This window comes from Symphalangus syndactylus, chromosome 23 (assembly GCF_028878055.3).
Source record: "Symphalangus syndactylus isolate Jambi chromosome 23, NHGRI_mSymSyn1-v2.1_pri, whole genome shotgun sequence".
Lineage (NCBI taxonomy): Eukaryota > Metazoa > Chordata > Mammalia > Primates > Hylobatidae > Symphalangus > Symphalangus syndactylus.
The window spans coordinates 45,829,184-46,117,541 of record NC_072445.2 but is presented as its reverse complement, the minus strand read 5'-3'; the positions used below and the strand labels follow the sequence as shown (position 1 = coordinate 46,117,541).

The window sequence follows — 288,358 nt, the reverse complement described above, 5'->3', positions numbered from 1 at the left end:
CACTTTGATAATGGAACCAAACATACGGCCTGGTCATGAAGGAAGGACAACCTTCTAACCCAAGTTTATTTTCATGAGGTATGAAAGTAAAAATATCAGCTCCAGGTGTGCTGGCACAGAGTCCCAGCTACTCAGGAAGCTGGGGCAAGAGGATCATTTGAGCCCAGGAGTTTGAGTCCAGCTTGGGCAACATAGCAAGACCGATCTCTAAATAAATCAATAAATAAAGTAATCAGTACTATGTGGAACTGAATTTTGAGGAAAGTCTAGTAGGGGAGAGATATGTAGCTTTTCTTCAGCATCCAACACAGGATTTAAATCTGTGGAGACGGTGGGGTTACCTCAGGTTTTTTATTTCCTTCTGAATGTCATAAGTAGATTTGGACCTAAGGCTGTCCAATTCCAGAGACCAGTATGAAATGGGGAAATCACTTTTGCCCTAAGATTAGACTGCAGCTTTGGTTTCACCCTGCTTGTTCATGCAGTTCCCGCAAACGTTGACCTTCTAGACTGTCTGCCTAGACCACACAGGCCTCGTGTCTCCTATTCCTCAGCTCACTTCTTAAAATGGAACTTCCCTTCTCCCCCGTCTTATAGGACCTGCCTCACCTCTTTAATTGTATATTAATTAGCTCTTCTGGTACTCGATGTCTTTTCTATTAGTGTCCACCAGCCTCCTGATTAGCCACACTCCTAGTCTAGTCCTCACCAGACCTACCCCTGTCATATCACCGCTTAAATCCCAGAGTGCCAGTTGAGAAAGTAGAAAGCCAGATGAGAATGTTGCTTTGAAAACCTAGAGGGAGATCTCTGTGTGTGTAGGAAGTTGTCCGTTATAGGATTGGCCAACTTTTTCAGTAAAGGGTCAGATAGTAATTACATTAGACTTTGCAAGCCCTCTAGTCTCTGTCACCACTACTCAGTTCTGCCATTGTATCAGGAAAGCAGTCATAGACAACACGTGAGCAAGTGAGCTTGGTTGTGTCTTGCTCTGTCACCCAGGCTGGAGTGCAGTGGCTCCATCTCAGCTCTCTGCAACCTCCGCCTCCCAGGTTCAAACAATTCTCCTGCCTCAGCCTCCAAAGTAGCTGGGACTACAGGCACTCACAACCACGCCCAGCTAATTTTTGTATTTTTAGTAGTAGAGACAGGGTTTCACCATGTTGGCCAGGCTGGTCTTGAACTCCTGACCTCAAGTAATCTGCCTGCCTTAGCCTCCCAAACTGCTGGGACTACAGGCATGAGCCACAGCGCCCGGCCCAAAAACCATTCTTATCTCCCAGGCCGTAATGAAAAAGAAAATGAGGCAGATTTGGCCTGTGGGTCATTGTTTGCCAGTGACTGGTCTATAAAACTAAATGTTAAAAGCTGAGGTAAGATTAATGAGAATCATAATGGACAGAGATTCTTTAGTTTGTTTGTTTGTTTACAGAGAAGATATAAGATCCTTAATGAGCTCTACAAAAATATTTGGGTGTTTTTTGTTTGTTTGTTTGTTTGTTTGAGACAGGGCTCGTTCTGTTGCCCAGGCTGAAGTGTAGTAGCATGATCCGAGCTCACTGCAGCCTCGACCTCCTGGGCTCAGGCAATCCTCTTCCAAGTCCTAGCTACTCAAGGATTGCTCAAGTCCCAAGTAGCTAGTACCACAGGCATGGCATGCACCACTATGCCTGGCTAATTTTTTTCTTTTGTAGAGATGGGGGTCTCGCTATATTGACCAGGCTGGTTTCAAACTCATTCCTGGCCTCAAGTGATCCACCTGCCTCAGCCTCCCAAAGTGTTGGGATTACAGGCATGAACCACCAAGCCTGACCCCAAATTATTTGTTAAATGAGCCCTGTCTCATGGATTTGGGGATCTTACCATTTACCCCAACTCAGGCATATCCAGGTACCAGAATGAAAAAAGAAGGAACACATGAGCATCTGATCCACTCAGCTTCTTTGTCTTTCTTTCCAAATAAGCTACAAATGCAAAAGAAACTGGCAGAAGATTGTTTTCTCTTAGTCAACTGGTCTCAACCAATGTATTTTAGTCTCAAGAAAGACAGGACTTCCATATATTCTACAAAATATTAGAGAACTGTTCTTGGTCTGATTGTGCTTTATCAATTTTGTTAGTTTAAATGGATAACCTGAGCTGATTTTTAAAACACTGATTTTACTTGGAATGTGCCAAAACTGTCATTATGCTTTTTATTATAGATAACTTTAATGACTATAGTAACCATCTGGAGAACACTGAGCAGGTCATTATCCAGACATCCATTGTTATAATCATTGCCACATGCTAGGCTTGTTTTTTTAAAGTAAACTTTTTATTTTAGGACAATTTTACATTTACAGAAAAGTTGCAAAAATATTATAGAGTTTCCATATAACCCTTGCTCAGTTTCCCCCAATGTTAACATTTTTACATTCTGTGGTACAGCTGCCAAAATAGGAAACCAACATTGACATGATATTATTAGCTAAACTCTTGACTTCATTTGTATTTCACCTGTACTAGACTTTTGATAATAAAATCAGCGTAAGCTGTTACAACTGGGCTGCCGTTTTATAATAAAGCAGGCATAAAAGATCAGTAATTAGCTTAGTCTCTAAACTAAATTAGATTAAGACTAGGTTATATGGCCAGGCGCAGTGGCTCACATCAGTAATACTAGCACTTTGGGAGGCTGAGGCGTGAGGATCACCTGAGGCCAGAAGTTCAAAAGTAGCCTGGGCAACATAGCAAGACACCCATCTCTACAATAAATGTTTTTAAAAATTAGCCATGTATGGAAGCACACATCTGTAGTCCCAGCTACTCCAGAGGCTGAGGTGGGAGGATTTCTTGAGCCTGGGAGTTCAAGGCTGCAGTTAAAGGCTGGGAGTTCAAGACTCCATGATTGTGTCAATACAACACTCCAGCCTGGGTGAGAGAGAGAGATCCTGTCTCAAAAAAGGAAAGAAAGAAAGAAAAGAAAAGAAAAGAAAAGAAAAGAGAAAGAAAGAAGGGAGGGAAGGAGGGAGGGAGGGAGGAAGGAAGGAAAGAAGGTAGGAAAGAAAAGAAAGAAAAAGCTTATGAATGCTCATCTGACAAGCTAATTTTCTGCATTTTATTGATTTAAGTATCCAATTTTCTTACTCCATTTAGAGACAACAACAATAGGCCAGGTGTGGTGGCTCACACCTGTAATTCCAGCTCTTTGGGAGGCCAAGACAGGTGAATCACCTGAGGTCAGGAGTTCGAGACCAGCCTGACGAACATAGTGAAACCCCGTCTCTACTAAAAATACAAAATTAGCTGAGCATGGTGGTGTGTGCCTGTAATCCCAGCTACTCAGGAGGCTGAGGTAGGAGAATCGCTTGAACCATGGAGGCAGAGGCTGCAGTGAGCCAAGATCGTACCACTGCACTCCAGCCTGGGCAACAGAGCAAGACTCTGTCTAAAAAAAAAAAAAAAAAAAAAAAAAAAAGAAGCAACAACAAAAGCCATTGCCTACTGATTCTTCTTCTCTCTTAGTCTCAAAGTCCACTGCTCCTCATCCTAGGCTTAATTCTTAATACAGATGTTGTTTTCTCAGTAGCAACATGTTCCCTGAAGGGAACATTCACCTGCCATTTGGGTATTACAAGGAGTTGAATATGCTTTTCTCTTTTGATGCTTAAAAAAATTAGATACAGATCTTTCAAGCAAGCAAAACAGACTAATTAGCTCTGTGAAGCATGATGGCTAGAAATCAATGTTTGTTGTCTGTATTTGACCTGTGAATAGGGTTTCTAATAGTTAACTTTAAATTAGCTGTAGAAATGGCGGAGATAGGACTTTATCACGGATAAATAACATCCTACAACTTCAGTAATAAAGAAAGACAACAGGCTGGGCGTAGTGGCTCATGCCTGTAATCTCAGCACTTTGGGAGGCCAAGGTGGGCGAATCATGAGGTCAAGAGATTGAGACCACCCTGGCCAACATGGTGAAACCCCGTCTCTACTAAAAATACAAAAATTAGCTGGGCGTGGTGGCACGTGCCTGTAATCCCAGCTACTCAGGAGGCTGAGGCAGGAGAATTGCTTGAACCCGGGAGGTGGAGGTTGCAGTGAGCCGAGATCGTGCCACTGCACTCTAGCCTGGCGACAGAACAAGACTCCATCTCAAAAAAAAAAAAAAAAGCAACATTCTGCTTCTTTCTCTGTCAAATCTTGTCTCTAGGTCACTAACAAGCAAGATCATTTTTGCCTTTTACCTACATTCCTTCTTCTGAATAGCCTCTGGGTATGGTTTTATTAAAACTGCAAAAGCTGGAAGACCTATAACTGGAGGATCAAAATGAAGCAGTTCATGAAGCAGATGTCCCCATGGGTTCTCTCACGTAAAGAGTTTCTCTCCATCTTCTTATAGATACATGAAATTCCGGTAATAAGGGACAAAATGGTTAAGCTCTTGATTTGAGACTGAGGATGGAGATGGGGCCATTTAGAACGCCCAGATTCAAGAGGCAAGCAGAAAGGAGAGCTGACGAAGGTACCTGAGCAGGGACAGCTGGAAAAGCAGGTGAGTCAGAAGTGAACGATGCCCTGGCAGGAGGAACAGATTTCAAGATGGAACTCAACAGTATGAAATATGCCAAAAAGAGGAGCCTGGCCTCTGTTGAGTTTCCCAGTGGTGAGGCTCCAGATGGTGCCAAGGTGAAGTTGTGTGGATGGCACACTGCAGTCCAGTGAGACCCACTGAGAGGGAGGAAGTAGAAACAGCAGTGTGGACTCTCCTTTGAGAAAGTGGGCTGTGAGAAAGAAAGAGACAGATGGTGGTAGCTGGAGATGAATATAAAGTTAAGAGGACTTTTCTCCTTTTTAAGAAGGCTATGTAAGGTTGTTAGAAAAAGGAACCCACGTATAGGAAGTCGGAAAACAAAACTAAAAACTCAGGAGGAGGGAGAGGAACTAGAAGAAGCAAAAGTGTCATAATGACTTTCAAATGGTTCAGTTTTAAAAAACGATATACAGAGCGTTAAATAAATGTGTCAAGATGATGACAGTTGTTGAATCTAGGCAGAGAGTATACAGGCTTTCATAATAATATTCTATCCATTTTCATATATATTTGAAAATTTTCAAAACAAAGAGGATGTGGCAAATCTGTGGACCAGCCATATATGGTTGAAAATTTTCTTTTAAAAATATTGAGAGATATCTAAATATAATGTGAACATAAAATTGCAACTGAAAGTTATGATTAAATGTTCACAGCCATACCTAATCTAATGGACTGCAGATAATATTGTGTTATAGACCTATAAAAATTGTTTCACTTGAATTTTTATATTGGAGTTTATTTAAACTAAGAGAAAAGGTCATGGCCAAGTGTGGTGGTTCATGCCTGTAATCCTAGCAATTTAGGAGGTCCAGGTAGGCAGATCACTTGAGGTCAGGAGTTCGAGACCAGCCTAGCCAACCCTGTCTCTACTAAAAATACAAAAATTAGCTGGGCATGATGGTTCACGCCTGTAATCCCAGCTATTTGGGAGGCTGAGGCATGAGAATCTCTTGAACCTAGGAGGTGGTGGTTGCAGTGAGCTGAGATCACGCCATGGCACTCCAGCCTGGGTGACAGAGTGAGACTTTGTCTCAAAAAAAAAAAAAAAAAGAAAAAGAAAAAAGGAAAAAAGTCATAATATTTTCACACAATATACACTTGGTTCTTTAAGGGACAATCGTGACAAATAGCAGAAAGACTTAAGGAATGCTGCACTTGTAATCCATACAAAATACCAATGTTTTGGGTGATACATAACGAAATATCACAAACACTTTTCAAAATATCATAGTAGCCAATATATAAGGAATGGCTTTGGTGGGCATAGAAAGACAGTTTAGAAAAGAAAACAAATCACACTGGAACTATTTGATTTCTTTAAAAATCACTGAACAAGAAAAGGTACATTGAACTTCACGTACCGATTTTATATAACTTCTGTACAGTACCTTGACTTAAATCCAAGAGCAAAAGTTAAGACTCTCCTTTATTTTTGGTAAACGACTACAAGGTAAACTTGGATGACCTTTTCCCCTGGATTTTACTGAAAATAGTCTTTTAAATTTTTTGTCTAAAAGAGGGCAGGTTTGGCACTTTTATACTGATGTCACCAGTGTTAATGTTTCTTGGACTCTTGGGAAGGTTTATATTCTATACAGCTGATACAGCATGGGCTGCTAGGTTCCTGTAAAGCCAACCTTTGTTTTTTTCAGCTTATTTTGGACATTAATTTGTGTAACAAGCTCATTCTTGTTGGTCTCTGATCTGGTTTGACTCTGTGTCCCCACCCAAATTTCATCTCAAATTGTAATCCCCACAGTTCAAGGGAGGGACCAGTAATCCCCACATGTCAAGGGAAGGAGGTAATTGGATCATGGGGGAGGTTCCCCCATGCTATTCTCATGATAGTGAGTGAGTTCTCATGAGATCTGATGGTTTTATAAGGATCTCTTCCCCCTTCGCTCTTAGCTCTCTCCTGCCACCATGTAAGACGTGCCTGCTTCCCCTTCCATCATGATTGTAAGTTTCCCAAGGCCTCCTCAGCCATATGAAACAGTGAGTCAATTCAATGTCTTTTCTTTATAAATTACCCAGTCTCGGGTATGTCTTTATAGCAGTGTGAAAACAAACTAATACAGTCTCTAATACCATTCCCCCAATATCATTTCTACAAGAATAATGTGAGCCACATGGAAGATGAAATCCAGTTCACAGACATTTTCAAAAACACTTGCCTAATCTTTCCACAAATACTCAAATTAGATCTAAAACACCAAGTTCACTTTCGAAGAACCCACACAGAAGACAATATATGTTATTATGTGAGGTCTAGAAATCAGTTTGTTGTCGTATCCTCCAATTAATAATCCTCCTTCTAGAAACTTACAAACATTTTCTTCTCTCTTAAATACCAAGTGGAAAGTCTCCCTGATTTGCCGTTGTGTGTCTTCACTGTAGAGCTGGTGGAACCTGGAGAGCTGTGGCCTCCTGTGGTTGTTGAAGGTGACGGTCACCTTGATCCTGGCTGGGCAGCGCTGGAGCAGCTGCCCCACCTGAGGATCTCACTGGCTATCCTTCTCCTCAACTTGGATGTTTAGTTGTCTTTTTATTTCTTTGTTTATTGTTGCTATTGGCTTTGTTTGTTGGTTTATTTCTTATTTTGGGACTTTTAGCACATAAAGGTGGAGATAATGAATGGGAACAGAATGGCAGACAGTGGATATAATGATACACCACATACCCATCACCTGCTTTCAACAATTACCTACATTTTCCCAGTCTTCTTCTATGTATTCCCCACACTCTGTTGTCTATTTTTCTGGAGAATTTTGAAGTAAATCTAATATATCATACCATTTCACTTGTAATTATTTTAGAGGATATCTCTAAAGATAAGGGTTTTTCTCATTTAAAAAACACAGCCACAAGTCATCATCACAACTAAAAAATTTTACTGGGGTAAAGTTTTTTTTTTTTTTTTTTTTTTGAGATGGAGTCTTGCTCTGTCACCCAGGCTGGAGTGCAGTGGCGCGATCTCAGCTCACTGCAACCTCCGCCTCCCAGGTTCATGCCATTCTCCTGCCTCAGCCTCCTGAGTAGCTGGGACTACAGGTGCCCACCACTGCGCTTGGCTAAATTTTTGTATTTTTAGTAGAGACAAGGTTTCGCCGTGTTAGCCAGGATGGTCTCGATCTCCTGACCTCATGATCTGCCTGCCTCGGCCTCCCAAAGTGCTGGGATTACAGGGGTGAGCCACCGAGCCCGGCCTGGGATAAAGTTTTTAATGTCTTCATATTATTTTGGCTGAATTTTCTGATATTTTTAATTGAACTAATACAATATTGAGGAAATAATAAGTATCTATACTTATGCAAAGGCCTTTAAGAAACTGAAGTTTAAAAGGAAACACTACTTGTGATAAAAGATAAATAATGGCACTGGTGCCCAGAAAAAATAAAAAATTAAAGGAGTCTTTTATATAAAACCTTTAAAATATTTGACATGCCAATATCAGCAAGAGTGTGGGAAAACAAATATTCTCATAGTGAAGCAGTGAGAGTGTGAATTGGATAGTGTGCCATCAGACGGCATGTTGAAAGGGTAACTGAGGGAAGTTTAACAAAAGGATTATTTATAGAGATACGCTCAGGGTTAGGGGAACCTGCAAGGGCTGGTGAAAGATCCAGGGACAAGCAACTGCAGGAAACAGTTTCTACCCGATCTGACTGACTGGGCAAAGGGAGAGAGCTTTTCTTGAAACATGGTGGGGACTAGGTTCGGTGGCTCATGCCTGTAATCCCAACACTTTGGCAGGCCAAGGAAGAGGATTGCTTGAGTCCAGGAGTTTGAGACCAGCCTGGGAAACAGGGAGACTCTGTCTCTACAAATAATTTTTTAAAAACTTAGCTGGATGTAGTGGCAGATACCTGTGGTCCCAAATACTCTGGAGGCTGAGGCAGGAGGATCACCTGAGCCCAGGAGGTCAAGGCTACAGTGAGCTGTGATTGCACCACTGCACACCAGCCTGGGCAACTGAGAGAGACCCTGTCTTATTAAAAAATAAAAATATGTTTTTTAAAAAGGAACATGGTGGACTTAGTAGCCACTGGCGAGGAGCTGCTTAATGGAAGCTGGCTTCTGGTAAGGGAATGTAGCCATTGCGAAACAGAGGCCTGGGGCTCTTTCCTTCTGCCTTCCCATCTCTCACAGAGGTCCTGAATGGACACTGGATGCTAGAGATTTATAACCTCCTAGAGTACAGAGCAGGGTCAGGACAGGTAGAGTGTGTATCTAGAGAGGAAAACATGATCCAACACAGAAGACAATTTGATATTATCTGCCAGAGTTTTGAATGAACACCCTTGAATCTGTAATTCTACTTCTAAGAATTCACTCTACAAATTCAAATGTATGTAAAGTTGGAAAGTTAAAAAGGGAAGTATTTTATGTTCATTGAGAGCTTACTATGTAGGAGCATCAAGCAAGGTACTCTCCATTTAATCCTTACAAGAACCCTATGAGTTTGGCACTATTATTACCCCTATTTTACACTTTATGAAGTCAAGGTTGGTAAAGCTCAGACATTTACCCGTGCTCACAGTTAATAAGTGACAGCACAGGTATTTAAACCCAGACAATCTGACTCCAGTATCTGAGCTACAAGGAAGTTCATAGCAGCATTGTCTGTGGAAAAAAACGGACTGAATACGAACTTAAATAACTGTGGTTTGGGGATCTGGTAAATAAATTATGGCACATCTACACAGTGGAATACTATGCAGCTTAAAAAAAAATGGAATAGGCCAGGTGTGGTGGTGCACACCTGTAGTCCCAGCTACTTGGAAGGCTGAGGCAGGAGGATCGCCTGTGCCCAGGAACTGGACACCAGTCTGGGCAACATAGTGAAACCCCATGTCTCTAGAGGGAAACAAAACAAAACCGAAGAATGGAATAGATCTACATATACTGACAGGGAAATGTCTCCAAGATACACAAAATGTGGGGAGGAAAATGTGCAGAGCATTGTGCAGTCTATGCACCCATTAGTACATAAAAATGAAAGGTGCATTTTAATTTAATCTCTCAGTAGAAGGACTGATAATTAAGGGACAATTTTTCAGTGTATACCTTTTGGTATTGTTTTAATATGTGTATTACTTTGCAATGAATACATGTAATTAAATAAAAAACCACATACATACACATACAAATGTGTGTAAAGTGTCTGGAACAGAACAATAACAGCTAACATTTATTGAGCACTGTTCTAAATTTTTATATGTATTATCTTGTTGAGTTATTCAAAAGAGCTCTATTAGGTAGGTATTATTCTTACCACCCTGAATTGGTCTGTTTTCATGCTGCTGATAAAGACTTACCTGAGACTGGGGAATTTACAAAAGAAAGAGGTTTATTGGACTTACAGTTCTACATGACTGGGGAGGCCTCATAATCATGGTGGAATGTGAAAGGCACATCTCACATGGTGGCAGACAAGAGAAGAGAGCTTGTACAGGGAAAAACCCCCTTATAATACCATCAGATCTCATGAGACCCATTCACTATCACGAGAACAGCACAGGAAAGATCTGCCCCCATGATTCAATCACCTCCCACTGGGTCCCTCCCATGAGATGTGGGAATTCAAGATGAGATTTGGGTGGGGACACAGCCAAACCATATCACCCTGATTTTAAAAATGGAGGAATGTGGTCACAAAGAGATGAATTTGTCCAGTGTGACCCAGCCAGTCTAGCTCCAGAGCCAGTGTTCATAATTCCCTCTCAATAAATGACCACTATTGTTTTTAATGATTTGTCCAAAGCAGTATTAACTTTTTCAACAGCTGCATTATAGAGCTGGTTCCTTTTAACGCATAATCAATCAAAACTTTAATTTTTTCCATCCTATACTTCATCTTCATTTCAAAAAGAAACTTCAAGTTTTTTCTTTGTTTTATGAGTTGCAACCAAGCCTGCTCACTACCCTCTGGTTTTTGAAAAAAACAAACAAACAAACAAACCAAAAAAATGTGTTTTGAGATTCCAGCCTGTGGAAGTAATTGTGAATCTTTAGTGAAGCCATTATGTTAGCTATCCCTCCTAGTTTTGGGTAATCTTTAAACCTGATAAGCACGCCTCTGTGCCAGCATAAAAATTACTGATAATGTTGCCAAACAGGACAGTGATAGGGCAGAGCTTTGTGAGATGTCACAGAGACTCTTGGACAAGTTGTCCCTGATGTATCAATTCATTAACTCTGTTTGGATTGTCCAAACTGCTGAGTCACCTATCACGTTTCTTCATCTTGTCTCCAAGGACATGATGAGTTTTGCTAATCATTTTGCTGGAATTATTTCTGTTATTCATTGATTTACCACCATAACTGTGTCTCCCCACCCCCCCTCATTTTTATTTTTAAGAGTCTCAATTGAAAGGGTTTGCTCACAGAACATACAGGGTGCTTCTATTATCATCTCATCTTACATAAGTCCTTGCAAAGTGCTTGTACAGTGGTGTTTGTTCACAATTTACCAACAGCCAATTCCAAGTTTACTAATTCCAATTTTGATTAAACGTTCTCCTCTTTTTAAAAATTTTTGGCCAGGCACGGTGGCTCACGCCTGTAATCCCAGCACTTTGGGAGGCCGAGGCGGGTGGATCACGAGGTCAGGAGATCGAGACCATCCTGGCTAACACAGTGAAACCTCGTCTCTACTAAAAAAATACAAAAAAATTAGCCGGGAGCAGTGGCGGGTGCCTGTAGTCCCAGCTACTTGGGAGGCTGAGGCAGGAGAATGGCGTGAACCCAGGAGGCGGAGCTTGCAGTGAGCCAAGATAGCACCACTGCACTCCAGCCTGGGCAAAAGAGCGAGATTCTGTCTCAAAAAAAAAAAAATTTTTTTGAGGGCTGGAAGTGGTGGCTCATGCCCATAACCCCAGCACTTTGGGAGGCCGAGGTGGGCAGATCACAAGGTCTGCGAGAGATCAAGACCATCCTGGCCAGCATAGTGAAAACCCATCTCTATTAAAAATACAAAAATTAGCTGAGCGTGGTGACATGTGCCTGTAATCCCAGCTACTTGGGAGGCTGAGGCAGGAGAATAACTTGAACCCAGGAGGCGGAGGTCGTAGTGAGCCGAGATCGTGCCACTGTACTCCAGCCTGGGCCACACAGCAAGACTCAGTCTCAAAAAAAAAATGTTGAGTTTTTTCCCCCTCAGTCTTTTGGTTTCTCTTTATGTGTCCTATAATTTCTCAGAATAATTACGGCGACCCAGAGCACATATACCTATTTCTTTAGTATTCTAGGTGTTACCAGAAAGGGGTCCCTGATCCAGACCCCAAGAGAGGGTTCTTAGACCTCATGTGAGAAAGAATTTGGGGTGAGTCAACACAGTATAGTGAAAGCAAGTTTGTTAAGTAAAGGAATAAAAGAATGGCTACTCCATAGACAGAGCAACAGCATGGGCTGCTTGACTAATTATACTTTTAGTATTTCTTGATTATATGCTAAACAAGGGGTGGATTATTCATGAGTTTTCCAGGAAAGGGGTGGGCAATTCCCAGAGCTGAGGGCTCCTCCCCTTTTTAGACCATATGGGGTAACTTCTTCACATTGCCATGACATTTGTAAACTGTTATGGCGCTGGTGGGTGTGTATTTTAGCATGCTAATGCATTATAATTAGCATATAATGAGCAATGAGGACCACCAGAGGTCACTGTCATCGCCATCTTGGTTTTGGTGGGTTTTAGCCAGCTTCTTTATCACATGTTGTTTTTATCAGCAACGTCTTTGTGACCTATATCTTGGGCTGGCCTCCTATCTCATCCTATGACTTAGAGTGCCTAACCTCCTGGAATGAAGTCCAGTAGGATTCAGCTTTACTTTACCCAGGCCCTATTCAAGATGGAGTTGCTCTGGTTCAAATGCCTCTGGTGTAGGCCTGTGTTTTGTCTAGTTCTAGACACTTAAATTCACTTTTCAAACATCTGCATTGTTATTTGGTATTCTTATATACTCTTTTTTTTTTTTTTTTTTTTTGAGACGATGGGAGTCTCGCTCTGTCACCCAGGCTGGAGTGCAGTGGCTCCATATCAGCTCACTGCAACTTCTGCCTCCTGAGTTTAAGCGATTCTCCTGCCTCAGCCTCCTGAGTAGCTTGGATTACAAGCTCCTGCCACCATGCCCAGCTAATTTTTGTATTTTGTATTTTTAGTAGAGACGGAGTTTCTCCATGTTGGCCAGGCTGGTCTTGAACTCCTGACCTCAAGTGATCCGCCCGCCTTGGCCTCCCAAAGTGCTGGGATTACAGGTGTGAGCCACCACACCTGGCCTATTCTTATATACTCATTAATTGAATTTCAATTTTTTTCTTTGCTAAAACTGCAGATTACTAAATATTGCTTTACAAAAAAGATGAAGGAAAATAAATGGTTATTTTCCTTGCTCATTGTTATCTCTTAGCATTTATGCTAACTGCATCAAAACAGCGGAGAATACTGCTCATCCTGTTTATTTTTTAAAATACAAATGTAGTTTTAAAAGCCCTTTCCCTCACAGTAGGGCGAAGAAGAAACAGGAGAAAGTCTTTCTTTTCCAATCTCCATCTTTGCTCCCATCCTAGAAGAGGCGCTGCTAATCTGATTAGATTCTAAAATAGTGAATGGCACACTTCTGCTACAGGGAGAGGTCACTAAAGTACACTTTTCCCTTTTACTTCTCCTGGGACAGCAGGTGCCTTCTAGGCAGAGACATTTGCTCTTTTTTCTCTCCTCTATTTCTCTAAACCTTCAGGAATCCTCAATTCTGCTGGGCAGAAAGACTCTACTTATGTCCTGAGCCTAAATTTTGTGCTGCAGCATAGCTTAACCAAGATCCCTAAAGAGGCAGTTACAGGAACCCACTTGAAAATAAAGGGGTACCTGCTGTGGTATCTTACATGCTGTTGTATCTTGCAAACCTCCTTCTAGAACCTCAAAGGAAGTGGAGATGGCAGGGCTGAGGCAGGATTTGGGCATTCTTGAGAGGCTGAGGGCCTCTGTCGACTAAAAGAGTCAAATTCTGTAAAATATTTGAGGAGATTTATTCTGAGCTAAATATGAATGACCATGTCCTGTGACACAATCCTTCCTCAGGAGATCCTGAGAACATGTGCCCAAGGTGGTCGGGGCACAGCTTGGTTTTACACATTTCAGGGAGGTGTGAGACATCAATCAAATACATTTAAGCTATACATTGGTTCTGTCCAGAAAGATGGTACATCTCAAAGGCAGTGGTGGAGACCACAAGTTTTATCAGGCAGATGAAGCCTCCAGGTAGCAGGCTTCAGAGAGAATAGATTATAAATGTTTCTCATCAGACTTAAGGTCTGTGTTGATATTAATGACAGAGAGGTGTAATGAGGCACGTCTAACCCTCACTTCCTGTCATGGCCTGAACCAGTCCTTCAGGTTGAATTTTAGAGTGCCCTGGCCTAGGAGGAAGTCCATTCAGGTGGTTGGGGGTGTTAGGCAACATGGGGTACCTTAAATGGCGCCGTACCTTAAGATGGGGCCGGTTCCGGGTTCTTCTCCCCTCCTTGACCGGGCACTGTCTGAACCCGCCAAAGGAGGGCCAATCAGAAAGAAGCATCTCCCGCCTTCCCTTGGGCCCGCCCCTAGCCCAATCCACGTAGGCCCAAGGGATATAAAACCCAGCACACCAGCAGCCCTCTCTCTCTTCTTTTCCTTCTCCGCTCAATGCCTCCAATAAAGATCTCTTGACCGCGACTGGTGTAATTTGGTCTCCGCCCGGCCCCTTTCATTGGTGCCGTGACTCGGATCGGGACTCCCCACCCCCCTCGGTGGGACCCCGATCCCTTTCGGGCTCAGTCCAGACCCCGGCCGGTCTTCGCTCATTTTCCTGTTTGCCAACCTCTACGCCCAACACCAGCCTCATCTCGGTAAGTCTCCCCTTCCAGTGTCCGACACCAGTCGACCGGCTCCCTCCTCGGCCGCCCACACGGCTGCCGTAAATCCTGTATTAGACTCGGCCTCCAGGGAGCAGGGTTCCCTCCTTTTCCTCCTCACTCACCAGACCTGGGCCCCTTCCCCTTTCTCGCTCCGAAAATCCTGGTACCAGGTGGCCCACGGCCCTCGGCCTCCTAGAGGCCCTCAGTCTTTTCGTTTCGGTGACGACCGACTCAAAGGGTCTGACTCACAGCATGGTCATCGGCTGGTAGGGGACGCCCTGCCCAGCCCTTTGCCATATATTTCCGTAAACCCCCTCTTCCCATAATGGGAGCCTCTGCATCCCTGCCAGCCAACTCTCCCTTACAATGCCTTTTAAATAACTTATCAGCCCTGGGTTTGGCTGCTGATCTCAAACCTACATGCCTCATTAAATTGTGCACTCAAAACTGGCCCACCTACCCCCTAGACAACCAAAACAGATGGCCCACTTATGGGTCCTTTGATCCCAACCTTCTCCGGGATCTCTACAACTACTGTGAGCGAACAGGAAAATGGGCAGAGATCCCCTACGTTCATGGCTTCTTTCTTCTATGGGATAAACCGAACCTCTGCCTCCCATGCAAGCCGCAACATCTTATCGCTGCTCTCAAGCTACCAACCTCTCCTTCCGCTCCCGACTTTGATCCGGCCGACGAACCCCCCCATACCACTACCCTCCACCTCATCTTCCGGTCGCCGCTCAACCGGTTGAAACCGGCTACCAACCCGGACCACACGAAGAACCAAACTGCTTACGCCCCGCTCTCATGCATCTCCTAAGTCCTCTTCTCTGGCTTTCCGCCTCTCACATCTTTACACTTTCCTCCGCTGGGGGGCCCTCTTCCCAGCCCTATTCTCACTATGATAGAAAACAGCTGGGACCCTCTCTTCCACATGTTCCACTTCACTGTCTGGCTCCCACATCAACAAACACACCCCCTTCCTATATTATACCACTAAAAACAATGCCTCCTCCTGAGCCATACATATCGACAACCCCGCCGACCAGGTCTGGGGCCAGTCAGTTACAGGAGGCATATATCCCAGCAATGCCTGGGCATATCCAACTCAAACCATAACTATTTCCCGTTCCCTCAAAACTCAGTCCATCTCTAACCAAACCTTTAACCAGCTTCTCCTCAGAAACTACCAGCTCCTAGCGACTTGTGAAGACACGGCAGACTCCAGAGACAGTCTCACACCCTGCTGACCTCTTAAACGGCCAACGACCAGCAACAGATACCCAGGATTGGGGGGGGAGGGGGTAGGCCTGCCCTCACACCCTAAATTAACTACCATCTTCTTTTCTCTTCGGGCAGACCAAACTCTACCCCTAGTACCCCAGATGGCTACAGCAAGCTTAAACACCCTTTGCTCAGACAGCTGGCTCATCGCCAACCCATCCCTGCCCCTCAACTGGCTCACGGCACTGGAGGACAAGGAACATTCATGGACTTCACGTCTAACGAAGTCTTCATGTATAGCGCCCTATTGCTTGGCCTCATACTCATACTGTACCCTATGCATAACCCTGACAGTTCTCCCTGTGCCCCCTCCCCACAGCGCCCCCACTCAGCAGGAAGCAGCCAGATGAACCACGACACCCATTTTCCCCCATTTAAGAAAACAAAAAGGGAGGAATGTTAGGTAACATGGGGTACCTTAAATGGCGCCGTACCTTAAGATGGGGCTGGTTCCGGGTTCTTCTCCCCTCCTTGACCGGGCACTGTCTGAACCCGCCAAAGGAGGGCCAATCAGAAAGAAGCATCTCCTGCCTTCCCTTGGGCCCGCCCCTAGCCCAATCCACGTAGGCCCAAGGGATATAAAACCCAGCACATCAGCAGCCCTCTCTCTCCTCTTCCTTCTCTGCTCGATACCTCCAATAAAGATCTCTTGACCGCGACCGGTGTAGTTTGGTCTCTGCCCGGCACCTTTCAGCGGGGCCTTGGAATTTATTTTTGGTTTACACCTCCTTCATGAGCATGTGAACTGAGCTCTCGCTCAGAAGGCCCCATACAATGCTCTGCTGTTGCCATCTTGAAGTTATCAACACTTTTTGCTTAACAAGGGGACTCAAATTTTCATTTTGCACTGGGTTCCAAAAATTATGCAGCCAGTCCTAACCTAATCCTAATAATTAACTGCACTCAATCCCATCATTACTTCCCAAAAAACTTCCTTTTAAGGAGGAAGATTTAAGTTTCAGCTTGTTTTTGGTTTTAGGTTTTCAAACACTGTTCATGTAGGTTTTGGGAAAGATACTCTTTCTTTCATCTTTTGTATAAACCTTTCACATTTCTGAGCTCCTAAGAAAACTTTGTACTCACACTGAGATTTTTCAAAATTTAAACTAGAGCTTGCTTTTCTAATTTTCTTAAACACTTTTGGAGTCTTAAGTCATGGGATAGATTTTACTTCTTTTCGTTGAATTTTTAAAATCTGTTTACCAAAGGTATACTTCATATCTAACTCATAAATTCCCAAAAGAAAAATGCATTGAGCAAATGCATAACACAAATAAGAAATCATGTAACTTCCCTTAACTCTCCCTTCATCTGAAGGTCTTAGTTATTTTCATAAGTCTATGTAGCTACACCTTGCTTGCCACTAGAACTCCCTCTTCATTCAGGTAGGAAGAAAATGATTCACAAACCAATTTCTAAATTATTTATCCAGTTTTTCTCAAGAAAATAGACTTTCTTGGAATGGTAGAAAGTAACTTTACTCGGCCAGATGCCGTGGCTCACACCTGCAATCCCAGTACCTTGGGAGGCTGAGGTGGCAGATCACTTGAGGTCACGAATTTGAGACCAGCCTGGCCAATATGGCAAAACCCTGTCTCTATTAAAATACAAAAATTAGCCTGGTGTCATGGCGCATGCCTATAATCCCAGCTGCTTAGGAGGCTGAGGTAGGAGAATCACTTGAACCCTGGAGGTGGAGGTTGCAGTGAGCCGAGATCCAGCCACAGCACTCCAGCCTGGGCTGGAGTGAGTGAGACTCCATCTCAAAAAAAAAAAAAAAAAAGAAAAAGAAAAAAAAAGAAAAGAAACGTTACTATCTCTAATGGATGTATTATCTAGTAAGTTTAGCAAAATACAGTCTTCAGGCCAAATCCAGCCAAGGCCTGTTTTTGTACTGCCTGGGAGCTAGGAATGCTTTTTATGTATTTTTAAGGCTTATAACAAATGAATGAACAAACAGTATGCGATTCAGAAAGTCTGAAATATTTACAATCCGAATTTTTACAAAAAGAAGTTTGCCACCTCCTGATTTAGAGAGCAGTTATAATTTGCCTTCCCTCCCCACTGAAGTCATAGTAGAAAAAAATTACTCTAAGCTATAGTTAAAGAAACTTGTGGTTATTAAATTAAATTTATAGGAGCCCATTGATTTAGACTGAGCTCCTTCACTAGGCCTCAGTAGATCAAACCAAAATGGAGTCACTTATGCTAAAATTCCAGGCCACCTTGGCCAGGTGCTGTAGCTCAGGCCTGTAATCCCAGCATTTTGGGAGGCAAAGGTGGGAGGATCGCTTGAGCCCAGGAGTTTGAGAACAGCGAGGGCTACATAGGGAGACTCCATCTCTACAAAAAATAAAAAAATTACCCAGCCATGATGGTGCACACGTGTTGTCCCAGCTATTCGGGAGGCTGAGATGGGAGGATCCCTTGAGTTCTGGAAGCCAAGGCTGCAGTGAGTGGAGATCACGCCACTGCCCTCCAGCCTGAGTGACAGAGTGAGACTGTCTCAAAAATACAAAGTAAAAATAATTCCACGCCACCAAGACAAAATCAAGTTGTTTGCTTGACCTTCCAAGAAATCAGGAAATCCAAATCCCCAAATAGACCAGTTTTAGCCGGCATGACAAGGAAGTCCCCTCTGCTTTAACCTTTACAAGGAAAGTAACTGTGAAACAACCAGTGTCTGTTCTTTGTTTTTGCTGTCTTTGGCTATTTATTTATCTGACAGTCTCACTCTGTTGCCCAGGCTGGAGTGCAGTGGCACAATCTTGGCTCACTGCAACCTCGGCTTCCCAGGTTCAAGGGTTCTCCCGCCTTAGCCTCCTGAGTAGTAGCTAGGATTACAGGTGTGTGCCACCACATCTGGCTAATTTTTGTATTTTTAGTAGAGATGGGGTTTCACCATGTTGGCCAGGCTGGTCTCCATCTCCTGACCTGAAGTGATCTGCCCACCTCAGCCTCCCAGATTGCTAGGATTACAGGTGTGAACCATCGCTCCCCACCTCTTCAGCCTTTTTCTATAAATAATACCCAGGTTGCAGAACTGTATTCTCTGAACTTTTGGTTCTAAGGGCTGCCCAATGTGCAGATTGATCTTTGCTCAAGTAAACTGTTACATTTGTTTTGTCTAAAGTTTTTCTTTTGTTATGGTCTTCAACACTCACTGGGCCCTTAATCCCATAGTTTCTGGTTCTTTCTCCCTCTCTCCACAGCAGCCATTTCTACCAAGTTTAAGAGCACTCCATTGCACTCTCCGTTCTTGGCAAGCCTGTAGTCCTAACTACTAAGCTTTCTAGGTGAAACGCTTGTGGTTTGCGCTGCTTGCTATAAGCCAACCTGGCTGCCCCAGTCAGGAGTCAAGGCAGCCCAGCTCAAAGTGAGTTCCTCCCACCCAGAGAGGTCCATGGGGAACTGTACCCAATAGGGATGCTTGTTGCAGTGAATATCGGCTGACCCCTCCCATCGGACTTTCTTTTAGTGAGTACAAATGTTCATGGGATCTCCTAAAGTGAGCTCTCCAAAACTAGGGTTATTCAATTTTCTGAGGGCTCTCGTTAACCTCAGTTTTAGAAGTACAAGGGTACAGAGTGACTGGTCAGCTGCTGAGGGAGTCTATCCTATTTCTGGGCCCTGTGCATCCTTGCAATATAATCCCACATGCATCTTTCTTGCAGTCTGTGAGGGCCCTAAAGAAATGCACGCTCAGCTGCAGTCGTGACCTAGTACGAGTTTCCTCTCATTCTTGATGGTTGACCTTGCTCCTACCACCAGGCCAAGTTTGCCCTGCTATCTTCCTTTAGGCTTTTCCTTCTGCCACAACTGAAGCTCGAGTGGCCTACCGTGGGGAAGAGGGGTTGGAGCACTCTGCTGCAGGTGCAGGCAATTAGATATGTGATGTCCGTTGAGATTTTAAAACAAAACTGATTTATCTGCTCTTAACTATAGCCATAATAAAACCATCATAAAAACCATTGGTTGCCATATAAAGCATGGCGGATAAGATACTGTTACAGGATCTCAGGGAAGTTGATTTTTCTGTCCAGAAACATCTGTGGCCATGGTGCGTCCAGAATGAGGTACGCAGACAAATGAAGAGTGAATAAGAGTTTTTTATTTAGTGTTAGAGCAGCTCAGAGGAGTGGGAGTGGGTAGCTCCTCTCTGTAGGCAGGTCGTCCGGTGTGGTGTTCAGCTGTCTGCAGGGAGGAGGCCCTGGAGAGAATAGCTCTTCTCTGCCGACAGATGGCTTGGACGTTTCTGCAGTTCACCAAAGCTCTCAGCAGAGACAGTGCTCCTCTCTGCCGGCAGTCTCTGCAGCTCTCAGAAAAGTGAGTCACCCTCTCGGGAGCTGGTCGTCCGGTTGTCTCCAGCTAACAGCAGAGTACTCATCTGCACAGCGGGTTGTCTCCTCCTCTCTCTGTCCTCTTCTTTCTCTGGCCGTCCTCTGCTTTGCTCCCGCTAAGCCCAGGGCTTTTACGGACCTCAGAGGGGAGGAAGTGCATGCCGATTGGCTCATAGGCAACCATGGGCAGCCCCGAAAAAGGCACCACAAGTCCCCATTCTGGTCCTCGGGACTGGCAGCCTGGCTCCCAGCCTTCAGGCCCTCCCTGGCCTGAAGGTGGGGCCTTACTGGGGACCCGCCCCACTTTCGTCCAGGAATTAATCTGGCTGCTGCTGCTGTTCATGGCCCTGGGGCTGGGCCCCAACCCCGCTAGGAGATCAGAGCTGGCACCAGGAGCAGAGAGGCCAGGCGGCGAGAGCAGACACCCCCGAGCCTGCAGGGATTGGGCGGGGCCAAGGGGGGTATCCCACGCCCCCAAGGGGAGCGTGGTTCGTGGGAGGGAACATCCCAGGCTCCCGAGGGTGCAGGCTGCAGAGATGCCCAGGTCCTGAGCCTGGGAGGGCAGCCACAGCTGCACAGGCAAAGCTCCTGCCCCACCAACTCGGAAGGGTCGGGGTTCCTGCTTTTCCCCGGCTCCTGCTTGCTCCGTGAAGTGGGAGGCCCAGGTCTGCAGCCACAGGTTGGGCGGTTGCAGCTGCACCCAAGAGGGCAGATCCTGCCTCCTCTCCTGGCCCCCTCCAAGAGCACAGGGAGGCTTCCATCCACAGGCACAGTTGGGCAGCTGTAGCCCCGCCCAGGAGGGTGGGGCTCCCACCAGTTGCATGGTGTCTGCAGCCCCCGCCTCGCCTCCCTGCTGCAGCCAGCGACAGCAGCCATTGCCATTACTACTGCCTGAAAACGTCTTTTGCTGGTCAATTCTGCACAATTGCAGTGGTTACTGTCTTCATATATGTGTGCCATTGTTTGGATGTTTGACTCCTTCAAATCTCATGTTGAAATCTGGTCCCCAGTGTTGGAGGTGGGGCCTACCGGGAGATGCTTGGATCATTAGAACAGATCTCTCATGAATAGATTAATTGGGTGGGGTGGTGGGGGAGTGAGTTCTCACTCTATAGTTCCATCAAGAGCTGGCTGTGAAAAAGAGCCCAGCACCTTCTCCTCTCCCCTACCTTTCTCTTTCTCACTTCCTCTCTCACCAGGTGATCTCCACACAGCAGATCTCAGCTTCACCTCCTCCACCTTTCCCATGAATGGAAGCAGCCCGAGGCCCTCACCAGAAGCAGATGCTGGCACCATGCTTCCTGTGCAGCCTGCAGAACTGTTAGCCAAATAAACCTCTTTTCTTTGTAAATTACCCAGCCTCAGGTATTCTTTTTTTTTGAGATGGAGTCTCGCTCTGTCACCCAGGCTGGAGTGAAGTGACGCATCTCTGCTCACTGCAACCCCATCTCCCAGGTTCAAGTAATTGATTCTCCTGCCTCAGCCTTCTGAGTAGCTGGGATTACAGGCACCTGCCACCATGCCTGGCTAATTTTTGTGTTTTTAGTAGAGATGGGGTTTCACCATGTTGGCCAGGATGCTGTCGAACTCCTGACATCAGGTGATTCACCCAACCTGGCCTCCCAAAATTCTGGCATTACAGTCGTGAGCCACCGCGCCTGGCCTATTTCTGCTTTCATGCACTAGATGCAAAATAAACAATGAAAGCACAGAGACTGTAAAGGTGGAGAAAGAGAACTTGAGTTATTTCAATTCTGTCATTTTGTATGTGACCACTTGGGATATATATAGTGCTTAAAATTTAAAACAAAGAGTGTGAACTGAAAGTTGTGATATTTTGTTTGGAAAGTAAAAATTTTAGTTCATACTTGAAATATTTTACTGAGTTTGAATAAAGTTGTTAATAGTAACATTTATTATTGTTGTTTAAAACTAATGACTCAGGCCAGGATCGTTGGCTCACACCTGTAATCCCAGCACTTTGGGAGGCCGAAGTGGGTGGATCACCTGAGGTCTGGGGTTCGAGACCAGCCTGACCAACATGGAGAAACCCCATCTCTACTAAAAATACAAAATTAGCCAGGCGTGGTGGTGCATGCCTGTAATCCCAGCTACTTGGGAGGCTGAGGCAGGAGAATCGCTTGAACCCAGGAGGCGGAGGTTGCAGTGAGCCAAGATCACACCATTGGCAACAAGAGCAAAACTCCATCTCAAAAACAAAACAAAACAAAACAAAAAATCAAAAAAAAAACTAATGACTCATGAACATGTTCTTATCAGTAGTATGATTCAGTATTATTCCCTAAACTTTATCTTTTTCCTGTAACACAAAAGTATTAATGCATTATTATTTTCTTTTTTATTGCAATTTTTTTTTTTTTTTTAAAGAAATAGGGTCTTCCTCTGTCACACTGGAGTGTAGTGGCATGATCATAGTTCACTACAGCCTCAAACTCCTGGGCTCAAGGGATCCTCCTGTCTCAGCCTTCTGAGTAGCTGAGACTACAGGCACATACCACCATGCCCAGCTTGTGATTTTCTATTAAACAATTTTTTTACTCACATAATATATGTATAGAGTTCAAAAACAGAAAAATGTCACTTTCTGCATTTACTTTCTGGAATTTTATTATTTTCTTCATGATTGTTTCTGAAGATAATTTTGTCATAGAGTGGAGGTTTTTGTGTTAAAATTATCCCCTGGGTGGGTGTCTAATAAGCTCAGCATACCTCTGGATATCCTTCCGCCAGTCCACCTTTTTTTACTCCTGTGCTCTCCTGCCTTTTCAAATGCCACACTTGTTCCACAGCCTTATCTGCCTCTCCCTCACCACCTTCAACCTTTCCCTATCTCGTGGCTCCTTTCCAGCAGCAACTGAACATGCTCAAGCATGTTTAACTGTTTTCATCTCTTGACTTTTGCTTCACTGCCAGATTTCTTTAAAGGGGTTTCTGTATTTGCTGACTCCATAGGTTAACTCGCTACTGTATCTGCAATCCACTGCAGTGTGATCCTTGTACCCATATCGCTGACCTTCTCTTACAAAGTCCAACAGCAACTTCTTATTAATAATTGACTTTTTTCCATATTTACTGTTTCTTGACTTCTAACAGTTGATTTTTTTTTTGAGACAGAGTCTTGCTCTGTTGCCCAAGCTGGAATGCAGTGGTATGATCTTGGCTCACTGCAACCTCTGCCTCCCTGGTTCAAGTGATTAGTGTGCCTCAGCCCCCTGAGTAGCTGGGACTACAGGTGTGTGTCACCACGCCCGGCTAATTTTTGTATTTTTAGTAGAGACAGGGTTTTGCCATGTTGGCCAGGCTGGTCTCGAACTCCTGGCCTCAAGTTATCTGCCCACTTCCACCTCCCAAAGTGCTGGGATTACAGGCCTTAGCCACTGTGCCTGGCCTGCTTATTTCTTAAAATCCTCACATGCAAGATGCCACACTCTCCTGGTTTCTATCACCTCTCACGATCCAGTTGCATGGATCGTGAGAGCTGCTTTGCAGCCTCCCTTGCTACCTCTTCTTTCTCTGCCTGTCTTTTAAGTATCAGTGGTCCTCATGGTTGTCCTGAGACCTCTTACCTCCTTCTCCACAGTCTCCCTGAGTGGTCTCCTTCACCTTCAGAGTGAGGACAGCAAGGATTCAAGAAGTGGAGTGATCTTTCCAGGGTCACATTGTGATAGCACCAGAGTAAGGGTCAGAATTAGTTCATTCTCTTTAATGTAAGTCTGTTGTGTGCTAGACGTGGTGCTGAGCATTGGGGATACAGAGGCAAATAGGACGCTATTCTTCTCCCTCCAACTTTTGCAACATGCATAGCCCTCCCTCTCTCCTCCCATTTCATCTGGCCCCTGCCTGTCTAGCGCCTACTTATCCTTCACATGTCAGTTTGGATGTCGCTTCGTCTGGGAAAGTTTTCTACCTACTTCTAAGACTTCCTTCTCTCGGGTCCTTCATACCTTTTACCTACTCTCTTGCATTTCTCACATTGTCTTCTAATAACAATTAAACATACTTTTCTGTTCTTCCCCACTGGGCCTCCCTTTCTTATAGGATTTCTCCTCTGGTTGAGCTGAGAAGAGTAGAACAAACCATGCCACTAGGACCCACACCAATGCTTCCATTTTCCCAAGAGGGCCAATGGCCAGGGAAATCGACAATAAGCTTTTTGAGGGCAGCAGGACTGTGTCTGTGGCACCATCATACCCCCAATACCTAGCCCCCTACCTGGCAAATGGTAATTGCTCAGAAATCGTCTACTTTATGAAGAATGACTGAATGAACCACATGACTTTATGCTAAATGTTGGAATAGAACTTTGAGAAATGTCATCTTTCCCAGGCAAATAAAAAATTATAGAGTAGGAGAGTTATTCTGTTTGGAGGTGGACAAAGGGACTAGCTGATTTCTGGAGGTCCCTACCAATCCAATGATTCTGAGTTTGATTTAATATATTCCTTGTGTGGGGAAATAGTATCTTTTTTTCTTTTTTATTAAAATTCCGAAGAACATTACGTTCTTCGTGATGTTTAATGAAATGAAATGTTTAATGAAATGTAATGTTTAATGTTTAATGAAAGTCTAGTTTGCTCAGTAGGTAAGAAAGATCATTATAGGTTGTTAGATGAATGAGTCTTTCAAATTAAAGATCTGCTTTAATTACATTAGATAGCATTGCCACCTAGTGGGTAGTACAAAATTCTTCATGGAACTACATGCCATGAATATTTCTTGGTAAATTATTGTGAATAAGGTTATTAACATTCTGAAACTGAATCTAAACAGGCTAGTTCAGGAAGAATTCTGTTGGCCTGCTATTTACTGTACACAGGAGTTCCAGCTAACTTCTTATCATGAAGTCAGCAGAGATATCAGATAAGAAAAGTTCAAAATTTCTCTGAAACTTTGCTTATAATACATCCCACTAAGGGGGTTACAGAATTATGTGTTCAAAATATACTTGAATAAATTCTTTTTTTTTTTTGAGACAGGGTCTCACTCTGTTGTCCAGGCTGGAGTGCAGATCACTGAAGCCCTGCCCTCCTGCCTCAGCCTCCAGAGTAGCTGGGATAAAGGTGTGTGCCACCACACCTGGCTAATTTTTGTATTTTCTATAAAGACAAGGTATCGTTATGTTGCCCAGGTTGGTCTTGAACTCCTGGGCTTAAGCTATCCTCCTGCCTCGGCCTCCCAAAGTGCCGGGATTACAGGCGTGAGGCATTGCGCCCGGCCCTTGAGTAAATTACTTTCTTTGTGTGGTTACATTATCAATTTGCTACACAGTTAGGATTGTTTTAGGGTTTGCTGTTTCATCCATTAGTATTTAATGGTTTCCAACATTTAAAAATAAATATTTCAAGCATGGAGAAAAACTAAATGTTTTTTACACTAAACACCTGTATACCCACTGCCTAGATTCTACCGTCAACATTTTAATATATCTTCTTTATTGCATCTATCTATACATTCCTGTCTCTATCCATCCATCCATCTTATTTTTATTTTATTTATTTATTTATTTTTGAGACATTGTCACGCTCTGTCACCCAGTCTGGAGTGTAGTGGCGTGATCTCAGCTCACTGCAATCTGTGCCTCCTGGGTTCAAGCACTTCTCATGCCTCAGCCTCCCGAGTAGCTGCGATTACAAGCACCTGCCACCAAACCCAGCTAATTTTTGTATTTTTAGTACAGATGGGGTTTCCCCATATAAGCCAGGCTGGTCTCAAACTCCTGACTTCAAGTGAGTGATCCACCCACCTCAGCTTCCCAAAGTGCTGGGCCCATCTTATTTTTAAATAAACATTTCAAAATAAACTGCATTTTGGCCAGGGGCAGTAGCCATTTACTTTAAAAACCGAATCTGGAATCTAAGAAAAATTAACCATTTTGGGCCGGGTGTGGTGGCTCATGCCTGTAATCCCAGCAACTTGGAAGGCCGAAGTGGGCAGATCACCTGAGGTCAGGAGTTCCAGACCAGCCTGGCCAACATGGGGAAACCTCATCTCTACTGTAAATACAAAAATTAGCCGGGTGTGGTGGTGAGTGACTGTAATTCCAGCTACTCAGAAGACTGAGGCAGGAGAATCGCTTGAAGTTGGCAGAAGTGGCCGAGATCGTGCCATTTCTGTTAGCCTGGGTGACAGAGTAAGACTCTGTCTCAAAAAACAAAACATAAAAAAAAAAACCCTGCATTTTACAAAACATTTAATAGTTCAAAAGTGAAAAATTGGGTCGGGCACAGTGGCTCACGCCTACAATCCCAGCACTATTCTCCCATCCTATTCCACACTCTCTTAAGCAACAACAAACATTTTCTATTTTTCATTAGTTTCAGATGTAGCCTTTCTCTGTGGGTTTTTGTTGTTGTTGTTGTTGGTGGTGGTGGTGGTGGTGGTTAGACAGAGTCTGGCTCTGTGCCCAGGCTGGAGTGCAGTGGCACCATCTCAGCTCACTGTAACCTCAGCCTCCCGGATTCAAGCAATTCTCCTGCCTCAGCCTCCCGAGTACCTGGGACTAAAGGTGTACACCACCACGCCTGGCTAATTTTTTGTATTTTTAGTAGAGACAGGGTTTCGCCATGTTGACCAGGCTGGACTTGAACTCCTGACCTCAAGTGATCTGCTCACATCGGCCTCCCGAAGTGTTGGGATTACAGGCATGAGCCACCATGCCTGGCCATGTGTTTTTTGATTTTTGTTTTCCAAGACAGAGTCTCACTCTGTCACCCAGGCTGGAGTGCAATGGCACGATATTGGCTCACTGCAACCTCTGCTTCCTGGGTTCAAGCGATTCTTCTGCCTCAGCCTCCCAAGTAGCTGGGATTACAGGCGTCCACCACCATGCCCGGCTAATTTTTGTATTTTTAGTAGAGACAGGGTTTCACCATGTTAGCCAGGATGGTCTCAATCTCTTGACCTCGTGATCTGCCTGCCTAGGCCTCTCAAAGTGCTGGGATTATAGGTGTCAACCACCATGCCTGGCTAATTTTTGTATTTTTAGTAGAGACGGGTTTTTGCCATGTTCACCAGCCTGGTGTCAAACTCCTGACCTCAAGTGATCTGCCCACTTCAGCCTCCCAAAGTGCTGAGATTACAGGCCTGAGCCACTGTGCCCGGCATTTTTTTTTTTTTTTTTTTTTCTGTTGAGACAGAGTTTCGCTGTTGTTGCCCAGGCTGGAGTGCAATGGTGCAATCTCGGCTCACTGCAACCTCTGCCCCCTGGGTTAAAGAGATTCTCCTGCCTCAGCCTCCCAAGTAGCTGGGATTACAGGTGCCCACCACCACGCCCAGCTAATTTTTAAAAAATTTTTAGTAGAGATGGGGTTTCACCATGTTGGCCAGGCTGGTCTCGAACCCCAGACCTCAGGTGATCTGCCCGCTTCGGCCTCCCAAAGTGCTGGGACTACAGGCGTGAGCCACTGTGCCTGGCCTTTTTTTTTTTTTTTTAAATAAGCAAATACATATACATATTCTTCTTTCTTTCTTTCCTTCATTTAAAAACTTTTTTTTACAAATAGGGTCTCTCTGTGCCATGCAGACTGGGGTGCATTGGTACAATCATAGCTCACCGTAACCTCAGACTTTTGGGCTCAAGTGATCCTCCTGCCTCAACCTCCTGAGTAGCTGGGACTACAGGCACATGCCACTGCACTTGGCTAATTTTACTTACTTATTTACTTTATTATTATTATTATTATTTTGTAGAGACAGGGTCTTCCTATGTTGCCCAGACTGGTCTCAAACTCCTGGCCTCAAGTGATACTTCTGCCTTCGCCTCCCAAATTGCTGAGATTACAGATGTGAGCCACTGCGCTTAGTGTCTTATTTCTTTCTTATATAAGAAGTAGAGGCCAGGTGCGGTGGCACACGCCTGTAATCCCAGCACTTTGGGAGGCCAAGGTGGCGGATCACGAGGTCAGGAGATCGAGACCATCCTGCCTAACACGGTGAAACTCCGTCTCTACTAAAAATACAAAAAATTAGCCGGGTGTGGTGGCAGGCACCTGTAGTCCCAGCTACTCGGGAGGCTGAGGCAAGAGAATGGCGTGAACCCAGGAGGCAGAGTTTGCTGTGAGCCGAGATGGTGCCACTGCACTCAGCCTGGGTGACAGAGTGAGACTCCATCTCAAATAAAAAAAAAAAAAAAAAGGAAGCAGAATAGTATGTATGCTCTTCCGCTCTGCTTTTTTTTTTTTTTTTTTTTTTTTTTTGTGAGACGGAGTCTCGCTCTGTCACCCAGGCTGGAGTGCAGTGGTAGCTGGGACTAAAGGCGCCCTCCACCACGCCTGGCTAATTGGCTAATTTTGTTTTTTGTATTTTTGTACAGACTGTTTCACCGTGTTAGCCAGGGTGGTCTCGATCTCCTGACCTGGTGATCTGCCAGCCTCGGCCTCCCAAAGTTCTGGGCACTCTGCTTTTTTCATTTAAGGATGTATCCCAGAAATTTGTTCATCTCAGAGATCTTAAATTTTTTTCATGACTCTATAGTACTACCTTGTGCAGATATACCATAATTTATTCAACTCATTGCCTGTAGATGTGCGATTAGGTTATTTCCAGTATTTAGGTATTATAAATAATGCTACAGTGAGAAAGTCTAGAGTAAATTCCTATTAGTGGATTTGCTACATCCAAAGTCAATGTGCATGTTATTGTAGAAATGCCTTGTCAGGGCCAGGTGTGGTGGCTCATGCCTGTAATCCCAGCACTTTGGGAGGCCAAGGCGGGCTAATCACTTGAGGTCAGGAGTTCGAGAACAGCCTGGCCAACATGGTGAAAACCCATCTCTACTAAAAATACAAAAAATTAGCTGGGTGTGGTGGCAGGCACGTGTAATTCCAGCTACTCGGGAGGCCGAGGCAGGAGAATCTCTTGAACCTGGAAGGCAGAGGTTGCAGTGAGCTGAGATCATGCCATTGCACTCCAGCCTGGGCAACAAGAGGGAAACTCCATCTCAAAACAAAAAAAGAAACGCCTCGTCAGATACAGACAAATTCCCTTCTATAGGGCTTTTAACATTTGACACTCCCATTAGCCATGTATATGAGTGCTTGTTTTCTCCCAGCCTCATCAGTAGAGTATTTTATTAGTTTTCTGTGACTCTGTAGAAATTTCCACAATCTTAGCAGCTTAAAACAAAACATGCATTATCTCACACTTTCTGCGCCACAGGAATCTAAACAAAGTTCAGTTGGGCCCTGGGCTCAGGGTCTTACAGGGCTGTAAACAAAGTGCTGGCCAGTGCATTGTCATCTAGAGGCTTCACTGGAGAAGGATCTGCTTCTAAACTCATTCCAATCGTTGGCAGAATTCATTTCTTTGGAGACATAACACTCATGGCCGCTTGCTTCTTCAAGGCCAGTAAGAGATACATCAAAAAAAGTCTAAGCCCTCTGTTGAAGGACATCCTAATGATTAAATCAAGGCCAACAGGATAATCTCACTTTCGATAATTTAAAATATACCGATTTGGGGCCTTAATTGCAATTATAAAATCCCACCACCTTTGCCTTATTGAATAACCTAATCATAGGCATAATCAGAGGTCAGAGATAATGGGTGGCATTTTAGAATTCTATCTACTCTAAGTATGTTGTCAAGCTGTTCTATAGCTGCTAGTCTGATAGCTGAAATAGTTTCGCAGAATTTTAATTTGCATGTCTCTTATTCTCAGTAAAGTTGAGCATGGTTTTGTATGTTTAAGGAACATTTCTCTATTGTTTTCTGTGAACTGTCCATTCCTGTCTTTTGGGCTGTTGGCTTCTCCCTCTCAATGTTTTATAGCTCTTTAAAAATTAGGGAATGTAGTCTTTTATTTGTAAAAGAAATTCCCTATATTTTCTCTTACTTTATCATTTGTCTTTGCTTATAGAAATCATCCCATTTTTAAAATACAATTTCCATTTTAAGACAATGTGTAGGCCACCATTGCATATGTGAAACAAAACATATTTAATGCCCAGGGGCCACCTTCTAGACCATCTTCAATCCTTTAAATAATTCTGCACTAAAATAATCCCCTGAAGATCCTGAGTATATTATTCTTTTTTTTTTCTTTTTGTTTGAGACGTGGTCTTGCTCTGTCGCCCAGGCTGGAGTGCAGTGGTGCGATCTCCACTCACTGCAAGCTCTGCCTCCCGGGTTCACGCCATTCTCCTGCCTCAGCTTCCCCAGTAGCTGGGACTACAGGCGCCTGCCACCATGCCCGGCTAATTTTTTTTGTATTTTTAGTAGAGATGGGGTTTCACCATGTTAGCCAGGATGGTCTCGATCTCCTGACCTTGTGATCCACCCGCCTCGGCCTCCCAAAGTGCTGGGATTACAGGTGTGAGCCACCGCACCCAGCCGATCCTGAGTATATTATTCTTAACATCATCTGAGTCTCAAGTCCCAAAACCTTCATTTGTAATGTGTTTCATCAGTTCACTTCTCTTAGTTGTGCTTATACTCATCAAAGAAATGGTTTGTCAAAAAATAAATTGGTGCAATGTAATTATTATTTATCAATCTGAAGTAAAATAAAAATTAAAAAAATTGGTGCAAATATTTGTGGTTGCTAAAGTTTTGTTTTGTTTTGTTTTTGAGATAGAGTCTCACTCTGTCACCCGGGCTAGATTGCAGTAGTGTGATCTTGGCTTACTGCAACCTCCACCACCTGGGTTCAAGCTATTCTCCTGCCTCTGCCTCCTGAGTAGCTGGGATTACAGATGCATGCCACCATGCCTGGATAACTTTTGTATTTTTAGTAGAGACAGGTTTTCACCATGTTGCCCAGGTTGGTCTTGAACCCCTGACCTCAGCGTGATCTGCCGGCCTCAGCCTCCCAAAGTGCTGGGATTACAGGCATGAGCCATGGCGCCCAGTGGTTGCTAAAGTTTTTATGGCTAAACATTTTCCAGTATTTCTACCTCCTTATCCCATCATTTAATCCTTTTTAAATTAATATTTTAAAAATTTTATTATTGGCCAGGTGCGGTGGTTCATGCCTGTAATCCCAGCACTTTGGGAGGCCAAGGTGGGCGGATCACGAGATCAGGAGTTCAAGACCAGCCCGGCCAACATAGTGGAACCCTGTCTCTACTAAAACTACAAAAAATTAGCTGGGTGTGGTGGTGGGCACCTGTAATCCCAGCTACTTGGGAGGCTGAGGCAGGAGAATCACTTGAACCTGGGGGGCAGAGGTTGCAGTGAACTGAGGTTGCACCATTGCACTCCAGCCCGGGCGACAGTGCAAGACTCCGTCTCAAAAAAAAAAAAAAAATTATTATTGAAAATTCCAAACATATATAAAAGTAGACGGAGTGAATAAAAAATCTTCATGTACTCATCCATACTAGCCTCAGCAGTTATCAACACAAGGCCAATACTGTTTTATTCATACCAGTGGTTCTCAACTGGGGATGATTTTGCCCTGCGGAAGGTTATCTGACAAGGTCTGCAGACATTTTTGGTCTTCACAATTGGGATGTACTCCTGGTAGCTAGAGGGTAGAAGCCAGGGATGCTGCTAAACAGCATACAATGCCCAGGACAGCCTCCCACAACGAACAATTTGCCCAGTCTAAAATGTCAATAGTGCCCATACTAAGAAAGCTTGATTTATACCTTTTCCCTTGCTTCTCTCAATAATTATTTCAAAGAAAATATATGGTATAAAATTTCATCTGTAATTACCATTTATAGGTAGAAGCTATTAAAATAAAACCCACAATATTGTCATTACGACTAATCTCTTTTTTTAACCCATTGCTAATCAGATAACCTTAAACAACTCATATCTTACCATCCCAAAACATTCAGTCAGTGTTCAAATTTCCCTTGGGTATTTTTTTAAATACAGTGTTTAGTTCAGACGAGATCCATACATTGCATTTGGTAATATGTCCCTTATTTGTACTCGATAACGCCTTCCTTCTTTTATTTTTAAAATATTTTAAAATTAAATTTTTTTTGAGACAGGGTCTCCCTTTGTCTGTAGTCCCAGCTACTCGGGAGGCTGAGGCAGGAGAATCGCTTGAACCCGGGAGGCGGAGCTTGCAGTGAGCCGAGATCGCGCCACCGCACTCCAGCCTGGGTGACAGAGCGAGACTCCGTTTCAATTAAAAAAAAAGAAAGAAAGAAAGAAAGAAAGAAATAAAAGGCTAGACGTAATTATTACCAAGGTGTTTCTGCTCCTTCAAATTGCAACAGCAATTGTAATTTCAGTGCCTAGAACAGTAGTAATTGGCACGTATAAGGCGCTCAATGAATAGCTGCAGGATTAACTGATAATCGGTTGTCTCCTGAACAATTCGTACTGCACCACAACATAGTCAAAACACAAAAAGTCAAAATATAAAAGCCCCTGATACAACTACGAGTCCGTGGAGCCAGGGCTTTACACAAATATATGTCGTGTACTACATATTAATATATATGCACATACAATATTTTGTTCTTCCGGTGCTAAAGACTAATGGAGGCAAATCTTTCTCCCTTTCGTAAAGGGCTAAAACTGCATTTTAAGGAAGTTCCAAGAGCAGGGTCGGAGAGGAGGTCAAAGCGCACAGGCCTCCCAGCCAGCAGAAAACCCCCACAGTCCTTCAGTACTCCCTACCGTTGACGGCGCAGGCGCAGGAAGGGGCGGGGCCGAGGGAAGAGGCGATTCGCGGGATTCCAGAGGCCGCGCCCCTCGTCTGCGTCAGTTGGTCACGTGGTTGTTCGGAGCGGGCAAGCCGAGTAGTAGGGCTTTACTGCAGAGCGCGCCGGACACTCCAGCGACCGTGGGGATCACCGTAGGTGAGCTGTGGCCTTTTGCGAGGTGCTGCAGCCATAGCTACCTGCGTTCGCTACGAGGATTGAGCGTCTCCACCCAGTAAGTGTGCAAGAGGCGGCAGGAAGTGGGTGCGCAGGGGCGTAAGGCGCGCAGCCTCTAGACGACTCGCTTTCGCTTCGGCCAACCTCTGAAGCCGCGTCCTACTTTGACAGCTGCGGGGCCGCAGCCGGGGTAAGGGCGTAGGAGTTGTTGAACGGTCGCGGGAGCCGGGGCGGGGTTGGGAGGTGAGTCGAGGGACTGCCCCATTGGCTGGGTCGGTTTTGGCGCGCTCTCACTTCCGCGCTTCCTATTGGCTGGCTGGCGCAGTTCCCGAGGCGCGCGCCGCTGTTGGTAGGCTCTGACGCGCGGGGCCACACTGCCCGCCCCCTAGCCTGGCGCTGGGCCTCAGGGACTAGTTGGCTGGGTCCGGGCTTGGGGAGTGCAACGCGGGTGAGGGACTCAGCCTGGGCGTGCTTAGCTGTGGGGATGAGGCGAAGCATCCATCCTCTTGGCAGTTAAATGGCTGGTCCTGATCTGAGGGATCTGCAAATTTGGTTCATGGAAAGAGGTGGCTGAATCCTGCGTCTCCCATTAAACGGATACTGGCGTTGTTGATACGGGTTTCGCATGGACCCTGTCCTATGCCAGGGTTTTTAATCTAGCTATTAAAGGAACTGGAGAATAACAAGCAAGTAAGGGTTGCAAGGTCGCTGACAGGCGTGGGAAACAATGCTAAGTGGCTTTCAGCTTTTTTCACACTAAGGTACGTTTTACATCGCAACCTAGGACACAGCTATCTAACCATATGAGACGTTGATGGAAGCAGTGTTTCTCGTCTCTTCAATTCCATTCTGTTCAGTTGCATTTTTCTAAGCAGTGTTGCTCATGACTCACTAAATAATTTCGAGATCACGGCCCGCGACCCGCAGTTTGAAGAACATTGCCTGGGGTCTGTTTACTGGGGCCCAAACACCATTTTCTTAACGTTAAATAGAGTAGAAAATAGCAGGATGCCCGCACAAATTAGATTGTTTTGTTTTCTAAGCTTTTTTTTTCTTTTTCTTTTTTTTTTTTTTTTTTTTTTGAGACGGAGTCTCGCTGTGTTGCTCGGGCTGGAGTGCAGTGGCAGGATCTCGGCTCACTGCCACCTCCACCTGTCGGGTTCAAGCGATACTCCTGCCTCAGCCTTCCGAGTAGCTGGGACTACAGACGAGCACCACCACGTCCGGCTAATTTTTGTATTTTTTTGGTAGAGTCGGAGTTTCACCATATTGGCCAGGTTGGTTTCGAACTCCTGACCTCAGGTGATCCGCTTGCCTCGACCTCCCAGCACTTTGGTGATCATGCAGGTGATCCGCCTGCCTCGACCTCCCAAAGTGCTGGGATTACAGATGTGAGCCATCACGCCCGGCCTTTCCTAAGCTTTTTTGTTTGCACATGTGTGTGCGCGCACCAGGACACGAGGTAAAATGTATTAATGTTAGAAAAGCCACTGCACTGAGTAAAGGCATGGCCACAAAAATTAGGGACATCTATCGACGAGGCACAGGCGCAGACATGGCAGGGACCAGTGGGTAGTGGGCAGTGGGCAGTGGAGGAGCAGTTCAGATGCTGAGTTTGGCCCAGTGGTCTAGTTAACCACATTACATAGATCCCTTTCTACCTTTTCCCTCTTTCTTGCTTGTTAGTCCTTCAGTTCATGTTACTGGTTAAACTTTTCCTACAAATGTAAATGCATGATCTCATTTGACCAGATATTAAGTCCGTATTAAGTTATTGTCAGAGCCCAGTTTATTATACCTTAAATCTGTCTTTGAATCAGGAAAGTTAAGATGCTGTTCTTTAGGATGGACCTGGGCATACCCTAGTATCTGTTTATTTTGCTTTTTCTGGTGACTAATCCAGGACAATATGTTTAGAAATTTTAAACCAGTTTTAGAAGTTGGTTTAAAATACGTTAATTTCATTTTTTCAGCCATAATTATTATGTGTGTATATATATAAAGTATAGATATCAAGAGTCATTAACTTTAGTCACCTTAATCATTGACAGGGCTGAGTTTGGATTAAGAGAGAAAAAATAATAGTTCTACTGTACAATAGTATAATTTTTATGATTGTAAGTATTTTAAACTTAGACTCCACCTTCAGGGGTGCAAACCATATTGTTTTTTAATTACTAGTCTTCTGTGCTTCACCATCTACATAATGAATCCCAGTATGAAGCAGAAACAAGAAGAAATCAAAGAGAATATAAAGGTATGTGATTTAATAACTTTAATTTTTTTTTTATAGAAAGCATGGGGCTAAAAGTATTTTGACATCATTTAGCCAAATTTAGCCTGGCCATAATTTCTGTAAGCCTTGAGTTAGTCAGACGATGAGTAACAATAGAGAACGTTTTAAAAAAACTAATTACGGTTGAATATTAAGTCTGACCCAAGAATATGGGTTGTCTCTTATTTTGGTCTTTCAACAGTATTTTGTAGTTTTCAGAGCATGAATTTTACACTATTATGTTAAATTTTTTCCTAAGTGTTCTTTTTGAGGTTATTGTGAATGGAATTGTTTCCTTAATTTCATTCTCATTTGGTCATTGCTACTGTATAGGAAAATAATTGACTTTTGTATCTTGATTCTGTCCTGAAACCTTGCTGAACTTGTTTATTACTTCTAATTGTTTTTTAGTAGGTTCTTCAGGATTTTCTTTTCTTTTTGTATTTTCTCTGTGAAGATTCCAGAAGTATCTTTAGGATTTTCTATGTATAAGATTATTACTGCTTTGTTTCTACTCTTATATTTCATGAAATGATGTTATTAAAATCCCTTGTGTATATCTTCAGAATTAAGGGTCTTTGACCACAGACATGTTTTGCATTATATTACACATTTTTCTAGAGTATACCATATTCATTACCATCTAACGTATTTGATTTGCGATATTTTTTGAATCCCTATATGATACTTTCACTGGAAATCTTATTCCAAGTATTTATTCTTATGAACAGGACAGAGTTTGTTTAGTTTTGAGTTTATAATTTTGACTAGATTCATATTTATGGTTCTAAGTGAATTTACAATTTAGCTAGGTCCTTCCACACAACTTAAATTGTATGAATACCTTGGGAATTGGACCACATCTTCAGGAAAGCTATCAATTTGTGGGTTTAAATTAAATAAAGAGCCAGGTGCCCATGGTGGCTCATGCCTGTGATCTTAGCTACTTGGGAGGCTGAAGTAGGAGGATTAATTGAGCTCAGGAGTTTGAGAACAGCCTGGGCAACAAAGGGAGACTCTGTTTCTAAAAAACCATAATTAGCTGGATGTGGTGGCACCCACTGGTAATCCCAGCTACTGGGAGGCTGGATGTGGGAGGAATTGCTTGAGCCTAGGAGTTTGGGCTTCGGTGAGTTATGATTGCTCCACTGCACTCCAGCCTGGGTGACAGAGTAAGACCCTGTACCTAAAAAAAATTTTTTTTAATATTAAGTAAACTAAATCGAGTACCTAAAAGCCATTGATAAGTATAAGCAAGTACCTTTTGATGGGTTTTTTGTTTGCCTTGCTTTTCTTAGGATTCTTACATTATTTTTCTTGAATAATAGTTTGCATTGACAATTTGTGAATTTGACTCCATTAGCTTCCATTTAGGATGATGGCATCTTCCCACTGTGCTTTGCGTGTGATTATTTAAAATTTTTGTTTTGAAATTTTTGAAATATTAAATGTAGAGTATTTTAATAATTTACTTTTCCAACTTCAGCAATTACCACTATATGGCCAATCTGGTTTCATCTATGTCCTTATTTACTCTACTTTTCCTTCAATGGATTAATTTGAAGCAAATCACAGCCAAATAATTTATATATTTCCAGCAGATTACAGTTTAAAGAAAGTCTTGTGTTTACTAGCTACAGTAAAACTATCTTGGATATAAAGTGTACTAGGTTCTGTTTGGTTTTGGTTCTACCTCCAAAAGTGAGACCTTGGGTGGGTTAGTTAGCATTTCAGCCTCAGTTTACTCATCTGTAAATTGAGAGAATTGGACTAGAACTAGATCCTTGTGAGTTGCATGCAAAATTCTGTGTGAATGTGCTTTTATGTGAATTTTTTTTGGGAGAGGATTTGCAGAATATTAAATAGTTTCCCAAAAAGGTTAAGACCCATTAATATACAAGAAACTTTCTGGCTGTAAGAGTCTGTTATCCCAATGCGTACTCTATATACAGAAAATAATAATAGTAATATTACATCGTTTTAGGCAAAAGTCTAAATAGCTTATATAAATAAAAGTTACATCTTGGAAATGGTCTTTTTTTTTTTTTTTTTTTTTTTTTTGGTGACAGTTACTTAGCTGGCTTCTTTGACCATTATTAACAGAAAGCATTTAAATAACACCTCTTGTTAGTAAGGTTCCAACGTTACATTTTCTTTTATTTGTCTGGAGACTGTTGACTAATCTATAATCTAAATTATATCTGAAATGTTGGTGTAATATTTGTTCTCACAGTAGCTGGCATTTGTCCTTCAGTTAAATGGTGAGATAATAATCAGCAGTAGAAACTTTACCGTGGGAAAGGTGAACTCTTGTCATGTGAAGTACAGTGTGGAATCAGTAACTTTCTCACGCTGGTATGGTATCATGTTCTTGCTAACCTTGTTTGAGTATTCACCATTGTTTGCTATCCCATGGTGGCAGTATAACTAATGATATTTTGCAAAAATAAGAGAGAACTTTCAGATCATGAAATATACAGGAAGTTGTTTACATATTACAAGGAAGGCAATATTTTCACCAAAACAATAGCTTGGGCATTTTAGAGTATTTTAGTATGCCTCAGGCACTGACATTTTAGCCACCTTCTAATGAATGGGCTTGAAGCAGAACTGCTTCTACTATCAGGTAATGGTTGAGGGGGGATGTCCATTACACATGTACTTTGTTTTGTGTAAAGTATGTTCTGGAAAGTTACATTCTTTTGGTGAGTACATATAAGTATTTGGGGGATATTCATGATTTAAGGGGGCCTGAAATGAATCTTTTTGATTAGGGAAAGAAATACTTTGCAGTGTAAATGATTAACCTTTTCTTCCAGTTTACCTGTTTGGTGAGTTCATACCATAAATGTGACGATGTTTGGTTTTATAAAAGAGTACCTGGAAGTTTTTAGTTTCTGTGTGGAAGATTTTTCAGAGAGAATACAGATAGCCTTCTTGTATTAGAATTTTGTCATACCTGGTTTGAAACTGTTCATTGGAGCTGAGAAATTTTGTTACGTTTGTTTTAACTAGATATGATTAACAAAATGACCATAGCAAGAGCATGCATTGAAATGAGAGAAGTTACGTGTGTTTGTGTCTAGTTTGGGTAATATGATTCATTCTTAAGAATTCTTCAAACTTTATTATAATTTTTGGAAATAACAAGTTTGTCAGTTGATTAAACCAGTGTCTTGTTCATAGGTAACCTTATACAATTATATAGCAGACCAAATGTTTGTGTTAGTGTTTCTTTTCCCCCCCTAAATTATAGAAGGACCAAGAGTAACACTCCATACAGAAACTCAGTAACTAAATAACCACATAGCAACTCAGTAACTAAATAACCATATTGCAACTCAGTAACAAGATAATGAATTATGTTGACTTTTTAGAATAGTTCTGTCCCAAGAAGAACTCTGAAGATGATTCAGCCTTCCGCATCTGGATCTCTTGTTGGAAGAGAAAATGAGGTATGCACTGTATGGATAAAATGGGGTACTGGTGATACAGTGTCTACATTAAAAACATTTCTACTATTTTCTTGGTCAGAAACACATAAATTTTTGAAATTTGGAAATAATTTGGGAATAACAATTATATATTTCCCAAATAAGTGATTTTGGTTTTAATTGTTCAATTTAAGAAGTTCGCCGGGTGCGGTGGCTCACGCCTGTTATCCCAGCACTTTGGGAGGCCAAGGTGGGTGGATCGCCTGAGGTCAGAAGCTTGAGACAAGCCTGGCCAACGTGGTGAAACCCCGTCTCTACTAAAAGTACAAAAAAATTAGCCAGGCATGGTGGCACACACCTGTAATCTCAGCTGCTCGAGAGGCTTGAGGCAGGAGAATCACTTAAACCCGGGAGGTGGAGGTTGCAGTGAGCCAGGGTCACACCACTGCACTCCAACTTGGGTGACAGAGTGAGACTCTGTCTAAAATAAAAATAAAAATGAAAATTTTTAAAAAATAATAATTTCAGCTAAGCTCTAGACCCCAGTCTAATCCAAAATAATTGTTGCAAATAAAATTCCTAAAATGTTACTATACATTTTGTTAGAATTTTTAATTGTATAACTTTTTTAAAGATCCAGAGATGTAAAAAAAAGATAGATATGCGTTCTTTTTTTTTAATACATAAATGAAAAACCACCTAATTTCTCGTTAATTAAATCAAAGTAAATACAGTTGACAAGTGTTTTCATTATAGCTGTCCACAGGCTTGTCCAAAAGGAAACATCGGAATGACCAGTTAACATCTACAACTTCCACCCCTGGGGTTATTGTCCCAGAATCTAGTGAAAATAAAAATCTTGGTGGAGTCACCCAGGAGTCATTTGATCTTATGATTAAAGGTATGAAAAAATAGATAACTTTTGTCTTAAAATTTTAAATTATGATATAAGGAAAAATTTGTTAATACTATTATGAATTCTGCCAATTACCGTAATCTGGGGATAGTATAACAGCACTATAAATGTTTTTGTATGTGACCATTTGTTTGACAAGATCCATGCGTGGATGAAATATTAGGAAAAGGAGGCCCAGTGCAGTGGCTCACACCTGTAATCCCAGTAATTTAGGAGGTTGAGACAGGAGGATGGCTTGAGTCTAGGAGTTTGAGACTAGCCTGGACAACACAGTGAGGCTCTCTCTCTCTGTGAAAAAATTAGCTGAGCATGGTGGCTTGTGCCTGTATTCCCAGGTACTCAGGAGGCTGAGTCAGGAGGATCGCTTGAGCCTAGGAGTTTGTGGCCGCAATGAGCTGTGATAGCACCACTGCACTCCAGCCTGGGAGACAGGGCAAGACCCGGTCTCTGAAGGAAAAAAAAGGGTAGGGGGAAAGGATAGTTACTAATATGACAGCTCTGGTAATTGGATTGCCTTGTAAGGGTTTATAAGACTTGGAAATAGGCTTTTTAGAAGAAAAATGTTTAGATAATGAGTTTGAGGTATGAAAGGAATTTGAATATTCCAGGAGACTATGGCATAAGGAAACCAATAAAAATATGGATGAAGAGAGTAAAGATGAATGAGAAGAATTATGCCTGTAATAAATACTAGTTTTTAATAGAATGGCAGTATACATCAGAAGAAGAAGCAACTGATGTTTTATAAGCATTATGGAAGATTATTATTTCTGTATGAATTATAGGTCATTGGATGTTAATTAGTGATGGTAAAATTGAGGCCTAGGGAAGTTAATTGACTTGCTGAAGGTCGCGGTAACATTTGGACTCATTTTGAATTGCCTTGAAGACAGGAAGAAAAGTAGACAGTAGGATTTTTATTAGGTAAAATTAGGAAAGGTTGACTGGACAGAAATAAAGAAGCTCTTTAAAAATATTGTAGATTAAAGAGCAGGATTTGTGATACTCATATCTGATTAGGTTAAAAATTAAATCAAGGATTAGTTAAACTGCTAAAGTTAAATATCAAGACAAATAACTATATGTCATGTTGGTAATATAACCACAGGTGGAAAACATTATCCATGTAACCCTCTGGGATATATGGTAAACATTAAAATAACTGCAAAGAAATCCCAAACTTTATTACATTTGTTGTTTGAACTTTATTATATTTGTTGACAGTGGTATTAATGTAATTTTGAAAAAAAGATTGTGTATATTTTAGGATTGAGCAAATGAATAACATGTTGAAGTATTACATTTCCTAGCACTGCCCCTAAACAGGTAGAAACAAACTACACCTCTGTAGAAAGAAGCACACCGTATGTCCAGTTCTTGGTTTGTAAACACTATCTTCACTGAAGTTCCTTGGAGAAATTGCTGATTCCAGGTCAGGGGCAGGGAAACTTTAGGTGATCGTGGATTATCTTGTGACAGAAAATAAGGAAGTACTCAAAAACGGGTGGACATGTTGAAAGAACACATGTCATCTTGGAAGGATTCTCACAGACTACAGTTGGGAAAATTTGAGCATCAAAATTAATAACGACAAGAATGGATTATAATACGTTGAATAAAAAAGGACATATGAGTCCATACTAATAAATTTTCTTTTAAATTGGGGTAGGTAGGAAAAGTTTTTATTTATAGAATAATGGTAACTACTACATGTAGAAGGAATTACGTAAGTGAAAAAAAATCGGTTTTCCATCCACCATACAAGTAATATATATAAGCCAGAAACATCAATCATCAATGGAATTAAACTTAGGTAAAAAGTTGTTGGATGACAGGGTATTGACACAGTCTCAAATATTTTACTCTACAGATCACTAGTTAATTACTAAGGGAAAAAGTTATCTTTACAAGGCAGAAATCTGATAGATAGCGTCTTAATCAAATGATCAAATTTAACATCTCCAGTATCATGACAGATTGATATGTGCTTCTTGATGATACACTGAGGACACATACTTACATAGTATTCTTATACTATACTTATATAGTATTCCTGCCAAAAATGTTTAGTTTGAATCTAATCATGGAGACAGAAATAAAAAATTAAGGACAGTGTACAAAATAATTGAGCTGGACTTTGTAAAAATATCAGTGTTACATAAAAAGACACGACCTCACAAAACAAATGTGTTGCAAAAATCTTTAGTAATCTAGGTGGAAGATAAATACATACGTGTTGTACTTTTGTTGTAATTCTTCTGAAGGATTGAAATCTTTGAAATGTTGGGGAAAATAGAATAATGTTGATTTTATTTTTTAACTTTAATCTTTTAAAAATGAGTATTACTAAACAATATGGGGCTACTAAGATTGGAAATTTTTTTGAAACAGAAATTACTGGGTTTTGACAGTAATGATTTTTAAAGTTATATGTAAAATATTATTTTAGAAAATCCATCCTCTCAATATTGGAAAGAAGTGGCAGAAAAACGGAGAAAGGCGCTGTATGAAGCACTTAAGGAAAATGAGAAAGTATGTATTGAGTATGATTTGTACCATTTTTTAAAATTCCAGGATTGTTTTGCTGCTTAGCATAGTTCATTAGAGCAATATGAGCTAGCTTTAATATTGGCTTAAGAAAAGTTTAAGTAAAAAGGCAGCTCTTGACAAAATGAATCCTGTTGTGTTGAGAGTCAATTCTATGCTACATGTCCTCCATGTTATTATATACTTGGAGGCATGTAATTTGATTTATAGCATAGCAAATCTATAGAATACTGAGCTTTATTTATGTAATACAGCTTCATAAAGAAATTGAACAAAAGGACAATGAAATTGCCCGCCTGAAAAAGGAGAATAAAGAATTGGCGGAAGTAGCAGAACATGTACAGTATATGGCAGAGCTACTAGAGGTAGGTAATTTAATAGTTACCTGGTTCAAATGTATGTATTTTTCTATAAAGTTGAGGTAGTATAGTGTGATCACTTTGAAGTGTTTGGGCTCTGGAATCAGATTTCCTGGATTTAAGACTTAACTTCCTTCCTAACACCATTAAGTTTGCTGGGTAGAGAGGGTTTATCTGGTCAGGGCTTCATCTTTCTCATCCATAAAATGAGAATAATGTTGCCTACCTTATAGACTTGTTATGAGAATTAAATGAGTTATAATAGATGGACAATTGCAAGGAGTACTTGCACAGAGTAAAAGTTCAGTAACTTAATTATTATTATGAAGCAAAAGACCATCTTTTTTGGTAGAGTTATTAAAAGGAATTATCCCTGGAAAATATGTATAGAAAATTATTTCATAGTTGACACATTTTTAGGTAGTTTTAATTTTAATACCAGCTTGACATTACTGTCATATATAAAATTGATAATTTGTACACTAAATTAAAGTTTTGTGGTTTTATAGGAATTTAAAACATTTTGTAAGTAGCTAATATATTTGTAAGAATTAGCCTGGTAAGTGTTGCTTTATCAGACTTGACCTTAAAAATGTTTTAAGATTTATTTATTCATGTTTGCAAAAAGTTTTTCTTGCTGATAGGAAGAAAGTGTTTCAAATCAAAACTTCATGTAACTGAATTGTGACCTTACCGTTGAGATCCATGATGTAATTAATGTTTGAAGTTTTCATTTGGAGATACTGTGGTAGCTCTCTTAACTGCCTTAGAAGTATTAGTCCACAGCTGATTGGAAATGTAGAACACCTAGTTGTCCCTGCAACTGATTGGGGAAGTACCTGTTTATACTCTGAAATAATTTCAGTGCTTTTAAAAAAAAGGCAAATTATTAAACACTTTGACTTTGCTGACTATGATCTAGCATGGTAGAGACTTTGATATAACACTGTTTATAAATGAATTTATTGAGGGGCAAGATGAAAAAAACCTCATAGCTATATCAGTATGCTATACGGGTCAGCTATATCAGTATGCTGATCAACTTAGGTTTTAACATTTTTACAATAAATTATTGATTTATTCTTTAAAAGAGACTGAATGGTGAACCTCTGGATAACTTTGAATCACTGGATAATCAGGAATTTGATTCGGAAGAAGAAACTGTTAAGGATTCTGTAGTGGAAGACTCAGAAATTGGCACGTGTGCTGAAGGAATTGTATCTTCCTCTACGGATGCAAAGCCGTGTATATGAAATGCATTAATATTTGACTGTTGAGAATTTTACTGCCAAAGTTTACCTCCATTAGTTCTTTGTACCAGAGTACGTAACTACATAATGCCAACTCTGGAATCAAGCTTCCTTGTTTGAATCCTGGGACCCTATTGTATTAAAATACAAATACTATGTATTTTTAATCTATGATGGTTTATGTGAATAGGATTTTCTCAGTTGTCAGCCATGACTTATGTATATTACTAAATAAACTTCAAACTCCTGTTGAACATTGTGTATAACTTAGAATAATGAAGTATAAGGAGTATGTGTAGAAAATTTGTCTGTTTCTATGCTTTTATGTTGTTCTCTTTCCATTCTTTTGCTAACTACCTTGGAGGAAACAAGGATAAAACGAACAAAGTATTTAGACTGAGATAGCTGAGGTTTTAACTCCCAAACTTTGTTGTACCTCAAGCTCACTTACAGTGACGCTATTGATATTAACAAGTAGTTTTTGGAATGGAGCATGAGAATCTATTTTCCAAAAGCTTTTCAAGTGAATGTGATTAGCCAGCGAGAAGCTCAACTGGCTAGCAGGATCAGACTCTTCTTGGAAGCTTAAAATGATGGATGATGGTGATAATCCTAGAGAAACAAAGTGAGAAGTGGGTAAAAGTTCGATGGAAAAAACAGGAATAGCTGAAAATATGGAGCTTTTCTATTTCACATATTGGTATAGTGCAAAGTATGTAAATATTGAAGAATAAGAGTGGGGTCAGATTCATTAGTGATTTCCCATATATACTAAGTTTTGAAGGAGGAAAAGTACAAACTAGGGGTATGCAGCATTGGAATTGAAACAGTTCTGTGAGAGGCATACAAGTAGTTTTGTATAAATTGGCAATAAAGAGCAATGTCATGTCATGCTTTATGCTTTTTTTTTTTTTTTTCCCCTTTGAGACAGAGTCTTGCTCTTGTTACCCAGGCTGGAGTGCAATGGCACGATCTCACTGCAACCTCTGCCTCGTTGGTTCAAATGATTCTGCCTCAGCCTCCCGGGTAGCTGCGGTTACGGGTGCCTGCCACCACACCTGGCTAATTTTTGTATTTTTAGTAGAGACGGAGTTTCACCATGTTGGCCAGGCTGGTCTCGAACTCCTGACCTCAAGTGATCCGCCCACCTCGACCTCCCAAAGTGCTGGGATGACAGGTGTGAGGCACCACGCCTGGCCTCAAGCTTTTGAAAGGATTGTTTTAGGTAAGTATCCTTACAGAACCTTAATTTTCTCTCTCTCTCGTTTTTTGTTGTTTTTTTTTTGAGACAGGATCTCACTCTGTCACCCAGGCGGGAGTGCAGGGGTGCAATCTCAGCTCACTTCAGCCTCCACCTGCTGGGCGCAAGTGATCTTCCCACTTCAGCCTCCCAAGTAGCTGAGACTACAGGTGCGTGCCACCACACCCGGCTAATTTTTTGTATAGACGGGGTTTCGCCATGTTGCCCAGACTGGTCTTGAATTCCTGGCATCAGGCGATCTGCCTGCTTCGCCCTCCAAAGTGTTGGGATTACAGGCGTGAGCCACTGCGCCTGGCCTTAATTTTCTTTAATACTGAGATAAAGCCTACCTCATAGTGTTATCATGAAGATTAAAACCTTTAGTGTCTAGAATAAGTTCCTTAAAAATGGAAGCTATTATTAATCTATAACAACATCGTCCGGTAGAACTTATTGGGATGATGAGAATATCTGCTGTATAGTATGGTAGCCATTTCTGTGTGGCTAGTGTGACTGAGGTCTGGACATTTTAATTTAAGTCACTACAAGTGTTACGGGAAGTCAGGGACCCCAAAAGGAGGGACCGGCTGAAGCCATGGCAGAAGAATGTGAATTGTGAAGATTTCATGGACATTTATTAGTTCCCCAAATTAATACTTTTATAATTTCTCATGCCTGTCTTTACTGCAATCTCTAAACATAAATTGTGAAGATTTCATGGACACTTATCACTTCTCCAATCAATACCCTTGTGATTTCCTATGCCTGTCTTTAATCTCTTAATTCTGTCATCTCTTAAGCTGAGGAGGATGTATGTTGCCTCAGTACCCTGTGATAATTGCATTAACTGCACAAATTGTAGAGCATGTGTGTTTGAACAGTATGAAATCTGGGCACCTTGAAAAAAGAACAGGATAACAGCAATGTTTAGGAAACGAGAGATAACCTTAAACTCTGACCGCCGGTGAGCCAGGCGGAACAGAGCCATATTTCTCTTCTTTCAAAAGCAAATGGGAGAAATATCACTGAATTCTTTTTCTCAGCAAGGAACATCCCTGGGAAAGAGAATACGTGCCTGGGAGTGGGTCTATAGATGGCCCCCCGGGTGTGGCCATCTTCTATGGTCTGTAGACTGCAGGGGTGAAATAGACCCCAGTCTCCCATAGCGCTCCCAGGCTTATTAGGAAGAGGAGATTCCCGCCTAATAAATTTTGGTCAGACCAGTTGCTCTCAAAACCCTGTCTCCTGATAAGATGTTATCAGTGACAATGGTGCCCGAAACTTCTTTAGCAATTTTAGTTTCGCCCCGGTCCTGTGGTCCTGTGTTCCTGTGATCTCGCCCTGCCTCCATTTGCCTTGTGATGTTCTATTACCTTGTGAGGAACGTGATCTCTGTGACCCATACCTATTCGCACACTCCCTCCCCTTTTGAAAGTCCCTAATAAAAACTTGCTGGTTTTGCGGCTTGGGGGGCATCATGGAACCTACCGACATGTGATGTCTCCCCCGGACGCCCAGCTTTAAAACCTCTCTTTTGTACTCTGTCCCTTTATTTCTCAAACCGGCCGACGCTTAGGGAAAATAGAAAAGAACCTACGTAACTATCGGGGCAGGTTCCCCGATAACAAGAAGCTGGTGGCAATTACATTAGTGTGGCCCTGTATGTTTCAGGTGTGGGTCACTAGCCTAAAGATAGAATTAAAGAATAGGTAAATTTAAAAAGGAATTGAAGAATATTCTGGATTAGAACATGAGGAGAATCAGTTGAGAGGCCTTTAGCATGCTTAAGAAAGAAAATAGGTAAGTAGAATAGGGACTTGGCAAATAGAAAGTATTTTTGTAAAATGCCAGGATTTGATGGTGGGGAGCAAAAGGAGAGGGAATTGAAGGGGATTAAAAAACTAAGGTAGTAGCTTAAACCATATAACTTCTAGAAGATTATATAGAAAAGTTCTTAGTGACTTTGGGTTTGGCAGAGAGTTCTCAGATAGGACACAAAAAAGCACCAACTTCAAATTAAAATTTGTAAATTTTAAAAACTTTTTGAAAGACAAGCAAATGAAAAGGCAAGAGCAGACTGGGGGGACATATTTTCAGAACACAGCCAACAAAGGATTTGTATCTGTAAAGAACTAGGATATGTATGCGATGGAACATAAGTGCATGAAAAGATGCTCAACATTAGTCATTAAGGAAGTGCAAATTAAGTGACAACCAGAAACTGCTACATACCTTTCAGAATTGTTTTAAGTTTGAAAAATAAAAACAACTCTATCAAGTGTTAAGGATGTGAAGCATCTGAAACCCTCCTGCAGTGGTGGTGGCAGTGCTAAATGCTACAACTGCTGTGGAAGAGCTGAACAATTCCTTAAAAGTTATATATACACATTTTATATGACTCAGCCATTCCACCCCTGGGTATTTACCCTAGAGAAACGAAAGTATATGTCTACATGAAGACTAGTTCACACATTTTCATAGCTTTATTTGTAATAGCCAAAATATCCATTGGTAACTGAGTGGATAAATTATGGTATAACCATATAGTGGAATACTATTTAGCGATAAGAAGGGGACAAAAATTGGTACACACCACATGGATGAATCTCAATATTGTGTGAGAGAAGCCAGCTAAATACATACTGTATGCTTCCATTTATTTAAAATCACAAAACTACGAAGTATAATGAGAAAGCAGATGAGTAGTTGCCTAGGGGTCATGTAGGGGCTGATTTGGGGGGCATATTTTAAGCTTCTAGTCCCTGGGAACTGACCCTAGTGATAGAGAATTTGTAGGAATTTCCTGTGGAAGGTGAGTCTGATTTTTAGGTATCGAATGTTAGTATAACATATCAGCCAGGTGTGGTGGCTTACACCTGTAATCCCTACACTTTGGGAGGCTGAGGCAGGCAGATCACTTGAGGACAGGAGTTCGAGACCAGCCTGGCTAACATGGCAAAATGCTGTGTCTACTAAAAATACAAAAGATTAGTTGGGCATGGTGGCACACACCTGTAGTCAGCTCTTCAGGAGGCTGAGGCACACAAGAATTGCTTGAACCTGGGAGGCAGAGGTTGCAGTGAGCCTAGATTGCGCCACTGCACTCCAGCCTGGGCAACAGAGTGAGGCTGTGTCTCAACGAAACAAAAAACATGTCAATGAAAATACCTTAGAGAAGGAGTCAGGGAGTCAATCAAGCCTGGCCAGTTAGAACAAGTTCTTTGAAGTTGGTTTAATAAAATGCAATCGAGCTTCCTTAAGGAAATGGCAAATGGATAAGAATCAGTTGGAAAAACAGTATGCATGAAGCCTGGATTAGGCGGAACTAATTTGTCAATATGTTTTACAAGGCTAGCATAACTGATATCAAGATTTGAGGATGGACCAGCTGGGTGTGGTGGCTCACGCCTTTAATCCCAGCACTTTGGGAAGCCCAGGTGGGCGGATCACCTGAGGTCAGGAATTCGAGACCAGCCTGACAAACATGGTCAAAACCCGTCTACTAAAAATACAGAATTAGCCAGGTGTGGTGGTGCATGCCTGTAGTCCCAGCTATTTGGGAGGCTGAGGCAGGAGAATTGCTTGAACCCAGGAGGTGGAGGATGCAGTGAGCCAAGGTCGCGTCTTTGCACTCCGGCCTGGGCAACAAGAGTGAAACCGCATCTCAAAAAAAAAAAAAAAAAAAAAAAAAGAAAAGAGAAGATAATGAGGATGGACCATAAGGTTGGAGTGGGGGAATCTAGAGCCCTATTAATACAGATTGAAAAATCATAAATAAAATGGCAAGTCTAATCTACTAAAAGATAAAATGACCAAATTAGGGTTTATCTCAGGAATGCAAGACTGCTACAATATTAGTAAACATGAAGCTCCTTATATTAAAGGGGAAAAAGCATATCATCTTAATACATGGTAAAATAGCATTGATAAAATTCAACAACCTTTCTGGTAAAAACCCTTGGTAAGCTAGGAAAAGAAAAAAATTTTAACCTGAAATAAACTATGCTACCCATGCTTAACATAATGCTTAATGGTGAAGCTTTGGAATTAGTTTCAAGGTCAAGAGCTAGAAAAGGATGGACCACAATTATTTCCAATTCTTTTGGAGGTGGATGCAATAAGACCAAATAAAGGATAATTATAGGAAGGGAAGAGAAAAGCTAATCCAAGAGCAGCTAGAAATGAATTTTAAGACTACACCATGGATAAGATATCTCCCCTAAATAAACTGAAGTGTCATTAGAAGAAAGAATAAATTCTAGTGACCCAAAAAGCAACAAACGTCCACCACACTGCCTTAGGGCCCTTGTACTTTTGGTTTGTTTAGAAAACTTCCTTGCCTATCCCACACCCTTCAAGATATTTCAGTTGACTTTTAGGTTGTAACTAATTAGGTTGTTAGGTCAACCAAGAAGGACAAGAATTGGTGTATACATATCTGAGCTCCTTGGGACCTCTGGATGAAATAACTCTTAAGGCGTATGTGTTGTGTGTTTACCAGATGGTTCCCCAGCAGGATTAAGCTTCCGTTTACCTACAGTGGCAGCTTTCTTCATAATACATCTTTTATTGGCTTTCTTCCCTTCCCTATTGCTAGTTCCCGAGATCACCTCCCAAATAATATCTTTCACTCAAATCCTTAAGCAAATCCTCTGATTTGCTTCTAGGAAAACTCAAATGTTGGGAGAGATGAACTTAGAAGGGAAAGCAAAGGAAAACAAAATCACTGTTGTTAAAGCTTTGGTAAGCCAGTTTAAAATTCAAGGTTTAGAGTAAAAATGCCTCAGCTCGAATCTGAACCTTGTATCTTACCTCCTTCAACTTACAGGGGTTCCAGAGACCAAAAAGGAATTTGAATAGAACATGTTATTAGACTACCTTATAAGCTAATCTTCTGTAGATAAAATGTTAACCAAAATTTCTCTAAACATTGTCACAAAGAGATCTTCAGCAGTTTCTGGTTAAACATGTTAATTGAACAGAGCCATTTAATTTATCTCTTTCCCAAACCTTATTAAGATGACAGTAAGCTGTAAAGGACATAATCCCGCACTGACAAAGCAGAGTCAACAGAAGGTGAGGCAAAAGTCACAATGCAGGGAGCAGAATAAATCAAAAGCAAAAGATGTAAGTATGGCTAAGCAATTCCATTTCTAGAAACATATTCAACAGATATGCTCACACGTGAAATTACACATATTTAAGGTTATTCATTACAACTTTAAACTATAAAAATATTGGACATAACTTAAATGTTCATCAGTATAGGACTGGTTATATAAATTACAGTTCACCCTTGAACAAGGCAGCCATTAGGGAAGCCAACACCTGTACAGTTGAAAATCCGCATATAAATTTTTCTTTTTTTTTTTTTTTTTTGAGACGGAGTCTCAGCTCTGTTGCCCAGGCTGGAGTGCAGTGGCCCCATCTTGGCTCACTGCAACCTTTGCCTCCTGGGTTCAAGAGATTCTCCTGCCTCAGCCTCCAGAATACCTGTGACTACAGGCGTGTGCCACCACGCCTGGCTAATACAAATTTTCTTTGGCAATCTTCTGCTTTTAAAATTTAGATAATTTTTCTTTTTTCTTTTTTTTGAAATGGAATCTGGCTCTATCACCCAGGCTTGGGTGCAGTGGCATGATCTTGGCTTACTGCAACCTCCGCCTCTGGGTTCAAGTGATTTTCCTGCCTCAGCCTCCCGAGTAGCTGGGATTACAGGCACACACCACCATGTTTGGCTAATTTTTGTATTTTTAGTAGAGACAGGGGTTTCACCATGTTGGCCAGGCTGGTCTTGAACTCCTGGACTCAGGTAATCTGCCCACCTCAGCCTCCCAAAGTGCCAGGATTACAGGCATGAGCCACCACACCCGACCAAGATAAATTTTCTGTTTTGAAATTGTTATTTGAGACAGGGTCTCACTATCACCTGGAGTGCAGTGGCACAATTTTGGCTCACTACAACCTCTGCCTCCTGGGCTCAAGCGGTCCTCCTGCCTCAGCCTCCCAAGTAGCTGGGACTACAGGCACACACCACCACACCTGGCTGATTTTTTTTGTAGAGATGTCTCGCTATGTTGCCCAGACTGGTCTTGAATTCCTAAATTCAAGCAATCCTCCTATCTAGGCCTCCCAAAGTGTTAGGATTACAGGCATGAGCCCCACCCCACCCGGCCAAAATTAGTTTTTTATTTGAGGCAAGGTCTTATGTTTTTCAGGCTGGGCTCAAGTGATCCACCTGCTTCAGTCTTACAGGTAGCTGGGATTACAGGCATGCCACTATGCTCAGCCTTGCATATAATTTTTTACTCTCTCAAAACTTAATTATTAGGCTAATGTTGACTGGAAGCCTTGCTGATAATATAAACAGTTGATTAACATATATTTTGTATGTTACATGTATTATATCCTGTGTTTTTTAAATTTTTTTTTTTGAGACAGAGTCTCACTCTGTTTCCCAGGCTGGAGTGCAGTGGTGCAATCCGCAACCTCCGCCTCCTGGGTTCAAGCGATTCTCCTGCCTCAGCCTCCTGAGTAGCTGGGACTACAGGCACATGCCACCACGCCCAGATAATTTTTGTATTTTTAGTAGAGATGGAGTTTCACTATGTTGGCCAGGCTGGGCTCGAATTCCGGAGTTCAGGTGATCCACACTCCTCAGCCTCCCAAAGTGCTGGGATTACAGGCGTGAGCCACCGCACCCGGCCTATATCCTGTGTTCTTACAATAAAGTAAGGTAGAGAAAAGAATTAAGCAGATCATAAAAAACAGAAAATATTTTTTACTATTCATTAAGCAGAAGTGGTTCATCATAAGGGTATTCATCCTCATCGTCTTCACACTGAGTAGGCTGAAGAGGAGTCTCGGTGGCAGACTTGCTGTCTCGGGTGGCCGAGGCAGAAGACAATCTTCATATAAGTGGACCTGAGCAGTTCAAACCCATTTTGTTCGAGGATCAACTGTATAGTACAGTCACACAATGAAATACTCTGAAGCAGTAGAAAAGAATCAAACTCTTTAAGATGTAGAACCAACTGTGAAATAAATTATGTATGTATAGAATGCTACTATGTGTTAAAACAAGGACGACGAAAGGGATAGATGTATATTTTCTTGTATATAGATAGAATACTTCTGGAAAGATACAGAAGCAGCTACTTCTTTTCTTTTTATCCTTACATGAATTTATACATTTTAATTGGTTGCATATATGCTTCTTTTCCGTATCTAATGTTTTCTTCCTGGAGTAGGAATCTCCACCAGCTGCAACACTCCTGGTTTTAGTGGAGATGAGGGACTTGCCTGATTAATGACTTTGGGAAGAATAACCCTCATGTGCTTGCCTCAGCTCTTCCCTTCTTCCTCTGGGGAGTGAGGGCTTGCACAGAACACTGATGTTCTCAGCTGCTTCTCTTGGTTCAAGGACAGGCTGAAGTCAAATTATTAATCAAGTGAAGAATAAAGACATCATTGGACATGCAAATACTCAAAACATTTACCTCCCCTTCATTCTTTATCTGGAAACCACTGAAAAATTTTCAAACTAAAATGTTGGAATGAACCAGGAAAAGGGAAGAAATAGTATACAGGAAACAGAGGCTTCAAGATGAGAGGGGTAATGGGGGGTCCTGGATGTTGAAGGGAACCCCTAAAATACTGTATTCGTTAGCTATAGGGCAGGCCCAGATTGGAGCAAAAGGATGGTGGAGCTGGAGCTGAGAGTTACTCAGTGCATGATTGTATTGAGAGATATTAGACATATAGAGGAAAGTGTGGGAATAAAGTAGTGATAGGCACCAGTTGGAATGGCGATCATTAAAAAGTCAGGAAACAACAGGTGCTGGAGAGGATGTAGAGAAATAGGAACACTTTTACACTGTTGGTGGGACAGTAAACTAGTTCAACCATTGTGGAAGTCAGTGTGGAGATTCCTCAGGGATCTAGAACTAGAAATACCATTTGACCCAGCCATCCCATTACTGGGTATATACCCAAAGGATTATAAATCATGCTGCCATAAAGACACATGCACACGTATGTTTATTGCGGCACTATTCACAACAGCAAAGACTTGGAACCAACCCAAATGTCCAACAACGACAGACTGGATTAAGAAAATGTGGCACATATACACCATGGAATACTATGCAGCCATAAAAAATGATGAGTTCATGTCCTTTGTAGGGACATGGATGAAACTGGAAACCATCATTCTCAGCAAACTATTGCAAGGACAAAAAACCAAACACCACATGTTCTCACTCATAGGTGGGAATTGAACAATGAGAACACATGGACACAGGAAGGGGAACATCACACTCCGGGGACTGTTGTGGGGTTGGGGGAGGGGGGAGGGATAGCATTAGGAGATATACTTAATGCTAAATGACGAGTTAATGGGTGCAGCACACCAACATGGCACACGTATACATATGTAACAAACCTGCACATTGTGCACATGTACCCTAAAACTTAAAGTATAACAATAATAAAATTTAAAAAATAAAAATAAAAGTGATAGGTATTCAGAAAACTAAGTGAAAAACAAACTCCAGCCTGGCGCGGTGGCTCACGCTTGTAATCCCAGCACTTTGGGAGGTGGAGGTGGGTGGATCACGAGGTCAGGAGTTTGAGATCGGCCGGGCCAATATGATGAAACCCCGTCTCTATTAAAAATACGAAAAAATTAGCCAGGCATGGTGGCACGTGCCTGTAGTCCCAGCTGCTTGGGAGGCTGAGATAGGAGAATCACTTGAACCTGGGAGGCGGAGGTCGCAGCGAGCTGAAGTCGTGTCACTGCACTCCAGCCTGGGCGACAGAGCAAGACTCCATCTCAAAAACAAAACAAAACAGAAACTCCAGAGAAAACAGAGTTGTGGAAAGAAGGAAGTGTAATCATAATATCCTGTATGACTTAGCCTTGAAAATACTGAATTAATCTTATTGGGTTTTAATGTATTTATTTATAACAGAGATGGGTCTTGCTATGTTACCCAGGCTAGTCTCAAACTTTTGGCCTCAAGCAGTCCTCCCACCTCAGCTTCCTGAGTGCTGGGATTACAGGTGTGAGCCACTGTGCCCAGCTATCATATTTTTTAAATCAACAATTGTGACATAATTACATCGAGAGAGGAAGAGTAGGGCAGGTGGAGGTAGGCAAGATGAGTGTTAGAATGCCAAATTCCATCTGTCCTATTCAGAAGGAAGAACAAAAATCCCCAAAATTGAAAAAAAAAAAGACAAGAATTAACAATGTATATAAATTATTTAGAAATATGGAGGTAAATAAATACCAGAAGAAACAACTGAAAGAATTCAGATGGTTCCCTCTGGGAGTGTAAATGAGGAAGGGACTCAGAGACTGCTGTTTCTCACTAGAGGCCTTACATTATTTGACTTTTTAAACTGTGTACGCGCATTACTTTGAAATAAAAACTTAATTTTAAAAGCATTAAAAGGCTGAATGTGGTGGCTGACACCTGTAATCCCAAAATTTTGGGAGGCCAAGGCAGGAGGGAATGCTTCAGCCTGGGAGTTTGAGATCAGCCTGGGCAAAATAGCGAGACTCCATCTCTATTTTAAAAACGTGTGTGTAAACATATATGTGTATATATATATGAAAAAGAAATTAGCAGGGCATAGTGGCTTGCACCTGTAACTCTAGCTCCATGAGAGGCTGAGGCAGGAGGATTGCTTGAGCCCAGGAGTTCACGGTTATGTATGATCTATGCCTCCAAATTTTCAGAGAGGCTAATTTGAGTAATAACAAAACTCTGGTCTCCCATTTAGCCAGCTCTACGTGTATTAAACTCTTTCTCTATTGCAATTCCCCAGTCTTGATAATATTCATAGCTCAGTGGTGTGAGCTATGATTGCACCACTGCACTCCAGCCCGGGTGAAAGAGTAGGAGCCTATCTCAAAAAAAGACAGAAAGAAAGAAAAAAGAAAAAAAGTAATTCTTGGCAGTAATTCAGTATCTAAATGGAACTTCCAATTTCCAATCCTTAATGTATTCCTATCAACTAGATTTTAGTTGAGAAACTCTGCATTCCATACTTCACAAAACCACAAAGAATGGAAATATACGGTTGCTCAGCAGAACATAGCTTTTTCTGGTCTAAGATCTGAGAAAATTCCCCTCCAGATCCTTCTTAAGGAAACCCCATCTGATGATGTGATTAGCATCCTCCACAACATTCCTATCCCAAATACAAGTGAGGATCACGAATCTACACGACATTTTTTTTTTAATAGCCCCCTCTGTGCCTAACACTAAAGCACAGCTCAGTCAAAGCAAGTCTGTGAAAGATGAAAGTACATAATTCAATGTTATGGTTGCAACTGAAGCTAGAGGCAGGTGTTAGTGTAGTTAGAGAATCAGGTACATATCCCTTAGGCACTTTTCTGCCAATATTAGTTTTTCGAATAAAACTTTTGATGAGGTTGGTTAACACACAAAGTGCAGGTATTCTGTTGCAGATTATCTAGTAGACAAAACAGAGAGAATAACATCTTTTTATGAAAATCAAAGAGCCTACCTAACTTTAGGCGTCGGAACACGTGCGCTCCATCTCCATCCAGACGTTTGTGCCAGTGGAGTTGCGGGCTGCTGCAGGTGGAGGTAGGCAGGAGGAGTGCTAATTCTAGTGCTAATTCCCAGTCGGCCCTATGTGCAACCAGATAATGCTCTGATAGCCAGAGAACCATCTCAAAAGTACCGCCACCGGAGGTTCTGTACTGAAATAGGGCTGAAAGGATTCAGGTGGGTCAATAGTGCCTGCTGAAGGAGGTAGCTGTGGGTGGAGCTAGGATTTGGTCTTTCTGGGTGCCTTGGTTTAATGTCATCTAATAACTCCCAAAGTGCACCATTGCTCCTAATATATATACATGATGTATCTTCTGATGAATTTCCATTTTATGAATTTAATTTTTATGAGGTCTTTTTTTTTTTACTTTTAATAATTTTTTTTCTGCACAGAAGCCTATGGTTAAAAAAAATTACCAGCATAGATTTTTTTTCCCAATGGGAAATCAATTGTAAAATACATATTTTTAATCAACTTCAAAAAAAGATATATTAGAAAATAAGAGTTTCATGATTTAATGATAAACATTGGGGATGGTCATTCTCTCTAGCCTTTGTATAATAGGTGGCAAAAATAATATTCCAGTTCTGTAATTTTACAAGTATTCATGTAACTGCCCTATGAGTTCTTCCTACTCTTTGCACAGACAGAGCAGATTTGTCAAGACAAGGGAACTGCAATAGAGAAAGATTTTAATACACATAGAGCTGGCTAAACGGGAGACCAGAGTTTTATTATTACTCAAATCAGCCTCTCTGAAAATTTGGAGGCTAGGGTTTTTTAAGGATAGTTTCGTGGGCAGGGGGCTAGGGAATGGGGAATGCCAATTGGTTCCATTGGAGATGAAATCATAGGAGGCTGGAACTTGTCCTCTTGTGCTGAGTCAGTTGCTGGTTGGTGACCATAAGATCAGAAGACCCAGCTTGGCAGTCTGGGTGGTGCCAGCTGACCCATCAGAATGCAGGGTCTGAAAAATACCTCAAATACCAATCTTAGGTTTTTCAATACTGTAGGTGCAACTGGGGAGGTTAGAATCTTGTGGCCTCTGGCTGCATGACTCCTGAGCCATAATTTCCAATCTGTGGCTAATGTGTTAGTTTTATAAAAGCAGTCTGGTCCCCAAGTAAGGAGGGAGTTTGTTTCAGGGAAGAGTCTAGGTAATCATATTTGTTTCATAGTTAAACTATGAACTAAATTCTTCCCAAAGTTAGTTTGGCCTATGCCCAGGAATGAACAAGGGCAGCTTAGAGGTTAGAAGAAAGATGGCGTCAGTGAGGTCAGCTTTCTTTCGCTGTCAGATTTTTCTCACTGTCATCATTTTTGCAAAGGTGGTTTCATTCATATTCCCCATTGTATCTAACTGCATGCTTTAACATCTTTATTTCCTAATGAGAAAGAATACACTCATGAGCAAGCTCAATGGGCTCTCTCTACGAGGTAATTTTAAACAACATTGCTTTTCTGTAGTTTGATTATTGCAGTTAACTGTATGAAAATCTATACAGAACTCTTCAACTACAAAGGAAAACATCAACTTTTATTGTTTATTTCAGTTTTCCAGGGTAATACAATGGCACAGAGAGCTGCAACATGTAACTGGATTTAGAGAAACTAATTCCTGTGAAAACCAATTAGGAAATACAGCACCTCTGCAAAATTCTCTGTCCATCCAGACCAATTCTCAGCAGCCAACATTTGCAAATGATATTTTAGAGCACTGTGGTTTTTAAGCTCCTTGACGTAAGACAAGTTATTGCATGTCATGACAGAGAGAACGTAACAAGTCCAAAATTTAAGGAGGAGGTAGCTATTTATTTCACTTTTGATAGTAGACTCGAATCTGCCTTCAAAAAAACTAATGAGAATAGGAATAAATTGCAGACTTTTGGCTCTTTTTTGGCTGACAGGGTTTAAGTAACACCAACATGCCACACCCTGGAGCAGCAGGATCTTTATTTTTGGTGCCAGCTCCTCATCTTGCAACAAGTGAGCCACTTCTTCCATGTACTCAGCTGCAAATTTTCCAGCAGGTGGTCCTCCTGTAAAACAAGCATTTGCATTTCCAGAAGTATTTGGTGTATCTAGTAGCTAGTAACACTTTGGAATGCTTATATGTTCATATTCTTGTTGCCCTGTAGAGGATACTTTGGATACTTTGAATTTTCCTTTTTCCCCCACCTCCCATGCTGCTGCCAGGAAGACCAGAAAGTGTGTGTTGATAAGCAAGCAGTGATATGAAAAGCCTGGGAAGGTCTCTGCTTGCTGGTCTCCTCCCTGGTTCCTTTAAGCAAGCACCCAGGAGTGAGTATTTCTTTCTTTCTTTCCTTTTTTTTTTTTTTTTGAGATGGAGTTTTGCTCTTTTTGCCCAGGCTGGAGTGCAATGGCACGATCTCAGCTCACTGCAACCTCCGCCTCCCGGGTTCAAGTGATTCTCCTACATCAGCCTCTCAAGTAGCTGGTATTACAGGCATGCACCAACACGCCCAGCTAATTTTTTGTATTTTTAGTAGAGACGGTGTTTCACCATGTTGATCAGCTGGTCTTGAACTCCAGACCTCAGGTGATTCACCCGCCTTGGCCTCACAAATTGCTGGGATTGCAGGCGTGAGCCACCGTGCCCGGCCAAGAGTGAGTATTTCAAGGTGAATAAAACCTGGCTGCATTCGCTTAGCAAATATCCCTCTCATCCAATGAAATGTTATCAGAATTTTAAGATTACAGCTAAGAAAAATTACTAAACTACAGTGTTATAAAATGAGTGTTGTGAAACGCTCATTTTAGCACAGCCGGTTAGATCAGTACCTGTGAAGGCCAGCAGTCCAATTTTCTGGGCAGCTTGAGCTCTCTTCTCAATGGGTAGAGATTCATTCATCAACACTTGGCCAAGTACAGCAATTTTTTCCTCATGAAAATAAGTCTCAGCTGAAGGGATTTTTTTTTCCTTCTTCTTAACAAAAAAGCCCTTAACAGTGACACACCAGAATTTCTGGAGACGCCCACCCAGCCACGCAAAATACCCATACATCTTAACCCAAATTTGCGTACAAGAAAATCGGCTGTGAGCCACTGTGTAAAAAGGCCAATGGTCCTTCAGGTACACCACTGGCAGTCACAGGAGTTCACAGTCAAGAACTCTGGAATGCATCACTTAGCAACACTGTGGAATGGAATATACAAACCAGGGGAAAGCAATATATGCCTAAATTCTTCAGCTTGTCATTGAGGGCCTTCTACTATTTGGACTAAACAATTTTACTTTCATTTCTCTGGTGTACAAAACCTCAACTTAAACTTGTTTCCCGTAATGCACATGAATCTCACTACTGTCTTTGAACCTTTGCTCAGGCAGGGAATATTTGGAACTTGCCCATTCTAGTCTGATTATTCCAACATGTACTTTGCTTCTTTCCATAGATCTTTCATACTATTGTTACCTCTTTTGCCTGTTTGCTACCCAAAGAGAGTTCTCTACATCATAGATTTATCTTATTTTGCTGAGAAAATAGAAGCCATGAAAAGAGAACTTGCATAACTCTTACCAGTGCATCCACCTACCTAACTGCGTTTATGGTACCCATAGACTCTGTCTTTCCTCCTGTATTACTGTGGATACCCTCTCTGTGCAGTAGATGTCAATCAGCTCCTCTCACCTCACTCAAGGATGTTGCTCTATGGTTCTTCTCTTATCTTGGTAATTTTTCCATCTCAACGGGACCCTTTGCATTATCAACAAACACGCTATACTTTTTTTCTCATTAAAGAAAGAAAACTCTCTTGACTTCATATGCGTTCTTCCTGCAGTGAGTGCACATTCACTTCCCCGCTCCCCTTTACAGTACAGCTCTTTAAAGAGCTGCTATACTAGCCATCTCCAGTCTTTCTCATTCTTTCTTGGATGAATTCCAAACAAGATGTCAACCCCATGACTCCACTGACATTGCCTGTCAGGGTCATTGAATTGTCAGTCTTTGATATTTGACACTCCTTTCTCTCCGAAACACTTTTCACCCAGCTTCTAAGATACCACACTCCTAATTTTTCTCCTCCTGGCCACTCATCATTTTCCTTTACTGGTTCCTCTTCTTCTTTATGACCTCTAAATATTGGAGGGCCCAAGGCTCATCAGTCTTTGTATGTGTTCTTATTTTTTTTTCTTTTTTTCTTTTTCTTTTTTTTTTTTTTTTTTTGAGACAAGGTCTCTCTGTGTCCCCCAGGCTGGAGTTCAGTGGCATGATCTTGGCCCACCGTAGCCTCGACCTCCTGGGCTCAGGTGATCCCCCCACCTCAGCCTTCTGAGTATCTGGGACCACAGGTGCGCACCACCATGCCCAGCTAATTTTTTTGTAGAGATGGGGTTTTGCCATGTTGACCAGGCTGGTCTTGAACTCCTGGGCTCAAACAATCCACCCACCTAGGCTTCCTAAATGCTGGGATTACAGGCGTAAGCCACCATGCCCGGCCCTTTTTTCTTTATCTATACTTCCTAGATAAGATAAACCAGTTTACGGCTTTAACTATTACCCATATGCTGAAGACTCCCAGTTATATGTATTTTACATATATATATGTTAATTATATGTATATATAATTTTTTCTTGAGACATGTTGCCCTGTCGCCTAGGCTGGAGTGCAGTGGCCCAATCATAGCTCATTGCAGCCTTGATCTCCTGGGCTCAAGTGATCCTCCTGCCTCAACTTCCTGAGTAGCAGGGACTATAGGCCACCACACCTAGCAAATTTTTAATTTTTTTTTTAAGAAATGGGGGTCTCACTATGTTGTCCAGGCTGTTTTGAACTCCTAGCTTCAAGCAGTCCTCCCACCTTGGCCTCCCAAAGTGCTGTGATTATAGGCACGAGCCACTACGCCTGCTCCAATTTTATATCTTTTTTTTTTTTTTTTTTTTTTTTTTTTGAGACGGAGTCTCGCTCTGTCACCCAGGCTGGAGTGCAGTGGCGCAATCTCGGCTCACTGCAAGCTCCGCCTCCCGGGTTCACGCCATTCTCCTGCCTCAGCCTCTCCGAGTAGCTGGGACTACAGGCGCCCGCCACCACGCCCGGCTAATTTTTTGTATTTTTAGTAGAGACGGGGTTTCACCGTGGTCTCGATCTCCTGACCTCGTGATCTGCCCGCCTCGGCCTCCCAAAGTGCTGGGATTACAAGCGTGAGCCACCGCGCCCGGCAATTTTATATCTTTAACTGGATTTCTCACCTGAACTCCAGACTCACATTCAGTCATAAGCTTGATATCCCCATTTGAATGTCCAAGACGCTTTTCAGTTTTAACACGTCCAACACAGAGTTCCAGGTCTTCCTCGCTAGACCTGCTGCTTCTCAGTTTCTGTATCTTGGAAGTTGGTATTACATCCTTCTAGTTGTTCAGGTAAAAAATTCTAGATTCATCCCTGGCTTCTATCTATCTCACATCTCATTTTCAACTTATCAACGAACGTATTGGCTCTACTTTAAAACATATCCCAAATTTGAGACATTCTACAGAATATACCTGCATATGCTCTTCAAATATATTAATGTGTGAAGGCTTAAAAAAATTGGGGTTACTCTGCTAGATTAAAAGAGCCTGAGAGACATGACAACTGAAATAAAAATGTAGGCTGAGTGCAGTGGCTCTCACCTGTAATCCCAGCACTTTGGGAGGCCAAAGCATGTGGATCATCTGAGGTCAGGAGTTCAAGACCAGCCTGGTCAATATAGTGAAACCCCTTTTCTACTAAAAATACAAAAATTAGCCAGGCGTGGTGGTGCACGCCTGTAATCCCAGCTATTCAGGAGGCTGAGGCAGGAGAATCACTTGAACCTGGGAGGCAGAGGTTGCAGTGAGCTAAGATCATGCCATTGCACTCCAACCTGGGTGACAAGAGTGAAGCTCCATCCCCAAAAAATAAAAAATAAAAAAATGAACGGCCGGGTGTGGTGGCTCATGGCTGTAATGCCAGCACTTTGGGAGGCCGAGGTGGGAGGATCATCTGAGGTCAGGAGTTCAAGACCAGCCTGACCAACAAGGCGAAACCCCGTCTCTACTAAAAATACACAATTAGCCAGGCGTGGTGGCGCATGCCTGTAATCCCAGCTACTTGGGAAGCTGAGGCAGGAGAATTGCTTGAACCCAGGAGGCAGAGGTTGTGGTGAGCCGAGATCGCGCCATTGCACTCCAGCCTGGGCGACAAGAGTGAAACTCCGTCTTGAAAAATAAATAAATAAATAAAAATAAAAATGTAATCCCTGCTTGGATTCTGTACATAAACACGTGTGTATGTGTCTCTGTGTGTGTGTGTGTGTGTGTGTGTGTGTTTGTGTATGCTGTAAAGGGTATTACTGGGACAATTGGGAAAAACAGACCTTCCTTGTCCAATAAGGTAGCCACACATGGCTGAGTATTTGAAATGTGATTAGTCTCAGTTGAGATGTGCTATAAGTGCAACATGCACCCTGGACTTTGAAGACTTAGTAGGAAAACATGTAAAATATTTCAATAATTTTTATATTGATCATATCTTGAAATATTTTATATTAGGTTAAATAAAATATATTATTACAATTAATATCCCCTGTTCTTTTTTCTTTGTCTTAAGTGTGGGTACTAGCAAATCCAAAACACCAAGCGTGGCTTCTTTTCAAGGCTTTTGTACTTATTGCTGTGCAGGGGAGAAAACATAATTTCTTTTTTTCTCCTTTTTAGGTTTTTAGTTGAGACACTGTCTTGAAAATAAAAGTCAGATTAACAAAACAAAAATAAATGGAAGTTTATTAATGTGTGTTGTACCCAATGCACAGGAGAGACTTCAGTTCAAAAATATTTCTGTCTCTAGGCAGTGGCTTAGGGGCTTTGCTTAAATAGTATTTTAACTAACAGCCACAAATCCTATCTAGTGACAAGACAAAAGACCATCTTCAGGCTTCCAAAAGGTGAGAAAATGCGGGAAGGTAAGCTGATGGGAAGAGTAAAGTCTGTTCCTGGATCCTCTGGCAGTGCTATCTCTGAGCTCTGGTTACGAGCTGACCAAGGCAGAAAGGAGTGGCAGAATATGTCCCTGTTTTAACCTTTTCACTATAATCTCCAGCATTTTAGAGAGGAATATTTTAGTTGCCTCCAGTTGCCTCTGCCTGGAATGTCCTTCCCAGAGATAATTGACGTGACTCATCCCAATAGCTCCTCGGGTCATTCCACAAATGTAATTTTCTGTGAGGCCTTTGCACTCCTTTTTTTTTTTTTTTTTTTTTTTTTTTTGATACAGGGTCTTGCTGTGTCACCCAGGCTAGAGTGCAGTGGCACGATCATAGCTCACTGCAGCCTCAAACTCCTGGGCTCAAGCAATCCTTCTGCTTCAGCCTCCCAAGTAATTGGGACCACCGGTGCACGCCACCACATCCAGCTGGTTTTTAAAATTTTTGTAGAGATGGGAGTTTCAGTATGCCATGCAGGCTGGTCTTGATTCCCTGGCTTCAAGGGATCCTCAGCCTTGGCCTCCCAAAGTGCTGGAATTACAGGTGTGAGCCACTGTGCCCGGCCCCTGACCACTCTTTTTAAACTTGTGATCTTTGCTTTCTCCCTGTGCCTCTCTTCACCCCACCTTGTGCAATCATTTTTCCCCTTCTCTGCTTCGCTGTCTTCCCTTTGCCAGGATGTAAGGTCTGGGAGGGCAGGGATTGTTATGTCTTTTATTTTTCTCTAGTACTCTATTTCCAGTGCCAAGAACAGTCCTTGGCATACACCTTGTTCGTAGTAAGTAAGCAGCAAATACTTCTTGAATGCATGAGAAGTTAGAGTTCTAATTTTTAGCAAACAATTATTATTCCTTGAACAAGGTGTACTTAGGACTGTCTCAAAACCAAAAGATAATATTTGTTTGCTAAGAGGCACTGTCTCCAGGAAAAGTCAGGGATAAAAGTATTTTATTTGAGTTTTTCTGATACAGCAACAAGTACTGGCATTTTTCAGTGAACTAAGGTTTACAATTTTACTTTATAATTTTGTAAAGTAACTAAGGCAATTTAGTTAAACAGTATAGTAGCAAACCTGATAGAGGAAAATGTTTTTGCCACTGACTCAGTAAAAGCAATCACTGGTATTTAATGAGTCGCTTGGTAAATACTGTCAGAGTTGAAAGTCAGGGGTTCCTTTATGATGATGCTGGTGGGGTCTGAGTGGGAATAGAACATAAACAAATCAGTGAAGGCACTTTTTTTTTTTGTTTTTTTCTGAGACAGAATCTCACCCTGTTGCCCAGGCTGGAGTGCAGTGGCATGATCTTGGCGTGAGCCACCATGCCTATTTGCCCTCAAGGAGCTCACAGTCTCTGCTCATAGATACCACAACAGTGAAACTTAGCTGTTTTCTCTCCAATTAGCTTTACAACAAACTGAGATTTATTATCTCTATTTAGAGATAAAGGAATTTCAAATTGAAAATGAAATCGCCAGCTGTGGTGGCTCACACCTGTAATCCCAGCACTTTGGGAGGTCAAGGCGGGCAGATCACTTGAGGTTGGGAGTTCAAGACCAGCTGATCAATGTGGAGAAACCCCATCTCTACTAAAAATACAAAATTAGCCAGGCGTGGTGGTGCATGCCTGCAATCCCAGCTACTCGAGAGGCTGAGGTGGGAGAATCCCAGCTACTCGAGAGGCTGAGGTGGGAGAATCCCAGCTACTCGAGAGGCTGAGGTGGGAGAATCCCAGCTACTCGAGAGGCTGAGGTGGGAGAATCCCAGCTACTCGAGAGGCTGAGGTGTGAGAATCCCAGCTACTCGAGAGGCTGAGGTGGGAGAATCCCAGCTACTCGAGGCTGAGGTGGGAGAGGCTGAGGTGGGAGAATCGCTTGAGGTGGGAGGTGGAGGTTGCGGTGAGCCGAGATCGCACCATTGCACTCCAGCTGGGGCAACAAGAGCAAAACTCCGTCTCAAAATAAATAAATAAAATAAAATCAAGGTGAAAATGAGGTGCAGTGTGTTCTGTAAATACCAACTCAGAAAGGGCATGTAAAAAAAATAACATCAGACTGCACATGAAGCTAGTAATTCAAAAATAATTTTTATTTTAACTTACATGACTGAAAGATCAATGAATACAAATGCCACAAAACTAAAAGCACCCCCTCAACCAAACATAAAATACAGAAGTGAATACAAAAGATCTGGAATTAATTACTCATGCAATAGTCAAAAAAATAAAAATTAAAAAAAATGACAAACCAAACACAAAATCCTGTAACATCTGTGTTTGACTTTCTATAAAAAGAAGCATTTCAACCATTTAACATAAGCTATAGGCTATACCTACTAACTACAGACTGTACAATGTACCTTTAAAGTCAAGGATATATGAATATATATAATATTTATAAATATACAGATATATACATTATAACTTCACAGTTGAAAGAACTATTTGCCAGAAGCCTGGCAAACAATTTGCACTTCGAAATGAAATGAGTCCTTTTTAAAAGTCTTGCTAAAATGTAAATATTTAAAATGACATCTAAATGATACAAACAAGTCCATAGTACAGTTGATATTCCAGTTTAAATTACACTCACATATATTGTTTTGATACCTTGGCATACCCCACCTTGTACACTCTTCAGAGGAAGAAAAGATAATTTAATAAGAGCTACTGAATGGTCTTGTACTTTGCTTAATGAACTTGCATCTCTGATACTGAAGCAATAATGGGACCTGATGTTTGAACTATTTGGCCAGGGAATCCTACCAGTGAGTGATTTCTCTGGGGGCAGTAACCACCCTCAGGATGTCCTTCTTTCTAATCCCACAGTCATTTTTACAGAAGGAGGCACCACTTTAAATGTCCCTCCACTCCTACTCCATTAGGATTTCTCCGACTTCTAGGTTCCTCCACCTCAAAGGGCATCACAGCTTTGTGAATCTACAGCTTTTGGTTTTGATTTGTCTTAGCAGCAAAACACCCCTACGGTAAGAATATCATAAAAAATAGCTCTCATTAATTAAAAAAAAAAAGCATTAAGCTTTGAGTTTTTTGTTTGTTTTTAAGTGTATAGGCATAATCTTAAGGTAGTTCTTAGTCATTTACTTATCTTCTTTTCCATAATGGAAACATGATTTTGGAATTTTCAGGATGAGGAAAAGAAACAAAATAAACTGTGGGAGTTTTTTTTTTTTTTTTTTTGAGACTGGCTCTCATTCCTCTGTCACATGGGCTGGAGTGCAGTGGTGCAATCTCAGCTTACTGCAACCTCTGCCTCAAGTGATCCTCCCACCTCAGACTCCGGAGTAGCTGGGAGCACATAAAATTAAAACATCTAAACTCTCACAATGGGTCATTTTGCCAGGTTCTGCAGGCAAACTTTTATTTGAAGATATTCTTTTTTGTGCTTTGTATTGAAAGTAAAGTTAGGTAGCTAAGGGGACTACTCAACCCTGAGAACACGACAGAGAAAAACTGCAAGGCATATGATGTTTGTCGAAGTATCACATGACTATTTCAAGCTTATAGAGAAACTTGCAAAAAAGTACAAAGATGGCTATTTTTAAATTTCATACATATTAAGATAAGATGGACTCTTTCACTGAGTATTATCAGACACAATCGACGACGTAATCTATTGAATTATACCATAGCCCTATTCTATATTGGCCAAAGGAAAACTAGATAGGTACTGTGAAACAAGACTCTGAATTCTTTCTATAACATGTTTTTGTTGTTGTTGTTTTGTTTTGTTTTTTGAGACAGGGTTTTGCTCTGTCACCCAGTCTGGAGTGCAGTGGTGCAATTACGGCTCACTGCAGCCTGAATCTTCTGGGCTCAAGCAATCCTCCCACCTTAGCCTCCCAAGTAGCTGAGACTACAGGTGCATGCCACCATGCCTGACTAATTAAACTATTTTTTTTGTAGAGACAGGGCCTTGCTATGTTGCCCAGGTTGGTCTCGAACCTCCTGGGCTTAAGCAATTCTCCTGCGTTGGCCTCCCAAAGTACTGGGATTACAGGCATGAGCCACTGCACCCGGCCTACATTTTTATTTTAGTTGTTGTGTCTCTCAGGCTCTAAACAATTTCCAGCCCAAACCACAGCACCATCTTGATGAAAAGGGCCAGATATTAAGACAGCTGTTAGGCAGTTAACCTGTAATTAAAAGGCTGTGGCAACTTCAGTTCCACGACGACCTCCAACTTTAACACAGTCTCGAGGAAATTTGTCCAATTGTTCATATGCCAGCCGCCCATCTTCTCCTAAATATAGAACATTAAACATGAATACCAATTCAAACTTAACGTTTTTATTCATTACTCAAAGTAACATAGTGCCAATTGTTTAGGGATGGGTTGCGATAATATGCTATGTTAACTTTTGGTAAGGAAAAGTTATCTTTTGTTATTCCTAATTATGTCATTGTTTTCCAGGTAATGCTTAGAACAACCAAGAACTTTTGAGCTAATTCATGCCAGAGACCAAAAGAATGCCAGGGTATGAAACAGAGTAGAAGTCTTATGGCCATTTGATGTTGATGATTTCATATAATAGATTTATTTCAGAGCAATTGTATGGATTATATTTTAAGTACATTAGGGATTTCAATATGGCTGATCCTTGACTTTAATGCATTGAACTTTTACATAACTTTTACTTGTATGCATTATATATTGATACATCTAAATGATATGTGGTAAAATCAATCTTAGGCTTTCAAACTTCAGCTAAAAATTACTCTTTACTATGTAAACATACAGAAGTGCTTTCTACCAGCCACCAGCTAGTTCAGTTTTGTCTGTAGCACCACCTTGAACAGTTAGGATGCATTTGCAAATAATTTTAATGTTTTGTTCTATTTTTCTACTTTAAAAAATGATTAGAAAATGAGAAAATAAAGTGCAAAGACAAGTGATAAGAAGCAGGCTTTCATACATGTAAGTGAGACAAAGATGGAAATAGTTGTGCCTAATCAGAAGTTCAGCTGGGTGTGGTGGCTCACACCTGTAATCCCAGAACTTTGGGAAGCCAAGGTGGTGGATCACTTGAGGTCACGAGTTTGAGACCAGCCTGATCAACATAGTGAAACCCCATCTCTACCAAAAAATACAAAAAAAAAGTTAGCTGGGTGTGGTGGAATCCACCTGTAGTCCCAGCTACTTGGGAGGCTGAGGCAGGAGAATTGCTTGAACTCGGGGGCAGAGGTTGCAATGAGACGAGATTGCATCATTGCACTCCAGCCTGGGTGATAGAGCGAGACTCCATGTTTAAGGTAGGCTAGGCTAAGCCATGATGTTTTGCAGGTAAGATGTATTAAGTGCTTTTTTGACTTAACAGTATTTTCAACTTACAATGGGTTTATTGGGATGTAACCACATTCTAAGTCAAGGAGCAGCTGTCCTCAAAATTGAGTAAACTTAAAACTTCAGTTCCTCAATCATGGTGGCAAAGATGAACAGCCCAACAGCCATTTAGGATGATTGCTGTCATACTGGACAGTGCACATAGAACAATCCCATCACCATGGAGAGATCTATTGGACAGCTCTAGGTTAAAATATTGAAATCATTCCATACTGATTGGTAAATAGTTGCAGCCCTGAGTCCTTTAAGTGCCTGCAATGACCTTCTGCCCTTTGTCATAGGGCATTTTATCAATTCCTATTGAAAATACTATTCTCACTATATTAATCCAGTCATTTGTGTGAGAGAAAAATGTGCCAGTATTTGTGTATTAGGGTCAAGGAAGATTCATAATATTGACTTCAGGGGTTCTCAAACTTTATATTAGAATCACCTGGGAGGCTTCAAAAAATCCTTAAAAAATCCTGATGCCAAGGCACACTTGGACCAATGAAAGCAGAATCTTTGGGAGTAGATTGTTTCAGCTTCCCTGGCGAATGTGCAGCCAGTGTTGAGCACTGCACACTGGTGGTGTGAGAGGGCCCAGGGCTGATGTGAGCAGCCTGCATGAAGAGCTAAGGTGAAGCAGGTATGGTGATGGCTTCTGGAGATGCTGCTGTTTGCACAGCTCCAGTGAGGCCCGGGGCACATTCTGTAGGGATCATGTTCCTTAGGTTACACTGGAAATAAAAGCTTCGTTGGCTATGCTTTATAAACGCCTGGCTTACCTTCATGGTTATTTTAGAATACGAAGGGATAAAGGAGTTTAAACTAATAATACCTGGGTACATTTTTAGAGAATTAAATAATTTCTATGCCTAATACAGCCATAAGGAATAACTTTTATCCTTTAAACAAATATATACTGGCTAAGATTTCTGTGGAAGAAATCATATATTCAATAGCAGAACAAAGCCTTGTTAAACCCATAATTGTAAGAAAGACGGCCTAACAATAAATGGGATTTTCACAGTGATTACAAATGCCATGAGATTCTTCTTCATGTTGTTAAGTTACTATCAGTTAAACAAGGGTGGCTTTTTTCTAAGCTGCAGTATTGATTGGATTATGTCTGAGGATTTCTAGGAGCATAGTTTTTATACTTTAAGACTGTGTTGTTGAAGTAAAATTATTTATAATAATTATTTATACTTTTTTTTTTGAGACAGAGTCTTGCTCTGTCACCCAGGCTGGAGTACAGTGGCATGATCTCAGCTCACTGTAACCTCTGTTTCCTGGGTTCAAGTGATTCTCCTACCTCAGCCTCCCAAGTAGCTGGGACCACAGGTGCACCCCACCCCACCTGGCTAATTTTTGTATTTTTAGTAGACCCACGGTTTCACCATGTTGGCCAGGCTGGTCTCAAACTCTTGACCTCAAGTGATCCACTCACCTTGGCCTCCCAAAGTGCTGAGGTTACAGGGGTGAGCCACCAAACCCAGCTATTTATACTTTTTAATACAGAGTTAAGAAAACCTTTCCCCACCCTCCCAAGTCCCCAAAAAACAATAAATGTATAATGCCTGCTAGGCATGAACCTTCATAAAATAAAGTGAAGAGGAAGGATTATCTGGATATTTCAGAATAAAATAAGTACTCCAATTCTTTTCTTAGGTGTCAGGGCTCAGATGGGCAGAGGCCACAGGGCAGTCAGAAGTTAACCTGGGAGTCAGGGTGAGGCTGAGATACCTGGGGCTTTACAGCATTCCCTGGGATGCATCTCTGGTACCTCACCTAATTTCTGTCCTCCAGGGAGTGTCAACCCCACCCTGGCAACACAGCCTGGATTCCTATTGCCTTTGCTTTATGGTTTGACTTCTGTGTTCTTGATTCTAAATAGTACACAGACTGATCAATCCATATAGAAAGGCTCCAGACAATATACTTCACTCTCAGCATCCAGACAGAACAAGGAGTTGGGGTGAGATGGACACTGATCAGTTCTTCGTACTCTGTGTGTGAGAAGACAGCCTATAGTGGGAAAACTGCTAAAACAGGGTACATGAAACTTCTCCTTACTGGAGAAGGGAACATCTAAAAGGGAACATCCCTTTGAGAGTGCCAGAAACAAACAATCATGTAAACAACAACAATAAAACTCACCCAGAGACAAGAGGGTTTCTGAGGCCACATTTCTGATTTCTTCAGTATCAGATTGACACAATGTTACCAGCATTTTAATGCTTTCAGTAGCCTATGGGGGAAAAATAGGTTAAATCGTGTTTTGACATTTAGGTCTAGAGTTCCACGAGACTTGGCATTTCACAACTGGTGGGAACTTTAGTCTCACTTTGTTGCCCAGGCTGGAATGCAATGGAGCGATCATAGCTCACTGCAGCCTTGACCTCCTGGGCTCAAGCAATTCTCCTGCCTCAGCCTCCTGAGTAGCCAGGACTGATTTTTAATTTTTAACCTTTGGTACAGATGAAGTCTCACTAAGTTGCCCAGGCTAGTCGAATTCTTCTGCCTTGGCCTCCTAACGTGGTGGGATTACAGGTGTAAGCCACTATGCCTGGCCAGCTGGTAGGAACGCTAAAAACCATCTTACCTATGGGGTCAAACCTAGCTGAGTGTCTGAATTCCTTAAAAGTAAATATTCCTAGGTGCCACTCCGGATGCACTATATCAGAATTTCCTGGGATGGGGCCCAGCGTTCTTACTTTCAGGAATTCTGATGATCAGCGAAATTCCTCATTCCACAGCAGACTCCTGGTCTAGAGGAGTGAAGTGACTAGCTTGCTTTTCCAGAGTAGAATCCATTTTCCCTGGTTCTTTCCACTGAATCTCACTGATTCCAAAATGGCTCTAATTTTAAAATTCTTACTATTTAGTTTATATGCTAAAATAGAGGAGGAGGTAAAGGCCATTAATGACAATTCTTCTATTTGTTTGTTCCACAAATATTTATTTATTTATTTTTTATTTTTATTTTATTTTTTTGAGACGGAGTCTTGCTCTGTCTCCCAGGCGGGAGTGCAATGGCGCGATCTCGGCTCACTGCAAGCTCCGCCTCCCGGGTTCATGCCATTCTCCTGCCTCAGCCTCCCGAGTAGCTGGGACTACAGGCGCCTGCCAACACGTCCGGCTAATTTTTTGTATTTTTAGTAGAGATGGGGTTTCACTGTGTTAGCCAGGATGGTCTCGATCTCCTGACCTCGTGATCCGCCCGCCTCGGCCTCCCAAAGTGCTGGGATTACAGGCTTGAGCCACCGCGCCCGGCCTCCACAAATATTTATTGAGCACTCCATGAACCAGACTATTCATAAGGCATGAGAGATTCCACAGTGAACCAGACATGGTTCTGGTCCTCAAGAATTTACAGTCTAGTGGATTCAGAGTATGAAAACCCATACAGATCACTGTATCCTTATGTCTTTATTTACTTTGTCTGTATCACAGCCATCCGTCACTGATATGTCACTGGATATCAGGAGAGCACCCAAATACCAACCACTGTGGGCTATTTGAGCACCTGAAGGTAATTTTTTTTTTAACCAAGTAACAGGGAAGGCAAAATTTCCTACAGCTGTTTCTTTCTTTTTTTTTTTTTTTTTTTTTTTTTTTTTTTGAGACAGAGTCTCATTCAGTCACCTAGGCTGGAGTACAGTGGCGTGATCTTGGCTCACTGCAACTTCTGTCTCCTGGGTTCAAGTGATTCTCCTGCCTCAGCCTCCTAAGTAGCTGGGATTACAGGTGTGCACCACCACGCCTGGCTAATTTTTGTGTTTTCTTTTTTTTTTTTTTTTTTTGAGACAGAGTCTTGCTCTGTCACCCAGGCTGGAGTGCAGTGGCGTGATCTTGGCTCACTGCAAGCTCCGCCTCCCGGGTTCGCGCCATTCTCCTGCCTCAGCCTCTCCGAGTAGCTGGGACTACAGGCGCCCGCCACCACGCCCGGCTAATTTTCTGTATTTTTAGTAGAGACAGGGTTTCACCGTGGTCTCGATCTCCTGACCTCGTGATCTGCCCGCCTCGGCCTCCCAAAGTGCTGGGATTACAAGCGTGAGCCACCACGCCCGGCCTAATTTTTGTGTTTTCAGTAAGGATGAGGTTTCACCATGTTGGCCAGGCTGGTCTCAAACTCCTGACCTCAGGTGATCCACCAGCCTCAGCCTCCCAAAGTGCTGGGATTACAAGCGTGAACCACCATGCCTGGCCCTAGAGCTGTTTTTGATCACAGGCCATTAACTTTTTCTTTTGAGGTATTAATCCCTTTCTTTATCAGGCCTGCAGGTCCCTGCCTCTTTTCCAAGATTTTGGCAGGTTCTAAGGTGTGGCCTTCTCTCATTCTTTTTTTTTTTTTTGAGATGGAGTCTCTGTCACCCAGGTTGGAGTGCAGTGGTGCAATCTCGGCTCACTGCAACCTCTGTCTCGTGGATTCAAGCAATTCTCCTGCCTCAGCCTCCCCAGTAGCTGGGATTACAGGTGTGTGCCACCACGCCTGGCTAATTTTTTTGTATTTTTAGTAGAGACGGGGTTTCATCATGTTGGCCAGGCTGGTCTCGATCTCCTGACCTCAAGTGATCTGCCCGCCTCAGCCTCCCAAAGTGCTGGGATTACAGGCATGAGCCACTGTGCCTGGCCTTCTCTCATTCTTTTCTCAAGACTGATTTGTCTTTTTTTTTTTGTGATGAAAGTAGGTCAAACATTACATCTTGCCTATTGAAAGGGAAACTTCCATGTCAGGAGTTCCCATTCTTTTCATACCTGTTTACATTCTGGCTCTCTCCCTGCTCACGACACCTCCTTATGACAATCAAAACTGATTCTCTGCTTAATAAAGAGAGCTTGTGGGAGGGATCTGGGAATTCAGTGGCATACTGAATTTTAGTACCTCTTTTCAAATCTTATTTGTCCTTGCTTTTTGTTGTTCACAATAAAAATGAGTGAAATCACCATACATCTCATCTCCCTTTTAAGATAAGATATACTTTCCTTTTTCTTTCTCTCTTTTTTTTTCTTTTTTGAGACAGAGTCTGGCTCTGCCACCCAGGCTGGAGTGCAATGGCACAATCTTGGCTCACTGCAACCTCCTGGGTTCAAGCAGTTCTCCCTCTTCAGCCTCCTGAGTAGCTGGGATTACAGGCACCTGCCATCACGCCCAGCTAATTTTTGTATTTTTGTAGAGATGAGGTTTCACCATGTTGGCCAGGTTGGTCTCAAACTCCTAACCTCAAGTGATCCACCGGCCTCAGCCTCCCAAAATGCTGGGATTACAGGCATGAGCCACTGTGCCGGTCAATAAGATATACTTTTCTAATACTGACCTAAAGGCAAACTGGTTCCCTTGGGCTAGTGCAAAACATGATTGCTTTCTGCCACTTATTGACTTTAACAAAACAAAGTCACATGTAATTACTGTTTAAGGGAGAAAAATACTAAAACTAATATACGGTGCGAAGAAGACAGGAAATACTGCTAAAAAAGTACTTTCAAACATGAAAGAAAAGCTGTTATGTACGCTTGGCTTAGCCTGGCTTCAAGCTGAGCTGCCAGGGGAGCTCCAAGGCTGGGCTTTACCTCAAGAATTTTCAGGGCCAGGCAAGCTGCTTTCTGGAGCTGGAGGTTTGTCTTTGTTAGTGCTTCACAGTAATAGAGCAAGGCCTGAAAGAGAAGGAGGGACCTCGTGAAGACATTTTGGTTTGTTTGTAGTTTAAGAGGTATACCTCATTCTTACTCTCTGAGATAAACTATAGCATATAACCTACACGTTTTGTACTACCTTCAGAGCAAGAAAAAAAAGCCATTGAAATTCATATTAATTAAAAGAGCTGTTTATTCAATAAATTGATCCCTTATGTTCTCCTAGATCTACTATGACTCTAGGAGAACATAAGGGATAAATTTATTGAGTAACATAATGACTGTGGGCTTTTATTGGCCACCTAAAGGTAATTTTTTAAACCAAGTAACGAGGAAGGCAAAATTTCTCAGAGCTGTTTTTGATCCCAGATCATTAACTTTTTCTTTTAAGGTGTTAATCCCTTTCTTTATGTGCCATCATAAAGGCCTGCAAGCTCCTGCCCCTTGTCTCATGTGTCATTCCAAGATTTGAAATATTCTCCTAGAGTCCATAACTCTAGGAGAATATAAGGGATCAATTTATTAAATAAAATTCGGAGATAGAGAGTTATGGTTCTGGCTTTTCATTTTTTTTGAGACAGAGTCTCGCTCTGTCGCCCAGGCTGGAGTGCAGTGGCATGATCTCGGCTCACTGCAAGCTCCGCCTCCCAGGTTCACGCCATTCTCCTGCCTCAGCCTCCCGCGTAGCTGGTTCTACAGGCGTCCGCCACCACGCCTGACTAATTTTTTGTATTTTTTTAGTAGAGACAGGGTTTCACCATGTTAGCCAGGATGGTCTCGATCTCCTGACCTAGTGATCTGCCCTCCTCAGCCTCTCAAAGTGCTGGGATTACAGGCATGAGCCACCACGCCTGGCCAATTGTCTTATTTTTACCAAGCTAATTTCTTCCTAAATGGTTGATAAAATGTGTAGTACTTAACATTAATTCAAATTAATAAGAATCACTATATGTCATATTGGTTCATAGGAAACTTAATTACTCTTGAAGAGAATTGAGGGTGGAAAGAGAGGACTAACTTTTGATTTTGTTGGGCTACATTGTGCATTTCTTGCTATTTGTCTGAATTACTTTTATTTTCTATTTTCTATTTATCTATTTATTTATTTATTTATTGAGATGGAATTTCACTCTTGTTGCCCAGGCTGGAGTGCAATGGTGCAAACTTGGCTCACTGCAACCTCCGCCTCCCGGGTTCAAGCAATTCTCCTGCCTCAGCCTCCCTCGTAGCTGGGATTACAGGTGGATGCCATGATGCCCAGCTAATTTTTGTATTTTTAGTAGAGACAGGGTTTCACCATGTTGGTCAAGGCTGGTTTTGAACTCCTGACCTCAGGTGATCCACCCACCTGGGCCTCCCAAAGTGCTGGGATTACAGACGTGAGCCACCACGCCCGGCTTATTTTTATTTTTAAAAGCATAACTCAAGTCAGATCACCATACTAATGTGTATCTGTTGAATCAATAAATGGTGTTACTCTGCCATTTGTTTTATTTTTTTGAGACAGGGTCTTGCTCTGTCACCCAGTCTGGAGTGCAGTGGCATGATCACAGCTCACTACAGCCTCAACCTCCTGGGCTCAGGTGATCCTCCCACCTCAGCCTCCCAAGTAGCTGGTACTACAGACATGCGCCACCATGCCCGGCTTGTTTTTTAATGTTTTTTGTAGAAATGGGGTTTTGCAATGTTGCCTAGACTGGTCTTGAACTCCTGAGCCCAAACCATCCTCCTGCCTCAGCCTTCCAAACTGCTGGGATTACAGGCATGAGCCACCGTGCCTGGGCTATATGATGATATTTCTTAGATTTATCCCTTTTCCATGGCCTCAGGTCTTGTTGGAGGTCTCAATTTCCTACTGGGCCATCACCACAGCATTCTACTCCCCGTGCCTAACGATGAGGGATCCCCTTCCTCCAGCATGCATTACGTCAATCATGAGCAGCCCCCGTCCCCTCTCTTGGAATAGTAGAGTGACTCCCTTTTCGTTGCCTAGCATCAAACTAGAACTCCTCACTCTGGGCTTTTCAAGACCCTAAGCCAGGTGGCTCCCCACTCTCTCCCTAACTGCCCTCTTTTCTTGCCATACTCAATGTACCCAGAGGCTGTGACCCGCCCGCCCGCAGCCCCGCAGAGAATTCCACATGCTCTCCTCTCCTCTCTGACAGGCCTCATTTTTGATGACCTTTCAAATTTGCCCAAGGCCCAGGACCCATTTCACCAACCATTATGTGACCAATTCTCTGTTTTTTTCCTCTCTGATTTCCTATAACTTACGTTTTCCTTGTTTCTTAAATTAACTGTCATTATTTATATGTGTCTAAATTTATAAGTATTTATATTTCTAGTATGTACTTCAGCTACCTAACATGTGATTTTGGGCAGGTTACTTAACTTCGCATGCTTCAGTCTGCCAATCTGCAAAATGGTTGTAATAATAAGACCCACTTACAGGGATTTGTGAACCTTCAACGCTATAACACACGTAAAGAACAGAAAACAAGGCCTGGCACAAAGTAAGCCCTCAATTAGTATAGCTATAATATTATTTTTATTCTCACATATATTCATATATTTGTGTATTCATATATTTGTTTCATTCATATATATTTGTTTCATTCATATATATTTGTTTCATTCATATATATTCATATATTTGTTTATAAGAGAAAAATACCATAGTGCCACCATTTATATTGAAGCTCCTTAGGATGAAGACCTTGTTTTTTTTTTTTTTTTCTTATTTAACTCCTTTAGTGTCTGGAATGATAATCTGTCCTAGTGAGACCCTAGATGAACCAGCTTGAAAGTGTCATCAACCACTTAATGACATGACTACTCACAAAATGCCACATCGTTCTGCTATAGTCACTGATAGTTGGGATTAAACACATCTTGTCTTCTCAGTTTTTTTTTTTTTTTTTTGAGACAGAGTCTTGCTCTGTCACCTAGGCTGGAGTGCAGTGGCATGATCTCGGCTCACTGCAACCTCTTCCTCCTGGGTTCAAGCCATTCTTCTGCCTCAGCCTCCCCAGTAGCTGGGATTACAGGTACCCACCACAATGCCCCACTAATTTTTGTATTTTTAGTAGAGACAGGGTTTCACCATGTTGGCCAGGCTGGTCTCAAACTCCTGACCTCGTGATCAGTCCGCCTTGGCCTCCCAAAGTGCTGGGATTACAGGTGTGAGCCACTGCACACGGCCCCTGTTTTCTCAGTTTTATAGGACAACTCTATTTTAAAAAAATTGAAAATATAATTTATATACCATAATATTTAGACTACAGCATGTATAATTCAGTGGTTTTTAGTATATTCACAAATCATCCCCGTCATCTGATTTCAGAACATTTTCATTACCCCAAAAAGAAATCCCGTACCCATTAGCAGTCATTCCCAAGACCCTTTCTCTCCAGTCCCTGGCAACCACTAATCTACTCTCCATCTCTATGGATTTGCCCACTTTGGACATTTCATATAAATGAATTCACACAATATGTGGCCTTGTATGTCTTGCTCTTTCATTTGGCATAATATCTTCAAGGTTCATCTAGGTTGAAGAATGTATTAGGATTGCATATCTTTTTATGGCCAAAAAATATTCCATTATATGGCTAGACCACATTTTATTTATTCACCAGTTGATGAACCTTCAGATTGTTTCTACTTTTTGGTTATTATGAATAATGCTGCTATGAACATCTGTGTACAAGGTTTTTTTGTGCGGACATGTGGTTTAACACTCTTTTTTCTTTTCTTTTCTTTTTTTTTTTTTGAGAGAGTCTCTCTTGGTAGCCCAGGCTGGAGTACAGTGGCACCATCTCAGCTCACTGCAACCCCCGCCCCCCGGGTTCAAGCCATACGCCCGCCTCAGCCTCCTGAGTAGCTGGGATTATAGGCGCTGCCACCACACCTGGCTAATTTTTGTATTTTTAGTACAGATGGGGTTTCACTATGTTGGCCAGGCTGGTCTTGAACTCCTGACCTCAGAAGATGTGCCCTCCTCAGCCTCCCAAAGTTCTGGGATTACAGGCGTGAGCCACCACGCCCAGCCAGTTTAACACTCTTTTTTTTTTTTTTTTTGAGATGGAGTTTTGCTCTTGTTGCCCAGGCTGGAGTGCAATGGTGCAATCTCGGCTCACTGCAACCTCTGCCTGCCAGGTTCAAGCGATTCTCCTGCCTCAGCCACCCGAGTAGCTGGGATTACAGGCATGCTCCACCACGCCCAGCTAATTTTTTGTATTTTTAGTAGAGACGGGGTTTCTCCATGTTGGTCAGGCTGGTCTCAAACTCCCGATCTCAGGTGATTCACCCGCCTCGGCCTCCCAAAGTGCTGGGATTACAGGCGTGAGCCACCGTGCCCGGCCGGTTTAATACTCTTAAAGGAAACAAAGATATGCAGTATAGGTTATTACAGCAAGAACAAAAGCTGTAACAGTAACTAGCTCTTAACTATACTAGACTAAATAGTTAGAGCCTGGGCTTTGGCTTTTGAAAACCTCTCTCTGGCTTGCCTTTTGGCCTCTACTCACTTGAGGGTGAGCAGCCAAAAGGGGAGGAAATAAGCCTCAATCCACAACTGGCAGCTACACACACAGGGACTAGCCTCCAGTACAAAAGGAACAAGTTGACTGTCCCTGAAGTGCCACTTGCCATCAACCCCCTCCAAAGCTCCCATTTCCAGAGGTGGATATACACCAAGGTCATCTTTAGCATTTCATCCCTATTGAAGCATTGTTATAATGCAAACATGCCCGACAGGAAGGACAATTTAAGTTGTGATCACCCATTTAAGTCTTGGAATATGTGGTTTTGGTAAGGGGTAAACCTATGGTTTGATAGTTAACCTTCAAGGCCCTTGATACGAGTAAAAGAGGGAAATGGCAGGAGTTGAAGGCTGTAGTGAGCTATGATTGCACCACCTGGGTGGTGCATGTCCAGCCTGGGTAACAAAGTAGGATCCCGTCATTAAAATTCAAAACAAACCTGAGAGAGAGAGAAATGGGCAGGGGAAAATAGAGAGGAGTCTTGTGCTGAAGTTCATCTACTTTATAATTTTAACAAGGGCTGGCCCTGTAGGTCAGAAACCAATCGATGGTGTCTATGCAAAATGCTGAGTCATAATTCCTTTAGTTTGATTATGTTGGTGGAAATGTTTGTCTCCCTCATTTCAGGAATACAAATATTGTAACCATGTGTGTAAATATATCTGAAAATATCAATTCACTTGTCCCATGAACAGATGACTAGCTACTTGTTAGATGCCAAGCTAACATGCTAGGTGATAGGGAAAACCTGTCTATGTTAACTTCGGAGATGATCCCTGACCCTGTTAATTTTGGAGTTACTGAATAGGTTGCTCACTTTATTTATGTATTTATTTATTTTTATTTATTTATTTATTTTTTGAGACGGAGTTCTTGCTCTTGTCACCCAGGCTGGAGTGCAATGGCGCGATCTCAGCTCACTGCAACCTCCGCCTCCTGAGTTCAAGCAATTCTCCTGCCTCAGACTCCCGAGTAGCTGGGACTACAGGTGACCACCACCATACCCAGCTAATTTTTTGTATTTTTAGTAGAGACGGGGTTTCACCATATTGGCCAGGCTGGTCTCGAAGTCCTGGCCTCAGGTGATCCACTCGCCTCGGCTTCCCAAAGTGTTGGAATTACAGGCGTGAGCCACCACGCTCGGCCTATTTATTTATTGTTAAATGCCTGTTGAGTCATAAGGTTGCTCACTTTAGTTTGAGTGGTTGCCTAAGAATTGGTGGCTGCTCAGATTCATAACAATTCCAGGAAGCAAACAGAAGGCACATTATAAAGCAAGAAGCCCCTGTCACCATGCAGAGGCCATCAGCATCTCCTCTGACCAGTCCTGGATAATTAAAGAAGCAACCACATCTGAATGCAACAGTACAGTTGGAGGACAGTGGATATTTCCTACTTGTCTAGGTGTGGGGAAAAGCATAAAATAATGAACCAACACACACAACTTTTATTTTGTTTCGATAGCTATGATCCTTGAAGCAAGGTTCCGGGTTTACAGTGACACCAGCTCTCACAGAGGCATTTTTGTGTTGCTTTAGTGCTTTGCATCTAGTTTTAAGAACTTAATGTAATAATTTTGCTATTCCATATAAGAAAATATGGAAAGGATTCCATATAAGAAAATATGGTTCAGGCTTTGGGAGTCAAACATTTCTAGGTAGTAATCCAAATTCTGTTACTTAACTAGTCTTAGCCAAGTTTAACTCCTTGGAGGCTCACTTTCCTAATCCATAAAGGGGGATCATAGCATCCACCTTGTTAGAGATAAGACAGCCAAGTGATGCCGCACGGTGCCTGGTGTTTAGGAAGTACACAGTACTTGACAAGTATTATTTCTTGTTTGTCTGACTACTGGAAACTCTTCAAGGGTAAGGACTACTTTTCCTTTATTTCTACAGTGTCCACAAAACCCTCCATATAATACCAGGGACACAGTAGTCACATAATGAAGGTTTAGTCATGAAATATGAATTTGAGAGAATAAACATGAGAGCTGAATTGGAATAACAAGAGAACATTTAGCCTGTGGCTAATGCCCTAAAAGTAAAAAATGCATATAGAATAGCCAAAGGAAGGCTATGTCTTACCTGTTGTTATTTCTTTTTTATTTTTTTATTTTTTGAGATGGAGTCTCGCTCTGTCATCCAGCTGGAGTCCAGTGGCGCAACCTCGGCTCACTGCAGCCTCCACCTCCTGGGTTCAAGCTATTCTCCTGCCTCAGCCTCCTGAGTAGCTGGGATTACAAGCATGTGCCACCAGGCCTGGCTAATTTTTGTATTTTTAGTAGAGACGGAGTTTCCCCATGTTGGCCAGGCTGGTCTCAAACTCCTGATCTCAGGTGATCCACCCACCTCGGCCTCCCAAAGTGTTGGGATTACAGGTGTGAGCCACTGCACCCGGCCCCCTGTTGCTATTTCTAAGGGCACATTTAGAACACTGGCCCCTCACTGTGACTAAAGAATATCGCAGTCCTGCTCCCCATAAACTGCACACTCAGATGCGTATATATCCTGCTACTAGCATGTTCACGATTCTTTAATTTTCCTTCTCTCTTTTTGGTAGGAGGTGAGAGTGGTCAGCCCACAGATCAGCTTTTTGAGCTAATTCCACTGAAAGATCCTAACTATGTAGCAAAGAACTACATAGAGTTCACCCTTTTGGACCAAAATGGCATTAGAATGGATTATTTTCTTGTGAGTACACAAACGTTCTACTACATATTAGTTTAGGCAGTGCCTTAGATAAGTTAAACAAACGGAGTTCAACATGGGACCTTTTCAAGGACAAGGAGAGGCCATGTTTAACTTTCTTGAGCTGATCTGGATTTTGATGAGAGTTAGTTTTTAGAATGACAGTATAAATTGTAAAGGGATCCCAGGGGACCAATTCCACTTGTAAGAGCCAATGTACTTAAATTACAGATTCCTGTTCCATGTGGATGGCTATTGAATTAAAGCTGAGAGAGAGATAAATTACCTCTTCCCTGTAAATAAGAGTGATGGCTTTTAAAATTAAAACTATTCCAGCTCTTTCAGCCAATAGTTAGATTACCTGACCCCAAACTGCTCATAAGACATGCCTATATGCACACACATATACACACACATATGTTCACCATAATATTTTTAGAGTTGGACACTACACAAATGCCCACCAATATAGAGTAAGAAAATAAATTCTAGGATATTCATACACGGACATGCCATTCATCCATAAATATAATGAAGTAGATCAATATGTTCTATCAAGGAAAGAAAATAACCGTCATATATTACATTTAAAAATCCATTATGAAACAGGATAGCGTGATCTCATTTTAAAAATTATGTATGTTAGTGTATATATAGATACAATCTGAAAGAAGAGGCAGTATGTTATTAATAGTTTTCTCTGGGGGCTGGACTTAAGGGGTACTTGTCTATATTTCTTTAGTTTTGATTGCTTTATGGAGCACATATTATTAATAAGCAGAAAAAATTATTTTTATAAAAGAATAAATGCTAAAATATTAGTAGTAAATGATAGGAAATTAAACCAGCTTCTGGCTTGATGGCCATGGTTTAGTGCCTTACCTTTTCCCTGAAATGCTGATTTTTGGAGGCTGCTGCCAAGTAAAGCGTCACAGCCTCACTAACTTCATTGTCCTCTCTGGTTAATAGCAGAGCCAGAGTCCTGAGTACTTCCTGCTGGGCCAGGAGGTTGCTGGGAGCAAGGTCACTCATGGTTTGTAGCAGTTTTTCATCTCTTAGTGATTGCAGAGTCTGAACCATGGAAACTGGAGGGTAAGAAGGAAGCAGATTTCATGTTCTGACATGCTAAAGTAATCAGCTCATTACAAACATAAATAGAACTCAAGTACATAAGAAAGTATAGTATAGTAACCCAATACATATGAAAAATTAGCATCTGATAAAGGTGGTATTTCAGATTGGTGAGAAAAGGACAGACTATTCAAATAACTACCTTACAGTGATGGGCAAAACACATGGGAAAAAGTGAAGGTGGGTTTCTATCTCGTAATGGCTACAAAAATAACTTACAGATGAATTAGCCCAATGTAAAAATATACAGCAGAAAATATAAGTAGACATTTTTTACAATCTTCCTAATATATGCATGGCAGACTCAGTTGCTCCTCTTTTAGTCAAACCTGTCTGGCAAAACCCCAATCCTAGGTGAACCCGGTGCAGAAACCAAGTCTGCACTTAGGCAACTGGGCCCTGATGGAGCAACCTATCTATCTATGTATTTATTTATTTAATTTTTTTCTTTTCTTTTCTTTTTTTTTTTTTTTTGAGACAGAGTCTCATTCTTATTGTCCAGGCTGGAGTGCAAATGGTGTCATCTCGGTTCACTGCAACCTCCGCCTCCTAGGTTCAAGTCATTCTCCTGCCTCAGCCTCCCAAGTAGCTGGGATTATAGGCACATGCCACCATGCCCAGCTAATTGTTGTATTTTTAGTAGAGATGGGGTTTCACCATGTTGGCCAGGCTGGTCTCAAACTCCTGACCTTAGGTGATCCACCCACCTTGGTCTCCCAAAGTGCTAGGATTACAGGTGTGAGCCACCTTGTCTGGCCAGAGCAACCCATTTGGTTGGTTGGAATAGGAAGACAATATATTTAAAAATAAGGTTTTGAGTCCCATTTGGAGAAATTAACCATGTTCCATGAATAAAGAGTATACTCTACTTCCTAACCAGAAATCCAGCATGATCAACCATTAGTCACAAAAACACTGGGATGAGAATGTGTCTGGTTAGTACAGATGGAAGAATAAAAGCCAAAATTCACGCTCCATGAATAAAGCAACATTTTCTACACAGTAGACAAATTTGCGATTTATTTAGATTTTTTTTGCTTAATTTTCTATTTTCCTTGCTGTGAATGCTCTATCAATTTCACTGCTTTGTAAATAAACACCCTAGTAAAAAGCCTGAAGTAAGCATTATGGATTATAACATCTAAATTAACAAATCACAGAAAATAGCCTAAATGCCCAACAATATAATCAAATACATTAGTATACATTCAAATGCAGAACTATTAATCTAATAACTAATATAATCTAATACAAACGCTTTCAAAGAATAACACAGAACATAATATCAAATAAAAAACAGGATCAATACTCTATCAGGCATAATTACAATTTGGAATCTAAAACCCATGTACATTCAACTGAAAAATACATTCAATTTAAAAAGTAGGAGGAGAGAGTGGAATTTCTTTCTTTACACTTCTCTGTTTACTATTTTTTTTTAAAAAATAATGAAGGCTTTTCCCTTTTATAATGAAAGAAAAAAGACACTTAAAAAGTTAAAGGTTTTTTTCGTTGTCATTCCCCATTTCTGTTAGTAAATGAGTAGGCCTTCTTGGGGATCATGTAATAAGAGCCTAGAGATGTAAATTGCCACTGATGCAAACAGAGTAATATAAACATTTTCTTAGCAAATGGATTTAGATTGGGACAAATTTAGCATCAATAAATGAAGATTATAATATTATAAAATAAGACTTTGTGGTCCTAAAACAAGGTCTTTCTGCGCATGCTTTCTCTTCCTGGTCCTCTGTGCTGGCGTCTGCCTTGCAAGGGGTTATGCACAGACTGTCTCCCATGCTCCGTGCTGGTACAGTGCTGGGTGAAGGAAGATTTTTCTTCCTTCACTATGATGCCACCCAATGTGCTGACTGTGTTGTTGCAGGATTTGATGTTCTGGAGAAAGAAGGGGTAAGCCTGGGCTTGTGCCAGACGTGTTGTTGCTGCCTGGTGCCGTGCCACACTCACCTAGCTCCAAAGAACACACCTCATTCCTCCTATCCCTTTTAACCTGCATTGTCAAGCCTCTGTGGATTTATAAAGCACAAACCTGGGAACCAGAAACCAGCCCCTCACTACCTGGCTCCACTCCCAAAGTGGAGTTTTCACTTGATTTAGATCGTTATTTTATTTCCAGTCTCTGAAGGGCCATGTGGAATGGCAAGAACCAGCTTCATTGCTGCACGCCTGCACTGGCAGCTGTTCTCCTTGTTCCCTGGACACGTAGCCCTGGAGTTAGTTTTCCACCTTTTCCTCCTTTCCCTTCCCACCATGTTACCTACCTGCCTTCTTTGAAACCCCATTTCTTCCTATTATTAATGAAAGCCTCACCAAAAAGGGCAATATAAAATAGTATTGCCTGTAGGATTGATCTGACTAATGGCAAATACATTACTGAAGGAAATAAATTACAGTGAAAGCTTAAATCATTTACCAGCTTCCTGTAAATGGTACCTCTCTGCCAGATGATTGAGTTGCTCCTAGTGAATCCCTGGTTCATTAACAAGGGGCTCACTAATGTTAAAAGTCCAAAAGTCATTTAAAAGGCAAATTGCACCTCTACTGTGGAGTTGAAAAATAAAAGGCCATCATTGCCAAAAGCCATGATTTAAAAGACCAGAGATAATGCCAAATTGAGCCACCACTACAATGTGACAGAAGAACATGTCCCACCTTGCTTGGCCAGCTGGCTCAGGTAACTCTCCAGGTCACTGACGCCGTGGCTGGTGAAGTAACTGTAATACTGGAAAACAGTGATGACTTCCGAGGACAGGCTGGAGGAAAGCAGAGGCTCAGCCCGGTCCAGAATTTGGGACACCAGGGTTCGAAACACTATTTGGAAGGGAAAGACACAAAGCAGCTTTAGATATATGACCATTCATTCATTCAATAATTTTTATTTTTATTTTAGAGACAGGGTCTCACTTTGTTGCCCAGGTTGGTCTCAAACTCCTGGGCTCACGCAGTCCTCCTGCCTCAGCTTCCCAAGTAGATGGAATTGCAGGCATGAGCCATCACACCTGGCTCAATAAGTTGTTTATCTTTTATTGTGGTTGAAGATAGAGTGAAGCAGTAAAGTAAGCAGCTGGATGGTTTTTGCACATGTGCACACCTGTATAACTGCCATTTAGATCAAGATATGGAAGATGGCCCGCATTCCATAAGGTTTTCTTGTGCCCCTTCCCAGTCTATAGCTACCCTTGCCTTCCCTTATATATAACATATATAATGAATAAATATTATATATAACATATATAATGAATAAATATTATATATGTGTGTGCAGGAGAGAGATAAAAAGGAGGAGGAAGAGACAAGTGAGAGAGGAAAAGAGAAGGAAGGAAGGAAAGAGGGAAGGAAAAATGAAGGGAAGAGAAAGGAAGGGAAGGGCACAAAGAGGCAACTAACAATCTGACTTCTATCAACATAAATTAGTTTCACCTGTTCTTGAACTTCATGTAAATAGAATTATATAGTACGTACTTTTGGTGTCTTGTTCCTTTTACACAACAAAGTATCTGTGAGATTCATTCAAATTATTGATTATAGCAACAATGTATTCTTTTTAAAAATTGCTGGCCCAGGGCCAGACACGGTGGCTCACACCTGTAATCCCAGCACTTTGGGAGGCTGAGGCAGGTGAATCACCTGAGGTCAGGAGTTCAAGACCAGCCTGGCCAACATGGCGAAATGCTGTTTCTACTAAAAATATAAAAATTAGCCGGTCATGGTGGCATGTGCCTGTAATCACAGCTACTAGTGGGGGCTGAGGCAGGAGGATCGCTTGAACCTGGGAGGCGAAGGTTGCAGTGAGCTGAGATCACGCCATTGCACTCCAGCCTGGGCAACAGAGTGAGACTCCATCTCAAAAAATGAATAAATAAATAAATAAATAAAATAAAAAAAATTTGCTGGCCCAGTGTAGTGGCTCACAACTGTAATTCCAGCACTTTGGGAGGCAAAGGGAGGATCGCTTGAGCCCAGGAGTTCAAGACCAGCATGGGCAAGAGAGTGAAACCCTGTCTCTACTAAAAGTACAAAAATTGGCCAGGTGTGTTGGCATCTACCTATAGTCCCAGTACAAAAGGGGAAGAGGCAGGAGAATCTCCTGAGCCCAGGAGATTGGGGCTGCAGTGAGCTGTTAAAACACCACTGCATTCCCCCTGGGTGACAGGGTGAGACCTTGTCTGTATTTTGTTTTTATTTTATTTTTTATTTATTTATTTATTTTTTTTATTAATTTTTTTTGCATACAAAAACAATAAACATTTTCTAAAAATACATACAAACAAAAAGATGCGTATCAAACATATTAGGAAGGTTGCACATGGGAAGTTGGGGAATAGAAATGGGGGTGGGAGTTAAAATAAATGAGAGAGGGACTTTATATGGATCAGTGATAATAACTCAATCCTCTATTTGACAAAGAAGAGGGAGAAGGAAGAGGAAGAAAAAGAAAGTGGGATAAAGGATCAGAAAGGGAGGAAAATAGAAAAAATTAGAGTATGACTCCAGGGTAGACCTGTTTTGTTGTCACTGAGTTGGTTGGTTGGTTCGTCTGTTGTATTCTTCATGTTTCGCCAAGTTGGCCAGACTGGTCTCGAACTCCTAGCCCGAAGTGATCAACCCGCCTCGCCCCCCAGAGTGCCGGGACCACAGGCGTGAGCCACCACGTCCAGCCCCCACATTGCTTCTGGCCTCCGTGGTAGACCTCCCAGACGGAGCGGCCAGGCAGAGGAGCTCCTCACTTCTACCCAGACACGGGGCGGCCGGGCAGAGGGGCTCCTCACTTCCCAGACGGGGCGGCCAGGCAGAGACGCTCCTCACTTCTTCCCAGACGATAGGTGGCCGGGCAGAGGCGCTCCTCACTTCCCAGACGATGGGTGGTCGGGCAGAGGCGCTCCCCACTTCCCAGACGATGGGTGGCCGGGCAGAGGCGCTCCTCACTTCCCAGACGATGGGCGGCCGGGCAGAGGCGCTCCTCACCTCCCAGACGATGGGTGGCCGGGCAGAGGCACTCCTCACTTCCCAGATGGGGCAGCCGGGCAGAGGCGCTCCTCACTTTCCAGACGATGGGTGGCCGGGCAGAGGCGCTCCTCACTTCCCAGACGGGGCGGCCGGGCAGAGGCGCTCCTCACTTCTTCCCGGACGGGGCGGCCGGGCAGAGGCGCTCCTCACTTCTTCCCGGACGGGGCGCCCGGGCAGAGGCGCTCCTCACTTCCTCCCGGACAGGGCGGCCAGGCAGAGGCGCTCCTCACCTCCCAGACGATGGGAGGCCGGGCAGAGGCGCTCCTCACTTCCCAGACGGGGTGGCCGGGCAGAGGCGCTCCTCACTTCCCAGACGGGGCGGCCGGGCAGAGGCGCTCCTCACTTCCCAGATGGGGTGGCCGGGCAGAGGCGCTCCTCACTTCCCAGACGATGGGTGGCCGGGAAGAGGCGCTCCTCACTTCTTCCCGGACGGGGCGGCCGGGCAGAGGCGCTCCTCACTTCTTCCCGGACGGGGCGGCCGGGCAGAGGCGCTCCTCACTTCTTCCCGGACGGGGCGGCCGGGCAGAGGCGCTCCTCACTTCTTCCCGGACGGGGCGGCCGGGCAGAGGCGCTCCTCACTTCTTCCCGGACGGGGCGGCCGGGCAGAGGCGCTCCTCACTTCTTCCCGGACGGGGCGCCCGGGCAGAGGCGCTCCTCACTTCTTCCCGGACGGGGCGGCCGGGCAGAGGCGCTCCTCACTTCTTCCCGGACGGGGTGGCCGGGCAGAGGCACTCCTCACTTCCCAGATGGGGCGGCCGGGCAGAGGCGCTCCTCACTTCCCAGACGGGGCGGCCGGGCAGAGGTGCTCCTCACTTCCCAGACGGTGGGTGGCCGTGCAGAGGCGCTCCTCACTTCCCAGACGGTGGGTGGCCGGGCAGAGGCACTCCTCACTTCTTCCTGGATGGGGCGGCCGGGCAGAGGCGCTCCTCATTTCTTCCCGGACGGGGTGGCCGGGCAGAGGCGCTCCTCACTTCCTCCCGGCCGGGGCGGCCGGGCAGAGGCTCTCCTCACCTCCCAGACGATGGGAGGCCGGGCAGAGGCGCTCCTCACTTCCCAGACGATGGGTGGCCGGGCAGAGGCGCTCCTCACTTCCCAGACGGGGCGGCCGGGCAGAGGTGCTCCTCACTTCCCAGACAGGGTGGCCGGGCAGAGGCGCTCCTCACTTCCCAGACGATGGGTGGCCGGGCAGAGGCGCTCCTCACTTCCCAGACGGTGGGTGGCCGGGCAGAGGCGCTCCTCACTTCCCAGACGGTGGGTGGCCGGGCAGAGGCGCTCCTCACTTCCCAGACGGTGGGTGGCCGGGCAGAGGCGCTCCTCACTTCCCAGACGGTGGGTGGCCGGGCAGAGGCGCTCCTCACTTCCCAGACGGTGGGTGGCCGGGCAGAGGCGCTCCTCACTTCCCAGACGGTGGGTGGCCGGGCAGAGGCGCTCCTCACTTCCCAGACGGTGGGTGGCCGGGCAGAGGCGCTCCTCACTTCCCAGACGGGGCGGCCGGGCAGAGGCGCTCCTCACTTCCCAGACGGTGGGTGGCCGGGCAGAGGCGCTCCTCACTTCCCAGACGGTGGGTGGCCGGGCAGAGGCGCTCCTCACTTCCCAGACGGTGGGTGGCCGGGCAGAGGCGCTCCTCACTTCCCAGACGGTGGGTGGCCGGGCAGAGGCGCTCCTCACTTCCCAGACGGGGCGGCCGGGCAGAGGCGCTCCTCACTTCCCAGACGGTGGGTGGCCGGGCAGAGGCGCTCCTCACTTCCCAGACGGTGGGTGGCCGGGCAGAGGCGCTCCTCACTTCCCAGACGGGGCGGCCGGGCAGAGGTGCTCCTCACCTCCCAGACGGGGCGGCCGGGCAGAGGCGCTCCCCACCTTCCAGATGGGGCGGCGGCCGGGCAGGGGCTGCAATCCCAGCACCCTGGCAGGCCAAGGCAGGCGGTTGGGGGGTAGAGGCTGCCGCGAGGCCAGACCACGCCACCGCCCTCCAGCCCGGGCAACACCGAGCACTGGGTGAGCGAGACTCCGTCTGTAGTCCCAGTACCTCGGGAGGCTGAGGCGGGCAGAGCACTTGGCGTCAGGAGCTGGCGACCAGCGTGGCCAAGATGGCGAACGCGTGCCTGCAGCGAAAGGAGAAAAGGCAGGCAGCGGTGGCGCGCGCCGGCAGTCCCAGGCAGTCCGTGGCGCGGGCAGTAGCAAGCCGAGTAGATTGTAGCCTGGGCCAGAGAGGGGAAAGAAAGAAAGAAAGAAGGAAAGAAGGAAAGAAGGAAAGAAGGAAGGAAAGAAAGAAAGAAAGAAAGAAAGAAAGAAAGAAAGAAAGAAAGAAAGAAAGAAAGAAAGAAGGAAGGAAGGAAGGAAGGAAGGAAGGAAGGAAAGAAGAAAGGAAGAAAGGAAGGAAGGAAGGAAGGAAGGAAAGAAGGAAAGAAAGGAAGGAAGGAAGGAAGGAAGGAAGGAAGGAAGGAAGGAAGGGTATTTTGTTTGTAAAAATTGCTGTGTAATACTCTATGCAATGAGTATATTACAATTTATCCATTCTCTTGTGGGCATTTAGATTGTTTCCAATTTTTGGCTTTTGTGAGTAAAGCTGGTAGGAACCTTCACATAAATGTCCTTTCTTGTGAACATAGCACTTATTTGTCTTTACATATTTAGGAGTGAATGTGCTGGATCCAAGGGTAGGGGGTATATTGAGCTGTAGTAGAAACTGCCAAACAGTTATTCCAAAGTGATCATACCATTTGACACTCTCATATTGGTGAAATTGTAATGAAAGAAGTATACACATAGAAATAACAATGCATAAGAATGTAGTAGCTTTATTATTATTGAGATGGAGTCTCACTCTGTCACCTAGTCTGGAATGCGGTGGCGTGATCTCAGCTCACTGCAACCTCTGCCTCCCGGATTCAAGCGATTCTCCTGCCTCAGTCTCCCAGGTAGCTGGGATTACAGGTGTGGGCTACCATGCCCGGCTAATTTTTGTATTTTTAGTAGAGATGGAGTTTTGTCATGTTGGCCAGGCTGGTCTCGAACTCCTGACCTCAGGTGATCCACCTGTCTCAGTCTCCCAAAGTGCTGGGATTACTGACGTGAGCCACCGCGCCTGGCCAACGTAGTAGCTTTAAATGTCACTGCTGATATTCTGAATTAAAACAGTTCAACATCTTTCTTTTCTTAAATCTGAGTAGATGATGTTTTCCCTGGACAGTACACTTCTTTTTTCAGGGCTGGCCTTTTGTGTGTTTCCCACCTGCAGGCAAGTGGTAGGAGGACCCCACCCCTGACCCCCACCCCAATGCCCACTCTCACACTGAAGGACAGAAATTGTCTCTCTACTGCTGCCTTGTACCTGGGTCTGCAAGTCCTGGATATTCTTTGTTGACAGTTCTGGCAAAGCTGGCCTCCAGCTGCTTAATCACTCTGTCCGCTGGGCTGTGGTAGACACCAACTGGGCTGCAGCACTTGGTCCAGAATGACAGCAAAGACAGCTTTTTGTGAAATTCTGGTATGGCTGGAAAAGAAGAGCAACCCCCATCTCGTAACACATTTTATTTTATTTTATTTTTTTGAGACAGAGTCTTGCTTTGTTACCCAGGCTGGAGTGCATTAGCATGATCTCGGCTCACTGCAACTTCCGCCTCCTGGGTTCAAGTGATTCTCTTGCCTGAGTTTCCCAAGTAGCTGGGATTATAAGCATGCACCACCACGCCTGGCTAATTTTTGTATTTTTAGTAGAGATAGAGTATTACCATGTTGGTCAGGCTGGTCTCGAACTCCTGTCCTCAAGCAAACCACCCACCTCGGCCTCCCAAAGTGCTGGGATTATAGGCGTGAGCCACCGCGACTGGCCATAACATATTTTAAATGAAGCAGATGAAGACGTGTTGGGGAAAGGGTGTGTGTGTGTGGGGTCTTTAGGGACCTTTTTTCTCCCCATAAGACTGTGGTTAGTTTTCAGATGGAACTAGCAGATTCCTGTATGGTTGGCAGATGGCCCGAAGGGTAAAGAAGTTATGATGAGGAACTCATCCTGCCTGGGAAGCAAAATCGAGCAAAAACAAGGCTGTTTGCTGTGAGTGATAGGAAACACGGGAGCTCTACCCTTGGGAGGCATTCCAAACACGTGATTTCCTATAACTCCACAGCAGAAATCACACAGGATCAAGGTCTCACACTTGAGGAGGGTTTCCTGAAGGGGATGGGAGGTAGAAGTAGGTGGCTGGAGGAAATTTTTACCCTGCCCAGGTGGTTCCCTGACTGAAATGACTAAACAGCATGGTACCAGGTGGCGCAGGAACAATGTTTCACTTGAATGTGTCATGATCATGAGGAGGGGGCTGGAAGAGGAGAGGACACAAGTCACTCACAGCCTGAATGTCCTGCCCCTCTTCATGCCCCTCAGAGACCGGCCAAGGTCACCTACTTCTAGTGGGAATGGATGTGGGAGGCACAAATGTACAGGGAGAAGATAGAGGAAGTTTTAGGCTTAATCAGAGATTGCCTGGAAGACCCTGTTTCTGCTGAATATCTGATATGAAAAAAGACATAAATTTTGGTTTCTACAAAAGTGCCCCATAGCCAGATCACACAAATTCAAAGGCATCTTTCCCATGTCAAATTCTTCATCTAAAACTCTTAGAATCAGGAACTCTCCTGGAGGCGTTTGCATCCATGTATTTGTACCTTACCCCAGCAGGGTCTGGCAGGATCTTCCAATTGACAGTCGCTATAGGAGTTGTCTTAGCCACCTCCAGGGTGCAAAAGCATCCTATAGTCATCTGTCCCTAAAGGGAACCGCACCAGCAGAAAGTCTGTGAAACTCTGCCTGTGCAGTGGATGCTGTTTTTGTTTCTGTGTCTGACTTCTGGCGGTGGAGGCCCTCTGGAAAAAACTGTGTGTCTGCTGCTTTGACTCAGAAAGCCGAAATGTGACATTAATGAGCCCAGTTTGTTTGGAGACCTTTCTCAATCCTGTGACCTAAGAATGCTTTTCTGTTTTTCCAACAAAGCAATGAACATGCATAGGGAGTGGACTGGGCTAGTGGTGTCATCATTTACATGAATAGCGGTGTAACTGGCAGATACTTACCTTCCACAACAGAACTGATATTTCCTATGTTCTCATCACTGACAGCTGCGAGTTTCTCCATCACTTGGATCTGCCTAGAAAGCTTCTCTAAGAGACTTCTTGCCACAAATGGGGTTTTGCTTGAGAAAACAATTTGCTGGTAAAACAAACAAAACCACTGTTTCAATTATGTTGTTTTCAGTAGAGCTTTCTCTACCCAGCCTCATCCTTCCTGAATGTGGTGATGATACTAAATAAACTCATGCGATGTTTTTCTTCCAGCTTGAAAATGATCCTCATTCCATGCCAGTTACAACATCTGATGAAATCAGCCATGTTTTTGTTGCTTTGCATTTCTTCATGTGTGCATAAATTCTGGAACTTTCTCAGTAGTAGGTCTACAAGGTTATTATAAAGCTGCCTTCCCTTTTATGTACTGTGAATCTGATCTTCCCCTTTGAAACGTGAGGGGCAGTTTAGGCTGTGTCTTGGTGTGTAAGCAGAAATAGATTTGTCTTACAAATGCAGTAATTTTTCACAGCATGGTTTTATTTTTGTGTATGTGTTCAAGCTGAAAGTTAAGAGCAGGTTAAATAATAACGATAATTACAATCAGAGCTGTCTCTTGATAATAAATGAGTGCTTACTATGTGCCAGGCACTGGTCTGAGTTCTGTATAAGTGTTAGCTTATGTTATTTCTCCTAACAACCCAATGAGGCGAGTCTTATTGATATCCCAATTTTACTGATGAGAAAATTGAGGCACAGAGAAGTAACCTGCCCAAGGTCACATAAGTTATAAGTGGGTTCATTTGTGTGCAGTTCACAAGAATGAGAAGGCCTAAGAGAGGAAAGAATATAAATCACTTGCTGCCCAATGGTTCTACTCCTTTCTGTGTCTCTCAGAGACCTGTCTCGATCACCTGGTAGGCACAGATGCAGAACACAGACCTGTACTACTATGCTGAATTGTTTAAAGTATTGGGACTCTAAAACAAATAGGATTTTCAAACCCAGCACTTCAGGAGGCTGAGGCAGGCAGATCACGAGGTCAGGAGATTGAGACCATCTTGGCCAACATGGCGAAAGCCCATCTCTACTAAATATACAAAAATCAGCCTGGCGTGGTGGTGCAGGCCTGTAGTCCAAGCTACTCAGGAGGCTGAGGCAGGAGAGTCACTTGAACCCTGGAGGCAGAGGCTGCAGTGAGCCAAGATTGTGCCACCGCACTCCAGCCTGAGTGACAGAGTGAGACTCTGTCTCAAAAAAAAAAAAAAAAAGAAAAGAAAGTCTAGTGCAGCAATTATGTACTAACACCTTTCCTGTGAGTAAATACAATAGCAATGAACTGCTTTATTTTGAAAATAATTGTAGTGATTATGATTCTTAGAAAATGCACATCTTTATCTCTCTATGATTATATAACTAACAAGTACGCTCACACATGAATCAATGCGAGAAGATAAGTTTCTAATCCTCACTCCTTCAATCTACATCTTTATATCCACCTCTTCTGTTTTTGTACCATTGCTCATCCCCACAGAAAGGCTGAATTGTTATAATAATGGCCTTATTACCGAGAGAAACACTGCATTGACTGCTTGCACTAAAAGCATGCCAATTAGTCTTTGCGAGAAAACAGTCACTCCTTCATCGATAAGAATTCTCTTATGTCTCACAAAATAGCTATTTTTCTCTAAAAGAGAAACAAGTGGTTTGCTTGGCATAGTATCAGGCTCAGCAAGGACAAAGAGCTGTCTCATTCAAATGGTTGGTGAGTAGAAAACAGTTACACATAAGTAAAAATCCCTGTCTGTTTTGATCAGGAAAAAAAAAAAGTGCACATTCTACCAGATTGGTTATCAGTCTCATGGTTTGTGAGACCTTTGTGGTTTTTGACCTCGAAACTCAACAGAAGAGTTCAAGTAAGTGTTGGCTAACCAAGTGGCAGGAGTTATAATTGCCAAACAGTCTCCCACAGCACACAGTTGTCTGAGGCTTCTCTGATGCTCTTCATCTATGGTGGAGAAGCATATTCTCCTACATCTCATCACATGTCTGTTACCAAGGAGGCAACACTGCCCCTCTGCTGGGCTCCCGAGGGACCCCTGGCTCCTCACCCTGACTCTTGTCTTCCAACAGTTCTGTGCTCTTGGGTTACAATTCCTCCTCTTTCGGCACCCTTCCTGCTTGGCTGTTCCCCAGACACTTTTTTTTTTTCTTTTTTCTTTTTTTTAAATGAGGCCTCGGCCTCCCAAAGTGCTGGGTTTGAAAATCCTATTTGTTTTAGAGTCCAAATACTTTAGACAATTCAGCATGGTAGTACAGGTCTGCGCTCTGCATCTATGCCTACCAGGTGATTGAGACAGGTCTCTGAGAGACACAGAAAGGAGTAGAACCATTGTCACCCAGGCTGAAGCGCAGTGGTACCATCACAGCTCACTGCAATCTCCGCCTCCCAGGCTCAAGCAATCCTCCCACCTCAGCCTCCTGAGTAGCTGGGACCAAAGGCGCGTGCCACTACGCCTGACTAATTTTTGTATCTTTTGTAGAGATGAGGTTTCACTCTGTTGATCAGGCTGGTCTCAAACTCCTGGGCTCAAACAATCTTCCTGCTTTGGCCTCCCAAAGTGCTGGGATTATGGGCGTGAGCCACTGCGCCTGGTCTGGAACCATTTTATTAGCTTCTGCATTCTCTTCCTGTTCCACATACATCCAAGCAAGCTGGGAGAAGAATGATATTAGGAGAAGAAAAGCAACCAGGCAAGGACAAAGCTCTTAAGTAGATGCTTTGTTCAAGACAGCTGAAGCCCTTCCTGCAACAAAAGAATTTCAGAACATTTGCTCCACTGTTGAAAAACCTTAAGTGGCAAACAGCTTGAGATGAGAAGAAAAATCAGCTCTGTGGTGTCCCAGAATGAGAGCTAATTGGTGCTGATTATGGCCTAGAGAAATATCTCTTAGCATTGCTAATTAAGAATTACTTATTCAAGGTCCAGGAGACTGTGGTTAGATTCTTTAACACTTTCTTTTAGCTATCCAGGTGGTGAAAAACTAATTCATTTGACATTCACATTAATATATATTCAGTACTACTGGCTTTCAAACTCCATTGCAGATGGTGGAATACAAATGCCTTCCCCCCACCCCCTTAATCACATTATTCTCAGGTACTATCAAATGAGTCAAAAGTGAGAGCTAACCATATTCCACCTACTACTGTGAAGGTCTGGAGAGTTAGGTTCGAAGATGAAAAACCCAAGGTTGTAGAGGGATGGGCAGGCCCATCAGAGTTTTTGACTTGGCTCAAACCACAGCAAGACTGTTCTCTTATTCCTAAATTCTCATTTGCCTGGCAACACTAAAAAATAAAAGCACACTTCCTGGTATGTAAATCACCTGGCATCTCAAACACAAATTCATCGCTGATCCTACCTGCACGAGTTGGGTGCAGTACTGGAGGTGCCTGACGATAGTGATGTCCAGGCTCTCGTTGCCTGTGGTCAGTGGGAGAGGACTTCCTGCCACGCTGGTCCCAACTCCTGTGTCTTCAGTGAGCGCTTCACTGAGATGCCCCCTGGCTTCTGGGTGAACCGACCTGTAACTATTGAAGGTGGGCAAAACATTAGCTATTCTTTTTCTGTGCACAAACCACAGGTCAAGTCAACATGGTTTGCATCAGGCCCCAACAGCACCCACTGAAAACAGTCTTTCACTTGCCTATCTTGAAAAACAGAGACACCTTTCAAAAATTACTTAATTCAGCCTGGTCACCAACTTGCCTGGTGTTAAAAGGACATGCAAACAAATTGCTTTCAAAGTTCTTTCTCTGCTTTTTAAGCCTAATGAACCACTTATGAAGTAGTTTCACCCAGAAGTCTTTGAAACATGCCCTCATTTTGAATGTGTTGCACTTTCCTGCTCTGTTGACAGGGTGATCTGCCAAATTTTCTGGAATTAAATTGTCCTCTATATTTGTGGTTTCCCAAAGGCAATACCATTAAGAAATAATCTGCCAAGGTTTTCTCCTGGCCTCAGATCAATTGCTACTTGAATAAAAGGAAAAAGGAAAGCTGCCAAGAAGAGAGACATGATGTTCTACTCTGGACAAAACTTAAAAAGGGTGTTTGAATATTTAGAGGAATCGCTTAGTTCTGCCTCTCACGCTTTGTTTAAACCCCCTTGCTGAACTGTATGAAGTTATATCATGGTAGGCACCTACATTTTAAAAAATCTCTTGCATTGATTATCTAATTTTATTCATAAAATAAACCTGTGTACTAGGGAGGGTGGGAATAGTGGTCTTGTTTCACATGATTAGCAGAGATGTTAAGAGTGTCCTGGTTCACACAGCTAGACGGGACAGGGCAGATTAGGGCTTCTAGCCTCACACTCTCTGGTGTCCACAATTTAAAAAGATTAGCACCAGAGCTTAGAGGCTTTGAATGCTTTATTCTGATTCTGATTCACATTTGCCTCCAAGGGGAACACACTCATTTTGTGTCTGGGCAGTCCACACATAGCAGCCAATACATATTTAAAATACACACACACACACACACACACATACACACACACGCTCTTCCTCAATACTTCTGATGACATACAATAAGATTGATCAAATTAGACATATTTAATATCAATGATGTATAACATTTATAAAAACCTGTGATATTTTTGTTGTTAAAATTTTTCTTATAGCAAGAAGAAAAAAAGTTTAGATTGATGCCTGACTTTGCTACATCCTGTAACAGCTTAAGGTAACAAGTACGCAGAAAAATTTTTGGAAAGAAGTATTTCGCAAATTCTATCAAGCTAAAAAATATTAATGCAGAACAATTTATTTTTATTATTTTTTTTGAGACGGAGTCTTGCACTGCCACCCAGGTTGGAGTGCAGTGGCTCAATTTCAGCTCACTGCAACCTCCACCTCCCAGGTTCAAGCCATTCTCCCGCCTCAGCCTCCTGAGTAGCTGGGACTATAGGCGTAATGCCACCATGCCCGGCTAATTTTTGTATTTTTAGTAGAGATGGGGTTTCACCATGTTGATCAGGCTGGTCTCGAACTCCTGACCTCAAGTGATTCACCCTCTTCAGCTTCCCAAAGTGCTGGGATTACAGGAGTGAGCCACCACACCCGGCCTTATGTATTTATTTGAGAGAAGGTCTTGCTCTGTTGCCCAGGCTGGAGTGCTGTGGTACAATCTCAGCTCAACTTGACCTCCTGGGTTCAAGCAATCCTCCCACCTCAGCCTCCCGCGTAGCTGGGACTACAGGTGCACACCACCACACCCAACTAACTTTTGTATTTTTAGTAGAGATGGCATTTTGCCATGTTTCCCAGGCTGGTCTTGAGCTACTGAGTCCAAGTAACCCTCTGGCCTTGGCTTCCCAAAGTGCTGGGATTATAGGCATGAGCCACCATGCCTGGCCAAATGTAGGATAATTTAAACATTACATTCATTTAATAAATTTTCTTTGCCATGTCCCCAGTTTGCTTAAGGTGTAAATTCAAGTTCTCATGGTTTTTTTCCTGGTTTTATTTTGAAAAAGGAAACCCTTCAGGGACAACAAAAAACAAAAACTAACATCTTTCAGGGAGATTTGTGAAGGTTGAAGTCATAGCTTGCTGTAACTTGAAAACCCGTTTATGTCATATTGTGCCAAGGTAAAGATGAGCGGGCAATCCACCCCCATTTTGGGAAAGTGTGTTTTCTTTCACAGCAATTGATGGAGGTGAGTATGTTCCATTGTGCTTATTTTGCTTTATCTGTAGTTATAAAATTGGACCCCAGGCTCTAGTTCTCAAAACATGATTTGGCTGCACAAGGACACCTGACGGTGAAGGTGACAACGTTTCACCTTCATCCGCTGCTTCCAGAGAAGGTCACATTCTCCACCTAGAGAGGTGCAGTACCAGTGGCAGTCATCGGTCATCTCCTCTTACATTCTAAGAGAAATATGCACCATGGGACTTAAACTTGGCTTTGATGCGTGCCTTGATGAACTCAATCTCATGCTAAGACTCACTGGGTTGAAGGAAGCATGAAGGGTTGGGAAAGGGAAGCACAACAAAACAAAGGCAACGGAAGTAAAGTGCAAGCCAGGGAGAACCAAGCCCAAATCTGTCATCCAGTAAGAGTTCTTCAGAAATGTGTATACCTAGTTAATTTGGAATTAATTACATGGGGTCAAGTTGTAGACACTGAACCCTATAAGACACATGTGAGGGCTGGGCATGGTGGCTCACACCTGCAATCCCAGCACTTTGGGAGGCTGAGGCGGGTGGATCACCTGAGGTCAGGAGTTCAAGACCAGCCTGGCCAACATGGTGAAACCCCGTCTCTACTAAAAAAATACAAAAATTAGCCGGGTGTGGTGGCAAGTGCCTGTAGTCCCAGCTACTCGGGAAGCTGAGGCAGGAGAATCACTTGAACCTGGTAGGTGGAGGTTGTGGTGAGCTGAGATCGCACCACTGCACTCCAGCCTGGGTGACAGAGCGAGACTCTGTCTTAAAAAAAAAAAAATGTGTACACATGTACGTGTATAAAACACTCTCATACAAAATTTTCCTCTTTATTTATAAAGAGGAAATATAAAGATATTTATTTTCCCTTAAACAACCCAAAAGAGGTGAATAATGTTGACCGTTGTATTGCACTTGACAATAAAAAGGAACTGTAAGCCAATTTGTCACTCATGTGGAGAGTTTTATCTTCCTGGAAATGTGTACCAGGTCCCCTCTGACAGTAACAAAGAACTACTGTATCAGCTGTGACAGGAGAAATATAAGGAGACACTAACTTCAGACTTACCTGTGTTTCTCAGTCTCGGTGTCTGAAAATACTGAGTCAGCACCTCCGCCAACATTACAAACCTCGTCACCATCCTCCTCCTCGTCAAAATCAGAGGTGTTCAGGAAATCAAAGCTTTCTAAAGCACTTTCAACTGTAAGACTTAAACTGGAAGACCTGCTGCGGCTTACTGCTGGCTTGCACTGTAAAGGCAGAAGGCACCAGGGAGAATATCAACATATCCGGAAAGAGAAACAAGACACACGATGCTCAATTGGAGATGCCACACTTTTTTTTTTGTTTCAAGTTTTTATTTTTTGTTAGCATTTAAAAAATGCATTTAAAAATCTTTATATCCAAAAAAGAAGTACAACCATGGATAAAATGGCACAATATCTGGGACTGGTTGCAGAAGAATCCAGAGGGAAGTCAGCAGGTTGAAGAATAGGAAACAAGATTGGCCATGAGTTGATCACTGGGGAGGTTGAGGGATGGGCACACTGGGATCCATTAGAGGACCTTCTCTACTTCTGTTTGAAATTTTTAAAACACAAAGTTGAAAAAACAAAACAAAACAAAACCATGTCAACCACAAAGCCTTGGGAAACAGAACTGCTATATCCCTCTGCCTAGGGCTCACCCCAAAATAAAATACCACAAGCAGACAAATTTTAAGTCAGTGAGTCAATGCTGAATACTGACCAATCTCTAATTCCAAGTGGCAATGTCTTCAGTGTTCTACAAAAGGCGCTAGCTATTTAAGGCATCTGTTCTAAAGGACTAACAAAACAAATCCCAGAAACAGGAAGTGGTTCAAATTCACCTAGCCCATGTTCCCTAGGTAAGAAGCCGTGCATCATTTTTTTTTTTTTTTTTTTTGAGACAAGGTCTTGCTCTGTCACTGAGGCTGGAGTGCAGTGGTGTGATCACACCTCACTGCAGCCTCAACCTCCCGGGCTTAAGCAATCCTCTCACATTAGCCTCCCAGGTAGCTGAGACCACGGGCATGTGCCACCACACCAGGCTAATTTTTTTCTTTTGTTGTAGAGACAGGGTCTCCCTATATTGACCATACCGGTCTTGAACTCTTGGGCTCCAGCAATCCTTGGCTTCCCGAGGTGTTGGGATTACAGGCATGAGCTATCGCACCTGCTTATAGCATATAACTTTTCCTCTGAGGATTGAGGAAAGAATGAATGCCTTGGGCATGACAAGAAGCAGCCCTGCTTCCTCTGGAGCTCTGCCTCAAAGGGAACAAGTTCCACCACTTCCCTGACCAGGCCCTGGCATCATGGGAGCAATCCCATTCTCTGGCCCAGAGCATTCTATAATGCTGGCCACATGCAGAAACATTACAAGCAAAACAATGCCAGTTGCTATGGGCACAGAGTTGGAGAGAAGTATTTCCAAATATTCAAGAGGATGCTTGGGTGGGTCGAATGGGACAAATTCTGCAAGTTAGAAGCACTAAATGTCCTCCATCCAGTTAGGTGACACTCCTTGCTGATTTCTTAGTGCAAGGTAGGAAGGGCCTTGCAGGGATCTGTCTCTGACACTCAAGATGGCACAAAAGCACATGGGAAAACGCCTTTCGGTCTTTTAAATCACAGTTGTCTCATTCACCCTCAGTGATCTCCGTCCAAGAGGCAGCACCATTTAGTTTCTGATCGTCAAGATGTTTAGCATCCTAGGAATGTGAAGGAGGGAGAAAAGAGAAAGCTTTGTCCAGCTGATGCTTTAATTCTGGCTGGATATAAAGCCATTTGCCCCAGACCTAAACACACTAGTGATGTTTTCAGCAATCTCAGGGGGAGAGAGGGAGTCGGTCTGGACTTCGCCTACTTCTAGGGTCTTTTTTTCTAAGCAAGGTGTCTGCACAATTTGATCTTGTGCAGTATGGATGTGTTTAAATATTGGTCATGACAAAGAAAGGGGCAGTTGAGGATTTTAGTAGCAGGACAATTTTGGAACAACAGCAGACTGAAATAATACTCTGGAAAGAAGTCTCTGATCATCAGTTTTTAATAATGTTTAGTGTTTCCTGTGGATTGAGCTACTTACCAGCACCCTAGATGCCTGGAATGGGAGCTGCTATCACTACTGGATTTCTCTAAGGAATTCACTTTAGATGGCATCAATCTGTGTCTTAGCTCTTTGAAATGAATACTTTTTGCCCACAAAGCAAAGTTGGTCAACTTTGCAGAAACGATAGGTGCTTGGTAGAATACCGGACAAGCAGCCTGCATATACAAGCCCTGAGCTGATGGTTTTGAACTGATATTTTACAGAAAGTAGATTCAGAGTGCCCTTCTGTTTCTCGGAGGCTATGCCATCAACTGAGCTATCTGTCATGAGCATTTGAGGACCTGGAGAGTCAGGACCTGAATTATCAGCTGCCTTGGGCACAAATCTCCTCCAGAGTTAGGTCAGCAAGACTGAGTAGAGAAGGATAAGATGGTCAAAAAGCCTTGGAAATGTAGTTTCAGATGCCACTGGGCAGGCTACATATAAAAACAATCTATATATATATATATATATATATATTTTTTTTTTTTTTTTTTTGAGACAGGGTCTCACTTTTTTTGTCCAGGCTGGAGTGCAGTGATGTGATCTCGGCTCACTACAACCTCTGCCTCCTTGGCTCAAGTGATTCTTCCACCTCAGCCTCCTGAGTAGTTGAGACTACAGGTGTGTGCCACCATGCCTGGCTAATTGTATTTTTTGTAGAGATGGGATTTCGTCATGTTGCCCGGGCTGGTCTCTAACTCCTGGGCTCAAGTCATCTGCCCGCCTTGGCCTTCCAACATGCTGGGATTACAGGTGTGAACCACCATGCCCAGCCAAGGAAAACAGTCTTAGAAAGGGATGCAACAGCCTTCTGTGGGTTGGTTCTCGGCTTGCCCCTGCAACCTTACTTTCAAGCCTTTTTACAGACCAGGTACCCAAAGAACTGCTCTTTTAAGAAAAAGGATCTGAGTTCTATTTTATATGACAATATAAATCAGAACAGCAAAGAATACAAGAAGTGGCAGTGAGATTTGGGACAATTCAAATCTGTCTTCTTGTGCAGTGTTTTTTAAAAAATTAATCTGTATGCAGGTGGAGACAGATACATTCTGATGCAGCAACAATGATCTCATTATCAGGACCTCTCGCCTGTGAGGAAATAATCCTTCTCATCTTACCCTCCCACCTCCATCCTGGGCTGTCTGATCCCTATGGATTGAGGGTATCTCTGGAGAGTCTGTAGAGTAGAATGGATGATTATTTTGCTGATGATTAATCTGAGATTCTGACTTGGTTATTTGGACCAATTGTGAGAGCAGGCAGTCTCCTCCAGGAGGCAGTGGCTCATGGCTCTCACAATGGGACTGGATAACTCTGACTCCAACCAGGGAAAGGGCTCCCTGCTTTCCCGACACCCTGAGAGGGATCCTATCCAGTAATGCCTGTGAGACTGTAATCATCAAAGTGCCACTATTTCACATATGGGATTAGAATGATTAACTTGGGGACTGGGGGAATTTCAACATTCTCTAGAGCTCTTTGTTTAAGTCCTAATCAATTTAGATAAGTTGATCTGTTGTTAGGAAAATAAAAATATGCACTACTGGCATATTAGTGCCTTTAAAATGATGATGAGCTATTAATCCTGTGATTGGACAGGATTTTTTTTTTTAAATGATACCTCATCTTAAATAGAATATTGGCTTAGGACACCTCTCTCCAAACCTAATCCAATTTCTCTAAAAATGTACTTACTTTCAGAATATCATCCAAATGCATGACTTCTTGGTTCAGATCCTGAAACTCTTTATACTGCTCTTTATGTGGTTCTAATGCAAGGAAAAGCCCAGTAAAAGCATCCTCTAAGCTTCCATCTAGAAAGGATCTGCAGCCTTCGGATTCTCCACCAACAGAGCCCTCAGAGAGCAGCCTGTCTGTGGCCACTGGCACCTCTGTGGATGTGAGCCTCTTGACCAGCTGCTTCGTGATGTTTCCTTCCATAGTGTCCAGTTCCACAGGCTTGAGCTCAGAGGCCTCCTCGGACTCTTGCAGAAGTGCCTCTGCAACATCATTCTCAAGGAACAGGTGCTCAGCCCCAGCACCTGAGGAGTGTCGGCGGCAAGCCTCAGACGGGGCCGAGGCAGGTTTTCTGGGCTCCTCTGGGTCTTCCTCCTTCAGGTGTGACTTTGGCTCTTGGCCTTCTCCCAAAGAGTTCCTGGAAGATGCTGAGCTGGTGTCATCCATACCCTCATTCTGGGAGGCCAAGCTGCTGTGGTTAAACTCCGCAGGGGTGATGGTAATTTCTGGATTTGTTGAGTTGGAAGGGGAGCCTGCTGAGTGGGAGGTGAGGGCGCAGTCCCCGTTGGGCAGGTCACTGAAGCTGAGTGACAGTGGCATTTTCGCCTCGGCTGCTTTTCCATTTTCAAAGATGTCATCAGGTAGATTCGACTATAGATAAAAGATACCTTATTATTATTTTCAATACAAATGATGCATTTGGCTTGGCATGGTTTATTTCCAGACAGAATATAAGGCAATTACAATGAAAAAACCCAGAACTTTCAGAATGTTAGCATTTTATTTGTTGATGCCGTGTGTGTGTGTGTGTGTGTCTGGCAAAAGAAAACAGACTAATGGACTGTTTCTATTGTTGAATCTAGGTGAAAGTTCATGGCAATAGTTTCAAGGTTTGACATTTTTCAAAAGAAAAGGTTGCATGGGGGGAGGGGGCTTGTTTTCTGAATTCCAAGAGCTCATAATATTTGGCAGCCATAGTTATGAATAACATTACCAATTTCTTTTTCTATTTAGGCATCTATCTTAAAAAACTTTCCAACATCCATGCAATTTAGTTCCAAAGATATGATGTTTTGTTCTGCTTCAATTCTCAAAAATTATTTTTTTGAAAATCTCTGCCCACAAATCCCAAGCTCTGGAAAATGTTTTATTAATTTAGCAACCATGCCATAAATAATTCAAGGCCAGCCATACATTTGCATAGCTTCTCTAGAAATAAGAGGAAAAGACTAATAAATGGAACATCAATCTTGCAGGAGGCAAACCCCAGGGCTCTCAGGCTGCCTAGAAACACCAAGTCATCTGTCAAGCAGACCTGGGTGGTGTCACAGGTACGCCCTGTGCTTCATGAAGCAGAACTCTGAAGAGAGAGGCCAGAAATATCCAGGTAACCAAGATCATTCATTTATTCAGGCATTTCTATTTCTAAGTCAGCTCTCCTTGTGCTGTGGTCTGTGTATAATGCCTAAATGCCAAATGCTGCTCTGTGGAAAGGGCTTTTGAGTTACTGAGATTAACCCCTTCAAAATGGTTAATCTTTCTTTCTTTCTCTTTCTTTCTCTCTTTCTTTCTTTCTTTCTTTCTTTCTTTCTTTCTTTCTTTCTTTCTCTCTTTCTTTCTTTTTCTTTCCTTTCTCTCTCTCTCTCCCTCTCTCTCTCTCTCTTTTTTTCCTTCTTTTTTTTTTTTTTTTGAGACAGTTTCACTCTTGTTGCCCAGGCTGGAGGGCAATGGTGCGATCTCAGCTCACTGCAACCTTGGCCTCCTGGGTTCAAGTGATTGTCCTGCCTCAGCCTCCCAAGTAGCTAGGATTACAGGCATGCACCACCACGCCCCCAGCTAATTTTTGTATTTTCTTTTTAGTAGAGACAGGGTTTCGCCATGTTGGTCAGGGTGGTCTCAAACCCCTGACCTCAGGTGATCCGCCTGTCTCAGCCTCCCAAAGTGCTGGGATTACAGGCGTGAGCTACCATGCCCGGCCCAAAATGGTTAATTTTTCTTAGATCCCAGATTTGGTTTTTAAAGTAAATAAATGGTAAGTATCATGCTAATAATTGTTTTAATTATATAGAAAATGACAAATTCTCAAAATTTGCTGGGAATAAGCCTGGCAAATAAAAACGTTACAGCAAATGCAGTGAAGAGCAGAAGGGAAGACAAAGGCTCCCCGTCCTCCTCCAGCCGGCTCCCTGGTCCCATTGCTGCTGTATCTGAGGCCACTAGATCCCGACACAAGCAGTTCATTGCACCCAAACTGTCCATTGTAGCATGGTTGGAAGGTGATTTACTTTAACCACAGGACGAGTGAAGTGATGTGTCACTGGACACTTGAGTAACCTCTACAAGCTCTGTCTCTCTACCTCCAAAACTGGGGATGTTTTACTCTATTAGTGATTATTGAACTGTGGTCCACAATGTTGTTGGGGTGGTGGGCTCTGGTGCTCCTCTTCCTCCCCTCCCAGCTTGGGTATTTCAGTTTCTTCCCTCCCGTATTTGCACCCCCCACCTCATATACACCTTATGTCTCTAGGAAAGACAAAAGGAATCTTTTAGGGGAGGGATGAGGGATGCCTGGGGCCATCTCCCTAGACCTCATCCATGGGGGTCCCTTAGGCTTCTAGAACCCATGGGCCCTCCATGTGGTCCCACTCAGCCTTGTCTGATCTGTGCACACATCTCATGGCAGCACTGAGGGAGGTGGGAGACACTGGGTGTGGCAGGGAGATTGGGTAGTCAGGATTCTTATTCAAATTCCAAAGTCCTTCCCAGCCATTTCTCTTGAGACTCCAAGACTCAAGCTCAATTTCCACCTACTTAAGTGGCAAATATTGAGTGAGAATAAATCAGGATGCCCTGCCCAAGGGGACTTGCAGTCTACCAAGGGGACAAGTCTAACAACAAGCACACAACGGTACAATGGTGTGCACGCTATAACTGAGGGATGACATCATGAGGGAAGGGCCCCAAAGAGGGGGTGGCTGCTGCCTGAGAAAGAGCCAGTCCTGGAGCTCAGTGTGGAAGATGGTGAGGTAGAGGGCAGGCACCAGAGGAAGTGCATTCTAGAAGGAACAACATGCAAAGACATGAGCTTCTGAAAGGAGGTGGTGCATTTGGAGGACACTGAGAAGCTCTGAGGGGCCCCAGCAGAGGATAGAGAGTGGAAAAGTGGGATGGGCTTGTGGTGGGCTGTGGCCAGATGGGAACAGCCACTCTGAGGACCTTTGCATTTATCTAAAAGGCTTTATCAGGAAAGCTATCCAGTTGTTTTCTAATCTTGTTCTTATTTAAATTATGACATGAAACCTCTACCAACTCTCACCCACAACCCTCAACCTGTAGCACATGAGCATATGAGCATGAATATATATGTTATGTTAATGGTTGCGTGTACAGCTGTGTTAGCTCTTTGTGTTTTGGTTCATGTTTTCATGTGTATTTCTCCCATACATTCTTCCCATTTTCCTTTAAAACTCCACCAGAGTTTAGCCTGGTTCTTTTCACCTGCCTTTTTTTTTTTTTTTTTTTTTTGAGACAAGGTCTTGCTCTGTTGTCCAGTCTGGACTGCAGTGGTGCTATCATAACTTACTGCAGCCTCAACCTCTTGGGCTTCAGTGATCCTCTGCTTCAGTCTCCTGGGTAGTTGGGACCACAAGTGTGCACTACCACAACAGGGTAATTTTAAAATTTTTTTTAGAGACGGGGTCTCACTTTGTTGGCCAGGCTGGTCTTGAACTCCTGGGCTCAAGCAATCCACCTGCCTTGGCCTCACAAGGTGCTGGGATTAGAGGTGTGAGCCACCATGTTCAGCCTTCACCTGCATTTTTTAATTCAATGAAAACAATGCAATTATTATTATTATTAACCTGAAGACTTTTAATCCTTTCCTCTGTTGACACTCAAAGCTTCCTTTTATACATCTGTGAAGAGCAGGATGTTCCATGCATGTGTGTGTGCATGCAAGTGTGTGTGTATCCTCTGGTGACATAATGTATAATATATAATACTTAACTTGTATTCCTGACTGAATTAAAGATACCTTTTTATCAAAGTGTTATAGAATTAACAAACATTATAATAAACTAAGACTGGGAACCTTTCAAATAGAAGTAGCTCTAGTAAAATTCATTGAAATCCTTTTGAGTTCCTTGAATGCCAATTTTTTTTTTTTTTTTTTTTTTTTGAGATGGCGTTTGCTGTTGCCCAGGCTGGAGTGCAATGGCACCATCTCGGCTCACTGCAACCTCTGCCGCCTGGGTTCAAGCGATCCTCTCACCTCAGCCTCCCAAGTAACTGGGACTACAGGCACATGCCTCCACTCCCGGCTAATTTTTGTATTTTTAGTAGAGGCAAGGTTTGACCATGTTGGCCAGGCTGGTCTTGAACGCCCGAGCTCAAGTGATCCGCCCACCTCAGCCTCCCAAAGTGCTGGGATTACAGGTGTAAGCCACCATGCTGGGCCGAATGCCAGTTTTTGAAATGCTTAAACTTGTTTAAAATCTCGTTACCATGGATATATTTGCCACAATGGAGAAAAATCACAGCACAAAAACAGGGATCATTAGAAGAGAAGGACAAACTGCGTCTCTATCAAAGTTACGTGCACGACCAAGTTTCCCGCCCCAAGGACAGTACAGCTGTAACCATTACCCAGTGAGCAAGACAGAGAAGATAAAAGAAGAGACATGCTGAGTCACACATGCCACAAGCCCCCGAAGTCAAGCACTCCATACCCGGGCAGGCCACACTCACATAGAGCTCTAGCACGGCCTTGGGACTCGGCCTGAGGGAAGGCAGGTCACTGAAGGAGCGGCTGCGGTGCAGCTTGGCAAAGAAAGTGTCTTGCAAGGCACTCAAGACAGACAGCCGCCTGGGCTTGTCTGGGGAAGGATGCAGCCACCTCTTCAGAAGTGAAAGCAAGATGGGGGAGTTAGTGGGAAGAATCAGGTTACTACGTTTTGTTAGCTTTTTAGCAAGCATTTTTGATTGAAACAAGGAGGCTATTATTTATATGCACTTCTTTACAAGGCTGATCTTAGAGAATGTTCAGAAAAATCTACACGTTACCATCACAGCAATAGGTAAGGTGGGCAAGGAGAGAGGAAAAACAGAGGAGGCTCACCACCTCTGATAGAATTACTAACTCCCAGCACTGTCTCTTAAGCATTTCAAATCCTGGGTGCAAGCACTGGCTCAGGTGCACTGATTCTACTTGGGAAATTACACTGAACTTACAAAGAAGGAGTGGTCTTTGAAGGTGGGTGTTTCCGGGGTACCCTGGCTGTACATGGACATTCTCCTCTGAAGGGCTGCCGCCTTGTTCCCAGCACCTGAGGATGTGGTCATGTCCTCCACGTCGAATGGACTGCAAAACAACAGGTTCCCGTGTATGCGCATTTGGTAAAATCACCTATCATCAACAGACCACAGGCTAAGAGAGTACCTCATTATATAAAGGTAAACTCAACCAGTGGTTCGGAACTGGGCTGGTTTTAGCTAAACTGGTTTGCAGAAAATAAACCTGGATAAAAGTGGAGCAGAAAACTGAGTCTAGACTCACCCAAGGGACCCCAGAATATTATCACAGCTCTAAGCACAATTTATCTATATACTTAGATACACCTGTTCCTCATTAACATTAGAAACACAAATTTATGAATGCTTGCTTCGACAAAACAAGATGTTGAAAAGTCTATAAAAATTATCTGAACTTTGCGGGGCTAGATACCTTAATGGTATAAGACATCGACAGACTATTGTTCCATTCTAAAGAAAACACTCAAAAATAGAATCCCATTCATTTCAGTTGACACAGAGCCTCTTGTGTGGGAAGAGAATAACAGGCTGTTCACTATGATGCCACTTAACATCATGGCACCCGATTCATCCAGCAAGAAGAATGATCTTGCATGTGAGACGTCAATGACTGCAGATTGTGGGGAGGGAAGGGCTGGGCAAAGAGTGCTGATGATGACAAGGCAAGAGTGTCTTTGCTGCTTCCACACCTGGCTTTCTATATTGTAAATGAGACCCTGAGCATGAATACTCAACATGTCATATTTACTCGGCAATATACCAGGGGCATTACATTAAACGTTGTGAACTACTAGTGGATTTTTTTTGGAGATGGAGTTTTGCTCTTGTTGCCCAGGCTGGAGTGCAACGGCACGATCTCAGCTCACTGCAACCTCTGCCTCCCGGGTTCAAGTGATTCTCTTGCCTCAGCCTCCCGAGTAGCTAGCATTACAGGTGCCTGCCACAATGCCCAGCTAATTTTTGTATTTTTGGTAGAGATGGGGTTTCACCATGTTGGCCAGGCTGGTCTCAAACTCCTGACCTCAGGTGATCCACTTGCCTCAGCCTCCCAAAGTGCTAGGATTACACTTGTGAGCCACCGTGCCTGGCGCTGCTAGTGTTAATAACTTATCATGACCTTTCTCACCAGGTGACTTTGGAAAACCATTTCTAAGTTCATTGCTTTGAAAAAAGGTATCTCTTGCCCTTTGGGGATATTCTATTTCAGTAAATACAGTGCAGAGAAACTAAGGATACTCATAATTTTCCAGAGCAGTGTGAAGTTATGCGATAAAGAGGAATAAGCATTTAAAGCATCCGTGAGAATCAGGATTTTTATGAGGTCAAAGTACCTCCTATTGGACAGATATTTTCTTTGAAATTAGTTTACTTGAGAGGACATATGCCCTTACATGTTTAAAGGTAGAGAGGGAAGGAAGGTGACAGAAAAAATATTTTAAAATATTTTAAACTTTAACACGTGTGCACCTCACCCGGGGAGTTTGTTAAACAGATTCTGGGGCCTGAGCAATTCTGACACAGTAGTTCTGGGGTGGGGCCCGAGATTCTGCTTTTTTAACAAGCTCCCTGGTGATGCTGATGGTCCATGCACCAGCTTTGAATAGCACTAGCCAGTATCAGATATTTCTATATGATGAAATAAAGGAAGAGGCACTTACTACCAGGTGATTTCCAGGTTCAGTTTGATGGTGCCAAGATCATTGATGTCGACAGCCACTACCTGAGGTCGGGCTGCAAACAGCTCTTTGGTCTCACAGGTCACGCTACCTACCAGGATGTGAGTTGCTAGCCCTTTGAGCTCCGTGACCTAGCAGAGAGAGTGGGAGGGGATAGGCCTTACATCACAGCAGAGGAGAAAGGTAGAATAATGTGTCATTTTTTTTACTGAGCTAGGTTGGTCATTTCTTTCAGAATCATATCTGAAATCGGAAGTGGATTTTCTTTTTACTTCTTTTTTTTTTGGAGACAGGGTCTCTCTCTGTCACCCAGGCTATAGTGCAGTAGTGTGATCATGGCTTATTGCAGCCTTGACCTCCTGAGCTCAAGTGATCCTCCCACCTCAGACTCCCAAGTAGCTGGAACTACAGGCACATGGACCACGTCTGGCTAATTTTTTTACTTTTGTAGAGATGGGGTTTTGCCATGTTGGCCAGGCTGGTCTCGACCTCCTGGGCTCAAGTGATCTACCCACCTCAGCCTCCCAAAGTGCTGGGATTACAGGCGTGAGCCACTACACTACACTGGGCCAGAGGTGGATATTTCAAAAGTGTATCTTAGATTGACTTTACTTACTCTGATGAGAGAGCAGCTGTCTTTGTAACAGACTTGTAGTGCAGAGAAGTCTGTGGGATGGAGGGGCGACTGGCAGGGGTCACGGGTAAAGGCCCCACCAATGGATCATCCAGCCGTGGCACCAGGAAAGACAACAGGCAATGACAATACTGTACCTTGATGGAGATGAACCCAACTATCAGGGGCAGAAAAACTGTTTCTTCTCCATCCCAGCTCTGCTTGCCATTTACTTCTATCTTCCCTTTCAGTTTCCACCGCTGCCGGCCATACTTCATGAAAATCTGGAGAGGAGACATCCAAGGGCCTTCATGTCTTGCCACCCTCCCTTCTCCACCAGAACACCAAGATCAAAAGGAGAAAGACCTAAAGCCACTGCCGCCCTCCCCTTCTCCCTTACTCTCCCTCTACCCCCTTACTCTTGGGTGTGGATGGAGCTGGGAATGAGTGGGGAGGAGACTTTTTTTTTTTTTGAGATGGAGTCTCGCTCTGTCACCCAGGCGGGAGTGCAGTGGCACGATCTTGGCTCACTGCAACCTCCGCCTCTAGGGTTCAAGCGATTCTCCTGCCTCAGCCTCCCAAGTAGTTGCGACTACAGGCATGTGCCACCATGTCAGGCTAATTTTTGTATTTTTAGTAGAGATGGGGTTTCACCATGTTGGCTAGGCTGGTCTTGAACCCCTGACCTCAGGTGATCTGCCCGCCTCAGCCTCCCAAAGTGCTAGGATTACAGACTTAAGCCACCGTGCCTTGCCCGAAACTTTTAAAGCACAGTAAGTTCTGCCTGTCTGAGACGGAGAGGGTACAGGTTTTCTGTAGTAAAAGGTCATTGCACTGTGCCCTTCTGCTCACTTATGCCAAGCAGTTCTCTCTCTTGTTAGTTCTACTTCAGTAGAGCAGCCATTGGGATTAATTCTCCACACAACCCAGCTCCTTTAGCGAGACTAGGAAGTATCAGCTAAAACCCCCTTAGCAGTCAGAAGCAAGAAATAAAGACATCCTTACTCTGGATAGGGAGATGGAGCTGGCAATGACTTTGAAATCCAACATACTCTTGGAGGAAGGTGTGCAATATCTCCTTGGTCAGACTGCTTTAATGTTTAAGAGAAGATACACCCTCACCCCTGCTAAGAGGTATGTGTATAGAGGGTTTTGGAGGAGATGTTAGATGAAATGGTTATATAAGTTTCCTTTTGAAAAGGGAAAAGAAAAAGGGCTATTTTTACTTTTTGGAGCACGTTTTTACAAAGAAAAATCTAGATGTTATTCTTCTTCAGTCATGGTACTTAATGATCAGCCATGATCCTGGATTGGCTCTTGGATCAGGAAAAAAAAAAAAAAAAAAACCTGCTTACCTAGTACAATATTGGGACACCTGGCAAAATATGAACATAGACTAATTTCAGGTGACGTTAGCTGAAGAGCCAATGTTAAACTCACTGGTGTTGAGGGCTTAGTAATGCCTATGTGACAGAATGTCTTTTCATTCTTAGAAGAATTTAGGGATGAAGAGTCCTGGTGTTTGCATCTTGCTCTAAAATGGTGCAGGGGCTGGATGTGGTGGCTCACACCTGTAATCCCGGCACTTTGGGAGGCCGAGGTGGGGGTGATCACTTGAGGTCAGGAGTTCAAGACCAGCCTGGCCAACATGGTGAAACCCCATCTCTACTAAAAATATAAAAAAATTAGCCAGGTGTGGTGGTGCACACCTGTAGTCCCAGCTACTCCAGAGGCTGAGGCAGGAGAATCACCTGAATCCAGGAGGCAGAGGTTGCAGTGAGCTAAGACCACGCCACTGCACTCCAGCCTGGGCAACAGAGCGAGACTCCATCTCAAAATAATAAATAAATAAATAAAATAGTTCGGCAAAATAATAGTAACAATAACAGCAATAAGGATGATGATGACAGAGCAAATGTGGCATAATGTTACAAAGTGGTGAATCTAGATGAAAGGTTTATGGGAAGTCCTGTACCAGTTTCCAGACTTTCTCATTGGCTTAAAATGTTTTTCAAAATTAAAAATTAAAAAAAAAAAAGAAAATTTGAGAAGCAAAATAATGACATGACAACTGGCCCCTACCCTTCAGGTCCATAATTCCAGCACCTAGACCAAGACAATACTTACTTCATATTGATCTCCAGGACAGAGGCGTGCAAAGCCAGCCAGACCTGTAACCAAGCAATTGGAAAGTGAGGTGTGGAACATCTTTCCCCTCTCTATAGACACATACTGGCACGTTAAAAAGAATTCAAGTGAAGTGTCAGAACTTTGTGCAAACTCACATAACACTTTTTGGGGCCATTCCTGGGAAACAGCTGTTTTTAGGGGAGTTCCTTCTATCACAGGTAAAGAAGACATTCCTAGATGAAGTGATGGAAGAGGTGGTCTCCAAGGCAGGGGAGGCTGGGCAAGGTGGGGAGCTAGAGCTCAGAATATCTTGGGCTGATTTAAGATCCAAGCAGATTCAAGGGTTAGAGTATTAGGGCCAGAAAGATAAATTTATTTATTTATCCAACATATTCCCATGAAGATAATCTGGTCTCCTATTTTTCTTTCTGTCCTAAAATGTGTGATTTTTAAGTGCCTCCCATTTGAGTTAAGATTCCATGCGGTTATTTCCCTTGCTGCCCCCCAGTTTACTCATTCTGATGTTTTCTTTATCCTTTTTATCTGGTGTAATGATACAATTTACTGTTATGAAACCCCTGAAAATGGATGATTACTTATACAAAGCTAGTGATTAAGAAAACAAAGTCAATCCAACCAACCAAATGATACACGCTCAAAAGAAAAATGGGACTTTTCTTCTACTGTGCCATCTGGCAAGTCACGTCTAACTGGATCTGCTCTATTTGAGATCTCTCTCAGGTGCAGCAGCAAAAACAAATCTTATCAGACTAGATGGCCACTATCTGAGGCCATCTCAGGAACTCTGGGTTTGTCCAGTCTTTTTCTTTCTTTTTGTAGATATTTACTGAGAGCCTGCTGTATGTAAGGGTCTGTGCTAGGGATTGGGGTAATAATTTGGAAATTAAAGATTTTATGGATACCCATGATATAGATAGAACAAAATACAGTTAAAGCCCACAGAAATGAAACAGACAAGGACTTGCAGGCAGTAAGATGGAGTTACACCTGAGGTTAATTTGTTTGTCTACCAGCTATCCTACTCTAGAAAATTTACTTAACCCAAGTTTCTTCACCTTTAAAATAGGGTAACAGTGTCTACTTCATAGAATTGTTTGTAAGGACAATAGGTGGCATCTAACACATAGTAGGTCATTAATACATGGTAATGATGATATATCCAAGAGTGGGATAATACTATTTATTGAGTACATGCCATCTACTATTTAATGAAAGATGTAATCTATATGAAAAGACATAAGGCTGGCATGGTGGCTCACGCCTATAATCCTAGCACTTTGGGAGGCCAAGAAAGGAGGATGACTTGAGCTCAGGAGTTCAAGACAAGCCTGGGCAACATAGTGAGACCTCACCTCTACTAAAAAGAAAGCAAAAATTAGCCAGGTGTGGTGCTGCATGCCTGTAGTCCCAGCTGCTCAGAGGCTGAGGTGGGAGGATCGCTTGAGCCCAGGAGGTCGAGGCTATAGTGAGCTGTGATTACACCACTGCACTCCAGCCTGGGTAACAGAGTGAGACTATGTCTTAAAAAGAAAAGAAAAGAAAAGACACAGTAAATTGATATGCATCAGGGAGGGAAACAGCAGTGGAGAGACAGAAGATCTTTGCTTTTTTCTGTATTTTTATGAGAATGTATTACTATATAATTAAAATGAAAAAAGAGCGACTATCTAATGTAGAATAGTTTCAAGGAGGAAAGTAGCATTTGAATAACAGAGTTTCACCACAGTAAAATGAGGACATGGGTGTACAGATACTTCCAGGCTGAGTGAATGGCATGTGTGCATTCGACAATGTTTCTTGAACGTCTACTGTGTCAAGCATGAGTAAAGGTGTGGGGAGGAAGGCGTGCTAGTCACATGTGCATAGCAAATGAGGAAACTAATCTCATCAACAGAGGCTTGTCAGTGACCCAGCTTTACTTTAATCAGTTGTTTCTGGCTTTAGTCAGCTGTTAATTTGTTTTCCTGCCAATCACAAAGCAAAGCTCTTTACATTCATAGGGGCCTAAAGACTAAAAGTTTTATTCAAGGAACCAAAAACGTTTAATAAAAATGGGTAAAAATCTTCATCCTTTAAAAATTTTTTGAAGGAAGAAAAATAAAGTTTTATAAGATTTCCAGTTAAGAATTCAGTACAGGCTGGACGTGGTAGCTCACGCCTGTAATCCCAGCACTTTAGGAGGCTGAGGTGGGCAGATCACCTGAGGTCAGGAGTTCCAGGCCAGCCTGGCCAACATGGTGAAACCCTGTCTCTACTAAAAACATGAAACTAGCCAGGAGTGGTGGCAGCGGGTACCTGTAATCCCAGCTACTCGGGAGGCTGAGGCAGAAGAATCGCCTGAACGTGGGTGGCGGGGGTTGCAGTGAGCCGAGATCATTCCACTGCACTCCAGCCTGGCAACAGAGCATGACTCCATCTCAAAAAAAAAAAAAAAAAAAAAAAGGAAGGACACAAAACCTTACATAGAGTATAACCTCAGCTATATATAAATGGATCCCCAGGGAAAAAAGTCTAGAAGACCATACCAATCTGTTAGAAATAATTATCTCTGGTAGGGTAGAATTAAGGAGAAAGTTAAATTTTTGTCATTAAGTGGTAATTTTTATTTGATTTCTAAAAAGATCATATACTTATTTTGTAATACAGAAAAAAGATGTAAAAAGGATCACACACCCTGGCAGACAGCGTGTATACACAGAAAAGTTGGTTGGATATTTTAATAATTTTAACAAAGCTTAGCACTGGGTGGAACGATTATATATAATTTTATTTATTTTTTGTTATATTTCTCAATGTTTTTAAAAAAGAAGGTACTACTTTCAAAGTATTTAAATAGAGATTGAAGAAGACACGAACAATTCCTCCCTGCTTACCCAGTGATTTTTTAGAGGCAGTCCGAGGAAATAATTTTGATGAGCTGGTCCAGAAACAGCTGTTAGTCCTAGGCTGTTCCCACACAAAGACATCCATATGACAAATGGGTCCCTTGGTACCTCAGCCTCCTTGAGTTGCTATTTATAACCTTTGTGTTCTGGGTTGTTTTTATATTTATTTAAACGTGATTTTACCCATATAAAGATGCTGTGGATAGTATCACACAATGTGTTTTGCCTTCTATGAATAGCCCTGTTAGTACGCTGGAGACTCCTGGCCAGGCATGGTGGCTCACACTTGTGACCCAGCGCTCTGGGAGGCCAAGGCAGTAGGATCACTTGAGCCCAGGAGTTTGAGACCAATCTGGGCAACATAGTGAGACCCTATCTCTACAAAAAATTTAAAAATTAGCCAGTCATGGTGGCGTGCGCCCGTGGTCCCAATTACTCAGGAGGCTGAGGCAGGAGGATTGCTAGAGATTAGGAGTTTGAGGCGGCAGTGAGCCATTGAACTCCAGCCTGTGTGACAGAGCGAGACCCTCGACTCAAAAAACAAAACACCCAGTAAGTTGAGAGTCTTAAATGAACGCTTCTACTTTCACCTGACTGATAGACGTTGCGTGGGTAAGCTGACAGCAAAAAAGGTCCCCGGATGCTTAAAAAAAAGCACGTGCTGTTACCATCACTTGTCAGTAGGTGGCAGCAACTCACCAACTCGTCCGTGCCTTCCTGCCCATGGAGCTAGTACATTTAAGAACAGCTTTCACTAATAATAACACAACAACCCACTTAAAAAGACTTACTGAAATTAGGGCAGAATTAAAGAAGCCTGTATTCCACTAGTAATTTTCTGGAGCATTTAGTTTTTTAAAAAAATACTTCTGAAAGAAAGTATAATCGACTGGCTTTTGTAAATCCTAAACTGGACATGCTAATTCTAATAAAATCCAAAGTGCCCTTTAAAAACCTCTGCAAATTGGTCGGGCACGGTGGCTCACCCTGTAACCCCAGGACTTTGGGAGGCCGAGGTGGGCGGATCACCTGAGGTCAGGAGTTTGTGACCAGCCTGGCCAACATGGAGAAACCCTGTCTCTACTAAAAATACAAAAATTAGCCAGGTGTGATGGTGGGCATCTGTAATCCCAGCTACTCCGGAGGTTGAGGCATGAGAATCGCTTAAACCCAGGAGGCGGAGGTTGCAGTGAACAGAGATAGTGCCCCTGCACTGCAGCCTGGGTGACACAGCAAGACTCTGTCTCAAAAACAAAACAAAACCTCTGCAAATTAGTTCAGGATTAATCCATTGCCTGTTTATCTATGTAATTACAATGGAAGACTGGTTGAAAAGAAACTGATCTGACATTGTTACCAGATAAAGGTGAATAAAGGGGAAATCCTTTGAAGGTGTTTTTTTCCCCCCTTTAAAATTACCAGAAATTTTATATCTGAAGAAAACTGAATGTGAGAAAGGTAATTGGTAGTGATGTTTTTTTCACTTCTCAGCCCATGTTACTAAGCAAAGTTTCTTGGAACTGCTGTAGTGGCATCACTGATCCTCTGATCGTAGCAATAATGTAGCACAAGGGCACTATCCAGGCACAAACAGCTTTTGTGCCGTGCTTCTTAAAGTTCTGTCTGCTGTGTAAGCCACTGGTGGTACTGGCCACGGAATTAGCACTAACAGTGGGGCAATGACAGTTACAGTCTGTCTTTGAGGCCTGGCCAGGTTTCTTACAGGCTCTTGTCTGGGGGCCTGCTGGCATTTTCACAGTTGGAGAAAGCTGCAAGTTTTCTCAACAGTTTGTGATGACTAGTGCATGATCTAGAAAGCTTAATGAAAGCTTTCTAGCTTTCACTCAAAAAACCATCATGGAGGTTACCTCTGAGGATGCACACTGGGGGCTTGCAGGGGTCATACCTTTGGATGTTTCGTGGCGCACACATATTACTGATCTAACACCTCCTCCACAGCCTCGTTTGGAGGGTGTTACAGAAGCTGCCTACTCTTGCCTGCCTTCCTTTGCTCAGACGCCATTCTGCCAAAAGAACGCTCTCCATCATTTTTTCCAGTTCTATGATGATCTTCCCTTCCAAGAGTCACACTTCCTACTTTAAGACAAACAACTAAGTAGCTATACAGTCAGAAGCTCGTATTACAGGCCTTACTGATTTACTGACCAGGCATAAATAATGCGAGTTTACTAGCTCAGTGGTGGTTCTCCCTTCTGAGGAAGGTTGACCTGCCCTGGAAACCGTAAGGACCGGGATATATACACTGCCTGGAACTTAATTTGAACAAAGTAATAATTTGGAGAACTAGTTTGCTCTAAGGAACTACATCTCTTTACCTCCATCCTGTTTGATAGTTTGCAGATTAAGTGCTCTCTGTTTAGCCTGGCACTCATGGATTTTTATAATCAGGACCCAACTAATTCTCCACAGCTCTTCTCCTGACAAGCATATCAGCCACACCTGTCTACCTGTCACTTCTGAACAGGCTTTCCTCTGTTTGGTGAATGCTATTCTGGTGCTGTTCACCATAAATTACACCGGGATGCCTTCCTCTTTCCTGTTCCCCTCCCCACCTAGAGAGGTGAGTGGCAACCTTTTCCTCCTCTCCCCTCCTGCTTCTGCAGCAAACTGGGTCACACTGTTGTTCAGGTGGTCATTTGTTCCATTGAATGAGAATGCACAGCCTCATATGTCCATTTTCTCTGGTAGACCATGTGGAGCTCAAAGCCAGGGACCAGTCATCAGAATGCAGTCTAGTGCCTGGCCAATAGCAGGCACTTGGTAAGTACTTGCTCTATTCTCTTTAACGTCACTACCCCAAAAGGTTGTTGTCTAGTGTTGGGGGTGGGGCAAAAAGGGAAGTGGGGAAGGGTGTGGCACGAGGAAGTTAGGGGTTGCCGGGTCTGAGAGTATTATGAAATAGTCTCAGTTTGTCAATATGTATGTTGGAAGTAGTTTTTACCAGAATGAGTAACAGATGAGAAAGCAGCTAATTGCAAAGACAATAGGATTTCTTGGCAGCATGAGGTTTCCCTTTCTCTTTATGGAGGAAGAGAAAGATTTCCATGGGGGCGTTTACCATTGAAAGCCTTCACAGATGTAGTTTCTGAGTTTGCATGTTAGATGAGGAAAGTGGAGGAGATGGGAGTCTATCAATGAGGAAGGAGATTCAGTTTCAGGCCTGAGAAACCCCATGGAAGAAACCAAGCATTCAGGGAGGCTCTCAGGAAGATGAGGCAGGAGAGCAAGAACAACAGAGAGAGGGGGAGATGGAGGAGCAGGAGCAACAGCAAGTTCGTCAGTCCATCAGGGCTGTGATGTAGCGGGGTGGCCAGGTCCCCCAGTAGGTGGCAGGGACTCCAGCATCATCTCCTCACTGACCACTAAGCCTGAAGCTCCAGATCTGGTCCGAGGGTGGTCCCTTTCCTCCCATCCCACTCCCAGGGTGCCTCTGTGCTAGGCTGAAGAGGATCTGCCCACAAGGGAGACCATTCTTTGAGCAATGGTTTATATTGTCTGCTCAGCTCTGAACTTCCCTCATAACATGGAGTTAGAGGTGGGAATGCATTAGGGACAAAGAACCCTGGAATTCAGTTTCTTATCTGACTCCAATTTATGTGTGACTCCCGGGACAAGTCATTTAGCCTCTTTAGGCCCCTATTTCCCATCTGTAAAATCAGGAAATTACCATCCCACCAAAAGTAGATGCATTTGATAATACTGAGCATCAGAAATAGGAGAAATATAATACTTTTTTATATTAGCAGTGATAGGCCATGTGCATGATTTGAATTACCGTTAGGCTGCGAGACTGCGACTGTGCTAGTCTGTGTGGGTGGCGTCTGAGTGTTGGGGGAAGTAGAGGGAAGGTTTTCTGCTAAACATTGATTCAAGGCAGTTATTTTCCAGAATTGATCAGGCTGCTGATAGAATCGTCCTCAAAGTTAAAATAACAATTCCAGGGCCCACCGTGGGACTATGGACCTGAGTGACTCTGGAACCACTGACTCAAGTGAGGACCCAAAACTGTAGAGAATGGACCTAAAAGATGGAAAAAAGCACAGATGCCAGACTCAGTAGTAAAGCAAGTGTTGACATTTAACACTGAATACTAAACTGATTCCCTGCCAGATCTGCCGGAAGAGAAGCATGCAGCCATTTGGGAAGCTGAGGGTCAAGGTCGTTTATATTCCAGGTATTCTCAGACAGGCTCTCACATGTCAGTGCCTAGTGCTTGACAGAATAATTTCCCTCCTGAGTTAGATGATTCATTGCAAAATGAAGCCCTCCTGTCGAGCCCTTTCAAAAAAAAGTCTCCTTTCTTTACTCCCTTAATTGCAGAAAGTAGAAAGAGGGTGATTAAATCCCCATTAGCAACCCAGGGATCAAGCTGCTAAGAAACCTTAGAATTGCATAAGCACCAGCCCTCTTCGCTGCAGTCAAATAGGCCAAAACTTGGAAGAGAAATTGACTTGCTGTGATGGCCGCTCATTTGACAGCCATGCCTGGCCACTGAGCCGTAAATCTGACAACACCTGAGCAATGCTCTATTTTCTAAAACCAGACTTCGTTTTGGTTCTGAAGATGTGGTGGTATAACTCAATAATGTGTCTAGTTTGGAACTTTCTGGGATAAATATCAGAAAGCTACTGAAAGGGGAAAAATTCTCTGTGGGTTTAACACCAAGATTTATAAAATTTCATAGTTAGTTTGCTAGAAACATGAGGAGCTAAAGAAAGAATTTAAAGATCACCACAAAGAAACCAACAGACAAGCTAGAATGTGGGACATTCTATACAATGGTTTCTACAGCAAGTCAAGGGTAGAAAAAAAGGTGGGGAGAGGTTTGTTTTAGATTAAAGGAAATCTAAAAGATATACCTAACAACCAATTGTAATGCATGGACCTTGTTTGGATCCTAATTTGAACTAATCAAATGGACAAGGCATTTTTGAGACAACAGGGGAAATCTGATAATGGAATGTGTTAACAACCAGGGTTTATTATTTTTGTTAGCTGTGAAAACGTGACAGTACTTGGCATCGTGGTTATGTAAGATGACAGCCCCATGCTTTAAGAGATGCATACTGAAGTGCATAGCAGCAGACTGACATATCTGGGTTTTATTTCATCAAAGGACTTCTCTTTTATCAAAGGAAAAACAAAAGCAAAGAGATGGAGCAAATGTGGCAAAATCTTACTAATTATTACATCTGGGTGATGGGTTTATGGAGGTTCATTATAATGTTCTCTCCACTTCTGTGTATGTTTGAGATTCTGTCATAATATTTTTGTGTGTGTAGGTAAGCCTCAGGATGAGAAGCATCAGTAAACTATCAAAAGTGGGGTGGGTTGAGAGTGGGTGGTGCTGCGTCTTTGCAAGAAAAATAAAAATAGCATGGGCTCTCAAACTTCAAGGAGCTCTGCGCTCTGCAGAGATGGCTCCTTACTCTCTCTAAACAAGGAAAAGAATACCTTTCATCTTGATGGAGAATTCTCCCAGCAGATTCTCTAGCTCCGCTTCAATGGTGCACATATTCTGCAAAGAGGACAGGAGATGAGCATGAGAGCTAGCCTTTCACCCAACAGCTCAAAGCACATGACGTTTGAACAGCAGCACAACCACTGCATGAACAACAAGAAGCATTTACCTGTTTGCTCCACACAGCACAGCCTAAGAAACATTCTTGACAAAATGTTTGATCTGAGTCTAAGCCCACCGTTTAGTGTACAAGAAATTTAGGGCATAGATGAGCAAGTCAGATTATATCAAAAATAGATAAATTCAGAATGTGGGGTAGTGTATAGGAATTAGCATGCATTCTACAAAAAGGCAGTATCATAGGGGAAAAATTTTCTAGATAAAGAGACTAGACAAACATAATCACCAAATGCAACATCTTAACCTTGATAACATCCTGATTTGAAAGTAAATAAATCAAAACAGTTATAAAAGACATTACTGATCCAAATAGGGAAAACTTGAAAATGGACAATATGTTATATAATTCTATAAGATGATTGTCAGTTTTCTTGGTTGTGGTAATGGTATGTGGTTATGTAGGAAACGTAGATATTCCATAGGTTACTATTAAGAGATCCCTGGCTTGATTTAGTCATTTTATTACATATTTCAGTGTATATATACTTTAAAACATCATGTTGTACACCATAAATATGTACAGTTTTTACTTGCCAATTACAAATAAATTTTAAAAAGAGACCCAGGTTAAAATACATATGGGGTGAAATGTCATGATGTCTATCACTTACTGTCAAATGACTTGAGGGGGATTTGATCATATGAGAGAGAGGGAAAGCAAATATGGCCAAATATTACCGATTGGTAAATCTAGATAAAGGCATATGGTGTTCAATGTACTAGTCTTTCAATTTTTCTACAGGTTTGAAGTTTCGCTTAATAAAAATTTGGGGCCAAAAGAGCACAAGGGCTGAATTCTGCTCAAGTAAGGCGGACTTCTTACTGCAAAGCCACAGCGCCCCCAAAATTATTTTTGGGTCTGACAAGGGTCTTCTCTTTGATATTGAAGGAACAGGATAGAGAGAAGGAGTAACACCATCTGTGCATGTGGTTAGATACATAACTACCCTCACCCTACTTCCTCAATACCTGAGGACCTAAATAGAACAATTGCAGTTAGAAATGAAAAGGGAAAGTGCTGCAGCCACGGGCCATCCCCAGGGAGGCCCTTCTGCTGCTTGACCAGCTTACAATCTGGATGCTGCCTCTGCTATGCTAAGCAGCAGTCTCCACTGAAGCTTGATGCAAGGTGACATCTGCAGGCTTCTCCCTCAGTTGCCAGCCTCCCACAAGGCTAGGGGTTCGAGGGTGGCCTCACTGACAACAGCATGGCCAGCTTGATTAGTGCAGGCTGGTATTGCTTCCATTTGAATTCTGTATGCTGAGGACCTCAGCCTAGAGGTTCTGATTCTTCTATGTTTCTTTGTTCTGCTCCAAATGATCACTCTCATGGGATGCAAAGAGAATGGCACTGCTTTTTCCCTTACAAGTTCTCACTACCTGAACTAGCTAGCAAGGCTGGGGAAAACTTCCTGAAGTCTGAGGTCTGTGTAGCTTGAAAGCCTTGAAAACGAAGCCTCAGTGTTATAAACCAATTTATTTCCTCAGAGTATTGGGCACTTCTGTGAAGAAACACAGTTTCCAGAAATATCAACTATGCTATCATGCATGTTAAGATTGCTACCAGTATCTCTGAAAAACGTGAGAGCAGGGAGGACATCCATGGTCAAAATTTTCCTCCCCCCACCCCCTGGCACCCCCCCACCACCCACAGCCACTGATGAACATTGCTGCACACGCAAAAGCACCTGAACCACCTTGACCTCATTGTTAAATCCTCATTTTAAACCATCATCATAATAAAATGCTGGCTTTTGTGGTTATGTGAGGATGTATTTCTTTCTTGCTTTTTTTGAGATAGAGTCTCTGTCTGTCACCCAGGCTGGAGTGTAGCGGCGCCATCTCAGCTCACTGCAACCTCCGCCTCCCAGTTTCAAGCGATTCTCCTGCCTCAGCCTCCTGAGTAGGTGGGATTACAGGTGCCCGCCACCACGCCCGGCTAATTTTTGTATTTTTAGTAGAGATGGGGTTTCACTATGTTGGTCGGTCTAGTCTTGAACTCCTGACCTCAAGTGAACCTCCCACCTTGGCCACCCAAAGTGCTGGGATTATAGGTATAAGCCACTGCACCCGGCCATGAGGATATAAAACCACCTGATACCAAATGAGGTATGTGGCTACAGAAGTCCTGGACTTCTTTCTTCTCCAAGGCAGTTTATTGCACTCTATGTCTTTGAATTTGTGAGCAAGGTCATGATGCCATGCCCTCGCACCTGATCAAGGGTGGCTGTGTCTTAAATGACCTGCAAATATGCCAACAAAGGCAGCCCCTGCATTCTGCTGGTCAGTTATCTGCATTTGTCCTATAAACATCCTTTATAATTGGAAACGGCTCTCCTGATTTCAGAGATCTGTAGAAATGAGGTCTCGTGCACTAGGATTGCTTCTAGGCCAGGAATTTTCAATCTGCAGCTCTATAAAGTAGGATGGGGGAGGGTAGGAAGAGTCAGATCTTTATTTTCACTAACATTTAACCGAAATTAAACATGTTTGGGTATGATGAAGGTAGAAAACAAGCCACAGAAGTATTAGCCATACCTGTGACTTTGACACTGATAGAAATCACATATATGTTCATGTCACATCATTTATTGCAGATAACTTTTTAAAAAATCATTTATACTTTTCATTACTTTGGGGTTTCAGTAGTTATTAGAGCCACTACTAGATCTTATAATTTGATGTGTTAATAAAGCAGCAGCATAGAATTATGTCACACATTTGACTTTTGAAATATTTTGAAAACTGTACTGATGATATTGAAATAACTGTATTTCAGTATATTTTCTTCTTTTCAATTCCTATGTATATTATTTTATGCATTTAAAAAACATTATTCTAGGCCGGGCTTGGTGGCTCATGCCTGTAATCCCAGCACTTTGGGAGGCAGAGGCAGGCGGATCACCTGAGATCAGGAGTTCGAGGCCAGCCTGGCCAACATATAGTAAAACTCCGTCTCTACTAAAAATACAAAAATTAGCCAGGTATGGTGGCATACGCCTATAGTCCCAGCTACTTGAGAAGCTGAGGCAGGAGAGGTACTTGGGAAGCTGAGGCAGGAGAATCACTTGAACCCAGGAGGCAGAGGTTGCGGTGAGCCAAGATCGCGCCACTGCACTCCAGCCGATCAAGCAAGACTCCATCTCTCAAAAAATAATAAAAAAATTATTCTAAAGGAGGAACTTACGTAAAGAAGCCCTGCTTTAAGTCAAATAAAGAGAGAAACTTGGTTTAGACAAGAGGCAACGTGGGAGTGTACACACAAAGGGATCCTACTGACTGTCATCCAAGCTGTCCCTCTGATCCCAGGGCTGAGACAGATGCTCAACTCTGGGAATTGTCCAACAGACCCTCTACAGGCTGATGACTTCATTCATGAAATCTGATCTCTGAACAAAGACTCATGGGATAGTGAGGAGTGCTGCTTTAATAATTTAGTCATTTCATCAAAGACATTGGTATTAGGTGACCCCAGGAGGAGTGAAGACCTCTCTATGTCAGATGCTTGGGCCCCAGAGGGTTGGAAACCAGGAAAGCACACTTCTGTTCACGGTTCTTAATCTTGGCTCCTTTATGATAAAAATTTCTCACAATTAAAAAAATCATTGTAGGCAGAGGGTTACTGATCCAACACTGACATCCAGTGTAGCTATCTGAACCATAGGGTCTGCTCCACTTCCAGGGATAAAACTAGGCTCGATTTACACTAGAATATTTAGAAGTGTGTTTAAATGACACAAATCAGGGCAATGTGGCTTACGTATTCATTTTATTTTATTTTAGAGATGTGGCCTCACTCTGTCACCCAGGCTGGAGTGCAGTGGCGCGATCGTAGCTCACTGCAGCCTTGAACTCCTGGGCTCAAGCAATGCTCTTGCCTCAGCCTCTTGATTAACTAGGACTACAGGCACGTGCCACCACTCACAGCTTATTCATTCATTTTAAGCAATTCCACCGATTGCCTTTCTTGCATACTTTTTAGGCTAACAGTAAAACCTATCTTTCTAGAGGGTGGAATGAGGTTGTGGGTTGCCATTTGCCTTGTTCTTGGCAATTACCAACAATTCACACCAGGCCAGATGGGATTCGGCAACTTAAGCAGATTAGTGAGTTATACCTCCGTGTACTCCTTGTAGCTCCGATTGATCTCTGTCAGACTCTCCCGGGCAGCTTTGCTGGCAGGGGATGTTGCGAAGGCTTGCTTCATTTTGCTGGCACCATCCTGGAGGCGTCGCTGGATACAATAAGCTTCATAGAGTTCATCTACCTGCCAGAATCAAAACAGGAAACAGAAATAAATGTCAGGCTTGAAAGAAAATACATAGATCATTGTTACATGCTTAATTTACTTTATATTTCTGACCTCTACAAAGAGAATCCTGTAGAAGTATTATCCTTTTAGATAGGGACCAATCGTTTTTATTGTAGCCACTGTGATACATTTTGTCTCAGAACAGATTTTGCTCTAATCCTGTTTTCAAATTATGCAAAAGGGAAGTTCCTCTCTTGCATTGTTTGAGGCTATCATTGGAATTGTTTAAAATGACTCCTAGGTGACTTTGTGGGTCCATGGGCGGACTGTAAGTATTAAATAAGAAAGATGAGAGCCTTCTGTAAGTATTAAATAAGTATTAAATAATTAATTAAGTATTAAATAATACAAATAATGAAGTAAATATTAAATAAGACTGTAAGTATTAGATAAGGAAGATGAGAGCCTTCTGTGTATAGAACAAACACTGAAAGGGTTTGTACAATTTCATACCAAGGTGAAAACTTTGTAGTATCCTAGGCTAATATCACTTTAAGAGGTAGTGTCACAATATTAGGATTTGTAATCCTGATATTTACATATCCAGATTTAGTATTTCATAAATTAACTTGGAGATATATATTGAAGATAATTTTTGTAAAGTCTTGGCTCAACTGTAAAGAGAAAAAGTTATTCTTAAAATTAGGGTAAAACACAATTGTCAAAATATATCAAACTGAACACTTAAGAACTGAACTCTTTTTCATGTAAATTATATGACAATTACAGAAAAAAACTGAAGCAATATAAATGAACTTTTCTTTTGCTTCACATATACACTTATGCTTCTAAATAATAATAATATACCCTTTTCAAATGACTATTGATTTTATACTCATATAAGCCTGATAATCAGCTAATTCTTCTAAGGCAGTGATTCTCAATCAACCCAAGGCAATTTTGACCCCCAGGGGTCTACTGGCATCTAGTGGGTAGAGGCCAGGCATGCTGCTAAACATCCTATAATGCAGAGGACAGCTTCCTGCAATAGAGAATTATCCCCAAATGCCAGTAGTGCTAGGGTTGAGTTTTTTTTTTTTTTTTTTTTTTTTGATATGAGGTCTTGGTATGTTGCTCAGGCTGGTCTCTAACTGCTGGGCTCAAGTGATCCTCTTAACCTCCCAAATAGCTGAGACTACAGGTGCACATCATTGTGCTTAGCTAAAAAAACCTATTCTAAAGTTATTCCTAATGATATTTATCTCTATAAGTCTGGTACTATCTTTAACTGACTGCAGTTAACTATAAGAATTTTCAGGTGGATAACAAACAACAATACCATCAGGCATTGTCAAAAGCAGATAAAACCTATTCCTTTGGGGAGGCATACTTACCTAGCACTATTTGAATTTTCATTTCAGCATGAACTTTGTTTCTTCAAAAAGGAAGCTTAACTATAGATCCAGAAGGAGGTGGAGATGCACATACTAGATTTCAGAGTTTAAGAGTCCCCTTTTGTTCTGAAGGCAAACTTTTGGCTGCTCACTAAAAAGCGTTACTATAACCTGTTTGAGGAGTGCAATTTTCCATAATTGCTTTCTCTACACAGATATCAATGACACTTAGTTTAGAATGCAAACATGAAGAGACTAAAAATTATTCTCTTGATTAAAGGATTCTTTGTTGCTATTTACTTCAACAATACACTCAACTCTGCTGAGAAGAATGCCCAAACTGAAAAGAATCATCTTTAATCTTCAGAGTCAATGGATTTATCTCTGATTAAGAGGGAGATATAAGACTCAAGGAGTGTCCTATCTGCTGATGACATCTTTTGGTTGATGGTTGGCATAGAGTGTGGTTTCCATGCTTTAAAGCTAAGCCTCATCTGGTGAGCTTGTTAAAATGCTGATGCCCAGGCCCCACTCTGCGATGCTGATTCAGTAGTAGGTTAGGGCTGGGCCAGGAATCTGAAATTTTAAATAAACATTGCAAATTGTTCTGATGTGGGAGATCCCCACAAAACTTTTAGAAACCCAAGTGCTAATATCTCTTCCAATGCAGGTCAGGCTATGTCACCCATGTGGTCTTCTGGGGAACTGCCCCTGCAACCTTTTCCCCTGCTAGCGGGTACGCCAAATTTTCTGAGCTTGTTATCCTTTCAATAAGGAGACAGTGCTCACAGGACCACCGGTATAGCCATAATGACTTAATCTATTACTTTGTGTATCAAGAAAGTTTATTTTTTGTTTTTGCTTAAATATCAACCTATCCTAGCCAAATGGAATTAAACTTTTGGATAAAGTATACCTATGTAGTAACCTTAGCAGAAAGCCATTTGTAGGCAAGCATTTATCTTACCTATCAGTCAGCAGTGGCTCATTAAATAAACTGATTAATTGAATCATTCAATTCCATATAATTTGTTAGGCATCTGAACATAAGATGTTGCAAACAGAAAGAGTACCACTGACCTTTGAAAACCATTGGGATCATTGTATCTAACAACCATGGATGCAAGATTGATAAATATACCCTTACCTAATACTGATTGTTTTCTTGCTGTTTTTTGAATTAAACAATAATATGTCAAAGCTTGCCTGCCACATAAATACCTTCTGATGGATGTGATTGTTTTATTTATTGAGTTTAGCAGAAATAGGAGCAATTTCAGATTTGCCTAGGTAGTAAATATCTTTCAAAGCAAGAATGTACGAAGGCAGTAGCATATATATGTGTATCCATACATACAAATCATTCTAGAATTTTAAACCGGAAAGGATTCTTAGGATCATGTAGATCAAATCTGTGCACCTCCCCAGCTCCACTTCACAGAGTGGAAAGCCAAGATTCACACAGATGACATAGCAAGTGAGTAGGTGGCAGAGCTGGGAATAGAACCCAGGGCTTCTGACTCTTAGAGAGATCTGCTAAAACTCCCAGGCTCCCCACTTGGAAGACAGGCTGATGGATATAGACAAACAGGAATTGATAATGGTGTGATTTAGCTGCCTCTAAAGGTAAATATTTTCTAGCTGGCACCAATAACTCCTGATAGTGCCCAGAACAAGGGGGTGATAGCCACATTGGACCACCAGTGAACTATAGGGTTCAGGGCTGGGTGTCAGGGACACTGACAAACTAGTGCACATCTACGGGAGAGGGGATAAAATGGCACCTGAAAACCATGCCATATGAGGGAGAGTGGAAAGAGCCGAGGGCTTGAGAGAGATTGAGGGAGGCGCTGAGACAGCGGTCTTTTAATAGTTATAAGGCCTTCATGAAGAAGTTTATGGGGCACCAAGTGTTACGTGGAACCAGAGTGTAAAGTTAGGCAAACATGAAGTCTTTTGTAGGGCTAGTTTGATTGATAGTTTATCTCTAAGCACCCTACACTGAGGCTGGAAGTCCTCCACCGGGCACTGTGCCTGTTACTTAGCACTTAATAAATGTTTGTGGAACTGAGGTAGAGCCAAAACTGTGCTGGGCCATCGGGCCTTCCATTCTTATCGTTCCTCCATCTTTAGTGCCCACTTGAGGACTTGATTGCTAGTCAGCTTAGGAGTCAATTGGATAGGAAGTTCTCCACGAACTAGATATTACGCTCAGGCCAAAGGTGTATTTGATTAGCAACAGAACTGAAAAACAGGCAACGAGAACAGGAATTTCAGTTACCTTACTTATGTGAAACTCCAGGCGTCTCATGTATCTTTCAATTGTTTTAATTTGCTGGAATTAAAAGAAGTTTGAAAAAGTACAGTCATTTATAGTTCAATTGACTTAGGCTTGTGAGAATATCTTGATTACATCATACTCAAAAGTACTAGAAAATCCAATATATTTTCCCTTTCCTTCCCCTTTCCTCCTATCTTTGATGCTATTTTAGAGATTCTCTAATACCAATTTGGATTTTTTTTTTTTTTTTGAGACGAAGTTTTGCTCTTGTTGCCCAGGCTAGAGCACAATGGCACGATCTCGGCTCACTGCAACCTTTGCCTCCCGGTTCAAGCGATTCTCCTGCCTCAGCCTCCTGAGTAGCTGGGGTTACAGGCACCCGCCACCATGCCTGGCTAATTTTTGTGTATTTAGTAGAGATGGGGTTTCTCTATCTTGACCAGGCTGGTCTTGAACTTCTGACCTCAGGTGATCCACCTGCCTTGGCCTCCCAAAGTGCTGGGATTATAGACATTAGCCACCATGCCTGGCCCTGGAAATTTATTTTTTTAATATTGAATAAATATTCTGAGATGTGAACTTGAGTTAGTTATCAGAATCCTTGTGTTTAACATGAAGAAAGGCCAATCCAATGGAAGTCATTAGATTCTGACAGAACAGTATCACATTGGAGTATATTTAAATTTCTTCATAATAATATATTTTATCTTCTAAGATTGATTTTTTTCCCCATTCACATTTTAGTGTCTCTGAAATTGGGGTGCATTTTACAATTGCTACTGGAAGACAGCTGCCTGTACAAGCTCAAAGATAATCACAGTTGTTCATGTGTCATCTCTTTGAGTTGTAATTATTATTATATGCATTTAATTGCCTTTTAAAATGTCTTCAAAAAGAACACACTATGATTCAGCATTGAAATAAAATTATTGTGCACACAGAAAGGCATGGAGCAGCATTGTATATAAATTTTTTTAAAAAGAAAGAGAAAAAAATCTGTGTCTAAATAGACCTAACAGTTTTCTTGGTAACTATAAAATGCAAATTTTAGGTGAAATGAAACAACTGTCAGATTTTAACTGGAATCCTTTTTTTCTCTTTATGGCACTCAAAATAATGGTGCATTTTCTAATCAACAATGACTTAGATTTGATGAAGTATAGTAATTTATATTCAGAGACAACACAGGTAAAGGCCTCCAAACGCTTGGGAAGTTCTTAAACTTATAAAAACACTACAACCCAGTGGCATTTTTATGGAAGTGACCTTAAACACTTTATTTAATCTATACATCACAGTACTTGTTCATTATCCTCATTAGACAAAAGTATGCATTTTTCCAGGATTCGAAAAACTCAGTTCTCTAGGATTTTACTGTCTCTAAGAGGGTCTCCCATTGACTTCTCAAGGATGCAGAGTTTTATTTTATTTTTTGAGACAGGGTTTTGCTCTCTCACCCAGGCTGGAGTACAGTGGGTGCAATCACGGCTCACTGCTGCCTCGACTTCCCAGCTTCAGGTGATCCTCCCACCTCAGCCTCCTGGGTAGCTGGGACCACAGGCACACACCACCATGCCTGGATAATGTTTTATATTTCTTTTTTTTGGTAGAGATGGGATTTTGCCACATTGCCCAGGCAGGTCTCAAACTCCTAGGCTCAAGCGATCCACCCACCTCAGCCTCCCAAAGTGCTTGGATTACAGGCGTGAGCCACTGCGCCCAGCAAGGATGCAGTATTTTTTTCTTATTAGCACCCCAACACAGAATGGCAACTTACCTTGTCTAGGTCATACAGCACACCCTACAATAAAAAAAGGAATATCTGCATTTAAACATCATCCTCTAAAAGGTTACCCATCTTAATAGAATGATTTAGCCCACATTTCCCCATTATCGGTGGAAATAATAATCAGCCCTACAAAATTCCACTGGATATTTTACTTTAAAGAATAAAAACTTGGGTTATTTTAAATACCATTAAGAGTACATGTAAGAGCTGACATTTATTTACACTGTTTCTAGCATTGCATGCCGTCCTCTCTGCCCCTTGGGATCTTTAAAGTTTTCACTTGCTTTGAGCTCTCCCATCGTACCTATTAAGGGGCATGTAAATTCATGGTCATTAAAAAAAATTTTAAATAAATGGTATGAATATAAAACATAGCAGTGGCATACGTTAAAACATACTTGCCTCGCTGTCTAAACAAATAAAATTGATATTTAAGAAGAGGTTTTTTTTTTTTTTTTTTTGAGACGGAGTTTCGCTCTTGTTGCCCAGGCTGGAGTGCGATGGCGCGATCTTGGCTCACCGCAACCTCCGCCTCCCTGGTCCAAGTGATTCTCCTGTCTCAGCCTCCCAAGTAGCTGGGATTACAGGCACCCGCCACCACGCCCAGCTAATTTTTGTATTTTTAGTAGAGACAGTGTCTCACCATGTTGGCCAGGCTTGTCTTGAACTCCTGACCTCGGGTGATCCATCCGCCTCGGCCTCTCAAAGTGCTGGGGATTACAGGCGTGAGCCACCACGCCCGGCCTTAAGAAGAGTTCTTGAGGCTGTGATAAGCTTTTCTCAAATTGTTTTTAAAGCCAGCTCATTTCCTGTGTGCTCACAGTATCATAGTATAATCAGTGCACTATCCTCGTATCCCCCAGTTGAAGGATTTTTACGGAATATGAGGTCTTGGCAGAAGCCCCTGCATTCATTCACCGTTGTTTTCCAGGAGGGACATTTGCAGCCACTGAGGATGGTCAAGGGCGTTCACCAGCTCTGAAAGCCCTGACACAGGGGTTCCACATAGATGCAGGCAATTTATATCCTAACATCAGTAGAACATAAACATTTTTAACATTGATAAAGCCTTGAATCTCTAAGCCTTTGAAAAGGACAACAGTATACATTTGAGCACATTTCCTACAAAAGAAAAAGACAGCAGCTATGAATATCTAGCTGCACCTCCTAGGAATATGTTGAGTTTTCTCGGGCTGATTTCTTGAAACAGTGAGGTATAATATGTAGAGTTGAACAAAATCATTTAAAATAGTGTAGACATTAGAACCACCTCTTCAATCACACAAGTCCTCACAGATTCATGAGAATAGAAAAAATTTGCAACATAACATGTACTCGATCTGGTCTAAGAACTCCAACTTCTCATGGTGGTTACACCTTTCAGCCTGTTTTCCCTCCCTGATTTTACTGATTATATTTTTTAAAAATTGGAGACATAGTAAAAGTTCTAGATTCCAAATTATTTATATTAATTTTTTATATTTTTTAAAAACAAAGACAGGGGTCTCACTTTGTTGCTCAGGCTGGTCTCGAACTCCTGGCCTCAAGCGTTCCTCCCACCTTGGCTTCCCAAAGTGTTGGGATAACAGGCATGAGCTACCGTGCCTGGACCCAAATTCTGTATGTACTAACAATATGCTAGGAAAACTTCAACTTTTCATTTCCTTATATTATTTGGGAGGGTGGTAGAGGACATTAAAAATTTTTTTCCTGATTATAAAGTTTCATGAAGACATACATTTAAAAAATGATCTCATAAACATGCTTGGAAAATATTGAAAAGTATTAACTAGAACGCATTAAGAAGAAAACATACCCTTCTTTTTCCTTCTAAGACATACTGGGGGATGCAGATAGTACTCTGCCCCTTGGATCTGCTTTTCTTAAACATTCCTCCCCAGCCCCATCCAGTAAAAGAAGGTATTTGGCTAAAAAGAACAGTGTTAACATCATAATGACTGGATAGTACCTACCAGGCGAGAGTTTCTTTTCATATCTTTTAACTGAGCTGTCAACTTGTCCAGCTCCGTCTGGTGAACCTCCAGATATTCACTGCAAAGATAAGACAAGATGTAATCGTAATCTTTGCGCCTGTTAAGTGGAATCTGGTGCTGTTGCTGACTTTTCCTTCTCAAAGGGGATTAAGAATTGAACCTTGCTCTGTAGTTGGGGAGGAGGCTTTGTATTTTCCCAATCTTTCAACATTTTGAAAGCTCTAGCAGTGGCACTGGATACTATCCAGCTGGGAAAGTAGAAAAGGAGAAAAAAGGCTGAAAGTCTAGAAAAGAAAAACCAATGGGGAGACATGGGGCAAGATGTCTGTAGAGTCAGCCCTGGCTCTGGCCTCACAGAATTCTATCTAGTCAAATAGAACAAATAGTGAATGTCCCATTGCACACTAGGAAAGTCTTATTCTGGGTTCACAATCCCTGTAAGATATTGGGGAGGTTTCAGAACCCTCCTTCAGCAATCTCTAGAATGGATATGTCTGTCTATCAATGTTTAAGTGAAACTCAATACTGCACAGGGTTCCAGGTCTCCATCAATGTTATGAATATGATGTGGAATACCAACATATTTCCCATCTCTGAGACTTATCTCAGGCTTCCCTAATTGTGGTGCAAGAATAAAATACCTCCTACAGAAATAGACATCTAAAAAATGATCTCATAAGACCAGCTTTTCTCTGACCCCTTGGGTCTTTCCTTAAAGTACATTATCAGGTTCAAGTTCTTACTCAAGTCCATTTTTCAAGGCCCTGTAGACTTCTTCCACCCTTTTAGGCTGAGGCTCTTTGGGGGGATTGTTGTTTTTGTGGCCTAAATTGTGCATTTTCTTCAGTTTGGTCTGAGGCTTCTTGAGAGCGGAGGAATTTTCAATGAAGGAGTTACACCTATGGAAAGAACAAGAAATTGTGAGGATTGGGCATCCAAAAGGATTTGACCAAAGAAAAATGTCTTCTATTATTTACTTATTTGTTTTAGAGACAAAGTGTTCCTCTGTCATCCAGGCTGGAGTGTGGTGGTGTGATCATAGCTCACTGCAGCCTTGAACTCCTGGGCTCATGAGCTCAAGTGATCCTCAGCCTTCCAAGTAGTATGTGCCACCACACCCAGCTAAATAGTTTGTTGTTGTTTAAAGAGAGGGGGGTCTCACTTTTGTGCCCAGGGTAAAGTGCAGTGGTCTGATCATAGCTCACTGCAGCTTTGAACTCCTGGGCTCAAGTGGTCCTCCTGCCTCAGCCTCCCGAGGAACTGGGACCACAGGTATGCACCACCATGCCTGGCTAATTTTTTTTTTTTTTTGGTAGAGATAGGGTCTAGCTTCAGGCAATCCTCCTGCTGTGGCCTCTCAAAGTGCTAGGATAATTTTTTAAAACTTTTTTTGTAGAGATGGGGTCTTGCTATGTTGCCCAGGCTGGTCTCGATCTCTTGGCTTCAAGAAATCCTCCAGCCTTAGATTCTCAAAGTACTGGGATTACAGGCATGAGCCAGTGCGCCTGACCAAGACATGTCTTTGTAATCATCTTGTGTTCACATTAGTGTCCTTTGCAGAAGGTAATGTTCCCAGATCTGAGCCATCCTGCATTTAGTTTCTTAGTATTAGATTTATTAACTGCTGAAACCTGAAAGCTTTGTTGGGCAGAGGCTACCTAGAGTCAAAGTCTGGCTTCAGGGAATGTGTATTCTGAGTGAAAATGTATTGCTTTTCTAAAACGTCATAGGAAGCTAAGGGCAAAGACTTCCAGGTGGACATAATAAATAGGCAGAAGGATATAATCCAACTAAAAAATATACATGCACTATGCAATTTTAGGTACAAGTGTCTATGAAATTCAACAAGGATGCAAATAAATCCTTTTCGATACGGGACCATAAGCATGACAAATAGCTAACTCTATATGACATTAAAATACATGTAGCTTTTTTTAAAGCTTTATTTTTAGGAAGTAAATTACCGATTAGGTATAACTTATAAAATTTCAACATCCCTAGTAGTGCCAGGGATACAGTGTGCAGTGGTAAGATGGAGATCTGATAACTTAAAACCAGCGTACTGATCTAATTAGGAGATGCAGGGGCTAGGCCACTCACTGACCCAACTATGAGTAGGAAAGCTGAGACCTCCGAGGCCGGAAGGTGCCTACTGCACCCCTCCCAGGTTAGTTATTCGTTATACTCTCTGCCATCACCGTGTGCACAAATGGGACAATACAGGTCAAAGCACATAGGGCCCCTCAGAGGGCAAAGAACTTTATGATAACAGAAAAACTGAAGATAAACTTGGTTACATGTTGCTTATTCACTATCTGTTCTTTCTTTCTTAAGTTCCCCTAAGTCCTGTCTCAGATGAGAGGAGATTCAGGAAACTAGAAAAACTAACTGTGGCAACCTCTGTCAGAATGACATCTGCTCCCCAGAGTCAATCTGCAGAGGCAGAATCATTATCCACTGCATGACTTCATAGCAAACATAGTCTCCAAAGTCTGAATGCAATGGAAAATGTGCTTCAGAAAGGGGTGGAAGGAGGGGTAGTGAGAGGTCTATGCATATATCACTAGTTTCTCCTAAATCCTCAGCCATCGTCCTTGCAGGAGGAATTCTAAATGATAGAAAATAAACTATAGTACTTAATTTTTAGTACATCCTTTCCATGAAAAAGATTAAAATAGTGTGTGTTAGGGGGGGCGTGGGGGGTGGTTGACGAGGCTGAATGCACACAGACCCTCTTCACAACATCAAAGTTCACTTCCTTGGCACGCAGCATCCCAGGAGAGAACCACACAGTACTTGCCTGGATCGCCTTTCCTGGAGGCCGCTGAAACCCGCGAAGGACTGGCTTCTAATGATCCCATTGGGCCCTCCAGGTGAAAAAGACTGGGATCCTACCAACATGATTTCCGGGAGTCTGGTTGGTAGTCCTAGAAGACAGTGGAAAGATCATGACAATTTATAGGCAGGTTCAGACAGAAGATGCACTAAGCCTGTCAACAATGATAAAGGCTGTAAAGTAAGCCATGAGACTGTTAAGTGCTTGTGAGGTTCTTTATTATGGAGTGTCCTGAAGACAAAGGGTCCAACTCTCAAAAGAATAAAAAAGATACCCATCTACGGCCGGGCACGGTGGCTCACACCTGTAATCCCAGCACTTTGGGAGGCCGAGGCGGGTGGATCACCTGAGGTCGGGAGTTCAAGACCAGCCTGGCTAACCTGGTGAAACCCCATCTCTACTAAAAATACAAAATTAGCTGGGCGTGGTGGCGCATGTCTGTAATCCTAACTACTCGGGAGGCTAAGGTAGGAGAATTGCTTGAACCCAGAAGGTGAAGGTTGCAGTGAGCTGAGATTACCCCACTACACTCTAGCCTGGGCAATAAGAGCAAAACTCTGTCTAAAAAAAAAAAAAAGAAAGAAAATAAAATAAATATAAATTACACAAAATTGTCCATCACTTTAGGTTTCCTTCAAGAATTTTTTTTTTTAAAACAAGGTTCAATCACACCCTCAAAAACATGAAAACTGTTGCAACATTTATCTCCATTCAACAACAATAAAAACACACAAATAGGCCAAGTCAAAGCTTCAGATAAGTCATGCAATGAACTGAAAACACAGTCAAGTCTTAAGGCGGAATTCTACACCTAGGGGTCATAAAGCTAAAACACTAGGTTTCTTTAGAGATGAACTTACTTAAACTAGTTCTCCCTTTCTATCTTTAAGAATATTCTGAAAGCTAAGATTGTGCCACTACTGTGACAGTGCAAAGTAAGAAGGGTAAAGGGAGTGCTCACAAAAGATGTGATAATCTAGGTTAGATAAGAACACAAGGGCATTCAGGGGGAAGGTAAGAGGAAAATACGGCAGAAAGCCACAACCTGTATTTCAGTCTTTTGCTTGGCTTTTGTAAGGACTTACCACAACAGACCAAGAAGCATTGTCAAAACACAACTTCAGCTGAACAGAAGCCCAGGGCTAGTTCCCCCAAAGGATGACCCTGGAACTGTTAGGTAATTCTATTCCTTTTAGATCAGGAGGAGTCAAAGCCCATACCATTGTCTTAGCAGGTGACTTCAATCCAGAGAGGGGGACAGGCTAGCAGGAAAAAGGGTAAATAGTTACTGCCCAGATTGAAGACTCCGAAGTAGGCGGACACCAAATCGGTATGTTTGCAGAGTGTCGACAATTGCCCTTTAAAGACTCAATGAAAAAAGAAAGAAAAGCTAAAAAACAGCAGCAGCAGAACTCTCTGGTAGTACATCCAGATGTAATGGAAAGACCAATTTCACTAGACCTTCCTCAAAGCTACGCGAAGCAGCTCAGCAAGGAAGGCAGTTTGAGCGAGTTACTTCCCCAGAGAGGGAAGGACAAACAGCCTCCTCCCCCATGCTGCTGCAGGTTTTTAAATCCCCTCCCTCCCTCCCTCTCCAGGAGAGAGCAGCCCTGGAGTTTGTATGCATTCTTGCGAGGTACAGGTGCTGACTCACTTGGCTACAGGTCTGGCAATCGGCTTGCTCTTTCATCTGGATGACATGCAAATCCCACACTAGCTGGGGAGGAGCAGCTTACATTTTAGGGCATTCTCCAGAATTTTAGAAGTAATGAAGAATTATGTATGAGCAGTAAAAGTAATATGTAGGGCACAAATGGTTAGACAAAATGCATAAATTCTGTTATAAATAAATTTTTGATGCCACAAGGAAATAGCACTCGAACATAAATTTAATTTTCTCAGCAAGGCAATTTTTACTTCTATAGAAGGGTGCAACTTGCGAGTGGAGTAATGGTGAGACCACACTTGGACAGGGGAGGGGCAGGAGTTCTTATTCCCGAAGCAGGGCCCTACTGCTGTGTCGTTCCCCTGTTGGCTAGGGTTGGACTGCACAGTCTAAGCTAATTCTGATTGGCTATTTTAAAGAGAGTAGGGGTATGAGCCACAGTGGTGGGGTGGGTAGTTTGGCAGGAATGATGGTTAGGAACAGGTAACTAAAGGTGACTTAGGTCAGAGCAGGTGACCAGCGGTGACTCAGGTCCAACAGGTGACCGGGATGAGTCAGGATGGAGCAGGTGACCAGGGGAACAAATGTGAACTACTGATTAGGACTGGTGGGAATGCTGTTTACTGAAACTAGGAGCAAGGAGACGAAGAGAACCAGAAAGTTAAACTTTAAAATGGAGAATCAAAGAATAAGAGAGCTGAACGTACTGACATACTGATTCTTTGAAGAGAAACTTGGGGTTCACTATATTTAACAATTCCTTTAAATCCTTAATGAGGTTCTCCTCTGTGCTCTCTGCTAGTTACTGAGAAACCTGTCTACATTTCTTTAAGGGGACCTTTCTTAGGTTCATAAAGCATGCCTGTGGTATCACTGTATGCCATGCAAACTTCTAATAAACTATCATGCTTTCATGATATTTCTGTTCTTTCTGTACTCAATTTGACAACCAAGCACCCACCTTAACGTCTCAATTTAGCAAATTTTAGTAGTCTATCTTATTTTGTAAATTATTGTTCATTATATCTATTGTATCACAGAGACTCTTTGATCAAAGGAAAAAACTTAGAGTATTTGAAATATTTAACTGTATCATTATCTCATACCTCCTAGAAATTATATTTTTCAAGCCAATTTTCCCCCCTTATCCATTGGACCATGGTAGTTTAAACTACTGATGCCTGGCTCCTATTCCCAGGCACTGTTTAATTAATATGGGATATCACCTGGGTATGGGGAGGTTTGTAAAGTCCCCAGGTGATTCTGATGTTCACCAATGTTTGAGAGCCACTGACTTAGGAGTTTTGGATTGAACAATCAGTTGCACTAGTGATAGGCAGAAAAAAGAAAAGAAAAAAAGATACCAAGTTCATTGCAAATTTAAGACTTCTGTAAAAATAATCGCTACAACTAATCAACTCCAACTCTTTCATTAAATGAATTAAATGCTGGAGAGTAAAATATATGTACCAGATTGTAAAATAATTTTCCTTCTTCCTCATTTTCTGTAACAGGTAAATAAGGTTCTCAAAATCAGAACAAATGTCTGTCCAGGATCCTAAGACTGTAAATACTTTGGGAGGGGGAATAATGCTCAGAAACTTTTCCTTAAATTTCTAGTTGGGCACAGTGGCTCATGCCTGTAATCCCAGCACTTTGGGAGGCCGAGGCGTGTGGATCACCTGAGATCAGGAGTTTGAGACCAGCCTGGCCAACATGGTGAAACCCCATCTCTACTGAAAATACAAAAATTAGCCAGGCGTGGTGGCTGGCACCTGTAATCCCAGCTACTGGGATTACAGAGGCTGAGGCAGCAGAATCGCTTGAACCTGGGAGGTGGCGGCTGCTGTGAGAGGAGATCACGCCACTGTACTCCAGCCTGGGGAGAGTGGGAGACTCTGTCTCAAAAAAAAAAAAAAATTGAGAAACTTTTCACTAAATTTACATATGGAACTGATGGCCACTAGGAATGTGACTGGAGTGAGCAGTTTTGTTTTGTTTTGCTTTTGTAGTCTTAGAAATGATCATTATCTATCAAGAAAGAATTTGGCCAGAGCTGGTTTAGGCTGGGATCTCTCTATCTTGCCATCATTTCCGCTAAAAGGTGACACATGGCCTAAGGAGAGTCATAAAACAAGCACGCACACACACGAAGTCTGGCTCTGGAAGAAATAAAAGGAGGAGGTTGGGGCAGGGTAGTGTAGAGGTATTAGGGACAAAAGTATACAAAACACTCCCTTCCCCATATCTCCCAAGTCTGATGGAAGAGTGGTAGTTCTTCGCTACTATTCTTCCAGCTTCCCCAGCTCTTCTCCAGTTGTAACTGATCTTGCATCTCTTCGTTATCAACTGTCATTCTATTGACCACTCCACTCCTACCTCTTAGCGCCTTATATCTTTAGGTTGTTCCCTGGCCTCCTAGAAGTCCCAAAGACCTGGTCTGTCCCCAGCTTTCAGCAAAACTACCTCTAAAATTTTCAGGTTTTAAAGACTTAATTGCCTCTGCCAGAGTAGTCTGCATTTTAATAGCAGGTGCTCCACTGAATCAAAAGCCTTAACCTAAAGAAATGACAACAGTAGAATTGCAGTATTACTGCTGGTAGGGATGTAAAGTGGAATTAAAATTTTGGAGAACAATTTGGCAGTATCTGTTTAAGCTGCAAAACATACTAATCCTTTAAAAGGGCACTTCTTTGATAGCTCCTCTAGGGAAATACCCAAACGCATGAAGAGGCATATACAGAGATATTCATCACAGGCAATGTTAATAGTAATGGAAAAATAGGAAATGATATGTTAGTCATTACAGGAATGGTTAACACTCAAAATCATGGGATAATAACATTATGTAGCAGTTAAAAACAACATGGCCACATAGAAAGATCCCCAGGATAAACTACAGAATGAAACAGAATATTATAGTAGAAATGCTAAAAACAAAACTATATAAAACCATGAACACAAATAGTAAAGTTCTGAAACTATACACGGTCTATGGAGAGGAGGGATTGAGTGGTAGTCAGAAACATTTTAATTTTTTCCGTATTGTATTTTTATACAGAAAATGTATTTGTGTATTATTCATATATGTAAAATTCTGTTTTGAAATTGCAGACATTTGGAGTTGCCTAGAAATGGAAGTGAAGAGGAGACAGAGCTCATAAACAAGATCATATAAGATAACTCTGTTGAGTAATAATTATATTTATAAAATTGTTTATATTTATCAGCCTTGCAGAGGAGAAATATGATTGCCAAGAAATATGATTGCCAAGAAATATTGTATTAGGCTTTATAAATTCTGATTACATCAGAACTATTTAGATTTCCTGATGAAGTCCTTATTATGAGTTCTGAGCTATGTTACAAGTTCATTATTTTTGTCTGCAAAACATTTAGAGCTGGGATTGTACTCCTGGTAACATGCACTATACCTGATATATACTGATATAAACCCGATATATACTCTAGGTTCACCGGTTCACCAGATGCCATATCTATTAAGCAAGAAATCCCACATAAAACAACAAACTTAGGCCAGGTGCAGTGGCTCACGCCTGTAATCCCGGCACTTTGGGAGGCCAAGGCGGGTGGATCACAAGGTCAGGAGTTTGAGACCAGCTTGGCCTCATAGTGAAACCCTGTCTCTACTAAAAATACAAAAAAATTAGCTGGGCGTGGTGGTGGGTGCCTGTAGTCCCAGCTACTTGGGAGGCTGAGGCAGGAGAAGTGCTTGAACCCGGGAGGCAGAGGTTGCAGTGAGCCGAGATCACGCCATTGTACTCCAGCCTGGGTGGCTGGGGCTTTGAAAAATGTTTCCAGTCTCTAAGTTATTGACGTCTCACCTGGTCTTTTGGACAATTCCAGCATAACTAACATTCATTTTTGTGTGTTAAATCCCAGAAAGGACTCAAATCCTAGGTAAACAGTGTGGCTGCTGTGGTTTGCTCTTCACTTGGCTTTGTTGCAGGAGGCCCTGGCTGTCATACCAGGTTGCCACCAGTGCCCTGCCACTCCTATAACCAATGGGAACAACACAACAGGGTCTTTCTGGAAGGAATCCCAAGCACCTTGACTAAGAGTTGAACAAATCCTACCATTCTGAGCTGAGCCTCTAGGCACAGAACCCTGAAAGCCACAGCTGTTTCTCGTCCCAATTTCTTCATACAATGAAAATCACTGCCTTCTCTCTGACTATGCAGTGTTAAGTCCCAATTAAATACATATCAGGGTCTTTTGAAATTATAATAAGTATAAGATTTTACATGTTCTTGTATGAATGCTGTGATACAGGTACACTGGGCTTTGGTGGATGCTATGAGTGACCGCCTGACCCAAACACCTTGTGTCTGTTTAAATTAGAAGGTAGCTCATCAAATCAGCAGGCGGTTTTTGGACAAGAACGCTGAATCTGAAGATAGAAGGGGGCTGAAGCAGATGAAAAGAGAACAAGGGATTTCCCCTCACCCATCAGGTCTCAGGCTCTGATTGGACCAGAAATAAAGGGTAGAATATGATTGCAGTTCAGGGGAAGAATTTGCACCTCCTTGGAGAACTTGGAGATAACCTGTCTCTTAAGAATAAAGGACAGGAATCAATCTTGGAGGGCTGCTTGGAGGATGGGTGATGAAGGACATCTGTCATGTAGCAGGCCTATGCAGCAGGCCCTAAAGTGCAGCTCATGGTAGTTCCACCAGTAGAAGTAGTAAAAGTGACGGGGAAATGTTTGGAACGTCCAGTCTAGGTGATGGTTCTACTTCTCCCTATATTTTTGTGAACTGGCATTCTGGCTTATGTTTTCATGTGTGTTTGATTAGCTTGAGTTAGCAAGCCTCTCTTCAAATTTCAGCAATTTCACTATGAGACAAGTAAGGCTAGGTATATATACTAAAGTAAGAGTCCTGATTGTCAGGCCAGTGGCCGACCTCCTTTCAACATCTGCCAGGTGTGAATCTTCAAACTCACTTGTTCAGAGTAGAAGTGCTGGAGGCATTGATTAACCTGTAAGGCAACTGGGCAAATTGACTAGTCAGCTAGAAGGAATTCTAATATTAATTGTTAGAGTTAAGAATACTGAGACTCATTAAAGGAAATATGATTCAGTAGGTTATTTTTAGTTTTTACAAGCACAAAAGCACTCTCCTGTATTAGGAAAACACAGAAAAGTAGAAAGAAGGCAGGGTAGGGAGAAGGAGAGAAGAACCACACTGCCTGTATCATCCAAAGACAACCACCGGGGGAATTTTGTTCTGTTAAATTTTCTCCAGCTCTTCCCTTCTCGTATAAAGCATAATAATTTGAGCATATTGCATGCCAAATTTTGTATCCTGCTTTTTCTATCGGATTCTTTTTTTAGAGCTATGCCGAGGGGGCTATAAATTAGCTTTTTAACAAAGCTATCTTTAAAAGGATACTCAAGTCTACCCCATATTCCATGTGCTCTTTTGAATAATAAGAGGAAAACCAACGAGTCCGCATTATATGTGCCTTTTATTTCTGATTTTTCAGATATGGCAGTTTGGCCAGAGGCTAAAGAAAACCCCTGCAAGGATGAGACCAGGGCTTTTCTATGGGAAACAAGAGACCACGTGATCATTTGGGCATGCCTGAGTTGCAGGACATCAAACATCATGAAATTAAAACGAAAATACAATAGCTAGATGCTACTGTCTTAACCCTTATGGTGTTTTCCTTTTTCAAAAATTTAACCAAATCTTCTATCACATTAAGAATATAAACAGGCAATTCTGAGAGAGCCTTACTGATAGAAAATATGAGAGACATCTGTGATTTCTGAATGACATGAGTAAGGATATCTCAGTTCTCGCCAAGGCATTTCTCATGGGGGCCAAACGTCAACTTGGAAACCAATAGTTGTCACAGTTACAAAGCTATGCCATCTCCATAAGCTAGACTGAGACCAACCCCTCTGAGACAAGACAATTGACCCATAGATCAGTTGGCTGTAGCTGGGGTGACATGCTGGCAAAAGCAAAAAAATTCCACAATCAATTCAAGTGTTTGCCTGAGGCCAGGGACGGGAGCAGGCAAGGAAGCAGAGAGAAGTTTTGGGGGTGGTGGAAGTGTTCTAAAACCAAATCATGGTGATGGTAGCACAAATGTATAAATTTACTAAAACTCAAACTGTCCACTTAAGACGAGTAAATTTTATGGTATGTGAATTGTACATCAATAAAGCTGTTTAAAAAAAAAAACACTACCAAGATCTAGAAAAAGTCATCATTCCTTCTGCAAGAGGAAGTGCCAAGAAATCAGGACTTGGAAAAGCTGAATCAGTAAGCAACCAGCTGAGAGTCGCTTTCGTGATTTGACCCTGTCTCCCAGCAAGGCTTCATAAGATGTAACACCTGCCCTCACTGCACTTTCTGAGTCATTTCTTCATGCCCGATTTGGGTTCTTCCTTTCTTTTGCCACTAACAATGTCATCCTGTTTATGCTCCCTCACATCTTGGACAAAAGCAGATGTATAATTGAGTTGTCTGAAAGAGGCATGTGGGCCAGATGTAAATAGCCTGCTATGCAAAATGATTATTTAAGATGAAAACTAAAAATACATGTCTGCTTATTATATGATTACAAGGTACCTATTACAGAGCAGTTGACTAATCTTTTTTAAAAAGTAAATATATTTATGTCATTGGCCTTTAAAAAATATGGCTGCTTTAAAGTAAATCAAAGCAGGCCGGGCGTGGTGGCTCACGCCTGTAATCCCAGCACTTTGGGAGGCCAAGGCGGGCGGATCATGAGGTCAGGAGATCAAGACCATCCTGGCTAACATGGTGAAACCCCCTCTCTACTAAAAACACAAAAAATTAGCCAGGCGTGGTGGCGGGCGCCTGTAGTCCCAGCTACTGGGGAGGCTGAGGCAGGAGAATGGCGTGAATCCGGGAGGTGGGGGTTGCAGTGAGCCGAGATCGCGCCACTGCACTCCAGCCTGGGCGACAGAGTGAGATTCCGTCTCAAAAATAAAATAAAATAAAAATAAAAAAATAAATCAAAGCAATGCTAATATTTGCTTCTCAGTTGTCAACATTGTTTGCTAACCCAGTGATGAATGCATGTGTGATACACTGCTTGACTAAGACAACTGATGTGAATGGATGAAAAAAAAGTGTAGAACAACTCAATAGAGCCTCACTCCTCAACAAGGGGATGGAAGAACCAAGGCCAAATGTTCTAACTGGCCTTTTGGGCAAGTCCTAAACTCAGTGAACCTCAGACTGTATCTGTAGAGTAAAGGAAGTAATTCCTCCCCATTTTAACAGGCAAGCATTGTAAGGTTCAATTGAGATCAAAGCTTCATCCAATTTAACAATGATGAGACTACTTGGACATGCAGACTGACTTTCCACCATCTCTGTAGATGGCTGGATTTCTGCTTTAAAACACAGAGAAAACGACGAAGTGCTTTACAAAAGGCAAAGTGCTTGAGAAACCACAGATTACTATAATGAATACTTAGTTTTAACTCACTTGAAAAAAAGAAACTTAATTTTCAGAATCTCTGGAAAGTGATATGATAATTTTCTTTCCGTGTTTTCTAAGACACCATCAATCAACATAGTTATTAAGTATATATTATATGCTCAGCACTGGCAGGATGCTATGTGTTGTCCAAGATCCAAAGACAACCTAAGACTGAGCTCTGCTTTTAAAAATTTTAACAATTTAATTGAGGATAACATGACTATACATAAAGCAGATTGGAGACAATTTTTCATGTAAGAAATAACAGCGTAAAATTTTAAGTGGTACCTATTTCGGGGTTTTTTTGTTTTTTTGAGACACAGTCTTGCTCTGTTGCCTAGGCTGGAGGGCTGGAGTGCAATGACTCAATCATAGCTCACTGCAGCCTCAATCTCCTGGGCTCAAGCGATCCTCCTGCCTCAGCCTCCTGAGTAGCTGGGACTACTGGCATGCGCCTCCACACCCAGCTAATCTTTTTGATTTTTTTTTTTTTTTTTTTGAGACAGAGTCTCGCTCTGTCGCCTAGGCTGGAGTGCAGTGGTGCAATCTCGGCTCACTCCAAGCTCCGCCTCCGGGGTTCACGCCATTCTCCCGCCTCAGCCTCTCCGAGCAGCTGGGACTACAGGCGCCCACCACCACGCCCGGCTAATTTTTTTATATTTTTAGTAGAGACGGGGTTTCACTGTGGTCTCGATCTCCTGACCTCGTGATCCGCCCACCTCGGCCTCCCAAAGTGCTGGGATTACAAGCGTGAGCCACCGCGCCCAGCCTAATCTTTTTGATTTTTAGTAAAGATGAGATGTTGCTATGCTGGCCAGGCTGGTCTGAAACTCCTGGGCTCAAGTGATTCTCCTGCCTCGGCCTCCCAAAGTGCTGGAATTACAGGTGTGAGCCACCGTGTCCGGCCAAAGTGGTACCTATTTCTTAATCTTCCAAGGAAAGCAACACAGCAGAGACAATAAGAATGTGGAATCCAGAGTCAGACAAATCTGCACTGTTTGGGTTCTATAGCTACAGCTGTTTGAAGTTTTGCACATTATTTAACTTCTCTGAATCCCAGTTTTCTCATTTATATAAAAGGATTAACATTTCAGAGGATTTTTGTGAGGTGCAAATGAGGTAATATACACAAGACCTGGTGTGTAGTAGGTGTTTAATAAGCCTAGCTGTTAATAATAATTTAAATAATAAGGAGTTTTCTCAAAAGAGAGGGAGATATGTAAGACAGGAATAGCCAGGCAAGTTTAGGTAATGCTAAGGAAGCTAGAAACTAGTGTCTTTTTGAAGATAGCAATTTTTAGGTAATTAAAAAGCATGGATTGATAAGGACTATAAATATGGGTGCCTGGGATGTGCAGTTCAAAAGTCAATTTTACAAAAAAGATTTTGATTTTGAAATAATTTGAAGCTTACAGAAAAGTTGCGGGAAAAGTACAGAAAGTTCTCGTCCACCCTTCACCCAGATTCATTTGTCGACATCTGCCACATTTTACTTTGTCATTCCTCCTCCAAATACACACACACACACATTATTTTTTCCCAAATCCTATGAGACTAATTTGCACATATGTATTTATATACATTTCCTCCCCCACACTGAGTAATTTGCAGATGTGATGCAAATTTACTCTTAAATACTTCAATGTGTATTTCCTAAAATCACGGACATTTGCAGACGTTTGCTGACATTCACTATCATGGTCTAATTATCAGTATCAGGAAATGTAACAACAATACAATACTATTATCTAATGTACAGACCTTATTCCAATTTCACCAATTGTCCCAATAATGTTCCATGTATTGTCCCTCCTCCCTGCATTCCAGGAGCCAAACCAGGATCAGATGCTCCCTGTTTTGTCATGAGTCTGTCCTTTAATCTGGGATAGTTTCTTGGCAATTCTTTGTCTTTGACATTGACATTTTAATGGAATTCAGGCCAGTTGTTTTGTACACTGGCCCTTACTTTAGGTTTGTTTGCTGTATTCTTGTGATAAAGAGTCAGACTATGCATTTTTAGCAATGATACCATGTAAGTGATATTGTCCTTCTCAAGGCATTGCATCAGAGGCTCAAGGAGTTGCTTGGTGCCATTATCGGTGATGTTAAGTTGGTTAAAATGTTGTTGGCCAGTTTCTCCTACGGAAAGTTACTATCTTTGCCTTTCTAGCTGATACACAGTTGGTAAGGCGGTACCTTGAGGCTATGCAAATATCTTGCTTCTTTAAACCAGGAGTTTTAGCATCCATTGATGACTCCTGCCCAAATCAATTATTCCTATAATGATGGCAAAATGGTACTCTTTAAACTCTATCATTTCTTCTACTGTAAAGAAAGAGCTTTTTCTAATCCTTTCATTCATTCATTTATTTCTTTATTGTCACTTTATGGACCCACAGATTCTTGTTTTACTCAATGGGTTATAATCCATTACTATAATTTGATGCAAAAGCCAACTGTTTTCTACAAGCATTTCTGAGCAGCACAGCCAGAGGGATCTCACACTGTGAACCTCAAAACTTTGAATTACTGATGGGGTATTAACATCTTCAGGGCCTTGCTTGTATTTTAGTTATTTTCCCAAATGTCTTATCTCTTTAATCAAGCTACACCCATCTTGAGAGGGGGTACCAGCTGTCTTTTGAAACTTCTCTGATGCTCAGTACAGGGTAAGATACCAAAAGCATTGGCTCTGCAGCCAGGGTGATCTAGGCTTCACCCAAGTCACCTGCTCTCTCTAAGCCCTAATTTTTCTTATGAATAAAATGATGATCATACGTAAGTCACCAAGGGTGTTTTGAAGAGAAAATGAGATAACAGATGTAAAAGACTTCAAGTGGAATAATGGTCTTTCCTACTAACTAGGACTTGCAATTTGAGAGATATCTGACTTTTATCAAATGGAATGTGCTAATAATAAACCCATACACATTTTACAGGTGAAGAGATGCATAGAGATGAAGTAATTTGACGTTACTGCTCTCCCTTTTCCGTCTCTTTTATTCCTCTTCAAAGCAATGACAGCAGAGTACGTTGAAGCTATTTTAAGGGTCTGGCTGAATCATTTGAAGAGTAAAGAAGAAATGTTAATAGCATTTCTATTCATTGGGACAGTCAATTGTAGGAACTCCTAGATAATTGACACCATTTTAGCCCTGGGGAAAAATGAAAACTATTTCTTCTCCTTTTCTGGTGGATTAAATAAATGCAGGGAGCAGCAGCTGGCCTCACGATAATTAGAAGAGAAATGATTCAGGGCATAAACCTCGCTTAAGTCTAATGAGGATTTGGGTTAATTTTGACTAATGTTGTCATAACTCATTTTAAAATGCAAAGTCTAGAACACTTGTAGACCCTCATTTGGTGTACACTACACTTCAAAGCAGGACCAACTGTTTCCTTATTAGAAGGAAAAAGCATTTTGCACTTAAATGAAGCCTGAGGCTGTTTGTAATAATAAGTACATTTACCTATTTAAAAACAAACCAGCAAAACCCATGTATATCAAAAAGGAACATCTCTTGGGACTGTGATCTTCAGAGACAGCTTGGCTGATCCTGCTGAGAGAAAAATACACCTACCAGGGATCCTCATTTTTTGATCACCAGGTTAAAAAAAACACTGCCATATAGAAGAAAATGGCCCCATTCCTGGTATTATCAGCTCCTTCAGGCATATTTGCATGCAGCCTGTTTTCCCTAGAACTTGGCAACTCATTTCTAGCTAATAGTGATTATTGCTTCTTTACTTCAGAACAGCATCAAAATGATACTGACATCCTCACTTCTACTGGTATTTGACTTTACTGAAATTACCATTTTTATAAGCTAATATTTTTTATTGTTCTTATTACAACCAAGTTACATCTTTGGAAATCCTAAACAGAAAAAGCCACTAGGTTCTAGGAGAATGTACCCAACAGTGCACTGGGAGGTATAATTACACACCCTGTGCTAGTTTCCTTTGCCCAACATGTGCAATTAATGCTGGTGTTTATTAATGGGCATGAGGGTCCAGTAGGAAACTGAATTGAGCCTTATAAATAAAGCTACATGCTGTATTTCATCTCAGAGAAAGGATAAGAAATTATCTTAAATGAAAGCTTTTCAGATATGGCCTACACAATCACACTAATAGATTTTTCATATGGCCAATTAATTTCTTTCTGTCCATCCTAACAAGTAAATTGAATTGATGGAGAATTGACTGGCAATTATGTGATGGTAAAAATAGCTGACAACATTACTCAAATATGGTAATGTTCTATGATCACGGCCTTTGAGCTAGGTTAAACCCTTGCAACATGAAGGTAAAGCAACGGACTTAAAACTAATTCAGCCCTTTCAAACTCCAGCTACATTCGTCACTTTATTCCTGTTGTTATGACAACACTTTAAAAAGCAGCACTTTAAATGCTTAACATTTAGGCATCTTATTATAGACTGGAAAATAATACATGAGGTATAAAGTGCTGTTCCTAGGGGCTTAAAAGGGAGCCTGGTGATCATCAAGAGATGCAGTTGGAACACCTGGACTCCTTTCTCTGCTGTGGCCTCTAGAGCTCAGTAACTTTGCTTTTTTTCTACCCTCAAGGCAGTGAGAGCTCATCTAAGGGAGGGAAGCTTAAAGAATTTATGTGGGGAGATACAAATTATTATTCACAGCCTCTATTCTGTGGTTGCATTTGTGAATAAGAAATTCACCCGCGACCTTAAGTATTTTATTTTCTCGATTATAGCCTGTGTCATGCAGTTTTTAAAAGGCTGTAAGTGATGATGTGTTCTGATTGATTTTAGTTGCTTATTGTTAGCTATTGGAAAGACCTGTTTATGTGAATATAACTTTATAGAAGGAAATTCATAACACACAATTATTATGAAAATTAATTATTGATAAAAGGATAATGTGTTGGAGTGAACCTCTTACATGGATCAGTGACCTATTGTGTCTGTACTATCATCTGATAAAAGCATAGAAATGCTTGTTAAATTTAAAATACATATATTTTAAAGCAACTATGTTGCTTTAAAACAATGTATGTCCCTATACATAGGGAGATGTTTTTATTAAGGAAACAAGCTAGCTGAATGTTGGCACTTTCCAGTTATTATGTATTAGTAGATTAAAAATTATCTGTCATGTTTAATTCTCTCTGCCTTGAAATAAATTTCTCCAATAATTTTACCTTGGTAGAAAAGAAATAATTGCATCAAAAAGATACCTGCACCTGTATGTTTATTTTTTTATTTTATTTATTTATTTTTTTTGAGACAGAGTTTCACTCCATTACCCAAGCTGAAGTGCAATGGCGTGATCTTGGCTCACTGCAACCTCTGCCTCCCAGGTTCAAGCGATTGTCCTGACTCAACCTCCTGAGTAGCTGGGGGATTACAGGTAAGTGCCAACACGCCTGGCTAATTTTTTGTATTTTTATTAGAGACAGGGTTTCACCATGTTAGACAGGCTAGTCTCGAACTCCTGACCTCAGGTGATCTGCCCGCCTCAGCCTCCCAAAGTGCTGGGATTATAGGCGTGAGCCACTGTGCCCAGCCTGCACCTGTATGTTTAATGTAGCACTATTCACAATAGCAAACTATGGGATCAACCTAAGTTCTATCAGGGGTTGATTTGACAAAGAAAATGTGGTATATATACACAATACAATACTATTCAACCGTAAAAAATAAAATCATGTCTTTTGCAGCAACATGGGTGGAACTGAAGGCCATTATCTTAAGTGAAACAACTCAGACACAGAAAGACAAATACTGCATGTTCTCACTCAGGAGTGGAAACTAAGTAATGTGTACAAATGGACATAGAGTGTGGAACGATAGACCATGGAGACTTGGGACAGTGGGGAGAGGGGAGGGGAGTGGATAAGAAATTACTTCATGGATATCATATATGTTATTTGGGTGATGTATACACTAAAAGCCTGGACTTTACCACTATGCAATCTATGCATGTAACAAAATTACACTTGGACCTTTGTACCCAATAGATTTTTTTCTTTTTTTTTTAAGAGACAAGGTCTTACTGTGTTGCCCAGGCTGGAGTATAGTGATGCAATCATAGCTCACTAAAGCCTGGAACTCCTGGGCACAAGTGATTCTCTCTCCCCTTAGCCTCCTGAGTAGCTAGGACTACAGGCACATGCCACCACTCCCAGCTAATTTTTAAAATTGTTTGTAGAAATAGGGTCTTGCTATTTTGCCCTGGCTGGTCTCAAACTCCTGGGCTCAAGAGACCCTACTGCCTCAGCCTAGGATTACTGGGGTGGGCCACTGCGCCTGGCTCCCATAAATTTATACAAAAAAAAAAATTTACCTTGGTCTTTCTAAATCTGTGCTGTTTTGTATAAAGTCATGTGAATTATTACTGAACAAAGTATAGCTGTTGAAAAAAAGTAGAGGAAGAAAACTATAACAAACTGACTCACTGCAGAACAACCCAGTGTCAAAGAGTTATTCCAGGATCTCAACAAAGTAAGAGAGTGCTATGTACGTGTATGCTGTCATATGCCAGCAGTTGCAAAGTTGAGTGGCTTCCCAGAGGCCTGTACACATGGCCTCTGCATGGTAATTTTAGCAAATTAAACTGCCATAAAAGGAATAGTGGTTTCATTGCTGGTTCTAGCTGCTGCATACCAAAAGGTAGCCACATGTATAACATCTGCTGAGTTATTTTTGGTTGCCAAAGACAAATAATTTGTCATTAGAATGCAAAGCAATTAGGTATAGCTACATGCAAATATCTAGATTATTAACAAAACAGAATTATGTTCCTTTTTATTGTATATCAAGAGTGTTTAATAATTTCTTACTATTCTTTGTCTAAAGGATTTGAAGCTGTAATGACAGTAACGAGATAAAAAAAAAAAGGCCATCTAATTCTTATCTTTAAGTACAATATAGCATAAAGAAAGAACAAATGCTTATGTATCCGAGACTGGATCCATTAACATACGGCAAATTCCCAACACCAAACACAAAAGAATATATTAGAGGCATATTTGTACATGTGTGAAATGCTGTATTACTTGTATTCTGAGCCCAAAAGGCACTATCCCGTTGTTTCCCCTCTCAGAGGCCCACGTAACTCCTGTAATCACACCAAACTCTCACTTAGGTTAGTAAGTTAGCTTCCACAATCCTCTTGCCTATTTATGGTCCTTAGCCAATTTACCTAGAGTGGAGTTACATCCATTCTTATTTATTTTATTTTATTTTATTTTTTTGAGACAGGGTTTTGCTCTGTTGTCCAGGCTGAAGTGTAGTGATGTGATCTCGGCTCACTGCAACATCCACCTCCCAGGTTCAAGTGATTCTCATGCCTCAGCCTCCCAAATAGCTGGGACTATAGGTGCGTGCCACCACCCCTGGCTAATTTTTGTATTTTCGGTAGAGACAGGGTTTCACTATGTTGGCCAGGCTGGTCTCGAACTCCTGACCTCAAGTGATCTACCTGCCTCAGCCTCACAAAGTGCTGGGATTACAGGCGTGAGCCACATCTATTCTTACAGAGCAAGAAAAAGGGGGTTGGAGACTTTTCCCAAGACTCCTGTCTCCCCTAATGCACCCTCCATCACCTCACGCTCACCAGTTTTAAATCTTGTTTCTCCTGCATCATTCCATATGCTCACTTCCAGGATGTACTCTATTCTCTGGGTCACACAAGAATTGTTTGAAGGCCACTTTTCATTTTCTGGGACTCAAATCTCACTCTATTGCCTGGCTTCTTTTGGCCCTTGTCTTTTCCATATTTTTTCTAGTTCACTGGGGAGAAAGTAGTTTTCATTCATTTTCTTGTGTCCTCATCTCATCAGCCTGGGTGAAGTTACAAACAATGGAGTAAGAGGTGCTGATTCTTTGGACAGCCTGGGAGAAATAAAGCAGCGAACAGATCTTCTCTGGAAAGATTTTCACAGGGCCTCAGACTTCTTAATGATTAAAGAATTTATTCGTGGGAAAAAATGGTGGGAGAAGGACAAGAAGAGACGCAGGAGACATAGCAACAGAGGCAATGTGTGGATTCTGTTTGGACTATAAACCAACTGAAAAGTCATTTTGAGATGCTTGGGATGTTTTAATATGTACTAGATATTAGATGATAATTTACTAATTTTGTCAGGTGTAAAATGGCCCTAGGGTTATGCAAGAAAGTGTCCATACTTAGTTTGAGGCTACCAGTGAGTTATGATCTTGCCACTGACTCCAGCGTGGGCAACAGAGTGAGACCTTGTCTCTAAAAAACCAAACCAAAACAAAAGTGTGCATACTCTTGAGATGCAGTGGAAGCAGGTAGAAGTGAAATCCAGAGGTCTGAATTTGCTTTAAGATACTTCAGCACAACAATCACCAAAGGGATCGATCGAGCGTGGAAAAATCTTGCCGATTTTTGTAACTGGGAGATGGATATTCAGGAATTTGTTACCTCATTTACTCTATTCCTGTGTATGTTTGAAAAGTTTATTTATTGGGTGTTTACCAGCCCACTGCTGATACAAAAAGACAATTCCAAATAGCTTAAGAGTTTCAGGGCACTCATCCAGCATAAAGTAGGTGAGGGTAGTCTCAGAGACAGTAATTCTTAACCTTTACCCCCTTTATGGAGCGCTTTAGGACACAGTGAATGTAAGAATGGGGGACATAGACTGTAGGCAATATATGAAAACCCTTGTCCTCCTCAGGTCTCTGTGCAGATAAAGATGAGGCCACGAGAAGGGGAATGTGTCTATTTTCTCTGGAAGATGATTTGGTTTGGCCTTTTAGCCTGGTGCATTTACCCTATCCCACTTCAAAGCAAACAAGAAGGCTATAATCTGACCACACTGGTGCTCAAATTAACTGACTTCAATAAATTCCAGATCTACCTAATTTTCCACTCCACTCAGGCCAACATCTGTGTAAATACAGAAGCCCCAACCAAACTGGGGAGCATCCTTCTTGGATGTGACCCAAATCAACAGGGGAAGAGAATCGTGTTGTCAGGGAACCTTAGATTTTGCCTCTATCATCTGGTTTATAGGGAAAAGCTTGTGGGAATATTCTGGGACTTTCACCATAAACAAGAGAACAGAGAGGTCCTAGGCTGTCAGGATCCAAAGAAAAAAATGCACAATTTGAGCCAACTGGAAGCATTGAACTGGATCACATCAGCCATGCAAAAATGAAAAGATTAAATAATCTCCATGTAGGGAAGTTAGGTGTTGAAACCAACTGCCAGAGGCCTTCTCCACCATAGTGAGCTACCAAAGAATTTAGTAGTCCGGGTGCTATGAGGAGCAGGTGACCCATTAGAGGTCAAAATCAACAGAAAGAAAGGTTCATCTTCTGGTGGCTACACAGCTGTTTGTATCTCAACTATTACTTGGAACTTCAAAGAAACACCTTGATTGAAGAGGGTGATTCAGGACAATATTGCATGTTTGCAGATCGCACTTTTCCAAATGCTTTGGCACCTACTCTACATGCTAACAGCAACCCGTGAGTTAGGTAGGACCGTGATTATTATTCCTGTTTTACAGGATTAAGAAGAGGTTGTATAGAAGGGAAATTCATCTGTATTCTGAAACTGACCTGTAGGCAACTGTTCCAACAAGATTGTTAGCAGAACTGGAACTGGAATGTGGGTTTCTGCCGCCCAGATGGGGTCTTGTTACTACTTATCTCCATTCTCCTTTAGCTAAGAATGCAGAATTCCCTTACTATTAACAATTTCCTTTTCCCGTTTCTTAATTTTCTGTCAACCGGGAGGGGAGGATCATCAGTTCTCAGAATGCCCTGTGGCCCCACAAACATCATCAATCAGTACAAATCCAATTCAGTGCTCATATGGTTTAAGAACAGTAACTGGTGTCTCACTATGACCTCCTGTTCCCCGTCCCCAGGCGTTTTACTTTCATATCCCATAACCGTTCCCCACCACTTAGGTGCTCATTGAGGGTCAACAACACAGTATAACAATAATAACAGCATTTCAGTTTCAACAAAAATAAATGGATAAATGGGTCATCTTTGCTAGTCAGAGAGTAACATCCTGCACCTATACTCTTAGGGTTAAATCCACAGTCATGTCGACTGTTAGAGATGGATTTAATGGGTTTATTTGAAGACATCTGCTGCATTAAAATATTTACCCTTGTCCCAACCTCTGCATCCTCCTATTGATATAACTATCAATAACTTCTAGAAAGAGCCTAATATAATGCATTGTCTAATTTAGAGGTTCTCAAACCAGGCCGCATCTTAGAATTACCTGGGGAGCATTTTTTTTTTTTTTTTTTTTTTTTTGAGACAGAGTCTCACTCTGTCTCCCAGGCTGGTGTGCAGTGGTGCCATCTCAGGTTCAAGCTATTCTCCTGCCTCAGCCTCCCAAGTAGCTGGGATTACAGGTGCACACCACCACGCCCGGCTAATTTTTGTATTTTCAGTAGAGACGGGGTTTCACTATGTTGTCAGGCTGGTCTCAAACTCCTGACCTCATGATCTGCCCACCTTGGCCTCCCAAAGTGCTGGGATTATAGGCGTGAGCCACCGCGCCCAGCACCTGGGGAGCTTTTTAAAAATGTCATTGCCCAAGCCTCATTCCCAGAGATTCTGACTTAGTCTGGGGTGGGGCCTGGGCATAAGTACTTAAAAAAAAAATCTTTCTAGGGTTTAATTTTTCTCCATACACACAGCATGCAGTGATCATGTCACATTTGCCTCTCATTCTTTTAACATGTAAAGAAAAAAAAAGGAGTCATTCATGTTCTTTAGTCGCTTGGCTTCAACTTCACTGCACAAAGTATTTGAAAAAGGCATTACAAATATTTACCAGAAAAACAGGATAAAATTGTGTCACTCGTTCAGTCGCATACAAGGAGTGGTTCTGGGAATCTTAGGATTTAAAAGAACTTCTTCGGCCAGGCGCGGTGGCTCACGCTTGTAATCCCAGAACGTTGAGAGGCCGAGGCGGGCGGATCACGAGGCCAGGAGATCGAGACCATCCTGGCTAACACGGTGAAACTCCGTCTCTAGTAAAAAATACAAAAAATTAGCCGGGCGTGGTGCCCAGTGCCTGCAGTCCCAGCTACTCAGGAGGCTGAGGCGGGAGAATGGCGTGAACCCGGGAGGCGGAGCTTGCAGTGAGCAGAGATTGCGCCACTGCACTCCAGCCTGGGTGACAGAGCAAGACTCCTTCTCAAAAAAAAAAAAAAAAAAAAAAAAGAACTTCATTGCATTGTTGTGAAGACTTAAAAGGAGCCCCGTGTCAGGATTGGAACTTGTTGTCATCTGTTCCTGTGTTTTCCAATAGTTTCACTAACAAAACAAATGCCTTCTACTTCAGCAGTGCTGAGACCAAAGAATCCAGCCTGCCTGGGTTTGCGGCACGGCAGCACCACTTTATACTGTGTGGCTTTCACGGATTGCTTAAGCTTTCCAGACCTATCCGTATAACAGGGATAATAAAAGAACCAAACTCATAGGTCACTATGAAAATTATATAGGTCAATTAATGGAAAGTGCTTAAACAGTGAAAGGGTTCATTGCTGTTCTTGTTACAGTGATGAGGATATATTACCAAGTCAATTCCAGTTTACTAAAGTCTAGTTTGATATTTCCTGTACATCTCTTAGAGGAAAAAAAGCTTCAAAGGAGGTTGATTTCATGAATTTTATCATGTACCTGGGCTGTCATTTTTAACTACTGTGCATTCTCAACTCTCTTGAAAGTTGAATTAATAAGGTGAGATTCAATTATAGAGACTACATAATATCGGGAGGTCAAAAATAGTTGGCTCTTCCTATTAAAAAATAGGCTGGGCGCGGTGGCTCACGCCTGTAATCCGAGCACTTTGGGAGGCCAAGGTGGGTGAATCAAGAGGTCAGGAGATCGAGACCATCCTGTCAAACATGGTGAAACCCCATCTCTACTAAAAACACAAAAATTAGCTGGGTGTGGTGGCACATGCCTGTAATCCCAGCTACTCGGGAGGCTGAGGCACAAGAATCGCTTGAACCCGGGAGGTGGAGGTTGCAGTGAGCTGAGATTGTACCACTGCACTCTAGCTTGGTGACAGAGCAAGACTCCGTCTCAAAATAAATAGATAAATAAATAAATAAATAAATTGGTATTAAACGTGGCACAGGATCCCAGGGTATTTTACCACCAGAAGGAATGATTTTTAAGAGCAATTTTTTATGATATGATTGTGAGCTTTTCGGTGAAACCCTCCAGACAATCAGCTGCTCTGAACGTTTTCTTTTTGAAGAACGCCATTCACACTGTATATTTCTCAAACCTCATCCCAAGACATTGGAAGTGAAAACACAGGGAGCAATGAATGCGGGTGTTGAGTCTAATCAAATGAGATGAGCAGAGTTTAGAATGTGAACCAGGCAATGTCTTTCACAAATGACATGCATTCACTTAAGAGTGTATTTAGATTCCTAGGAGGGCCAGAATTTTTTTCTGTACCAAAAATACATCATTTGGCAAGATGAGTCTATTGTTTGAGTCAGCAGTGCGGGTGTTCCAGCCCCAGGAGCAGATGCCCTCCAACTGTTCAGACTGGGGTATTCAGGGTGAAGAGAGAAGGGGTCCACAGCATGGACAGGTGGCTGCACACAGCCAGTCATAGCACCCCTCCCCCTCCGCCATCCTCCAGATTTGGATTCCGGATTACACCGTGTGCCACAATTAATATTCGCAGCGGGAAATGGCAAGTATCAAATTTACCAGTTATGTTTCTGTTAGCACTTCCAGAGTCAAGGAAAATTGTTTAATAAGGGCATTTGTCTTAGTAAATGAAAGTTCGTCTAAACTTTACATGTGTATGTATTACATATTTCCTGAGAGTTGGCTCCGAGGCAATTTCATGCCATCATACCTCTCATTACCAGAGGGCCTTAAGTTACAGAGAATCTTAAAGATGGTCACAGTTAGTGTTTTTAATTTTATTTACTTGTTGATTTATTTTTTGAGATGATGTCTGGCTCTATTGCCCAGGCTGGAGTGCAGCGGCAGGATCTCGGCTCACTGCAACCTCCACCTCCAAGGCTCAAGGGATTCACAGCCTCCCAAGTAGCTGGGACTATAGGCACACACCACCATGCCTAGCTGAGACAGGAAAATTGCTTGAACCCAGGAGGTGGAGGTTGCAGTGAGCAGAGATCAAGCCATTGCACTCCAGCCTGGGTGACAGAGCGAGACCCTGAACAAAGAAGGAAGGAAGGAAGGAAGGAAGGAAGGAAGGAAGGAAGGAAGGAAGGAAACATCAAGCCAAAGTGTAATGCTAGGTACAAAATATGCACTCAGTTAAATGACACCTATTATCCTATTATTATCATCGTCATCACTAAGGTCAAAGGTAAAAAGACAAATGGCCTTACCTAAACAAAGCTTTGTGTTTTTATACTTTGCTGTGTTTTCCTAATTAAGTTGGTCTTACTAGAACCTATAATCTGAAGCGATAAGTTCTGGTACAGTAATACAATTATTATGAAGTTGTAACTCCATTGTCTAAGCTGGGCTCCTCTGTGAGGTGGTGTGGGGCAAGGGGGTAAGTCATCTTCAACTCACCCTGCTAATATTTTCTGCAGACAAAATCTGATTATGGCAAGTAAAGTTGCCTTAGATAAGCTGTATCACTTTTTCTCAAAAAAGGGCAATTGAGAGCCAAATAGAGATCTTCCTTTTTCTCTTGTTGAAATTTCCTTTGGTTGCCCTTTCTTGGATCTTTAGAGAGCTTGATGGAGGGATAAGAAAATAAGAATGAAGATCAATATGCAAGGTGTTGCCTCTTGAACTTCACTGCAATGAACTAGCTCAATTTAACCTCCCATGTATACGTTCCCACATAAGACATTACTTTTACAATTCATCACTAAGGGAATGTGTCCTTTAAGGAACTGCTGTATTTTGTATGCCCATCTTTCTGCTAGCAGGAACTTAGGTGATAACTTCCTATGTTCCCCTTTCTGCCTGGTTACAAGGAAGCTCAGAGTAAAATTTATTGCTCCCTCATAACAAGAACATATTTACTTTCTCTGGCTCCTCTTGATACTGGTATTCTTCTTTTAAAATTGTTCATTATTGTAACCTGTCTCAACTCAGCATCAGGGAGTAGTTTTTGTTTTGTTTTGTTTTGTTTTGTTTCAGTAAACTTGAACCACCTCTTAGTCTTCTCTCAATTACCAGGTATGAGTTCAAAGGGCCCTTAGCAGCTATCTATTGCTTGACAGAAGTCACAAGGAAATTTCCATTGATGTCCATTCATTGCCCCATAATTTGTTCCAGCTGTTTGTTTCAGTTTTTGGAAGCCACTGGATCATGGAGGTTCAGGGACAATGTGGGAACAAGTAGTGTGATCATTACTGTAAATCTCCCATAAATCTCGATAAAAGAAATAATCATCATTCCCATTGAATTATTCCCATAAAGGAAACTATACTCAGGCTAACATGGGGCCCATGAAGATAACTTCTTTTGCACTGATTTGAAAAATGGGCACTTCTGGAAGAGATAAAATATGAGTTAAGTCAGTGAATCACAGCTATTGTTCTGGAAATTATATTCAAATCTAGTCAGTCCAAATCCGAGAACTCTATTTGTGATGCAAATAAAAAAAAAATACTTCTACTTAGCAAACCAATGTAATTTTGCATATCATTCAGATTGGTTACCACTTTAAATCTTTTCTGATAGAGAGATAGAAGGGTAAACCATGCGTGAATTAACCACATCTGATGCTATTCATTTTCCTTCAACTGCAGGTAATTATCCTGCATAATTCTCCTATGCATAAATTAAAACTGCATGAATTAACAATGAGCTTGTTTTCCTACATTCAGTAATTAAGACAAAATTGATCAAGGGATACTTTACATGTGGGCACAGATCAGACAAAAGTCCTCACAAAAGGAAAGGAATGATTCCTTTTTTCTCTCAAGTTTGTTTTTTTCTCCATTTCTCTCCCCTTTTGTGGTGTTGTTCAGATCTCTGAGGCATCAATCGTTTGTAAGAGGAAGGAGAAGACACGCCACTGACATGGCATTATTTATCAAGATGCATTGCTTATTTGGAGAAAAAGTGCCCATTTCATTTCCTGATGATAGGGCATCTTTGCAGACACACTGCTTACCCAGCTGGAATAATGAACCTTTCAGATGGAGGATGTGAAAAATCTTCTTCTTGATTATAATAGAAGCCTGAAGAGTCTCATTAACGCCTTGATATCAACTGAGAACCTCAGCCTACGTGGACAGTCTCTGTTTCGAGGTGCTAAGCCAAAAGATCTGGCAGCCACAACTCAGCTAAGTTATGTGGGAGAACTCGGGCTTTTTGAACATGCTACAAACTGGCAGTTGCTGTGGGAACTGTGGCTCTGAATTTGGAGTCTGTGTATTTACATCCACAGCCGCAGCACAGCCCAGACTCTGATGCCAGACGGCCTAGGTTTAAAACCAAGCTCTGCCTCTTAGTAATTTTTCAGAGCCTCCATTCTCTCATCTACAAAATGGAGTAATTACCTCAGGGTGTTGTGAGCACTCAATGAATTAGTACATGTGCCTGGTACATTAGAAAGCTATTTAGTGATAGCTATTACTTTTATAATAATATAAAACATGTTTATTTAGATTCGATGTTTCATTGTATGAGAAGCTTGGCCAGGCGTGGTGGCTCCCACCTGTAATCCCAGCACTTTGGGAGACCGATGCAGGGAGATGCTTGAGCCCAGGAGTTCGAGACCAGCCTGGCCAACATGGTGAAACCCCATCTCTACAAAAAATACAAAAATTAGCCGGGTGTGGTGGCATGAGCCTGTGGTCCCAGCTACTCAGGAGGCTGAAATGGGAGGATCGCCTGAGCCCAGGAGATTGAGGCTGCACTGAGCTGTGATCTGGCCGTTGCACTCCAGTCTGGGTGACAGAGTGAGACTCCATAGTTTTCTGTCAATATGCAATATGAGATATGTGTACACATATCTGTAATTCAGAATTTGCATTTATTTGTTGTTGTTGTTGTTTTGTCTTGCTTTTTGTTGTTGTTGTTGTTGTTGTTTTAAGAGACGGGGTTGTCAAAGCTGGACTTGAACTCCTAGTCTCAAATCATCTTCCCACCTCAGCCTCTGGAGTAGCTGGGACTACAGGCACAGACCACCACACCTGCCTTAGACTTCATATTGATTTTTTGAAAATTTCGATGGCTTCAAACTCCTCTTGTGCCCAGGAAGGCCTTGCCTGTGTACCTACACTCAAGATCCTATGATTCACCTAAAGGGAGATGATAGAGGGAAGGTCATTTTTACCATATGTAGAATCTTATGTGCAAGGCTTGGCCAGGCTTATACTCCCAGCTGGATTATAAAGGAGTAAAACTAGTCCCCTACACGAAAAACTATGCATCCTTTCAATAGGGCTTTTTTCAGGACCTTTAGCCTGATTACTGTATATTCACATTTATGAAAACATCTTGAGTTAATGCAGCCCCTTAGTCCCTTCTTGCTTTGGCTATTTTCTTCCATTAGTGGGGGATAGAGCCATTTTGTGACAACCAAAGAACAAAACCAAACCAAAACAAAAACTACATCTGGAAAACATCCTAATGTGAAGAAATACACATTGAGGATCTGGAAAAAAAAATGACCCTTAAAAAAGAAATACCACGTGCCATTTCTATCCTATTTTAGGCCAAAGACCATTATGACAAAATTCAAAGGGCAAACTTTTTTTGGAATGTCATGGGAGCCTGAAAAGGGAGCAATTCCTGACCTTTATGTCATTACAGGGGCAGGTTTCCATTTGCAAAACCAAGTGTCCAACTGAGGACATTAGTCGTGTTGTAAGAGAAAATGGTCATACTTCAAATAGGCCATAGTTTGGTGATTGAAGGGGGAGGGCAGGAAGAACAAATCACCCCTCCTCCCTCCAGAGAAACACTGTTTTTACTGCCTCCAGGCTGGCTGAGTGGACCTCCCAGGGTGGAGAGCCCCCATTGAGGAGTCAGAACATCTCAGCGCTAACCAGCTAATCCATTCGTTTGGTTTCTTAATTTGTGAAATTAGAGACATTGATGTTACATCACAGAGTTGTTCTGTGGTTTAAATGAGACCACGGTTGTAAAAGTTGTTGAAAACTGCAAAAATCCACAGAGATATAAGGCACTATCACTTGGACTAAAGTATCGTGATGACTATTCTCAACTGGACCTTGAACTTAAACTTGAGGAACAGCAGACTTTAGGTATCAAAGAAGGAGGCGTGTGCAGAAGAGAAGTGGTAGAAAAGGGAAGACCAGCAGTCAATGGCTGGAGGAAGTAAGGGATCACCAGTTGTGGCAGAATGTATTGCAGGTGTCAGAGCACAGTGGTCAATCCAATTACTTTTTCTTTCTTTCTTTTTTTTTTTTTTTTGAGACAGAGTTTCACTCTTGTTGCCCAGGCTGGAGTACAGTGGCGCGATCTTGGCTCACTGCAGCCTCCGCCTCCCAGGTTCAAGTGATTCTCCTGCCTCAGCCTCCTGAGTAGCTGGGATTACAGGCACCTGCCACCACACCCGGCTAATTTGCTTGTATTTTTAGTAAAGCTGGAGTTTTACCATGTTGGCCAGGCTGGTCTCAAACTCCTGACCTCAGGCGATGCACTTGCCTCAGCCTCCCAAAATGCAGGGATTACAGGCGCAAGCCGCCGCGACTGGCACTTTTTGTTACTGGCACTTGTTCTCTTTTTCTCCATCTCCTAAGTGGGACCCCAATTTGAGGACACTTCCTGAAGTAAGGTTTGCACTACCTATGCTTGCTACATTGAGACAGCTCTGCTTTGAAAAGAAGTTATTTGGATTCCTGTTTGTTCACATGCTAGATTAGCCAGTTTGAAACTAAACTCCTTCTCAATGGTACCAACCCCACTTTCCCAAATCCTCCCCCGACAAACCAAAATGTGCAACAGTTTGCTTCTAATATACAATTTAAGAATGGGTTTCTCAGACCAATATTCTGCAGGAGGAGAAGGTGAGCTTTAGATTTGGCTGTTCTGTGACTGCTACTCTCATGTTATTTACCTTACAGGGAAGAAATTTGATAGGAATAACACAAGACTGTGGTCATATTTGACCTTTTTCTGTGTCTGACCGTATAAACCAATCTAGTTATTTATTGCTGTGTGACAAATCATTCCAAAATGTAGTGGCCTGAAACAACAGCAGTGAGTCAGGAATTGGGAAGGCCTCTGCCAGACAGTTCTGGCTCAGGGTCTTTCCTTAGTCAGATGGTGGCTGGACATGGAACAGCAGGGTTTGGAGGAGCTGGGGGCTGGCCAGGCATCTTTCTCTTTCTTATCATCTCAGGTCTCTCTACGTGATCAGGTAGCTTGGGCTTCCTCCTAGCATGGTAGTCTCAGGATAGTCAGACTGCTTGCATGGCTGCTGATAGCTTCAAGAGTTAGTATTCCAGCCAATAAGGTAGAAGTTGAATGATCTTTTATGATCTAGCCTTAGAAATCACATTCTCTATTGCTTGAGAAAGCCACAGTTTTGAGGGGAGAGAACGTAAACCCCCATCTCTCCATGTATCAGAGTATCAGAGTCACTTTATTGAAGGATCATGTGGGGTAGGAGTTATTACTGAGGGCATCTTTGGAAAATATAATCTGCCAATCTGCCATATGGATGGACTGCAAGTAGTTAAAGGTTAAATTGCAGAAAGTCAATATTTATCCCTGATACAGATACTTACATAAAATCTCTCCTTAATCTCCAGATAGCAACTTCTTTTTTGTTTTTTTTTTTAACTTATTTATTTTTTAATTTTTATGGATACATAGTAGTTGTGTATATTTAGGGGATACATGAGATATTTTGATACAGGCACACAATAAATAATAATTACATCAAGGTAAATGGGGGTATCCTCCAGAGAGTAACTTCTAATGTGGTAAAACAGGCAACTATTGTGAGGCCTCTCCCCTACCTCCCCTTTGTATCTTAATGACTTAACACTTGTTAAACTTCCTAAAAATCTCAGACATCCACTTGTGTTCTGCCACATGCTACTGTCCCTCAGAGAAGGATTGTGCCATGCATATACACCTGCAGCTCCCCGAGTTCCTCATGACTTTCAGTGGCAGCTGCACCAGATACAGTGATCGGCACTCAGCATCGTCCCAATCCCTTCTTGCTGCCTTCCTTACTGGAGCTGGGAAGCTGAAAACTGCACTGCCCAGAATCCCCTGCAGCTAGGATTCCATGTGTGAGTTGGGGCCTCCATCAAATGCACATGCACAAGATTGAAGGTGTGCACTTACACAGCAAGGCTGTGTGTATGAGTTTCAGATGGCTGTTGTAACAAATTGCCACAATTTTACTGGCTTAAAGTGAAAATGACACATATTTACAGTTCTGGAGGACAGAAGTCTAAAATGGGTTTCACTGGACTAAAATCAAGGTGTTGGCAGGGCTGTGTTACCTTCTGGTGGCTCGAGGAGAAAATCTGTTTCCTTGCCCTTTCTAGGTTCTAGAGGTCACCTGCGTTCCTTCCCTTGTGGGTCCTTCCTCTATCTTCAAAGTCAGCAATGTTCCATCTCCCTGATCTTTCTTCCACAGTCACATTCCCACTGACACAGCAGGGGAAGGTTCTCTGTTTTTAAGGACAAATAGAATTAGATTGGGCCCAACTGGGTAATCCAGGATACTGTCAAGTCCTTGACTTAATCACATCTGCAAAGTCCCTTTTGCCATGTAGGGTGACATAGTCACAGGTTCCTGGCATTAGGACATGGACATCTTTGCGGGGGTGGATGTGCATTATTTTGCCTACCATAGCAGACTTCTGCTTCTTCTATTGTCACTGCTGGCAGCCACCTTCATGGAGTATCTGCTTTTTCTGTAGTGGCTTCCTGGCTGGCTTTTTCCTGACCATGCTAGTGGTAGTCTCATTCTGGAGCCAGTAGCTTCTCAAATCAGTGCACAGCTTCTTTTGTTTTTGGAGATGGAGTCTTGCTTTGTTGCCCAGGCTGGAGTGCAGTGGTGTGATCCCTGCTTACTGCAACCTCCGCCTCCCAGGTTCAAATGATTCTCCTACTTCAGCCTACCGAGTAGCTGGGATTACAGGCGTATACCACCGTGCCCAGCTAATTTTTGTATTTTTAGTAGAGATGAGGCTTCACCATGTTGGCCAGGCTGGTCTCAAAGCCCTGACCTCCAATGATCCACCCACCTCGGCCTCCCCAAGTGCTGAGATTACAGGTGTGAGCCACCGCACCCGGCCAGTGTATAACTTCTTGAGTATAGGCTAGGCAATGGCTCCAGTAGCCCAGTTTTACAATGTACTTTTCTTAGGTGTTCCAAAAAGCTCAACCTAGAGTGTGTTTCCTTATCCTTCAACTTAGAGAGTGTTTGGTTGGCCTTCCTGACCCAACAATCCTGTAACCCATTTTATTTTATATCTTTTCTGCTGAGTAGATTCTATTCTCTGCAACTGAGCCCTGATGAATGTTGGATCACCTGTGGGTGTCCATCACCTCAGCTTCATCTCTCTTTTTTTCTAAGCTCCACTTATTTCTGAGGATGAAGCATCACCGAGACAACTCTAAATTAGATGAGAACTTGGGAGGATACAGATCAAAATGGCTAAAATGCTGCCAATAACTTTATAAACTAAAAATATGGCACTGCAATTCAAGGGTTACAGCCGGTGGTTATCTTGGAATCTTCATGTAGGATAGGTTAACCTTGAACCTCTGCATATCAGCAGGGCAACTAGTGTGAGTATTCATTAATTGGAAGGTAGATTGTCACAGCTAAGGCCAAAGCCAAGTCCTTCCAGGACTTCATATGTAGCAAAAAGTAGAGAAATCAAGCGTCATACTGGAATTGATCTCTTGGGAGTTGCACTAGCTCCAGGAGCTCCAGGAAACTGTCACTTTGAATTTATTTCTCCTAGTAGGAGGAGGAAAATCACGTGTGCTTTTAGCGTTTCTCTGCCTTGCTTTTGTATTTCTCAGGTACTCTCCCCACTTTCCTGCCCTTGCCTTCCTTCCAAGAGCTCTCCTGGAAGCCAAGGTCAGAAGGAGACAAGCTTGAAGAGAATGGAGTCATTGTTTCTTCATTTAACATCCAAAACAATTTGTCTGAGAAGGAAGAGATCACTTCCAGGGGTAGAGGTAAAGGCCAATAACATTAAACCCAAAAGTGAAGAGGCAAATACAAGAAAGAATTAAAAGACACTGTTGTTTTTCTGTACATAAGGTTGGTTTTCGGTGTGGTCATTGGCCAACCTTGTTCTAGTAGCATCATCATTAATAGTAGCCTTGTTTCACAATTGTTCTTATCTGACCTTCCTTGCAACACATGCCTTTTGACTGTCCCTAATTTTCCTACCTTCAGTCTTGATCTTAAATCTAGGTTCACAGTCAGTTAGTTAATAGTTGATACCTACCATTGGGTAGGCAGCATGCAAGTCCCAAGGATATAGGAACAAACAAAACAGACCCTCTGTGCCTTCAGGGAGCTCACAGTCTTCCTAGTCTTTTTGTCTGGTAAATATTCCCTTTTCCTTTCCATTTACCTGTAATCTTAGAATAGGCACATGAATGAAATCTTCACTGACTACTCCAATCACAGCCTTCTTCGTTTGACCTCTTATAGTCCTTTTCTCTAGGGTGACTGTATGATTGCAACACTTCTGAGTGAAAGGTGGTGCTATTAATAATTATGCTGCAGCAACAGGTGTCTATGGGGCAAACCAGGACATCCAGTCACCGATAGCACACTATCCAACTCAATTGTGCTCCTCCTACTTCTCCACCAGACTGTGCTCCCTAGAAGGTATAATCAATATCTTACACTTTTTCTTTTTCTTGAGGGTCTCACTCTGTCACCTAGGCTGGAGTACAGTCGCATTATCTCTGCTCACTCCAGCCTTGACCTTCCAGGCTCAAGCAATCCTCCCACCTCAGCTTCCGGAGTAGCTGAGACTATAAGCATGCATCACCATGTCTGGCTAATTTTTCTTTTCTTTTCTTTTCTTTTCTTTTTTTTGTAGAGATGGGGTTTCACCATGTTGCCCAGGCTGGTCTCAAACTCCTGGGTTCAAGCGATCTTCCCACCTCAGCCTTCTAAAGTTCTAGGATTACAGGCATGAGCCACTGTGCCCAGCCAATATGTTATACTTTTATATTGAATGAGATGTCTAACTTTGTCCAGACCTTAGAATAATTGCCCAGTAAACACATGCTTAAATTGAAACAAAAGTGGGATTCTCCTAAATTATATAACATTATAGACTTGAACTTAAAATCCACCTCAGAATTAAAAATGATTGCAAATCAGTTTTAGAATGCTAAACGGTGTAAAAAATACTTCCTTTGAGACTCCTCTCTCCTTGGTCTGGTAGAGAACTCATTTTGATCTAATGGAACACAACATAGAAATATTGCACCTCATTTGCTTTCACTGTTGAAAAAAATCTAATTTCCTATTTAATTAATGTAATGAACTTGTGAAAACATTCATCTCCTCCACACAGCACTCATCAGTGTCATGTAAACAATGCACAATAAAATAAATTGGAGCAGCTTCTTTTCTTCATAGTGTTCCGGGTTTCCTTAGAGGGAATTAAATCCAGCACAGGGCCATGTGTAAATGATCTTTTTTCTAGATAGCCTGCTGCACTCAGGAAAACATGTATTATTTTTAGGGAATGTTTCCAACCTAAGTGAGATGACTTTGTTTTTGTGACCAAAAAACAAAACAAAACAAGACAAAAACGTGGACCATGAACCTAGAGAAGAAGTTGGTGGCTGCAGAGAGGAGACACAGAAGAGGGAAGAGGACATGTGAGGGTTTCATGCTTAATTCACTGGAGATACATGATGCATTGAGTGATTTTGTTCAGTTGAATCAACTTGAAGGCTTCCATATGCATAACAGTGAGGTTCTCGTTTTCAGGGGGAAAATGTTGTTTCAAGAAACTGCCTACAAGTAAATGAAATGAAGAAACGAAGCTGAAAGAAGGGCTCCTTCCAGATGAAAAGGCATGTACTCATGATCATTCTTCTTTTCTGAACAGATCTTTATAATAATCACATTGCGGGGTGTTTACATGACAATTGCTTTATGACACCATTCTGCACCTAGGTTTGCCTTTGGGGAGCCAATTATGAGCGACTGGGCTATCTGTACCTCCTCTTCCTACCCCCACCCCACCCCAATTCCCTTGCTCCATTGTCTGTTTTCAGCTGGTATTCTTTTCTGGTTGAATGGCCACAAACACAAGCTGTCTATCTCCCCCAGCTCATGGAGCTCAGCTTGGCAGATGAATATAAGCCTGGTAAAGGAGCCGTACACAAGCACGAGGCCCTGCTCACAGGACCACTGGAGCAGGAAGCCCAAGTAGAAAGTCAAATCTGCCATTGCCCTGAGGAGCACCCATTGTGTAAATAAAATGGACTTTCACTTCTATCACCACTTCCTCCCAAGAAAAGCAAGGAACTGTTTTTAGACTTCTGACTTCTTTTCGGAATGAAAACAGATAATCCATTGAATGCAATAAATGATTAAATAAAACTCTGGTTTGCAAACCCTTCAACCCAAGGGACTGTTGTATGTACAATTCGGCCATTTAATATAAAATCTGAAATCTGTGCTATTCACCCTGCACAGTTGCCTTTGTCTATATTTTAGTCTCTTGACAGAGGGATGAACCAATAATCTGTGAATTAACACAAAATGTAACAGAGAAGTGTCTTGGTTATACTTAGAAGTGGGCATGTGGTTGGTATTACAGTTGGGCTGTAGGGTTGTAGTAGGGGTGTTTCCACTTTAGTGACCTCAGATTTAGGGAAGGACTCTTGGCAGTCATTAGCAGGGCCCCAGGTCAGTGGGTATGAATACTAAAGAGAAGAATTTTTATGTGGGTTTAGCTAACAAGATCCGCAGATATAAATATCTCCCTCCACCCGCCCCTAGCCTCCTTGGCTTCTCCAGGTCAACCTTGGTTGTGTCCCTTCTCTCCTGGAAATAACTTCACTTTGCAGTTAACAAAAGGAAGGAGAGCCATTTCTGGAATTGTGTTTGTGTAATCAGAATTCTATGCAACTCCCTAATGCATGCTTTCGGTTTTCCTTCTCTCTAGCTTGGTATTTCTTTATATTTATACTGAGGATAAAATATTTAAAGTGAAATCTCACATTAGAGTGTCAGAGGAAGAGAGGAACAACAGCAATTGGGGGGTCCTTTGGAAAAGCAACATATGCAGTATGTTTTCGCTAAACAGTTTCTCCAATGTTCAAGTTTTCAGATGTTTGGATGCAGTAAATTTTTGGACAGGCAGATGCATTACCTTCCCCCGGGGGAAAAGACACAATTTGACACGATTGCAACTGAAGGGGAAGCTAGCACAGAAAGCTAATCCTGAGTGCTGGGAGATGGGGGCTTCAGATAGGGGCGTTCCTCAAGCTGCTGTTACCCTAAGTTGGCACATCCCTGCAGTTTGTTCCTACAGAAAGATAACTACTGATGCTTCCTAATTAACCACTGGAGAATAGCCATGATGGTGCTGGTTCTCGGAGAGTTCATGGCTGACATCCCCTGCTTGTGACAGCAGCTAAAATACAATTTGATGAAGGTAGATGGTGTGAGTGGGCAAGCTCAGAGGCTGGTCCAAAATGGCTGGAGGAGCAAGGGGAAGAGGGGAATTGAGTGAGTGGGAATATCCGGTAGGGGAGGGAAGGAGATGGGTACACTCTCAGAGCAAGACAGACCCGATAGAAAACAAAAGGGAAGAAATGATTGTGTGTCAGGTAACAATCGGGCAGACGCTCACACAGGATGCCCAGTCCCGTAGAGATGGCCAAGTACAAATTTTTCAGAATGGGGGCAGTGATTAGTCACAATCCTAGACCTTCTACCAAGCGTGTGGACATAAGAGGGTAGGAAGTGGGGAGTAGGGAGGAAACAGCCCCAACATATATTTTAAGACAGTCACAACTGTTTTCCCAGATCAAAAGCTTGAACGTTTTTCCTCAGTCACTCAAGCAACATGTAGGTATCTCCAAGACAAGGACCTACGAGCCTACCAATCTCACTCAGCGCCACCCCCATCCCAGCGGAATTAGCCCGGTTCTCCTGCTTTTCCACTTGCTCTCTCGCCCTCCAGGGAGCTGTCACTTCTCACAGCGCCTCTGCCACCTTAGCACCTGATGACTTCTGCTTCTCTAATTTCAAAATGCACCTACTCCCTTCGAACGTGAGGGATCTCTATCTGCTGCCCACTGCCCTGTGAGAGGGAGCTAGAAGGTTATCGTCTGGGGCAAGAGAGCTGCACATGCTCCGCTTGGCCAGCCCCCTCCCACGCCACGGACACCTGCTAGGGTGCTCCTGTCCTCAGGTGCATCCCCTCCCCCCATCTTTCCAGACACAGGTCGGCATCAAAGCAACACATTTTTTCCTTTCTTGCCCCTCTTCCCAATTCTCATCCTCCCATTCCACCCGGCCAATTTGGAATTCAGACACGGTAAGGAACGAGCCGGTTCATAGTCCAGCTCAATCGGGCAGCCCGGGGGCAAATGAAGACCCTTGAGACTGCCATCCCATCCCTGAGCTGGATTCCCCATAGGCTCTGCGAGTGCCGGAAGTCGTTCCGTGCCAGGGGGCCACCCAGGACTCCCATCTGGGGGCGCTCGCACACACACCCCTCCCTGACTCCCGGGGCCCGGCGCTTCCTCGCCCCAGAAATGTCCCAATCCCGGGCAATGCTGTGGGCCCCTCTAACCTTGGCCCGTTCCTCCACTCCCCAGGGCATCCTTCAGTTCTGCTTGCAAAAAGTGCGCGTGCCCCTTTCGCTCAGCAACTTCCCGACCGTACCCTGTGGGCTTCAGATGCCCGAACCCACCAGTGTGGTGGAAGCTGAGGACGCTCCGGTTTCAACGGCTGCTTAGCATGCAACGCTCATTCAAGTCGAGGACACCCCTCCCCACACAGACCTTACCGCGTTGTACGCAAAATCAGAAGCAAAAAAGGAGAAATGAAAAGGTGAACCTACCTAACGACGACGGCTCCTGGTCATGTCAGGGGCACACTCAGGGTTCTCTGGCATATAAAAGCCTCCGCACCAAGGCAATGCCCGGAGCTGCCCGCACCTCCGGCTTTGCACACAGCCTGAGCTCGCTCACTTGGGTGAAGGGGACCCCGGGAGGCAGTAGGGTGGACGCGAGCTGTCCCCAGCGCCAGCTGCCCTGCCGCGTCCGCTCGCAGCAGCTGCGGCGCGCGGGGTGAAGTTGCGGGGCTGGCGGGCGCGAGGGTGGCGGAGCGCGGAGCGAGAGCGGCGGAGCGGGCGGAGGGGCGGGAGCCGTGAGGAGGGGGAGGCGCGGCGCGGGGGCCGGCGGCGTCACTTGTGCTGGGAGGGGAGGGCGGGTGGAGACAGCTGCTTGACAGCTACTTCAGCCCAACTCCAGGAGGCTGCGCTTCGGTGCCTGCTTCCAGCTGATCGCCGGCACGCCAGGCTCCTTTGCAAGAGCTGGCGCGGCAGCTTTGGAGTGATCCCTGGAATCGCGCCGGGGAGCAAGCCCGGTGGATCCAGCGCGCTGGAGGGAGAGGGCAGAGGAAAGGAGCCGAGGCAATGAAAGGCCCTTTCAGCTAACCTTTTGGGATCTTTCATACAGGCTGGGCTGTGCATTGAAAAAAATGAGGCGGTGATGTATGGGGTGGGGGCGGTGTGGGGGCGAGGTTGGTTGTCCACCGCAAGGGTTGTGCTGGAAAGCCCCGCTGGGGAGGGCTGCTTTGTAGGGCACTCTCTCTACCGGGGCTGCTTTGGACACAGTTCTCACAAAGATGGCAGAAAGAGAATTGTTTTTTATTTTGTTCTGGTGGATTTGAATGATAAAGGTTTCCTTTGGGAAAAGCATGGGTCTGCCTGATAGACAGACATTCCCAAAAAGGGGGCTTTTGGAGTGGAAACTGTATGGGACTGGGAGTCGACAAGGACCCAGGGAAAAGGTCCTGACTCAGTCTCCATCCTTACATAGGGATTCCCTGCTATGCCTCAGTTTCCTCATCTGTTAAGTGATCATAATGAATAAATTGTGTATTTAGAATATGTTAACTAGAATAGTACCACAAGCCACATCCTCTCCCTCACACACCACTTGAGATTCAGTCACCTTGTGAAAGGATCTGTAAGAATCAGTGAGCTGAGACGTTAGCTGAAAGGGAACATCCTAGGAGATGCGTCAACATGGGAAACACCCACATCCAGTGGTGGTCTGGGCACTGCATCCTCGGGCTGGAATACAAGCAGCCAGAACCATCGCCTGATAAATTGTGTCATAACTCACCTAGGAATACAACAGAAACGGCAAAGTCGGCTTGATCCCCAGAAAGAACGCCCAAGAGCATGCCTTGGTCACCATGTCTTTGCCTTAGACCATGAAGAGTAGCCTGAGCAGTTCCTTGGCCTGAGCCCTCATTACAGCTTCTACCCTTCTTCCAACCCATAAAGTAGTTTCTGACAGCACTTAGTCTCCTCATGTAGGCATTCCTTTGGAGGAGAAAATGTGTTGACCACATGGCATGGATATGTCAGGGAGCCTGGCAAGTTATTTTTCATATGATTTTAATATTGGGATTCTGGTCAATACATGAGTCTCCGGAGAGTTTCGTTGACTTGAGTCTGTCCTTACACTGCTGAACACTACTGTTTATCAACTATCTTATATTGTAGGCTCCAGAGCAGATATTTTACAAGCATTGTATCCTTTATTCCTGATTATAATCCTCCAGCAGGTGTTATCATGCCCATTTTATAGATGGGGAAACCAAGATTCAAGAGACTTCATATGGCTTGTCCAAGATGACACAGGTTAACCAACTTTAGATACACATGCAAAACCTGGGTTTGGACACCCACAAACATGGGCTATGGTGATACTATCCTGTCCCAGATCCTCACCCTTCAGAGGACACAACTAAGCTGTGCCTGGACTCCTGAGCTGCAGAAACTGTGAGATCATAAACATGTGTTGCTTTAAACGACTGTTTGTGACAAGGGGTTATGCAACAAGAGATAATGAAAATATCTACACCACAGAAAGAATCATCTTTAAAAATATGACCTGTACTGTGGTCACTCTGCTGCTTGAAACTGCATTGGTTCCCCATTTGGAGTATAGAGCAAAAGCCAAACTCCACACCAATGCTTACCAAGCCCCTTCCAGTCCCTCCAGCCTCACTCATGCCTCTCTCTTCTCTCTCCTCTCAGTTCCTTATACACTCCAGGCCACTTCTCAGAGAGGTCTTCCCTGGCCACATCTTTAAGTACATCCTGCCCCCAACAGTTATTCTCTTTCTTAATGCCCTGTGTTTTTTTATAGCACCAACTGTAAATTGTAAAGACTTTACTTGCCTCTTTGCTTATTTCTTGTCTTACTAGACTGTGAGCTCATAGGGCAGGGCCCATCTCTGTCTGATTTACAGTGCTCCCAGCATAGAGCAGGAACTCCATAGCTACATACTGAATGAAAGATGGATCACCCAGTCATTCGGAAGCACCCCTTCACTCTTACATTGATCCTTTTATTTCCCTTGCCAACCCCACCCTGCAAATTATCTGCAACCATGTAGCTTTTGCCCATTTCCAAATAGCCACATCTATTCATTAAGATCCAGTTTAAATACCTTAATCTGCATCCATTTTTCCAAGATCACTTGCCTCCCCCCGCTTTTTTTGCCCTTTCATTTCAGAGCTTTTATAGCACCTTAGTTTACTCTCCAGATGCCTAGCGCCTTCCACCTTGTATCATGCCTATTTGTGTAGAGTTGGATGGTTCCAAACATTTCTCTATTTACTGGAGTCTGGAGAAAGAGACCTGGAAAGAAGTACAAATATGCAGTAGAAGTTTGGGGAGAACTGGGTAAAGCACTACTGCAGATTAGCACAGTACTAATGGTCTCATAGGATGAATCTGGAGGGAGAAAGGCCTGACACCCACCATGGAGCGAAGCCAACTGTATTTCCCCACCTTCCCACTCCCATCACCTTCCTGACTCAGGAATGGCACTGTTGTAAGTGATATATAATATTTTATGAGAGGGAGGGGAAGAGGATGAAAAGAGAGATGAGGCAGATGATGTTAAGTACTTTACAGACATTATCCCACTGAAGCCTATCATCTCTTTCCCATAGCTGCCTCTACTTAAAAGATAAGACTACTGATACTCTGAGAAGATGAACAAGTAACTTCCTGATGATCACAAAGATGAAGCTAGTGTTGAAAGTCAGATGTGATTCCAAATCAAGTGCTCTTTTTACTATAGCACATTCCACTCCCACCCCCAACTTCCCCTATTGGGCTGAGGGGTATTTTGCTGAGGTTTGGGCATGACTATGGGCATGACATGAGTGTGTGTGTGTGTGTGTGTGTGCGCACATACAGAGCAGAGACCAGAAAGAAGCATGGAGTGGCTCCCCAAGCTGCTGCCTTTAGAGATTCCATGAGGTTGCCCCACTCAGTGCTGTGGATTTAGGACTGAAGCTCTAAACAGGAATGAAGAGGGCATAGTGAGCTGCATCTCCCCTTGAGCGAGCTTCCTTAGGAAGGGAGCAGAACGTGTGGAGTAAGGAAGATGAAGGGCCAATGCAGGCCTGAACTGACTGCATTAGACTGGAAGCTCTGGGAATTGGGATCTGTCCTCGGAGACTTCATAGACCCCACAGTTCCTCCCACAGAGTACCTCCAGAGAGCAGGTACATGTGTGACTGAGGGACCAGGCAGCACAGATCTAAACAACCACAACACATTGTGTATTGGATTGCCTGGTCCAAATCCCAGAGATTAAGATCATATAACCCAATAAAAAGCCCACACCAGGTCTCCTAGAGCTTAGTCTAAAGGTCTTCACACCACCTCTCCAATCACTGCTCCTGCTGTGGTCACCAAAGTCTTCATTCTTGGGTAGTTAATTTCTGCTTGTGCCCATTCTCTCTCTTGTAATGCTGTTCACTTCCTTCTAGGTTCCTACTGTCCCTTAGGCAGGATTCTTTATCCCCAAAACTTCACTGAGCAGAGCACTCAGGTATCTTGACCGGGTCCTTTTAACCTCATCCAGGGAAACAGTGAAGCCTAGAGCTTGACAGGCATTGGGGGTGGGTATCCCCACCCCCACCCATGAGACACTTGCATTGCTCTTTCAGGCCAATGAAAAGGAATGGTTGTTTCCAAAGAAGAAATCCTTTAATACAAGTCAGGGTATTTCCCCCCCTCATATATAAATTTTAAATTGAAAACACCCCTAATGGCCGGGCATAGTGGCTCATGCCTGTAATCCCAGCACCTTCGGAGGCCGAGGTGAGTGGATCGCTTGAGGCCAGGAGTTTGAGACCAGCCTGGCCAAAATGGCAAAACCCTGTCTCTATTAAAAATGCAAGAAATTAGCCGGGCATGGTGGCAGGTGCCTGTAATCCCAGCTACTCAGAGGCTAAGGTGGGAGGGCTCTACCTGAGTCAACCCAAGAGGCAGAGGTTGCAGTGAGCCAAGATCACGTCACTGCACCTCCAGCCTGGGTGACAGAGCAAGACTTCGTGTCAAAAAACAACAAAACAAAACAAAACAAAACAAAACAAAACCTAAGTAGTAATAATAGCTATTATTTCAAGAAATAATTGAGTGCAACCCAGGTGCCAGGCACTCTGCTAAGGGCTGGAGACAGAGGTAAGCCCAGTAGTCGTGAAACCTGCCTTATAGAGTCTGGTGATGAGGACAATTGTAACTCAGTGGGATGGTGTATTACTAAGGAGGCAGCACTATGGGTGCTATAGGAACTGTGATTTTTTATACCATAAAACAAGGTGTTTGAAATTCAGCAGCACTGAAAATGGCCTCTTTTAATAACTGAACTGTATCTCATTCTCCTCTCATGAGCACTTTTTAAGCCAGTGTGTGGTTGAAGAATAGACTCAGCCAAACAAGTCTTATTGTTCTTACTGTCATCAATCAATCCTAGTAAATACACAATTCATCAAAAGAAAGCAGAACAGCAGCCAAAATGCAACCAATTTAATTCCCCGACTTACAGCTTCACATATATAACAAAGAATTTAGACCATGCCTGAAGAACCACTGCTGTTATGAAGTAAATCGGTGCTCTAGGTCTAATCAGAAGGTCACTTAGAGATTTGGTTGTACCTACCAACCCTTATCTATCTATCTATCATCTATCTATCTATCTATCATCTATCTATCTGTCTGTCTACCACACAATTTTTTCTGCATTCCCTGCAGAAATAAAAAACCATATTTCTGTACTACCTGTGTCTATTGTTCTGGTGAATTTTGGCTTCTACTCTTACAGCTGAGTAGTCTTAGAGAGAAGTAAGCAGATACAACAGAGGTCTAATTTCTCTTTATAACTGTGATGCTTCTTATCCACATGAACAGCAGATCTAACAGCCTTGAAGGTCTTCACTCTTATGACCTTTCTCTACAGGCACTTGGTCACCCAGATCCAAGGCCAAAATATGGCTTAGAATGCTGCCAGTTCTAAGATTTTTGCACTCCTTTCTAATAGCATAATCTTTTGGCCTCCACATTACTCATGTCTACTGAATTCTTCATTTGCTGCTCTGACCAATCTTTCTCCCTCCCTCTCTCTGTACCTTTTTTTTTTTTTTTTTTTTTTTTTGAGATGGAGTCTTGCTTTGCCACCCAGGCTGGAGTGCAATGGTGGGATCTCAGCTCACTGCAACCTCCACCTACTGGGTTCAAGTGATTCTCCTGCCTCACCCTCCCAAGTAGCTGGGATTACAGGCACCTGCCACCACTCCCAACTAATTTTTGTATTTTTAGTAGAGATGGGGTTTCACCAGGTTGGCCAGGCTGGTCTCAAACTCCTGACCTCGTGATCCACCTGCCTCAGCTTCCCAAAGTGCTAGGATTACAGGTGTGAACCACCGCGCCTGGCCCTCATCTCTCTGTATTTTTGATTTTCTAGCTTATGAAGTGCATAAGAATCACCCTGGGAAGGAATTTAACATGCAGATTTTTAGGTCCCCCTCCTTCCCCAGTGTTGTTTTAACAAGCACACTGATGGTTCTGGCACAGTCATCTCAGAATGCACTTCAGGAAACACTGGTCTGAACCAAGTCCAAATAGGCATCCAGCTCCCTTGGCACTGCAGTTGCTTCCAGAAGCCTTCCCAGCTGCATCCCCGCCACTCTGCCATGCAGGCTGTCAGCTCTGGCTCTTCTCACCCTGCATCCAGGGAAGAGTCCTGGAAAAAGTCCTGGACTCAGAGTTGATGCCTGAGTTCTATTTCAGTGTTGCCAATAGAGAACTCAGTGGCCTTTATGGACCTATGTCCTCATCTATCAAATGAAGGGTTGGACAACCTGATCACCAAGCTTCTTTTGGCTCTAACATTTGACAATTCCTGCTTCCACCTTTTTCCTCAGGCCATTCCTACTGCCTGAAAATTCTCTGCTGAGCCCTTGCCTATCACTTTTCCTCCTACCTTTAATGTTTGGCTCTAAAAATCCTGCCTGGCCTATGAAGCCCTGTTCAAATATTACCTCCTTCATGACACTTTCCTTGGCCATCTGTGCTCTACCTGAGTCCTCTTGTAAGTCATCTGTCCCCTGAGTGCAGACTCAATCACACATCTTCCTTTTGTTGTAGCTATTTAATACACTTCTCCTCATTGGTTTATAAGCTCTGCGATGTCAGGAACTATGTTTTGTGCTGCATATAGGATAGTAACCTCTATATTAATGAGTGTAGTGGATAGCCAATAAATATTGACTAAACGAGGAATGAGAGCATACACTATCCCTGCTGGTTTCTGCCACCTTTTCCCCTGGAAAAAGAACATAACAAGCCTGCATTTGTTGGTGTCTGAACTGTACTATAAAGCATATTTCAACCTGACGAGTGACAGCTGGGTCTTGCTCACCACTTTCTGAACTGCTGAGAGAAAGACCCTGTTATCCTTTGCCTGTGTCTGGCACCCATGATACGGTTCTCAAGGGAGTGGACATCTCAGGCTGTTTCCTTGCCATTGTCACACATATCTGCTTGCACAATGAGAAACTTGTTTGGCCAACACCCTCAGCATTTTAGTATGTCCCGAGAATGAATGTCCTGGAGGTTCAGAAATCAGTCCCCTGTACTTGGGCAAATTATCCTGAGCCTAAACCTCCTCTCCACCCCCACTTCTAGCTTCCACACCAAGTGACCTGTAAGGCTGCATGGGTAGACAACAATCAGTGAAATGTTCAAAGTTGATAGGAAATAAAATATCCTCTAAATATAGCAGTCTCCTTCTCTCCAGAAACTTGAGATTGGATTTCTCATATATTATTATTATATTATATATAGAGATCATTTTCTGCAATAATATAATCTAGGCCAGCAGTTCCCCCAACCCTTTTCTTTGTTTCAAGACCCATTGATACAATACCATAATCTAGAATAGTCTTTTTGAATTTTTGGTCCCAAGACCATTTTATGCTTTTAAAAAATATTGAGGACTTTGGGGACCCCTTGAAAGGGTCCTGGGAAACCTCATGAGTCTTTAGTTCATACTTTGAGAATCAGTGATCTAGACTGACAAAAATGTTGGCAAAATGTTAACTTTACAAATTTGTATAGTTCTAAACCCCATAGGCTGAAAGTAAATGGCATACATTTAATCAATATGTATTATTGCATGAAGATATTAAAATCAGTATAACATGATTCAACGCAGTTGTAGAAGTGATTGGAAAGTATCAATATCTATGTGTAAGCACAATGCTAAGTACTTGATACGTAATAGGCTTTTTTTTTTTTTCTTTTTTTCTTGAGACGGAGTCTTGCTCTGTCACCCAGGCTGGAGTGCAATGGCGCGATCTTGCCTCACTGCAACCTCCACCTCCCGGGTTCAAGTGATTCTCCTGCCTCTGCCTCCTGAGTAGCTGGGATTACAGGCGCATGCCACCAAGCCTGGCTAATGTTTTGTATTTTTAGTAGAGACGAGGTTTCACCATGTTGGCCGGGCTGGTCTTGAACCCCTGACCTTGTGTTCTGCCCGCCTCAGCCTCCCAAAGTGCTGGGATTCAGGCGTGAGCCACCGTGCCCAGCTGTAGTAGGCTTTTTTAAAGGTTCTAAGTTGACTTTCACTTCACAATATCTTTCCTTTTTCTCTCATGATCAGGGGAAACATTAAAAGAAGAGATGTATCTGTAAAGGTCCTCCAAGGTGATTTATTTATTCTGTGTCCCTGGGCCTGATGCAGTCCCTGGTTTGCAGGTTATCCCGTGTTGCCCCTTTCTGTCCATCTCCATCTTCTCTCTCCTGGAGGGCTCACCTGTAGGGACCATGTCAGTGGCCGCCCTGTGATGTCCAGGTGGGTCTGGCCACTGGGGATCCCCAACAGGAGATGAAGGTGAGGTGAGAATATGCATTCCCTGGCTCCTCCCTATGAGGTCACCTTGGACCCCAGTATCTCCTGCATCCCCATCCCCCTTGTAACTTGTCTCATTGTAAATAAGCTTCCTTGAATTATTCTAACTTGAGGGAGCCGTCAACTTCCTGACATTGGCTTGATTGATAATCATTAATCATTACCTATTATTGAAAATTTTAAAGTTATCTGCTTTTATCCAGTCATTCATATTTTAAAAATATTTCTTCTTCAGGTAGCTCCTTTAATTTAATTTAATTCATTTCTCTTTCCACTGTAGGCCAGTGATGTTATTGCACATAATCCTGTTTAATTATTTTCCATCTCCCTGCCCCTACCTATGCAAAGATCTTCCCAAAGGTTAGTTCCTCTAGTTCCTCCTTAATTCTTAAAGTTGGGACCATTAACTTCAGGAGGTAATTTTAGGAGGAATTACAGGCCCAGAAGCCCTATTGCTTAAAACTTTGTCACTGACTGTTAATCTTCAAAATCTTCATGGACATTACCTTGGAGCCTAATTTATATTTGGAACTGAGGTCTCAGCAAGGTTAAATGAGCTGTCACTACTACTCAGGCAAAGCTAGAGAAAGCTCTAGAGAGTCTCAAGGTAACTTAAAACACAAGGGAACACACTCTGAAGCCATAACTGAGACTCCTCCTGGCTGTGCTCTATTCCTTTCTCTCATACTTCTGCTCCCAGGCTCTGAATCCAGCTGCATGCTAAAAAGGCCTGTGCCTCCTCTGTAAGCCTGGAAACCATTAGATACCCTAGCTAGCTCCAGGGTCTAATGCCTCTTTCCTTCCTAAGTCACTCTTTCACAGCCTGCACCTCCCCCAACTAACACACATTTTATGCAAAATCAGGATACTGGATACAAGATTCATCCCCATGGGCCCAGCACAGTTTCACTTCGCAGAGGTGAAAGTGGAAATCCAACTCCTGCAGCACAGCTTGCTCAACCCACAAAGCCTTCTTTGGTAGCAGGAACCTGGCCCCACTGCCCCTCTTTCCTTCTTTGCTCACATAGAATCCACATCCCTGGCGGCTTTGGAGAGGAGCTGTGACAACAGGATAGAGTGCTGTCATCCTCCATAATTAGCCAGGCTAGCAAGACTGCTGTAATATCACTATGTTGACAGTGCTCTTGCACCTAATAAATTATTCACGCCACCGAAGTGTAATCGCTGTCACGTTCAAAATAGGTCATTCACGCTAAGGCTGCTGGAGGTGAAAATTTCACAGCAATGGTAACAAATCCAAGAGCTTTGGTTTAAGCAAATCTCCAAAGAAAGTGGCTTCTCCAAGCAATCCCATATTAAATATCTTTTATTGAATCCTGGCTATGTTTTCATTAGCAGCAGCAAGAAGAGACTGAAACAGCTGTCTGCTGGCAGGAGTGAGAGTTGGGGGATGGAAGGCTATATTTCAGCCTCTTCCTTTCCTGACCCTCCCCCAGAGAGCCTCAAGGGGCTGCTTGAGGAAGATAAATGTGAACACCTGCTCTCGTTTGTTCTCTGCACACAAGACGATGGCTAAGTCACAATGAGGATAAGCCCTGGACATCTAGAAGAGCAAACGTACGCAGGCCTCTCTGAGAAGTGCCTCTCAGCTGTGGGGTTTGCATTCACAGAGGAATTCAAGTTCAACAGCTGTAGGCCATGTGCCCCTGCATTTCATATCCTAATTCACAGACATTCGAGCCTCTTCACCACTGAGAATACACTCGCCCACTTGTCGGCAGTAGATACTATTCAACTCAAGTGCCTGGTGGAATACAAATATTGGACTGGCGATTTCAGTGTTTGGAGAGTTATTGGTGTTGTTACTATGTTATTTTAATTGTTTTTGAGGACTGTCTTACAGAAGGAAGAACAATTATTCCCCAGAATTAGAATAAAGAGAAGTGATTCAAGATATAATCTGTGGGATTTGAGTCAAAATAGAAGCAAATGTGGTGCCTACTAGCTATTGACTGTTAAATGGATGTGTGACTGATGGAGACAGATAAATCTCCTTTGGAGGGAAAAAGGGAGGGAGCTGAGCACTGGGGCTGATTGCTTGCCAGCCTTCTGTTAGGAACATAGACCAAACACCTCTTTAGGTCTCTTCCAGCTGAGATCTATGAATGTAAGGCCTTGGAGCAAAAGGACAAGAAATGCAAGCATGTGAACTTGGTATGCATAGCACCAAATGCAGGCGAGCATGTGAAGATAAAGCATTCCCTGATGCATTCTGACAATTATCATGTTTATCAGAACACTGCTTCCAAGGATGTTAAGCTCTCAACTTCAAATATTCACCCCAAGAAGGCTGCTCAGATTATTCCAGCCCTTTCCCTCTGATCTTTCCCTACATTGCCCTTTAGTGTTCTGAATAGTTTGCATCGTATTACTGAACTCATGGTCTTATGGAACACACCATATAGGTTATATAGCCCAATCCCTATAAGCTAGAGATAAACCTATAAATAATTTTCAATTATGTATATGCTGCTTTATAGGCAACATTTCAACAACTATTTCCTGGATGTTCACTATTTGAGTACTTAGAATGGGACTTTATGAAGTCATCCACAATTTATATGTATACTATCAACTGTCCAAAACTGGACTCCTGATTCCACATCACAGCAATGCCCTTCCTCACCTTAAATCTACTCCTCCGGAGGAGGGTGGAGCCAAGATGGCCGAATAGGAACAGCTCCGGTCTCCAGCTCCCAGCCCCAGCGACACAGAAGACGGGTGATTTCTGCATTTCTGCTTGAGGTACCGGTTTCATCTCACTAGGGAGTGCCTAACAGTGGGTGCAGGACAGTCGGTGAAGTGCACTGTGCGCGAGCCGAAGCAGGGCGAGGCATTGCCTCACTCGGGAAGCGCAAGGGGTCAGGGAGTTCCCTTTCCTAGTCAAAGAAAGGGGAAACAGACGGCACCTGGAATATCGGGTCAGTCCCGTCCTAATACTGCGCTTTTCCAACGGGCCTGGAAAACGGCACACTAGGAGATTGTGTCCCGCACCTGGCTCGGAGGGTCCTATGCCCACAGAGTCTTGCTGATTGCTAGCACAGCAGTCTGAGATCACGCTGCAAGGCGGCAACGAGGCTGGGGGAGGGGCGCCCGCCATTGCCCAGGCTTGCTTAGGTAAACAAAGCAGCCAGGAAGCTCGAACTGGGTGGAGCCCACCACAGCTCAAGGAGGCCTGCCTGCCTCTGTAGGCTCCACCTCTGGGGGCAGGGCACAGACAACCAAAAACTCAGCGAGAACCTCCACAGCCTTAAATGTCCCTGTCTGACTGACAGCTTTGAAGAGAGTAGTGGTTCTCCCAGCACGCAGCTGGAGATCTGAGAACGGACAGACTGCCTCCTAAAGTGGGTCCCTCACCCCTGAGCAGCCTAACTGGGAGGCACCCCCCCAGTAGGGACAGACTGACACCTCATTCAACCGGGTACTCCTCTGAGACAAAACTTTCGGAGGAACTATCAGACAGCTGAATTTGTGGTCTCACGAAAATCCACTGTTCTGCAGCCACCGCTGCTGACACCCAGCCAAACAGGGTCTGGAGTGGACCTCTAGTAAACTCCAACAGACCTGCAGCTGAGGATCTTGTTTGGTAGAAGGAAAATTAACAAACAGAAAGGACATCCACACCAAAAACCCATCTGTACATCACCATCATCGAAGACAAAAAGTAGACAAAACCACAAAGATGGGGAAAAAACAGACCAAAAAAACTGGAAACTCTAAAAAACAGAGCACCTCTCCTCCTCCAAAGGAACGCAGTTCCTCACCAGCAACGGAACAAAGCTGGATGGAGGATGACTTTGATGAGTTGAGAGAAGAAGGCTTCAGACGATCAAACTACTCTGAGCTACGAGAGGAAATTCAAAACAATAGCAAAGAAGTTAAAAACTTTGAAAAAAAATTAGAAGAATGGATAACTAGAATAACCAATGGAGAGAAGGGCTTCAAGGAGATGATGGAGCTGAAAGCCAAGTTTCGAGAACTACGCGAAGAATGCAGAAGCCTCAGTAGCAGATGCGATCAACTGGAAGAAAGGGTATCGCTGATAGAAGATGAAATGAATGAAATGAAGAGAGAAGGGAAGTTTAGAGAAAAAAGAATAAAAAGAAATGAACAAAGCCTCCAAGAAATTTGGGACTATGTGAAAAGACCAAACTTACGTCTGATTGGTGTACCTGAAAATGATGGGGAGAATGGAACCAAGTTGGAAAACACTCTGCAAGATATTATCCAGGAGAACTTCCCCAATCTAGCAAGGCAGGCCAGCATTCAGATTCAGGAAATACAGAGAACGCCACAAAGATACTCCTCAAGAAGGGCAACTCCAAGACACATAATTGTCAGATTCACCAAAGTTGAAATGAAGGAAAAAATGTTAAGGGCAGCCAGAGAGAAAGGTCGGGTTACCCACAAAGGGAAGCCCATCAGACTAACAGCTGATCTCTCAGCAGAAACTCTACAAGCCAGAAGAGAGTGGGGGCCGATATTCAACATTCTTAAAGATAAGAATTTTCAGCCCAGAATTTCCTATCCCGCCAAACTAAGCTTCATAAGTGAAGGAGAAATAAAATACTTTACAGACAAGCAAACGCTGAGTGATTTTGTCACCACCAGGCCTGCCCTAAAAGAGCTCCTGAAGGAAGCACTAAACATGGAAAGGAACAACCGGTACCAGCCCCTGCAAAAACATGCCAAATTGTAAAGACCATCGAGGCTAGGAAGAAACTATAGCAACTAACGAGCAAAATAACCAACTAACATCATAATGACAGGATCAGATTCACACATAACAATATTCACGTTAAATGTAAATGGGCTAAATGCTCCAATCAAAAGACACAGACTGGCAAACTGGATAAGGAGTCAGGACCCATCAGTGTGCTGTATTCAGGAAACCCATCTCACGTGCAGAGACACACATAGACTCAAAATAAAGGGATGGAGGAAGATCTATCAAGCAACTGGAAAACAAAAAAAGGCAGGGGTTGCAATCCTAGTCTCTGATAAAATAGACTTTAAACCAACAAAGATCAAAAGAGACAAAGAAGGCCATTACATAATGGTAAAGGGATCAATTCAACAAGAAGAGCTAACTATCCTAAATATATATGCACCCAACACAGGAGCACCCAGATTCATAAAGCAAGTCCTCAGTGACTTACAAAGGGACTTAAACTCCCACACAATAATAATGGGAGATTTTAACACCCCACTGTCAGCATTAGACAGATCAACGAGACAGAAAGTTAACAAGGATATCCAGGAATTGAACTCAGCTCTACATAAAGTGGACCTAATAGACATCTACAGAACTCTCCACCCCAAATCAACAGAATATACATTTTTTTCAGCACCACACTGCACCTATTCCAAAATTGACCACATAGTTGGAAGTAAAGCTCTTCTCAGCAAATGTAAAAGAACAGAGATTATAACAAACTGTCTCTCAGACCACAGTGCAATCAAACTAGAACTCAGGATTAAGAAACTCAGTCAAAACTGCTCAACTACATGGAAACTGAACAACCTGCTCCTGAATGACTAGTGGGTACATAATGAAATGAAGGAAGAAATAAAGATGTTCTTTGAAACCAACGAGAACAAAGACACAACATACCAGAATCTCTGGGACACGTTCAAAGCAGTGTGTAGAGGGAAATTTATAGCACTAAATGCCCACAAGAGAAAGCAGGAAAGATCCAAAATTGACTCCCTAACATCACAATTAAAAGAACTAGAAAAGCAAGAGCAAACACATTCAAAAGCTAGCAGAAGGCTAGAAATAACTAAAATCAGAGCAGAACTGAAGGAAATAGAGACACAAAAAACCCTTCAAAAAATTAATGAATCCAGGAGCTGGTTTTTTGAAAAGATCAACAAAATTGATGGACCGCTAGCAAGACTAATAAAGAAGAAAAGAGAGAAGAATCAAATAGATGCAATAAAAAACGAAAAAGGGGATATCACCACCGATCCCACAGAAATACAATCTACCATCAGAGAATACTACAAACACCTCTATGCAAATAAACTAGAAAATCTAGAAGAAATGGATAAATTCCTCGACAAATACACCCTCCCAAGACTAAACCAGGAAGAAGTTGAATCTCTGAATAGACCAATAACAGGTTCTGAAATTGTGGCAATAATCAATAGCTTACCAACCAAAAAGAGTCCAGGACCTGATGGATTCACAGCTGAATTCTACCAGAGGTACAAGGAGGAACTGGTACCATTCCTTCTGAAACTATTCCAATCGATAGAAAAAGAGGGAATCCTCCCTAACACATTTTACGAAGCCAGCATCGTCCTGATACCAAAACCTGGCAGAGACTTAACCAAAAAAGAGAATTTCAGACCAATATCCTTGATGAACATTGATGCAAAAATCCTCAATAAAATACTGGCAAACCGAATCCAGCAGCACATCAAAAAGCTTATCCACCATGATCAAGTGGGCTTCATCCCTGGGATGCAAGGCTGGTTCAACATATGCAAATCAATAAATGTAATCCAGCATATAAACAGAACCAAAGACAAAAACCACATGATTATCTCAATAGATGCAGAAAAGGCCTTTGACAAAATTCAACAACCCTTCATGCTAAAAACTCTCAATAAATTAGGTATTGATGGGACGTATCTCAAAATAATAAGAGCTATCTACGACAAACCCACAGCCAATATCATACTGAATGGGCAAAAACTGGAAGCATTCCCTCTGAAAACTGGCACAAGACAGGGATGCCCTCTCCCACCGCTCCTATTCAACATAGTGCTGGAAGTTCTGGCCAGAGCAATCAGGCAGGAGAAGGAAATAAAGGGTATTCAATTAGGAAAAGAGGAAGTCAAATTGTCCCTGTTTGCAGATGACATGATTGTATATCTAGGAAACCCCATTGTCTCAGCCCAAAATCTCCTTAAGCTGATTAGCAACTTCAGCAAAGTCTCAGGATACAAAATTAATGTACAAAAATCACAAGCATTCTTGTACACCAATAACAGACACACAGAGAGCCAAATCATGAGTGAACTCCCATTCACAATTGCTTCAAAGAGAATAAAATACCTAGGAATCCAACTTACAAGGGATGTGAAGGACCTCTTCAAGGAGAACTACAAACCACTGCTCAATGAAATAAAAGAGGATACAAACAAATGGAAGAACATTCCATGCTCATGGGTTGGAAGAATCAATATCGTGAAAATGGCCATACTGCCCAAGGTAATTTATAGATTCAATGCCATCCCCATCAAGCTACCAATGACTTTCTTCACAGAATTGGAAAAAACTACTTTAAAGTTCATATGGAACCAAAAAAGAGCCCGCATCGCCAAGTCAATCCTAAGCCAAAAGAACAAAGCTGGAGGCATCACGCTACCTGACTTTAAACTATACTACAAGGCTACAGTAACCAAAACAGCATGGTACTGGTACCACAACAGAGACATAGATCAATGGAACAGAACAGAGCCCTCAGAAATGATGCCGCATAGCTACAACTATCTGATCTTTGACAAACCTGACAAAAACAAGAAATGGGGAAAGGATTCCCTATTTAATAAATGGTGCTGGGAAAACTGGCTAGCCATATGTAGAAAGCTGCAACTGGATCCCTTCCTTACACCTTATACAAAAATTAATTCAAGATGGATTAAAGACTTATATGTTAGACCTAAAACCATTAAAATCCTACAAGAAAACCTAGGCAATACCATTCAGGACATAGGCGTGGGCAAGGACTTCATGTCTAAAACACCAAAAGCAATGGCAACAAAAGCCAAAATCGACAAATGGGATCTCATTAAACTAAAGAGCTTCTGCACAGCAAAAGAGACTATCATCAGAGTGAACAGGCAACCTACACAATGGGAGAAAATTTTTGCAACCTACTCATCTGACAAAGGGCTAATATCCAGAATCTACAATGAACTCAAACAAATTTACAAGAAAAAAACAAACAACCCCATCAAAAAGTGGGCAGAGGACATGAACAGACACTTCTCAAAAGAAGACATTTATGCAGCCAAAAAACACATGAAGAAATGCTCCTCATCACTGGCCATCAGAGAAATGCAAATCAAAACCACAGTGAGATACCATCTCACACCAGTTAGAATGGCCATCATTAAAAAATCAGGAAACAACAGGTGCTGGAGAGGATGTGGAGAAATAGGAACACTTTTACACTGTTGGTGGGACTGTAAACTAGTTCAACCATTGTGGAAGTCAGTGTGGCGATTCCTCAGGGATCTAGAACTAGAAATACCATTTGACCCAGCCATCCCATTACTGGGTATATACCCAAAGGACTATAAATCATGCTGCTATAAAGACACATGCACACGTATGTTTATTGCGGCACTATTCACAATAGCAAAGAGTTGGAACCAACCCAAATGTCCAACAACGATAGACTGGATTAAGAAAATGTGGCACATATACAGCATGGAATACTATGCAGCCATAAAAAATGATGAGTTCGTGTCCTTTGTAGGGACATGGATGAAACTGGAAAACATCATTCTCAGTAAACTATCGCAAGGACAAAAAACCAAACACCGCATGTTCTCACTCATAGGTGGGAATTGAACAATGAGAACTCATGGACACAAGAAGGGGAACATCACACTCCGGGGACTGTTGTGGGGTGGGGGGAGGGGGGAGGGACAGCATTAGGAGATACACCTAATGCTAAATGACGAGTTAATGGGTGCAGGAAATCAACATGGCACATGGATACATATGTAACAAAACTGCACATTGTGCACATGTACCCTAAAACCCTAAAGTATAATAAAAAAAAAAAAAAAAAAAAAAAAAAATCTACTCCTCCAGCAGCCGTCTTCGTTTCAGTAAAGAGCAATGTTATCCTTCCAGATGCTTAGGCCAAAGCCCTGGAATCATCCTTGACCACTTTTTCCCATACTCCCAGTATTCAGCCAGTATCAGGCCAGGTAAGGATCCCATGAGCTCTTCTGGAATATGTCAGTAGTCTTCTAACCTGTCTTTGCCCCTATTCCCCCATCTTTCTTTCCAAGACAACAGTCAGAATGATCCTTTTGTAAGGTAAATCACATTGCATCACTTTGCTCAACACTGGCCGATGGCTCCCCATCTCATAGAGTAAAAACTCAAATCCTTACAGTAACCTATAAGGCTTTACAGGAGCTGAACTCCCCAAAACCTCTTAGATCTCTCTCTCTTTTTTTTGAGGAGACAGTCTTGCTGTCACCCAGGCTGGAGTGCAGTGGCATGATCTCGGCTCACTGCAGCCTCTACCTCCTGAGAACAAGCAGTTCTCTTGTCTCAGCCTCTCGAGAAGCTGGGACTATAGGTACGTGCCACCACACCTAGCTAATTTTTTTTTTTTTTTTTTTTTTTTTAGAAGAGATGCTGTTTCGCCATGTTGGCCAGGCTGGTCTCAAATACCTGATCTCAAGTGATTCTCCAGCCTTGGCCTTCCAAAGTGCTAGGATTACAGGCGTGAGCCACCATGCCCGGCCTTAGATCTTCTACCGTTCTCTGCCTTGCTCACATTGGTTTCCTTACTATTCCTGGAACACTCTCCCCAGACCTCCATATGTTCAGACCTTGACTTCAAACCTCTGGGCATTTGTCAGTAAAGTCTTCCCTGACCACCATGTCCTATTCTGCCCACCCTGCACTTAATTTTTTCCCATAACACTTATCACCCACCCCTTCCCCCACCCCGACGTACTGTATTTTTATAGGCTTGCCTATTGTCTGTCTCCCTTCTCTGCAGTATAAATTCACAAGGCTGGGACTTCATTATATTCACTGCTGTATCCCGGGAGCCAGAACAGAACTGAACCAAGCATATGGAAGACTTTCAATTGATATTCTTTCTTTTTTTTTTTTTTTAAATTTGAGACAGTCTGTCTCTGTCGCCCAGGCTGGAGTACAATGGTGCAATCTCGGCTCACTGCAACCTCCACCTCCCGGGTTCAAGCAATTCTCCTGCCTCAGCCTCCCGAGTAGCTGGGATTACAGATGTGTGCCACCAGGCCCAGCTAAGTTTTGTATTTTTTAGTAGAGATGGAGTTTCACCATGTTGGCCAGGCTGGTCTCGAACTCCTGACCTCAAGTTATCCGTCCTCCTCGGCCTCCCAAAGTGCTGGGATTACAGGCATGAGCCACCACGCCTGGCTGATATTCTTTAAATGAATAATAATAAAAAAAACCTTATTTATATCCCTAAATAGCTCATAAGCTCCCAAGGGAGACACATCTTCTAGTTATGCTATTCATCTCTAGAGGAGCCTCAGAAAGTGCTAATCTCAAAGTATTTTTGCAGAGTTCCTAAAACTGATGCCCAGCTAGGAAGAAATTAAGTAGCAAGAATCCCATACGTAACTCTCACATATGCTGTTATAAAGGAAACAGTCTTTCTAAGATTGTATCAGATATGCTTAACCTTGGTCAGCGTCAGCTCCCTAGAACCACTTCTATTTTTTGTGGAAATTCAGTTCCCTACTGTTAAATTTACCTGGCTCAAGAAAAACCAACTGCTCTGCAGATCCTCAGGAACTGCCTGGTACTTTCCTGTTTTTTTTTTTTTTTTTGTACCCATTCTGAACTCTTTAAAAAAAAAAAAAAATGTGGTAAGGGGCCAGGCACAGTGGCTCACGCCTGTAATCCCACAAATTTGGGAGGCTGAGACAGGTGGATCATTTGAGGTTAGGAGTTCGACACCAGCCTCGCCAATGTGGTGAAACCCTGCCTCTACCAAAAATACAAAAATTAGCCTAGTGTGTTGGCGTGCACCTGTACTTCCAGCTGCTCCAGGAGGCTGAGGCACAAGAATTGCTTGAACCAGGGAGGCAGAGGTTGCAGTGAGCCAAGATGGTGCCATCGCACTCCAGCCTGTGCAACAGAACAAGACAGTCTCAAAAAAAAAGGTAAAATACACATAACATAAAATTTACCATCTCAACTGTTTTTAAGTGTATACTTCAGTAGTGTAAAGTTCATTCACACTGTTCTGCACCAAACTCCAGAACTCTCTCATTTTGCAAACCTGAAACTCTATGCTCATTAAAGCAATTCCCTACTCTCTCCTCCCCACAGCCTCTGGCAATCACCATTTATTTATTGTTTCTATAAATTTGATTACTCTTGGTACTTCATAGAAGTGGATTCATACAGTATTTGTCTTTTATGACTGACTTATTTCACTTAGCATAATGTCCTCAAGGTCCATGCATATGGTAGCAGGTGTCAGCATTTCATTCTTCTTGCAGGCTGAATAACATTCCATTGTATGTATATACTGTACTACATTTTGCACGGGTGGATGCTTGAGTTGCTTCCACCTTTTGGCTATTGTGAACAATGCTGCTATGAATATGATATACAAGTATCTTTTCAAGACTCTGCTTTTAATTCCTTTTGGTATATACCCAGAAGTGGAATTGTTGGATCACATGGCAATTCTATTTTTAATTTTTTTTAGGAACTGCCATACTGTTTTTTGTAGTGGTTGTACCATTTTATATTCCCACCAAAAGTGGCCAAGAGTTTCCTAACTCTTCAATAGCAAGATTTTTCTCCCTCACAGCAAGTTAGAACTGCTCAGAGGCTGGGCGCGGTGGCTCACTCCTGTAATTCCAGCATTTTGGGAGGCTGAGGTGGGTAGATCACTTGAGGCCAGGAGTTTGAGACCAGTCTGGCCAACGTGGTGAAATCCCCTGTCTACTAAAAATACAAAACATTAACCGGGGGCGTGATGGCACGTGCCTGTAGTTCCAGCTGCTTGGGAAGCTGAGGCATGAGAATCACTTGAACCTGGGAGGCAGAGGTTGCAGAGAGCCGAGGTGGCACTACTGCACTCCAGCCTCGGCGACAGAGTGAGACTCTGTCTCAAAAAAAAAAAAAACAATAAAAATAAATAAAGAAAGAACTGCTCAGAAATGCCTCACAGAGCTCAACATTCCTGCCTCTTGTAATGCGTAGCAACCAGGACCCATGTGGCCCCTCCAAATGTGCATGGGTGTGTGTGGCAGTGCTTTTAGCGCTCTCCTGTTGTGTCTGTTTTGAAAAGCCTTCCTTGTTCTTGAATTAACATGCAGGCTGAGCAGACACATGCTGGTCTGCTTTACAGACATGGGGCAGTGGGCAAGAGCCAGCACTGTTTTGGGATGATCAAAGCTCTGCTAATCCCATGTAATCTCCTAACGTAAGGTAACGCATTTCCAATTTGTGGTTTCTTCGGGATATGCTCCCTGAGGTCTGGCACCATCACTCCTTGGTAAACTGGGACTTGCGTGTGTGTAAAAGCCAAAAAGACAGCTTTGAGTCATGCTTGCCTATCATTCATTATCATTCATTATGGTTAGGTCTAAGGGCTTCAGATCTTGGAGGTGTGTGAACTTGAAGCATCACATGGCAGAAAGAAGTCCCTTGAAATGTTGCAGAGGTGTAAATAGAAAAGACCCCTTGGACACTTGCTGTGTGCTATCTTCTTTCACCTGATTTACTGTTGGGCTGAGAGAAAAGATCCTTAGTCTTACGGTGTTTCTCCTTTTATAGGATATTGCCTTCTGTTCCCTCCCCAACCCAAGGCATACTGTCTTAGCCACCAATTTTTCATCATCCTTCCAATTGGTATTACAGAGCAATGTAATATAATGACAGATATTCTCTTTAAAAGAGTATTAAAATAACCATAAGAAGGGATAAGTCCCTTCCTACATGGGGCTTTAATAATGATAAGACCCTCCCAGCAGACATGAAAAGGAGGAAAGATGATACAAAAGGGGAAGAGGAAGAGAGGATTACAAAACTCTCAATGACCTTAAGATTTGGAAGTTGATGACATAGACTAGAAGTTGGTAGGCTTTTTCTGTAAAAAGCTAGATAAATATTTTAGGCTTTGTGGGCTAAGTGATAAAAATGAGGAAATTTTATAAATATATATAATAAGAAAGAAAATAAAATTTCACATATTGTTATTGACAAAATTCAAAATATAATTGAGTACTCTAAAAAATGGTCTAGTAAGGAGAAGAATGGAATTCTTTTCCTTTGGGATAATGTTTTGCTTAATTGAGATTCTAGGTCAGTGATCCCTATCACCAAATTAATTGCAAATGTTCATCTGTGAAAAACCATTCTTATCTTGCAGGTAGTTGGCTGGATCTGGCCTGAGGCCATGACTTATCCATCTCCACCTAGACCAAGAACAGTGCAGAAAGCCACTGACTCACTGTGTGCAGTTCTCAATGTTACCTGGTGGGTCATAAAGGCATAAACACCTATCTTTCTGGGTGTGTTATCAATATTAGGAAGACTCACGGGGCTATCTCTGTCTTCTGCATTGTAGTCCTTGTTGTAAAGGACAAGCTGTGTTGTCTTTTTGCATAGGGCAGATGATGCTTCTGACCCACCATCAGTTGCCTTTCCAGAAGTGTAGAGAATTTAGGTTCAGGCTGGGCGCGGTGGGTCATGCCTGTAATCCCAGCACTTTGGGAAGCCGAGGTGGGTGGATCAGGAGGTCAAGATATCGAGACCATCCTGGCCAACATGATGAAACCCCGTCTGTATTAAAAATACAAAAATTAGCTGGGCATGGTGGTGCGTGCCTGTAATCCCAACTACTCAGGAGGCTGAGGCAGGAGAATCGCTTGAATCCAGGAGGCGATTGGTTGCAGTGAACCAAGATTGCACCACTGTACTCTAGCCTGGTGACAGAGTGAGACTCCGTCTCAAAAAAAAAAAAAAAAAAAGTTAGGTTCATCCATTCTTGGTCTATTCTGCTGCAGCTGATACTGTTTTCAACCTACCTAACTAATTATGTGCCCTCTCATAACTTTTATGAGTGGTACTCAATAAATATTTGTTAATGAGCTCACAGAGGATTGATTCTATTCACTCTTTCTCTGTCCCATGTACATGTGGTATTATTATGAAGCAACTGAGCTAATTTTTGTCCTGTACATTTGTATAAAATTAATGTTTACACACAAATACACATAAACAGCTTATCATTTTTTTCAGGAAGTTTTATCACTGAAAATATTTTTAAAACAATGGAATCTAAAACAAAAACAAAACACCACTAGTGGGAACATTGTAGAGGCTTCATTTAAAATCTTAATTGCTGTCCTAAAATACTGTAATATATAAAACATTAAAGTTTTCAGTGGGTGTTATCTTTAAATTAGAAATGTTTTAACAAATACAGAAAGTTCAGCTTTTCTCAGATTACGTTTTTAAAAGAACTCTGTAAAGTGGTGATGGGGGAGGCAGTGCCTCTGATGTGTTTACCACAAGTAAATATTTACTCAGGAAATAGGTCCTGCATACTGTTAAAGATATGGTTAAAGATATGATTTTCACCTCTAGCATTGCTGGAGGAGGCAAGGGGCCCCTCTATACAATAAAACTGCCATAGTATGTGTTTCTCCCTTGGATACCCAGAGAATTTTCAGGTGGAGACCAGATTGATTAAAGCAATAGCACATGGGTAAGTAATCATGTATGTATTCTGTGCCAAGCAATGGGGTTATTCTCAGCCCTGCCTTGGTCACATGGTGGAGATCAGATAGCAACCAGGTTTGCTAATTCATGAGCCAGAGGTACCTCTATATTCTCAGGAAAGCATTTGAGGTGAGCAGTCGCAATAGCTGTGCTCTAATCCACTGTGTCTTTTATTAAGCCAGCTCTTCCTAACAAAGGCCAGGAATAGAAGAGGGGAATTGTATAAATTTGGGGGGCTGAGACAGCTGAGAAAATAGCTGTTAAATAATAACTGATATTTATGTAGTAAGCCCTTATGGTTTTCAAGTATATCATACATTATCTCCCTTTAAACGCAGCAGTTTTTTGAGTGGTTAATCATCATCATCATCACCACCACCAACATCATCATCATCAGCAGCATCACCAGCATCATCATCTCCACCATTACCATCATCACCACCACCATCATCATTACCACCACCACCATCATGATTATTATAATCATCATCATCTCACTACCACCACTATCACCACCACCATCACCACCACAACTACAATCACCACCACCATCATCACCACCACCACCACCATCATCATTACCACCACCACCATCATGATTATTATAATCATCATCATCTCACTACCACCACTATCACCACCACCACCACCACCATCATCATGATTATCATCATTTCACCACCACTACCATCACCACCACCACCACAACTACAACCACCACCATTATCATCACCACCACCATCATTATCATCATCACCTCACCACCACTACCATCACCACCACCACCATCATGATTATTATAATCATCATCATCTCACTACCACCACTATCACCACCACCATCACCACCACAACTACAATCACCACCACCATCATCATCACCACCACCACCATCATCATCATTACCACCACCACCATCTTGATTATTATAATCATCATCATCTCACTACCACCACTATCACCACCACCATCACCACCACAACTACAATCACCACCACCATCATCACCACCACCACCACCATCATCATCATTACCACCACCACCATCTTGATTATTATAATCATCATCATCTCACTACCACCACTATCACCACCACCACCACTGCAACTACAATCACCACCACCACCATCATCATCATTACCACCACCATCATCATGATTATTATAATCATCATCATCTCACTACCACCACTATCACCACCACCACCACCACAACTACAATCACCACCACCATCACCACCACCACCACCACCACCATTACCACCACCACCATCTTGATTATTATAATCATCATCATCTCACTACCACCATCACCACCACCACCACCATCATCATTACCACCACCATCATGATTATTATAATCATCATCATCTCACTACCACCATCACCACCACCACCACTGCAACTACAATCACTGCCACCATCATCACCACCACCACCATCATCATGATTATCATCATCACCTCACCACCACTACCATCACCACCACCACCACTACAACTACAACCACCACCACCATTATCATCACCACCACCATCAACATTATCATCATAATCATCATCACCATAACCACCACTACAACCATCACCACCATCACCATCATAACCAATACCACTACCACCACCATCATCATGATTATTATCATTATCATCACCTTACCACCACCACCATTATTATCTCTATAACCGCTACCACCACCATCGTCACTACCACCAGTCCAACCACGACCGCCACCGCCACCATCATCATCAATATCATCATAATCATCATCACCATTACCACCACTACAACCACCATTACCATCACCTTTATTATCATCATTTTCACTGGAAAAAGGAAATTGAATCTTCTCAGGGGTTAGGTAATTTGCCTAAAGCCAAACAACTAGTAAGTTGAACTAGGTTTTATGAGTTCAAATATTTTGCTCATTCCACAGCATATATGCTACTTTCCCTCAGTTTGGAAGTCTGGAAGCTAAAAATCAAAGATTTAAAAACAACAGTGGCTTCAGAATTTCTGTATGCAAAGTACCCAGTATAGCAATATGGTTAGAAAAGGGGTCTGGGCCTTCTCTAGAAGCTGTTTGCAGAGCAACACGTGATTTTTTTACTCAGATTGTAGAATGCAGACCACTCAAAATTGCAATGTTTTCTTTAAAAGAGCTTTTTATTATGCTTTCTATTAAGATTTAAAATTTTAATTGATTTTTCAGTTTTTAGAGATGCTTGTGGAGATTAATAGGGGTGTGTCATGTCCTACCTCAAAGACATTCTTGGTACCCCTCAGCATATGAACCACAAGTTGAAGGAGAAGAGTTTGTTTTTCCTAACATTTTAGTCATGTAATTTATCTGAAGGCGGTTAAGACAGTTAAGAGTGCCTTCCACAAATCATATCTGCTTATTTGAGTCTTTGGTATATTTTTCTTTAAATACCATTCTACTAGTGTATTTTGCTGTTAAAAATAGAAAGAAAATTCCCACCATGGAAAATGTTTTCATATTTGTTCTCTCTTAGAGATTTCTGAAGTTCAATTTATAGAGAATAAAAGAATTATACTCAAAGGCTCAGCCAGCTGACTCATCTTGTGATCTGAAAGGCAAGTTATCTTTTTGTTACTTCTTACACTGAATGAACAGTTTAGAATGAATTCAAGAGGGAGAAGGGACCAGCTGCTCTTATGCTGTTGCTGTGTGAGTGATATAGTATAAATATTTAAACCTATAACTCCCAATAATTCAAAGGCAAAGAAAGAAGAATCTGTGGAGAAAAGTAGCACCATAACCTCATCACCTTCCAGAAGGCAGCAACGTCTTTCTTCTCTTTATTTTATTTAGAAATAATTGCTGTCTAGGGCTAAACTTGTAATATAGCTGCAGACGAAATAACCCCAGGATCTCTTCTCTGTTCCTATTAATGAAAATCTTTACAAAGCTAGATCCATGTGTTTTCTCTCTTCCTCAGTTTGGAAAAGAGACATCTTACCACCCCAAAAAGTTCACATGTTTCTCACATTTATATTTTAAGTTTCAAGAGTTTTACTTTGTATCCATCACTGTGTCCTTAAGTATCTTCTGCCTGAAGCATTTTTTAAGCAAACTGAGACACGAAAAAATTGAAGATAGAGAAAGCCAACATGTGAAAGAATGATGATATAAATTATTATTAATTTGCCTTCTGGAGAAACACTACCCATTATATCTGGCTTTTGATTGCTATCACAGCATAGGTCGAAATCTTTCTCTTAAAAATATCTGAAAAGGATAAAGTAAATTGTTCTTTTTTTTTTGGAAGGAATATTCTAAATGATAAGATATGCTCTGGCTACACAGCACAAAGTAAAGTGGGTTTTTAGCTTACATGATCTGATTTGTCTATCGACAAGAATTGAACAGTTCAGGTTCTTGACACGTGCCTCTTCAATCTAGAGTGTGCAGATGCTATGGAATCATCACCCTCGTAGTCAGCCAAGCACATCCACATTTCAGGGTCCTAGAAACTAGCACCTGACACAGCCTGGACCATACTGAATGATGAGGAAGTACAAGAGTGTTTACTGTCTCATTAGCACCTGCATTTCTAGTTTCATTTTCTTCTTTCCATTTTCACTTGCTAGGACCATTTACTAGTTCTTTTTTTCCTCTCCAACTTTTCTCTGTCCTTCTGGTACTTGAAAGAGTCACTTTAATTTGTCTCAACTAATACCTTTTCTCCTTTAAAATATCTTCCAAAATCAACTGAATTTTAAACATTTTAGTTAAACATCACAGCTTTTGGCAAATAATTAGTAGATAAAATTTTGTCATCTGAAAATAAATGAGAAGTTGAATAAACTGACATTTGCTTAGCACAATAAAATATAGAAGGCAGGCCGCGCATGGTGGCTCACACTTGTAATCCCAGCACTTGGAGAGGCCTAGGCGGGAGGATCACTTAAGGCAAGGAGTTTGAAACCAACCTGGGCAACATAGTGAGAACCTGGCTTTACAAAAAAATAAAAAAATTAGCTGGATATGGTGGTGCACACCTGTAGTCCCAGCTACTTGGAGGCTGAGGCAGGAGGATCCCTTGAGCCCAGGAAGTTGAGGCTGCAGTGAGCTACAATCACACCACTGCATTTCAGCCTGGGTGACAGAGTGAGACCCTGTCTCTTGAAAAAATACAGAAGCATAGTTTACTAGATAAATCACATCTTTTTAATAAATATGTTGGCTTGTGTAAGTGAAGTGGCTTCTATCAAAAAGAGAGGTGGGAGGGTAATCCTCCAAATTTATTTTAATATTTTGGTCGCAACAACTACACATTTCTTTTTCTTTTTTTAAATTGTCATAGCTACAATGAGTATGCATGTACTTTTAGTTTTAAACTCAAGCCTGATAGAAGACATACTCTAGTATATCTTACACACACCATTCCTAAAAAGTTAAGACTTGGCTGGCTGCTCATAGAGATATTAAAATAAACATCTAAAATGTTTTACTTGTAATATTGGGCCCCTTTTGGCATTGGTCTGATCTAAACAGGTTACTCTGAGGTCACTGGGGGCCATAAATCAGGGGGGTGGACTGGTGGCTAAGACAGCCTGCATAGCTTTAGTTCAATGTGCTATTTTAGTTTATGCCCCTGCAATGACACCATCTCTTTGGCACCAGCCAAAGAAAGCTTCCTAGACATCTATGGGCAGAGAATGTTTTGCATTAATCCAAGGCAGAGGTCACACAAGCATGAATTACTGTGGGGAGGTCTTTGTCTGCTCCAGACCCTGGGACAAATAAAGTGGGGAAAGTGACTTCCAACTAAAGCATTTATCCAGGAATTTGGGGGTGGAAATTGATCCAAGCAATCTTGGCAAATCGTGAAAGCAAAGAGTGACCAATTCTTTTCAACCCAGGAAACTAGGGCAGCTTCTTTCTGCCCCTTTTCCAATCCCATTTTTGGGTCCACTTGAGAAACCCAGATATTTTTTGAGAAAGATTCAGCATAGTTAAATAGCAATGCTTGTATTTATTTATATGTTATAAAATGCGGCATAATCACACAAAAATCTCCAATCCTCTCTAGCCAAGGCTTATATACTTTTACATTTGATTTCTCTTACTTTTTCCATGGAGGGTATGACTTAACCAGTCTGAACTTTCAACATTTACTAGTTTTGTACATAATATGAATTTAATTGCTTTTTTCCCCTTTCTTCTTTCTGTTAATTTTGGAAGGGGCAAATACAATTCAGGAAACAATATCAAAATATTCCAGATTATACCAGATTGCATAATTATTTACCTATTAAAAGAAAAATACTACCTTGGTTTGTTTTGTAAACAGCCTACATGGAAAGACAAAAAAAATAGGTATTTATCCTAATTACAATTCTTTTTTTTTTGGTAAGTGTTTTGTAGTCTTCTTGCTCCCTCTGACCTGAAGTTCCCTTTGAAAAGGAAAAAGTGCTAAGTTACTTGGGTGGAGAAAGGAGAGAGGCTTGGTTCAAAAGTGACTGGCAATTTTTTTCCACCCAGCTGTTAGTCTCTTTAAGAGCAACAGGCAGCTAATGGTTGAGTGGACTTCCTTTTGCCAGTTCATCTCCATCTGGGAGAGTTCCCCTCCTTTGTGGAGGTTGAAACAACTTTCTCAGACACAGTTATCCAGGACAGGAGAAGTATTCTCATGCTCAGCTGCACTCTACCAGCTCTGGGGGACATTTGAAAATCTGACAAATGCTTTGTAGTTTCTTGTGATCTTCAAGCATAATCTTAAAAGGCATGTAAGTGTCCAGGAAATACAAGAACCTGAGAAATACTTTGCACACTTACTGTGAACTTGGGGTGTTTTATTATTCTAATCATTACACCTGACAACAGATAACTGCGCAGTGCTGAAAATGGAGGCAGGGACAGGTTGCGTTTCTAAGGAAAGAAGCAATTGCAGCTTTAACTTGTGCCAAGGAGTAATTTTGGCTGCTAAAATACTCACTGACCACCACCTGGTGAGCCGTTTGCTCCCAGAGATGAATTCTGTTCTGTTCTTGAAAGCAGGATAGGAACCTACACTATGCATGGCCCTTCTTTTTTCCTTTTTGCAATTGTCATCATCATTGTCATCATCAGCAGCAGCATTGTTGTAGTCATTACCATTATTACCCATCCAGTTATTTCCACTAACACTGACCAGACTGGCTGTCAAGATCACACAGTGACAAAACAGATGAAAGCCCTTTAATTTGATAAGTTTGAAACAACAATGGGAAAAGAGTCTGTAATGCTAACTACCGGTTTTTCAGTACCCTGATAATCATATGAATCATTTCTCCAGGAAAGATTAAGCCTACTTGATAGTAACCATTTTCTAAATGACATGATGATGTTGTTAGGAAAGCAAACTTAAGAGTGTGTGTGTGTGTGTGTGTGTGTGTGTGTGTGTGTGTGTATGAGAGAGAGAAGAAACAGACAGGAAGAGACAGAGAGAGAATAGACATTGAGATTTGTAGTGTGTAGGTGAATGCCTTTTCTTTCTCTTTGTCTCTCTTTCTCACTACATGCAACCCTGTTTTAGAACAAGAGCAGTTACACACCACTGCTCTGAAGTTCTGTGAACCTTAACATTTCCTTTAACCACAAAAAACAATTGCTGAAGCAAACCGGATCTCAGAAAGGCAGTTTAAAAAATACATTGTGAGCATGACTCATTGACTCATTTTTTTCTTCCCAGATCTTTACAGTGTCCATATATCTAAATGGATTTATATATACTTTTAAGCAAATGAACCTAAATTCTAAATCTGTGTAACCTCTAGGGGAAAGGGATCTTAAAAATGTGTCAATTGCAAGGAAATATGGTTGCCCTAATAACAAGCTTCTGGGCATTTTCCTTTTTTTATGTTACAGAAAACTCATTGTACCAAAAGCTTTCTGCTTAGGCATGTTAAGTGAGCTGAAAGCATGCGTGAATCCTAGAACAAGCGTGAACTTTTATAGGTAGATACATCATTTTGAAGTAAAGACTGGGTAGTAGAATGCTCAGAGAATGTGTAATCAGTCCCCTTGTTTCAGAAGAAGAATGAGGCTCAAAGAGGATAAATGACTTGCCCAAGATCCTCCAGCTATACCACAGCAGGGGCAAGGCTACATCTCAGACTCCTAACAACTTGTTCAGTGCTGTATCTGCCACACTGAAGTTCTGTAAATAAGTCCTATTTTGAATCTGAGGTTAACCAGACATGTGAAAAAATGGTCACTATTCTATAAACCCATTTTTGTAAGTGGATAATAGGGATTAATATGTATTGAGTACTGACCACTATTCTAAAAGCTTTCCCTATCATAGCACTTAAGCCACACACAGCCATGTGAGGTTTGGACTCCATTTTATAAGTGAGTAAACTGAGGCACAGAGCGATTAGGTAACCTGCTTAAGGTCACAAGTGAATTGGTTAGCAAAGCCCAGACCGTGCAATTCCAGAGCTGAAGCTTTTGACTGTTACCCCACACAGAGCTTGCTTCAAATGAGGCACCAGCTGGACATGCTTTCACAGAAATTGCCAAACATGAGCTACGGCTCTGAAAACTGAATAAAAATACACTGGATGTTGGCCTTGCAAGGATTTTCTCTTTAATCTTTAGGGATTAAGTTAAATGAGATAATCAGTTTGGAAAGGATAAAGCATACCACATTGAAGTGCAACGCAAACATTGTGAATCTACTATGAAGACAATCTGTACAACCGATAGGTATTTCTGTCCCACTTCACCATTGAGGAGACCAAAGTTAGCTTGTATGGGTACCACGAAGCAGAACCAGAATTTGAGTCTGAATCTCATTTGGCTCCCAACTTATCAACCTGCACTACCTCCCTCACTTCCCACCTCAGAGCTAACTGGTTACTTAGCTACCTGGAACCTGGGGACCTCAGCCATTCCACTACAACATGGTTATTGAGGTTACAATAATCACCTTGGAAATGATGAATGCTCAGGAGAGAGAACACACAGGTTCATCTAGCCCTGCTTTTTCTTGACGCTTCCCTTCAGGATGGGGCCACCCGTAATCCAGAGTGCAGTGCATCAGCCTATAGAGGGCGCTCTTAAGTATCATAGCCAGATGTAAAAGAGCAAAATTCCTGTAGGCAAAGAAACGTGGGCTGGGCGTTTTGGAATGCCATTCCTGGAGGGAGGTGTGGGTGAATGATTGCCAATTTTTCCGTTCTAAGCTTATCTTCATAGTTGTGAGCATTTTTCAGATCTTAAAAGGAGTTAGTATCTAAGTATAAATTTTCTCTTTAAGGTGTTTGCTTAAAGAGGAAACACCTTCAAGAAGTGAAAGCTGAAGAATGGGGCCTAAGATCAAACTTTAAGGTATTGGTGGCTCTAAATGCCTGCCATCAAAGTAACACAACAGAATGATAATTTGGTAAACAGCAGTGAAGCTCAATAGATATTCTTCAAATTGATTTAAGTTGTGATAAAAACCCAACTTATGATTTTAAATATTTCTGTAGCTAGAACAACATAGCAGAAAGACAACATCAAAATATTAACAATGATTACATTCTACATGACTAGATTACAAGGGATTCTTTGTGACACTCTAATTTTTCTTCAACGAACTTGTATTGCTTGGGTAATTACACATACACAAAAACCTTACTACTGCTCCTTTTAAAAAATTACTGAATAGAGTTTTTTAAAAATTTGCTAGACATAATTTCTTGAGGAAAATAACCAAATTCACGAGATTCTTAAGTCCAAATTTCCTTTATTTAGGCAGCTCCAAATTCTAAAAAAGCTTTTGCCTATAGCCCAATCTCATAGGCAGCATTTGAACAAAACATCCATCCATGACTGGATCATCCCTTTAAAATCACAACCTTTAAAGTTAAATTCCAGTGGATAGGTCAAGTCATGAAAGAGCAGCAAGATGAGAACACAAAACTGAGCCGTGCCAGTGGGGATTGGAAGCTACCAGGGCTCTAGTATCCCAACTTGGGAAAAAAGAAAATGGGAAAAGGGAATGGAGGGTTGGAGTGCCAAGTATGTGTGAGGAAGAGTAAGAGAGAAGGACCCAGGCCGGGCATGGTAGCTCATGCCTGTAATCCCAGCACTTTGGGGGGCCAAGGAGGGTGGATCACCTGAAGTCAGGAGTTCAAGACCAGCCTGGCCAACATGGCAAAATCCCATCTCTACTAAAAATACAAAAATTAGCTGGGCACGGTGGTGGGCGCCTGTAGTCCCAGCTACTTGGGAGGCTGAGGCAGGAGAATGACTTGAACCCAGGAGACGGAGGTTGCAGTGAGCTGAGATTGCACCACTGTGCTCCAGCCTGAGCAACAGAGCAAGACTCTGTCTCAAAAAAACAAACAAAAACAAATAAACAAAAAAAAAAAAACAAAAAAAAAGAGAAGAACCGAGAGAGAGAGAGACAGAGAGAGAAAGAGAGAAGTGCAAATCAAAGCAACATGGTACCATGAAAAACCACTCCTGGTCCATTTGTTTAACTTCTATCCTAGCAGCCCTGCTGTGCTCAAACCATTGTGACAGGCTTTCCTTAAGGTGTTAGACAAGAGATAGCACAGAAGAGAGACAAGGCAAAAAATTTAGTACTATTTTCCAGCCTAAACTAATCCTTTATTTTAGTCATGACTTTAAAAAATGTATTTGCGGGAATGACTCAACCCCTTGTTCCACCCCTTGCCTTGTGTATTCCTTTAGTGCCTAAGTTGATATCTGCAGCCACTATCTCACTCAGGATGCTTCATTTTTATCATTTCAAAGTACTCAAGTCCTTGCCCAAGCTGGGCAAAAGTGTCCAGTGGTGTCAAAACAAAGCAAAGCAGACCGGAGAGCCTCCTGCCAGAAAGATGCATTTACCTTCACCAAAAACATCATCCTCTTCATCGACCAGGAGCTCCTCAGCATCAAAAAACTGCATCTTGCAGAGGACAGGCGCGAGAGGCTGCAGGCAGCAGCCCAGGCAGTCTCAGCAGTCACACTGCTGACCGAAGTGATTTCCTTTCCTCGGGTTGCCCAAGCCCTCTGGAGAGCAGCTTCCGCATCTGCCCTGAAGAAAGCAGTTTCATTCATATGAATAGGCTTTCTTGAGCCTTTTGAAGAGTGAATCCCAGGTGGGGTAATTCTCACCACTGAGGAGAAAGAATTTTTTGAAGGGGGCTGCAGATCCGTTTGGATGTGAATACAGATATCACTCAAAGTCTGAATGCAATGAATTCTATTTCAAAGCAACAACTTTCATATTTCCTTAAAGAGGAAGGTGGGCGCTTAACTTTCTTGCTTATGAATTTGAACACAATGGGTTGTGTTGAAAGAGGGAGTTCACATTTCTCATATCTTGGTTTTGCTTCAATGACAATTTATCTGAAAGTAAAGCAAGCCACTATGTTAAACCAAAGCAGGCATTTAGAGGACAGAGCTTTTATTTTGCTAATAGTCGCATTTTTCTTTTCTTTACTTTTCTTTTCTTTTTTTTTCAAACCTCTTGCATTTAAGGATTGGAAACTTTACAGCATTTAAACCAAACTGAACCATATCTAGGCTTTCTGTGGCTCGATTAAATCTATAGTCAATGAATAGGTAACTGGTTTTGGTCAAACATCTTACATTTCACAATATTTACTCAGTTTGATACTTCAGACGGTATCACTAAAGGAGAAAGAAGCAAATGTAACTCAAAAAGCAGTCCTCCCAAAGGAATGAGTAACCACTGAGCTTCTACGCGAGCACCATTGGCTGGCATCGCCATATCGAGCTACCCAACGTGTGCCAAATTCTGTATGGCTGCACAAACAAACACACATCTCTCTGAGTAATACTGACACTTCATTTTGGGGTTTCCCAGACCATTCCCCTGTGTTGTAAGATCTCTTAGGTGGCCAGAAGCTTAGAAAATGCAAATGGAGATGACACGGAGGAGCTGTTGACCCAAGGTGTTTATTTTTGGCACTTTATTTACTGCATGGTTTTGAAGATACTCCCAGTGTTACTCTAGAGAAACTGTCCCCTCCTCCTGTAACTGCAACCTTGAAATCGCACCATTTTCTCCCAGAAGAGACTATGGACAACAGGGTTGGAGAAATCCAGCAGTGAGAAGGGATCACCCCAGAGGAATTCAGGAATCAGACACTGAGGGTTAACTGAGCAGCAACAGTCAGTTCATCCCTGCATTGGTGGCTGCAGCAGTTCCCAAAGACAGTGTACAGCTTGGGTCCTGCTGGGATCACCAGTTGTTGTCAATCAGGGCTGGAACCATCCTTAAAGGAGAGCTTGGAAATGTCTGGGGTGTTTTGGGTGGAACAATGACTGGGGGTTATTACTGGTATTTAATGTTGTAGCACTCAGGGGCCCAGGGATGTCAACCTTACTGTAATGCATGGAACAGTAGCTCAACAGGAAGAACTGTCCAGCTCCAAATACCAATAATGCCCACCTTGAGACACACTGAGAGGCAGAGAGCTGGAGTTATCCTTTTCTCTAGCTCTCCTTTGCATCTTCCCTTTCTGACCCTTCTACCACCCCCTACCATGATCCCCACTTGAATGATGTTTCTGGCCAAGGGTTGCACTTAGTTACATAAATTAAATTAATTAAAATGGGCCTAGGTGTAGGAAATTTGGAGTGGACTAGAGCTCTCTTTTGTGTGGTTGGGATAAGAGGATGGGTGTCCATTTTGATAATCACTACATTTCTCAACTACTGTCCTATGTCCTTTAATCTCCACAACTTCATGAGGTGGGTGCTATTATCCCATTTTACAGATGAAGCAATGGGGGCTCTGAAAGCTTGAAAAACTTTCCTAAGATCAGGCAGCTAGTGAGTGGCAGATTTAACTAACTCCAGAGCTCACTCTGTTACCTCTTGTCTGGACAACTTTATGGGAGTGACTTCACACAGTCTGGGTCACTGCAGCATCCCCGTGGCTCCTGGGGACCTGCACTACCTCCCTCACCTCCCACCTCAGAACTACGTGGTTACCATGTGAACCTGGGGGCCCCAGCCACTCCACTTCAAAAAGTTAGCATAACCTCTCTAGGCCTATTTTATTATTTTAAGTGGGTGGAATTGTGTCTCCACTATTGAAGTCATATGTTGAAGTCCTAACCCCCAGTACCTCAGAATGTGACCTTATTTAGAAATAGGGCCATTGAAGATATAATTAGTCAAGATGAACTCATATCATATTGGAGGAGGATGGGTCCTTAATCCAATATGATTAATTTCCTCATAAAAAGGAGAGATTTAGACAAAGACATAGACATAGGGAGGATAGTATGTGAAGATGAAGGCAGAGATCCATAAGCCAAGGAACACAAAAGATTGCCAGTAAACCACCAGGAGCTAGGGGAGAGGCCTACATGAGAAGAGGCCTACATGAGATTCTCCCTCACATCCCTCAGAAGAACCAATTCTGCTGACACCTTGACCTTGGACTTCTAGCCTCCACAACTGTGATGCAGTAAGTTTCTGTTGCTTAAGCCACCCAGTTTGTGGTACTTCGTTACAGCAGTCCTAGAAAACAATACACTTTCTCATTTGGCTTGTTTTGAGGATTAAGTAGGATAATTTATGTAAAGAAGCTGACACAGTACACGGTACACAGTAAATACCCAGTTATAATTATACACCTAAGTCTCTCACAGGGAAGCCTAGGATATTTCCCTAATTGAAGCCTCAATGGGGATAGAGAATGAGAAGTCACCATGCTCCATATAAAAACTCAATAACCCTTAGGAAGTTTCCCTCAGTCTCCTCTTCTCCAATTTAGATATCTCAGAAACATAGCTTAATCATCTCAAAGGACAAATCACAAACGCCACCATGAACTCCTTGAAAGCACAGAGTATAGAAAACATGGTTCTTGCTCTCCAAAGTTTACAATTACCTTAGAGGGATATGACATACATGCATGATGTGTTAACTAAAAAGAAAAATTAATAAATTACAGGTGCATGCATCAATATGGATGAGTTTTAAAAACATAATATTGACTTTGAAAGGCCTCAGAAAATTATAAATGGTATAATTATATTTATGAGTGTCCAAAATGAGCAAATAAAAAAAGTAATTGCTAACACTTACAGAGTGCCAGCAACAGTTCTAAGTGCCTTGATTCACTTAATTCCTATATCAACCCTAAGATATAGATATATTTATTATCTCCATTTTAGTTTAAGTCCCAAGAGGTGAAGTGATCCACCTGAGGTCATACATTTGGTAAGTGGTAGAGGTACTGAGATTTGATCCCAGAGTCCACACTCTTAAACACCAGACTACACGATCTCTTATCTATGTAAAGTCTAAAAGAATGCTGAGATTATATACAATTTTAACAAAGTGCAATAAACTGTGAAGAAGTGACTAGACAAAGGAGGCAGAGTAGGGGAGTGGGCTCCTAAGAGTGGTAAGTTGTGGGAAGGTAACTAGGAATGTATGATAGCTAAGGATTGTTATGCAGACTCATCTCTCATATCAAGAGGACCATGAGGCTTAGTCGCCCAAGATGGGAAATAAAACACCTTTACAAGTGGAAATTTATGGCACTTAAAGCAGAAAGGAGAAGGGCAGAAGATTCTTTCTCAAAAATAGCTCAAAATAGTGCTTATGCTAAAGCAGCATATTTTGGGGGACACATTCTGATCCCCTTCAAATCCATATTAGAAAAGAAAGACTAAAGATAGGGAAATTCGGTGCTTAGTTAAGGGAGATGTAGGTCACAGAGAGTAGTTTTCACTAAGAAATGAAGAGTAAGTCTGGAACAACAATGAAAGAATCTTGCTTTTCAGTGATTGAGGCAAACAGCTCCAATAATTGGATTTGGGGAAGAGAACAAAAGTACAGATGAACCAGTATAAGGCAACTACTTTGATCAAATGCTGATTTGTGACAACCTGTGCTAAATTTAACAACAGAATTTCAAGGTCATAAGCACAGGAACATAGCAAAGCTTTCATTCTCCAAACAGCTGGTGCTCACTTTGTGCCATACTAGGTCTGTGAATTACATGATATGAAAGGTCTGGTTCTCGCTTTGTGAAACTTTACTCACTTCATTCATTTGGAGAATAGTAATGAATACCTACTATATTTCAGGTACAGTGTGAAATATTTAGGTAAATATATAAGTGACAAGGCATGTGTTATGTTGAACATATGAATATCAACACAGTATTATTATTTTGAGTTATGAGAATTGAGGCTACAATAATCAATGATTTATTAATTTAAAATATTTCTGCATAGTTTGCTGTTTTGAAAAAAAAAAATACCACCTGTGAAGCGTGTACAGAAGGAAGCCATACTAGTGGAAAAATTTCATCATCCAACGTGGGCTTTTATTCCAACAGAAGAGCCTCACAGTCTTCTATCTGTGCTTCTGGAGAATTTCCCACTCCTTTCAGAAAGTGTTTTAAAATACTTAATTTTCAGATATACAAACTTCTGAACAGGGAGAAAAATCTGAAGTAATTAGGAGCAAAATGTTCAAAACAGAAAGGAGAACAAAGTAGGAGAGAGGAATTGAAACTGTGAGGAGTGGTAGGAATCAGGAAAGAAAAAGGTGAAAAAAACCACAGAGTCAGAAATAATCTTATCTTTGGGTAACTTTGCCAGTAAAGATGCCCCTAAAAATTTGTCTAATTTGTCTAACTGTAAAATGCCACGTCTAAAGAGCTGGGACAAAAGGAACATGATTTTTTTTTTTTTTTTTTTTGAAACAGTCTGTCTCTGTCGCCCAGGCTGGCGTGCAGTGGCTTGACCTCGGCTCACTGCAACCTCTGCCTCCCGGGTTCAAGTGATTCTCCTGCCTCAGCTTCCTCAGTAGAGTAGCTGGGACTACAGGTGTGCGCCACCATGCCCAGCTAATTGTTTGTGTATTTTTAGTAGAGACAAGGTTTCACCATGTTGGTCAGGCTGATTTTGAACTCCTGACCTCAAGTGATCTGCCCGCCTTGGCCTCCCAAAGTGCTGGGATTACAGGTGTGAGCCACTGCGCCTCGCCGGTACATGATTTTTAATAGTATTCCTGTCTTCATGTTGCAAAGAGGGGGTACCAATCTCATGGGTACAATCTCATGAGGGTTGTCTCATGGGGAAAACCCTCCCAGAGCCTTTGGAAGTCTTCCTGCCTGCCTCCCCCAGTTTCAGGCGCATCATTAGGCTGCAGGAACCACACTTAGAGTCACTTACTGAAGGTGCTGGGGAAGCCTGACCAAAGTCCAGGACAGCTTCCTTCAATGGGACTAAAGACAATGAGGGTAATTGCCCACTGAGGGAATCCATTCCTTCCACTTACGAAAGAAGGATAAGAACCCAGCAAACAAGAGTTCTATGGCAAGACTCACATTGGGTATGGTTGGCAAGGTCATAACCATGGGTTAAGGGTATGATTGCTGGGAGTGGTTAGCTTGCAACTAGAAACAGAAAAAAAAAGCATATAAAGGCACTGGTTCTGGGATTTGACAGGGCTGAGTTACAATCTTGGCTTCGTTACTATCTAGCTCTTTGACTAGAGTTAATAATTTCACTTTGAATCAGTAAAATGGAATAATAATAATCAATTACTGAGTTAAGGGACAGTTCAGCCCTTTCCCACCAATTGTCCCAAATTAAAATACAATCTATATTAATACATTGTGCTATCAATGCAAACACAACTTCAAGACCCAGTCCCTAGTCCCTGGCCTTACCCACTGTCTCAACCAGAATGTAATCACAAAGCCTCTCCAATAAAGAAATCCTGTAGCTGCTACTGATAATAAAATTTACCTCTCAGGGTTTGGCAACATTAACTGAGATGGGAATCCTTTCTTGTGGCCCTGCCATTGACTTTAAAAGCATTTTCAGGGATCACTGTACAGTCTGCCCCTCTTCCCCTTTTTTTAACCTCAAGACAAATTTCTTGGTGTGGGAGCTACAGAAAGTGACAGAAGGGGTGGAGAAAAGATACACAGGAAAATAAACTTTAAGAAGGCAGAAAGAAACAGTCTTCCATGTCTGTGAGAGATGTGGGGAGAGTTTGAGGAGAATTACAATCCTCCCTCCCAGAATGTGACCCCAGACCCAGGACAGCCAAAGAAGGCCAGATGAGAAGGTATAATTTTCTCAACTTTTAAAGAAAGGCATGCATTTCGTGCACCCTAAATCTTATGATGAAAGATTTCTTGATAGCACGTAAGTCACTGGGTGGCAAAATAAGAGACAATATAAAATATTGTTGTTGAAAAAATGAATTTTATTTAATGACTAGTACTTGATCCTTCGGTAAATCACAAACTTTCTAATTATTTGTTTTCAAGGAACTGAAGGAAGATCTTACCGAATTGATACTATGAGATCAAGAAACATATTTTTAAATAATAATTTATTACATGATATGTGACATACGATTGACAAAAAATTAAAAGAGATTGGATATTAGAGAAAACGGTGACATAAAGACCTTTAAAAAGCCTTTCTTTGGGTATATACCCAGTAATGCGATTGCTGGGTCAAATTGTATTTCTAGTTCTAGATCCTTGAGGAATCACCACACTGACTTCCACAGTGGTTGAACTAGTTTACAGTCCCACCAACAGTGTAAAAGTGTTCCTATTTCTCCATATCCTCTCCAGCACCTGTTGTTTCCTGACTTTTTAATGATTGCCATTCTAAATGATGTGAGATGGTATCTCATTGTGGTTTTGATTTGCATTTCTCTGATGGCCAGTGATGATGAGCATTTTTTCATGTGTCTTTTGGCTGCATAAATGTCTTCTTTTGAGAAGTGTCTGTTCATATCCTTTGCCCACTTTTTGATGGGGTTGTTTGTTTTTTTCTTGTAAATTTGTTTGAGTTCATTGTAGATTCTGGATATTAGCCCTTTGTCAGATGAGTAGATTGCAAAAATTTTCTCCCATTCTGTAGGTTGCCTGTTCGCTTTGATGGTAGTTTCTTTTGCTGTGCAGAAGCTCTTTAGTTTAACTAGATTCCATTTGTCAATTTTGGCTTTTGTTGCTGTTGCTTTGGGTGTTTTAGACATGAAGTCCTTGCCCATGCCTATGTCCTGAATGATATAAATCATGCTGCTATAAAGACACATGCACACGTATGTTTATTGCGGCACTATTCACAATAGCAAAGACTTGGAACCAAGCCAAATGTCCAACAATGATAGACTGGATTAAGAAAATGTGGCACATATACACCATGGAATACTATGCAGCCATAAAAAATGATGAGTTCATGTCCTTTGTAGGGACATGGATGAAGCTGGAAACCATCATTCTCAACAAACTATCACAAGGACAAAAAACCAAACACTGCATGTTCTCACTCATAGGTGGGAATTGAACAACGAGAACACATGGACACAGGAAGGGGAACATCACACACCGGGGCCTGTTGTGGGGTGGGGGAAGGGGGGAGGGATAGCATTAGAAGATATACCTAATGTTAAATGACGAGTTACTGGGTGCAGCACACCAACATGGCACATGTATACATATGTAACAAACCTGCACGTTATGCACATGTACCCTAAAACTTAAAGTATAATTTGAAAAAAGCCTTTCTTCCATAAAAGCAATAAGAAACTGGGAAAATGGTCAGTATTGACTTTTTCAGAAGGCTGGAAATTAACCAAAGGCTTACAGCAATCCAGGGAGCATTTATTCAAGAAAAATGGCTGAATTTCAATAGAACAATGAGTTTTATTGTTAATTTACCTACTTCCACACACTTCACCTTATCTCTGTGGTAGCCCTGAAAATCAGCAGCCTGCAATCACAGTGAAAATCAGCAGTCTGGCAGCTATTGGAATCGTTGCAGAATGGAGATAAAGCTTCTTCAAAGTCCCATTCCCCCAAAATTGTCACTATTTGACGTGTCTGGTGGTTCTCTGGAAGACCTCATTCACAAGGCTGTTTTTATTTAATTTGATTTAGAGTTGCCAAGTGTGAACAGTCTTTTCCTTGGGGGTGTTTGTTGAAAAGAATCACAGGCAATTAGTCAATACTGCAGCCGCCTGAGGCAGTGGATAAGAGTTGGGGGCAAACAATAGGCTAACCAAAAAGCTTAAAAGAAAAAGCTGGGGAATGAGATGCCCATAGGAGACTTTGAAAAGTTCCCGCATATTCCTGGGAATCTAGAAGGCAAAGCCTATATAGGGCTATGTGCATGCCCACAGCTGTGTATATGCTCAGAAAATACTTGAGAAGGCCCTAAGGTCTGACCACTGGCTAACCTTAAGGCTCGGCAGAGGCAGGAAGTAAAGGCTAAGGCAGAGTTGTAAAGTGCTTAACTGAGCATTGAAAGTGTCCTAGTGTGTGCATAGAACCCCTTGGCAAAGACTGAAGGATTTATTGGTCCCAGGCATCTAAAGAAATTTCTGTTCAATCATGAGTGTACCACTAAGCTAATCAAGCAGAGATTTCAGTGGCCACACATGACAAACAATATAGACTTTACAGAACTATCACAGAAAAGTCACTAAAAAACAAGAACAGCAACAAAAACCTTATGGGAGTAGGAATAATCTGATTTCCAGAGTTTCCATATAATTTTAAACGTCCAGTTTTCAGCAAAAAATTATGAAACATGCAAAGAAGCAAGAAAGTATGGTCTATACACAGGAAAAATAAACAATCAATAGGAACTCCCTAAAGAAGCCCAGAAGATGTTGGCTGCAAAATTCCCAGATTTGATGAACAAGATTAATCTATAAATCTAAGAAGCTCAGTGAATTTCAAGTAGGAAAAACTCAAAGAAATCCACAACTAGACACATCATAATCAAACAGTAGAAAGTCAAAAACAAAGAGAATCTCATCCAAACAAAAGTGACTTACCACATACAACGGATCTTCAATAATACTAAAAAGCGATTTCTCATTAGAAGCAATAAAGGGCAAAGGGATGAAAAAAAAGTTGGTTAATGGGCACAAAAATGGCTATATAGAAGGAATATGTTCTAGTGTTTGACAGTGCAGTAGGGAAATTATAGTTGACGGTAATTTATTATATATTTCAAAATAGCTGAAAAGAAGAATTGTAATGTTCCCAGCACAAAGAAAAGATACGTGTTTGAAGTGATGGATACCCCAATTACTCTGATTTGTATATATTCCATACGTGTATCAAAATATCACATGTACCCCCAAAATATGTACAATTACCATATATCAATTAAAAAAAAGAAAGAAACCATAGAAGGCAGAAGAAAGTGGACAGCATATATAAAGTCCTGAAAGTAAAAAACAAAAACAAAAAAACTGTCAATATCCAGCAAAACTATCCTTCGAGAATGAAGGAGAAATAAATATATTTCCAGATATACAAAAGCTGAGGAAGTGTATTACTAGTAGATTTGCCTTGCAAGAAATGCTAAAGACAGTCCTTTAGGTTGACATAAAAGACACTGGACAGTAACTCAAAGCCATAAGAAAAAATAGAGAGCACTGGTAGAAGTAACTGCATAAGTAAACATAAAAGACAGTACAAATGTATTTCTTGTTTGTAACTCTTTTCCCTCATCTGATTTAAAAGACAATTGCGTAAAACAATAATTATACATCTGTGTTGATGGGCATATAATATATAAAGGTGTAATTTGTATGACAATAACAGCACAAAGAAGAGGGGAATGAGTGGAGTGATAGAGGATAAAAGTTTTTATATTCTCTTGAAATTAAGGTGATATTAATCTAAACTAGATTGCTATAAATTAAGATGTTAATTGTAATCCCCAAGGCAATCACTAAGAAAATAAATAAAAAGTATAGTAAAAGAACCAATAGAAAAATTCAAATTATAAACTAGAAAAATATCAATTTAACACAAATAATTCAGTGATACCTCTATAAAACATTTCTTTTATTCTCATTTATTTTCTTATGTGAACTTGGCTTCTTAGGGCTTACACCTATATAAATAAAATGTAAGAGTATTTTTACAAATTCCTGTCTCACTGTAGCAAAAGTAATATTCATCCATGGATAAATGAACTCATTGAAAGAAAGTCAACCTCATTCATCTCATTAAGAGATACATTTCTAATAAAATTTTGATTTCATGCTGGAAGATGATAATTATTTACTTATTTATTTATTTATTTTTAATTAATTTTTTTTTTTTTTGAGACAGAGTCTCACTCTGTTGCCCAGGCTGGAGTGCAGTGGCATGATCTCAGCTCACTGCAACCTCCACTTCCTGGATTCAAGCAGTTCTCTTGTCTCAGCCTCCCGAGTAGCTGGGATTACACCACCATGCCCGGCTAACTTTTATATTTTTAGTAGAGACGAGGTTTTGCCATGTTGGCCAGGCTGGTCTCAAACTCCTGACCTCAGGCCATCCACCTGCCTCAGCCTCCCAAAGTGCTGGGATTACAGGTGTGAGACATTGCACCCTGCCAACTGTCTCATTTTTAAAGCCCAAAGTAGATTCTGAAAAATTACATACCCTCACACATTGGAAACCTTTTATCCTGTAATCCCAGCTACCCAGGAGGCTGAGTCAGGAGAGTTGCTTGAACCTGGGAGGTGGAGGTTGTAGTGAGCTAAGATCACGCCACTGAACTCCAGCCTGGGCAACAGAGCAAGACTCCGTCTCAAAAAATAAATAAATAAATAAAATAAGATGGTTAAAGACTACTGGTGCAGATCTCACACTGAGCAGAGTAGGACTACAGCAGGACCTGTAGGGCAGGGCCTGGGATCAGGGGGTTCCTGGGGGAGTCAAAAGAAATAGGGGCCCAAGGGGTCTGGGCCCTGCAGGAGGTAGGCCTCGCAGTGCCATCCCTTTGCACCTACTGGCTTTGTGGGCTGTGACCCAGTCTCTCCTGATGTATTTCTTTTTGGCCTCCAAATTTCTTGTCCTCAAAGAAGGAATAAACCAAGGATTTAGAATTCAGGACTTGTTAAGTTGATTTTGGCCAAGTGTTTTTGAAGGTTATTCCTGGTGTGGCTTCTCTTCAGTATACGTGTTTCAGTGACCTCTGACTATACAGAAGACAGAAAAACAATTTGGAGAAAGAGATCTTTTGACGACTATGTGACAGAAAGAAAGAAGAAAGAAAAAAGGAGGAAGAAAGAGAAAACGTGAAGGAGGAGCAGAATATTCTTCTTTCGGAAGGAAAATACTTCCAGATTGTGTCTGTTTTTTTAGATTCCGTGGGAGGATATCCAGAGACACTCCTTGATTTAAAACTTCAGCCTTCCCTCCCGCAAATTCGGCTCTGGGTGCCTATCAAGGCTACAGGACAGACGTAGGCCCAGATAAGGCTGAAACACACCTAAACTCTCCGTCTCGTGTTTTGGGCTCACCTTAGATGCGCTCTAACTCTGCTCTGTCAGGCATCCAGGAAGAACTACATGCATTTGGGTCAATTTGGATGGAGGAAATGAAGAATTATCAAGTAAGAAATCACCATTCCTCTTTTGTGTACTGGCAGGCTCAACCCTGAATGCACCTTCCTACTTTAATGTCTGAAATGTATTAATAAATTACAATAAAGAATGAAACAGTGAAAACAAAACCCCAGAATGAAAGAAAAGAAAACGTGTCCTGTGGACTGAATTATGGAACAGTCCTGCTCAGGAGGGAATAAAGTCCCATGTGTTTCTGACCTGGGACCGGTGGAGAAAGAAGATGGTGCAATTCTCCTCTGATTCCTTACAGTTTAATTAGCAGCCTTGATCTTCTTCAAAAACGGGCTCTACCTTTTCTTCTCTTTCAAATAAAGGAGGGGGAGGAGAAGGAAAAAGTAGGGGGAAGGGGAGGGGAAGGAAAAGCGCAGAGGAAGGGGAAGGAAAGGAGCAGTGAAGGAAAGGAAGGAAAGAAAGAAAAAAGAAAAAAAATGAGATATTGCCTCAACTTTTAATTTATAAGTTAAATCTCACATGTTTTAATGGCTCATCTAGTTCAATTCGGCCTTCAAATGCAACATCCCCTATTATAGAACTCACTTTCCATGACCACGCTCTTATAATTATTTTCATAATTAGTTCCCTGGTCCTATACATTATTTTCCTAATACTCACAAAAAAATTAACTCATACTAGCATCATAGATGCCCAAAACATTGAGACTGTCTGAACAATTTTACCTGCCATTATCTTAATTTTAATTGCCCTCCTATCCTTACGTGTTCTGTACATAACAGATGAGGTTAACAACCCTTCTCTCACTGTCAAAGCAATTGGCCACCAATGATATTGAAGCTATGAATATACAGGCTATGAAGAATTAGGCTTCGATTCTTATATAGTCCCAAGAGCAGACTTAAAGCCAGGAGAACTTCGACTCCTCGATGTTGATAACTGAACAATTCTCCCAATAGAGATCCCCATCCGTATATTAATCTCATCCGAAGATGTCCTGCACTCATGAACTATCCCCTCACTGGGCCTCAAAACAGATGCAATCCCCAGAATACCTGACTATGAAGAGAACCTCTGAGCATTAGGATGATGAGCCCAGATTCCCCTCCTTCACTGCTCTGTGTCTGTCTCAGATGATTGCTCATGGGAGTTAGTTATTAATCACTCTGCTATTTCTTTCTTTTTCTTTTTTTTTTTTTTTTTTTTTTTTGAGATGGAGTTTTGCTCTTGTTGCCCAGGCTGGAGTGCAATGACACAATCTTGGCTCACCGCAACCTCCGCTTCCCGGATTCAAGAGATTCTCTTGCCTCAGCCTTCCGAGTAGCTGAGATTACAGGCATGAGCCACCACATCCAGCTAATTTTGTGTTTTTAGTAGAGACGGGGTTTCTCCATGTTGGTCAGGCTGGTCTCAAACTCCCGACCTCAGGTGATCCGCCCACCTTGGCCTCCCAAAGTGCTGGCATTACAGGCATGAGCCACCATGCCCAGCCACTCCGCTATTTCCAACATTTTTTTGCCTTTTAAATGTCAGTTCAGGTTGACCACAGGGAAACTTTGTTATGACCAATGGGTCAAGCTTCTGAGGCACTGGTGCTGGCCCCTTTTCCTACTCTCTCCATCCCTCTCCCTCTTGTCCCTCTTCCCTGACTTCTCTTCAGCAGAGAGGTGTCAAAAACAATCCAGGGCTCATTTCATCTCTGTACATCCATGTCACTCTCTCCTCCTTAACTCTTCAAAGTAGTATCTTTTTTTTTTTCCTTTTCTTAGAACCATATCTGGTGTGACAACAACTTGAAAAGCGCCACCCATCCTCTCTGAGACCACAAACAGCGCTGAAGGCAATGAACCAAGACTTACAAACAAGGGTGTAGACCAAAGAACATGCCGGGGGCCAGAGGAGGAGAAAGCAAGAAGATAGAAACACCATAGTTTCAAGAGGGAGGGGAGCAGAAAGCCGCCAGCTCTACAAAAAACAAGAAGCAAAACCCAGAACTCAAACCTCATGAAAGTATCAAGAGGTTGAAGCCTTTAAAAGGTGTTTTTACAGCAGATTTTAGAGACTTCTCACCTTACCAATGGTTATAAACCCGAATCCTTGCAAATTCAGCAGTAGAGTCATTAGATTGCTCTCTCAGCCTCTGCATGTGAAGGGTCTCAGGGTTTTTAAGGACATCCTTAGGGTCAGGTTTTGTGAAATAGGTAGGTTGGGTCAGCTTTCTGGGGGCTCTGAGCAACCTTGGAGAAAATGGGCAGGAATAAATAAAGGTATGCCAGTGTGCTTTTTCCAGTGGGGACTTGGCAAATGCCAAAAACAGTATAAATATTATATTCCCATCTTCTAATATCATGGAAACCCATGGTGGCGATGGGGCACAGGGCTCACTAGCCACCCTGAGGTGAAGAAGCAGCCCCTCAGAGATCTGAAGCTGGTTAGCAAGAGTTCACCAGGGCCTAGCTCCTTGTCCCTCAGGGAAAGCCCCTGGGTGCTACAGCCCACCCGCTGGAAGGGGCAGCCCCTGGAGAAATGTTAGAATTCTGGGTGAATTATTTTCTTATGAAATTTCATCCAAAGTTTTAACAAAGTACCAAATAGGAGAGTTGTTAAGTATTGTGAGTGAGTGAGGTGGAGGAAGCAGAGCGGGGAAGGGGTGGCTCCACTCTCTCACTATATTCACTGCTCATCCCAGAGATGACCTAATGTCGAAAACGTTGCAAATGCAACCAGCTGCCTGTTGCATCCATGTAGTTCAGTTGTTGCTATTTACAGGGTAGTATAAATGCCTGGTGCTACTATGAACCAGGGTGCTGAGTATCATATGTTCCTGGAAGAGCATCTAGTAGTGTTTCTTTCACTGGATGGTATCTAATAAAAACTTTATGCAAAAGTAATATGGTATTGCTGATTGTAGGTATTATCTGATAATAATAATCCTGTCAAGTACTTGTTTGGGCCAGATCACTCTGTGAAGGCAGAAAGTTGGCAATACTTGGCTTAAATGCAAGATTCTTTCTCTTTTCCTCCTCCCTCCCTCCCTCCTATTCAACAATCCTTTCTTCACCCTTGGAAAAATTTGGGCTCTGCATTCGCTCTTACACAATCCTGGAATCTCATGGTTTACTTTATGATGACAATATTAATGTCAATAAAGGCACATTTTCCCTAAGACACTTGGGAGTATGTGTGGCTTATCCTTCTGTTTTCATTACGAAGTAAAACGGAGCTCAGTGTGTCTGTCCTCACTTTACTGATGCAGAGATTAAGGACAAGGAATCTAGGCGAATGGGCAGTAGGGGACATGAAACGTGGCAGGGTCACCGGAGCAAGTCAAAACACTTTCGAAGAGCCAGCGAGTCAAACCTGTGGAAACCTATGCCAGAAAGTTCTTACAGGGATGACTGAACTGTTCCATCTAAACAAAAAGAAAATATATTCATTTAAACAAGCCCTAAGGTGTAGCTACCTAACAGGTGAGGTGGATGGGGTTGGGTGCATAGGGTTTGCTGTGTTAGTGCTGATTTCTCAAATCTTTTATTTTCTGTGCTGACCTCTGCAGTCTCATAGAACACAGTCCAGGCATTAGACTTGCAGCCACAGGATCTAGGTCTTGTGTGTCAGTTTTAAAGGCAGCATGCCCTGCTAGACTGCGACATCCTAGAAGACAAAGGTCAACCAAGATCTTTGCATGAGGCCTGATAGAAATCAATGTTCCACAGACATTTTAAAAATGAATGACTTCATTGATTTCCAGTAGTTCTCTAGGCAAGAGCGATCAGAGACTTTAGAAGTTCATATCAACATGGAAGTGGTAGAATGACACCTGAGAGAGTAGTGGGTGGTCACCAGGTCACAGGTGTCAGGGTGATTGGAACACTCCCTTGCCCTACAGTGACCTTTGTTCTACCTCCCGATATTAGGCAGAGGAACCACCTTTACACAGAGCCTGATCATGGTTTTCACGCTCAGGAGAACTTGTGTTGTCTTCTAAGTGCTGCAGCCCCCAGGTTTTGGTAAGAGAGGGGCAAATAGACATTTTCTCACGTAAATTAATGAGCTCATTCACGAGTTTTGCAGTCGAATCGCTGTCTTTGCATGGTGTTGTCCGCCAACTAATGGAATAGGGCGTCTTCAACTTTTATTGACAAAGATAAGACTTCCGTAAAAGGATCCATCTGAAAGCAGCTTAAAGAGAATTCCCAAGCAACTGTGCTTATAACAATAAGTGTTTCTCCATCACTTTCTTTCCAGTTCCTTTGCCTCAGGCTTCTGCTACTCTAGTTCTTTTTCCCAGTTTCTCTCCTATTTTCATGCGCTAAAAGAAAACTGTGTAAGGCACTTCACGGGAACATTAAAAAATGGTAAAAAGGAAATGTCATGGTTGGTGGGGCGGAGTTTATAAAGGTTTGGTGAGAAAAAGAAATCCAGACCTTGCTTCTGGCATTTTCTGGGTAGGATTTTTTCACCGGTCCCTAATTCACAGAATAATCAGCCTTGGCAGCAATATTTAGTTCCCCTTTCTTTCTACACACTGGGATGAGGGCATATGAGAACGGAACTTGTGGTAAAGACTACCTTGCCACAGCAGGACCCCACCCTGCTTACCTTCCACTGGACCCACAGTAGTCGTAAATATGTAGTGAATGGTAAATACGGGGCTTCCTGTATTCTGCAGTGCACATTGCCACACCACTGTCTCCAGTGGAATGAACCAGAATGTAAAATTTATACCTCTTTTGAAATGCGATGGAGCAACATAGGATGACCCCATTTTTTCTGTACTATATTGCACTCTTTTGCACAATGTGTAAGAACACAACATGAGAAACCCACAAAGAAGGAAATAGAACAACTGAGGTTGTTGGCTGGGCAGGCTGCAAGGTAAAGCACAGAATAGTAAATGCCCCACCTAGCCAACATCCTCTGCCAACTGTTATTCCTGTCACCTAATCTCTACTGCTCTCTCTCTATTATCCTTTCCTATCATCCATCCATTCATCCAGCCAGTCAGACAGCATTTTCTGGGCATCCTGTCATGTTGGCTGCTGGGGATATAGACTGTGAGTAGTATGCTGGTAAAAACTAAATAACTAGCTCTGAGGTAAGGGAGCTGATTTGCAGTGCTTATGGATTTTCATAGTGCTAATACTCCCACCATGACTAATTTCAAGCTACTAATGCAACATCATTGAAGCAAAATTGGGAAGAGATGCAGAGTAGCACACCATTTCCACCAACCAGACAAAATCAATGTAAATAACCTCCAGTGCACAGATAATAATAAAATGTAGTAATGAGGAGCTGATGAGTATTTAGTATTTATTAGCATTGTTTTAAATGTAATTTATTTAATTGCACACTTATATAATTTAATTTTAAATCATGGTTGTTTTAACAAACAGCTCACAACATTTCTGAAACTAACTGGCTCTCATAAGCAGGTATGTGCTGACTCCAGCACACCAGTAGACAGAGAGAAACAATGTATGCTGTCTGCTTTACAAAAGTCTTTTTTAAATCTAGAAAGAAAAACATACATATATAAATAAGTAGTAGCCATATAGTTAATGTGATAATACAGTAGGGGAAAGTGCTGGGCATAGAATTAGTGGGAAGCACAGTGAGAACCTGTTATGCACTGAATGTATGTGTCTCCCCGAAATTCATATATAGAAGTCCTAATCCCCAGTGTGGCTGTATTTGGAGTAAGGAAGTATTAATAATTAAGGTTATGGCTGGGTGCGGTGGCTCACGCCTGTAATCCCAGCACTTTGGGATGCCAAAGCAGGCGGATCACCTGAGGTCAGGAGTTCAAGACCAGCCTGACCAACATGGAGAAACCCCGTCTCTACTAAAAATACAAAATTAGCCAGGCGTGGTGGCGCATGCCTGTAATCCCAGCTACTTGTGAGGCTGAGACAGGAGAATCTCTTGAACCTGGGAGTCAGAGGTTGCGGTGAGCCGAGATTGTGCCATTGCACTCCAGCCTGGGTAACAAGAGCAAAACTCAGTCCCCCCCAAAAAATTAAGGTTAAATGAAATCATAAGTGTGGGGCCCTGATCTGATAAGATTAGTGTCCTTATAGAAGAGACACTGGAGAGCCCTCTCTCTCTCCAGGTATATGGCCCAGAAAAGGACCATGTGAGGACGTAATAAGAAGGCAGCTTCCTGCAAGCCAGGAAGAGAGCTCTCACCAGAAACCGAATCAGCTGAGATGGGGCTCAGGCCATGCTACTTCAAAATATGATACCTTGGCATTTGAGAAAAGAGCAGAAGCAAGAAGTTCGCTCTCACCTTTCCCTCATCCTTCTCTGCTGAAGTGGGTCACAAGGCTTTCATTTGAGAAGTACCTTCCCTATACCTGGAGGAATGGTAGGCCCTTATTTCTTAAGACACAAAGACACAAAGAAGAATCTGAACAGTCCTCAAAACATTCCCCCAGTTTATGACCATTAGATGATCCCTTTGTCCACTCATACATCTGCATGACTGTCTCCTCGTCATCAAACCTAAGCATAAAAATACACAAGCTTCTCTGTTTCTTTGCGTCTTCATTTCTAAAGGCTCCCCTGTCATGTAAAACTTAGTTCATTAAATTTGTCTGCTTTTCTCTTGTTAATTGGTCCTTTGTTATTGGAGCCTCAGTCATGAACCTAGTGATGGGAGAAAGACATGCTTTCTCCTTACAGCTGGAACATTGATGATCTTGGACTTCTAGCCCCAAGAATTGTGATGAAATACATTTCTGTTGTTGAAGCCACCGGGGCTATTTTGTTATAGCAGCCCAAGCACACTAATACAGAGCCCTAAATAAAATTACCTGGAGAGCAGGTTGGTAAGTTGGACTCAACAGAAGCACCTGAGGATGCTCAGAGGCAGGCTGGTTTGCATTTAGCAAGTGGCCCTCCCTATTCATGAATATTTTCTCTTATCGCTAGTCAGTGTCTTCAGATACAGACACCCTGGCACAATTAAGATCCTTGGCAGAATGTTGACTGGGGAAGGGAGAACTCCAACTTTGGAGCCCAAGCTGAGAAACACAGCAGGGCAGGTGAGGATTGGTGACTAGTGACTGCCGCTGCAACACAGGAATCACACCTGGTGAACTGTGCAGGCCCAGTCTCTCTCTTTTTATTTTTTCGAGACAGGGTCTCACTCTGTGGCCCAGCTTGGAATGCAGTGGTGTTATCATGGCTCAGTGCAGCCTCAACATCCCAGGCTTAAGTGTTTCTCCTGTCTCAGCCTCCCACGTAGCTGGGACTACAGGCATGTGTCACCATGCCTGGCTAATTTTTTGTAGAGACAAGATCTCACTATATTGCCCAGGCTGGTCTCAAACTCCTGAGCTCAAGTGATCCTTCTGCCTCAGCCTCCCAAAATGCTGAGATTACAGGTGTGAACCACTGCACTCAGCCTTAGGCCCCCGTCTTTAATAGTGGCTTCTCATGGCAAAGAAATTAATAGCACACATTGGATTAATAACATATTCTCATTCCCAAGAGTCCTAGCATTGATAATAAAATGTATGCCTTCTAGAATGAGAAAGTCTTTGAGATTCTTAGACACTTTGGTGGCTATGCAGCACTTAGGGCATTCTTCCTAATGTGGTATATATGGACATGAGCAAATAGTAAAAGAATTAAGAGTTGCAGCTGTTTATATCCTGATTTGTAGAACAGGTAATGACATATATACTGAGTATGTGTAGATGTGCTTAGAGGAAGGGATGTTGGCCAAAATGTGAACAAGGATGTTATCTCTAGATTAGATATTTTGGGAGGAGAGTTTACTTCTATATGATGTTTGCTTGTATTGTTTGTGTTTTAATTTTTTGTCAAAAAATTTATCAATTTATAATACCTGTCCATTGTAAATAAAGCAAGTAAGATTTAAAAAGGAAGTTTCAAATCCAACCATAGTCCTAAGAGCCAGAAATAAGCACTGTTAATATTTTGGCTTAGAACCTTCCAGATCTTCTGCTATGCATGGCATATTTTCTTTGTAACCTCTCATCAGCCTTGGATTAATCTGTCTCCATTTCCTAGACCTAGGCTTCTGAGCCCTGGGGGACAGAAGGCTTACAGCTCACACAATATTAAGTTAGTTTTAAAACACAGTAGGCCCTTCACCCCTGCTCACAATTTTTAAAAAATGATCTCTAATTAGCCCTTTTTCATTCCCCGTGCCCCCCACTATTTCAAAGCTTAAACCATTCTCCCTATCTCACCTCCTATTTCAGAGAAAATATAGACCATCAAGCATGACTCTCTTACTTTCTTCTCTTCTGCTTTTAAATCTGCACTTTCTTTTCTTCCCCTCTGTTGTAGTTGAAAACCTATCTCTTACACCAAGGTCCATGCTGCTCCTTCAAAAAGAAAAAAAAAAAAAACTACAGGTCTGATGCAGTGGCTCACGGCTGTAATCCCAGCACTTTGAGAGGCTGAGGTGGGTGGATCACTTGAGGTCAGGGGTTCGAAACCAGCCTGGCCAACATGATGAAACCCTGTCTCTACTAAAAATACAAAAAAAAAAAAAAAAAAAAATTAGCCAGGTGTGGTGGCAGGTGTCTGTAATCCCAGCTACTTGGGAGGCTGAGGCAGGAGAATTGCTTGAAGCTGGGAGGCAGAGGTTGCAGTGAGCTGAGATTGCAACCACCGCACTCCAGCCTGGGCGACAGAGCGAAACTCTGTCTCAAAAAAAAAAAAAAAAATTGCAACTTTTCTCTGGTTTTATAATTAATCATATCCATATTGAAAATGTTAGGAAATATAAAAGACACAAAGAAGAAAATAAAAATCACATATAACTCAAACATTAAGAGACAATTACTGCTGGCATTACAGATTCTTTGTTTTTTCCACACGATTGTGTGTCTCTGCACATTAAATAAGTATTTTTACACAATTGAAATTATTCTGCACATGCTATCTCATAAATCTCTTTTTCCCTCTTACAATAGAACATAAATATTTTTGCATGACTACAGATATTCTACGCTGAGATTTTAAGATGATTTTTTAGGTTAAAAATAAGTTTTTCCTTATTTTAAAAGCAGTGTATGCTTATTGTGTAACCATTAGACTTTTGTTAAAAGGGAGAACAAGTTAAATACTTATCATCTTACCTCTGAGATATGATGAGCTGACATAATTTTTATATAAATTTATTTAATAAAAATAAGTTCAGTCAGGTATCATTCTACATCATTTGTGATATACAAATATTTCATTTAATCCTCATGACACGCTGGGTAGTTGCAATTATTATGATAGTCCCCATTTTCTAGATGAGGAAACTGAGGCCTAAAGAATTTAAGTAATCTGTCTGAAGTTTTTAAGTGGTAGAGGTGGGCTATGGGCCTAGGCAGTCTGCCTCCAGAGGCTGGAGTTTTAATAACTCATCTGTACAGCTCTCAATTTATAGGGAACGTCTTTTCACATCCATAAATCTTCCTCTCTGTGCCTTGCTTGCAAATATCTACTCTAGCTCAGAATAAGATAAACATTGTTTTGTTTTCTTGTAGTTCTTTTAAGATTTTCTCTTTTGATTACCAGTTGCATGTAGAATTACTTTTGTTTTTGCTGTGGGTGGATTCTCACTTCAGGTTTTTTCCAAATGGTTAACAAATGATCCAAGTTTTATTTATTGAACAACCTATCGTTTCTCCACCAACTTAAACTGCTATCTTTGTTTCTGCTTCTGTCTTCTCTTGACTTCTTTGAAAACTTATTTCATTTATTATCCACCATTTCTCCTGGATCTTGAAAATATGAGGTAGCTTTGAATTATTGGTACATTTGCTTAATTAATTGATTGATGTATTATTTATTAAGTAGCATTTATAAAGGATGCAACAGGAAGATTTTTAAAAATCTCTCTTGGGACTCACTGTCTAAAGACGTATACGACTCTTTTTAAGAAACACTTAAGTTGCACTTACAATGTGCCAGGCACTGTTCTTGGTGATTTACAAATATTGTCTTATTTAATCCTCATAGCAAGACTATGATGTAGGTACTATTTATATCCCCACTTTTCATATGAGGCAATAAAGCATCGAGAGGTTAAGTAACTTGTCCAAAGTTACATAGTGGGTAAATGGGCAGCTGGGAAAAGTTGACTGGCAATTCCAATGTTATGCAATGAGTGTCATTATCATAGGGGAAATATAGGGTTCCACGGGCTCTTAGCAAGGGCATTTGATAGAGCCATGGGAGTCAGGAAAGACTTTTGGAGGGAGTGATGGCCAAATGATTCCTAAAGAATGAGAAGGAGGGCCGGGTGCAGTGGCTCACGCCTGTAATCCCAGCACTTTGGGAGGCTGAGGCGGGTGGATCACGAGGTCAGGAGATCGAGACCATCCTGGCTAACATGGTGAAACCCCGTCTCTACTGGAAAATACCAAAAAATTAGCCGGGCGTGGTGGCAGGCGCCTGTAGGCCCAGCTACTTGGGAGGCTGAGGCAGGAAAATGGCGTGAACCTAGGAGGCAGAGCTTGCGGTGAGCCAAGATCGTGCCACTGCACTCCAGCCTGAGCGACAGAGCAAAGACTCTGTCTCAAAAAACAAAAAAACAAAAACAGATAGACAATTACACTTAAAAAATTACAAATCCTTCTGATAACACTGTTGGTGGTATTGTAAACTGAATCGGTCTTTCTTGAGTGTATGATGGTGACACGTAACATACTCTTAATAGTTTGATCTAGTAATGTCTTTTGAAAAATAAGGACATAATCTAAGAGAACAAAAAATATACACAAAGATGTGTTATTTAGGCAAAAATGGAAAAATATCCGAACGCCTAAGAATCAAGAAAGAATTTTAAAAAACTATGTTTTTCAATGAAACACTATAGAACACTAAATAATAACTATGGTTATTATAGTGTAGTATGGTCTTATGTACAAATGCATCTACTAAATAATGTTGACATGTGCAAAGCAGAATTTGCATATGCACCTTAATTGAAAATGATCTAAGGATGTATGGATTCTGATACTCAAAATTAATTTAGCACAATATTAATATCCATTAGATCTATTTTTAGCCTTCTCACAAAGGCAACCTAAATTTAAAATGGAAGTTAAAATAAACCTCTCTGAAAATCAAAATAAACACCTTTCTATTTCTTCAACGCATTTTTTACTTAGTTACTTCCCAGTGCATTAACTCCTTATTTTAGCATGAGAGGGGGAGAATAAACACTTAGAAGAAATGAAAGATTTCTTAGAATTTTGCTATTAAAATAAATTATTATTCCTGAGATGTATAATCAACACCCAATGATGTGTTATCTCTTTGATGTTTGATGAGCTGCATTGGAAACATGTCTGCATATAATTCGGGGTGAGAAACAGAGTGAACTTTCGCTCTTGGGTATAGGATGGTTTATTCATTTTCTAGGACTGTTGTAACAAAGTAGCACAAACTGGGTGGCTGAAAACAACAGAAATTTATTCTCTCACAGTTCTGGAGGCTGGAGGTCTGGAATCAAGGTGTCAGGAGGGTGGGGGTCATCCAATGACTCTGAGAGAAAATCCCTTCCATGCCTCCTCTGTCTTAGCTTCTGGAAATGGCCATCAATCCTTGGTCTTCCTTGGTTTGTAGATGCACCACTCCAAGCTCTACCTTTTTTTTTTTTTTTTTTTTTTTTTTTTTTTTTTGAGGCAGGGTCTCACCCTGTTGCCCAGGCTGGAGTGGAGTGGCCAATCATAGCCCACTGCAGGTTTGAACTCCTGAGCTCAAGCCATCCTCCAGCTTTGATCTTACAAACTACTGGGATTACAGGCATGAGCCACAGCACCTGGCCCTTCCGCCTCCATCTTCACATGGCATTCTCCCTGCATCTCTGTGTCTTCTTAGGGGCCCACCCTATTCCTGTATAATTTCATTTTAACTAATTACATCTGCAATGATCCTGTTTACAAACGAAGTCACATTCTGAGGTACTGAAGGTTAGGACTTCAACATATCCTTTTATGAGGACAAAATTCAACTCATAACTGGTAGCCTTGGAGTTAATGTAATTAATGCACTGCTTCATTTCAGAATTCCTCAGAGCAAAATCTGTGATGTCCATGACAGGTCCTAGGAGGATCCACACAGGAAAAGGGGCTGGTAATGGAGAAATGGTCTCATGAAAGTAGGACAAGATTGCTTTAATAGACTGCTGACCTTTCTCCCCAGGAGGATGGCCTCACTTCTGGTTAACCATGGATGTAGTGCTTAAACCCAATGGGTAAAGACAGCTGCAGGCTCTTGTGGGGACTCTCTCTCTCCTTGATTTTATATTTCCACATGGAGGAACACACATTAGATAAATGCTTCTGTCCTCATCACTCCCTCATTCATCCTCCTCAGCTAAAAGCAAACTAGTTGCTTGGTAAATGTTGGAAGAAGGCCATGAGCATACCCCAATTAGCCTTTTTCTCTCCTCTTTGTAGCCAACTGCCAGCATGTCCTCTGTTTCTCCACACACTAAACTGTGTTGGGGCAAAACTCCACAGGGAAGGTTTGTGGCTGTCTTGTGCTGCTTATGACTTGGTGGGAAACAAACACTAATTCTCGGGGGGGTCAATGTTATGCCATCTTTTGGCCAACAGCCCTAAGCCACACTCTCCAACCTGGCTTTTATCTACATTAAGAATGTGTCTAAATTCCCTACAATATAGGTGATGTTTTAATTTTCTTATATCTACCTCCTTCTCTAAGTCTAAATGTGTTACAAGTTCAGGGAGAAAAAAGGTTGTCCCTCTAGGCATTCTTGAACCTCCAGAAGAGGATACCGTTAGTTCATTTTTAGTTACTTCCTCTACACTGTAAGAACCAGGTATGGAACAGACACCAAAAAGGGTATGGAGGATGCATGTTGTTGTCTGTTTATATTGCTACAACAAAATCCTGAGACTGGGTAATTTATAAATTATAGAAATGTACTTCTCACAGTTCTGGAGGCTGGGAAGTCCAAGGTCAAGGCACCAGCAGTTTAGGTGTCTGCTGAGGGCCTGGTCTCTGCTTTCAAGATGGCGCCTTCAATGCTGTGTCCTCACATGGAGAAGGGATAGAAGGGCCTAGCTAATTCTCTCCAGCCCTTTTATAAGGCACTAATCCCATCCATGAGTGTCCAGCCCTCATGGTCTAATCACCTAATCACTACCTAAAGGCCCCACTTCCTAACACTGCTGCACTGGGGATTAAGCTTCAACATAAGTTTTGAATTTTTTGTTTGTTTGTTTTTTTGAGACCAGGTCTCACTCTGTCACCCAGGCTGGAGAGCAGTGGTGCAATCTCAGCTCACTGCAGGCTTGACCTCCCCTGGTGCAGTTGATCCTCCCACTGCAGCCTCCCCAGTAGCTGAGACTACAGGCGTGCATCACCACTCCTGGCTAATTTTTCCATTTTTTGTAGAGACGGCGTTTCTCCATGTTGCCCAGGCTCATCTCAAACTCCCAGGCTCAAGTGATCCACCTGCTTTGGCCTCCCAAAGTGCTGGATTTACAGGCATGAGCCACTGTGCCTGGCCTCAACACGAATTTTGGAGGGGACACAAACATTCCAACCACAGCACATGTTATTAACCTCCAGCCCCCGAGACTCTCCCCAGTCATATGAGTGAGGGGTGGAATGTGCTGCAGCAAAAAAAGGGGTGTTGGTGGAAATCAGGGGATACTTTGTCCATTTCTAGCTGCCTTTTGCTCCTGTTTATCAGTCAGCAACCATTTGAGGAGAGTCGGCTCTGGGCAAGGTGCCATGCTGGACCCCGCTGAGAACACAAAGAACCATAAGGCAAACACCACCCATCCTCAGTAAATTTAGTCTTGTTGGCAAAACAAGCCACATAAAAACGACAAGTTACGATACAAGACAGGATATGACCAGTGCCAATGAGTTTTATAGGCAGTTAAAGTGCCATAAATATTCAGAAGAGGAAGAGAACACTATGGAACATTTTGAACTGATAAGACATTGGGGGGATACTTGTTGGAGAAGGGAGTATTCCAGGCTGGGGAAACATTGTGTGAAAAGGGACTGGTGCTAGCATGTTCAAGATATTTTAGTAAACAATTTGAGCGACACTTAAGAAGTCCCTAGCTTGTGAAAAGCCAGGGGTTGATGCATACAGTGTAATGTGGTGCTCATTGGGTGGCTCTGAAGTCAAACATGTAGCCTGGAATTCTGTGCTCTGGAGCAAGTCACTTAACCTCTCCAAGCCTCACCTTCCTTGTCTATGGGGAGGCTGCTATCATAGGCAGTAAGGATAAAGCAATAAGTAAGAAAATCCCTATTTATTTTGTGCTTACTTTGGAGTACAGTTGTTATTCTAAGCATTTTTTTTCTTTTTTTTGAGACAGTCTTGCTCTGTCGCCCACGCTGGAGTGCAGTGGCATGATCTAAGCTCACAACCTCCGCCTCCCAGGTTCAAGTGATTCTCCTGCCTCAGCCTCCCTGAGTAGCTGGGATTACAGGCACCTGCCACCATGCCTGGCTAATTTTTTGTATTTTTAGTAGAGACGGGGTTTCTCCATGTTGGTCAGGCTGGTCTTGAGCTCCTGACCTCAGGTAATCCACCCGTCTTGGCCTCCCAAAGTGCTGCGATTATAGGCATGAGGCACCGCACCTCGCCTATTCTAAGCATTTTTTAAATACTAGCCTGAGGCGGGTACTTTTATTGCCCTCATTACACATGTGAAGAAAGTATGGTCCAGAGAGGCTAAGCACCTCACTCTAAGTCTCCCAGCTAGCAAGAAGCAGCAGCCAAATGCATACTCAGGCAGTCTGGCACCAGAACCCATGCTTTCAACCATTATGCTAACTAGCCGTAAGGTGGTGGGTTTGTGGAGGGATGTTGCAGTGGGAGATATGATTGCATAGGGTAGGGATGACCTTGACCACCAGAGTAAGAAAAGTAAGAATATCTGGCAACTGAGATTCTTTTCGATTTACTGCTTTGCTGCTTGAACAAGTTGTTTGGACTTAAAATTATAGGTTTTGGGTGGCCATGCAATGCCTTACAGAAGAGATAAGTAAAAAGCTATTTTAGGAAGATTATTCTTCCTGTGACATAAATTATGGTTTGGGTAGGAGAGAGTTTGGAGGTAGGGGAGAATAATTAGAAGGCAATAATAAAGCTTGCAGCTAGGGCAGGTACATTGGGAATGTAAAGGGAGAGATGGGTTTGAAAGACACTACTATGAGAAGAATATTCACTCCAGTAAAAAATGTTTAATCTACTAGTCTATCCTTGTATTTAATGCCATGGATATGTCATCTTTTTATTTGGTTTTCATAGTAACATGTATTGTCTAGGAGAGGTGGGATAAAAGAAACTTCATGGTTTTTTTTTTTTTTTTTTTTTAGTATAGTAGGGTTTGAGCTATTAGCCACTTGATAGCATTTGAAAAGGAGGTACATTACAGCAAAAAGAAGATTGTACACTGATATACATAAAAAAATGATATAATTCATCCTGGCTTCCTTAGTCTTGTGAAACTCTCTTTGAAGAATAGCATACATTTGTTCAAATTCTCTAGAAGTATTATTGGAGAGTGAATTTGCTTGAGGTCTCCACTTGGGATTCAGTGATTGGAAGTGGAAAAATGAATGACTCAAGGTATCTTTGTTGATGGAGGCCAGGCTGGGGAGAATCAAAACTGCAAATCCCACCGGAGCAGGGTTCTCTAGTTCTCCTGTGTCTATCCCTTTCTTTGATTGGCTATGCAAACCACAGCAGAGAATGCATATTTTTTTTGTTTTTGTTTTTTTGAGACAGAGTTTCGCTATTGTCTCCCAGGCTGGAATACAATGGCGCGATCTTGGCTCACGGGCAACCTCCGTCTCCTGGGTTCAAGCGATTCTCCAGCCTCAGCCTCTGGAGTAGCTGGGGTCACAGGCGCCCACCACCACAACCAGCTAATTTTTTGTAATTTAGTAGAGATGGGGTTTCACCGTGTTGGCCAGGCTGGTTTCAAACTCCTGATCTTCAGTGATCCACCTGCCTCGGCCTCCCAAAGTGCTGGGATTACAGATGTGAGCCACCACGCCTGGCCGTGTGTGTTTACCCCACTTTTTGAACCCCTACAGAGAGGTTTGCACTTGGCAAATAATCCACACCTAGCAGTTAGAGGAAAAGCTAGTGCTCACTCTTTTTATAAAAATGTTGATATAGTCTTAAATCTCTAGATGATACCTAAGAACAAGTGTAAAATTTTAGAATAGAACATATGGAATATATGTAGCTGTTCATGAAATAGACACATATATGTACATAGGAACACATATATACATATACACCTATATGTACATATTAATATGTAAGGCATTTTTCTGGGAAGACAAGGATAAAAAAAGATCTCTCATGGAATTTGCATTGTTAAGAGAAAAAACAAGCTGCAGAAAACTTATGTATAGCACAATTCTATTTCAGTTTTAAAAGAAGGTGTATGTATGTTTGTGCATGCATGTGAATGTGTGTATGTGTGTTTATCCTCCTGGGCATTCATTTAGTCTTTGGGTAAAAATATGTGTCTTTGATCTTGTTGTGGAAAATTCTCATACCTTATGTTTTCTTTTTCTAACTTTTCTTTGGAAATAATTATAGATTCACAGGATGTTGCAAAAATAGTACAAAAAGGTCCCATGTACCCTTCACTCTACGGTCCATTCAAGTTGCCGTGTGTATCAATAGTTCCCTCCTTTTTATTGCTGAGTATATTGTATGGCTGGATATGTACCGTAGTTTGTTTAGCAATTCCCCTACTGGGAGACATTTTGGTTGTTTCCATTTCTACCAGGTTCTCCCAGGCTGGTCTTGAATTCCTGGACTAAAGCAAGCCTCCCCTCCTCCTGCCTCTGCCTTCCATGTAGCTAGGACTATAGGTGCTCACCACCACCTGGCTCTAATGGTTACTTTTTGCATAACTTTAGTGCAGTATCAAAACCAGGAAATTGACATTGGTGCAGTATCAAAACCAGGAAATTGACATTGGTGCAGTATCAAAACCAGGAAATTGACATTGGCTCTGTGTGTGTGTGTGTGTGTGTGTGTGTTTCTTTGCCATTTCACCAGATGTGTAGGTCCCTGTAACTACCATCACAATCAAGATGGAGAATTGTTCCATCACTACAGAGCTCTCCCTCATGCTACTCCTGTATAGTCACACATACTACCCTCCCATCACTGTCCTTAATCCCTGGCAACTTCTGTTATAAGACGTTTTACAATGTTTGCAAATGTATAATTAAACCTATACAACCTGTGTCCTTTTGAGATTGGCTTTTTTCCCTCAGCATGTTGACCTCGAGGTCCATTCAAGTTGCCGTGTGTATCAATAGTTCCCTCCTTTTTATTGCTGAGTATATTGTATGGCTGGATATATACCGTAGTTTGTTTAGCAATTCCCCTACTGGGAGACATTTTGGTTGTTTCCATTTCTTGACTATTGGAAATAATACTACATGGACATTTGTGTACAAGTTTTCGTGTGGATGTAAATGTTAATTTCTGTATCATAAGGCTGAGGAGTGCTGATGTACCATACGGTAAGTGAATGTTTAGTTTTTTGAGGAAATGCCAAACTAATTTCCCAAGTGGCTATACCATTTTATACCCCCACCAGCAATGTATGAAATATCCAGTTTCTTCACATACTCACCTGCATTTGGTATTGTCAATATTTTTTATTTTACTTGTTCTAGTAGATGTGTGTATTAATATTTCATCTTGGTCTTAATTTGCATTTTCCTAATAACTAGTGATATTGAACATCTTTTTATGTACTTATTTGCCATCTGTGTTTCTTTTTGGTGAAGTATCTGTTTAAATTTTTGCTCATTTTTGAATTGGGTTTTTATTTTCTTATTTCTAAGATTTGAGAGTTCTTTATATATTTTGGACATTGTCTTTGCTCTATCATCTTTTATTTTTTACTCTATCTTCTACAACTTTTAACCTTTCTTTCAATTTTCCATTTCTTTGTCTCTCTGAACTACACCTTTTTATTTTTTATTTATTTTTATTTTTTTATTTTTATTTTTTTTTATTTTTTTGAGATGGAGTCTTGCTCTGTCGCCCAGGCTAGAGTGCAGTGGCACGATCTCGGCTCACTGCAAGCTCTGCCTCCCGAGTTCACACTATTCTCCTGCCTCAGCCTCCCGAGTAGCTGGGACTACAGGCACCCGCCACCGTGCCCAGCTAATTTTTTGTATTTTTAGTAGAGACGGGGTTTCACCGTGTTAGCCAGGATGGTCTTGATCTCCTGACCTTGTGATCCGCCTGCCTCGGCCTCCCAAAGTGCTGGGATTACAGGCTTGAGCCACTGTGCCTGGCCTTTATTTTTTATTTTTTTGGAGACAGGGTCTTGCTCTGTTTCCCAGGCTGGAGCACAGTGGTACAATTACTGCAGCCTGCACCTCCCAAGCTCAAGAGATCCTCCCACCACAGCTTCGTGAGTAGCTAGGACTACAGGTGCACACCACTAACTCAACTAAATTTTGTACGTTTTATAGAAACAGGGTTTCATCATGTTGCCCAGGCTGGTTTTGGTCTCCTGGCCTCAAGCAATCCTCTCACCTCTGCCTCCCAAAGTGCTGGGATTACAGGCATGAGCCACCACACCTGGCAAAGTTTTAATTCTGTTACTTTATTTTTCATTTCCAGAAGTACTACTTCATTCTTTTTGAAGTTTGCTTGTTTGTTTTATGTAGTTCTTGATTTCCTGCACATATTTTCAAACTTGTGTATTTCTTTGAACATATTAAACATGGCCATCTTATAGTCTGTGTCTGATAATTTAATTACATGATGTCTGAAGTCTTTGTGGTTCTTTCCCTACTATATACATAGTTTCTTTTTCAATTGTTTGCAGATCAATGATTTTTTTAAAAAACATTTTATTGGAAATAAAACCTAGATAAAGAAAAGCTATACACAAATGTGTAGCTAATGAATTATTATAATGAAAACACTATTTTTATTTACACCTAAGTCTAGAAATTGAATTTCAAGAGCCATTGTATAGGCCCTTCCATGTGCTCCATATCAGTAACTTTCAAACGTACTCATCACATGGTAGATACAACTATGGACAAATTCGTTTCCTCTATATTGCAAGAGTTTCAAACTCTAATTTGGGGGATCTCAGATGATCACAACACAATGAAATGAGGACTCTGAAACACGTAAAAAACCAACTGCAGCAGGGAATTAAATGATTGCTTTATTAGAAAAACAGAATGAGATTGGGTGAAAAGCATGAAAGAGGATATATAATCTCTCTTTTTCCTCCTTTGGCTCTGGTACAATTTCTTCTCTTTAGCTACAGAGAAGGAACAGAAGCTGTGGACCATGCTTCCCATCTGAGCCTGTCCTCACTTTATGAAGCTTACAGATCTCAGCCTGTAACCCCAGAAGCATCAACCAGCACATACATCAGATGGACAGATTACCATCAATCTCTCTGCAAAACCACAGCATGCATCTCATAAAACTCCTTAGATAACTGTGGCTATCACTAGATATTCCACTATCATAATACAAAATTTTTGTGGAATAGTATTGTGTTTCATCATTCTTATTAATATGATATTAAGTTTACAAAATTACCTAGCCTCCCTCCCCAAAGTGTTTTCTTTAATACTGCGTTTTTGATTCCTGTATCAGACAGCTGAGATGCCACGTGTTGGGTCCCTGCCGAGTCGGGAAATTATACACTTGAGGATTATGAAATTGGGCTTGATTGATTTAATCACTGTAATCATTGGCATTGTGCAGATATGCAACCAGGAGGTTTTCATTCCAACAATTATGCATGATGAAGTCATGTTATGTGGAAGGCTCATCCCTGTGTTTATTTCTGTCTAAATGGGAAGGACAATGGAGAGTGAGGCATGATCCAAGGTACAGCACTGCCATGTGATCCCACATTAGCAGCCAGGGGGAGAATAAGGACAGGTGATGAGCTTAATGAAGTCTCTGTGCTGTACTTGACCATGCAAAGAATTTGTATCTAATTAAATATATATTTATGCCATTATCCTTTGAAGAGGATTAAAAGGCAGAGTATCTGCTATATGATAAGTACTCCATAGATATTAGTTTCTTTCTTTATGACAAGTCCTTCAAGGTGGTCTCAGGAGCTGTACAGAGGTGAAGCTACTTCAAATCAATCACTTTCCTTCAATATCCTGGAGGCAGTGCAGACACGGACAGAATGTCTTCCCCCTACTTGGTTCTACAGATTTATTTGAGTTACTGACCAAAGGAGTGTCTCCCCATTGGGAACTGGTACATAATTGGAAGGGCTAGTGAGTCAATCTTTGAAGAAGGCTTTGAAGAAAGCTAACAGAGCCTAAACCATTCTTATCATTACGGAACCTCAGAACTCTGTCTTGGGAAGGAGCATGTCATGGCTTGAGAAATCATGTGAGCTCATTTTCACAGGGCTCTAGGCATGCGAATTTGAAGGAGACTATGTGGATGTGTGGAAATGCGGAGTAAGAAGAAGCATGTTGGGGGAAGTTTGGTCCAAGATATTGTCCAAGTACAGTATAAAGGATAAAGATGTGTTATCTACTGCCACCATGCACAGAATGACAGTATGGTAGAAGGAAGCAGGGCCTTGGTACCATCTGTTCCAATCTCTTCATTTCACTGATGAGGAAATTGAGAGCTGGCAAGGGTGATCAAGATCACACAGCTGGTGAGAAGCCAAGTGGCCCCTGCAACTCAGGCCTTCTGACATGCCCTGGGTGCATTTCCCGTATGATTGTACCTGAGAAATCCAAGGATCTGTTTATAACATATAATTGGTCCCTCTCCTAACCGGCATAAATCTTCCATTAGGGCAGAAGTTACAGGATGAATTAAAGAATATATTAGTTGTTTCCCTGTGTAATAATACATGATCTAATTTAATCCTCAAAATAGCCTTGAAAGATAGGCATTCTCATTATTTTCTTTTGTGGATGAGGAAACTGAGGTGTAAGAAAAGTTATGTGACTTACAGACTAAATATCTGGGACTTGAGTTGTGATCAGAGCCCAGGTCTTCAGACTTGACAACATGGACCACCTGTCTTGGCTGCAAGATCCCAATCTTTTTTTTTTTTTTTTTAGATGGAGTCTTGCTTTGTCACCCAGGCTGGAGTGCAGTGGCGCGATCTCAGCTCACCGCAACCTCTGTCTCCCAGGTTTGAGCGATTCTTCTGCCTCAGCCTCCCAAGTAGCTGGGATTACAGGCACGTGTCACCACACTTGGCTCTATTTTTAATAGAGATGGGGTTTCCCCATGTTGGCCAGGCTGGTCTCGAACTCCTGACCTCAGGTGATCCACCTGCCTCAGCCTCCGAAAGTGCTGAGATTACAGACATGAGCTACTGCACCCAGCCAAGACACCAATCTTATATGCAGTTAACTTTTGTATGTTGCACTTTGACCTCTCGATACCATCTTTCAAATGAGGGCCTTGACTGCCTTTCCTCTATCTGACAATGATTTGAGATATTGCTGCCACTAAGAGGGCAGAGAGGACCCCTCCACTTCAGGAAGCACCTTTGGGGTATTTTCTACATCCACTCCTGCTGATGTCACTCCCTGCTGAGTGGACGCACCGTGTATACCCAGTCTCCAGTTGGATGACCTGTGGATTAGAACTTGAGTCTGCAACTAATCCTGTACTTTCCACTAATCAGCGATTCTTAGCTGGGACAACTTTGCTCCCCAGGGGATATTTGGCAATGTCTGGAGGCAATTGTCAAAAATTGTGGAGGGGGATGATGAGAGGTTGCCACTGGCATCTAATAGGTAGAGGCCAAGGATGCTGCTAAGCAGTGTCTGGACTAGGGTGAGGGATTTTAGGAGGGCACATTCAGAATCATGCACATGCCAAGCCTATACTTGCAGGACCCTGAGAGTGAGTCATTCCTTAAATTATATGCCCTAGCATCTTCCTGGCCTCACTTCAGTCCCTGGTCTGCTGCTGCTAAATGTCCTACAATGCACAGTACAGTCTTCAGCACCAAAGAATTACGCAGCCCAAACTGTCAATAGAAACCCTTCATGACATGATGACGCTGGTTGCCTGACCTATACTGAACTGGCTACACCTTTCAGAGCAGTGCCTTTGACTCCTGGCTGCCTCTGTAGGCAGCCTGTTTAATCACCTCATTTGTTTTTCCCTTTTTTCATGACTTTCAACTAACTTCCCATCATTAGACAAGCGATATAAAGTGCTTGTGAGAAAGCCCTTAGGTAATCTAGGGCAGTGGTTCTTAAAGTTTAACTTGCATCAGAATCACCTCAAGGGCTTGTTAAACCACAGATGTTTGCACCCCACCCAGTAGCCCTGGGAGGAGGCCTGGGAATTTCCATTTTGCATGTGCTCTGGGGTGATGCTGTTACTGTTATTCCAGGTGAGAACCACCGATTTGGCCCTCGCTATTCAAAGAGTGGTCCAAGGACCAGTAATCTCTGATCACCTGCTAAACTTACAAATGCAGATTCTCAGGCCCATTCCTGTTGAGCCACTGTGGGTGAGAATCAGAATTCACCATTTAACAAGATCCTGGGGTGATTCACGTGCAGGTTAAATTTTAGGGAGCTGGGATCTAAAACAGTAGTTCTCCATTCTGGTTGCATATTCTAGTGAATAACCCGAGGAAGCTCTTTGATGTACTGAGTTGAATAACTTTTTACTCACTTATTTTCACAGTATGGGTCACTTGTTGGAGTGGGGTGTGAGACCCCAATGTGCAAACTTGAATTGTTGAAGGGCCCTCTAAGCCACTAGGCTGCCATTTAAGGTCGATGAGCCCTAGTGACCAGTAGCAGAATGGGTTTTGCTGATAAGGCTCCTTTTGATTGGCCCTGCTCCCTCTCCAACTTCACTTCCCTCCACTCTCCCCTTCACTTGTGGGGCCAGTCATACAGCCATGCTCTGCCCCTTATTGTGCCCCCAACCTGCTGAGCTCACAAGCCTCAGGTCCTTTATGCTTCATGCTCACCTTTCCTGATCCTAACCTGGCTGGTGCCTTGTTTGACATTTCAGTCTCTACCACATGCCGCCTCCTAAAGAACTTCCCAGAGCCAACAGAGACCTTGTCTGTTCCCTGCTGTCTCCCCAGTGCCTAGAGCTGTGCTGCACATGGTAGCTGTTCAATAAATATTTGTTGAATAAACAAAATAAATGAGTCTGGGGATAGCTAAGGGGGAGTGGAATTAAAATGTTCTTTATAGAAGAGGCAAGAGAACTCTGAAGTTCCTGGATGGGAAGCCTGGGAAAGGGAAGGAAAGAGAACTTCGAGGCTGGGTGCCTCATGGAAGTTGGAGGGCGAAAGAAAGGGGACAAAAAAAAAAAGGGACCAATTGTCAGAGCACGTGGGACCATGACAAACAGAGACATCTGGTTCAGATGTTCACCATGTGAGGTATGTGGTGTTATGAATCCCTTATTCCTTCTCCCCTACAAAGTCTTCAATAAGCCTCTATACCACCCAATGATAATTTTTGCGAGGTGAGCCGAGGCAGTGGAGGATTATTTAGGGAAACTCAAAGAGGTCTTGAATTCTGCATACAGGTTGGCACAGGGCTGAAAATAGAAGAGAGAGGTTTTACAAAGCAAGAGCAAGAACAGGGGAGGGTGGATAGCTAGGGGAATTTTCAAATTCCTGCACCTTCTCCCATTCCAGGCCTACTGAGCTGGACCCTCCTCCGGAGGAACCCCAGAATACGGTGAACTAAAAACCGTCTTGGTAATCTGTGGGGAACCCTGGGTCAATCAGTTTATAGCCTCCGGATTCACATGAATGACATCCTAATGTATTAAGAGTAGGGAGAAGAGAGACTGTTGAGCCCTCGTGGGTGTGTATTTAAAGAACTGTGGGGTGGGGAAATGGGCGGAGATTCTGAAACCAGGGAAATATGCTGATTTTCAATAAAGGGCAAAACAAAAAAAGTGAGATTTCCATGGAGTTTATGTTGCCATTGTGTAGTGTGGTAGGAGTCTGCACTCTGTAGTCAGATGGCCTGGCTTTGAATTCTGGAGTCACTAGCAAGCAGCTATGAGATATTGTGCAAATTTTTTAACATCTCTAAGCTCCAGTTTCCCCATCTGAAAGTGGGGATGACAACAGTACTCACCTCTTTGTGCTAGTGACAGAAATAAATGAGATAATCGTCATGTAAAGCACTGAAATCATGCCTGGAACATGGTCAAGCCTAGTTATGAGAGTATTTTTATTATCGTGGCAGTTGAACAAGATATTAAAAGTGGACTACTACAGGGATGCTTCATAGGGACTTAGAAGAGGAAGCAAAAAACTACCAGCGAGAGTGGCAGTCACCATAATTAATAGCCGTTGTGGCTGACTCCTTCCATTCAGAATGGACACTGGCCATAGCACAGATGGGTTTATGGGCAACAAGGCAGCCTGCCATCATTGCCTTACTGCCAAGAAGACTTCAATCAGGGAGATCAGGGTGACATGTTGTCTCTGGATTTAGCAAGTCATTGACAAGCACTTTTAGGATATCCCATAGACATGGAGACACACGTGCTGGATATAGTGATACAGGAATGATTTGAGCAGGTTATGATTAACTAGATGAATGCCGACCTGGCAGGAGCCCTCTGGCAGCCTGTTATGGCTCTTTTCTATCACTGGTCCTTTCAAAATATTGACTGATAGTTCAGGATGGGTGCTTTGCAAATTTATTTTTGGCACCAATATTTTTCGTTCTTCCTATGCGTGGTTAATGGAAAGCCCAGGATACAAAACAGATGAAAGCAGATCTGTTCTGACTAAAGGATTTGATAGCATTAAGGAGGGTTCCCCTCATTTCCTGAAGCAGCTATGAACATTTAGGGCTCTATGGCTTGAAAACTTTGGAGCTAGATGGAACCATGAAGGCAGATCCCAATGCCGGCAGCCAGTGACTCGTTGAGCCTTGAGCACTGAACTCCAAAGCCCAGGAGGAAATGAGGTCGATCACTTGAGAACTTGGCTTTGAAAATCAGCAAATATAGTTATGACTTTGAGCAAGTTAATGAGTCTTGCCAAGTCTCAAGTTCTTCAACTATAAAATGAGGAGAGTAATTGTACCTACTTCATAGAGTATTTGTGCAAATCAAAATGGAATAATGAACATAGAGCTTTCGACATATTATTATTATTATCATCAATAAGGGGCAAAAAAGTGAGATTTCCATGGAGTTTATGTTGCCACTGTGTAGTGGTAGGACAACTACACAATTATCTTTACTTGATAGAACCAAAAAGTTTCTATCCTTTAATTGTCTTTACTTGATCGAAACAAATTCAGCAAGATGGCATATAACAGGGTAAAGAAAAAAATTTATATTTGAATCTTACAAAGATATGCAGAAATATAGATATGGAATTTGTTAGCAGTCTATGTGGAAAAAAAATGCAGGCATTTTAGGTAACAGTGAAACTCAATGTAAAAGTCAACTATATGTAGTCAGCAACAACAACAGAACAGGGCTAAATGCAATCTTAACCTGCATAACTTAGAACATTTCCATTTTTCCTGCTCCTGGTCAGTTCACACCCCTCATCTCAGGAGTCACACTCACAGGGAACTGAGAGGTTGGACCATTCAGAGGAGGCTGGTGAAGGCCCAGACAGAAACCATTATGTTAGAAGAACTGTTGGAGGCATTATGACATTTACCCTGAAGAAGAGAGGTCTCAGAGGAGGGTAATACAACAGAGGTTTTCAGACATGTGGGTAGGCTTCAGGGGTTTTATAATGTCTCAAAGGGATATTATAATGCCTCATGGAGTGAAACTAGGAGGTGGAAGCTTCAGAGAGGTAGATTTAAGCTCTATGTAACAAAGAACTCTCTAGGAATAAAGTTATTTGTCCAGCATTACAATGACTGCCTTGGGAGATAATAAATTCCCTGTCACTGGATGTGTGAATAATTTGGCAGCATATGTTACGGAAGGAACTCACAGGTGGTTAAGTCTGGACAAATTTTAAAAGCTCTTTCACCCTTGAAAAATCTATTTTACTAATAAATTATGAAATGCTGAGTAATGACTTTATTTTATGGGTGGAGACAGGGGTAGAATTTCTTTATAGAAAACATCTGTTAATGTGAATCCTGGATTTGTAGCCATGCTGGAGATGGGCTTGCTCCACTGCTGAGGGACATACGTGCATCCCAGCTCTTTTAATTATCTACGGCACAAATTTGAGAATAAAGTAATGAAAGGAGAGGAAGGAAGGAAAGGGAAAAAGAAAGCATATATTAACATATATTCATTTGATCTGAGTAAACTTTTCTCCAAAAAAGATATTTACATAGCCAATTAGCTGCAGAGAATAGGGAATGCTTATACACTGTTGGTGGGAATGTAAATTAGTTTTGCCAGTGTAGAAAGCAGTCTGAAGATTCTCAAAGAACGTAGGACTACATTCGACCCAGCAATCTCATTACTGGGTATATATGCAAAAGAACATCATCCTTCTAGGCTGGGCGTGGTGGCTTATGCCTGTAATCCCAGCACTTCAGGAGGCCTAGGTGGGCAGATCACGAGGTCAGGAGATCGAGACCATCCTGGCTAACATGGTGAAACCCTTGTTTCTACTAAAAATAAAAAAAATAGCTGGGTGTGGTGGCGTGCGCCTACTACTCAGGAGGCTGAGACAGGAGAATGGCTTGAACCTGGGAGGCAGAAATTGCAGTGAGCTGAGATCACGCCACTGCACTCTAGCCTAGTGACAGAGCGAGAGTGCATCTCAAAAAAAAAAAAAAAAAGTCATCCTTCTACCAAAAAGACATATGCACTCACATGTTCATCACGGCACCATTCACAATAGCAAAGACGTGGAATCAATCTAGGTGCCCATCAATGGTGGACTGAATAAAGAAAATATGGTATATATACACCATGGAATACAATGCAGCCACAAAAAAAAGAATTAAATCATGTCCTTAGCAGCAACATGGACACAGCTGAAGGTCATTATCCTAAGTGAATTAATGTAGGAACAGAAAACCAAATACTACATATTCTTACTTATAAGTGGGAGCTAAACCTTGGGTACACATGGACATAAAGATGGGAACGATAGACACTTGGGATGACTAGAGGAGGGAGAGAAGGAGAGGGATAAGGGTTGAAAAATTAACTACTGGGTACTATGTTCACTACCTGGGTGACCTGGGTCAGTTGTACCCCAAAACTCACCATTACACAATAGATTCATGTAACAATCCTGCACATGTGCTTGTTGAGTCTAAAATAGAAGTTGTGCTGGGTGGTGGCTCATACCTGTAATCCCAGCACTTTGGGAGGCAGAGGTGGGAGGACTGTTTGAGCCCAGGAGTTAGAGATCAGCCTGGGTAACATAGTGAGACCTCCTCTCTGCAAGGAAAAAAATAAAATTAGCTAGATACGGTGGTGAGCACCTGTGGTCCTAGTTATTGAGGATCACTTGAGCCCAGGAGTTCCAGGCTGCAGTGAGCCATGATTGTGCCTCTGCACTCTAGCCCTGAGTGACAGAGCAGCATCCTGTCTCAAAAACAAAAAGCAAAAAACAAACAAACAAAAAACCCAGTTGAAATTATAAAATACGTTTAACATCATTAGTCATCAGGGAAAATGGAAATCAAAACCACAGAGAGTATTTCACACCCAGCAGGATGGCTACAACACTCTGATAATCACAAGCATTGAGGAAGATGTGGAGAAACTGGAGCCCCTATACGTTGCTGGTGGGAATGTAAAATGGTGCAGTAGCTTTGGAAAGGAGCTTTGCAGTTCCTCAAAAGGTACCATAGCACTCAGCAATTCCATTTCCAGTTACATACCCAAGAGAAATGAAGATATCTGTCCACACAAAACCATGTATGCAAAATGTTCATGGCAGCATTATTCATCATAGCCAAAAATGGAAACAACTCAACTGTCCGTCAACTGATGAATAGATAAAGTGTGGTATAGTCCTACAGTGCAAGATTATTTGGCAACAAAAAGTAAGAGGTATTGATACATGCTACAGCATTGAAGAACCATTAAAACATTATGCTAAGTGAAAGAAGCCAGTCACAAAAATCTACATATTGTATAAGTTTATTAAAATAAAATGTAAAGAATAAGCAAATCTACAGAGACAGAAAGTAGATTGGTGGTTGCCAGGAGCTGGGGTGAAAGGAGGAGTGGGAAGTGACTGCTCATGGGTATGGGGTTTCTTTTCTGGGTAATAAAAATATTCTAAAATTGATCATGGTGATAGTAGTACAACTCTGTGACTATACTAAAAACCATTGAATTATTCCCTTTAAATTGGTGAATTGTATGGTATGTGAATTAAATCTCAATACAGCTAAAATAAATTATGAATCTCTACTTATCTTCATTTGTAAATTTCACCAAACTACTAACTTTTAATTGTAGAAGTTTAAACACAAAGAATTTAGAGATATTTACAGCATGTATAACAGAGAATGGGAAATATACTTTAATAAGGAACTCTTCCAAATAAAATAAACAAAGATAAAGAAATAAGAAAAGGATGTACAGCACAGTAAAAAACTAGGCAAAGGACACCATATGCAAGAGAAGTACAGATGAACAGAAAATTCAGAAAAGCATGGGGTGGTGAAAAGGGGAGATATTGATTAAAGGGTACAAATATTCAGCTATCAGACCTAATGTTCAGCATTGTGACTATAGTTAATAATAATGTATTGTTAGCCAGGCCCAGTGGTGCACACCTGTAGTCCCAGCTACTCGGGAGTCTGAGGCAGGAGGATCGCTTCAACCCAGGAGTTTAAGTCCAGCCTGGGCAACATAGTGAGACTCCATCTATAAAATAATGGTAATAATAATGCATAGTATACTTGAAATTTGATAAGAGAGTAAATCTCAATTGTTCTCAGCATACAAAAAAAAGTAACTATGTGAGGTGATAGATATGTAAATTAACTTGATTGTACTAATCATTTCACAATGTGTATGTATATTGAAACATCACCTTGTACACCCTAAATATATAAATATATATAATTTTTATTTATCAATCATACCTCAGTAAAGCTGGGAAAAAACAAACTTCTAGAGATTGGTTGGTTGTACAACAACGTGAATATACTTTAGCACTATTGAACTATATACACTTAACGATGATGAACATGCTAAATTTATGTGTATTTTGCCAGAGTTAAAAATTTTTGAAAAGAGAAAAGTGTCAAATTTATTAACAGCTGGCCGGGCGCGGTGGCTCACGCTTGTAATCCCAGCACTTTGGGAGGCCGAGGCGGGCAGATCACGAGGTCAGGAGATCGAGACCACGGTGAAACCCCGTCTCTACTAAAAATACAAAAAAATTAGCCGGGCGTGGTGGCAGGCACCTGTAGTCCCAGCTACTCGGAGAGGCTGAGGCAGGAGAATGGCCTGAACCCAGGAGGCGGAGCTTGCAGTGAGCCGAGATCGTGCCACTGCACTCCAGCCTGGGTGACAGAGCGAGACTCTGTCTCAAAAAAAAAAAAAAAATTTATTAACAGCTAAAGAAATGCTAGTGGAAAGGTTAACTGGTTCAGCCTTTTTGGATGTTACATTAGTAATATGTTAAAATAATTTTTAAAATTCATCCTTTTGGTGGAATAATTTTATATCTAGAAAATAACAACAAAAGAGAAAATGTGCAAACATACTCACTATGGCATTATTTATAATGACAAAAAATTGCCGACAGCCAAATGTATGACAATAAGGAAATAGTTACATATGTTAGAACACATACATGCCTTGAAACGTTGTGCAACCACTTAAATTATGTTTTTAAAAATGACTAAATTATTCTAGAAAATATGATGTTAAGAAACAAGAAAAAAACCCACTGCATATATATAGAATGACACCAATTTTGTGGCAAATAAGCCATACATATAGAAAAAAAAATCAAAAATCGTGGTAGGATTACAAATGTTTTCAATTTTTTTTGCTTGAAACTTCTCTGAATGTTCTAAAAGGTCTGCAGTGACTATGTGTCCCCTCTTCCCTTTTTTTGGTATGCCTTTTAAATCATAATAAAGGTACATGTTTAATTTAAAACAGAGAAATTCAGAACACAAGCCACTTTCAACTTCATCTAAGAGCCTATTTTATCAGATACATAACAGGAAATGGAGACCAAATATTTATCTCCAATATTGAAATAAAGCATAGTAGTTCCATATTTTATTGTTCAAATATAAGAAAACTCAGGAGAATCATGTAATAAACATTTTCTAGTTTTGCTAATAATCTCGATGGAAGGGAAAGAGCCAGGTCCCATCACTGGCGTATCAGTGATGGGAGGGTAGCTATGGTCCTGTTGAAAGGCTGCCCTGATGTTTTGTTGGTTTCTGTAAACATCTTGCTCTTGAAATCCTAATTATTCAGGATGTAAAAGTTTTGAGAATTATAGTCATCAGAATTTCCAAAAAAGTTGTAAGTGTTTATTGAAGGGCAGAGGAAGCTTCCCTCCCTACCTCCATGTATTCATCTAAAGCTGTGATATCAGCAAAGGATTTTGGGTGGGCAGCCTGAATGTCAATCAAAACTCCATGGATATAGGGATAACACAAGGGCAGTCAGGGCCAGGTGTTTATTTTGAAATTAGCCCAGGTAGGAAAAGCAGCATTCAGTCTGTTAAGCTGTGTGAATTGAAGCTTTCCAGCAACTGCCAGAGTGGGATTTCAATCTCTCATTAGAGTAAGTAAGAATAAGTAAGAAAACCTTTTAAAGTGAGAACTGCTTTAAAAACTACTGTATTGCTCAAATATGAATCTAGTGTGAGTGAGTCTTTTTCATTCTACGGGCTTTGTTTTTCAGGCCAGCTTATTGGAGTTGCAGAAATATTTTTGTTAAGCTGAAGGTCGCCAGTGGCACGGTTTTAGGCATATCCCTTCACTTCACTGAGCCTGAATGTCCCCATTTCCAATGTGAGAGTGCTTTCAAGGCTTAAAATTATAGAATTCACTGAAATAAGCACGTTGATTCACTCCTCTCTGTGCCGCCATACTCCTCACATGAGTATATAAATGTATATCACTTTAAGTGACTACTTTAGAATCAGGGTCTTATTTATACCAAAGGTCTTTGCATGTAAAAGCCAGTTGGCTCAACCAAATGGCCAAGAAAAAATGTCCCCTTCTCTCCCCAACCTCCATGTATCTTCTCATACCAGATGGTACAGTCTCTGAAATTCCATCTTCAGAGGGTTATTATTTACGGTTAAGTTTGTTCCTTTTTTTTTTTTTTTGTCACTAATGCGTCATGGTAAATGGAGGTTGGGAATACTGCTCTGAGATAAGACTACCTAGGTTTGAATCCTAAATTCTACTTAGTTGTGAGGCCTTTGGCAGGATATTTAATCAACCTATCCTTTAGTGTCCTCATTCATAAAATGGGAATAATTTTTGTTCTGCTGTCATAGGGCTGTTATAAGAATTAAATAGATGAAACATGTAAATTCTCAGTAAACATTCATTCCTACTTCATCTGGTGGGAGAATTTCAAAGCCAAGTGAACACCTCAGGCCAAGATGTGAAAAGGTCCCAGAATGGAAATCGTGACAGAATGCAAGTGATATAAACCTCACCTACTGCATATATTAGCTTAGGCCTAAGGTGCACACTACTGAGACTTACATATTTTTGGAGAAAGGTTTAACATTATTTTCTCTATTTCATGAACGAGTTCCTTCTCATCCCCAACTTCCTTTTATAATTGGCCTCTCAACATTCTCTATCACTCCTTACGAGATAATGAGAAACAATGGTCTTAATTTTCCTTTCTCAGCTGTTGTGCATCCTATCTATAGGTTGCAAAGATCCCCTCTCTGCTCCACTCCCACTGGTCTATTCCTGGGAAAACCGAAAACCAAAGAAGGAACATGCAATAGTTGCTTGAAATGATAGGGAATTTTTTATTTTTTTTATTTATTTTTTATTTTTTTATTTTTATTTTTTTTGCTGGTTTCTTAGCCCTGACATGACATTCCTTTTCTGTTTTTAAAAGACACACTGCACATTAACCGTCCTATGGGAGAGGCCACACCCACTTCCAAGTCATCCCAGTCCACATTAATAAGCCCACACTACCAGGCAGAAATGTGTCTTCTGCAAACCTGACACAAAGAGCTTCCCATTTTGAAACGGTCCTGATAGAATTAATGTGAATTGGATCTCATTCTTTTTATTGTAACCAACTATCTGGTGTTAAAAAAGATTTTTGCAGAATTCTGGGCAAGAATTATTAATGCATGTTAATGGGAAGCCTCCAGTTCTGCTTTGCTGCGGAAGGAAAGGCCAGCTCTCACAAATTCCTCCACACCATGTTGGGACCCAGAGCCAAATAAATGGTCCACCTGTCATCCATATGATGAGTTTTAATTTGGAAAATTCAAGGCTAGTTTGAGTTATTGGAAGCAACTTGGTGGTATAGCATGATAATTAAAAGCACAGGTTTTAAAACTGACAAATCCGGGTTCAAATCTCCATTTAACTACTTACTGGCTTTGTAAGTAACCAGTCTCTTAGCTCTGCATGATACAAATAGAGATACATCCTTCATATACATTAAATGAAGTTATGTAAGTAAAGCATCAAGCATATAGTAGGAACTTAATAAATTATACTGCTGTAGGTTGGCTAGTGACCATGTTTTTGACCACTAAATATAACACTGTAGGAAAGGAAGCAAGTGGAAAAGGGACAGCCCATACTTACAGAAGCCCAGGTTAAAGCCCTCTGCTAGGATGCATTAGAGAATCTCATCTTAGATAGGCTCCTCAGCCTTGAATATTTAATGCAATCCAAGTTCTCTGCCATTCCATAAACTCAGCACTGTTGCTTCTAGAGCCATTGAGAAGCTGCTAAGAATCTCAATAAACACCATGAATGACTTTAAATTACTCTCCTTTCAGCTTTGTCCAGATTCAGAAATTTACAAAGCAATAATGTGCTTCCCGATTTGTCTACTGAAGTGATATGAGTTGCACCTGTTATAGTGGGACGTTTCCTTGGACATCTATATTTTCCCATATCACCAACAGGGAGTGAAATCAGGACACCTGGTCATCTAAAATGTGACCCAACATACTCTTTTACAAATACATGCATTTTTATATAAACGGATTTTTAAAACAGTACTGTGTATTCCCTGATGTGAAGATAAGTTCATGAGTAAGCCTGTGGTTTCCCTCTCTCTCCTTGCTCTTGTCAGAGCCACAGGTGCAACTATGGTTTGTGAATTAAGAAGGCAGTTGGCCCCTCATACCTATATGGTAAAGTGTGAATGAGGAGTCATGTGTACACAGAGCTCTGTAACTCTCCAGGTGCGCAGAAGCACCTGCCACATCCCCAGGTGCAAGTGGGTATAAAGGCAAGTGTGTTGTGGAGTCACAGGGGGCTTTGGGCATTGGTTCTTTGCTCCACTCCCGTCTCCCTGCCGCCAAATCATCAGAGGCTTCCTCTGGCCTGATGCAGCTGGGCTCTGGGAAGGTAAGAGAGCTTACCCGGGATGGGAGCAGAGAAGGTGAGTGAAGCTGGACAGAAACAGGGGAATGGAGATTGGGGCACACATGCTTTCTCTGGCTCTCTGAATGAACACTTTCATTCATTGTACCAGTCTTCTATCTCAAATTCCTCTGCTTTACTTCTCTGTGGGATAACTTTCTCCACTTCTGTAGGAGATACAAAAACAAGGGTGGGTCTCAAATAGTTGAAATTCTTTTCTATGTTGCCACTGCCTTTGCTCTCCTTCATTTGAACAAAAGGGTGTAGAGTTTGGATGAAAACCAACAGGGTTATAAAGAATTTTATCTTTGGATAAGGCTTTCAATGGCTGCTTTCTATGTCCTGTGAGCCTAGAGTTGCCTCGTGGGTAAGTGGAAGGCACTTATCAACCCAAACAAATATTTTCCCAGGTTCCCTTCCCCATAGAGCCATAGTGGATACTAAAATGAAAACAGTCAGCATTAATTCTTCCTTACCCTGCACACTTTTTCTTCTGTACAGCAGGAGGAATTCTGAATGTAGGGGAGGAAAGAGATAAGTTTGAATGACAAAGACTGAAGCCTAATGGAGGGAAAGGCTTTCTCTCGCCACCTCTAGGGAACATTTCGTTACCTTTGGCATCTGCTGCCCACCTCCTGACCCCCGCAGCCCCCACTGCCCTGCACCCGATTATGCTAGCCAGCTAGGCCTTTCCCGAGCTTGCTCTGGTTCCGGAACTGGGAGTATAAATCTGTACTCAATGGGCCCAGGGTCTCCTGGCCAGCCCTTCAACTGATTAAGCCTTGAGTCACCCTCACTCTGGTATGTTTCGCCTTAATGGGTAACGCTATAGACTCTGGAGCCATATCATCTAGGGTGGAATTCCTACCTCTGCCACTTGCTAATTGTGCAAGCCTGAGCAAGTCACATAACCTCTCTGTTCCACAGTGTTGTCATCTATGAAATAGAGACTATAGTAACAGCTACCTCACAGCCTTGCTGAAGGGATTCAATGAGGTACTACTTGAAAGAGATTTAGAAGGGTTTCTGACAAAAAATTCAATAAACGCTAATTATTTTTATTTACTCCTAAAATAGCACAGAGAGGAAGGGGGCTCACTTTGTCCCTTGGCACTGCAAAAGCAGAGTTTGGCAGACCTTTCTTTCACATACCCTGAGCTGGGCCTCCCCTCAACTTTTTGCCTTATGTGGAATGGACTGATGAAAAATGACCCTAATCCAAGGTACTTGTCTCAGTAGCAACTTTTAAAGATTAATAATGTTTTAACAATCTCTAATTTCTAAGAGATCTCTTTTTTAAGTAATAAAAGAAAACATATTTGTGGTAAAAATCCATATATTTTGTCTATAAAGTATAGAAAATGAAAACCAAAAGCATTTCTCAAAATTCCATTTTCCAAAGGCTGTTAACAATCATTGGCTTTGTACAAAGGAAAATAAAGGAATAATAGTTTTGTTTGGTTGTTCTACTTCCAGGATCCACATTCTTTTAGTTCTGCCTGTCTATTCAAACAAAATGAATTATTCAGTAGTTTGTGTGACTGAATGTGAATGAAATTAATTTAGTGTAGATTTCTTTTTTAGTTTCTAGGTGATTCAGCTTGCCTTGTAACTATTGCCCTAGTAAGATTCATTCTCTGCTGTTGTTGCATTTTGCTAATTACATATTTCTGAGGACAAGTGAGCTTATCACTTACTCAGGCACCAAATATTTATTAAGCCAAAGAACATTTTTTTCCTTACATTTGAGCCCAATGACTTGCTTACTTTGTGGCTTCCTAAGAATCAAATAAAAGTAATTGGCTGACGTGCCTGTGCTTCTCTACATATAAAATGGGTACAATATATTCATTTGTCAGATAGTCATAATAAGGTCCTAATAAATGTGAAATACCTCCACTAAAAACAAGCTAATATTAAGAAAAGAAAAATAGCTCAGAGCAGGCTGCATTATGTAAGGTATGCAAAATTTGCCAGGCCCAGGGAGACAGGAGTATGGGATTTCAGTTACACTGGGCCCCCTTATGCCTGGGGAGCAATTGTTTAAAGACATTATGTTATTTCTTTTCTTCCCTGCCTCACTCATTGTCTTCATGTTTCTGGAATTTGTGATACAAAGAACAATGTACAGCCAATCAGTAGCTTAGGTTGTTTTAACGTGAATTCTTGGTAAACAATTTAGGAACTACCTCTTCTTTTTTCCTTTAAAAACCTGCTTGTAACTGCTGCTAATTGGAGGATTTACTCAGGGGACTAGAATCTATGCTCCTGGGTTGTTGCAGTCCGCAAACTTGGCCCAAATAAACTCTCTACTTATATTAATTTTGCCTCAGGTCTTTTCCTTTAGGTTGAACATGTACACACACACACACACATATATATATATACACACACACACATACACACAGGCACACACATATATATACACGTATACATATATATGTACATATGGCCTCACTACTGAGGCTGTATTTCCAGAACTTCATCTTTTTAAACAAAATGATTAATTGTAATATATATGTATACATAAGGCAATTACCATACAAGCTTTGGAATCTGATCTGGGTTCTAATTATGGCAAAGACAGCTAATTGTCCCCCAGTACCCATTCTCCACTTATCCCTTAATATTAAAACCCTGAGGCCAGGCGCGGTGACTCATCCTGTAATCCCAGCACTTTGGGAGGCCTAGGTGGGTGGATCACCTGAGGTCAGGAGTTCGAGACCAGCCTGACTAACAAAGTGAAACCCTGTCTCTACTAAAAATACAAAAATTAGCTGGGCATGGTGGCAGGTGCCTGTAGTCCCAGCTACTCAGGAGGCTGAGACAGGAGAATTGCTTGAACCCAGGAGGTGGAGGTTGCAGTGAGTCGAGACCGTGCCACTACACTCCAGCCTGGGAGACAGAGCGAGACTGTGTCTCAGAAAAAAAGCCCTGAGTATTAGTGGAGCAGCTGAGCACTTGGCTGCCTGGAATAGAGACCAGCCTTTTCGGAGCCTCTGCAGCTAGGTGTGGCCATGGTTAAGTTCTATCCAATGGTATAGAAAGAGAAATAATATGTGGGACTTCAGAGAAGCACCCCTATAAGGTGGAGCACCCCTTTTTTTGGTTTCTTTTCTGCTGCTAGAATAAGGACATGCTAGCTCCAACCTGAGTGGTCCTCATGGACCATAAGGAAGAAGCTACATGTGGACAATAGTGGGTGACAACATGGAAGGAGCTATAGACCTTGACACCTGGGAGCACCAGGTCAGCCCTGCACTATTTACTTCCAGCCTTTTTATACATGAGACAGAAAAAGAAATAAACTTCTACATTCTGTTTGTTGTCTCACGTGTCCGTGTGAAGAGACCACCAAACGGGCTTTGTGTGAGCAACAAGGCTGTTTATTTCACCTGGGTGCAGGCGGGCTGAGTCCGAAAAGAGAGTCAGCAAAGAGTGGTGGATTATCATTAGTTCTTACAGGTTTTGGGATAGGCGGTGGAGTTAGGAGCAATGTTTTGCGGGCAGGAGGTGGATCTCACAAAGTACATTCTCAAGGGTGGGGAGAATTATAAAGAACCTTCTAACACACATATCTAGGGCTAATCCTACCAGATACATTAGACAAATTACTCACAATTTTCTAATCTGTAAAATTGGAATAATAATTATCTTAAAGAGCTGTGAGGACTAAATGAGATAATGCATTTAAAGCACTTGGAGCTGGGCCCGGTGGTGCATGCCAGTAGTCCTAGCTACTTGGGAGGTTTGAGCCCAGGAGTTGGAGACCAGCCTGGACAACACAGTGAGAACCCATCTCTTAAAAAAAAAACCTAAAAGATAAATAAAGCACTTGGCATTGTATCTGACCCCACAATAAATGCTCAATAAAATGTAAGCTTCAATTATCATTATTATTTACATGAATTCACTCATGATTTAGGAAATATCATCAGCCCAAGAACTGACAGGACATATTGTAGTGATAGAGGAAAAGAGGGCCTCATGGTCCTCCCCTTTTCCTTGGTACCCTCGTGTCCCAACAAGGCAGCCTGGTTGAGGTTCCTCTTGGTGCTCTGTGTATCCCATCATTGCTGCTGAGGCTGGCACTGGGGCCCTGAGAAGCCCTGCAAGCCCCTCTGCCACCTGCCAAATCAACTTAATGGATGCAACTCCAAATGAAATAAAAGAGCACTGGACTTGGGTCCCCTCCTCAGGAAATATGCCCTATGCACAACTTTTGTGACTGGCAATAGACTTTTTTGTTGTAAACAATTCCAAACTGGAGAGATCTTAATTTTTTCCAGTTGGTAACAGAGAACTGATCAACAACCATGAGGAAACAGCACTACTTAAACCATTATCAACTAGGATAGAAAGGCAATTTTGGTGGGAGAGAAGGGGCCAGTTACTGCTTGGAATTTAAAAGCTTCTTCTCTTCTAACACTGCCAGAAAATAATGAGGGACAGCAGTTGAGGTAAACTGGATTCTGAAAGGCAAGAGGTGGGACCAGGGGCTCCACAGATGAAGTGATTTTTTTTTTTTTTAACCACTAAAATAAAAGAGAAGGCTGCAAGTGATCAAAATCTCTTGACAACAACAAGTTGCTGACTGGCCCTGAATGTCTCAGCAGGAGTACATTGTTTCTGGAAACCCTAACCCAAGTGGATTATAAACCTGAGAATGGAAGGCAGTCAGTTACTCAGGACATCCAAGCTGGCTTGCCCTGACATGTTCTTCATGAGGTGATGACAGGGACATTGACAGGATGAATTTGTATCCCCCGCTCCCTTCACACTTCCCATTACGGCAACTTGAGAATGAGCAGTAGGGAATTCTGGGACCCCCTAGACCCCTGGTTGATGTAAATCCTATAACTATCCATGGGTCCTAGGTGAAGAAACACTTGAGCTGATGTACAGGGTACTTGCATGTAGCCAACTGCAAACTAGATTTACTGATAGCAGTAAGTCACTCAGGGAAACTTACAGTTTATTTTATATGATTTGGAGTGGTAGTTAATAGAATGAATGACAGAATCAGCATTCCAGGGGTATAGAAAGGCTGGAATAAGGTACTGAAAACAGGGTGAAATATAATAGTACAGATGACAACATCTTGCATTCGGGTTCCAGGTATCAGTTGCATGAACAGAGAATGGGAAAAGTCTTGATAATGGTTCAGTGTGACAGACCTACGGAAGCACTGTTCAAACTTCTTCCACAGAATTCTCTTTCAGGAGATTCATAGTGTGTGCTGCGTGATATTAGTTGATATTTTCCTGAGTGTTTACTACATACTGGGCCCTGTTTTAAGGCTTTCATGTATGCGTACTCATTTAATCTTTATAACAACCCTCTCTGATAGGTATTATTATTATAATTCCAGTCTACTTACAGGGAAGTAGAAGCACAGAGTGGCTAAGTAACTTGCCCAAGGTCACACAGTTGGCAGAACTGGGATTTAAATCGCTGTCCATGCTCTTAACCACTGTGTCTTGATGCCTTTTGGAGGACTCATAAGTAAAGAAACTTGTTGAACTTTGAATTAGGATTAGACGTTGTTTTAACACTGAAAACTTTTTAAAAAGGCAATTACATCTGGTAGACCAGTGTTTCTTGAAACAATAATTTAGGAACTAGTGCAAAACAGGTTATTTGCCTCTAATAAAGACCAACCAAATAATGTAGTTGCCAGAAAAAAAAAAAAAAGAAACTGAAATATTGCTGTTTCGCAACAGGAGAAGCATTCTGTTCAGGAAATGTAGTTGTCCTGCTGTGTGCTCTATCCTTGCCTGACCTCACCTGAAATGCTCTGCTCGGAGCTGGAGAGCATGTCACAAACCAAAGACAATGAAAAATCTAAACACAACTACCATGTGAAGAATAGCTGATGTTGCTGGAGATGTGTAGTCTGGAGAGGAGTTGAGAAGATTAAATTGTTCAAATATTTGAAGGACTTCCTTGTGTTCCGTTAGAGCAGGCATGTCCAATCTTTTGGCTTCCCTGGGCCACACTGGAAGAAGAATTGTCTTGGGCCACACATAAAATACACAAACACTAACGGTAGCTGATGAGCTAAAAAAAAAAATTGCAAAAAATCTCACAATGTTTTTAAAAAGTTTACAAATTTGTGTTGTGCCACCTTCAAAACCATCCTGCGCCATATTGGCCTGAAGGCTATGGGCTGGGCAGGCTTGCTTTAGAGGATAGAAGTAGAATCAACAGGTAAAAGTTAAAAAGAAGCAAATTTCAGCTCATGATAAGGGAGAATTTTCTGGAATATAACTGGCTGATAGTGAAGTCTTGAATGCCCAACTCTCAGCTGACTGAGCAAGAATCATGGCTGGCTGGCACAGCCAGGTGGACAAGTGTGGCTTGGTGGAAAGAGTATGGTCCAAAGACCACAGTCAAGTCCTGGCACTGCCCTTTACCAGCTATGTGACTTACATGCCAGCAAGTCTGTTTCCTCAGCAGTCAGATAGAGGTAATGACACACATTGCATAGGGTTCTATAAATTGAGTCTAGAGTAGAAAGAGGTTTAATGACATATGATTGACGGGTGGTGCCATGTGGAAAATTACCTTGATGCAACAGAGGCCTCCAAGTATATGCTGCAAGACAAGCTATCCCAGAGGTCATGGAACAGAGAGGCTCACAGGCCAAATTAAAAGGCTCAAATCACATATTCGATTAAATTATTTTGAAACACATAAGAAGATGAAAGGGAATAAGATGGAGTCCATTAAGATGCTTATAACAGGGTTATAAGTGAGGTGGAAGGTCCATACTACGTAAAACCAGGGGTGTGCAATGTTCACAAAACAAAGACTGACACTAAACTGCTAAAAATCTGATTGTGTCCCTATGTATAAATGTCCTTGCCCTTTAGTCATTTACATATGGCATATACCACATGGGATAAATCAGAAGCCCTCAGAGATTTGTCAATGTATTCAGTGTTCATAATATTATCTCTAAATAGAAGATTCTAAACTCCAAACTGATAATGCTGATAATAATAAATAAGCCAGGCCTATACTGTTTTGTCATCAACAGATGGTTCCTGTTTTTCCCTCATACTTATCTAAGGGGCCTTGCTACAAACTGCAGCTCTAAAATTGTTTTAGAAGAAGCATCAAAGAATCTCAGTAACAGATGATACTTAACCCCTGCCAGACTCTACTCAAAGAGTGAATTGGGATTTTCAAGACTCTTTCAGTTCAGAAGTAGACTTCATGAAAGTAGAGCTTAACCGAAGATCAACAAAATAAGAACTAATTAACCTGGGACTAAAATAACTGACCACACCATGGTTAATGTTGTATTGTATATAGCTTCTTTTATTTTATTTTATTTTTTGAGACAGAGTCTCTCTCTGTCACCCAGGCTAGAGTGCAGTGGCACAATCTTGACTGCAAGCTCCGCCTCCCGGGTTCAAGTGATTCTCTTGCCTCAGCCTCCCAAGTAGCTGGGATTACAGGTGCCCAGCTAGTTTTTGTATTTCTAGTAGAGACAGGATTTTGCCATGTTGGCCAGGCTGGTCTCAAACTCCTGACCCCAGGTAATCCGCCCTCCTCAGCCTCCCAAAGTGCTGAAATTACAGGCATGAGCCACCAAGCCCAGCTACTGTGAATTGAATAGCTTCTTAATCTATCTTTATCTTTCAGTTGAGCACACTTCCAATCGGTATCTTGTTTCAACTGATCCATTGGATTTCAAATAAATATCTTATAAAAGATCTGATAAACTGTCAAGAAAACTCAAAGAATAATGATTGTGTAGAAAAGACATCATATGTTGGCTTGACTTTTTTCCCAACATCTGGTTGTGTGTGTGTGTTTATCATGCTTTTAGAACTTCCCTCCTATCTCTCCATCATGCCTTGTCCTTACCATGTTTATGTTACAATCATCCAGAACAGGGGTTGGTTAGCCTGCTTCTTCCTTTAGTAAATAAAGTTTTATTGCCCATTCATTTACATATTATCTATGGCTGCTTTCACACTACAGCAGCAGAACTGAGTGGTTGGAACAGAGACTATATGGATCAAACATTGAAAATATTTACTATCTGCCCTTTTACAGAAAATGTTTGCCAATATCTAATCTAGATTTTAATTTGTGTTATTAATTTTAAATATATACCATATTTAGACAAGTCAACTAGTTTCTTTCCTCTACACTGATTCTTGAACCCTACATCTTCATCTTTCTTGGATTCATTATTTATTTTGTTGAAGTTTATGCTATTGTCATTCTTTCAAAAAGAGTCTATTGGTGATATATATCTGCTGAGTTTTTAATATCAAAAATCATGTTATTTAATTTCTAGGATCATTGTTTCATTTTCATGGATGTAATATCTTAAACAAATTTGAGGAAAATTGTTATATTTGTAATACTTATAAGTATATCTTTTACTTATACTAATTGTACTTTTCTTTTTCTTTTTTTTTTTTTTTTTGAGACAGAGTCTTGCTCTGTCGCCCAGGCTGGAGTGCAATGGCGTGATCTCAGCTCACTGCAACCTCCGCCTCCTGGGTTTGAGCGATTTTCCTGCCTCAGCCTCCTGAGTAGCTGGGATTACAGGCAAGCGCCACCATGCCTGGCTATTTTTTTGTATTTTTAGTAGAGATAGGGTTTCACCATGTTGTCCAAGGTGATCTTGAACTCCTGACCTGGTGATTTGCCCACCTCAGCCTCCCTAAGTGCTGGGATTACAGGTGTAAGCCACCACACCCAGCCTTGTACTTTTCTTAAAATTGTAAGATTTATAAAATAAAAAAGATATCACATATTGATTGATTTTACTCCTTAGAATAGCAGTTAAACACTATGCAAAGTGCATTTACTAAGTTTCTTTACTTTTTGTTGTGTGTGTAGTTATTTGCATAGGTTTAATATTCAATACCCTGGCTGGGCGTGGTGATCCCAGCACTTTGGGAGGCCGAGGCAGGTGGATCATGAGGTCAGGAGTTCAAGATCAGCCTGGCCAAGATGGTGAAACCGCATCTCTACTAAAAATTCAAAAATTAGCTGGGCGTGGTGGTGGGCGCCTGTAATCCTAGCTACTTGGGAGGCTGAGGCAGGGAGAATTGCTTGAACCTGGGAGACAGAGGTTGCAGTGAGCCAAGATCGTGCCATTGCACTTCACCTGGGCTACAGCATGAGACTCCGTCTCAAAAAAAAAAAAAAAAAAAAATATCTTTTGTTCTGTCAATATAAATAAAACAGGCCAAATGCAACAAAACATACTATATCAAAAATAAAATCCTCACTCTTGGTTCCTGGACATATTCTCAAATGAAAGAGTTGGCTTATCCAAAATGATGTTTGTAGTCATATTGTAACATGTGCTTTTAGGCAATAATGTCTCAATGTGCTGAAAAGATAAAGGTTTTAGTTTCTGGACGTGTCAAAGGGCAAGACCAAATCAACTTTAATAGGTGGATATTTGCAAAAACATCACTGATAATGCTTCTAATGATGTAGAAAAGATAAATCAGCAAATAAATCAATACCAAAAGAGGAACTCTGACATTGCAGACAATTACAGCTGATGACAAAGATGTGATACCTGGATGCTCGGAGCTTCATATGGCCTCATGGTCTCAAGAAGCCACAATCGTGAGTTGTATCCTGGGGCTTCTGAAAAAAGTGGACTGATTGGACTTATGTTGATACGAGTGAATAGTTTAAAAGCAGCTGTTTCAATATTGTTTACTATGACAATGATAGTTTATAGTTTAAACTTATCTGTATGATGTATTAGAATGAGAGGACTGAATACTCTAAGGGTGACTCATAGTGTACCTTTGTTGCATTGTTTGAGAACATTCAGCTATGCTGTAGAAGGAAAAAAAGAAATGGGATATGTCATAAGTTCATAAGATGTGTTAAGTAAAGTACTTAGGAGAGCACGTGTATGTTAAATATAGATAGAAAAGAATGGATGGGCCAGGAGAATCCTAGTATTTTATGAGATCATAAATATACACGAGGCACTTGGGCACTAAATGTACATCAGACATATGAAGCGCTAAATACACAATAAAATCCAAATGCTCAGGATACATAAAATATGCATGCGCACTCAATGTTCATAACACTTTAATTTGGCCAGCCATTGGTGGTACCTATCATGACCCACATGTTCTCTGTCCAAGGCACAAATAAAACCCATGGCTGTCCAATAGTCTAATCAATGAGCTACAATTGCAGCCAGGCATACATGGCCCTGTTCCTGTGTCTTTCTAACAAGCATGTGTCATTAGCCCTGGGAACCTTCTGCTTGTAGAGCCCTTGCTCAAACCTCAGGTAGATTTGGTCTTCATAATCATAGCTTCAGTGTTGAAGGCTGATGCAGCTGAGAGGACGTAAAAACTTTGTACACCGTAGGATTCAGATAATATCCTTTCACCCTACTTGCTCTCTATTTTACCTTACCTTACCAGATCTCTTCTTGCTATTTATTTTAAATTGTTTTAATAACTTATATAATTCGAGAATTTTAATTTAGTCTGTGAGCCATTCTGTTGTGTGACTTCTTGGGTAGCTTGTCTGGTGGTATACTAGGAGGTACATTGCAACAAGGTAATTTCCCACAAGACAGACAGGATCCAGAATGCTGGAAACTGCAACCAGCTAACTGCTATGATTATGTCCCCCTGCTAGGTAACCAAGGGACATCTATGCACAGTGGCTGAATGCCATCCATGAAATCCCACCTATGGGTTTAGGTTTATGGAATTCACAACCAAACCTCACTGTGGGCCCTCAGTGTGCTGGGCCTCTTGGAGCCCTAAGAAGTCCTCTTCTTAGATTAGGTGGCCACCAAAACTGGCTAAGTGGCCTCTGTATCTCCCAGACCCATATCCAAACCTCAGCTTAAAGGGTTTTAATGAAACCCTCAAAGGAAAAAAAAAATAGCATCATAGAGACAGCTGGTCAAGGGAAGAGTTAGATGAGTTGGTCTAATCTGGTTACTCCAGACCTTCCGAGGGAAGCTAACCCCATCCAGGCAGGAAGCAGCCCCACATCCCTCTTCTTGTACCTGATTTCTGAGATAAGAGAGCTCCACAGAGAGAATTCACCACGTGGACTCAGAGTTTCAATTCATTTTGCATCCACTATGATATTTTAAAAGCTTTGGCTCTTGACACCAAAGCCCTAGGGGGCAAGACAGGGAGCCTGACACTCCACCTGGTGGTCAGAGTGTTGTATTAACAGGTTTTTGCTAAGAATCAGTGCACTGAGTTAGGAAAGCATTTGATAATATTTTTTTCTTAAGAGTGGAGGCATCACATTATTAGGCTTCAAAATATACTACAAGGCTATAGTAACCAAAACAGCATGGTACTGGTACAAATCTGGATTTACATGTAAAACCCTTTAAAACAATGACAGCAATTCAAACTTAAATATCCTATGAGCCAAGCAAACAAAGTGCCACCAGGGAATGGCCTTTATTGTAAAACACCTGCAATAAGGATATCTTTGAATGGAAGACAAATTTGTTTGTTGTTTGTATTTCTGTCAGGTCAATAGTAGCATTTTGTTGTTTGTATTTCTGTCAGGTCAATAGTAACATTGTGTTCAACATTTCTAATTGTTTTTATTTGATCTTCTCTCTTTTCTTTATTAGCCTAGCTAGTGGCCTATTTTATTAATTTTTCCAAAAAACCACCTCCTAGATTCACTGATCTTTTGAATGGTTTTCTCTTTATAGGCCTCTAAGAACTTGCTTTATGAATCTGGGTGCTCCTGTGTTGGGTGCAGATATATTTAGGCTAGTTAGACCTTCTTGTTGAATTGAAGCCTTTACCATTATGTAATGCCCTTCTTTGTCTTTTTCTCCACTTTCTTGGTTTGAAATATGTTTTGTCTGAAATTAGGGTTGCAATCCATGCTTCTTTTTCTGTTTTCCATTTGCTTGGTAGATTTTCCTCCATCCTTTTATTTTAAGCCTATGAGTGTCATTATGTGTGAGGTGGCTCTCTTAAAGACAGCATACCATTGGGTCTTGCTTTTTTATCCAGCTTGCCACTCTATGCCTTTTAAGTGGGGCATTTAGCCCAATAACTTGATTTTCATGAAAGAGATTAATGGTGTGTGTGTGTGCACGTGCACACATGTGCCTGTGCACATGCTCACTTTCAGTAATTCGAAGAAGTATCCTAAATCAGAGGTCTTCAAACAGTGACCTGAGGACAAGGCCAAATTCAGTCTGCCAATTGTTTGCTTGTTGTAAATAAAGTTATATTAAACAGTCATGTCCATTTGTTAATGTATTGTCTATGGCTGCATTCACATTACAAGGCAGAGTTGAACAGTCTCACAAATTGCATATCCCCCAATGACAATATTTACTATCTGACTCTTTGAGAGCAATTCAGCTAATGCTTGCTTCAAATTTTGATTTGGTATCATTTTAAAAATCTCATTAAATTTTTAACAGACTATTTAATCAATTAACTTGTAGTTAAGCCCAAGATAAGAGTTGATTCTTGAGTTAACTGGTACCTAACATTTCACTCAGAGTGCCATTCCTTTGGCTAAATGTATTGTTCTTTGTCAAAATGTAAGCTCCCAGACAAAGGTATGACACACAGTAATTTCTGAGTTATAGTAATTGGGAAACAGATAATTTCCAAAGAGTTGGTTTTTTAAGGTGATAGGAATAAGAGGATATGAGGAACTGGACTCTTTGAGACTGAGGAAGATACATCAAGCAAAGAGGTTAAACGGATATAAAGGGGATGTTAAGGAGAGAGAAGACTAAGCTTCTATTTTGTAAATTAGTGAAGGTCTGGCCCAACACAAATCAAAGAAAGTACAGGTCAGGTAATACCATTTGAAGGTCTGATCACGTTTCTTTCAAGCATCTTAGAGTGCATCACAATACAGCATCTTATTTCCATCAAAAACACCATGTGATAAGCCTTGAGGAAACTGGGATGTTGAAAGCCATTTGCAGGTAAAGTGGTGCTGAAACCATTTCTGATTTGTTGTAATGGCTCTGATCACCATTGCTGCTCGCTAGCCCACTTTCGATTTTTCTACCTTTATTCTCACCTGTAGAAGAGCAAAGAACAAGGGACTTGAAGGATGTGGGAGAAGACGTTGGGGTACTCATGAGAGCGATGGGACATGGTTTGGGGTGTCTGTGGCCACCATGAGGCAAAGTTTTGGGTTCTGAAACCTGAGGTGGAACAATGTTCCCTGGCTCCCTGGGCCAGTGCTAATGACCAATAGCACCATGACGCCTTGCATATCAGAAACATGCTCCAAGGATCCTAACCTGGTCTACACTTGCCCCATCTCTACTTGAGCTTAAATCTTTATCTTAAAATGAGGATTATCTCTGTCTCTCTCTTCCCAGTTCTTGGATGTATTGATTCACAGTGAACTCTGACAGCCAATGGAGCTCACATTTTGTTTAGACATTATACTGTGATATATATGGCCCCAGTGTCTGTGGCCAACCATCCTCTCTGCCATGCAGAGTTTGGTTGCTGAGGCCACTAGGGGATACTCTAAATCCAGGGAGCCATCTGGTTCTGAGGAAGAAGGGCTGGGAACTAGGCCTGAGCTACCAGTGTGGGGCCTTTTCCTTTCCTCTCTGCATCATCTTCTCTTCTTATTATGAGGGTTTTGTGCTAGAGAGCAGAACCCCAGCCTTAATAGGCTCCCTGGCTCTGCCATTTGCTTTCCCTCTAAAGGGGTCCTAAGCCTAGGAGTGCACAGAGACTTTTCCTGGGGCGGATGTGGCTGCAGAGGAGTGTGAGGCTCCAGCAGTAGGAGCTGCTGAAGGGGCAGTGAATTGTCTCAAAGGGTCCATCAGGATAGAAGACAAATGGTCCCAGAGGGAAGCCATTTGGTTGGATCAAGTGTGCTATTCCTGGGCGGCATCACTGCGGGAAGGGAGTAGGGGCAAGTGGCCACGGGGAGGGAGGATTCTGGACAGCCAGGCCTTGCCTGGGAAACTGCCAATCCCAGTAACTCAATCTACCCCTTGTACACAGTTTGTCATCCTCTAGATTCTGTGCCAAAGGAGCATCAGGGAAGTGAACTTGGGATGAAGGTGGCAGGGCTGCAGTCTCGCACAACTCCACAAAGCTCTGCTTACAGAGAATACAATATACAAGGCACCTCTTATATGTTCTCAGTAATTCTTTATATTGTGAACCGTTTTAATAAAGTTCATAGCAATTCCCCAAGGGATATTTTTGATTCTTGGTGACTATAATTACAGATGTTTCTATGAAGATCTAACAACCCAAATCTACTCTCAAATATGCAACTAGAGTGATTTTTTTTTTTTTTTTTTTTTTTTTTTTTTTGAGACGGAGTCTCACTCTGTCACCCAGGCTGGAGTGCAGTGGCGCGATCTCGGCTCACTGCAAGCTCCGCCTCCTGGGTTCACGCCATTCTCCTGCCTCAGCCTCTCCGAGTAGCTGGGACTACAGGCGCCCGCCACCACGCCCGGCTAATTTTTTGTATTTTTAGTAGAGACGGGGTTTCACTGTGTTAGCCAGGATGGTCTCAATCTCCTGACCTCGTGATCCACTTGCGTCAGCCTCCCAAAGTGCTGGGATTACAGGTGTGAGCCACCGCGCCCAGCCTAGAGTGATATTTTTAACCTACAAAATCGAATTTCTTTATTTCCATGCTTAAAGTCTTTCAATGTTTCCTCATTGCCCCTAGACAAAGTGCAAACTGCTTATCATTTTTCATGTGGTCTTTCACCACCTGGATCCTACATATTTTTCAGGTCTCATCTATGGACTATGGGCAAACAAAATATCAAAAAAATTAGATAAAGACAGCCTGCTGTTATTTGATTTATGACCTTGGGTTATTGCACAACAGGAATTGACGAATGCATCTTTCAATTACAGCCCTCAAGTGTGCAAAGGAGGTGGGGATCACAGTGAGCTCACCTCCTCATACCACTTCTCTGTTTAACCATCGCTGGCTGCCTCTCATCTATACAGTCCTGACTCCTGAGCATGCGGCTCTTCATGAATGGCCTTATGCCCTCAAGCCCTGTGCTGCCCCTTTCCCTTCTCTCCCACCACTGTTTATGCTTCCTTTAACACCAGCCAGTCCAACTGTGTCCAACCACGCTGACGTACTTGACATTTCCAATCAACACTGTTTACTTTCAACACCCAGGTGAGAGGCTTCTCTAAGAACCCCTTCCCCAATCCTCCTGAGCCCCTGGGAAAAGTAAGCCACTTCCTTTAGTATGATACTTCCTCTGCGTGACTCAGGCACTTTGTACAAGCTTCTATTACAGCACTTACTGTATTGTTCATAGTTAACTTCTCCATTGCACTACGAGGTCCCTAGAAGGCAGAGCCCTTAAACTTTTCAATTTTGTATTCCTAGCACATAGCATAATGGACAACTCACAGGCGGTACAGAACAACTACTTGGAAATTAATGACATTTTATGGGTCTAACTTGTTTTGGAATGGATTTTCCTTAGCGGCAATCATACATACGCTCAAGCAGCTACAAGTGTTCCTTCTCACTCTCACAGTTTCAAATGTGAATTACTAACTAGCAAGGATGGAATCCAATGATTTTCAACCTTGTCTGCTCATTGGGCTCACCTGCAGCATTTTTAAAACTCCCAACATGCAGGCCATAGCACACAACAATTAAATCAGAATCTCTGTTGGTGGGACGCAGGCATTTGTGGTTTAAAAAACTCCCCAGGTGATTCTAATATACAGTTAAGCCTGAGAACCACTAGTTTAAGTGTTCCTAGGTAGTTAATTTAAAAAACCTTTTCCTGTATGCTCACTATGTAGTAAACACTGTGTTAGGCATTTGGAGGGGAGGTGGGGTGGGAAGGTAGTGTTTGGCCTAGAGAGAGGAAGAGCCTCAGAATTTGCATATTAGACATAGTGCTTGCTTTTAGGAAACTGCAGTCCCTACAGCCTCCATGAGCAATAGCAAATGGTGATGGTATCTAAATTGTATGGTTTAAATCAAGGTTTCCCAACAGTGGCATTTTGGGTTAGATAATTCTTGATTGTGGGAGGCTGTCCTTTGCATTGTAGGATGTTTTGAAGCATCTCTGGCCTCTACCCACTAGATGCCAGTAACAAGCAGAAGCACTCCTCACTTCCTACTGCCACAGTGTATAACAACCAAAAATGTTCAACATGTCCAAATGTTCCCTGGGAGTAAAGTCATCCTTTGTTGAAAACCACTGATATAGATCTCAGTGTGGCATCCTTTGCAAGACCCCCAGGTGATCTGTATGCACATTAAAGTCTGAGAAACACACGCTGGTTTAAAGCAGTGATTCCCGAAGTGTGGCCCGTGAGCAGCATCAGCATCATCTGGGAACTTGTTGGAAATATATTCTCAGTCCCCACCCCAGACCTACTGAAACCAAAACTTTGCTTTAGTAAGTCCTCTGAGTGATTCTCACACTTAGGTTTCAGGGCCACTAACTAAAGGGAAAAAGGAGATTGGATGCACTGGAGCAATCAAAAAAGTCTTAGGAATAGAGCTTGATTTGGGCCTTGAAATTGAATAGGCGGTGGGGAGGGTATTCCAGGTGCAGAGAACAGCATGAGAGAGGATTTTCAGATGTAAATTAGCCCACACTCTTAAACTGCCAAGCCCCTCTTTTTCTCCTTCTTTTCCCCTTAACTTCCTCAATCTGTTTGTTTTCTTGTGTTTTGGATAGAAAACGGTCTCCTCTGCAATTTATACTCCATGATGTGTTCATCAGCTTGCTCAAGTAATTCTTTGAGAATTTCAACAAAATGATCACTTGCAAAAACACAGGAGTGTGTTTTTGAAAAGTTGTGAATAATCAAATTTACCATCAGACATATGTACAAATCAGTACATATTTACAAACGTATTTCTCATTTACAAGGATTTTATATGGCAAACCATTTTTATAAAGTTAATAGCAATCCCCCAAGGGATATTTTTGGTGACTATAAATACAGATGTTTCTATCAAAAAATCTAGCATCCCAAATCTACCCTCAAATCTGCAACTAGAGTGATATTTCTAACCCAGAAAATCTGATGCCTTTATTTCCACGTTCAAAGCCTTTCAACGCTTCTCCATTGCCCCTATACAAAATGCAAACTGCTTACCATTTTTCACATGATTTTTCACCACCTGGATCCTACATATTTCTCATCTATAGACTACGGGCAAAAAAAAATCTACAAAAAACAAAATATCAAAAAATTAGGTGAAGACAGGCTGCTGTTATTTGTTTTATGACCCTGGGTTATTGTGCAACAGGAATTCCAATCAGCCCAAGGTTGACCAGGCCAGACCTTGTCAATGAGAGTTAACAATGGCACGGGAACAGATTGGGCAATGTGGAACTACATAAGCAGTCATGTTTTTTGTTTTGTTTTGTTTTTGTTTTTATTGTAGAGCTTGTATTGACTTCTTCCACAAACTATAGGAGCGTTTTTGGGTAAATGTACTCTATAGGGATGCATATTCCTTTTGCCTCAGGCTCCAGTGTGACTCCACATAGCACTGAATCAGCATGTTCCTTCCTCCTAATTGATCTGGGAGATCAAATGAAGGCTGATAGGGAACCTTGGGGATGTTGATTTGGATGTGAGACAGGAAACATATAGGGTGGTTACAGGAGAATAAAAATTCCAGGCAGCAGTTTCACATAACTAGATGCTATGGGCTGACAAGACCCTGAAAAACCAGGTGTGGACCAAGCTGACTGAGACTGACTGGACCCAACATGGCGCTGGATCCTACTTAGGTTTCACCTAGGACCTTATTATATGCTCATTAACATACAAATCACACACCTGCCAGTGCCATGACAGTTCCAAGAACATCTATATTTGCTGGAAAGATGGGCGGCATGACAATTCTGAGAAATCTCCACCTTTTTCCAGGAATTTTCATGAATATTCCACCCCTTGCTTTGGTTAAAGAAACCCATGAAGGTAGCAACCCCAAACCCCCTTGTGCAGGACTCTTGACTACAACCACATTCCCTTCTCTTGAGTGTGTAATTTTCCTTCTGCGACAAATCTCTGTACTTTCACTATTTTCTGACTCATCCTTTTTTTTTTTTGAGACAGAGTCTTGCTCTGTCCCCTAGGTTGGAGCACAGTGGTGTGATCTCGGCTCACGGCAAGTTCCACCTCCCGGGTTCACACCATTCTCCTGCCTCAGCCTCCCAAGTAGCTGGGACTACAGGTGCCCGCCACCACGCCTGGCTAATTTTTTTGTATTTTTAGTAGAGACAGGGTTTCACCGTGTTAGCCAGGATGGTCTCGATCTCCTGACCTCGTGATCTGCCTACCTCAACCTCCCAAAGTGCTGGGATTACAGGCATGAGCCACCGCGCCCCGCCCTGACTCATCCTTGAATTCCTTCTTGCAACAGCGTCAAGAGCCTGGACACCAGCTGGAATCGAGGTCTCACCCGTGTATGGGGACCTCTCCGAGCCCAGCAGTATCAGGTGGTGGTGAGAGGTCAGCCAGCTGACTGAGATTTTTAGCTTCAAGTATGCCTTGCCCAATTCCTTGCCACCCTTCATCTTTTGCCTTCTTGGCCCCAGCCACCCAGAGCCATTTGTATATCCCCAATACCATGGTCTCTCTCAAGTCTAGTCCTATGCACACATTGACACTCTTACCTAGAAGGTTCTTACTGGTGTCTTTTCACCTGGAGAACTCTTACTTTCACTTCACTCTCCATTAGAGGTTGCTTCCTCCAGGAACCCTTTCCTGACCAATGAAGGTGTCAGGAAGATTAGGCATCCTTCATGTTAGCTCTGTAGCACTCTATGCTGACCACTTGCGAAAACTCACATAACACACTCCAATGTAAGAGTTTACCCATCTTCCTCCCCGACTGTACTGTCAGGTCTGTAAGGGCAGGGATTGTATCCTGTGCACTGTTGTATCTCCTGAGCCCAGCCCTGTCCCTGACACATAGTAAGTGCTTAATTAGTCATTTATTAAATGCATAAGTGAACTCATGAATACCTGGCTTGAGGGGTTTTATATCTGTATTTTCATCTACAATTAATGCAGCGCTTCTTTTTCCCAAACTAAAATTAGTTAACAATGTTAGGCTATGCTGTTCGTGTTTTACATACAGCCAGCCTCTATTTTCTTTCTGTACTGTTTTTTCCTTTTTTTTTCTTCCCGTGCTGGCTTTTCTTTCTGCTCTTGGTGGGGACTTGAGTAACTCTGTGGAAAAGTAGAAGGTCCTCATCAAGGAATCCAGCACTGAGCCTGCTGCCCCGAAGTTCCCTAGCATTGCTGCTTTTGTTGTTCCCCAGCATGCTGGACCAGCAGCAAGGAAATACTGACTCAAGTTCTTGGCTATAAACATCCTTGGAGAAATGCTTTCTCCAGAGATGGACCCATAAGTGAAGGAGGCAAAGAACATAATTTCTGTATATTGACCAGGCATCATTTACCACTTAAATGGAGGAGAGCCAGTCAGTATGTTCAGGAAACGGGCTGCAGACCTCGATTTTTTTTCAGGTGTAATTAAAGATACCATTCCCTAGCGATGTCTTGCTTAGAATTCAATTAATCTTGTGCATGTGCACACACATACGCACATGTACATATACATGCACATATATACATGTAAACACACATATACTTGTGTATCTATATGCTTATACACATATTTATATATTTACATATGTGTATACCATACATATGTATATATGCATATGTAGCTACAACATATAGGTATACACATATGCATTTATGTAATCATACAAATACAGAGACAATATACATATTTTCAGTCCTAAAATTTTAATAACTTAGGTCAGGGGTTAGCAAACTTTTTCTGTAAAAGATCAGAGAGTAGTTGGGTGCAGTGGCTCACGCCTGTAATCCCAGCACTTTGGGAGGCTGAGGTGAGCGGATCACGAGGTCAGGAGTTCGAGACCAGCCTGGCCAACATGGTGTAACCCCGTCTGTACTAAAAATACAAAAAAATTAGCTGGGCGTGGTGGCGGGCACCTGTAATCCTAGCTACTTGGGAGGCAGAGGCAGGAGAATTGCTTGAACCCAGGAGGCAGAGGTTGCATTGAGCCAAGATCGCGCCACTGCACTTCAGCCTGGGCAACAGAGCGAGACTTTGTCTCAAAAAAAAAAAAAAAAAAAAAAAAAATCAAGGAGTAAATATTTTAGGCTTTGTGGGCCTTACTTTCTTTTTCTTTTTCTTTCTTTTTTTTTTTTCTGTAACCACCTGTTACAGAAGGACTTATCCAAATGGTATGTATTTCTTCATTGTTCATCTTTTTGTTTTTTAAATATGTTCAAAATGCTTTAGGAAATAAGGTCCACTGTGAATCATTCACATTTCCTTACCTATTCAGTGAATGCTCAAGATGTGGAAGCTTTTTTACTTCCTGCACGTTTCCATAGAAAGCAAAACCTGTATTTCATGTTTTCTCCTTACAAATACTGAAGGAACCTGCAGAAGCAACAGTGCCCTTTAAAGACAACCAAGTGTTTTAGATATACAACGTTATTTCTTTCTGAATCACATTCAGCTTTTTGTCACAAAATCCCTGGACAAGAATGAAAGCAGGGACTCAGCTCCACCTGGCATGGTGTCAATCAAAAATAGCACACGTAGAAGTGATGGCAGCCACAGGAAAGTGGCAGCCCGAGGTGAATGAAAGTCATGGTGACAATTGCCTGAGCACTGTCAAGTCTGAGAAAGATTAAACAGCCATCTTGAAATGGAATGTGTGCTTTATCCGAAGTTGCAGCCAGCAATGTGCCTTTTGCAATTTGCAAAAGATCCAAGTACAGAAGTGATTTAAGACAAGTCCATAAGGGTTGCAACTCCTGTGAATTTTTCTACAGTTAAAACATGGAACATTTTTATGTTTTATATTCCATGGAACATTTTATGGTTAAAACATGGAACAGGTTTTATGAAACATGTTTACGATTTACTTTTATTTTTACCAAGCGGATTAGATTGTAGAGAGAAAAGATTGGTGAGTCACTTCTTGACCATTCACATAGGGTTGAATCTTTAAAACTTTCTAAATAACCTTTCTCAGAACAATGCATTTCTAAAACACAAAACCATTCAGCAATCATGGAAGAAAATGCAGAAAACATATTTTGACTTCAGCCTTTGAGAATATCATTGGGTAAGAGGTATCTCAAGATTTATTTTTATTTAACTCTTTCCTCTTTGAAAGAGGTCTACATAAATTATCAGTTTTTCAGAATTAACACATTATTATTATAATTATTATCATCTCCCTTTTCTTCTTTTTGAGACAGGATCTCATTCTGTTGCCCAGACTGGAGTGCAGTGGCACAGTCATGGCTCAGTGTAGCCTCAACCTCCCTGGGCTCAAGTGATCCTTGCACCTCAGCCTCCCGAGTAGCTGGGACTACATGTGTGCACCACCACACCCAGCTAATTTTTCTATTTTTTGGTGGAGACGGGGTCTTACTATGTTGCCCAGGCTGGTCTCCACCTTCTGGGCTCAAGCGATCTGCCCACCTCGGCCTCCCAAAGTGCTGGCATTACAGGCATGAGCCACCATGCCTGGCCTATAATCTCCTTTAAAGGTAGCATTACCTCTTATTCCAAGCCTAACTCTTTTTATATTTTCAGTAGAATGTGTTCCAGTCTTAGCTTTTCCAACAGGTAAGTGCAAACTTTAGATACTTACTTGTTCAAATAGTATTTTTGAATTCATATGTTAAAAATGGTCTAATAAATCTGACCCCAGTTCAGTTATGACCATTTACCACTCTTCTTTCATTTGTCATGTCACTGTGTGAATAAAGTACAAATGGAAGCAGCTCTAATGGTATTTTATACGTCCTAAACACACAATAGTGAATCTGGAGGGGATTCGAGCAGCACACAGTGAAAAGGAGTAACTGAGTAGAAACAAACCAAGGGATATTATGGTTGTGATGTGTTCATTGTCTCAACTTCCTGAGACTTATAGACAGTTTCTGAATACCTCAAAAAGGCACTAAATCTGGCTAAAATACCTAAAAACGACAATGATACTGAAACTCAGTGAAAGATGGAAATTAAAATGGAATAACTCATAGGATCTGGTTGTTGAATGATGGATACGGAAAAAAAGAACAAAGCACAGACAGGCTTTAGACCACCAAAGTCATGTAACTAAATATCACACAACCAGATGCAAGTTAAAAAAAGTCTCTGTATACCTCATAATCCCTGCTGCTTGGTCACAGTGTAGCATTTCCACAGCAGTTCTCCTAGGTCTGGAGAGGGTAACAGCTTCTCCTTTATCTTCACCATTCACCTCCTGTACTGGATTTTTCCCCACCTTGTCGCCTCCTCTCCAGGTTTTCTCCGGCCAAGAAGGGAGATGAGTGCCTGCAAACGGCACTGATTTGACAGTAGCCAGCATTAGGACTCAAGAAGCCAGGTATCCCTGCTTAGCAGGCCAATCATAGAGATCCAATTATGCAAGGGGCTGCTGAGGGACTATTTGTCCTGGAGCGGAGGCAGAAAACTGAAGGATGCCCTTTTAGAGTTCGTATGGGTTGTTTTTGGAGAGAAGCCATGCCATTTTTTTTTGTTTGTTTTTTACTGGCACCTAGTTGCACCTAGTTTGTGTGTGTGTGTTTGTGTGTGTGTGCATGCGCACGTGTGTGCATGTAAATCTGCTGTCTTTGAAGGGAGACAAATATTTTTCCAGTTCCTTCCTTAAGGTAATATAGTATTCTCACATTTTAATTCCCCATTGTTTAATTCCAACCATCCAAATATGTTATGATCTGAATCAAAAGCTAGTACCCCACATGTATTCAAATAGCCTACACACAGACACACACACACACACACACACACTCTGCTGTGTCATCCATTCTATTACCCCCAACATCACTGTATTAATTAGTGAATTCTTCCATCCTTAAGCTACAGCTGATAGCTTTGCACCAGGAGAATTTCTCTGCCTATTTCCCTATTTGGTAGAGCTAATAGGATTGGAGTGGCTACTCATGCAGTAACACTTCACACTGTTCTGGTCACCAGAGGTTGAAGGAGACCCTGGGGTTTTCTTCTACAAGGCTGATTCTGACTGGGTCGTCCGTAGATTTAGACTAGGTTCCACCTTAATCAAACCAAATACAGCTCAAAATGTTTCTCCATCAGATTACAAATCAATTTACTAGACAAAACTCCCCATTAATCCATAAGTGTCATAGAGCCACCTGCGCAGGTCTGCAGAACATCTATACAACAATGATACTTTGTGTTCTGATTTTCCTACCTGTGCAATTGTAAAATATCCCTAAATAGCCGGTATTTATAAGTTTTCATTTGAAAGAAGCATGAGAAATCTATGTCTCATCTTAGTCAATGAAAAAAATTATCCTTAACTGTGAACGAAGTCAGAGACATGCCCTCTCACAAGTGGGAATGAAGAAATTATGCAGGACCTATTTAGCTTCTGGTGAATGTGACAGGTATTTCCAAGGGGCATTTCAAAAATAAAATCCCTATGGAGATACATATATATTTACCAATCAAAAGATACGCTGTTATATACATCACCTTCTTCTCCTCTTTAACTTGACACTTTCTTCATGATCACTGAGCTCTGAGATCCCAGCCCTCCTACAATAGTGCTCTCCTGCCATGGTGACTCACTAACTTGTTCATTTCAAAAGTGTTCTCAGATGATGAAAGTAATAGAACATTCAGAAAATAAAATAAAACTCTGCAATTCTACACCCGGCACAAAAGCTGCTCTAAGGTTTATATATTTCCTTCCAGGCTTTTTAAATTTTGAATCCTTACTTTAAAATATTTCTATTAAACAAGCAAGAGAAGTCATCATAGGAAAATGGGACTATAACAGAAAATCATAAAAGGAAAACAATTAGAATACTCTCTAATCCCTCCACTCAGAAATAAATACTGTTAACATGTATACAGTGTTTCTTTCTCTTTCCATATACCAACATATGTTTTTAAAGGATTACTTTTCAATGCTCATGCCTCTTTCTGCCTTAATTCATTCATTTATTCATTTGTTCAATAAACATTAATTGAGCACCTACTATAATACCAGCCAGCACTTTACTAGAGTTAAAACAATGCACAAAAAATGGCATGGCCTCTCATGGTTCTCACGATTCTTATAATCTACAGGGGAAGATAGATCTTAAACAAATAATTATTACTTTTTCTTTGAGGAATAAATTGTATTTGTCTTGGGGCCTTAAAGTCTCATCTGCCTTTTCAAACCTCTCTTGCCACCTCACCCCCACAAATTCCAATCTCCCTCTGCTTTTTGTTCATTATTAAACCTTCATCACAATTCAAGTGAGAGGTGTTCTGGAACTCTCTGTTCCTTCTTGAAGAGTTCACCCCCTGTGTCCTCCAGGCACAGGTGAGTCACTGAGCTGGGAGGTGGCACTGTGGAGCACGGACTGTACCACCAAGTGGCCTTGCACGAGTTTTTGATAACACCTACCAGAGCCACGAGAGTTCTGAGAATTCTACCCACAGGAAGAGGAAGCATTTGGAATGGGAAGTAAGATCGAACTGCCAAATATAGCACAGCTATATAAGAAGCCAGGTTGAGAAAAAGGAAACATGCACTCTTTTCAGCTGCCAGGCAGCACTTTGCTTTAGGGAAAAACAAACAAACTGTGCCATGGCTGAAAGCCTAGAGGAGCTGGAACTCAAATGCTGTGTGGTGTGGCTGCTGGGACGCTGTGGCCCTGGAATGGAACGCTGTGTGAATCCCAGTGCCAGGCTCTGAGAGGGTCTCTTGCTCAACCAAAAGCAGGGAGAGTTCTCCATAACCAAGGGCCTGCAGCAATTATTTGATAAACTTCACCAAGTTTCTGCTCTGTTTTCTGTTTTGGCTATGGTGACATGGACTTTTATTATTATTATTAGTCTTCTTAATACTGCTGGAGAGAATGGCCAGTATCTTAATATCTTCAGTAGATAAAGAAAAGCCTATTAAAGGCAAAATACCATGAACAGAGGATATTCTGTGTCTACACGGTAAGCTGGATCTTCTAGTCCACCTGAGTAGTGGTCTGCTTCTCAGAGGAGGTAACCTCTCTGATACTGTTGGTCTTATCCTGCGGGTTGAAGAAGGGAGTACAAAGGAGCTGCTGATTCATTTTCACATTCTCATCACTGACACTGCCTGCTCCACCACGGGCGCTCAATACTATGACAAATCCTTACTTGGTCAATTTTGTGAATGTGACATACTGAAAAATGTTACTATAAATAAAATGAGTGGGTTTCCCCTATGTACATAATAAGCAAGGTATGATCAAATGAAGTTTCACTTAACCAATATGCAGGCAATTATTATTTTTGTAATTGTTACTTCATTTTCCTTTGGCCTCTCTAAAAGTCCTATGCTCTCTGACCTTATTCTTCTTCCCCAGACACCTTGCACTCTTGGCCCTTCCTCCCTGCCCTCCCCATCTTCCTTCTCGGTGATCTTAGGCACCCCCACAGCTTCAACTGTACCATCTCTGTCAATGACTCCACATTTACATCCATGCCCAGGCTTTTCTCCCTGGCCCCAGACCTATTCTTCCAACTGCTGTAGACATTTCCACATTGGTCTCCTGGAGGGACCTCAAATACAACATACCAACAAATAAGCATGCTGTAGCCCCACCTGCCCCCACCCCTAGTTTGCCCCCGACCTCTATTTCCTATCATGTTTAGTGGCATCATCCCAGACAACCAATGCTGGAAACACTGGAAATACCTCCAGGGAAAATGTCAAATGGAACTGTTCCTGCCCTATTTTTATTTTTTAAAAATATTTTAAAATTATTTTTATTAAACTCGGTAGTAAGAATCTGCCTCATTTTTACTGTGATGCCAAGACAAGCATGGTAGCTGAATGATGGTCCCCCAAACACATCCACATGCTAGTCTGTAGAACTGCATGGTAAAAGGGGCTTTGCAGAAGTAATTAAGGGTTTTTTTTTCAACCATGTTGGTCAGGCTGGTCTCGAACTCCTGACCTCATGAAACGCACACCTCGGCCTCCCAAAGTGCTAGGATTACAGGCGTGAGCCACCGTGCCCAGCCAAGTTAAGTGTCTTGAGATAGGGAGATGGCCCTGGATCATGCAGGAGGGCCTGATGTACTCAAAAGCGTCCCCATAAGAGAGGTCAGTCAGAGAAAGAGATGTGAGGACAGTGGCAAAGGCTGAAATGCTGTGGCCACAAGTGAAGGTGGCTCTAGAAGCTGGAAAAGGCAAGGAAAGAGGCTCTAAGCCTTCAGGGGAATGCAGCCTTTGAGTTAAGCCTTGTAAGATCCATTTTGGACTTCTGACCTATAAGACTTGGACTTCTGGCCTATAAAACATAATAAAATTACACTGTTTTAAGCCACTATATTTTGGATAATTTGTTACAGTAGCAATAGGACACCAATACAATAAGAGATTTCAGATATGAAAAGGAGCAGGAGACAATTTCCAAATAAAGTGGCCTCTCTGACATCTGTTCCAAGAATAAAAGTGGTAGAAATTGGTCAGGGTGCCAAGGAAATTTGATGAGGAGATAGGCAAGATGATGGCTCTGGAGGAGCCGTTGGCATTTGTGGGTCTCCTTCCATTCCCTCTAGGGAAGTGCCAGGGTTGAGAAGCACTGTTCTTGGCAGTTCAGCAGGTGCTACTTTCCACTTGGTATATTGGGAAACTAAGCAGGGAGAGGTCAATAGCTGCTTGAGCTCATGCAGCTTGTTAGGGATGGAGCCAGGACACTGACGCAGGATGGCTCTGGTCCATGCTGACTGCTGCCTCACCTCAGAGAAGGCAACAATAGCAGAGACTAGAGCTCTAACTGATGTAAGGTCTTGCTGGTGGCATCCCGCTGCTCTTGGCTTCAAAAGCATGGGCGAATGATGTTGGTCTCATGGGGAAAGGCAAGCCCCTCACAGTAGGGAGCACAAAGGGAAGAGGACCTTACTAAGACCAGTGTCAAAAACAAGAAAAGGCCTGCTTCTGTAAGCAGGTCAGACAGAATACAGTGTTCTTTATCCCTTGCTTCTCTGCCTTTCAACCTTTATCTTGATTAGCAGTTTCTCTGAATTCACTTTCCTCTTTCTGGTAACTCAGTCCTAAATACTGCAGCCTGAGTTGTTAATTTGGTCGATTAAACAAGAGAAATCCCTTAGAAATCATCTTACGATTCTGAAGTCCATATTCCTCCAGAAATATTTACCTCTGCCAGATAAATACCAATGAATTAGTAGGAAATGTTTCCTCCATTTTAACTTTGATCAAACTTCATTCAAAACCATGAAACCAAAAGAAGAAACCACAAAACTCGTTACCACCCAGATGGCTCCCAGCTTATGAATAAGTTGTATTCCAAACGTTGGCTTGTAAATCAGTAGTTCAGTATGTATGGTGGCCTTTCCCAGAGAAACCGTGTTTTAAATGGTGGTCAAGTTTCAAGCTCTCCCATAAAGTCTATCTAACTCATGAGATAACAAGTAATATTAACAGATAATAGAATTCCAGAAATTCTTTATGATTATTTTTTGGGAGAAAAGCAGGATAAGGAAAGAACTATGCTTCCTGTGGGTGGAGGTGGGAACTCAACTGTCTCCAAGCAAAGAGGCCACACAGCCTTCTACTGCCCTGGGCCAAGCGGGTTTTGTGGCCAGCAGGAAAGGCCCTGTGGTGAGGCATGAGGCAGGACAGCATGGGAGAACGGAGCGCCCAAAAGAACTTCCAGGAGAGAGTTAGGAGGAAGTAGTTCAGAGAGAGAGAGGATCAAGAAGAGCTTCAAGATAAGAGAAAACTGGAGAGGAAGCAAATGGAAAATGTTTACAGATGTTATAGAGGGTTATGAGTTTAATTCTTTTTAATGTTTGCTATAGTTTGAATGTTTGTCCCCCATTAACCTCAGGTTAAAATTTAATCCCAGTGTTGGAGGTGGGACCTAATGGGGGTGTTTGGCCACAGGGACAGATCCCTCATGAACAGTCTCGTGTCCTCCCTGGGGATGATTGAATCATCACTCTATTAGTCCCCTCTTCCCACCAGGGCTGGTTGTTAGAAAGAGCCTGGCCCTCCTTCCTCCCCCTTTCCTCCTCTCTCACCCTGTGAGCTCTACAGAGCTGGCTCCCCTTCACCTCCCACCTCGAGTGGAAGCAGTCTGACGCCTTCAGATGCAGATGCTGGTGCGAGGCTTCGTGTACAGCCTGCAGAACCACGAGCCAAATAAGCCTCTTTACTTGACAGATTACACAGTTTTTCCTCTTGAGCAAAACAAAATGAACTAAGACAGTGTCCTTCAAGAGATTCAAGTGGAAAGTAGAATTATTTTAAAATTACTTTTTCTTGCTAGATGGCATTTTTTGACTAGAACTCTATACTAGGATTGGGCTATGGGAGCACCAGGATTTTTACGGGCTTTGTAAGTGGGAGTCTGTGCTATAGATCCTATATTATTCGGGCAAGCAGGAAAGAAAAGAAGATTTCCTTCCACTTCCACTCCGTAAACGTTTATTAAGCCGGCATTTTTTTTTAGTGCTTGCTAGGTCTCTGGTGCTATAAGGGACCCTAGACAGGATGAGATACAAAAATAAATAAGATCGACTTCTTGCCTTTGAGGAGCATATAGGTTATAGGGGAAGACACCACTGCCAACAAATGATCCCCGTGCATGCTACAGTAGAAGTGTGTGCAAGTAGCATAGGGACACAGATAAAGAATGGCTTCTCTGCCTGGGCGGTTGGGAAAGGTTTTTCTCTCTAGTTGGGAGCCTGCTTGAGTCTGTCCCTTCTATCTTCTGCCTTCAGATATCTTCCCATGTTACTTCATCCTGTTCTTCACTTTTTCATCTACAGAATCTATGAAAAAAATTTTTTTTTACAATGACTCATTGGAAAAGAAGCATTTGGCAATGAGGCAGTGGAGGGAGGCTAGGAATGCCAACAGAAATGGTGGTTACATGTTTTAACATTTTATAAATTTTATAAATTAGGAATTGGGTTTATATATACATACACATATGTATATGTACATGTAGGTATATATGTGTGTGCATGTCTATAATGTGTGCATATATGTGTGTGCATTGTAATCAAAAGGAAACCTCCGGGAGGAGCAGTTTCCCAGGATCCAGTCTTCTGGTGAGACACTGGGGATGACACGGGGATTGCCAGGGCTCCAGGTATCACTGCCACATTACTTTAGATCTTATATCTGAACTCTAGAATATGTCACATAGTCATCAAACCACAGTTTAGTCTGCTCTTCCACAAAGGGAAACTTTATCTAGTTGGCCAGTGTTACACTATAATGTGTGAGGGGAATTGGATGGTATTACATCGGGAATCCAAGCAAAGCTTATTGTTTCTTGGGATTACATTCTTATATTTTTATGTTCTTTAATAAAGCACAGGCTGGAGCATAAGTGAAAGGAAGCAAGTTCTTAACTACTAAAAATGGACTGCATGGCCCTGTCTCACACCGTAGATAAATACTAGCTAAACATGGACTGTAGACCCAAATGTCAAAGCTAAAACTATAAAACTCTTAGAGGAATCTGCAGGAGTAATTCTTTGTGATCTGGCGTTATGTAATGATTTCTTAGACATGACAGTAAAAGCATAAGTGACAAAATACAAAATAGATAATATTGGACATCATCAAAATAAAAACTTTTGTATTTCAAAAGACACTATTAAGAAAATGAGGAGAAAATCTACAGAACGGAAGAAAATATCTGCAAATCATGTATCCGATAAGGGGCTTGTGTCCAGAATATATAGAGAATTCTTAAAACTAACAATAAAAAGACAAATAACCAAACTTTTTTAATGGGCAAACAGTTTGAATAGACATTTCTCCAAAGGAGATATGCAAATGGCCAATAATCACATGAAAAGATACTCAGAGTCATATGTCAACAAGGAAATAGAAATTAAAACCATAATGAGATCCTGGTAAGACGGTTAAACTAAAAAAGATAGATAATATAATAACATATGTTCTTGAGAAAGTGGAGAAATTGAAGCTCTCATATACTGCTGACGAGAATATAAAGATTCAGCCACTGAGGAAAATAATTTGGCAGTTCTTCCAGAAGTTAAATATGGAATTACCATATGATCCAGCAATTTCAGTTCTAGGTATAAACCCAAGAAAAATGAAAACATATATACACATAATGACCTGTCCACAAATGTTCACAGTGCCATTTTTTATAATAGCCAAAAAGAAACAACCTAAATGTCCATCAATAGAGAAAGTGGATAAATATGATGTGGTTTATCCATACAATGGAATATAATTTGTCTATAAAAAGGATGAAAGTACTGATGCATGCTACAAAATAAATTAACTTTAAAAACATTACGCTAATTGAAACAAATCAGACACAAAATGCTACTTATGATCAGATGATCCCATTTATATAAAATACCCAAAATATACAAATCCATAGAGATAGAGAGTAGATTAGTGCTCACCTATGGCTGGGGGAAGGGGAGATTGGAATGAGGAGTGCCTGCTAATGGGGACAGGGTTTCCTTTTGCAGTGGTGAAAACATTTTGCAATTAGATAGTGATGATGGCTGCTCAACTTGGCAAATATGCTAAAAACCACTGTGTGTTTTGAAAGGTCAAATTTTATGGTATATGAATCACATCTCAACAAAGTTGTTTTAGAAAAAAAAAAAAACAGATTGCACAATCCCTGCAGCCATACGGAGGGGATGGGGGGCCAGGATCACTAGTTATTCTCTTATCAGAGAGTGGTCTGATTAAATAGCACTCCATCTCTGGGGGCTTTTTTCCTTTTTCTTCCAGAGAGGTGAGCATCTGCAGAATGCTGTCTGGCACAGAGTGTTCATTAGAACAAGCAAAAATAGCATCCCACCTACCGAACAGCTGACATTGATGTTCAGATTGCTGTTTTGCTTTTTTCTTTTCTTTGTTTTTAAAACATCATTAAATAAGCATGGATCTCCCCAAAGAAGCTCTAACTTTTGATTGGATAATTCTCAGGATGTATTTTCTGAAAGGTCAGTGATTTTTTTTTTTTTTTTTTTTTTCCCAGAACAGTGATTCTTCAGTGGTGGTCTGAAGACCGTGGGTGTTCCTTGAGTAGCCAGTAAGTCAAGCATCTGCAACTCCCCTGTGCACAGTGTAGGGCAGGGGGAATAAATGAGGCTATAGTGGGGTGTGGACTGTGGTATACTGGGAGGGCAGCACCTACTCTGCCTGAAGGGGGAGCACCTGCTTTTCCTGAAGGGGCAGCCCCTTGAGCATCAGGGCACCATAGGGAGGTAAGCCCACCTTCATCAGCTCTGCCAGTTTTACAAATAGACAATGAACACCTGAATTTTTTTTTATGCAAAATCTTTATGTTTTAAATGCTGACAACCAAACTTAAAGGAAATGTAAATCATTTGTGTGGGCCAAACAAAACATCTGTGGACTGATATACAACAAGTTTGTGACCTGGGCCTATAGGGGTTCTCTGCACTGGCTCTTTTGTATAATTAATATCAAATTTTCACATCAGAAAGTGAGGGTTGAAATGGTGCTTGGAGTTCCTGTAGTTCAGTCTCCCACTCCATGTTAAAGTCCTTTCTACAATAGACACGCTGGATTTAAGGAAGCTAGTAATTCAAGCCAGACACTTGCAGTTTCTTCGTTGCCTTTTTATTTTAAAAGAATATGGAGTGAGGAGTTAGGTAAAGAGATGGAGGCAGAGGGAAGTTTTGGGAAGCAGGCCAAAAATTTAGGACTGGAAGGGGCTTCACTGTTGATTTTGGGTTTTTGGATGATTCTCTCTTATGGCTACCCCTAATATTTTTTAACCCTAATTTATCAAAATGCATCAGCAAGGTTGGGGCTTAGGTTTTCCAGAATTCCCGGAAGCAAACAGAATTTTAGGCCTGGAGCAGACCTTAGAATTAATGTTGTCCAATTTTCTTATTTTACAGATGAGGGAACTGAAATCCGTGAGCTTTAAACCGCTTGCTTGAAGACACAGCTGACATTTGTGGCTGAATCCTAATGTAGTTAATTTGCCTTTCAACGGGTCAACTTGCAACTGGTAAGTAGGATCCAAACAAAACTACAATCACCTTGAAATATCCTGTAGCCTTTTCTACCTCACATCTCAATAGCTCTCACTTTTTGAGAGACACAAAGATTTCTTTTTAAAGAAGCAGCTGGTATTTGTTTGACTTCATGAGCTACCTTATTGGAATAATGAGATAACTAATAGAAGTTATTTCGAAATAGAGTCAACTACAGATTGCACATGATTCTGGAAACAGGGTTGGCATGAACCACAGATAATCCCCACAAGTCATTTCACTAGTTCCCATTGTCCTAATAAAAGCCTTTGGAGGGGTGCTAGTAAGTGTCAAATTAACCAATGTGTGTTTCACTTCCTCTATTTGCCCTCTGAAAGAGATGCTGGCAAAATGGCAGATACAGCAGTAGTGGGAAGGACAAGGAGGAGAAATGAAAGCACCAAAGAGCTCCAAAATTGAGACAGTCCATCCCTAAATGATCGAAAGTTGTGTGTAACACGTCACAAATTATTATGAGTTGAAATTTTTTGGTCATCTAGGGAAAAGGACAAAACAGAGCCCACGAGTGTGTGAGAAGGGCCCGAGGGATCATCCAGTTTGTTCGCATTGTTGGGTTTTGTTTTTCTCTTGGTACGGCACCTACACACAAATTTGACAAGCCAAAATAGGAATAAGAACACAAGCAGTCACAGTGACCTTTTATTAAATGCAGAGATAGTTATGTGTCACATGAAACATCAACAAAAGCCCAGTTCCGTTAACCAGCAAGATTTTTTTGCTGCGTTTATACTTGGTCCTCTTTAATTATACAGAGTTGCCCCCAGTGTACTGAAATGATAGACTAGAACACGATGACTTCAGCAGGGGATCAGAGCTTTAGAGCTTCATCATTCATGTGAGCCAAGTGCGAAATTTCAGCCTGTCTCTCCTCTAAATGCAGTTAGGAGTCTTCGAAACCTTTTGTGTGAATCCAGGAGGGAAAATTGTCTGGCAAAGTCTGATAAGCATCGTATCAAGAGCACATTTGTACTCTGGTAAGAAGCCCAGGCCAATTGCTGCTGGGTTGTCATGGCAACAGACGTACACACCATTTACACATCAGCTTCTGAAATGAGCACAAAATAACAAAACCTTTTCGACAGGATGGGAAGTGAAGGGAAGAGCGGCATCATCTGTGCAGCCTGGTGAAACGGTGTTTATGACCGTCTACACGGCTCTCCTGGGTATGCTGTCTCCTTGGATTGTGTCATATTTTTAACCCAGTGGGAAATTCATAGGATCCTCCTGATTCTGTATAAACTGTGGGACAATTCAGTCACTTTTACCAAATCCTCATTTCCTTTTCAAACCCTGTTTACTAACTGATGCCAAATAGTATTATAGTAATTGGGAAATAAAGGAAGTCCCTCTCCTGCTTATTCCTCCCAAAGTATATTTCTTTAGCTTTTCATGGAGGTTTTGTAGGATACTCACATATTGTAGAGGGAAGTGGAGAGGATACTCATATATTGTAGAGGGAGGTAGAGAAGGAGGAGGAGGTCTTTCATGGACCTACAGAAAATGAAGTTAATCATGGTTGGAAAGCCTTCCCTTAAAAATGCAGGGTTTTTTTTTTGTTGTTGTTGTTTGTTTGTTTGTTTGTTTTTTGACAGAGTCTCGCTCTGTCACCCAGGCTGGAGTGCAATGGTGTGATCTCGGCTCACTGCAACCTCCACCTCCCAGGTCCAAGCCATTCTCCTGCCTCAGCTTCCCGAGTAGCTGGGATTACAGGCATGCGCCATCATGCCTAACTAATTTTTTTGTATTTTTAGTCGACACAGGGGTTTTACTATGTTGGCCAGGCTGGTCTCAAACTCCTGACCTTAGGTGATCCACCCGCCTCAGGCTCCCAAAGTGCTGGGATTAAGGCGTAAGCCACCGCTCCCAGACCTAAAAATGCAATTCTAAAAATGAATAAAAAATAACAATTCATTCCAGTAGTTCCTGAAGCCTAGGGCATCAACAATAGATCAGAACTATATGGAATAAGCCCACAATGTTGAAAAATTTAGGCTGAATGGAAGCTGGATCCCTGAAGCTAATCTCAGCGATTTAAAGTAGAGAATAAGGATGGAATGCATCCCCTCCATTAGTCTTGAAGTGAAACCACAGGAACTCTATTCATGAGAAGTAAAATTAGCTGTATGTTCAGTTTTCGTGACATTTGTTACTGCACTTAAGCATTCCACAGCATGACTTAATTGCTGCTGAAACACCTAAGAGGAAAGAGAAGGAAGGAAAATGAAGTGTTTGATCTTTGAATGACTAAATAGTCACGAATCTGGGAACATTAAGTAACTAGAGATGGAGTTAGCGTCACAAGCAACACACGATAAAAGTCTTGTGTCTGATGATAATAAAGTTCCCTCAACTGACTCATCACTTTTTCCCTTGCTATAATTATGAACATTCATCAAAAAAGCTCTGACATTAAAATTTCAAACTCTTGTTACGTCTGCTTTTCTATCTCATAATTAGAAAAATTTATTAATTCCAATTTTAGTTCTGGGTTTCTAAAAAATTCCGGGAATAAAACCTAGGGAGAAAGATCCTCTCATTGTATATATCTTCTTGGGGATTCACGTTCTGGGTGCTTCACTTAGACATGGTAAATTGATAACATAGGGAAACAAAAAATCTAAAGAAAGTAGCCAGACTCTTCCAGAGATTGCAAACCAGCATGCAGCCAGCTGGCAGGCACTTTGTGGGGAGGTAGGGACTGGAACAGTGTTAAAAGAAATGGCACTGGCGCGGTGGCTCACGCCTGTAATCCCAACACTTTGGGAGGCTGAGACGGGTGGATCACCTGAGGTCAGGAGTTCAAGACCAGCCTGGCCAACATGGTGAAACCCCATCTCTACTAAAAATACAAAAATTAGCCAGCTAATCCCTGTTACTTGGGAGGATGAGGCACAAAAATCACTTGAACCCAGGAGGCGGAGGTTGCACTGAACTGAGATTGCGCCACTGCACTCCAGCCTGGGTGACAGACTCTGTCTCAAAAGAAAAATGGCATAAATGCCATTTAGGCCAAGCAAAAGCTCGGTTGTTTGCCACAGTCCTCCCCATTCTTTACTGCCTTACATTTAGATTGCCTGCTTTTTTCTGTTGTCTGCTTACAGGCTTTGAGTTCGCAGTTTATGCACACATTTGCTGATGCTCCCCAGATTTTCTTGCTTTTGGTATGTATTCAAATCAACCCATTTCTTTAAGACTTAATTCAGGTGTCCTCTCTTCCACAAAGTCCTTCCGGCCCTCTGGTCTCACCTGGCCACGCCTATCACCCCTATGCAGTGCCCTTCAGTTTTAGTTCTTACTTGTTCTCTAATTTGTTCAGGAGTAACCAAGTGGTAAACGCCCAGAGGGCCAGGTTGTGATTCACTGTTCTTGTGTTTTAACCCAGGAGAGTGGTAGCTGAGGTGTGGGAGCTCAGGTTAGCTCACAACGGTTTTTCGACAGATGGGAGTGCAGGAATCAGCAAAGTGAGGGAGTGTGGACCCTGGCACAGCCCAGTGGGCTTGCATTGGTTTCAAAAGGAAAACGGAAAGTTCTGTAAAGTCTTTAGGACCCCTATGACAGAAATATTCTCTTGAAAGTTCAAAATTGATATTTTGGTTCTTAGTAGAATAGTTAAAACACGTTTCTGCTTAAAATCTCTAAGTACTGAGGGATGACAACAGGTAGGATGAACATAGAAATACAAGTAATTTCGTACTATCACCTAGGAAAGCCATAGCATTGAGCTTAAGTATTTAGTGACTGTATCAGTTTCCTGTGGCTGCTCTTACCTCCTTGCTTATTTCAAAGTCTGAAGTGTTTCATGTTGGGTTTAGAAAAGCTGTAAAGCAGCGCCACCTGATGGTTACTACCCAGAGTGCCTGAATTGACCTTGCAATTTCAAACGTAGTATCTTGGCTAGCTCAGAAGACTTCTTCCTAATGCTTTACATGAAAAGAGCAAACTGAAATATGTTCCTCTTGGAAAATCAGAAACATAAAAAAAAGTTTTAAATTTTGACAGCAGCAAACCCGCTCATATACAGAATAATCTACCACCAAAAAAGAGTTTGTATATGATATTCGTTGAATACTATTAGATTTCAAATACGTAATAAATAAGACTTTATTATCCAGTTTTTCTTTCTCCATTTTTTAAAAGCAGATGTTTTTTCTATATAGAACTCTCCTTAACCAATTGTTTGATTATACTCCTCACCCCTTCCAACAAACACAATGTATTTATTTATTTAAAAAAATTATCACTTGGCCTGTAGAATTTTCCATTTTGGTTTGCGCTAATTGCTTCCTCCAGTACTGTCTAACTTGTTGCTATTCCTTGCATTTCCTATAAACTAGTAGTAAGATCTAGATTAGATTTGATTTGATTAAATCCCAGTTCTATTTTTGGCAATATAATAAGTGATACTCTATGATGCTATATTAATCAAATCCTGAAGCACGTGCCTAGCTGTCCCACTTATGATATTAAGATTGATTTGTGGGTACAGGTAATGTCAGTTGGAATCCTCTATTATAAAGTTCCCCAACAACCTTTCATTGAGAGTTTGGACATCTATTGATGATCATTGTCTCCATCCATTGTTTCATGAGGACTGCAAAATAGTGATGGTATAAGTTTTATTGTTACTCATATACCTATTAGCTGGGATTTTCTCATCATCTATTTAGTTAGCTTGAAATACAGTTCAAACAGGAAAGAAAGAACAAATATGTGATCAATCTCTTTAAAATATATATTTAGAATAACAAATTAGTGTCCTGGCAACCTTCAAAGGTGAGCAGTGATGTTTTGTGTTTCATTAGGAATTCATAGATTTTTATATTTGATGTATTTTAATCCATTGCAAGCATTATTCTTGTTGATGCCCAGATGGTCCCACATTTGACAAATGCATATGTTTTTAACATAAATACTCTAATATGTGGCATAGTTGTTAAGAAAGCAGGCATACTATAATGTTCTCAGGAGAAATTATTACCACTCTCAAGGAAGGCGATTTAGCAATATGTATTAGGAGCCTTAAAAAATGTATGCCCTTTGATTTATACTCTAGGATCAAACATAAAGCAGTCTTTTCTACGAAAATAATCAGGAACATAGCTAATAATTGTATAAAGATATTAATTCTAGTGAAAAGTTAGAAAGAGATGTTGGCCGGGTGCGGTGGCTCACGCCTGTAATCCCAGCACTCTGGGAGGCTGAGGCGGGTGGATCACGAGGTCAGGAGATCGAGACCATCCTAGCTAACATGGTAAAAAACCCCCTCTCTACTAAAAATACAAAAAATTAGCCGGGCGCGGTGGCACGTGCCTGTAGTCCCGGCTACTCGGGAGGCTGAGGCAGGAGAATCACTTGGACCCGGCAGGTGGAGGTTGTAGTGAGCCAAGATCGCGCCACTGCATTCCAGCCTGGGCAACAGAGCAAGACTCTGTCTCAAAAAATAATAATAATAATAAAGAAAGAAAGAAAGAAAAAGAAAAAAGAAAAAGATGTCAATAAGTATGATGATATACTATAGCTACCATATTAAAAATCCAGTTTTTTGAAGAATTCTTGTTATCATGGGGATATTTTTATATTACATTAATTGAAAGAAGACTACCAAAACTGAATATATGCTATGATCCCAGCTATTATATATAATATGTAGATAAACAAAAGACTAGGAAGTCATACTTCAAAATATTAATAGTTATATCTGGATAGTGGGATTACAGGATATTTTTATGTCTCATTTGTATTGTTCTTTACTTTAAAAATTATTTCCAGTATTATGTATCACAATATGTCTTATTAAAAATCAGCTAGTATTAAAGGTTTTTCTGGACAATGTTAATTTGCTATTGTTGGAATAATAAACCAAGTAAGTCATTTGTAATAAACAAGTAGAATGTCTCCTTATGTGTTAGTGAAAATTGTGCAAGAAAAAAAAGAACACTTTTCCCTTAGCCAAAAGATCCTCCTGACTTAGTTAGAGAATGAAAACAGAACTAAGCAGGATTTGAAATAAAACACACAGGAGCCTTCCTGAGATATGTTATATTTTTCCTCCCAGAATCTGCTCATTGCAATTAATTAGGCTTCTCCAAGAGTAAATTTTCCCTGTGCTATCCAATAAGTCAATGTGATATTCATCCTGATTCTTACTGTGAATGAGAGCATCAACATAGATTAAGATGGATGTATCTGCCATTTGTAATGAGATTCCACAAGGTATCTCCACCCACCAGTTCCTTTCTGATACTGGCAATTTCTGATTTTTGATATCCTAATGTCTAGTTGTCACTTCCAAAAGTCTGACAACCTCTAGTCCAAACCATTTATTAGTCCTTAATCTCTGCCTTCCCCTCTTATTACCAAACAGGTATTCAATGTCCAAAATTAGATAGCCCCAATGAGATAAAAGAAAATAAAATTCACAAATAATATTGTCAAAATAATATTGTCAAAACAACTTTTAACATGCTGTTATAAGTCCTATTTCCTGGAAGCTCTTTGGGGACAAGGTTCGTGTCTAGTTTAATTTTTTTCTTTTTTTTTCTTTTTTTCTTTTTTTTTTTTTTAGACGGAATCTCTCTCTGTTGCGCAGGCTGGAGTGCAGTGGCGTGATCTTGGCTCACGGCAACCTCCACCTTCTGGGTTCAAGTGATTCTCCTGCCTCAGCCTCCCAAGTAGCTGGGACAACAGGTGCCCACTACCATGCCTGGCTAATTTTTTTTGTATTTTTAGTAGAGATGGGGGTTTCACTATGTTGCCCAGGCTGGTCTCGAACTCCTGACCTCAGGTGATCCACCCACCTCAGCCTCCCAAAGTGCTAGGATTACAGGCGTGAGCCACTGCATCCAGCTAGTTTAATCTTTGTTTCCTTTGCATATAGGACAGTGCTCATTTCGTGAGTATTTATTGATGATAGAAGTGAGATGAGGAGGAGGAAGAAGAAAGGGAGAAGGAATGCATTTCTGGACAGGGTGACTATATGAAAAAAGTATGAGCTTTGAGTGCCAGAGGCAGTGAGGAGACCAGCTCTGTCTAAGAAGAAAGATGATGCAAGGGGATTATAGAAATTAAGGTTGTGGCACCCAAATGCCCATCGATAAATGAGTGGATAAAGAAATTGTGGTATACATACACGATGGAATACTACTCAGCTGTAAAAAGGAATGACTTAATGGCATTCACAGTGACCTGGGTGAGATTGGAGACTATTATTCTAAGTGAAGTAACTCAAGAATGGAAAACCAAACATTGTATGTTCTCACTCATAAGTAGGAGCTAAGCTATGAGGATGCAAAGGCATAAGAAAGACACAAAGAACTTTGGGGATTCAGAGGGAAAGGGTGGGAAGGGGGTGAGGGATAAAAGACTACAAATTGGGTTCAGTGTATACTGCTCGATTGATGGGTCAAAATCTCACAAATCACCACTAAAGAACTTACTTATGTAATCAAATCCCACCTGTTCCCAAAAAACCTATAGAATTAAAAAAATTTTTTTAAAGATTTTTAAAAAAGGAAATTAAAGTTGTGGCAAATGTGACAAGACTGTGGAGGGTCCCAACATTTAGCTGAGGAGTTTGTCTATAGTCTGAGTCAGTGAGAGACGAGATTGAAATCTACCCTATTACACGAAACAATCCTAAATTCCTTAATGCTTCAGATCAAGTAATTAGTTTATAAGAGAATGTTGGTGCCAGGGGAAAGATAAACATTAAACTTAAAAAATGGTCTGTAACTATGTAGAAATGAACCCATCAATTTGATGGGATTAGATACATTTGTTTTTAGGTATAATTTACATGGAGTAAAATTCGCCCTTTTTAGTGCATTCTACCAGTTTTACCAAATGTATACAGTAGTGTAACCACCACCACAATCAAGATACAGAAGAGTTACATCCATATGAAAAAAGCTTCCTCATGCCTCTGTAGTCAA

General features: G+C 42.0%; 3 protein-coding genes and 1 pseudogene across 10 annotated transcripts; 1 reads left to right on the top strand and 3 right to left on the bottom strand.

Moving 5' to 3' along the window:
• Positions 1 to 6,053: 6,053 nt before the first annotated feature.
• On the bottom strand, positions 6,054 to 13,543 carry LOC129473168 (AP-3 complex subunit sigma-1-like; annotated as a pseudogene).
• Positions 13,544 to 32,624: 19,081 nt separating this feature from the next.
• On the top strand, positions 32,625 to 46,450 carry GMNN (geminin DNA replication inhibitor). 3 transcript variants are annotated; one of them, XM_055263646.2, is made up of 7 exons: positions 32,625 to 33,089; positions 35,081 to 35,156; positions 38,552 to 38,629; positions 39,365 to 39,509; positions 41,974 to 42,056; positions 42,326 to 42,436; positions 43,522 to 46,450. In XM_055263646.2, exons 2-7 carry the CDS (start codon positions 35,106 to 35,108, stop codon positions 43,681 to 43,683), a joined length of 630 nt encoding a protein of 209 aa, XP_055119621.1. In that variant the 5' UTR covers positions 32,625 to 33,089; positions 35,081 to 35,105; the 3' UTR covers positions 43,684 to 46,450. The 3 variants fall into 3 exon arrangements, with proteins under 3 accessions (XP_055119621.1, XP_055119619.1, XP_055119622.1); XM_055263644.2 differs by having other exon boundaries at positions 32,631 to 32,957; XM_055263647.2 differs by lacking the exon at positions 32,625 to 33,089 and adding an exon at positions 33,210 to 33,660.
• Positions 46,451 to 57,037: 10,587 nt separating this feature from the next.
• Positions 57,038 to 58,634, bottom strand: ARMH2 (armadillo like helical domain containing 2). The gene is made up of 2 exons (XM_055263641.2): positions 58,310 to 58,634; positions 57,038 to 57,546 (listed from the first exon to the last, which is right to left on the bottom strand). Exons 1-2 carry the CDS (start codon positions 58,530 to 58,532, stop codon positions 57,119 to 57,121), a joined length of 651 nt encoding a protein of 216 aa, XP_055119616.2. The 5' UTR covers positions 58,533 to 58,634; the 3' UTR covers positions 57,038 to 57,118.
• Positions 58,635 to 64,536: 5,902 nt separating this feature from the next.
• RIPOR2 (RHO family interacting cell polarization regulator 2) lies at positions 64,537 to 203,777 on the bottom strand. Of its 6 annotated transcripts, XM_055263637.2 has the most exons (23): positions 203,274 to 203,777; positions 135,296 to 135,422; positions 133,239 to 133,394; positions 132,475 to 132,553; positions 130,490 to 130,513; positions 128,713 to 128,766; positions 124,903 to 125,052; positions 120,599 to 120,662; positions 112,215 to 112,258; positions 110,246 to 110,371; positions 109,457 to 109,605; positions 107,718 to 107,847; positions 107,235 to 107,384; positions 102,447 to 103,139; positions 98,706 to 98,887; positions 95,326 to 95,494; positions 91,912 to 92,047; positions 90,173 to 90,334; positions 84,487 to 84,645; positions 81,568 to 81,770; positions 73,389 to 73,472; positions 69,975 to 70,065; positions 64,537 to 66,731 (listed from the first exon to the last, which is right to left on the bottom strand). In XM_055263637.2, exons 1-23 carry the CDS (start codon positions 203,332 to 203,334, stop codon positions 66,631 to 66,633), a joined length of 3,294 nt encoding a protein of 1,097 aa, XP_055119612.1. In that variant the 5' UTR covers positions 203,335 to 203,777; the 3' UTR covers positions 64,537 to 66,630. The 6 variants fall into 6 exon arrangements, with proteins under 6 accessions (XP_055119612.1, XP_055119613.1, XP_063488776.1 ...); XM_055263638.2 differs by lacking the exon at positions 107,235 to 107,384; XM_063632706.1 differs by lacking the exons at positions 107,235 to 107,384; positions 203,274 to 203,777 and adding an exon at positions 170,239 to 170,389.
• Positions 203,778 to 288,358: the final 84,581 nt, after the last annotated feature.

What these genes read in the sequence shown, in the direction of transcription:
- GMNN (XM_055263646.2), top strand. Translation starts at nt 35,106, where the DNA reads ATGAATCCCAGTATGAAGCAGAAACAAGAAGAAATCAAAGAGAATATA. An exon ending in TTGTTGGAAGAGAAAATGAG is followed by an intron (nt 38,630 to 39,364) that starts GTATGCACTGTA and finishes TTTTCATTATAG; the next exon opens with CTGTCCACAGGCTTGTCCAA. An exon ending in ATATGGCAGAGCTACTAGAG is followed by an intron (nt 42,437 to 43,521) that starts GTAGGTAATTTA and finishes ATTCTTTAAAAG; the next exon opens with AGACTGAATGGTGAACCTCT.
- ARMH2 (XM_055263641.2), bottom strand. Translation starts at nt 58,532, where the DNA reads ATGTATGGGTATTTTGCGTGGCTGGGTGGGCGTCTCCAGAAATTCTGG. An exon ending in TGGACTGCTGGCCTTCACAG is followed by an intron (nt 57,547 to 58,309) that starts GTACTGATCTAA and finishes CTTGTTTTACAG; the next exon opens with GAGGACCACCTGCTGGAAAA.
- RIPOR2 (XM_055263637.2), bottom strand. Translation starts at nt 203,334, where the DNA reads ATGCAGTTTTTTGATGCTGAGGAGCTCCTGGTCGATGAAGAGGATGAT. An exon ending in GCTACAAGGAGTACACGGAG is followed by an intron (nt 120,663 to 124,902) that starts GTATAACTCACT and finishes TCCTCTTTGCAG; the next exon opens with AATATGTGCACCATTGAAGC. An exon ending in AGGCCGTGCTAGAGCTCTAT is followed by an intron (nt 103,140 to 107,234) that starts GTGAGTGTGGCC and finishes TTTTATCTATAG; the next exon opens with TCGAATCTACCTGATGACAT.